A 288358-nucleotide genomic window follows, 5' to 3' on the forward strand; every position below is an offset into this window, starting at 1 on the left:
CTCTAATGGGGTCAAATTATATGGCGGATGGGCAATTAGTGTTTATGGAGCGTGACTTGATTAGATTATTAGTTCGAATGTGCCATTTGCACACAACGAGCATCTTGTGCCATAAATGTATGCTGCACAGAGAAGGTGTACTTCTTTACGCCTAATGTTATTAGTGTATGTTATGAATGTCAAATTAGAAGTGCACCAGAAATCAGTGGAGAGTTATAACATGGTATAACGCTATTTTTATTTGAATAAATGCTGATCCCTTTTTTATATCAATATGCAAAGTGAATAACACGTCATTGGGAATTATATCAATAACTTGAATTGTATTAAACTGCAACCGATAACATGTAATAGATTCTACTGTATTGAGTGGTATGTTATAACCTGATTATAACATTAATTTATTCATTTTCTTTTTGGCTTAGTCCCTTAAATAACCAGGGGTCACCACAGCAGAATGAACCGCCAGCTTATCCAGCATATGTTTCAATATTAAAAATATTTTAATTAAATATACATTAAAATAACTACTATTCACACAAATGTACCCCATAACTTTCCATAGTTGTTAATAATGATATAATAAAATTCAAATAATGCTACTTAATAATATAAAAATAAAAAAGTAATTAAACAGTACATGTAAAATAAACAGGTTTTAAATTATGAATTTACTAGTCACCCTTACTTTCAAATGAAGATATTGTATGCAACATTGCCAAAACGTGAACTTTCACAGATGTAAAATGAAGTAAATAATGATAACAACAATTTATTATTATTATTATTATTATTATTATTATTAGTAGTAGTAGTAGTAGTAGTTTCCCAGTACTGTGTTGTGCCAGGAAGTGTATCCCCTGCATAAAACGTATGCTGGAATAGTTGGCGGTTCATTCCGCTGTGGCCACCCCTGATTGAATGAGGAACTAAGCCGAAGGAAAATAAATAAATGAAAGAATTATTATTATTATTTACTGACATATTTTTCTAAATGTAAGGATTAGATTTTTTGACAATTGGGGTAATTTATTAGGCATTTATTAAAATGATCATAATTCACATTTATTTAAATAATTTCAGGAAAAACAGGCCTATTTAAAATAATAAATTAGTAGTATAAAATATAATATTCCGACATTATTAATACAACTATTTTATTATTTAAAAACGGTTGCATATTGACTTTTTTTTAATAGTTTAAAATTAACAACAATTTGAAAAAGCCAGGGGAGGACAACAATCAAGGAAAAAGAAAAGACAAAAAGAAGAAAAAACAATGAAATAAAAACATGTAAATATTTGCATACATTAATACACTTAACAGCTTTCTTATTTCTCAGATTATAGATAGTTTTTATATAAAGCTTAAACTCTGACTTTATTCATTTATTCATTTTTATTTCAGCTTGGTCCCTTTTTTAATCACAGCGGAATGAACCACCAACTTATCCAGCATATGCTTTACGCAGCGGTTGCCCCTCCAGCCGCAACCCATCACTGGGAAACATCCAAACACACATATACACACACACTCATACATTACGGTCAAGCATACCCAATTTACCTGTACCGCATATCTTTGGACTTGAGGGGGAAACTTGAGCACCCTGAGGTAACCCACGTGAACACTGGGAGAACATGCAAACTCCACACAGAAATGCCAACTGACCCAGCCGAGGCTCGAACCAGCGACTTTCTTGCTGTGAGGCGAACGTGCTACCCACTCTGACTTCAAAATAACAAATAATAGCTTGCAATCACTGTACTTGCTTTTGTGTATACTGAATTTTGTGAACAGAAGTAACAAATTGGTCAAAAAGTACTCTTTGTGTAATGACATGTTGAAGGTAAGAGAACCAATAAAACATTTTAAAACAAAGTTGAAAACTGGGCATAAGGTTGATTCTAATAAAAGAGCAGACATCCAACCAAAAATCAACTACATAAGGGCAACTCCAAAACAAATGATAATATGTTCCTGTATGTAGAGCACAGAACGTACAGCATGTATCAATTTCACATTTAAACCTGCTTGCAAGAAAGTAATTACTGCAATAACATTTATGAATACGTTTGAAAGAAATTTCTTTTACTTTATTTGTTATTAGGTATTTATGAGGTAATTTACAAATTTTGGGCCATAACAAATTATTAACATAGCTATTCCAGAGAGTCATTACATGAGGTCCAGACAACATCCCTTTAAAAAAGAGCTCGAATTTGTCGATTATCATTTTTAATAGAGAAGGAAAAGCAGATTCGACCAACAGTATCAAGAGGATCCAGGAACAGCAAAGGAGAAGGGGAGCACGTGTTTTTACACAGCATTTGTAAACCAGAGGGGACAGCATCCATTATGGTTGTATATAGACGAGTTCCTAAATGACCCTGCTTTGCACTCGATGCCCTTATTTTTTTTCAGCGTGCCGCTTTCTATAGGATTGTGCGCGTGCGCAGTGCTTAGCATCTCTGTTAGGCGTTTAGCACTGCAAGGCTTCCGTAGTTCACATGTAGCATGAGCCACACGTGAATTCTGACTGAAAACATCCACGCCAACAGTTGACAAGTCTCTTTGGTGTGAATATTTAGCGATCTGGTTTGTTTTTGTTCATAGATGATACACTATGGCATAACTGAAGTATCTTCGTGGAAAGATAATCCTCGGTAAGTCGCAAGACGAGATATATTGTAAGGCTAACCTTGCTAGTTACATTGTGAATGTGAAGTTTTTCAGGGTTTAATGTGCATGAAAATAAACATGCTTAGTTTATCTTAAATGTATTGCATTTTCTTCATGTTTATGATTAATGTAAGACTGGAAATATCATGTAAATTCTAAATAATAATTCATTAATATCCTGTGAGGGTTTGTTCCAGGGATGCTCAACCCTGTTACTGGAGATCTAAGTTACATCAAGTTACTCCAACCAGTTACTCCAACCTACATCAAGCACACCTGCCTGTAATTATCACGTGCTGTTCAGGTGTGTTTGATCAGGGTTGGAGCTGAAATCTGCAGGAAGGTAGATCTCCAGGAACAGGGTTGAGCACCCCAGGATTCATTGCATTTACAGTTAAAGTTCGCCTTATGTTCTACTTTTTAGTGTTATTGTTAGTAATAGTATAATTTAATGTTTATTAAAATTATTTCAGATTTTATTTTAATTTTTCAGTTTTCCATTTGGAAGTTTGGTCAGTAGTAATTATTATTTTTGTTTAATATTATTATTTTTAATAATCAATGAGTATTTTTTCTGTATACTTTTGCCATATACTATGAATAAATCTCTTATTGTTATGTTTTTACTTTTACATTTTTATTTTATTTTAGTGTAGTGCTTTTGACATGTTTTTTCTGTTCTAAACAAGTTGCTCTATACAAGTGTAATATTTAATAATGGTCTGTTATAGTTTTAAGATTGTTTGGTAATCTTTCTACATTTAACATTATTATTAGACATTATAAGTCAACTCTTTATATTTTGAGTTTCCCTTTTTAATTTATTTAAAGTTTTATTAAACTTATTTTGTGTGTTGTGTGCATGGACCAGTATAAGATTCTGGCGGTATGATAACCTCGGATAAAAATATCAAGGTTTCATGGTTTTACAGTATTGTGATTACTGCTTTATATTATATTCTTTTTAAATTTCTAGGTAAAAAACAAAAACTTTTTTCCACAAAATATTTCATTTTGAGAAACTTTTCCAATATTTTGGAGCAGTAAACATGTTATATAATGTCAATAAATAGGTCAATGAATCATTGACTTCTGCTGTCTTAATTAGTTTCCAAAACACAGATTTCTTTACAATTTAAAATGGCATCTTGGATATAAATTCAGCTGGAGATACCAATAATACCAAAAATGTAAAAACAAAACTTAAAAAACCTTACATATACCGTAGGAACGGTATTGCAGAAGATTTTGTAGGTTTTAAAACCTTGACGTTTTCAAACTGCAATATACCTTGAAAACAGTTATCGTCCCATGCCTACACCTGAATGATTTTGTCCGCACTCATTAACTGAAATCCATTTTTTCTGTCATCAGGTCACAAGACTTTTTCATGGCAGATGTTAGTATGTACTGTTCTTCAGCTATCCTTAAAGTGTTCTGGTTTGTCATCAGCATTTCCTAAGCACAGATCCGTCCTCCAGATCCTTCCTACAGCACGCACCTGTGTCTTCACAAAATTCAGGACAATGGACAGTAATACAGAATCCCGAGACTCCAGCAGTATCACTACAGATGAACCAATGCAAGACACAAGCCTCCAGCTCCCATCCAGCTCCACAGAAAGCAGTCAGACATCATCTACAGATCCTGGGCTTTTACCAGGAGAGACTGTGGTCAGGGAGGGAAAGGCTGCTATTTTATTCCCAAATGCTAATGAGGTTTTTTACAACCCAGTTCAAGAGTTCAACCGAGATTTAACGTAAGTGTTTTTTTTTTTAATCTCGCTTTTAAACTTCTTTTAAACTACTTTAAATATACTACCTAATTATTTTAATTTAACACTTTAAATATAATATATAAAAGTTAATATATAAAAGTTATAATATATAAAAGTTACTCACACTTCACCTTTTCAGAACCTGTTTGAGTTTCCTTCTTCTGTTGAACACAACAGAAGATATTTTGAAGAATGCTGGTTAATGGCACCCTTTAACCCAAGCAAAACTAAATAAATAACCAGTGTTTTACGGTTTTCTGAGTTTAAAAGTAATAATTATATATATATATACATACATACATACATACACATATATATACACATATATATACAGTTGAAGTCAGAATTATTATATATACACAATAATTATTGAATTATTATATATATACATAAATACATACATATATATATGTATGTATGTATGTATGTATGTGTGTGTAAAGATTTTTTTTCTTGAAAACTTTTCTTGAAAAATGTGCTTTTGAAATTTTTAACAGTTTAATACTTCCTTGGTAACTTTATTTTTGTGCAATTGAAGTACATTTGTTATGTTATTATATAGTTTTATTTTGTTTTACAATCTGGTTTTTGAACTCAGTTGTGCGGTGATCACTGAGTTTGCTCGGGATCAGCTGGCTCAGAGGGGCGTCCGGATCCTGGTCCCGGGTGAGAAAGACAGAGTCGTAGTTCAGCTCTCAGAGGAGAAGAACGGTGCGGGAGATCAGGAGGCACCAGAGCAGCCTGAACAAGAGCATCCAAAGGAAGAAGAAGCTGCTGAGAAAGAGTACATAACTGCAACTGTTGGAGAAAGATGTGAGGTACACTGATCACTGTTCTTTTATTGTTAGAGATATTCTATGCTAGCATTTATTCAGATTTTAAAAGACCTTTGTTTTTTGTTTTTTTGTGTGTTTGCTGCTTTTGTAAGAAACCTCTGTATTTTCTTGGTGCTAAAAGATTGACTTTAATGTTAGAGACAACAAAGCCAAGAAAACTGAGTCTTTTATACAGTTTTTTCCTCACATGCATGTTTAAAGTCAGAATGAAATCAAAATTTCTTCTTCTTCTTCTTCTTCTTCTTCTTCTTCTTCTTCTTCTTCTTCTTCTTCTTCTTCTTCTTCTTCTTCTTCTTCTTCTTCTTCTTCTTCTTCTTCTTCTTCTTCTTCTTCTTCTTCTTATTATTATTATTATTATTATTATTATTATTATTATTATTATTATATGTATATAGTAGTGCTTGTTATAAACAATGTTTCTGTGCACTTCATTATTTAGTAAAATTGTATTTGCTCTCATAATCTTTTATCCAAAACCATAACCTTCCCTGCCCCTCAAAATGACTTTTTCTAATTTCTAATCACATGGAATGCCTTTAGGATGGGGCTATCAGGGCATGTCTCCTTTCAGCTCTGCCTTCATTCATTTGTCAGTCTTGTCAGTCCATCTCCTAACAATTGAATCGTTTCCCAAAGAAAGAATAAAGTCATGCTCCGCCCTTCATTTTTTTCAAATTTCTGTTCCGTTTCAATTTAATTTACCTTATGAGACGGGGGAAAAAAGGACAAACTTAACATCCATTTCATGGCAGCTTTAACAATCATTTGTCCTTCCATACATGTGTCCCTTTTACCTTATTCCTCTTCTTTTGTTACATACATGGGCATGATGGTAAATTAACTTACATTTCATCTCGCACTCTCCTGCAGGCCCTTTATAGATACAAGAGATATATATGATCATAATAGTAGATTATACATGTACATGCAAGGCTATGTTCACATTGATTATAGTTATGTCCTACTTTTTAGGTTTACAGTAGTTTTATTTTGCACTTATGTCTATTTCACGATTTTAAAATTATGATTAATGCAAAATTTTTTTGTTTTCGTTTTTATTTTTCTCTTTAATTTTAGTTAAAGTTTTGGTAATTGTATGGTTTTTTTTCAATGTCTCCCTTTATATTTTGAATTGAGTAAAAAAAAATAATAATTAAATTCATTTAACATCTTAGTAATTAGTATGTTGGAGAATAATTTTTTTAACTTTTAATTAACTGAATGAAATTTTATAAACACAAATAGTTCGAAATTTAATTCATACATGAATATAATATTTTTAATATCATATTTAATAATATTTTTATGTTTTAAAATTTACCTTGTTTTACCACTTTGTTAGCAAGATTTACCACAGTGTTGGCCTTTAGCATATTGTTAACATTTTCTAGGCTAATTAACTTAGGAATTGCTTGTAACATAAATAGGTTAGAAATATCAGTTAAATAAATACTTAAATTGCTATGAAGGACTTTTATATTTTAATTATGGAAAATAATGTGTATTGAATATAATAATAAATAGAATACAATGTGTTTTTTTTTAAATAATTAAAAAATGTGAAGTAAAAATTAATGTAGTCCTTATTTTTAAATAATTCTTCACATTTATTTTCAGAATTTAGAATTCATTTTAGGTGTGAGGTAATTTATAACATTCAGTTCTTTTACTTTTTCTCTGTTTTTCTGTAGGTATTTTGTCATTTTCATTGGTGTCTTTCTAAATTACATTTTCCTCTTTTGAAACTTACTTTGGCTGAAAGTGTCTTCCATATAAATTAATGTGACTGATTTTTGCTGAAAGCGCCTGCCGGATGGATGAATGAATAACTGCAATAAAGTGATTGATCTGTGTCTTCAGCAAGGTCTGCGTGTGCTGGAGGGTCTGGCAGCCTCAGGTCTGCGTTCTGTACGTTTTGCTCTGGAAGTTCCTGGCCTGAAGAGCATCACTGCTAATGATTACTCTGCTAAAGCTGCTGCTCTGATCGCCCGCAATGCACAACACAACAACGTGACCCACATCCTGCAGGCCAGCCAAAGAGATGCCAGGTCTGAGCGCCATCTACTATATTTTGCTTGGGTTATTTTAGTATGGTTTCAGTTGTATGTATAAATAATTTGAATTATCTATGCTGTTTAATTTGAGCTTTATTAATTACGTTATGTGCTTAGGTCATTTTTATTTTTATTTGTCTTTATTAGCTCAATTTTTTGTTTCAATTTTTAGCCTTTCATAATTTGAAATAAATTTTGATCATATTTTATATTTTTAGTTTTTGTCTGATTTTTTTCATTTTATTCTAATCATATTTCATTTTATTTTGGTAATTTAGTTTTAGTAGTTTCTTTTATCATGTGCTTTTTATTTTTGTTTTTTAATATTATGATGTATCTTTTTCAGTTTTTCTTTATTTTATATTTAAATGTAAAGCTTTGGTAAATTTGTTTTGAGCTTTTGTCATTTTTGTAAGTTGTATGTATAGTCAGACCCATAAATATTGGGGCATTGACACAATTCTAACATTTTTGCCTCTATAGACCAACACAATAGCTTACAACAGTTTGCATATGTTCCTTCCACTTGTTAAGGGACCAAAAGTAATTGTACAGAGTAATAATCATAAATCAAACTTTCACTTTTTAATATTTGGTTGCAAAGGTATGTGTAGACATCACCAGACGCTGGGTTTCATTCCTGGTGGTACTCTACCAGGGCTCTACAGCAACTGTCTTAAGTTCCTGCTTGGGGCATTTTCCCTTAAGGTTTGTCTTCAGCAATTGAAATACGTGCTTAATCAGATTCAGATTAGGGGATTGACTTGGCCATTGCATAACATTCCACTTCTTTCCCTTCAAAAACTCTTTGGTTGCTTTTGCAGTGTGCTTTGGGTCATTCTCCATCTGCAGTGTGAAGCACCGTCCAATGAGTTCTGAAGCGTTTGGCTGATTTGAGCAGGTAATATTGCTTAAAGAACACCAGATTTTATCTTGCTGCTTTTGTCAGCAGTCACATCATCAATAAATACAAGAGAACCAGTTCCATTGACAGCTATACATGGCCACGCAATGTCACTACTACTACCATGCTTCACTGCTTAGGATCATGAGCAGTTCCTTTGTATGCAAATACTCTCCTCTTCCCATCACTCTGGAACAAGTTGATCCTGGTCTTATCTGTCCATAGGTTTTTGTTCGAGCACTGTGAAGGCTTTTTTAGAAATCTAATCTGGCCTTCTTGTTTTTGAGGTTCTTGTGGTGAACCCTCTGGTCTTCTGTTGATTGTTGACTCTGACACACATACACCTACCTCCTGGAGAGTGTTCTTAATCTGGCCAACTGTTGTGAAGGGTGTTCTCTTCACCAGGGAAAGAATTCTTTGGTAACACACCTGGCCATGGAACAGCTGAGAAGCCAATTGTCCCATTACTTTTGGTCCCTTAACAAGTGGGAAGCACATGCAAACTGTTGTAATTCCTACACCATTCACCTGATTAGTAATGATATATATATACCCTCAAATTAAAGCTGACAGTCTGCTGTTAAAACACTTCTTGTTCATTTCATTTTAAATAGATTGTGTTGGTGTATAAAAAATGGTTGGAGAAAAAAATGTTAGAATTGTGTCCATGCCCAAATATTTATGGTTCTACCTGTGTATATATAGTTTTTAGAGTTTAAAGCTTTAGTATGTTTGTTAATTTTATGTTTTAAGCTCTTAATTTGCCCTTCTTTTTTCCGATATTTTTTTTTTTCCTTTTTTTCTTTTTCCTTTTTTTTTTTTTAGTTTAAGTAATTTTCTTGTGTTATGTTATTTGAACAGCTTTTATTCCAACATATTTTATTACAGTAGTAGTAATTTGATAATTTCTAATAAAATAAAATCTAATTTTATTCTAATAAAAGTTTAAAATAGTTTAATTTTATAACCTGATATTAAATAATTTATTTGTATTATTGTTTTATTTCAGCTTTATTTTACTTAACAAAAACTACCAATAATACCTATTTAACAGTTAGCAGCTAGCAATAACAATCACAGTTAAATCCTGTAATATCTTCACGTGTCCAGTATGGTGATGTATGAGGCACGAGGGAGGAAGGAGCGATATGATGTCATCGATCTGGACCCTTATGGCAGCCCGTCTCCATTTCTGGATGCCGCCGTCCAGGCCGTCAGTGAAGGAGGTCAGTCTGATTACTTCTGATCACTTCTCTTGCATTTACTTCTAACGTCTCTAACACAAGTATTCGGACTCTCTCTCGTCATCAGGGCTGCTGTGCATCACCTGTACAGACATGGCAGTCATGGCTGGAAACAGCGGAGAGACCTGCTATAGCAAATATGGCTCAGTGTCCATCAAGTCCAAATATTGCCATGAGATGGTAAGTTTGGCCCATTGCCTTGCCACTGTGTTTTTTTTGTACGCAAGTTATATGATATTATATCCATATTTTATTTTGTAAATGGATACTGTGAACTAATCCTAAACTTGACGGTTATATTAAATTGAAGTGAATTAGTCTAAAATTAACTATAACAGCAGTACACCAGCACTCGTCTTCACTCTTCTGACTGCCTGAATTGCTGGAAGGTTTACTCTCTTTTTTTTTTCCCTATGTTAAGCTTTGACGCAATCTATATTGTGATAATCACTGTAGAAATAGAGATGAATAGAAATTTAGTTGATTTTTCTTTTCTAGGCTCTGCGTATAATCCTGCACAGTTTGGATCAGCGAGCAGCCGTGTATCAGAGATATATTGAGCCTCTGCTGAGCGTCAGTGTGGATTTCTACATTCGTGTGTTCGTCAGAGTCAAAACAGGCCAGGTTATCGTCAAAAACTCTGCAAGGTAACACGGTTTTCTATATCTGTTAATGTAGAGAGAATCATACACTGGGTTTGTACAGGTGCTGGAAATTCTTAAAAATGTTTGACTTTTAATCAACGATTTTCAAGGTTTGAAAAGTGCTTAGATTTAAGATAAACTGCTTAAAAATGTAAGTGTGTTGCTTTTAATATATAATTTATTTTAATAAATAAGTAATAATAATTGACAGTTAAAATAAAATAAAATGGGCGTCACAGTGGCGCAGTGGGTAGCACGATCGCCTCACAGCAAGAAGGTTGCTGGGTCATTTGGCATTTCTGTGTGGAGTTTGCATGTTCTCCCTGTGTTCATGTGGATTTCCTCCGGGTGCTCAGATTTCCCCCACAGTCCAAAGACATGTGCTATAGGTGAATTGAATAAGCTAAATTGGCTGTGGTGTCTGTGTGTGAATGCAAGAGTGTATGGGTGTTTCCCAGTGTTGGGTTGCAGCTGGAGGGGCATCCGCTGTATAAAACATTTGCTGGATAAGTTGGCGGTTCATTCTGCTGTGGCTACCCTCTTTGCTGAAAAGAAAATGAATATTGTCAAATATTGTTTCGAGTGTGTGTTTGAAGCATTTTTAACTAAACTGAACTAAACTATGAGTAGTAAGAAAAGTGTGTGTGTGTGTGTGTTTTTTCCAGTAAACAGGCGCTGCTGTATAACTGTGTCGGCTGTGGTGCATTTCATCTGCAGAGGATGGGGAAGAGGATAAACCAAGGCAAACAGTGAGTATTTGAAAACCCAGATAACTGCATTTTTATCCATTTTCATAAGTCATGTTTTGTTTTTTTGCCAATGAACTCTTCAATGCTTAGTAAAAAAAACATGATTTTAGACATAATTTCATCGGTTGTGCAACTGAATATTCATTTTGATCTTTGATCTTCTCTCTCAGCATGTTTGTACTCCCAAAATGATTGTGTGTTTTTATAAGTGTGTATTTATGTGTTTGTTACAGTATGAAGTATTCAGCAGCCACTGGTCCACCTGTAGGACCAAACTGTGAACACTGTGGACAGAGACATCAGGTCTGAATCCTTAATATCTCGCTTAGACTAGCCCTTGGAGCTTTCAGAACTTCACCTTCTCAAAGCCTATACACTGAATCCAGTGGTGGTTCACCTCTTTATATTAGCCGCTTGGAATTGTCTCTCCAGTATGCATTGAAAATAAAGACAAATCAACACAACCCAGCTTTTAAACCAATCTTTCAACTTTAATATCTGGATTTGTGTGAGGCAAGACCCAGCTACATTCAACCATTTGTTGTACGGATCAGAACACGTATAAAAAACTTAAATGTAAATCTTGATTCCATCCACCAGACTCTCATTTGGCCGGTCCCACCATGGAGGTTAAATCTTCTAAAATTGTAAAATTTTTATCAAATGTAAACCATAAAAAAACTGTGTTATATCATTATCTTATATATTATTATTATTATTATGTATGTACTTTACCTTGTGTATTATTTATTATGGTGGCTTGAAAAGCCAGCATACTGTTATCTATCTTAAACTTATTATTATTCTTCTTCTTCTTCTTCTGAGACTAATTTCTAAGTGTATCTCCTCCTAGGCCTTTCAAGCTACATACTTCAAACTTTCGTCAAACCTTCAAACTGGTCTGACTCGGGTTGCTATATCTTTTCTAACTGATCCGACCTTGGGTTTTCCGAAAAACGACCCAGAAAAATCCCAAAAGTCCCATTGACTTAACATTGGGTCAAACTTTGTGAGCTCATAACTCTGCATCAGACTGTCCTACAGACTTCTAACTGGACTCATTTAACTCAGTCTAGCCAGCAGCCAATAACTGATGACTTTTTAACTTACTAGCCACTCCCTAGCAACCACTTACAGCACCCTAGCAACTGTCCCATAGACTTCCATTGTAAAAGACTCCCATTTACTTAACATTGGATCAACCTTTGTGAGCTCATAACTCTGCATCAGACTGTCCTACAGACTAGAGTCTGGCCTCATTCAACTCAGTCTAGCCAGCAGCCAATCACTGATTACCTTTAAACTTACTAGCCACTCCCTAGCAACCAATTTCAGCACCCTAGCAACTGTCCCAGAGACTGTGACTAGCTTTTCTAACACATGCTAACAGTTTAAACTTCCTACTGACATGCTAATCTTGCTAGAAAGGTGCTAGCAACACGATAGTGACATGCTAGTCATGCTAGTAACATGCTAATTCATGCTAACAACATGCTAATTCATGCTAGAAACAAGCTGATTCATGCTAGAATCATGCTAGTAACATACTAATATCATGCTAGTTACATGCTAATTCATGCTAATATCATGCTAGTTACATGCTAATTCATGCTAGAATCATGCTAGTTACATGCTAATTCATGCTAGAATAATGTTAACTACATGCTAACTCATGCTACAATCATGCTAGTAACATGCTAATTCATGCTAGTAACACGCTGGTAACATGCTAATTGATACTAGAATCATGCTAACAACATGCTAATTCATGCTAGAAACATGCTAGTAACATGCTAATTCATGCTAGAAATACGCTAGTAACATGCTAATTCATGCTAGAATCATGCTAACAACATGCTAATTCATGCTAGAAACAAGCTGATTCATGCTAGAATCATGCTAGTTACATGCTAATTAATGCTAGAATCATGCTAGTTACATGCTAATTCATGCTAGAAACATGCTAATTCATGCTAGAATCATGCTAACAACATGCTAATTCATGCTAGAAACATGCTAGTAACATGCTAATTCATGCTAGAAACATGCTAGTAACATGCTAGAATCATGCTAGTAACATGCTAATTCATGCTAGAAACATGCTAGTAACATGCTAATTCATGCTAGAATCATGCTAGTAACATGCTAATCCATGCTAGAATCATGCTAGTAACATGCTAATTCATGCTAGAATCATGCTAGTAACATGCTAACTCATGCTAGAATCTTGCTAGTAACATGCTAATTCATGCTAGAATCATGCTAATAACATGCTAATTCATGCTAGAATCATGCTAGTAACATGCTAATTCATGCTAGAATCTTGCTAGTAACATGCTAATTCATGCTAGAATCATGCTAGTAACATGCTAATTCATGCTAGAATCATGCTAATAACATGCTAATTTATGCTAGAAACATGCTAGTAACATGCTAATTCATGCTAGAATCATGCTAGTTACATGCTAATCCATGCTAGAATCATGCTAGTAACATGCTAATTCATGCTAGAATCATGCTAGTAACATGCTAATTCATGCTAGAATCATGCTAATAACATGCTAATTCATGCTAGAATCATGCTAGTAACATGCTAATTCATGCTAGAAACATGTTAGTAACATGCTAATTCATGCTAGAATCATGCTAGTAACATGCTAATTCATGCTAGAATCATGCTAATAACATGCTAATTCATGCTAGAAACATGCTAATTCATGCTAGAATCATGCTAATAACATGCTAAATCATGCTAGAATCATGCTAGTAACATGCTAATTCATGCTAGAAACATGCTAGTAACATGCTAATTCCTGCTAGAATCATGCTAATTCATGCTAGAAACATGCTAGTAACATGCTAATTCATGCTAGAACCATGCTAGTTACATGCTAATTTATGTTAGAATCATGCTAGTTACTTGATAATTCATGCTAGTAACATGCTAATTCAGACTCGGCTTTTCAAGCCACCATAAAGTTTGTCCTCAAACTTTAATATCTAGTTGCTGTTGGTGACTTTTAGTTAGAATATTTTTGTAACTATAGAAAAGTGGTATTTCTAAAATGTGGTAAATTTGATCTCTTTTTTTTTTGCTATGACATAGCCAAAGAAGCTGAAATGGCAAAAACTCAAAATTCTCTCTCTCTCTCTCCTTAATATATCTGTGTCTGTATACTACAAAAATGAAATATCTTATTTATAGGAAATGTTATTTATTTCTTTATTTTTACTATGTTTTATCTGTTTGTTTGCTCATCTCTCCCATTTTACATTACATGCTAATTGAAATTTGCTACAAATTTGGCGGCATGCTTGTTCTTTTTTCCCCCTATAATTTAGTAATCCTCATAAATTAGTTATGACATTCAAAAGCTTTAGAATTCGAAATCTTTAGGTGCGTCCCAAATCGCATACTAATGCACTATTCTACGCCATTTTGTAGTATAAATAGTCTAAGTAGTGCGTTCACATTGAAAAATCTCAAAATAATAAGTGCACTTTAAGGCCCAAATCCAATTCTACCCCTTAACCCTTACCCCTACCCCTCGTTTTGCGTGTTCCCATGAAGGGGTAGTGGTGTCCCAATTCTCTTTAGCTTGAAGGCATAGGGCTAAGGGCAAGGGGTAGATTCTCCTACAAATGAAGATTTTTCAGGACCACACTCAAAACCAAGGGGTAAGAAAATTTCCCAGAATACACCAGCATAGCTGCACACGGACGTAAGGATCCACAAATTAGTATTTTTGTCATTGTTATGAATTTTTACAGCAAACACGTCTTAATATATTCATAACCACGATCGTGTTTTACCGTCATGCTTTTTAATAAAAACCGCTAAATTTCTCTATCTATAATCCATAATAATAACTCCTGTATAGCAGTCCCACAACATTCTGACACTCGATGACACTCAATTACCCTGTCAGAAAAGTCTAGTGGCTGGGAATGAGCTTTTTACAGTGTCTGGTATAATGTTGATGTTGTTTTTTGTGTGTTTACATAAATGAATATGGCCACTGTTTAAATGCGCAGTATAGTTACGATCTTATTGCCACATTAGATCATTTTGATAACATAATATATGCCTTCAGTGATTTCCTAAAGATAAAAACCAAAAAATAACACAACTGGAATAACTACAGCAGTCGCAATCATCTGATCTCATATGAAGCAAGAGATCGCAATGACTTATGATGACGTGTGCAGGTGCTGTAGTGCTGTCCCAATCCTTAGGGGTACATTTTGAAGCCTTTCCCCTTAACACTCGGTTTTAAGGGGGAAGGGGTAGGGATGCAAAAATAGAATGGGGGATTGGGCCTTATTACCCGGATGATGCACTTACTCAACCAGTGAAATGAAGTGTGGAATGATAAACACTTCACACACTCAGTGGCTGCTGCTTTGCTTGCGTAGTAATGTAATCCTTATGTTGGATTACATTATTTATTTTGGATTGAAAACAAAATTCTCCTACGAGAGGGATTATAGCGCCTCCCGATTGTGAATGCAGTTATTTTCATGGCAGGTATTATTTGGGACTTTGGTCAGTTATTTCACGTATTTGGCAACCGTCAAACGTCATCGGGGAAACAGTTTAACTTTCTGCTTAGTAAAAAAACCTTTAGTGTTCCATTTGGGATGACACTACATACATACTATGCTGTTGAGTGTGTAAGTGCATGAGTACTTAGTGCATAAGTGCAAAGTGTGCCATTTGGGGTGCAGCTTTTATTGTCCAGACATATGGAAATTCGTTTTTGACCTCTTTAACATCACAAATACAAAAGCACAAACAAAAAGCTTCCTACACCACAGATTACCAACACACAACCCTGAACTTAAAACCTGTAAAACCACAGAATAACATACAAACTACTTCATGGTCATTTGTTCAATATAGTAATAGCAGACGGTATAAAAGATTTCTTAAAAATATTTGTTTTTGCTGTGGGCACTCTGTATTGTCTACCAGAAGGTAGCTTTTCAAATATATAATAAAGAGGATGAGTAGAGTCCTATCTGTGAGGGTTTCTGTCTGATCTGGTTTATATACAGTTCCACAAGCTGCTTATGGGGGTCCAATATGATCTTTCTAGCTGTGTTAACAATCTTTGCTAGTTTATACTTGCTTCTCACTTCAAGATTTCCGCACCAGCAAGAAATATTATAGGAGATAATACTTTCGACCAGACTGGAATAAACCTTCCTTAGAATACCCTTACTAACATTAAAACTATTTCATTTTCTTAAAAGAAAGAGTCTCTGTGTTGCATTTTTATAGATGTAGTCTATGTGTTCAGCAAAATTTAAACTACCATCTAAAATAATCCCTAAGTACTTAAAACTGTTTACATACTCAACATGTTGACCCTCAATAATAACTGGACGACATGTAGGCTTAAAACTCATCATGTATAATGCTTTTTGAATCAGACATTATGAAAATACTCCAAGGTTCTATATTAGTATCTGATTTGTGTTTGTGATGTATATAAAAATGTATTAGTAGTATTTATGTTTTAGTTTTTATATACTTAATATGAGTAATATCGATCCCGTATTACCATATATGAATTTGAACTTCTAGTTATTCCTCCATCTGTGTTTTTAGTTGGGTGGTCCTGCCTGGGCGGAGCCTCTTCATGACATCACCTTTGTTCAGAAGGTTCTGGGTGCTGTTTCAGGAAACCCCACTCGCTTCAGAACGTCAAAGCGGATCGAAGGAATGCTCAGCATGGTGACTGAGGTCAGTCGTTGATGAAATATTCAAATCCATTGCCATGATTATAACATCTTAAATGTCTCTTGGCAGTAACAGGTTAACTAGAGAAAGAGTTCTGTCTGTGTGCGTTTCAGGAACTGCAGGATGTTCCTCTGTACTACGCTTTAGATCATTTGAGCAGCACCCTTCATAGCAGTACACCACCCATGATGCAGTTCAGGTAAACTAATAGCAACATGTTTAATCTGCGTCATTTACATTACTGTTACAAAGCTTGTGGTCAGTATTGCCACTTTTACTTCTGTATGGATGGAGGATTTCCACTGTGTACAATTCCTGGAACTTTATACTACCACCTCGACTGAGTGAGCTTTATATTGGTGTTCAATCGCCATTTACAAGATAAATAGCAGCGTCTGTGACTTGTTGCATGATTGGTATTAAGGACGTCTTTACAAGTTTACAAATTTGCTTTGATTTCTTTAGAATATATCATTTAAAGACAGTGTACCTCATAATGTGGCAATACATACAATAATATGGCCTACTACTCGCCCGTTCCTCCAAACAGGTTGCCAGGTAGAATAAAGGAAGTGATCACTCTTGAACCTATGACAGTGAATAGCCAAAAAGCAATAAAAACAAATGAATGCTCCTACGAGCTGTATTGTTATTAAATGGGACATGTAAACATCATGATTTTGCCAAGTACGATGCGATCCTGGATTGAAATCTATGTTGATCCTGGAACATCGTTTTTGTTGGAAAAGTAATCCATACCTATTCCCTACCCCCTAAACCCAACCATAATTGTAAATTATTCCCAAAATCAGAGGGGAATATGACTGTCATGTAGAAGTGCATAAACCTAACCGAAATGCCTAATCTTAACATAAACGGTAAACGAATTCCTTAATTCTGATTGGCTGATTGGAATGTTGTTCCATGATCAACATAGATGTTAATCCAGGAACATGTCCTATTTGCAATGCAGATCACTAATTGTGAATTGTCAATGCATTCGTAATTGGATTTTCTATACAAAATAAACCTAACCTGCTAGATTTATAGTCACGTGAAAAAGTTTGGACACCCTTTTGATTTTCAGGACATATTAAATAAATAAAAACTTTTATGGTCCTTGACAGGTCTTAAAATTGGGAAGAAAACACCTCACATTATTTATTGAACAAAAATAAAGCCAACGTAGAGCCACCCAATAAAGCCATGGGTGACTGTAGATCCACTTTTAGCAGTAAATACTTCAATTAATCATTTTACTGTATGACTTTCATATGCTAAAATTAAGCATGGTAAAACAGTTAGCAGAGTAATTGGTGGTTCATTCTGCTGTGGCAACCCCTGATGAAGCAGGGAGTAAGCCGAAGGAAAGCGAACGAGTGAGTTCTGTTGTAGATTTGCTGGTGTGTGTGGGATCATGTCTTAGTATAGCATGACCCAATTTTGGCTAAGCTTTAGCTGTGGGATGGGCATTGTGTTCACACACACCTGATGGCTCCAAAACTGCTAAATCTTTTGTTGATGATTAGTTCAGGCATTCAATTAGCAATTCCGGGCTTTATGTTTCTTAATACTTGTTCTTCGTTCTTTAGCTGTTTTATTCAGCTTAGGTTTTATTTTTCAAGTTTTAAGACCTGCTAAAATTTTTCTTGTTGATGTCCTGATAATGCATAAACTGGAATAATATCACAGGGTGACCTAACTTTTTCCACACTGAAAATAGGCAGAAACCGTACAATCATTTTCAATGACTGTTGCAAGCATTCCTGTCATTGGTAGATGAATTATGTAACAGCAGAATAATGTGTATGCAGTAAAGGTGGTAAAACTATAACCATGTCTACTGTGCTATCAGAATTTTCAGGAAATCAGTCATGCTATGAATTGTTTCTGGTTTCATTCCAATCAAAGTGGTTTACCAAATTCTTCTCCTGCAGTATAGCCACAAACTTTGGTCAAAAAACTATGTTGCTCCGTCTTTTTTTCTTTCACTTTCGTATCTCTCAATATAACTTAAAACAGTCCAATCAAGGTGGAGCAAACCACTAACAAATTAGTAGGGGTGATATCAGCAAACGTACCCAACTAAACATATCAACATATGTAAACCGTACATGTACTTGAGCACTATTAAAAAATAATATTAAATTAAATGATGGCTCTTACATATATAATCCCACCGATTTTAAAGTTGTACTAAACTGCAGTGAAAAGCTCAGTGAGCCCCCACCAAGCATTTTTTTTTTTTAAAAAAGAAGTCTAATAGACGTCTAAACATAGTCATCCTGGCTAAAACAAGGCTAAATTTGGGCTATCAGTGAAAATCTAATAGACGTCTAAGAATAAGCCAAAACTAGCCTAGTCGACTAGTGTAGTTTTGGGCTATTTTTAGATGTCTTAGATTTTCACTGATAGCCCAAATTTAGCCTTGTTTTAGTCAAGCTGTCTACATTTAGATGTCTATTAGACGTCTTTTTAAACACAAAATTGTTTGCTGGGCCGAGTCTAGTCAAGTTGCAACACACAGGAAATCTTCCAATTTTGTATATTGATAAATATGAATTATTACATTCCAAGTTGGCTGGTATGTTGATATGCATAACCCTTCACACTGTTTCTTGCGTATTTTTATAATTTAAGATATTACATTTCTGTTGTGTAGGTCAGCCCTCCTGCATGCTGGATACAGAGTGTCTTTCTCTCACGCCTGTAAGAACGCAGTGAAGACCGATGCTCCCGCAGGGGTGTTATGGGATATCATGCGCTGCTGGGTGAGCTGCCCTCATTCACTATTAAAGAGCCCATATTATGGGTTTTTGAAAATGCCCTTCCATGTAGTGTGTAACACAGCTCTAAGTGAAGTGAAATATCCAGCTAAGGCTTAAATCTGTAAGTGTACAGTGTTTAAAACTATTGATTCATCTATAAAAGAGTCGACTCATAGTGCTTCAAACGAGTCGCCTTGATAACGAGTCATTAGGTGTTTCGCGATGACGCAGCCACGAAACACAAGCCTCGCCAGTAGTTACGCGCGCAAACCAGGGAGATTTGAAACCTGCGGCCCCGCCCACTAACACAGAAAAAACACTAGACACACACACACAGACGCCGCCGGTCCAATGAAGTCACGCTGTGCTCAGATGGATAATATTGACAGTCTCTACCCAAAGATGAGTTGTTAACCTGGTACAGTACACGCGGTTACTCTTTATATTCTCTTATCACATGTAAGCCACGTTAAAAACGCGACGCGTGCCGCTTTGTTTACGGATTTAACGTTAAAGGCTTTTGTGAGCTCGTGTTCCACTGCCGTTTGTCGTTGCTATGGCGATCGATCGTAAGCTAGGAGACTTGTGTCACTTTCCCTAGTTCTTCTGAGGAGCGTTGTGTGTGTGTGAGAGAGAGAGAGAGAGAGAGAGAGAGAGAGAGACTCGCGTCGCTTTCCCTAGTTCTTCTGAGGAGCGTTGTGTGTGTGTGTGAGAGAGAGAGACTCGCGTCGCTTTCCCTAGTTTTTCTGAGGAGCGTTGTGTGTGTGTGAGAGAGAGAGAGAGAGAGAGAGAGAGAGAGACTCGCGTCGCTTTCCCTAGTTCTTCTGAGGAGCGTTGTGTGTGTGTGTGAGAGAGAGAGAGAGAGACAGAGAGAGAGAGAGAGAGAGAGAGACTCGCGTCGCTTTCCCTAGTTTTTCTGAGGAGCGTTGTGTGTGTGTGTGTGAGAGAGAGACTCGCGTCGCTTTCCCTAGTTTTTCTGAGGAGCGTTGTGTGTGTGTGTGTGAGAGAGAGAGAGAGACAGAGAGAGAGAGAGAGAGAGAGAGAGACTCGCGTCGCTTTCCCTAGTTCTTCTGAGGAGCGTTGTGTGTGTGTGTGTGTGAGAGAGAGAGAGGGAGAGAGAGAGAGAGAGACTCGCGTCGATCTCCCCAGTTCTTCTGAGGAGGGTTGTGTGTGTGTGTGTGAAAAAAGCCTTACACTATGAAGCGCGTGTGCACTGTGACTACGTTTATATAGTTGATTACCAGCTGGGCATTTCACTCTGTCTCGTGCTGAAGCCTGTCACTGTCGACCAATCGCAGCAGGCTGTCATCGGTCCAATCAGCGCAGATTAGCTTCGCGCTGAGGAGGGGGTTGGGAACAAATGAATCGCTGAACGATTCATATGGGAGTCGTTGGGATAATTAGGTAAAAATAAATGCAGATTATAAGACCATCAAAGTGTTTTATGACCTTGCATGCATATTAGACTGTTGTTGGAGACCCTTACAACCTAAATATGACCCTATTTCATGTATAATATGGGCTCTTTAACATCCGATCTAAAAGTCCTTTCACTTTTCTAATGGCGCTTCTCTCTTTAACTCCTCAGGAAAGGTCTAATCCTGTGAAGAGAGAGCGATTATCAGAAACCAGTCCTGCTCACCACATTCTCTCCAAAGAGACAACGTAAGCAGCATGTATTTACTTATTTAATCCTCATGCTTCATTCAGTGGAGATCACAATTGGAGAACAGTTTATGAATACTTGATTTAAAAAATATATTTTAGTCTTTGTTTAAATTTCGAAGGAATTTTAGCTATATGCTTCATCAAGCTAGTAAAATAGTGTCAAATTAATAACTCTGTTCCTTTTCAAATATCTACTTTTTTATTTTCACGTCTCATAAATATGGTTAAAGGGTTAGTTCACATAAAAAAGAAAATGTAATCTTTATTTTATGCATGTATGTACGTATGCATGTATGCATGTATGTATTTATTTATGTATGTATGTATGTATATATGTATGTATGTACAGTTGAGGTCAGAATTTTTAGCCCCCATTTATTTTTTTCCCCTTCTGTTTAATGGAGAGATTTTCTCAACACATTTCTAAATATAATAGTTTTAATAACTCTTTTCTAATAACTGATTTATTTTATCTTTGCCATGATGACAGTAAATAATATTTTACTAGATGTTTTTCAAGACACTTCTATACAGCTTAAAGTGACATTTTAAAGGCTTAACTAGGCAGGTTAGGGTAGTTAGGAAAGTTATTGTATAACGATGGTTTGTTCTGTAGACTATTGAAAAATATAGCTTAAAGGGGCTAATAATTTTGACTTTAAAATGTTTTTTTTTTTTTTATTATTAAAAAAAATATGTGGCTTTTAATAAAAGTAAAACAAAAGACTTTCTCCAGAAGAAAAAAAATATTATCAGACATACTGTGAGACTGTCCTTGCTCTGTTAAACATGATTTAGGAAATATTTGAAAAAAAGAAAAAAAAAAAATCAAAGGGGGGCTAATAATTCTGACTTCAGCTGTAGGTATGTATGCATGCATGCACATACATTTGTATAAACATGACTTATATTCTTACATTATTTAGAACATTACTATTTAAAAGATATTTAAATTGTAGATAGATACTTAAATATATTCAAAAGACTATTTAGAAGTATTAATCTTCTAACTTTAATCTTCTGCTATACTCTACATGCATTTAATTTTTATTTGAATTTATTTATTCTTTCTTGTGTGCTTTTTGACCTTTATGAGTTTACTTTGTTGAATACAAAAAATATATTTTGAAGAATGCTGGTTGCTTGCACCCACTGACTTCCATAGTATTTTTTATATACAGTTGCAGTCAGAATTATTAAATATTTCCCAAATGATGTTTAACAGAGCAAAGACAATTTCACAGTATGTCTGATAATATTTTTTTCTTGAGAAAGTCTTATTTGTTTTATGTCGTCAAGAATAAAAGCAGTTTAAATTTTTTTAATAAACATTTTAAGGTCAAAATTATTAGCCCCTTTAAGCTATATATTTTTTTCTACAGTCTACAGAACAAACCATCCTTATACAATAACTTGCCTAATTACCCTAACCTAGTTAACCTAATTAACCTAGTTAAGCCTTTAAATGTCACTTTAAGCTGTATAGAAGTGTTTTGAAAAATATCTAGTCAAATATTATTTACTGTCATCATGGCAAAGATAAAAGAAATCAGTTATTAGAGATGAGTTATTAAAACTATTATGTTTAGAAATGTGTTGAAAAAAATCTGCTCTCCGTTTAACAGAAATTGGGAAAAAAATTAATAAGGGGCTAATAATTCTGACTTCAACTGTAGTACAGATGTGAAAGCCTTTAAATGCCATCTGAATTTCTTTCTAAAATGAGCATATTTTTTGCCTCTTGTGTGTAGGTTTTATGGCAATTAATAGCTTCTTTTTATTTTGTTTAAGATGGAATTACTGAATATATACTTAGGAGGCTAATGGAAATGCTATTTAAAATTGTATAACGTTTATAAAATATTAAAAATGTATAAAATAAATATAAAAAATAAAAATATATATAATTTTAAGAAGAAAATTTCAGACATCACTTGGCTTTTGCATCTGAACTCTTCCTATGTTCTTAATTTATTTTTCTGCTGTTGAACAAGATGAGTAAATGATGACCATTTTCATTTTTGCATGAACTATCCCTTAAGAATGCTGTTTTTTTATTACCATTAGGATAACTATTAGAAGTCAGGAAATTTAGGCAGGTTTTTCCTCTTATTTTGATCTCCACTGCATGTTTCTATTAGGGCTGCACAATATTGGAAAAATATAACATTGCAATATTTTTTTATTCTGCGATTATATATTGCGATATGAATACAATTAGATCAGTTCAATAACTATTTGAAAAGAATTTATCAATTTAGATTGATTGGGAATATTCTGTAGGGCAGTGCATAAAATATAATAAACAGTCTTCAAGCATAGAGAAATTCAGTAAAGAAAAAGATACATATTTACATTTTTTAATTTATTTAATAAAGCATTTTATTGTTTTCTGATGAGTCGAACAGTATTCAGGTAAACAGTAATTGAATAATCATATGTAAAATAATACTGCTTCTTTTTATAAATAAATCAATGAATTGAATTGTTGTTAATTTGTCAAAGGTGCAAACGGTACAATTTATTATGCCTGAATGCTTTTAAAACCCTCACACAGTCCCAGGCCTCAAAACACTTGCGAAATAACAAATTATAATACAAACTCAACATTGCCTATCCTGTGATGTGACTATTGTGAACGCTCACATTGCGATATCGATGCTGAAATGATATATTGTGCTGCCCTGGTTTCTATAAACCACTTTCTTTACCTTTACCTTCACACTCTCGTTTAGTCTTGAAGCCTGTTTTGAGATCAGAGAGGACGCAAACCCTCAGTCACGGAAACGTCACCTCACCCGGTTCCAGGAGAATCCACAAGCCAACTGGGGACCAAAAGCACGTGCCAAAGCTGGGTGCGTCACTCTATCCACTGCTTTCTTCAAATGAATCACAATCTTTTCAATGATGCTCAATGCCCAAATCCTCTCTCTGTGTTTAGTGGAGGAATCTCCTCAGAGCTCGAGGACAAAAGAAAACAGTTTCAGGGGAAAAGGAAGAAACCGATCACACACTCCTCTCAACTCAAGAGTTTCCCCTGTAAGAAGTTTCGCAAGGTACGGTTACTTGAAATCAGTAAATGATAGGGATTTTGAACATTTTTACTACGCAATTAAAAGGTTAAAAACTTTAAATTCTGTTCTTAATTATTAGCCAACAGTTCCCCTGCAACTTCATTTATCTTCTGAATACAAATGAAAATATTTTAGATGAAATCTGAGAGCTCTCTCATCCTCTATAGCAGTGTTTCCCAACCCTGTTTCTGAAGGCACACCAACAGTCCACATTTTCAACCTCTTTCTAATCAAACACACCTGAATCAACTCATCAGAACATTAGAAGAGGCTCCAAAACCTGAAGTTAATGGGTCAGATAAGAGAAACACCGAAAATATGTAGTTAGTGTGCCTCCAGGAACGGGGTTGGGAAACACTGCTCTATAGACAGCAACAGAGTCATTAAACAGGGTTCCCACTCTTTCATGGACACCAAATTCATTTAAATCTCTGATCATTTTAAATTGAGCACCTCTGTAATTCACACCACTATTAAAGTCCTTCCTGTACTTTTCATTTACACTTAATACTTACATTAAAATGGCAAAATGATGTTATTTTCATAAATGTTGACTTATAAAGTCATGTTCAATAAATTGTAATAGAATTAATTGAATTCAATACTAGTAATATTAAAATGTGCTTTCTGGAGTATTTATAAAATGCTTTATTTGTCAAAAGACTTCATTTTAAGAAATTTAAATTAAGAGTTTCGTAGTTTTTTCGTTCAGTTTTTAAAAGCAACACAGTACAGTTGTTGAAATACCACCATGAACTTTAAATTTAAGCACTTTCAAGGACCTATGTTTGGTTTTAAGCACTTTCCAGGCCTTGAAACCATGTCTGAAATTCATATATATATATATATATATATAATTATAATTTTTTTTTTTTTTAATACATACAACGTATGTCCTACACCCACATATGGGAATGCTCTGAGGAGGCTATCGGAGTGAGGCTAATGGGCTGTACTCGCCAGCTGGCCTCCGGTACACACTATTCTACAATATGCTGTAGCATTCTTTAAAAATAATTGTAGATAATACATTGATACACTTTAGTATGCTCCAAAAGCTTTTTACTATAAATTACTATTGTATTTTAGTTGAATTACTGGTGCGTGGGATGGGTGCAGTGCTTTGAAACAGTAGAAATGTATGTATTTGACGCCTAATCTCTGGCCATACACTTTACTGACCCACAAGGGTGTTTAAACCTTTTTAATGCAAATTCGGAACAGTCATGTGAGTATAGGCAAAAGTGAAGCTTCGGACGTCACTGATCACGTGATGATGGCAAAATAAATCATGCTTCGGTACACTGCTTCACTGTATTTTTTTTTTTGGATACACGCTTCAAAGCCTCTGTGGACAACGTCACATCACGACTGCAATCTTTAGTGTTTTAATATGAAGGAAATAAAGTAAAATATGTTGTTGTTTTTTTTTTTAAGATGAACTGCTTTTTCAGCCAACAAAACAATTCACAGCTTTTTTTTTTTTTTTTTTAACTAATGAAGTTGTTATTATCCTTTCTTTTCAGGGAACATGCACACTAGGAGACAAATGCTGCTATTCACATCAGCAGGAGAAGGAAGCTGAGGAAAAGCTGGATTAATTGGTTTTCTCACTCTTGGATGTTCATCACACAGCTGTGAAATGTGTCCCGCGTTCACTAGTTAATGAGCGATACTTTGAGATGTAAATGAAATCTCTCGTAACCATTTCAAATCTGTTCACAAGATCAGATTTTCGTTAATTGGAGTTGTGCAGAATTTGATTTTTGACAAGCCCAGGATGCCTAAATGGGACACATTTTATTCTGTTTTACATCTTAAATGTTTTATTTTCACCTGGCAAATAAATACAAAAATGAACGCTTTTAGTAATGTACAGGACACATCATTTATTTATTTATTTATTTATTCCACAGCTCAATCTTTAAGTGTCATTTCATTCATACGAAAGGCACAGTAGAAAAATATTGCACAAATCAATCTCAGGAGATCAGTGGTGAAGATCTTATGAACATGGCACAGGGATGTGTGAAATATATCCTTCCAAATTTGAAATAAAAATTGCGTGATGGATTTGTCCACTTAATCTGTTCATTGGATTATGAAAAAAAAATTAACAAATCGATGCATGTAGTTCAGCTATTTGCAAATCAGTGCCATAGGTTTGGATACTGCAATGCTCCATTCTGATTGGTTCTTACAGCTGTTCAACCCGTAACAAGAAGGTGCGGATCTCCATTGGCTTTAGTGTCACTTCCCATGATGAAGGCTCTCTGGCAGTGAGAGGAAGGGATTTTTCTGAAAGACAATTGAATCAAACACATTAATTCTGAATATATTTAAAGTTCTGATTACAGTGATTAGGCCTCTCACGATAAGGAACTTTTGTTGTGTGATATGTTGTCACAAAAAATTGTTGCAATAAGCGATATTATCATTTTATACTACTGATTTTATAATAATGCAAATAGCCATAAACACTATAAAATACTTATGATTCTTAAGGCTATTTAGATTCTAATATTTGATGTTAAAAAGGTAAATGTCCTATTGGGTAAATGTCCAATTATAAACGTTGACAGCAGTGAGGTAGTCCGTAAACATCATAGTAAGACAACTTTAATGTTATTTGTGAATTTGTAAATATATATACTGCAATGGCAAAAATGATTGAGGTCATGTCCAGGTATTACATGATCAGTAAATATAATAATTATTGTGACAGGCCTAACAGTGATGACAAATTGAGAAATGATCTACCAGTGTTCCATTGCAGGCGGATCATGTCCTCTTTCCACTGGTTTGCTCCTAAACTCATCTCAGACGCTCCCAGCACTTCCAGAGTAGAAAACAGCTTCTGCAAACACAGAGAAAGTTTTCATGATCAGTTTTAGCTTTGTACTTTAAGAAATCAGGCATTCAAGATAATTCTGTTGCTAACTTGTATAGTTCTCTGCCTCAAACACTTTAATGCTTTCTATGAAACTACTGACCGTATAAAAAAATCAGGAACGTTTTCTTACGTCCCACAGACAATAAGATTGATGAACAATCTTAAGAAGTTAAGTCAGTTGCACTGTTTGTGTTTTATCCTATTAATTTTTCATATGTGTGTTAATTTATAAACTAATTTCCTGCATCAGCTACTCAAATCACGCCAATCAGACGAATTCTAACTCACTTTAAAAATTCTTCACCTTGAAGTATCCCCCTTTCCCCCTTTCTACTTCTCCGCCTTCTCCTGATAGGGTGGCATGGCAGCCCAGTGGTTAGCACTGTCATCTCACAGCAAGAATGCCACTGCTTTGAGCCCTTACCGGGCCCATCGGCGTTTCTGTGCAGAGTCTGAATATTCTCCCTGTGCTTGCGTGGGTTTTCCCTGGTTTCCTCACACCGTCCAAAGACATACAATAAAAGTAAATTGACTAATCCAAAGTAGCGTCATAGACAACTCTTAGTCCGCTATCCCTCATAGCTGTTCCTAACACATTCACAAGAAGAGGAGTTCATCATTTATTAAATGTAAAAAAAAGTTCAATTATTACATATTTATTACAATTTTAAATGACTGCTTTCTTATTGCATGTAGTTTTGAATGAAATTATTACTCCAGTCATTATTGCTTTTATTAGTCTTACCATTAATAATAATAATAATAATTCATATTAAGAGTGATTTTTTGAAGGATCATGTGACTGAAGACTGGAGTAATGAAGCTGAAAATTCACCTGTAAAATCACTGGAATAAATGATTAAATTAAATGATAAACTACTTTTGAACAGTTATTTTATAGTGCAATAACGTTTCACAATTTGTACTGTATTTTTGATTAAATAAATTCAGCCTTGGTGAGCAGGAGAAGCTTATTTTAAAACTTTTAAAAATCCTACTGACCCCAAACTAGTAGTGTATATATGAAATTTGACGGGGAAAAAAATTTGAACTGTGAGAACTTGCAACCATGTGAAAAAAGTCAGAATAGTGAGATGTAAACGGGCAAATCTTGAGGTAAAAACTGCTGGATATAATGTCATAAACTGAGAAATAAAACTAGAAATAAAAGTCTACAATTAGGAAGAAAAAGAAGCTTGAAGATAAATGTTATAGTCTGAATCTGAAAAGATATACACTCGAGATTGAGACAGTCAAAAAAATGATACCTTTATATCTAGCAATGGGCTATATGCACAGCTAGAGTTTTAAAGCCAACAATAAACTTCCGGTGAAAGCTTAATGAGACTGTTTTCAATTTCACAAGGTTGTTTTTACAGCATGGATGTTGTAATTACAATACATTTAGTTAAACAGACTTAAGCATTCATTTAGTTCAAGCGTAAAAAGTGATGAAAGACCATTGTAACTGCTAGCGCACAAACTCCATTGAAAATACTGGGGTAAAATAAACATATTTTAAAGACATGGCGGGGGGAAATGGAATGGAAATGCAGTGCTTCTTGTCTGATCTGAGACCCACTTCATATTGTATATCTAATAGGCAGTGAAGATCGCTGGTTGTTAAAGAAATCAGATCTTAAACGTGACAATTCTGTAATGGAAAAACCTTAGGCTGCCTGGCTTAAACTTAAAAGTGTGTGCATGTACCCCAGTGAGTTTTTTTATCCTCATTTTAAAACATTTAAAACCTTTTTTTTTAATCATACCAACTCTATCTAAAAAAATGAATCTCCACAGTTAAAAAGAGTAAAGAAATAAATGAAAAACGTGTGTGTTTTATGCGTCACCTGTAGGTTGACAGTAACAGGCTGCGAGTGTGTTTTGCTCTCTTTGGCCTGGTACTGATGCTCCAGCCTGATCAGAACTGAATCTTTATCCCACTGTGACACTGTCAGCAGATGAACAGCAGGGGGCAGAGCAGCCTGAAGCCCAGAGAACTATATGGAAACGAAAAAACAACAGTCATTCATGATCATAAAGAAGCAGTTGAGTTCCTATATCAACTGATTATCCACAAACCTCCAGTTTAGTGCCGGGAGAAGGAGCACCGTCCTGGAAGGAGAGCAGGGGTTGGAACACCATGGACTGTGCGAGGGGTCTGTGGAGGTCAGCGGCTGCTTCTGGAGGACTGAGGGTCAGCAGCAGACGACCACGAGCCACTAAACCATGAGCAAACTCTCCCGGCTCAGACAGAGGCTCTCCAACGCCACGAAAATCATCATACAGAAGTCTCCTGTGCAGCTGAGGGAGAAAACCAAGAGATGTTAGCATTTCAAGACCACTGCGGTGTTTGACTTGTTGTCGGTTTGCACACTTCTTGGCAGAAAGGTTTAATGATCTGGACAAAATAGGGGGAGCAATACTCATACACCAATACACATACATATATACATACATACATACATACATACATACATACATACATACATACATAAATATACATACATACATACATACATACATACATGCATACATGCATACATGCATACATGCATACATACATACATACATACATAAATATACATACATACATACATACATACATAAATATACATACATACATACATACATACATACATACATACATACATACATACATACATACATACATACATACATACATACATACGAATCTAGTTATATGTAATAAGGAGAAAGTTAAGCTGCCATCACCAAAAAAAAAGGCTTTTTATATAAAGTATTAAATATATTTCAGTAGTTCAGTATGTATTGAATCCCTTATATAAAAGGCCTTTTTTTGCCAGCTTAAAGACGCCTCTCATACGGAGGATAAAGTCACAAGAATTGCTCTGGCAATTCAGGCAATAAATAAATATATATAAATATATTTAAATGTAAATATATAAATAATGTATGCACACACAACTTTTAAATATATCTCCTATATTTATAAAGTAAAAAAAAATAATATAATACAATTAAAAAAAGATAACACACAAAAAAAAATGGATGGTAAAAAAGGATAGTATGCAGATTAAAAAATACCTAATGGACACCTATCTAATGTAAGAAAAAATATATACTGTAAGGCAAACAAATAAATAAATAAAAATCAAACATATTTACTTAATTTGTCTTTATACAACATATTACCTTTTGTTATGCACTGAGAGCGCTTTAATATTGCACTGAATTAAGAGAGAGGTTGACAGATTTGGAAAAATGATTTTATTTTACCATGATTTCCAGTGAGCCGTTATATATGCTGCTGGCCCCTTGAGAACGGTCAGTCACCACTGTCAGCTGACGTTTGTCATCCTAAACACACACATACTAAATTATATTAGATATCTTGACATCTTCAGCTTCAGACTATTTATGAAAATCTGAGAAAGCGGAAGGTTGAGGACAGGAAAATAGAAAAGTACATTGAATAAAAGAGAATAAAAAAAAGCTGAAAATAGCTTAAATAGAAAAAAGTTAAATAGAATCTAGAATAAAAAGGAAACTGGCATTACTGAAGAACCTGCCTTAATGTAAGCACGAGAGTTGATTGGATAGTAGTTTCCAGCAATTGGCTCGGTCTGCTTCAAATCCCATGTGGGCCGATAATCTTTCCTTTAAAGACAAAACAACCTCAAAGATGACATTCTTACATTTACAGCTCACATATACAATACTGTTTTGAGTTCAGGGTCAGTAAGCATTATAAGCTCACCCACGGTGGAGTTTTTAAATACAAAATACAGTCATATTTTAAAATTATATTATTATTTAAATTAACTATTTTCTATTTTAATATACTTTTAAATGCAATTCATTTCTGTAATAGCAAAGCTGAATTTTTTTCAGTCTTTAGTATCTCAGTAATCATTCATTATTAGCACGATTTTTAAAATGAAGTGAAACAATTAGAGCTTTAGAAACGTTTTTCCTACAATGTAATGATCTAATAGAAGTGTTAATTTCTTGTAAATCTTTAACTGACTACATACTTGTGAACAGTAGTGTAGATGAATAGAATAAAAAATAAAAAAGGGATTTTTGGAGTTAGAAGATTAATACTACTAAATAATGTATGTTTTAAATAGTGTTAGAAGATCTTTTTTCAGTTTTAAATATTTCCCAAACAATGTATAATAGATCAAGGAAATTTTCACAGTATGTCTGATAATATTTTTTCTTCTAGAGAAAGTCTTATTTGTTTTATTTCGGCTTGAATAAAAGCAGTTTTTAATTTTTTAAACACCATTTTAAGGTCAAAATTATTAGCCCCTTTAAGCTATATATTTTTTCAATAGTCTACAGAACAAACTATCGTTATACAATAACTTGCCTAATTACCCTAACCTGCCTAGTTAACCTTATTATCCTAGTTAAGTCTTTTAATGTCACTTTAAGCTGTATAGAAGTGTTTAGAAAAATATCTAGTAAAATATTATTTACTGTCATCATGACAAAAATAAAATAAATCAGTTATTACAAAGGAGTTATTAAAACTATTATGTGTAGAAATGTGTTGAAAAAATCTTCTCTCCGTTAAAAAAAAATTGGGGAAAAAATAAACAGAGGGGCTAATAATTCAGGGGGGCTAATAATTCTGACTTCAACTGTACATACATACATACATGCATACATACATACATAAAACAGGCAATAGCTAAAAGGTCTTAGTATTGGAAAGTCAAGACCCAGTTGTTTTATAATAATAATAATAATAATAATAATAATAATAATAATAATTATTATTATTATTATTATTATCCTTTAATAAAACAGCACAGAAAGCAGTAAAAATAACCCTTTCACTTTTTTTTTCTCTCATAATATCAGTTCTACTTTGTAAACTCCTCACCGTCGCTCCAGAACTTCTCTGCCATTGGAATCAGTGTAGAAATAGCCAGAAGACTCGATGTCTGTGTCCAAACGTGTGATCACTTCTTTCCCTAAACCATCTCTGGAAAAGATGAAGACATCAGAGGTATGTAGCTTTACTTTCATTGTCATAAACCGGCCCTTGTATGCTTGCGTGTGTGTGTGTGTGTGTGTGTGTGTGTGTGTGTGTGTGTGTGTGTGGACTCACTCAACAGGCACGGGTCCTACAGTCCACTCTAGCTCCAGTTCCCTGCGGTCCTCATACAAACGCACCACCTGAGAGACCCACGGGCTGAACCGCTGCGTCACCTCCTGAACACTGTTGTACAGTGAGACCGCCTGGATTTCTGCAGTCTTGCTGATGATGAAGGGGTCTGAAGAGTTTGGTCTGAAGATGTAAGCGCCGGACGGCTGATGGCTCTCCTTGTTATTGCCAGCACTTGCATTGTACCTGTAATAAAAAAAAGCAAGAAAAAATTCACTATAGTTTAAAATTTTATTTAATCATTTATTCCAGTGATTTTAAAGTTGAATTTTCAGCTTCATTATTCCAGTCTTCAGTCACATGATCCTTCAGAAATCATTCTAATATTAATTATTATTATTATTATTATTATTATTATTATTATTATTATTATTATTATTATTATTATTATAGGTAATAGTAATAAAAGCAGTAATGACTGGAGTAATAATTTGATTTGAAACTACTTACAATAAGAAAGCAGTTATTCGAAATTTTAATAAATATTTATCAATTAAAAAAAAATTTTATTTAATAAATGCCGCCATGATAAACTACAAAAAAACATGAAAAAAAAAAAAAACTGACCCCAAACTTGACCAGTAGTGTACATTATACATGTCTGATTCTGAACCATAAAACCAGCTATTGGTTGCATATGTATGTTTGTGGGATTAGCAAAAATACACTGTATTACAGTATGTAGTAAAAAAAACATATTGATATTTTTTTATACCAAAAATAATTTGATTAAATATATTTATATAAATTTATATAAATATAAATATACATTAACATATATTTTAATACACCCAAGTTATTATACTAACTGATATTAATTTCCTTCCACAGAAAACTTCATTTTTGATTAGTAATATGCAGTGCTAAGTACTTAATTTGTTGTTAAAGTTGATTTTCTCAACAAAAATGTATTATTAGTATTATCTTTTAGATTTTTTTTAACTATCAGATTCCAGATTTGGTTATGACTGGTTTATGACTTATGACTGGTTTTGTGGTCCGACAGGGTCAAATATTACTAATATTTATAGTTATTAACTGTCATCTCATCTGTGTAATTAAATGTGCTGAATTCAACCACAAAAAGCTAAATATTTCTTAAAGCTTTTCACTAAAGTTGCCATTTTGTCCAATACGTATGAAAACATTATGTCTAGCCTTTTTTATGCTCTTATTTTTAATTACAAATATACAAAAATGAATACAAATTTGTGTATTAGATTTTGGTAAGACATTAAAATAATCTTTCTGCTTTTCTAAAAAAGTCATCTATGATTATTGTACATCTAGTATCAAATATAATATGTTAAATGTGATATCCTAATTATACATACTGTTTATTTGTAAAATTCTTACAACAACATCAAGCCATTTTAATAATTTAGTTTTAATTTCGTTTTTTTTTTCTATGAAATATAAGAACTTTAAAAAAAACAGAGAGGTGTAATATCGACAAAATTATACTGGCATATTTTTGTTGATTTTGAAAACACTTCATTTGTTCTTGTTTGCTTTTTAGCATACTAATGATTATGACTAATAAATTGATGCCTAATAGAAGCTAAAAAGCATTTACAATATTTGTGTATACAATAAATACAGCACAGCAGTAATGCTTTGCAGATTCACATGCAAAAATGTACAATACAGAGTCACTACCATACTCGCAAATAATTAGACATAAACAGGTAGGTACTCAAACATATTTCAGAGAATAGTATAGTATTACATTGTAGATATACTAAAGTCATATAAAAAAACAAAAAGGTAATACTATGGTACACACAAACTGAATCAGCCTGAACTGACCAATAGAAGTTTTGTGCGAGTCGAATGGTTTGCTGCGTCTCCAGGTTTGTCAGGCTGCTCAGAAGACCAGTGGTGCTGTCAAACGTCACCTTCAAGAACTATAATATACACACAGAGGAAAGTATTCATCATTTATGGCAACTGAAAAATGAAATTTTAAAAATTTGTAATTTACGTAAGTGTAATTTAACAATAGCAAGTCCTTGTTTTTAATCAATTCGGAAACCATCAAAAATTTCAATTACTTGGCTGTAAAAAAAAATTACAAATAAATAAATTAGTAATTACTTAATAACTAAAATAAAACTAAACTAAATAACTAAATTATAAAATATATTTAAAATAATAAAATACATTTTAAAATAATAATAATAAAAAATAAATAAATAAATCCAAAAAATAAATAAATAAATTCAAAAATAAATAAATGAACTAAAATAAATATAAATATAAATATAAAAATAACACAAATAAATGAATTAAAATAAATATAAATATGAATATAAATATAAAAATAACACAAATAAATGAATTAAAATAAATATAAATATGAATATAAATATAAAAATAACACAAATAAATGAATTAAAATAAATTAAAAATAAATAATTAAATATACACACACACACACACACACACACACATAAATAACACAAAATAATTTAGACATAAGATTACAATAAAGAAAAATCTGAATTGTGAAAAAATTCTATAAAAATAGCAAGTGTCATACCTGAACAACTGTTTTCCACATTAAATTGCTTATTGAACACCAAATCAGCATATTAATGTTTTCTGAAGACTTTAAACTCAGCTTTGCATCATCACAGGAACATATCTTTCTAAAAGGCTGACTAAACTAAACTAAACTGATTTTACATGTATATTCGCGCATTTCCTTCATTTACCTTGTTTTGAATAGAGGACGGGACTGCATTTTTAGATCTGGATACTGGAGGCTGATCCTGAACCATGGAGACGATGTACGTACTGTAACCAAGAGGAGGGGCTTCAACCTGGAACACCAGCTCACTTTTAGCAAAACCTCTGCTCTGCCTCACTTCCTGTGCAGACTTAGACAGTGGAATGACCTGACAGACAGCAACAGAAACAGAGATAAGGAAATGTTATTGATTTTACATCACAAATTAAACATATATACGGTACATACACATTTTACTACAAAAAAAATCCACAACTTTTCCAAGACTTCCAAGTAAATTGTCATGACCTAATGTTTCAAGTAATGTCATGGTAAATAATAGGAAAAACAGTGCAAGTTCAAATTAATTACAGCATATTGTAAAACAGGCGACAACCTATTTACTTGACATTTGTTTCTATGTATAATTTACTTAGATAATGCGTACACAGCACTAATAATGTAGTAGTGGTGTTGTATCAGTAAAGACAACTAACCTATATTCAAGTATTCAGATATTTGTTAAACAAATTTCCATTACTTTTCCAAAAATTTGTAGGTTTTTCCTGTTTTTCCAAAACTTTTCCAGGCCTGGAAAATGCCATGTCAAAATTCCATAACTTTTATTGGTTTTCCATGACCGAATGAAAATATTTTAGTAATTAAACACAAGTTATAATGACTTATTGTTTATAAAGAGTCAATTTATCGAATAGTAAGTTTATTTATTAATAATTAATCAGTCAAACATACTTCTAAAATCAACAAATAAAATTTTGTTTTGCCCAAAAAATTAAGGCAGATTTACATTTTGTAATAATGTTTTAGGGGCGACGCGGGGGTGCAATAGGTAATGCTGTCGCCTCACAGCAAGAGAGTTGCTTGTTTGAGCCTCTGCTGGGTCAGGTGGCATTTCTGTGTGGAGTTTGCATGTTCTCCCCGTGTTCGTGTGGGTTTCCTTCTGGTGCTCATTTCCCCCACAAGTCCAAAAACATGCGGTACAGATGAATTTGTGAAGCTAAATTGTCTGTAGTGAATGAGTGTGTATGGATGTTTCCCAGTGATAGGTTGCAGCTGGAAGGGCATCCGCTGCGTAAAACATATGCCGGATAAGTTGGCGGTTTATTCCACTGTGGCGACCCCCGATTAACAAAGGGACTAAGCCGATAAGAAAATGAATGAATGAATAATGTTGTTAAACTATTTATGTTTGATCAATGGGTCTTAATAAAAGCTCAAATTAAATCTGTTCACCATATAAAGCGACCATGTGAACCTCTGCTGTAAACCTTGATTAGACTGCATGACTCAAATAGAGAAATATTTGATTAAAATATATATTTAATTGTGTTTCAAAAATGAATAAAAGTCTTGTGGGTAAGTAATTAATAGGTAAAATTTATATTTTGGGGTGAACTACTTCTTTTAACTTTAGTAAACACAGTTACAAACCTCACTGTCCACTGCTTTCCCATTGGCATCAGTAACATTGTACACTGAACCATTTACGGGCAAACGAACCGGCCACCTTACAGTCCGGCCCAGAGGATTGTACACATTCATAGAGAACTGAGAGAAAAAAATAAAATAAAAGAATGATCATTATTCAACAGTAAATGTACTTTTTCTTTTCTACAAATTAATGTAATCTGTGTGTTGTACCTTATGGCTGCTTTCTGTGAGGGGACACACACTGATGTTGAGGTGTTCACAAAACATGCGTGGAGCTTCAGAACCACTGAGAACGGCCAGAGAATTACTCACCAGTACCTGCACCAAGAAAGAAAATTGAATTCATTTCTAAAAAGGTGTTTAGCACTATTTTGTGTAAAAATATAAATATTAATAAAATATATATTTTTTAGATACTATAATATATATAATAAAATACTACTTTTAGTGGTACTTTTTACATTATTTTTACGTTTATTTGCATATATATCAGTGATTTATCATCATTTACCATTTATATATTAAATAAGATTCTCAATTTTTTAACCATCAGATACCAGATTTGGTTTTGACAGGTTTATGACCATAAAAATTTATATTAAAAAGATTCAAAGCAGGCATTTACAATATCAACAAAAAATGGCTCATCAATAAAATTAAGGGCTCTATCTAGTCGCAGAATCTAAAGATCATGGTGCAAAAGCATTAAGAGTGTGTCAGAATCCACTTTTGTTATTTTATGGTTGGAAAAATATGCTCTGCGCCCTGGCACATGGTCTAACAGGGTTGTGCTTATTCTTTTAATGAGTTATGGGTGTGTTTTGAGCATAACGTGCATTAAATCAGTCTCATCTCCCATTCCTATTAAGAGCCAGTTGTGTAACGTCGTGGGGCATTTGCTATTTACATGGCGGACTTTGTTAGTGGAAAAACGGAATGCTTCACTATTGAGAAAACAAAAATATAAATATTAATTAAATATATTTTTTAGATACTATATATATATATATATATATATATATATATATATATATATATATATATATATATATATATATATATATATATATATATATATATATATATATATATATATAAATAAATACTACTTTTAGTGATTAGTGGTATATTATTTATACATTTATATGAATATATATCAGCAATTTATCATTATTTACTATTTCTAAATATTTCTTTTAAAAGGGGACCTGTTATGCAAAAATCAGTTTTACAAGGGGTTTAAACACAGTTGTGTGGCAGCAGTGTGTGAATATAGCTAGCCTCTAATGGTAGAAATTAACTAATTATAATTATTTGTGTCATCAGAGGGGGAAAGTCCCACCCATTAGTGATGATCTCTCCCTCATTAGCATAGACAGCCCTGAGTGAGAAGCAGCTGTCTACCAATAGAGTGTTTTGAATCTGCCGCTAAGGTGACATAAACATTTATAGCTCTGCCCTCTTTTGAAAAGAGCACAATCTCATTTGAATTTAAAGCGACAGTCACCAAAACGGCACAGTTTGGATCAAAGCCTATAAGGGGCAGTTTCAAAGGGTCATAAAAAATTATTTGTGAGGTATTTTGAGTTGAAACTTCACATGCACACTCTAGAGACATCAATGACTTATGTCACATCTTGTTAAAAGGGGCATAATAGGAACCCCTTAAATAACAATTTTTTTTGCGTTTTTAATCAACTATACTATATGCCTGACGAAGGTCGGGAGAGCTAAACATTACATTTAATAAATCTTTAAGAAAGTTTTGATAGAGTGCGGGATTGCTTGTTTGTTTGCTTTTCGCACACTTTGATATGGTATTTAACTACACTAAAATGAAATCTGACATTAGGAAAAATTAGGAAGACAGATAAAAAAAAAATCCACATGTATGTTTAAAAACCAAAACAGTAATTCTATGTCATTTCCACGTGTTCTGATTGTTTTATTTTATCCATTTCTTTCTTATTTAAAATGTTAGACAGCAGACCTCACAATGTGCCCAGCCTGTAGCGAGTCTCCTAGCGTAGTCGTTTGCCACATGCTGTTTCTCTGTCCCAGACACGGCATCATGATGTTGGGCAACACCCATCGCCCGCCCTGAGCCAAAGGAGAAGATGTCAAACAGACCAGTGCATTAAAGCCAACCAAAGAGATTTATTTTACAGCAGATGTAGACTTACTCATGGTATCACTGTCCCCTTCACCAAAAGGTCCTGATGTAGATTTGGGCCCCCCAAGCACCTCCAGCTGGTTGCATGTCTAGAATAACAACAAGACAGGTTACAAAAAGTGATGTTTTAGATGTGTTAGATGTATTTTAGTTTTTCCAGAATCTGAAATTAACTGAAAAGGGTCTTAATGTTAGACTTTTCTAACTGTTCTAATGAAGACTAAAATTGTTATATTTGAAAAACAAAACCAAATTTGATATATTAATCAAGTTAATAATAAAATCTAATTTACTGCACATAAGTCACTACTTATTCAACGTTTTAAATAGCAGAATTATGTTTGGATTATCAATAGTTTACCAAAACAATGTCTGAAATTACATGTTCATAACTTATCAACACTTTTTAAAAATAATTAAGACATCAGTATCAAGGTTAAATAAAATTATATTGAAAGTGGAATACTGTTGCGGTCCAGTATTTATTTATTTAATTATTATATTATTATTATTTTTAGTAAGTTATGTTTCCTTGATGTTAATTGGTATTTCTTTTTCTTTGAGACTAACTCCGCCTTGCACCTGGGGATAATTTTGTGTTGTCGCCTTTATAAGCGGAAGCGGCATGTGCGTCTGGGTGGCTCTTTGTGTTTCCAGCGCATGTCTGGCTGATCCTCCTCTTTTGCTTTGTCGCGAGCATGACCGGTACTTGTTGAGAAATCTCTATGTATCCTTGCCCACCTGATGAAGGTTTGAGAGTTCTGTGCACTTCTTGAGCAGTTGATCTGAGTTATGTCATGTTTGTTTGTTTCTTTTACTATTTTGATTGAGTAAAAATTGTCGTTAGGTTAATTATATATTTTTCTGTTGCCATTATATTTTTCTTCTGGAAAAGACATGCATTTTTGTCTCCAAATAAACAGAGAATTGACTTTATTGAATTGTGGGTATTTTTTATGTTGATGACCCCTCCCTAGACGAGCATTATAAAACAGGGTTCTTAACAATACAATCCATATATTTAGCAAAATCTGGTTTCTATAGCTTTTTATATACATTTAAGAAGACTTGGAGAGTCTTTCTGCAAATGAAACAATTAATGAGATTAAGTAACTAAACAATTAATATAATAATTTATAAAGGTGTTTAAACATACCTAATCTGTTTTAAAGAGTGCAAAAACAGCATTTATTCTTCATGGTAAAACTGTCAAAATTATAATTTTGAGATGTTTTATATTAAGAAAAACAAAAAGTTTCTTGCATTAACGCACTACATTTACGTTTATGCATCATAGACTAAAAAGATTGCTCTTCAGATTGATGAATCCATATCACTACTGACTAAAATCAAAAATTCAATAGTGCCAACTGAAAACTAGATGTGCCACATTTTGTGCATAAACTGGCCACTATTAACTATTAAAACGATTAAAATGTGCCTTCGGAGTAAAGCGAACTAAACATCAATAATCTTGGCCTTTCAAAAACTATATTATCAGTTACATAATCAAAAATAATCTACTAAAAATTTAGTTGTGGGCATCACCTGTAGTCGGCTGTTGCTAAGTCTCTCGTATAACTTCAGTGCTGGTCGACTGGTAAAGTAACCAGTCCAGAAATCATGAGCATCATCAGCATATGGGAAAAAATCATCCGTCTTCATAGGCCTAAGACAAACCAAGACAGAGAAATGTCAAAAAAACATTTGAGAGGTATTATACTAGTATCAGATGATTGTTTAATATGACTTATTTAATTAGATTTGCCCACTAACCAGGTGAAGTTGGCCAGGTTGAGTTCCTGCAGGTAGCAGGACGGTGTTGAATAAAGCACGTTCACCTTGCTCCCTTTGGCTTGAAGTGCGTTTACATACTTGATCAGTTTATCCATATTTTTATACCACAGATTGGCATTTTCATACTGGAAGTCTGAGCCCATGGTCATGATGATGTGGTTTGTCTTATAAAAGTCAGCCTGAGAAGAGAAATCAATTGATGACAGCTTTATATACAATATGAATGTGTAAACTATGTAGTGTAGCATTACCGTTTACGTACCTGCTTATGGGAAGCATTCAAAAACTTTTGCACAATCTCATCCACATTGTAGTCCTCCAGGTCTGGGTCGTCTCTAATGGGGGCATCATTACACGACTGGTCCCAGCAGAAGCCCTCAGGAGGGTTATAGCCATTGGGGAGAACCCCTTTAAAGATTACAATCTGTCAATACCTCTGAGTGTTTAAGATAAATTATAATACTGATGCATACATATATTATTTATAATATAAAGCAATGAAAAAAATTAATAGATCACTTGAAAGTTCTTAGTTTCTCTAAATTTATTAATTAGGAGTTTAAACAATTAATCAACACTCTTACTTATAAAGCCTTTTAAAAACACAGAAAGTGAACCAAAGTGCTGTACAGAAGACTAGTCTCAGTAGGACATAAAATAAAATCTCAGATTAACCTAAAGTCAGTTGTAAATTGTTTAAACATACCTAATCTGTTTTAAAGAGTGTAAAAACAGTATTTATTCTTTATGGTAAAATCAAAAGCAAAAAGTTTCTTGCATTTATTAAGGCACTACATTTACGTGGATGCGTCATAGACTAAAAAGATTGCTCTTCAGATTGATGAATCCATATCACTATTGACTAAAATCAAAAATTCAATAGTGCCAACCGAAAACTAGTTGGGGTCCATTTGACCTCAACACATAAAACCTCCATTCATTTATTTTCTTTTCGGCTAAGTCCCTTTATTAATCAGGGGTCGCCACAGCAGAATGAACCGCCAACTTATCAAGCATATGTAGCGCATGTCTTTGAACTGTGGGGGAAACCGGAGCACCCGAAGGAAATCCCCATAAACACGGGGGGAACATGCAAACTCCACACAGAAATGCCAACTGACCCAGCCGAGGCTCGAACTAGCTTGCTATGAGGTGATCATGCTACCCACTACGCGGTGCCACCCAGAAAACTAGATTTTAAAAGGTTTGTGTCAAGTAATTTATGCATTTTGTTGACAACTTAAACATCCATTTGAATAAACCACGTATTTACAGATACTAAACGTTGAATGGAGTCAATCTGACTCCTTGAACAATAAAAAAAATGCTAATATTTTTTTTTTTTCTACAAGGTCTAAAAAAATGTCTTGCAAATTTTAATTAAAAATATTGTCATCCAGATACAATAATTTTATATAGTTAATATACAGGTTATATGTTGTTGCTATAAGTTAATATATAGGGTTTTTCCACCTAATATTGTTTTCATAACTCTTCTGACATTAAGTTGGTATTGTGTCATCTACTATATATATATATATATATATATATATATATATATATATATATATATATATATATATATATATATATATATATGTGTATGTATGTATGTATGTATGTATACACATACATATACACACACACACGTTTGAAGTCAGAATTATTAGCCCCCCCCCCCTGTTTATTTTTTTTCCCCTAATTTCTGTTTAACGGAGAGAAGATTTTTTTTTTTTTTTTTTAAAGCTTAAAGTAACATTAAAGGCTTAACTAGGTTAATTAGGTTAACTAGGCAGGTTAGGGTAATTAGGCAAGTTATTGAATAATGATGGTTTGTTCTGTAGACTATCAAAAAAAAATATATAGCCTAAAGGGGCTAATAATTTTGACCTTAAAAATGTTTTTTTTTTAAATTTAATCTGCATTTATTCTAGCCGGAATAAAACAAATAAGACTTTCTCCAAAAGAAAAGATTGTATTATCAGAAATACTGTGAAAACTTCCTTGCTTTGGTAAACATCATTTGGAAAATATATTTAAAAAAAGCATAATATACAGATATATATAAACATAAACATGTCTGAAAGAATGGCACAATTTTTATTATGTTATGCAAAACCAAGCACTCTAAATGATAACATTTTTATTCTGAATTAGGAAGAAATGTCATGAGTAGTTTGCAGAATAAACCAAAATCTAAAATTTACTCTAAATTTAGACTGTAAAAAGTCATAAGACAAAAACTCATAACAACAAATGTTTTTATTTGTGTTACTTTAACTTATTTAACTAAGTTAATCAGGTTTCATCTAATGCTTTTAAGTTATACAAAGTTTAACTTTATATTTTTAGTCTGTTTAATTCATGCAAGTTCAAATTTAAATTCAATTAAATTCAGTGAGCTGCAAGACTTTTTTACAGAGTAAATCCAGAAAAGCTGAGCATTTAAGAGGTCTGTTAAACTTTCCAGAGCTGTAAAACATATTTCATAAGTGCAGCAACAATATAATACAGTAAAACATTACATAACCCTTCAGAAATCATTATAACATACATGTATGAAATGTAAAACGCTGGTAGTGTTTCTACATCAAAAAACTGAAATACCTGTGAAGAGATCAGCAATAGGTGGAGTCAGGCTTTCACTGGCCCTCCAGAGCATTTCCATCTCTTTGGTCTTCATCCTGTGGTCCTTGTCCTGGTAGTCCAAGCGACCAAAGAAGAAGCCGTCATAGCCCATCTGTAAACAAATTAGAGCAGAGCCATCAGCAGCTTTATATATTAGAACATGGTCTGTAATGCCAGATAACGTGCCATGGCTACCTGAGCAAAGATGGAGGCGTGTTCTCTGGCGTGTCCGAAAGGGTCAATGTGCCAGGCCACCCGGGGACGTCCACACTCTCCAAAAGTGTCATTGAGGAATCGCAGCCCCAGAGTCATCTGATCAATGACAGCGCTGTAGTGTGTGGTCGCCTCATCGCTCATGCACCAGCCACCATTTATGAACTCAAGACGACCTATGAAGAACGAATCTCTTATAAGTAAATAATAATTTCAATGTGTTTAGAGGGATTAAGTATTAAGAATAACAATAATATATTCATACAGTTGCAGTCAGAATTATTAGATTCTATACATTTTTTCCACAATTTCTGTTTAGCTGAAGTTTTATTTTTCAGCACTAGGGTAGTCGCGATACCATTAATTCATGTTACAATACTATACCAGCTGAAGTATCATAAAACCAAGTAGTATTGCGATACTGTAATTCATAACTCAAATCTATGAAATAAAGAAAATTGTCACAAATAATATATTTTGTTATAATAGGTCTATTTGAATTTAATTCACATTCTCCTTTTTTACTGAAAAAAAAAGCATATTTGCACGTCACTTCACCTAAAATGTATTAGTTCTTTTTGTTTATTTTGTAGATAACTGACCAACAAAAAAATACATAAAAATAAAGATACAAATTATGCCAAATAACATTATAAAAAGAGCCTTTTTCCAACAAAATTAGGCTTTATGAGGTGGTCAAAAATTGCTTCAATGTTTCCTGTTGCTATTTTGAGTTTTTCATCTCTTGTTTTTTTTTTGTTTTTTTTCAGTCTTATCAGGTAACAAAGTAATTGAAATTTTCACATTGTGAGTCGCTCTTTTTAAGAGATTGTTGCGGTTGTCGTAGCTATTAAATCATATTGACAGGAACAGAAATGAACTGATTCAGATTCTAACTGAAGCGTCCGAAAACGTGCAATAGGCTACCATAAAAGGCACAAATTCTACACAGTTTTGCAACCTTAAACGGCTTCATAGCCTATTCAAATAAAATGGTTTATTATTGCATGAATGTGTGAGCATTTTAGTGACTTTTCCACATGCAACATGATGTATTGTAGATAGACCATTAATGACGACACTACTGTTTACAAAAACAGTGGCACCGCCAATATTTTGGAGCTATAGTATCTCGATTCTACCATAGTACTGGTAAACCGTGCAACCCTATTCAGCACATTTCTAAAGATAATAGTCTTAATGATTAATTTTTAACTAATTAATAATAAACAATCTTTTATTTTTTCCATGATGACAGAACATAATATTTTACTAGATATTTTTCAGGATACTAGTATTCAGCTTAAAGTGTTACTTAAAGGCTTAACTAGGTTAATTAGGTTACCTAGGCAAGTTAGGGTAATTAAGCAAGTCATTGTATAATAATGGTTTGTTTTGTAGACAGTCGAGAAAAAAAATATTGCTTAAGGGGCTAATAAGAATGACCTTAAAATGTTTTTGGTTTTTTTTTTTTTTTTTTGTCTTTTTTTTTTTTTTATAAACTGCTTTTATTCTAGTCGAAAAAAAATAAGTAAAATTTTCTTTAGAAAAACAAAATATTATAGGAGATACTGGGAAAATGTCCTTGCTCTGTTAAACATCATTTTGGAAATATTTGAACTAGAAAAGAAAAACTGACAGGAGGAGCTAATCATTTTGACTTCAAATGTATATATAGTGCACAGCATCAAGGAGCACACCGCCTTTTGAAATTGTATATTTTTGAAAAATTTTGTTGAAATTTTGTAGGTTGCAATTTTAAAAAAAAAATATTTTGATTGAATTTAATTGTATTAGCTTTCTAAAATACATCTAAATATATCTAAACGTTCTGTGACTATAATATTATTTTAATAAATATATCTATTTAATAAATCTGTTTTGTTTAAATGCGCCAATATTAATTTTCAAAATGGGGTATACCCAATTATGCTGAGCACTGTGTATGTGTGTATGTGTATGCATGTGTGTATATATATATATATATATATATATATATATATATATATATATATATATATATATATATATATATATATATATATATATATATATATATATATATATATATATATATATATATATATATATATATATATATATATATATATAATGCTTAGAAATGTGTTGGAAAAAAAAAATCTTCTTTCCGTTAAGCAGAAATTGGGGAAAAAATAAACAGGGGGGCTAATAATTCTGACTTCAACTGAATGCATGCATATATATATACATATATATATATATATATATATATATATATATATATATAATTTCTGACACCCACCAATGTTGAATATAGTAGTAGAAAAGAATTTTAAGAATTCAGCTTGTGAGGAAAATATTTTTGTTCATTTTAACCCCATATTTTTTAGAAAGTCATTGCTACATTATATTTCTTTCACTTATTAATGATATATTTCATCTATATTATTTGTTATTAACTATAAATAATTTTTTTGTATAAAATATTTTTTGATTTTATAATTTTTCACTCATCCAGGACATCTGATAATGTGGGAAATATTGTATTTTAAAACTTTTATTGCTTTTAACCACACACTACATTACTCAGTTTTTACCCTCAATAAATTTTTCTATATGTTCTGCAAAACAAAACCCCTCCTCACCCTCATTGACCAGCTGGGTTACAATGCGGCGTGTGCTCTGGTTCTGCTGTCTCCACCAGCGATAAAAGAAGGCAGTCTCAACATAGATAAAGCGTCGGGCTGGATCCTTCTGTAGCTGATCTATCACTGAGTCCAGAATATACTGAACACCTGCATGCTGGATGTTATTTCGGTCTGAGGAAAAAAAAATGCAATGACTGTAATCAAACACTGAGGTTTGGGGTTTATTTTCATGCATGCACAAGCCTAACGCAACTTTCAACTTAGTTTTGTATGGTGTGATGTTAAACATTAAGTTTTACTATCACAAAGCATTGCCGATATCATATGACAAGCAGCACGTAATGCTTATGGTCAGTCATGCAAACAATGTGATCTATGGTCATATAAATGCAAGTTACAAACAAACACTTTTAACTCAAAAACGAACAGAACTTCACCTCCATAAAAGTACTGATCCACAGTCTTGAGCCAGCCGACATCATCATGTGTGTGTGGAACCAGATGGACGTTCAGCATGGATGGCTTTGTGGCTGGACATGACTGCAAAAACACAACCAGATCAACATCAGTAGAGAGATACAAAAGTAATTTACCTAACATTTTTACTTCCTCATTCTGCAAACATTTCCTCTTTACTTTAATGAGAAACAAACAGCATATTTAATATGAGAATATGATGAATGAATATGAATATATTTCAGAATTAGCATGCATTCAATAACTTGCTTAATTAGGTTTATTGACAATTCAATCAAGAGCAACAACCAATCAAAAGGAGATTAGTAAATAAAGTACATCGTTCTTTTATATGAAGTATTGTTGTAGTTCATAGTTCACTATACTAAATAACTAATATGGCATTTATAATTTATTTTATATTTCCAACATTCTTTTTAAACGTGTGTATGTATGTTTGTATGTATGTATGTATGTATGTATGTATGTATGTATGTATGTATGTATGTATGTATGTATGTATGTATGTATGTATGTATGTATGTATATATATATATATATATATCCCTCAGCTGTTTTCACATTTAGCCTAGTCTTTATGGGTTACCTCTGAAGACTACAATGACGATTCACCCTGTGAACCAACACTCACCTTATAACCGCAGATGGAGTTTCGACCCGTGGGCAAAGAAAACACAAGTGAAAAACAAAACAAGAGCAGAAAACTAATGTGGAGCCATGGTTCCGAAGCCATGATGAAAATGAAACTGCCCTCACATGACAGCCTAAATTTGTGCTTGTATCACGTGATTTCTGGAGCCACATTTTCACAACAGTCAAAATAAAAGTCCTTAAATAGAAGGCAAATAAAATAAAATGTAATCTAATGAAACATTAGAAAGATTATATAATCAGAAACTGTTACATAAAATATTTATGCTGTATTACACTTGTGGGAGCAACTTCGCAAAACAATATTGAAAATAACAGTAACAAAAACATGTGTAGTTCATTATATTTGTTTTAATCTGTGTACTTTATTATAAAATAAGTCAAATAAACCATTAGCATTATATATATAACATTCGTATTATGTGTGTGTATGCGTGTGTATTTACTTTTTTTCTCAAGAAGAATTTTTTGTCAAGATAACTGTGAGGGCCATTAATCATTTCGAGGAAGGCGATGTTTATTGTTGTTAACGTTTTAACGCGGCCGTATGTGTGAGGTAAGTTATAAGATACTTTATACTTGACATTTGAAGTGGTTTGGTATAATATCCAGTGATTGACGGATTTTTGTCGAATTTTGCCGTTTTTACAATATCTGTGAATAATTTAGACGAGGATTGTTTAGCCGTGTCGCTTTCATAACTTATATGTATTATTAGTTACAAACTTTACTTTTTAAAAGCTTAAATTAATTTTTAAAATATCTCGTTCGTATAGACTACAAATCTACAAATTCCTGCATAAAAATAAAACAATAAAAAAATAAATAGGCAAATAAATATACAAATGAATAAATAGATAAACAAATTTCTGCATAAATAAAACAATAAATAAATACGCAAATAAATAAATAAATGAATCAATAAATAAATATATACACAAATTCCTGCACAAATAAAACCATAAATAAAATTAAATTCGCAAAATAAATAAATCAATAAATGAAAATATAAATCTACAAATCCCTGCATAAATAAATACACAAATAATTAATAGTGCGGTATGAAAAGGGGAAAAATCTACTTTCAGTTTAGTATTTGATTATTCCCCCAACAACCATGTAATTTATTTAATTTTAATCTACTTGCACTATTAATATATTTATTTATGCAGGAATTTGTATATATATATATATATATATATATATATATATATATATATATATATATATATATATATATATATATATATATATATATATATATATATATATATACATACATACACATATACACAGAGTTGAAGTCAGAATTATTAGTATATATGTATATGTGTGTGTGTGTGTATATATATATGTATATGTATATAAAGTATTTATTTGCATTTTTATTTATTGTTGTATTTACGTAGGCATTTGAGGATTTAACAATTACTTGATTTATTTAGTTGCATATTTATTTATTTATTGTTTTTGCAGGTTTCGTCCTCCATAGCAACATGGGACAGTTACAACAATACTTATTCCTCCATTTGGGAATCAGCTAGAGTGCAAAGTTTTTTGTAATGTTCATAAATGTTCTCATACTGTCTAATCTGTTTTTGTGAAACATTATTTATTCATATAATTTAAGTCACTGTTTTATTAGCTTTAAATGGATAGAGCTATCAAATGTTAAAGTTATTGTATCTCCCTAGCATTGACAGTTTAATCAGGGTTGACAGAGTTGGGACAGTTGCAACATGCTGTTGCAATTGTCCCCAATTACAAAATTGTTTTAAAAGCTTGCCATGTTAACAATGTACACGTTTAATTTGATCACAGTTTCAATGTGTTTAATTTTAAAGAATGAATACTTTGATTAATTAACTGATTTCAAAGTTTAAAGAAGTAGTCTAGTAAAGGTCTAGTCTAGATTTTCAGTAATGTTTGTTTAGTTTTTATGGCCTGATAGTTGGCCGTTGCTTGTTTTTTTCATAGTCTGTATTTATATGGCCAATTTAACACATTTTACAATTTAACCAATTTACATTTAGTCTATTTACCTTTTTTTTTTTTTTAATTATTATTGCATTGTAATGAATGTTGCAACTGTCCCTGTAGGTTGTTGCAACCGTCCCCCTGCTCGGGGTCAATTGCAACGTTTGACTTTGTCTGTTCAGGTTTTAATTGGGCATATATTATCATATGTACACACATTCCAGCAATGTGGGTGTGCAATAGATGTGGGTTTATTATATTTAAAACTTTGTCTCTGAGAAACTGAAGGAAATGCAAAAGGTTTTGCAACTGTCCCCTAATATTAATCATTACAACATTATCAAGAGGCGACGCAGTAGGTAGTGCTGTCGCCTCACAGCAAGAAGGTCGCTGGTTCGAGCCTCGGCTGGGTCAGTTGGCATTTCTGTGTGGAGTTTGCATGTTCTCCCTGCGTTCGTGTGGGTTTCCTCCGGGTGCTCCGGTTTCCCCCACAGTCCAAAGACATGCGGTAAAGGTGAATTGGGTAGGCTAAATTGTCCGTAGTGTATGTGTGTGTGAATAAGTGTGTATGTGTTTCCCAGTGATGGGTTGCAGCTGGAAGGGCATTCGCTGCATAAAACAAATGCTGGATAAATTGGCGGTTCATTCCACTGTGGCGACCCCAGATTGATAAAGGGACTAAGCCGAAAAGAAAATTGAATGAACATTACCAAGAAGAACCATGACATTTTTTATTGTAAAATTATTCAAAGAGACATTTTTTACATCATGCAAAGAACAATTTCATAATATTAAGATATTTTTGTGGAAAGAAATGTTGGATTGTGTGCATTTAGGCTCTTGATAAAATTGTTGATGCCAATAAAGAGCCTTTAGTTTTAAGAATGTGATCAATAAACAGTACCTTTCACCACTATTACAAAAAAAGTCCCTAATTTTGTTCAATACAGGATTATGGCCTCTCTACCCAAGAAGACACAATGTCAGTTTTGATATATGTCAAAACAGTCTTTGTTACTTACTCTCATTATAGGGGGGAAGTTTTTACAGCTGTGGTTTACAGCCTCATCTGTCTGCAGCCGAGACCACGATGACCTCACCTTTATCTACTTAACTCTCCCACACTCCTTTTTCCTTCCCCCTCCTCCTCAAGGTTTCAAGAGTCACATACCCCCATCCATCTACCGTCTGACTCCCCTAACACATACTTAACATTCCCGAGATAAAGAACAAGAAAGAAAATCTCATTCAAATGAGAGTGGTCAATGAAGAGCTTTATCACAGAGGTTGAAAAACAAAAACGGGGAAAAAACTACACTGTAATTACTTTAAAGAAATTAGTTAACCCATTGCCTTAAAAAAGCAAGTTGATTTTACTTACAAAATGTAAAGTATTCTGTTGCAAATTAGAACTGTTAAGTTCACTTAACTCAATTTTTTATAACTAGTTCATTTACTTAATCATTTTAAGGGAATGCTTACTAAATTTTTTAAAGTAAAGTCAACTATTGTATTACAGTGTAGTTGGAAATTATCTTTAACAGCCATTTAAAGAATTACATCATAGGTGCCTCTAGTTCATTATCATCATTCATTATCATCTCAAATCTCTTATCTGAAGCTGACTGAATTTAAAGCTATAATTTATAAAAAGGAGAAAATGGCAAAATAATATCTTCACTGTAAACAATTACATGATCAATTAGCCCTGACAGCATATATTTTTAGGCCATTGTAACTTAATAAACTAAGTTAATCATGTTCTAACTTAATTTTATTAAGTTATGCAAGCAGTTTTAAATGTCAGTTCAACATAATATGAGTTCAGTGGACTAATAAGGTTAGTTTGATTCATCTTAAAGATTTAAAGCAACCAGGATTTTTTACAGCGTTGCTGTCTTAATTTTTTACTTCAAAATCAAATGAACTTTAAACGAACTGACTAAAATATTATGTTAAACTTTGTATAATTTAAAAAATTTAGTTGAGACCTGATTAACCTACTAACTTACAATGAAGTCAGATACAAAATGAAAGATAATATACACAGCTAGTGTTTCTTCCCATACAGATAAACTTCCGGTGAGCTGTTAATGTGACTGTTTTCAGTTTTATGCGTTTCCTTTTACAGCATCAATGTTGTAAAGTAAAATATAAATATAAAATATATAAATATTATATATATATATATATATATAAAATATTAAATTATAATCAGTTAAATAGACTTCAACATTTATTTAGTTGTTCAAGTGTAAAATTAGATAAAAAGCCTTTTACACGCACGCGCCGTCAGGATCAGCAGGCTAGTGCAGAAACTTTATTAAAAATACTGGAATAAAATAAATGTTCATATTTTAAAGACATGGGCTGGAAAAATGTAATTTAATGTAGTGCTTCTTGTACATTCTTAGACCCACTTTATATTGTATAATAATCAGGCAGTGAAGATTTTTAAAGAAAACAGACATTGTTGTTGCTTAAACGTATAGATTTTGTAACGACATACAGTTTACCGGAAGTGTTTGACCCAGGTTACTGGAAAATTAAAAGTCCTTCTTCATATTCCTTATTGTAACTATTAATTGTATTTAGTGTGCAGGTGAATGTGTTTAATACAACAAATACATTGAATTCAATAATATATAATGTAATAAAAATATTTTGAATGATAAATATTTTGAATCCAACAAATACTTAAAGGGATAGTTCACCCAAAATGAAATTTACTCACTATTTACTGTCCATTCTAAACCTCTATGAGTTTCCTTTTTCTGTTGAACACAAAAGAAGATATTTCGGAGAAAACTGAAATCCTGTAACCATTGACTTTAATAGTCAAGTCAATGGTTACAAGTCTCCAACATTTTTCAAAGTATCTTCTGTTATGTTTAAGGGAATATGCAGACCCAGGTTACTGCAAAACTAAAAGTTAAAATTAAAATTAAAAGTCCTTCTGCATATAGCCTATTGTAATTATTAATTGTAATGTATGTGGGTGTGAATGATTAATACAACAAATACATTCAATTCAATTATATATATATATATATATATATATATATATATATATATATATATATATATATATATATATATATATATATATATATATATATATATATATATATATATATATATATATATATATTGTGATAAATATATTTCAAATGATGAATACTTTGCATCCAACTCATACCTAAAGGGATAGTTCACCCAAAAAATTAATTTATTCACTATTTACTCACCTTCAAGTGATTCCAAACCTTCATGAGGTTCTTTCCTCTGTTAAAGACAGGAGCATATATTTTTAAGTAAACTGAAATCCTGTAACCATCGACTTCAATAGTAAATAAACATTTTTCAAAATATACAAAAACAGAAGAAAGAAACTCATAAAGGTTTGGAATCACTTGAAGGAGAGTAAATAGTGAATACATTTCTTTTTTGGGTGATCTATCCCTCATAAATGTTTGGAACTGGAAATGTAGGGAGAGTAAATGATAAAAGAATTTTCATTTTCGCCCTAAACATTCCCCAGAAATGAATAACAAGAAATTAAGTCAAATTCAAATGAGAATGATTAGCTCATTGAAGTAGGACATGAACAGCCGTTTTAAGCATTACATCATAAGTGCCTCTAGTTAGACCATGAGAAGTCATCCGTCATCATCTTAAATGTCAGACTAATGTACAATGGATTTACCAACCAAAATATTCAGTTACAGCACAATCCCATACAGAAAATCTCCATGACTCTCTGGCTGCACCTCCATAAGTGTTTGTGAAATTTCTTGACTTTAAACTTTGAGGAAAGCCAGAAAAGTCCAGCATGAGTCCGAGGGGAAAAAAAAGATCTGCAGGGAGCCTCTGTGACTAAAGTCTTTGTTCACACTTTGGTGTCTCTTCATGAAAAGACAAGCTAAAGGATGAGCCACATCGAAAGGAATCCAAGATCATGTTGCTGCACAGATTCTTACTCAGAGGTGCAAATTGTGGCTGTTGTATCTCTGTGAGGAATCTCTGTTCTTTGTACAAAACGTAGGTCTGGTACAATTAATCTTGACATCTAGACAAGTGACAACCTTCACTAGACCATCTTTTTGTTTACATGATGCTAATTTCCTTTTCTTTTTCCTTTTTTTGCACCTGCACTTAAACTAGAAAAAAAAACTATATTTTAGTATACCTAAAAAAAGAAAAAAGTATAATAGCATTTATAAATCATGAGCTTAAAGTCATTGTGTATGTTAAAATAAATAAATACATTTAAAAGATTCAATTCTCTAGCATGTAACTATTAATTGTACATTTATATTATATTATATTATATTATATTATATTATATTATATTATATTATATTATATTATATTATATTATATTATATTATATTATATTATATTATATTATATTATATTATATTATATCATATTATATTATATTATATTATTCATTTTCTTTTCAGCTTAGTCACCTTATCAATCTAGGTACACCACAGCGGAATGTACCGCTAACTCATCCAGCATATGTTCTACGCAGCAGATGCCCTTCCAGCTGCAACCCATCACTGGGAAACACCCATAAACTCTCATTCACACACACATACACCACGGACAATTTAGCCTACCCAATTCACCTGTACCACATGTCTTTGGACTTATTGGGGAAACCGGAGCCCCTGGAGGAAACCTACGTGAACACGGGGAGAACATGCAAACTCCACACAGAAACGCCAACTGACCCAGCCGAGGCTCAAACCAGCGACCTTCTTGCTGTGAGGCAAACGTGCTCATTTCATTGTGGAGTTTGCATGTTCTCTCTGTGTTCGCAAGGGTTTGCTCCAGGTGCTCCAGTTTCACCCATAAATCCAGACATGCGGTACAGGTAAATTGGGTACGCTAAATTTTCCGTAGTGTATATGTGCTGCTTAGTGATGGGTTGCAGCTGGAGTCTGCTGTGTAAAACATATGCTGGATAAGTTGGCGGTTCATTCCGCTGCGGCGACCCCAGAAAGAAAATTATATTATATTATATTATATTATATTATATTATATTATATTATATTATATTATATTATATTATATTATATTATATTATATTATATTATATTATATTAGATTAGATTAGATTAGATTAGATTAGATTATAATGCCCTCTAGTGGCATGCCACCACAATATGTACTTATAATTCAGTAAAACTAAATTTCACACAAAATAAAGTGTAAGGGCTACCAGCATTTAGAGATAAGGCCGATACTAACAAGCAAGTGTTCTACAGTAGCCTGTTCCAACACACTGCACAAAACACCTGGTTTGAATCAGACGAGGGCCACAGCCAGAATGTGCAATGTTTTCCCCCCGTCGCTGCTCTGTAAACATTTAGATAATACTATGAGGCTATAAACCACTTACCAGCTCTTGCATCTTCTCACCTAATGCTTATTTAGCACTCTTCAGATGGACAAAAACGGTGCTTTTTCTGTCATACAAAATGTTTGCATGCTGCATGTAATCTGACAAAAGGGCTGTATGAAAAAAAGGGAACAGCTGGGGGAAAATAAATGACATCATTGTTGAGAAGCAAGGCCTCAGAGAGGGCTCGACTCTGACTCTTATCTGCCCACAACTTCTTATTTTGGGAGGAAGCTTTTACAGCTTGGGTTTACAGCCCTCTCTCTCTCTCTCTTTCTCTCTCTTTCTCTCCCTCCAAATGGGGCCGTGACTGAGTATGATGACATCACCCTGTTTCTGCTCAACTCTCCCTTCCTCGCACTTTCTCCAAGTCTATGCAGCACGTTGTCCAGCGTTCCTGCATCTCTAAAAGTCTCTCTTAGTGCTTTAAAAACACTCCAGACTGCACCAACTTTCTTGACATTACACTTGGATTTACCAAAGGAATGAACATTTAAGATGATGTTTAATTGTTTTGTGGTTTTTTGCTTCCTAATTAGATGATTCAAGCGTCAAGGGCAATGAAGAAGATCCAACCTTTCACTATCGGGACCAAGTTGTCTGTCCCGTCTGAAACTAAATGTCTGGATTATGTGGGCATCATCCTTCCTGGTGCCATTCTGGACTGCTGTGAGTTGAACGATGAATCTAATGGTTGTCCATCTTCACCTGTGGAGGGGCTTTCAGAGGATATTAAAGATGAAGATGAGAGGGATTCTCCATCACCGTCAGCTTCATCTAGGTCTATCAGAAAGATTGCGATGTGTGCAAACACGGATGGTCAGGTCGACTGCCATGTCACTGATTTTAACGGGACAAACTGTGAGAGGAACAAGCCAAACACGTCTACTGAAAAGCTGTTTCTGGTTGAGGAAGGACTGAGTGACAAGTTTGGTGAACAGCTTGAGGTGAGCAATTCTGTATATGATCTAATTTATCCAATATATATATATATATATATATATATATTTTTTTTTTTATTATTATTATTGTATGTTTTTATGTCATTTATTTATTTATATTTCTTTTATGAAAAATGTGTGTTTTTAAATTGTTATTTCATTGTAAATTATATATATATTATAAAAACACTCTTACTAATACATTTAATACAGATGTACAATGAGTATTATAATATTTTAATCTGTTTTTACAGAGATATATACAAGTCTATCTTCTCTAAAATATACATATAAGTTAAACACAAAATTGTATGCAAGAAAATTATGTAAATTAAATATTTATAGACACAAATATATAAATATATACACCCCCCCCCCCCACACACACACATTAAAATGTTATTTCATTACAATTTATATAATATAAAATCACACATTTTATTGTAAATAAAATACATATATATATATATATATATATATATATATATATATATATATATACAGTTGAAGTCAGAATTATTAGCCCCCCTTTGTTTTTACAGAGATATATACAAATATTTTCACACACCAATATATAAAAATATACATCCTCACACGTACACACACACACACACACACACACACACACACACACACACACACACACACACACACACACACACACACACTCACACACACACACACACACACACACACACACACATACAGTTGAATTCAGAATTATTAGCCCCCCTGTTTATTTTTTCTCCAAGTTCTGTTTAATGGAGAAAAGATTTTTCAACACATTCCTAAACGTAATAGTTTTAATAACTCATTTCTAATAACCAAATTATTTTATCTTTGCCATGATGACAGCACATAATATTTTACTAGATATTTTTCAAGACACTTCTATACAGCTTAAAGTGACATTTAAAGGCTTAACTAGGTTAATGCATGCCTTTAGTGTCCCACCAGTGACGATATACAGCCACATCGCACTGCTACGAGTGTGATACTGCATTTATACAACAGTTTGACAGTATAGTCGTGTGTATAACAAAGAAAATCAAACAAGGGGAGTCTAAAAACCCTTTTGTATGAGGAACTACTTTTTCCGCCATTTATCCACATCTGCAGCTGACGTCAGAACAGCAGGAACTGTTACTCATTCACCAACGTCACTTTAGAGCTAGTATTTGATTGATTCTCTAGCGTAATGTCTAAAGTGATGACAAAACAGATGATTTTGCTGACATTTGAAGATTATAAGGCTAAACCACATGAAATGCCATCATTCTACAGAGATTTTCCAGTATTTCTCAGTTGCAATCCGGAGAGCACAATATTACTATGGTATAAATACAGCATTACAACATACAAATGACAGAGATTGACTTAGAAAGTCATTTACCTGATTAATAATGACTTGATCAGATGTAGATTGAAATTACGCTGTTTTTCTCTTAGGGCTTATTATGTTACTCTGTCGCCATCTTGTGGATGAACATCATCAACCATCTTTGCTCAAAGACAGGAAAAATGCGCACTGACACGCTGTCTCAGAAATTATTATTATTTTTTACAATTATTTTTTCGGGGTTTTCATCTTTATTGGATAGGAAAGTAGAGAGAACTGACAGGAAAGCATGGGGAGCAGAGAGAGGGGAAGGATCGACATAGGAATCAAACTCGGGTCACCGTGAGAACCACAGTGCATTTGTCGACGCACTAACCATTACACCACTGGCGCTGACCTCAGAAGTGATTAATATTTAAATTATGCACTGTCCTTATTTATAAATTGCATAGTTGCAATCTAAACAACTACATTCTCGACTAAAAAAGCCTCAAAAGTACATTATGTTGTCCAACAGCAGCAATATTTGTGAAACTGTAGAGTGTCCTCTGCTTGTTGCTGTACTGTATGTGGGTGGAGTAATACACAATGGTGAAGGGTGAAGAGGCTGGATGAGTGCTGTTATTTGCAGAATATTACACAATTATCAGCCAATCAGATTCAAGAACCAGACAGAATTGTTGTATAAATATGTATATGTAATAATAATTATGATTATTATAATAAATAATTATAATAATAATTTTATGTAACACATGCCATTTCAAAATCAATTTGGGTTTATTTTGGAACTTGGATTATTCATTCATTTGTTTTTTCCTTCTAATATAGCTAAATTGAAAAAAAAAACACACATTTTCGATTATTTTAATATATTAGAGTTTTATGATTCACATCTGTTTTGTTTGTTAGTATACGCACACTGACAAACCAAACCAACAAACCAACTAAATAGAACCATTAAAAACAACAACAGCAATGCTATGCCTTCAAAAAAAAGTCACTTAGCTGCCATATCACAACATATTTTTCACAAGCATCACAAACCATGCAGCAGAACTCCAGAGCAGCTCCATATTTGTTATTCTCTCAGTCTCTCGCTGTTTTTTATGAGCTGTTTGTTACATTGTTACAGTTCCCGTCTGCCCATGCAAACTCTCCACAAACACAACGTTTCCCACTGCAAAACTAGAAATGCAGCTTCATGCTCCAGCAAATATAACAAGAACACATTGTCTTATTGTGAGAGGAAGAAAAAGCTGAAAAAAAATGTGGATTATTACAGTTTTGCACACTGTGCTCTTTGAGATGAGGTCATAGCCAGGCCCCTCATTACACAAGCCCACAGCACAGATGAACTGGTAATTTCCACAAAAAAATGGGAAGTGGTTCCAAACTGGATCACAGAGAAAGGATCTGAGACTAAACTGATGGCACAACTACACTTACAATGCCAGATAATGTTTAAACCATTGGCTCTGGTGCACTTTGTGGCTAAATAAGTGCCAAATTATTCCTCAACTTGTGCTTAATTCCTCTTTTTTTGTGTAAGTGGTAAAATGCACTATAAATGTTGAAGGGCGAAGTGTGGTTTGCAAGCTGTTAAAAGAATTTAGAATTAGATATCTAAGACATATGGCAAATTATATATGCTAATTACATTAAAAAAATTAAATAATAAAAATTATATACACAGTTGAAGTCAGAATTATTAGCTCTCTTGAATTATTCGCCGCCCTGTATGCTTTTCCTCAATTTACACATTTCTAAACATAATTGTTTTAATAACTAATTTCTAATAACTGATTTATGCAACCCAGGCTCATTCTGAGAACGTAGTCTCGTGGACGTTTCTGGAGACCGCGAAATACATCCCGGGAGGTACGTATTTTTGCAGTTTTTGTTTTCGCGAATCCGCGAGAGGCCGATGTGCGCGCTATTTCCCGCGCCGTTCTCGTATAAACCCGCTAGAGGCCGCTGTCGAACGGCCTTCCGCCTGTCTGCCTGGATGAAAGAATGATTGACCGTGCGACCGGCCAATCGGCTGACCCACCCTCCTCCGTTCCTAAACCCAACCAACGACGATTCAAAAAAGCCGTCCAGAAAAAGAAAAGCCCTCGTCTGATTTTTACCACGTTTTCAGATTTTGACCACACTCTCACCCTGTGACAAACTTGTTCGCTTCATTTTTTGGATATTGTTTTTGTTTTCTTACCTGATTTCTGGAACCGCTCTCCCAAAGTACACGAAGAGCTAACTGGACAAATTGGTTGCAGCGGGAAAGCCCTCCACACGGAGGCGAGAGGCCGGCCGGCAAGCGCCGAAAGGAACGACGTCACACCGCCCCGCAGCGTTCGCTTAAAAAAATAAAAATTCAGCCGTACGTACCCCCGGCTACGTATTTCACGGTCTCCAGAAACGTCCACGAGACTACGTTTTCAGAATGAGCCTGGGTTGGATTTATTTTCTCTTTTCCATGATGACAGTACATAACATTTTACTTGATATTTTTCAAGATTATTCAGCTTAAAGGGCACCTATGATGAAAATCATCTTTTGTAAGCTGTTTGGACAGAACTATGTGCAGGTATAGTGTGGCCACAATTATATTGGAGTAATATAAAAACAAAAAGTCTCTTTTTTTTTAATTTCCGGACATTAAAATAGGATCCAAATCCCTCCCGTTTTAAGGCCGACCGCAACGTGTCGTAGGAGTGCGGTTTCCCCGCCCACCGAATTGATTGACAGCCGCATATTTACATGTCTTCGTAGTAACGTGTATAATCATATCAACAGGACAGGACGTGCACAAAGCAACTGGGATTAAAGATCTGTTGAGTTCACTGTGGTCATCAATCATCATCAAATATGATCAAGAATGAGTTTTACAAGTTTAACACGTTTTTAAAACAGTGCATGTTTGTAATGATTTACAGCGATTTTGCCGCCTTTATCACCGCAGCCGGTACAATTATAAAAGAAGACGCTTCAATCCTGGTTTGTGGACGTTAAATCATGTTTATTTTGTACATTAATATAACGGATATCCACACAGCAGTGGATATTAACATGTGTCCTTTTCACATTTACCATGCAAAAATAGTGCAATTTAAACACGCGTGCTGTGTGTATCTGTGTGCATGCGCGAACTTTGTATCGGCATTGTGTGTGACTCATCATTGCAGAAAAGCTTGAATTAACTCCACAACAAATACATCAAATAATCATTGGGAACTTACTGTAGCATTTCTCACAAACATTACGTGAGATCTGCATCCTTCATGTCTGTCACTGTGCTGTTAATCTGACGCAGCTGAGGCAGAGATTGAGGCACATTCTGACAGACACGTGGGAACGATGGGTGAGGAGATCTAGCATTAAAGGTACAGCCCACAAAAAGAGCTACAGAAAATTCCAACATTCTGAAAGGTATAATCAATAATATGATGGGTGTTTTGAGCTGAAACTTTACAGACACATTCTGGAGGCACAAAAGACTTATCTTAAATCTTGAAAAAAGGGTAAAATAGGTGCCCTTTAAGAGTGCAAGTTAAAGGCTAGGTTTATTAGGTTAACTAGGCAGGTTAGGGTAATTAGGCAAGTCATTGTATAACAGTGGTTTGTTCTGTAGACTGTTCTGTAGAGGGCTAATACTATTGACCATAAAATGGTTTCAAAAAAATTAAAAACCGCTGCTATTCTAGCCAAAATAATACAAATAAGACTTTCTTCAGAAGAAAAATATTATTGGAAAAACTGTGAAAATTTCCTTGCTCTGTTAAACATAATTTGGGAAATATTTGATAAAGGAAATAAAATTCACAGTAGAGCTTATAATTTTGACTTCAACTGTATAGGAAAATAAAGCATTTGGCATATATAGCATATATGTAAAATGCATTACATATATTAATTTTCAACCTTTAGAATTGCAAATATATACATAAATGTTTAAATATAGACCATTTTAAGGAATGTAAACGATAGCAGTGGTCCTAACATATTTGCTGTTTTACATTTTTAATTTCTCTATAGCTTCTGAGTATCCAAAATGGTTCACATACTGGTAAATAATGTTTTGACTGCTGTTTTATCATTGAGATATGATGCCTCTTGTTACAATACATTAATAACAGTACTTATTTATATTTCTTAATGCTAGTTAATGAAAATATACTTGTTCATTGTTCATGTTAACTCACAGTGCATTCATTAATATTAATAAGCATGAATTTGGATTTAATTAATGCATTAATAAATGTTGAACTATGATTATAGTAAAGTGGGACCAATTTTATTTATATATTCATATATGGCCATATATCAGGTTTCTGTATGGCATTGTTCAAGACAAGTCTGCATCATAAAGCACCACGGCTAATGGATGATATCATTATTTGGAAGCACCACACCTTGCTTCAGGCTCATGTATTGTTGGTGGGCCAACGGACTCAGATCCTGCTATTATTGTGTTTTACGCTCTAAAATACATTGTAAAAATCCCCCGGGTGTCCTAAACACAGGTGCATAAACATGAGCTGTTCGCTGAGGAGATATTTGATATTGCTGAAGAAAATGTTTTGGCGCGTCTTCTTGTAAGCAGTCTTTTCGCATCGATTCGGTCTTTAATCTGAACTTCGTGTACCCAAACAAACAACATGATTTTATTGCCTAACAGCTGAGAAAGTGCAAAAGAACCAGAACTTGGCATGGAAGTCGAATTAGTTGCTGGGATATAAATGATGTAAGACTTTTTGGAAGATTTACAAGATGAGAAATGGTCTGTTGGTCAAAAGTGTGAGGTCACTGGCGCACAATAAAAATAAAAATGGGGAAGATGTGTTTTTTTCTAAAAAGGCTAGTAGATTTTATAATAAGATACATCATAAAGGAAAGTAGCATGCTGAATTAAACATGGAGATTTTATAAAGAAAGTCTAAAATAGTATTCTCCTGTAAAATGTACTACAGTCATATTTGATTATTTGATTCATTTACAAAAATGTTATATAACTGGCATAAATATATATATATATATATATATATATATATATATATATATATATATATATATATATATATATATATATATATATATATATATATATATATATATATATATATATATTTAGGGGAAAATAAGTATTCAACACGTCACCATTTTGCTCAGAAAACATATTTCTAAAGGTGCTGTTGACTTGAAATTTTCACCAGATGTTGATAACAACCAAAGAAAGCCATACGTGAAGAGAAAACAAATCTAATTAGTTTACAAATGAAGTTTTGTGTAATAAATTGAAATGAAAGAGAGAAAAAAGTATTGAACATATGAATAAAGGGAGGTGTAGAAAGGCAGTGAAAGTCCAGACAGCAGCTGAAATCTCTCAGTAGTTCTTCACCAACCCTCTGCGTTTCGTCATTGTGATTTAATATCAGCTGCTTCAATCCAACATCTACATAACCAGGATGATTAAGATGAAACCAGAGTCATTTCAGCAAGACAATGATTCAAAACACAGCCAAAGAAACTCTCAAATGCTTTCAGAGGAAGATAATCAAGCTGTAGAATGGTCCAGCCAATCACCTCCAATAGAAAATACAAAATAAAGATTAGATTTGATTGACGAGACCCACAGAACTCAGAAAAACTCACACCTGAGCAAAGCCTGTGACTATTCTCCATATGAGAGGCGTCTTTAAGCTGCCATCACCATAAAAAAAGCCTTTTATATAAATTTTTAAATACATTTCAGTAGTTCAGTACTTTATCCTTGTGTCATTTCTTTGTTATTACACATAAATAGTTTTTCAGATTTTTTTGTTTTATTTTTATGTTTGTATTGTTTGGATTTTTAACAAAATCTGGTTTATTTCTATGTCAACAGCTCCTTAAGAAATATTATTCCCAGGAAAAAACATGACATGTTCAATACTTCATTCATTCATTCATTCATTTTCTTTTCGACTGAGTCCCTTCATTAATCAGGGGTCGCCACAGTGGAATGAACCGCCAACCTATCCCACATATGTTTTCCGCTGCGGGTGCCCTTCCAGCTGCAACCCCTCACCGGGAAACACCCATACATTATCATTCACACACATACACTACAGACATTTTGGCTTACCCAATTCACCTATAGCGCATGTCTTTGGACTGTTGGTGAAACCGGAGCACCTGGAGGAAACCCATGCGAATGCAGGGAGAACATGCAAACTCCACACAGAAATGCCAACTGACCAAGCCGAGGCTCGAACCAGCAACCTTCTTGCTGTGAGGAGAGCACTACCCACTTCACCACCGCGTCGCCACAATGAAATAGTATTTAATAATTTTTTATTATGTCACTTTAAAAATATTATGTTTAGTACATGTTTTTTTTAATGTTTCAAAAATGTTATTAGCATAATGAAAACTATATTATTTAGTTTATTCTGTGTTCCATTTTAATATTTCATGTTTAAGTTCATTGTGGAACTACAAATGTAATTCATTCATTTATTTTCCTTCCGGCTTAGTCCCTTTATTAATCTGGGGTCGCCACAGTGGAATGAACCACCAACTTATCCAGCACATGTTTTACACAGTGGATGCCCTTCACTGGGAAACACCCATACACACATATACTCATTTACACACATACACTGCGGACAATTTAGTTCAATTCACCTATAGCGCATGAACTACATTCTCAAATAAAAAAGCCTCAAAAGTACATTATGTTGTCCAACAGCAGCAATATTTGTGAAACTGTAGAGTGTCCTCTGCTTGTTGCTGTACTGTATGTGGGGGGAGTAATACACAATGGTGAAGGGTGAAGAGGCTGGACGAGTGCTGTTATTTGCAGAATATTGCACGATTATCAGCCAATCAGATTCAAGAACAAGACAGAACTGTTGTATAAATATGTATATACAGTATATATATTATGTAATATTCATATATTTGTATCAGTTTTTACACAAATGTTCTTAAAAAAAATATTTTATGTTTAAAAAATCTTCATTTGTTAATATAATTTACAAACGTAACAATAATGATGATGAAAAGTAAAAATGTAATAATAATTATGATTATTATAATTAATAATTATAATAATAATTTTATATAACACATGCCATTTCAAAAGTCAATTTGGGTTAATTTTGGAACTTGGATTATTCATTCATTTGTTTTTTCCTTCTAATATAGCTAAATAATTTTTTTAAATAATTTTAATATATTAGAGTTTTTTTTAAAACACATCTGTTTTGTTTGTTAGTATACGCACACTGACAAACAAAAACAAGCCAACTAAATAGAACCATTAAAAATAACAACAGCAAACCTATGCCTTCAAAAAAAAATCAGTTAGCTGCCATATCACAACATATTTTTCACAAGCATCACAAACCATGCAGCAGAACTCCAGAGCAGCTCCATATTTGTTATTCTCTGGGAAACACCCATACACACATATACTCATTCACACACATACACTGCGGACAATTTAGTTCAATTCACCTATAGCGCATGTTTTTGGACTGTGGGGGTCAACCAGAACACCCAGAGGAAACCCACATGAACACGGGGAGAACATGCAAACTCCACACAGAAATGACAACTGACACAGCCAGGATTCGAACCAGTGACTTTCTTGCTGGGAGGTACCAGTGCTAACCACTGAACCACCGTTTCGCCCCATTATTTAGTTTATTCTATGTTTATTCAAAATATTTCCTGTTTAGTTCATTGTATAAAAACAAATATAATGTAAATATAAAAATGACTGTAGTACATTTTACAAGTATATACTGCTTCAGTCTTCTTTAAAATGTCACATTTGCATGTTAATTGGCAATTAATTGTGAAAAAAAAATCGCGAGAAATGTTTTTGCATTTTTCTAAGTGTATTTACCACTTCTTTAATTTTGAAATTAATTTGAAAGGCTGTGAGTGAGAATTATTTCTACACCAAGTCTTTTCTCAGTGCAGTTTTTAATATTTATATACCATTGCAGTCTGATCCATGGGCTAAAGGAAGAAAAATAAGGAACCTGCATTACGATTACCGCATGTCGGCCTTCCCACACGATCAACCCGAGGACACGGCTCACGGCCAAAGAAGAGACCTTAAAGACATTGAGAACTCTCTCATCCAGCTGACGGCGAGTCTGGACATGTTGCAGGTTAATTGCATTGTAAAGATACTTCTGTTTTGTTTATTAATGTGTCTAGAAGAACCATTACCTCATGTTCACTTTCAATGCCAGGAAGAACCAGAAAGACCTCTTCCGAAAAGCACAGATGCTGTGGATTTAGGATTGGAAACATTTTGTAAAAGGCAAACCCAAAGGGACCACACGGACAAATCGTAAGATTTCATATAGCACTATGGAGCGTTGAGCATTATTCCACTTTTTTATGATACAAAATGTTTGGTTTTTCTGCAGGTGGCTGAAGTTGAGGTCACTGCTAAGGGATTATCATCAAGATCTCATGCTGGCTCTAGACGTCTCTTCGTTTTACCAACAAGCTGACAGCATCATTGGTGCCATTAACTGCAAGGTAAAAAAAAAACATTGATCTTAATTAGTATGCATGGTTCAACAAGTTAGGGCTAGACTACATTCAGCAGGTTGTTATCACAAACTAAAGCCTGGCATGCCTGACATGAAGCAAAGAGCAGTTGGATAAGACCAAAGGGCTTTATTTTGCAAAAACTGAATTTTATACCCCTTATTACACGGCTACTTTCCACAAAACATAAAAATTGGTTGCAAAACATAGTGCTGAGCCATAGTAGTTTCTTTAACTAAATGCAAAGCTAACAGAAAGTAAAGCATCTGAGCAAAGCTGATGGAGCACACACTAACTGCACATTATTTGGTCACAAGATGGTGCCAAACAGTCAAAACACAAAAAGCTGACAGAAATAAAATGATTGAATGGAGAATAGAATAACCTATGTATTATTTATTCACAAGACGGGACCAAGCAGTCAAAAACAGCAACGTAACAGACAAGCAGATACATATAAATGTATATGGATGTGAATGTAGGCCTATTCAATGACGGTCAAGTTGATTCAAAGGTTCCAGATGAGCCTGTGGCATTTAGCGGTTGTTATCTGGGAATAACATACCTTGGAATGTCACAACTGATCAATCAGAATCGAGTATTCTAGACAGCCATGTAATAAAGAACTTTAACATTCATGGAACTTTTTACACAAAAAAGGTTATTTATAACAAGAAAAAACATCTCCAGTTTATTATTGTTCTTCACACTAATGACTTATTAACCCCAGCATTCTGGCCAAATTTGCCCACTGGCCTCTGTCCATCATTGCCTCCTAACCATCCCCATATCATAATTAACTTTATCACTTTGTCTCCTCAAGCCCACCAATCAGCTGGTGTATGATGTGTGGTCTGGCGCAATATGGCTGCTGTCGTGTCATGCAGGTGGATGTTACACTCTGGTGGTGGATGTTTAGATTCCTCCTAAAAATCTTTAAAGTGTTTTGAGTGTCAAAGCGCTATATAAATGTTAGGAATTCTTATTATTTTTATAGTACACTACACTACAGTAACGGTTCTGATCAGGCTTGCGTTTCCCCTGCCAATAGTACTCTTTTTTTGAGACACTATAAAAAATGCAGGGGTACATAATTCCTGCACAAATCGATTTAGTTAACTTATAACTGATTTTACAAATTTAATTAGATCGAACATAAAATGATTAAGTTGTCTCAAAAACCCTCAAGAATTTTGTTGATTCACCTCTTTTTAAAGAAGTAGTGTGAGCGTGATGAATGCCAAAATGTTTTGATCTACATCATTCTTCCTTGAAGAAGTGTGCTGTACAAACCATTTCAAATATAGACTAATGCAAGTGCAAACAAATATAGAGAGAAAGGTTTTTTGCATGTGAACGGCTCCATAAACAACAATGGAGGACATACAGCAGGTCCTGTTCATTCTTCTTGGCTTGTGGCCAGAAGAAGAGGTAAGTTTTGTTTGAGCATGGTTAATTACAGTTGTCATTGTATTATTCCCGTAATTTTGGCTGTGTATTTAAAAATGGCTCTTTGTGTTGTCGTTCCCCAGACTTGTTGCACGCACTGGTGAAGATTCTCTATAAACCAATAGAATTCATTAGCAAGTCTAGCTCCACCCTTTTGGTTCCGTACCATTGTGCTAGGTACCTTTACCCAAGGGGCTGGAAACATTTATATGCTATGGTTCGCTTTTGGCAACGCAGTGGAGCAGTAGGTAGTGCTCTTGCCTCACAGCAAGAAGGCTGCTGGTTCAAGCCTCAGCTGGATCAGTTGGCGTTTCTGTGTGGAGTTTGCATGTTCTCCCTGCGTTTGCGTGGGTTTCCTCTGGGTGCTCCAGTTTCCCCCACAGTCCAAAGACATGCGGTTCAGGTGAATTGTGAATTGGGTAGGCTAAATTGTCCGTACTGTGTGAATGAGTGTGTGTGGATGTTTCCCAGAGATGGGTTGCGGCTGGAAGGGCATCTGCTGTGTAAAACATGTGCTGGATAAGTTGGTGGTTCATTCCGCTTTGGCGACCCCACATTAATAAAGGGACTAAGCCCAAAAGAAAATGAATGGTTCACTATTTTGGTACACTGTAAGAAGTTGCTGTAAAATTTACAGTATCATTCGAGATTTTTGCAGTATTAATGTTTTTAATATTGTTAATTTACAGTGCACTTGTAATGTTTACAGTATAACTGGCAAATAAAATAGTCATTAAAACTGTAAATTTTGCAGCAATTTATTGCAGTGTACTTCTGACAATGGAAACGGTTAAATTATTTGGTCATCTTCATCATTTTAAGAGTGGCATTTAGAGAACAGTCTTCATACATCATAATTTTGACCAAAGTCCTTATTGAGGATTAATTTCTTTGCAGAGGAGCTGTGTGTTGGCAGGCGAGATCCAAAAAAGTGACAAAGAGACCAGAGAAATTGCCTGTCAGATCAACGTAAGTCAATCCATTAGAGGAAAGGTCTCCTTGTGTAATTGAGAACATGAAAACATGTGATCCCAACCAAGTCAATTGGTTTTTAATGCATGATTCCTCACTCAACCAAATAGTAGCCTGTTGTATTAGTCGGGCAAAATTAAAAAAAAATTCTCTCAGAACTGTAGCAAATGAACTCCAAATGATGTCATTTCCTTCTTCCCTGACCCCACCCCTCCCTGGACAACTCTCTTTCCAGATGCTGAATGAGTGTGCGTCTCGCCTGTCAACTCTCCACCCAACACTGGCCAGAAGAGTTACATGCAAACAGGCCGAGGTGAAGGAGAACTGGGCACTTCTCCAGGAGTTCCTCTGGTAAACGAGTCTCTTTACTCCCATTGTCCTCATGTGAACACAAAAAACAATAGTAAACAAAATACTTGGGAACTGTGGTCTCGCATATAAAGCTTGGAATAGTAAATGACATCATTCTGAAATGCAATCCATGATTGTCATGCAGGAGTTGACTTGACATGTGGCTTCGTGATGTAATGTTATGGTCTTGTATTTTGATACTCAGTCTTAGACCACAAACAGTACAAGTTGTTTTGATATCGTTGCTACATATTTAATTCCGAACTTAACTGATTCTGAGTTGTGTAATTCTGATATTGGCCTATTAAGAGATTTAAACCATAAATTATAGATGTTGATTGCATGCAATTTCTGTGATTTGGTTTCTAACACATTTAACTGATTATGGTGGCTTAAGAAAGCCAATACACTGTTATACCACATCAATATTATTCTTCTTCCCTCTTCTTCTTTTTAGACTATTAAGAATGCATCTCCTCCTAGACCGTTCATTCAATCACCAAACTTCCAAACTATACTGAATTAAGTTGCCATATCTTTTCAAACTGATCCGACTTATGGTTTTCTTAAAACTGACCCGGAAAATTTTAAAAAAGTTCCATTGACTTAACATTGGACCAAATTTTGTGACCTCATAACTTTGAGCCAGACTATCATACAGACTTAATGTTGGGCTCATTTACCTCAGACTGCCAATCTGTCAATCACTGATGACCTTTCAACCTACTAACCACACCCTAGCAACCAATTACGGCACCCCAGCAACTGTCCCATAGATTTCCATTGTAAAAAACTGGCATTGACTTTGCATTGGACATACTAACAGCATACCAATCCATACTAGAAACATACTAATTCTTCTAGCAACATGCTAATTCATACTAAATTCATGCTAACAACAGGGCTAGCAACATGCTAATTTAACACCTTAGCAACCACTCAGAACACTTTAGCAACCGCCTAACAACACCTTAGTAACCACCTATAACACCCTAGCAACCTCCTGGCAACGCCTTAGCAACCACCATGAACACCGTAGCAACCGCCTAGCAACACCTTATCAACCACCTAGCAACCGCCTAACAACCCCTTACAACACCCTAGCAACCACCTAGCAACACTTTAGCAACGACCAAAAACACCTTAGCAACTACCTAGCAACACCTTAGCAGCCACTTAGCAACCACTCAGAATCCCTTAGCAACCGCCTAACAACACCTTAGCAACTACCTAGAACACCCAAGCAACTGCCTAGCAACATCTTAGTAATCACCCAGAATATCATAGCAACATCTTAGCACCTGCCTAGCAACCACTCAGAACACATTAGAAACCGCCTAGCAACCACCTAGCAATGCCTTAGCAACCACCTAGAACACCCTAGCAACTACCTGGCAACACCTTAGCAAACCACTCAGAACCCCTTAGCAACCGCCTAGCAATGCCTTAGCAACCATTTAGAACACCCTAGCATCTGCCATAGCAACCACTCAGAACAACCTAGAAACCACCAAGCAACACCTTAACAACTACCTGTAATACCCCAGCAACCACCTAGCAACCACCCAGAACACCTTAGCAACTGCCTAGCAACTCCTTAGCAAAGGCTCAGAACACCCTAGCACAACCTTAGCAACCACTCACAACACCCCATGCCTACCCTGTTGTTGTCTATTGGAAGGAATGCGTCAGTAGAGCCGCCATTTTCATACAGGGTAGCGCTCCATTGAAATGAATGCGAGACCAAGGTGCAGGGGAGGACTGTGGCTATCCAGAGCCAGAGAAATGCACAAACTCCCTATGATCGGGAGTTTTCCCGGTGGTCATTATGCAAATATTTTTTTAAATTACAAAAATTTGATTTTACATCACTTTTCTACATTGATGCACAAGTGACCGCACGGACATTATGACAAAGAACAAGTGTTAGTGTGCATGAAAAAGTACAATCCACCCTCCCTGTTAAATTTGATCTAATCTGTGTCCTGAAACACACCCCCTCTCCTGCTCTTACTATTCATTCTGACGGAGGGAGCGATTCGTTTGTGAATGAATCTCTGAGTGACTCGGTTACAGAGCCTACAATAATACAAGTTTCTGGCACCGCAGCGTCTTGATGTCATATTTCATAACATTGTTTGCTGATTTTATTCACCAAAACTACCACTTTGCCTTATGGTGAATGCAGTAAGTGATTGTATTATCATCAATAACGCTACTTTGTTGAGCACAAAAGTTCATATCATACAAAACGTAAGAAACAAAATCTTCCCTATGAAATGTTCTGCCTTTGTGCTTTGTTTCTTTGTTTGCTCGTTAATACACCTGAACACAGCGCTAAAGTCCAGCATCTTCACGTTAGCACACTGTCTTGACTAGTGCGGTTGAATGACATTTGTCCTGGGAGCCCTGTACAAATGTGGCGGCGCTATTGACGCATGCTCGGGGTCCGGATGTGATATCTAGTGTATATATCTATGACAACACCCTAGCAACCACCTAGCAACTTCTTAGCAACCACTCAGGACACCTAGCAAAAAACTTGCTAATCCATACTATTAACATGCTAACATATATGTACTCATCTATGCCAACTGTTCAAACTTATTTCATTCATTCATTCATTCAATTTCTTTTCAGCTTAGTCCCTTTATTAATCAGGGGATCATATTAAATTAATCATATTAAACCACAACGGAATGAACCGCCAACTTATCCAGCATATGTTTTATGCAGCAGATGCCCTTCTAGCCACAACCCAGTACTGGGAAACACCCATACACTCTCATTCACACACACACACATACACTACGGCCAATTTAGCTTATCCAATTCACCTATACCACATGCTTGTTGGACTTGTGGGGGAAACCGGAGCACCCGAATGAAACCCAGGCCAACACTCAGGAAGACAATGCAAACTCCACACAGAAATGCCAACTGACCCAGCCGGGACTCAAACCAGTGAACTTATTACAAACTTTAAAGCTACTTCAAACTTTCCGACTTTCTCAAGCCACCATAAAGTTTGTCTACGAACTTTTAAAGTTTTAAATATGTGCTAGTTTTTGCAGTATGTTTCTTTTTAAAGTGTGATTCTGTTTGAAGTATCCTGCAGGACAAATATCACTCAGAGCTTACGAAAATATTTGTGCACCAGAGTGATTTTGAGTGTATTTTCCTACTTAACCATGCATGTCTGGTTAAAACCCCGCCAGCACCATTAAAGGAAGCTGTAATTAGTGGCTGAGTTTACGTCACCCCTCTCAGTTACTAAACATCACATTGGATCATGGCTGTTATCACAGATCAGTCAACAGCTTTAGAGGCAGAATTCCACAAATACCCAAACCGTCATGGAAACTAAGATTGGAAACCTGGTGACCTTTGCTCAATAGTATGACTTCTGAAAGTGTTAGAGATGCATAGGACAGCTGAGTGACAGCCCAGGAATGATTGAGAAAGAAAAGGTGCCTACTGTTAAGCATTTAAGATTTAGCCACACTTCTTGTGCAGATGGTGAGAAATAGCTCATATGTATGGTATGAAGATATGATAGGAGACAGTACTCTGTGAAAACGCAGCTGGAAGAATGTGCCCCTACTGGGGAAGGAATTGATCAAAAATAACTGCCTGAAAGTTGGTCATAAATAATAAAGAAACATAAAATCAGCAACAAATTCAGACTAAAGCAGGGGTGTCCAAACTACGGCCCGCAGGCCATCTGCGGCCCGCAATCAGTTTTGTGGCGACCCGCGAAGCTTTTTATAAATATTAATAGAATCTGGCCAACTATACAAAAATAAACGAAATTCAATAAATAACCACAGGGTGTCGCTATCACATGCCTTTAATTAGGCAGCAGTTCTTGTTATGATGTAAAACGAACCGACCAAACTGAAGGAAAAATAATTGATAATCACATTTTGGCAAGCCATGGCACAACCAAGAAAAAGGAAAATCAACAGTGAGTGCAGGAAATTTCAGTCACGTTTTCAGTATATATATATATATATATATATATATATATATATATATATATATATATATATATATATATATATATATATATATATATATATATATATGTGTGTGTGTATCTGTGTGATGTATGTAAAATTTGGCCCGGGACAACGTTTTTAAAAAAAATGTTTTTATTGCATCTGGCCCTCGGCCCAAAAAGTTTGGACACCCCTGGACTAAAGGCTTAAATATACTTACATTATAATGTGTACGCTAGGTTATGTTTGTGTCAACAGCCTGATTTTTCTAACCCCAAAGTGCATAAAGTGTGACAGAATTTAAAATGAACACAAGCTCAAACATTCATTCATTTTTTTGGCTTAGTCCCGAATTTATTCATCAGGGGTCGCCACAGCAGAATGAATCGCCAACTTATCCAGCACATGTTTGTACACAGCGGATGCTCGTGCAGCTGCAACCCAGGTAACACTTTATTTTGATGGTCCATTTGAGTATTAGTAGACTGTCTACTTAATAGCTGTTGTTACAGACATTCAACAGACATTTAACTGACTATTAGAAACTTTGCAAGTACATGTCAACTTACACTTACACTAACCCTAACCCCAACCTAACAGTCTACTTATAATCTAATGAGAATTAGTTGGCATGTAGATGTAATGTAACTGAAATTCAACAATTGGACCATCAAAATAAAGTGTGACCGCAACCCATCACTGGAAAACACCCATACACTCGTATTCACACACATACACTACGGACAATTTAGCTTACCCAATTCACCTATAGTGTATGTTTGTGGACTGTGGGGGAAACCGGAGCACCCGGAGGAAACCCACACCAACATGCAAACTCCCCACAGAAATGCCAATAGACCCAGCCGAGGCTCCAACCAGCGACCTTCTTGCTGTGAGGCGGCAACGATACCCACTGCACCACTGAGCCTCCCTAAGCTCAAACACTTTGAATTTATTTGCACTACTCAGTACACAGTGAATCTGTTCAAGTAAGTTGTTCAATTTGTTCAAGTTGTCACCAAGCATCAAGTGTTGATTGAGATTGAAATAAGGTTAAAGAAAATTTAAATTGAGATAATAAATATTGTTAAAGCAAGACTTGTGGCAGCTTTGGGAAATAACGCTCATAGTAGACATCACGGGAGGACTGATCGACTGATCGTGTAGACTGTTACCAATTACAAGTCAAGATTTTATCAAGAAAAAAATCACATAATCTGACATAGTGACTTTCATAACTGACAATAAAAATCATGTGATCTGACCGGGGCTTTACCTCATTATTAATTCATAATAAAGTAATGTTTAGTTTACATATTAATACATCATTATTCATGTACTGTTATTGTAAAGTGTTACCGCAATTGTTTTTAAATGCAGCCAACAAGCCATGTTGTCTGTGTCGACAGAGCCGGTTACATTGCTTTTTGGCTCTCTCAACAAATCCTCTATCACTAGCTCTGCAAACACACCTTTCCTGAAACTATGAGCTAACCAGACAAGAGGGAGATGACATCATTGCTCGCATATCCTGCCAACAGTTATATCTTCACAACTCAAAACAATCGCTGTGAAAATTCATCCAGGATTACATAACCAACAGAGATATGGTGTTGGTGTTCTGTGCACATTTTTATATTTTCAGTCTGCAAGTTGTTAGCGTTAAAGATTTACAGTCGTGACTCTTATGGTCTGAAATGATGATGAAATATCATGATATGCTTGAAGTGTTTGAAGAGTAATGATGCCTCAGTGGTGCCATTAGAGGTAACGCTTTGTTCTGCTTCACAGGAACCAGAAGACAGATGTGTCTTCTAAACGCCCGTCGACTTTACCCGCTGATACTTTAACCACATGCCCTGACTCACAGAACTTTGCTAGAAACGAGGGTCACAGCGTAATGGGAAAAGACGTCAAAGAGGAGCAAAACCGTCTCCGAGGATTTGAGGTTCGTCTCCAGAAATTTCTGTTAGAATGTGATTATAAATGTCCACTCGAGGCCACAAAGAAAAGTCGATAGGTCTGAGATTTCTCTTCAGTGAGACAGTCTTTTACACTGAGGCTTTGAACTTATCTAGCGTAATAAATGACCTTCTTTAGACAGTTATATTGCTTTGGTTTTTAGTTACAAAGTTAGGAAAAATGAAAAGTTAAAAACATGATTGCAAATCAGTGGAAATGTAATTGACCTTGTAGTAGTCCATCTATTAGCCCAATGACGAAACTAACAGCATGGTCGAAGGTTAAATGCATGTAAGTCTTTTCTAGTGCTTCTGAAAAGAATTTTGTTGTTTATTAGAATTTATTTATATTCGTTTTTTAGCTCCAAATTTAATCTGACTCCAATTTTAAGTGATCGTAAACTTTAGACTGTATTTCCAATTGTAAGAACGGATCACATTCATCATTTCTGACTTAATTTAGAGTTTTGATTTATATCTGATTCCTTACTCTTCAATTATACGTTCATTAGGGACCAAACGCCGCTCAGAGGTTTGTGTGTCTTCTCACGGACAGTATGGTGACATTCTGAAGTTAGTCAGAGGGTGCAGGATTAACTAATATTCAAATAGACTGGTTGCAAACTACTCACTCATCCTAAAAAAATAGTCAATTTAGCCAAGCCCATGCAACTTGCTAAAATCAGCGATTGTTGATTAAAGATCTACATGCTGTCATGCCAAAACGGCTCCATACAGTCAAATGTGCCTTAAAAATCGAAAGTCAAATCATGTAGAATCATAAAGTTAGCGCAGACTCCACTTAATCTACTGGATATAAAAAGATTTCAGGAGAATTCAGAATAAGTCAAAACTTAACATTTTTATTTGTCAGGTAAAAACAATCAGAAAGCCAATTCAGAGATGATACTGTAAAAATACAACATCCATTACTCAAAGATAAATCAAAAAGTTAGAGATGCATACCTGACCAGAGAAGTACGATGCAGCATAAATCTCAGAGATGCTGAGATTGTATTGTATTCTTAGAGATGCTATTGTTGTATTGCATATCAATTCTTATGGTCCTGTCTCATGAAATTCTAAAACAGTGCTCAGTGTCTGATATTCTGGAGAGATTTAGCCATTTTACAACCCTCCTCAAATCCAATAAAATACCTTTACTTATAGATAGTCATATTGTGATTTCTACAGAGGACTGTTTTTGCCTCAGAGTAAAATAACTATAAAGGCTATGATGATACTGAGGTGTTTTAAAGGGGACCTATTTTTCCCCTTTTTTGTGTCTGTAAAGTTTTAGCTCAAAATACCCATCAGATTATTTATTATACCTTTTTAAGTGTGGGAGATGTAAGCTGTTTAGACATTGTAGCTGTTTTTGTTGCCTGTGCCTTTAATGCAAATAAGCTAGTTCTCACATAGATAAACAGCACAGTGACAGACAAGAATGAAGCAGATCTCCCTTACTACAGAAAGAACTTTCCCAATGGTTATTTGAAATATTTGTTGTGAAGTTTATTCAAGCCTTTTTGCAACGATGAATCACACACAATGTGGTTATAAAGTTCCCCTGTGTGCACACGCACGCACACACACACACATTTAGCTTTGCACTGTTTTTGCCTGGCAAATGTGACAGGATAAACCTTAATATACTGCTGTATTGACATTCGTTATGTTACTGTACCAAATAAAGTTGGTGAGACTTTTATTTCAGTATGTTGATGTGCTTCCATCTGAAACTGAATATTGATTAGGGGGCAGGGCTTTTTTGCACATAATTCCCTTTTAGTAAACTAAGTAGGACATGGTTAAGAATATTGTGGCTGAAGCCATCAAATTGATGTCAACACAGAAGCATTGTCACTCAAAACGTGGAAGCAAATGATCCGAATTTGACTGAAGATTAGCAAAACAAACATTTTTTTCAGTGAGTAAACTTGCACAGATTAATTGCACCCAAAAAATGCCTGTGATATTGTAAATTATGTATTATTAAATGTAATTATTCCTGAACGTGTATTTCTTCAGTGCTCTCAAGGTCTGTGGGCTCATGGGACGTGGAGTCCAGTCGAGGAATGCTCTGAAGGCAGTCGAGGCTCATTGTCAGAGAGCAGCTGTTCCAAGCTGGACCATATTTCTGAAAAACAAGATAGGAAGAGGTGCAATTAGTGTTTTATTTCACAGTGAAATCTGAGGATGATTAATGAAGTAAATGATCTGTAAATACGTGAAGTCATTTCATACAGTGAATTTAAAGATGCAGTGTTTGATTAACAGCTTTTGTTTTCCCAGCTGTATCAGCCAGATGGCTCAGACAAGCTCTCAAGGATTTCTCGTACCCAGTAAGGAGTTGACAGCATCCACTGCAATGGTAATATACAGATTTCTCATGACAATACACCAAAGCCATATATGCGTGATCTCACTTCTCTCTTTTTATCCTATGTTGAAAATCAAATAAAGAACGAAGAGCATGACTGCTCAAAGCCAACACAAGACCACAAGATAGAGGAGCTCCTAAGCCAGGTGGAGGTCCTCTGGGATGCTCTCCAAAAGAAATATGGAGAAAACAATGAGAACGAACCAGCAAATAAAGAACAAACTGGATTTAAAGCCGCACATATGGTTTCAGAACTCACACTTTCTAACCATCCCCCAGAAAATGAAGAGGAAAGCGGCTCAGGAATGCTTGAGAAGTTTCTCGAACTTCTGGATCCCAGTGGTTATCACCAAATGAGTCAGGTTAACAAAAACTTATACTGCAGTTTTAGGAACATGTATTGATTTTATATGAAAACATGAAAATGAGAAAAGTAACATTCATACTGCCCATAACAACAAATACAAGAGCACTTATATTATTGTGAATCTGCTTTGTGGTTTAGGGTGTTCCTGAACTCTTGCATGGGGAAGAAACGGCTGAGGCTGCAGAAATGGCAGAAGATATATTGAGCCATCAGACTGATCAAGAATGTTTCCAGAAACAGGACCAGACCACTGATGAGCTACAAACATTGGTAAACTATTAATTTTCCTAATGTTACCTAATAATACAGATTTACAAAATTAAATTGTCAACAAAATACATGATGTTTTTTTTTGCCATTTAATTGTTTTAAAATCAAATCAAATGCCATTTAATTTTAAGGGTTATTGTTTTACAAATTATATTTTTATTATTATAGGCCATTACAGTAATCCACTCTGCTGGTGATAAAAGCATGAACGAGTTTCTCTTAAGTCACTGGAAACAAAGTCTTGAAAACACATCTTAATACTAGGAGTGAACAGTTCTTTGTGGCTACTTTTTGTCTTTATATTTTCAATAAAAGATCAATCTTTCCTCAGCTATCTACTCTAACACTGCGGACAAACCAGCACGTTTGTCGCTGTGCAGAGCTCAGTATGGACATCCTGGACACAGAAACAGATATGGCTATGCTTTGCGACTCTGAAATCAGTGGTCTGGAGGGGCTACAGGAGCAACAGGACGACCTAGAGGTCAGACAATGAAAACATGGATTTGCTAATTGAATGTATATAGTATAAATGACTATTTAAAAAATTTCAGTAAATCAACTTTAACTGCAATAGTTAAAGATGGACCCTGCTTCTTAAGAATTTAGGTTGTTAAAATTATACAGTATTAAATTATTCGTAAGGGATTTGTTGGTTAGAATTTGTCCAATCTGCCCTCTGCAATAAATTGAATTAGCCCCCATATCCACCTTTTTCCAAATGCAGCTTCCCAGGGAGCAAAGGATTCTGGCCCAGATTTGGCAAAAAAGCTGGCACAGCAAGCATTCACCTGGCACTGGCATACAGCATGTTGGCCAAACATGGCCCAGATTTCGCATAGGTGGCACCATCTTTAAAGTGTCACACAAGACTTGGGCCAGATATCAAATGTAGTATTTGGCCCAGATGTAAAAAAAAAATATGTGGGCCACGTAAGTTTGGCCTATCTTGACCCACTTTTAAAATACATTTAAATTATTTTTTAGTAAAGAAAAAATTCTACCAATTGGGTCGAGAAAACGGCCACGCTCCGAGAAAAAGCATGGCCATAAAGCGAAATGCTTCATCGGTTTATCAAACTCATTGCAGTCGTGACTCGTGACACACCAACATATCTGGCCCAGTTCAGGCCCAGTTATGGGTTATTAACTTGGTTGAAACTTGGCCCAGATATGGTCCATGTTTGGCCCTTGTATGAAAGCCAGAATTTGTCCAATCATGTACTGTAATTCACTGCGGCATGTGGGCCAAGCAAAGCTGATTGTGTGGGCCAGATCTGGGCCAGGGAAATTTTGTTATATGGGTTCTGTTTCAAGTTATGGGTGAGAAGTATGTTTGGTTTTGTACCCAGTTTTTATTTTACTTTACTGATTGTTTACAGTTTAACACTCCCATAATGTAAAGCATCATGGGCTAGAGGAAAAAAGTGATTAGCTGCTATATATTTGGTCACTAAATGTTTGTCATACTCATTAATAAATTCTTTGTCCCACAAAGGCTCATTATAATATCATTGAGGGAGAGGTAAAAGAGATGGAGAAATTAGCCAGCCAGCTACAAATTCTTCCCCCAGAGCAGAGAGACCCTCTCAGGGAAGAAGTTCAGGTGATACTGCAGGCTTGGGAGGAAGTAGGCCGCAACATGGCTGAGAACAGAGGACGCCTGGAGAAATTCCACCAGATTCAGGATTATTTCGAAAGCTATCTTGGCATGATGTAAGATAAAATCTATCTAATTTGAATATTGAATAGTTCATCTAAATGATCATCTAAATCATGACAAAAATTAAACTGCCATATAATTTGTAATGTTTTTAATTGTTATAATAGAAATTGTATTAGTTTTAATGGAAGGATCATTATCACTAAAAAGTGCCTTGTGATGTCCCACAAGAGTCAGTCCTTTATGAACATAATGTGAAATAATGAAACTCTGATGTTTTAATATAATTGGTTAAACCTTTACACACATGCAGGTAGAATTATGTTTTTGAAATATGTTTCTGTCTATTTTTGTTATATTCTTTCATTGAATGGATGTGATTTTGCCATGTCACACACATTGCTCAGTCAACTTCAATGAGCCTAAAAAGTAGGAAAATTAGATAAAATTAAAAAGATTTTAAAATATTCTTGTTATTTGATAAAATAAGTAATTTTGATGACTTTTATTTTGTTTTCATATTAATATTATTTTGCACGTGTCCTTGAAACTGCTGTCCACCATGTCATGATGTGGTAAATGCACCTTTAAGAAACCCTCTGATGTACTCATTGGCATCCCCATGCCCATTTTGCCTTTCTTCAGAAGAGGTTAAAACATCTGCTGTGCACACATTAAGTATCTACACTTATGTTTCCTATTTTTCCTCATATTGTGTTTGAAACTAAATGTTGTCAAGCTTCAAGCTCCACCCTGTAATATGGAAATATTAATTAGTATTAAAAATATATAGCTTTTAAACTGTGTACAAAGAGCTTGAATAGGGAAACACTTTACCAGCTGCAGGTACAACCTGTGTTAACCTGGCAAAATGTCCTCCCTGTCATTGACTACCCTGTCACAAATCCTTCTTTGACATATGCATTGTTATTGATTATTTATTTATTTATTTATTTATTCATTCATTCATTCATTTTCTTTTCGGCTTAGACCCTTTATTAATCTGGGGTCACCACAGCATAATGAACCGCCAACTTACCCAGCATATGTTTTACGCATTGGATACCCTTCCAGCTGCAACCCATCACTGGGAAACATCCATACACACTCATTCACACACATACCCAATTAACCTATACCACATGTATCTGGACTGTGGGGGAAACCGGAGCACCCGGAGGAAACCCTTGCCAACACTGGGAGAACATGCAAACTCCACACAGAAATGACAACTGACCCAGTAGAGGCTCGAACCAGGGACCTTCTTGCTGAGAGGGGAACGTGCTACCAACTGCGCCACCGTGTTTAATTATTTAATAAATTTTGTGGTTAATTAGTTAATGTTTTTATGTTACAACACTTAAACACACACTACAACAGTAAATGCAGTAGATGAGTGGACAATACAAACTTTTTGGCAAAATCTGTCTCAGTCTATATTAAGGATATATTTTTAAAGTCTATATAATGGAGCTCATTAACTGTTTGAAATAAAAATACCTGCCAATGTCCACCCTGTCATCCTGTTTTCCACCGTAATGTTCAACTTTTATGAAAATAAACAAATTTTATAAAAAAATAAAAATAAAACAAAAATTCTGTGGCCAATGAGGGCCAGTTAATATTGTTTGAAAGTTTGACAAAATATTTTAGATATTGGGTTTTATTTTGAATGGAACATGCAACGATTGCATATTTTATTGGGAAATAAATGTTTTGTCCATTATTTCATTATTATTAATAGACTTTTTTCATAGTCTGTAAAGTTGGGTTGGTAAAGGGACACATTACTCTTCTGTAAATATGCATTTTATAATCACACTGCAATTAAAATACACTGCTTTGTATTTGTCCATGACATGGTTGACACAATTTAAGGTTTGTTTGCTGTTTGTCTGCTTGCAGTTTATTTATAAAAAAGTGCTGGAGCTTGACCAATATTAATTTCTAACAGCCTTAGGTCTAATTAATACAACAACTATGTGGTTAAATCATAAAATTAAAACTTTTATTTGACAATTCTGACGTCTTTAAGGCACTTTATAGTGATAATGACCCAGAAACTCTAAGGGGTCTCTATGGGTATTTTTTATTGGCGGTATCGGTGGTATTGTAAAACCAGTGAATCCAAATGGAATAATTTCCAAAACACCTTAGACTGGTTTTGATGGATAGAATTTGATGGTTTTTAATGGTATTTGTAGTACCTTGTGATGGTTTCTGTTTTTTTTCAGCAGGGATTTGTTACTTTAGCAGGACATGTGTTCCTGTGTGTGGTTTTGTTAAATTGTTCTGTATTAGTTTAGGACTAATGTGATATTCTAATATGGGCTCTTTTTCTGTGTCCTTTAGTGCCTGGACAGAGAACACCAGATCTTGTATTCTTGCTGGCAGTTCTGCTTGGAGAGAGAGTGAAGTTGCAGAGATTGATCGCAGCATTGAAACAAAGCTGGCTGAGTTTAGCAGACTGGCTGCAGCTGGTCAACGGCTTATGCAAGATGAGAATCAGTTTAAAGACATTGTGAGTGTGTGATTGATTTACTCACAGTTGCCGCATAGTCATCTAAAAGCAATATCAGCTGTCTAAATATGCATCGTCCATCTGCAGAATGTTTGTTATGATGTTTTCTTTATTGTAATCTTCCTGTCTCTAGATCAAGGAGAGAACAGATGAGTTGCAAAGCATGCTGGGATGGATCCAGGTGAACTGGCACACTCAAAAAGAGCAGCTTGACCAGGATGAGAGAGGAGAGCAAACTAATGAACCTGTTCAACAGCAGGTTTCTAGATTTTTTGACATCATTTAAAAATTATATAATTTCAAGTAAATATAATAGATAATGTATAGTCATGTGATAACAATGTAAAAAAATCTATTAATTGATAATTGTCTGCAATTGTCTATATTATTCAATGGTGTTCAATTGTCTGTTTATTCTCATTTTCAAACTACATCACAGGACCTTGATTTATGGTCTAACAGCTTTTGATATTGAAAGTTTTTCTCTAAAGCTTAGCAAAGTGAAAAATAAATTGTTTAAGAAATATTTAATGAAAAAAAAAACAGGAAAACTTCTGACAGCTCAGCTACCATTTTTTACATGACCAACCCAGACAATATATTCCATCAAACTACTTATAAAATATCTATAAATGTCCTTTCATTAAACGTTAAAATCATTAAAAGAGAGCAGAGATCAAACCCCCATAATGCCGTTTGAAAGCAAAAATAAATGAAAAACACCTATAATTCACAAACTGTGGGACACTGTTAACTAACAAAAGTCTTGTCGTCGATCCTAGTTGTAAGAGCAACAAATAATAACTTGACTTCTAGTTGATCATTTGGAAAAGTGGCAGATGGTAGATTTTTCAGATGAATCATCTGTTGAGCTACATCCCAATCATCACAAATACTGCAGAAGAAACCTGGAACCCGCATGGACTCAAGATTCTCATAGAAATCAGTCAAGTTTGGTAAAGGAAAAATCATGGTTTGAAGTTACATTCAGTATGGGGGTGTTCGAGAGAGCTGCAGAGTGGATGGCAACATCAACAGCCTGAGGTATCAAGACGTTTGTGCTGCCCATTACATTACAAACCACAGGAGAGGGCAAATTCTTCAGCAGGATAGCGCTCCTACTCATACCTCAGCCTCCACATCAAAGTTCCTGAAAGCAAGGAATATCAAGGTGCTCCAGGATTAGCCAGCCTAGTCACCAGACTTATTGACCATGTCTAGGGTAAGATGAAGGAGGAGACATTGAAGATGAATCCAAAGAATCTTGATGAACTTTTGGAGTCCTGCAAGAATGCTTTCTTTGCTATTCCAGCTGACTTTGCTAATAAGTTATTTGAGTCATTGCAGAGATGTATAGATGCAGTCCTCCAAGCTCATGGGAGTCATACACCATATTAATTCTTCTTCCTCTGCACCATGACTTTATATTCTATACTGTACATTATTTCAGTTAAGTGACAAGACTTTAGTCTAAGCAAAGTCAGACCTTACTGTCCTAATTAAATAATTAAAGATCAAGGCATGATCATATTTTATTTTGGTAATATAAGCGTAATCTAGAGGCCTTTGCATTTCATATAAACCACTTCTGATACCAAATGATCAACTAGAAGTCAAGTTATTATTTGTTGCCCCTAAAACTTGGATAGATGACAAGACTATCAGGTAGTAATAGTCTAGTGTGTGTGTATATATATATATATATATATATATATATATATATATATATATATATATATATATATATATATATATATATATATATATATATATATATATATATATATATATATTACAGCAAAATTCTTTAACTGACCAATCAGAATCATGTATTTTTTTAATTGATGTGTGCAAAAAATCCCAATTATAAATGAAATGTTTTTGTCTTGAATAAATTCAAAATTTAAGAATTACAAATTAAGCTTTATATAGTTATTATTTAAAACAAATTAGAATTTATGTAAAATACTTTTATGTGTTTCTGTGTTTCCTTGTTTAGGCTATTCCTTTCAAAAATCCTGTCTGCTTTTTAAATGGAGAGGTCAAAGGAAGTACTATTGAAACACGGCCATCTCAAAACAACTTGGAGCAGCAGATTGGAAAGCATGATGCGTCCAGTGTGGTTAGTCAAGAGGCCTGTCTTTCAAAGACATCCCTAGGCTCAAGCATCTGTCTCATTTTGAGCTTTGATGAACAGTCTTCAGGCATCAACCAAGTGACAAAGCAATGGTCACCCAACAACAACAACGAAATACAGGAAGAGCAAACAAGCAGTGTCCAGACAGACATACATCAACCACAGGACAAAAACGCAATGCAAATACAACCGTTACAAGAATTGCTTCAGGCCAAATGGCTGAATGAATCAGTCATGACTAAAGAGACAAAACAAATGACATCTTGTGGGAATCCTGAGCAAAACAAAAACCAAGGGAAACCAGTCCGGTCACCAAGCAAACAGAAAACATTAAGACTAAGTAACACTGAATCATCATTTTGTAACCACCTAACAGAGAATTTGCAGTCCGTCATCCGATCTAATCTGCAGTTATCACCAGACACTGATCCCGTATCAGTCATACATCCAACCCAAAACCCTCAATCACCAAGCAACAACCAAGAATCTACTGGAAAATCTGCACACGACAATCTTGAAACAAACCAAAGTGACGAGCACCTGCGGCACGAAGTGGCAGCTGAAGTCACTCACAGAGTAAGTAAGACTTCAGAAAGTGTGTTAACTTCAGACACATTCCAATCTGAGCTCAAAGCTTGCACACAAACCAGACATGCATGTGCTTATTATTCTCCCTGCTCTGTACATCCTGTCCCATGTGGTAAAACAATGACCTCATGATTAATTTTCCATGGCGTGGCTTTGAAATGCCTCCTGGTGGTGTGCATCGAAATAATGCACTGTGAAGCCTACACATGCCATATAGGATTTATTAACTTGGCATGCAATCATATTAGTCATGCTATGGCTATTGCCATCACAGCTGTGTATGTACGCATTCAAGAGCCATACAATTTTTTTCGATTACAACTGCGTGTGGGCTGTTATCAACTGGAGCCTGTACCATGAAGCCGGATTAGCTGGCTAGCAAGTTAAGTTTGAGTTTAATTTTGCACCAACTGTTTAGTTTAGGTACCATGAAGGCATCTTGACTTCAATCACTCTTTGTTGCCATTGTAACATGACTTACCTGCTCAAGGGCAGGTTATGTTTTGGTTTAGCGATCACAATCTGGGACTCCACCAATCAACTGTGAGCAAAGTGACACATCTCTGATGCTACAAAAATGTTCCTTCAGGTCATTAAGGTCAAATTAAGATCACTATATGACTTATAAAAAGACAAAATTGTCTGACTTTAATGAAGATGATTTATTATCACTATTTTAAAAGATTTATGTAATTATTATATCTGTAATCCATAATTATAGTTTAATAAATATTGCTTTAGTTTAATCACATAAGAATTCACAGATTTATATTTATATAAATGTATACTTTAATCAAAAGATAAAGCTTTAAAAAGATTATATATGCACTCAAAAAAGACTTTCGCTGCTTGTTCAAATTACTTTTAGAATTTGAGCTGAAATGAGCTGAAATAACACAATTTTGCAGCTGTTTTGGGGCAACTTTATTGTTTTATGTTCAAACTACTTAAATTCGTTAACTTATGTTAAGACAGCATGAATGAATTGTGAGGAACCCTGCATTTTTTTACATTGTGAGCTTATATTTTTGACTCTCTTTTTACCTACAAATTACAGTATGAACTATTCAAATTAACTTTAAAACTTCACTCGCACTAATAAAGCGAGCTGTTTTCTTTTAGATATTCTGTTTCATGGATTCCTCTTTTCACACACTGCCTTTAGCTTAGTCCCTGATGGTCACCACAGTGGAATGAAATCTTCTTTTCTCCCTGCTGAATTAATGTTTTATACATAGAAGTCAGAATTATTAGAGTTGTTAGGCCCCCTGTTTATTTTTTCCACAATTTTTGTTTAACAGGGAGAAGATCTAAACATAATAGTTTTAATAACTGATTTCTAATAACTGATTTATTTTATCTTTGCCATGATGACAGTAAATAATATTTTACTAGATATTTTTCAAGACACTTTTATACAGTTTAAAGTGACATTTAATGGCTTAACTAGGTTAATTAGGTTAACTAGGCAGGATAGGGTAATTAGGCAAGTTATTGTACAACAATGGTTTGTTCTGTAGACTATCGAAAAAATATAGCTTAAAGGGGCTAATAATTTTGACCTTAAAATGGTTTTAAAAAAATTAAAAACTGCTTTTATTCTAGCCAAAATAAAACAAATAAGACTTTCTCCAGAAGAAAAAATATTATCAGACATACTGTGAAAATGTCCTTGCTCTGTTAAACATCATTTGGGAAATATATAAGAAAGAAAAAACAATTCAAAAGGGGGGCTAATAATTCTGACTTTAACTGTAAATATGAGCAATATCACACTCGTACAGTGTATGAGGAACTATTCATTCACATCTGCAGCTGACATTAGAACAGTAGAAACCGTTGCTACTTCACCAACGTCACTTTAGAGTTAGTATTTGAATGATTCTCTGGCATAATGTCTGAAGTAATGACAAAACAGGTGATTTTGCTGACATTTCAAGATTATAAGACTGAACAGCATGAAATGCCATCAGTCTACCGACATTTCCCAGTATTTCTCTGTTGCAATCAGGAGATCACAATAATTAACTCACAAAAAGCTAAAGTAGCACAATCACCACATGATTACTGTTGTGTTTGTGATAAGGAAAAATGCTAAACACATGTGGGCATTTCTTCTTTCTTTCTGTTTACTGAACTAGTCTGCAGAAATGAAAACTGGAGACTCATTAGAAACAAACAGATGGCCAACCAAAAAGTAACTCAGGGTTATACAAAGAGTGGTATATACACACATTCCTGATATGTGAGTCCCATCTCACACTCAACACACTACAATTACTATGGTATAAATACAGCACTGCAACATACTAAAGAGAGAGATCGACTCAGCAAGTCACTTATCAGTTTTATAATGTTTTGATCAGCTGTAGTTTAAATTTACGCTGAGTTTTTCTCCTCTAAGGGCTTATTATGCGGTCTCTGTCGCCATCTTGTGGATGGACAACATCAACCGTCTTTGCTCTGCTCAATGACAAGCTAATGGCCACTGACGCGCTGTCTCTCAGAAATGATAAATATTTAAAATATGCACTATCCTTATGAAAAAAACTGCATAGTTGCTATCTAAACAACTACATTCTCGACTAAAAAAAGCCTCAAAAGTACATTATGTTGCCCAACAGCAGCAGTATTATTCAGACTGTAGAGTGTCTCTGCTTGTCGCTGAGTGTGAGGACATAGTGATACACAAGGGTGAATGGTTAAGAGGCGTTACTTGTTACTGATGTCCCGACTTCACGTGCATGTACTCATGAACTCAGGAATCAGGATCAAAGACTGAGTTATCAGAGAAGGCTGATAATCAACACCATGTTATTAGTAAAAAGCCTAATTGCAAAATTCAAAGTCAATTCAAAACTAATCTTGTAATCCAGGATTAGTTCAGCCACCATCATGTTACAGACGCCTGGTTGTGGGTTTGTGTTTTATGAAATTGTAAGTTGCATCTTAACTCATCTAAAAAGTTTGCATTCTCCTTTCTTTGGCAGGTGTTCACATATTTGCATGTCTCGGATAGTTACAGACCCCCAGGCCGAGTATCAGAGGTCATATCCCCACCACGTGCAGAAGGTCAGGACTTTACAGCCTCAGATCATTCGTCCTCCTTCCTTTCGCAAAATCTCACACCTGAGGGAGGAACAGTTTCCAGTCACAACAGATTCAAGGCATGTTCTTTGTTCAAGCTGAAAGAGCCGATCAAAAGTAAAGAAAAAGATCTGCGGAGGAACTCTACGCTTGGATTGGAAGGGTCTGGCAAACCTCCAAGCATTTTCAGGCGAAGGTGTAACACTTGGCCTGAAGGAAAACAGAGAGCGCAAGAAAGTCAGTCAACCTCCAAACTTCAGGTTTTTATTAAACGAAACATGTTACCAGTGGATTCTGTCATCGACAACAAATCCAATCCTTTTCCAGAAGACTATTTGCCTAATGCTATCAAGACTTCAAGTGGAGCAGTTAAAAACATCTGCTCTTATTTGTCTCTAGGATCCACTCTTAGTTTCAGTCTTCCCAAGCGGTTCGACAGAAATGTCTTAGACATGGAAAATAAAAGTGAGATTGAACCTGTCCATAATTATGATGACCAAACAACTCAGTCTCTACAGTCAGAACATGAGATTGAACCAGTGACTCATATGAAACAAACTGAACCAACCCTCCATACAGTAAATATCGAAGATTTGGAAAATACAGAAGTAGTACAGACCCAACAGTTGAGCAAAAGTCATGAAAGCACAGTCTCGAAGGTTTTCAAATCAGTTGAAGGTGAAGAACTAGATCTTCCACCTTCTACTCAACATATAGTTTCTCCTCCAGTGATCAATGGCTCCAATTCAGTCACACAATGCAGGACTCTGTGTCCCTCATCGTTTGATCACAACTGTTTTAGCGTTTACACCAAAATAAAAGACCTGAATGGCCATTTATTCCACTCGTCCAAATACATGAAGGTAAATCCCAATGGCCTGAGCTCCAGTAAGAGTGGGCGTATTATAAACTGTGGTGTACAAGACTGTGCAGTGTGTGTTATTGATACGGAGAAAGCGGACATCTGCATGGAGGAGCTTCTTCAGCCTGGACACTGGCTATTCCAGCAAGAGGAAGAGGAACTGGAAGATATCTGGAGAGGAAGAGTAGGAAATCTCCATTCAAACTATGCTGAGAAAACTGTGCACGATGAAAAAACAGGTAGGAGGGGATTCTCAACATAAAGGTTCATTACTGACATTGAATTAGTGATATATTTAAATGTCAAGGCATAAAAGTGTTTCTATTAGACTTCGTCCCGTGCTCTATGGCAGTCTATAGAACTGCTAACAGGAATGTTAAGAAATATAGTCCCTTTTTACTTGATAAAAGGGTAAAAAGGAAACATATTTACTTTTGTCCAGGTATTGTCTGTTATCTTTGAAGGAAGGTTACTTTTTTTTATCTATTATTGTGAAACAATCTTGAGCAATTTACATATAAACGCAAAGAGATGTATTTTACTTCACACACAAACTGACCACACCACATAAACTTGAAAGTTTCCACTCAAAGACATTAAGCAAATGTTTTCATTATTGATAACAATACCTATTTTTCTAGTGCCATATCAGCCTATTAGAATGATTTCTGAAGGATCACGTGACACTGAAGACAGGATTAATGTTGAAATTTCAACATTCCCATCACAGAAATAAATTAAAATATCCAGGTTTTGTCTGGTATCTTTAAAGGAAGGTTATTATGAAGGACGAAAGTTGCAAAACAATAAATAAATAAGTGCGCAAATATATAAGTAAATGAGTAAATAAAACCATAAATTACTGCATAAATAAAACAATAAATAAACAAACATGCAAATAAATAAATAAATAAATAAAATCCACAAATTCCTGCATGAATAAATATATAAATAATTAATAGTGCGGGCAGGTAAATAAATAAATAAATTACACGAATGTTGGGGGAAAAAGAAAATGCTAAACTGAAAGTTTATTAAGTTTACGTTTATTACACTATTATTTATTTATATATTTATTTATGCAGGAATTTGTGGATTTTTATATACATTTACTGTATTTATTAATTTGCATATTTATTTATTTATTGTTTTTTATGCAAGCATTTATGGATTTATTTACTCATTTATTTATATATTTGTTTATTTATTTATTCATTCATTTATTGTTTTTGCAGGTTTTGTCCTCTATAGGTTTTTTTTATCTAGTGTTGTGAAACAATCTTGAGTTATTTACGTATAATCACAAAGAGATGTAGCCTATTTTACTTGACACACAAACTGACCAAACCACATCTACTTGACAACATCGCCACCTATTGGTAAAAAGGAATGAACCAACAAATCTTATTACTACTGTTGCTTTTATGATTTTTTTTTCAGCCATTTTGACTGAAAACATCACAAAATGTCTTTAATTACTGAACACTGCAGTTGGAGTGATTGCCTCTGCTGTACTTTTGCTTCTTTTGTGCTTGGCTTGGTTATGATAGTTTGTTGTATTATTGTTTATGAAAATTACAATTTAGAATTTGAACCTGTATAATGCCAAATGTTAAGGATCAATATTTTTTAACAAATAAATCAATGCTTTTGTTTAACAAATTAAACTGATTAAGTGACAGTAAAGGGGTTTACAGTGGTACAAACTATTTCACATAAATGGTGGTCTTTCTATTCATGAATGAATCCTGATAAAGTGTGTAAGTTTTCACAAAAGATATTGAGCAATTTTTTTCATCACTGATAAATATAACATAATAATATAACAGTATATCATAGTAACACAGGGGTGATTGAAAAACCAGACCTGATTGAGGGTGGTGGGCTTAAGGTAAATATAACAAACTGTATTATATTAAAGTTGCCATGGTGATTTCCTAATTTATTAATATGTAAAAACAAATATAAACAATACTTTAATCATATTAATAATTATCTGTATTTTTTTTATTTTATAATACATTTTACTATTAAACCATAAACAATCCCGTTTATAACATGGAGCCTTTGCCTTAATTTGCTGGCCTTTTGCATTGTCCTCTATTTGTCAAGTGACAATATTTACATTTAAAAAAAATCTAAATCATTCACTATATTTGATTAACAGATTTCATTTCAGTTTTCTTTTTTGTAGCTCAACATTTAAAGGTTATGCTAAATTAGAAATGACGATCTATGTTAAAGGCATTCGTCCTAACCTTCACCATCATTCTCTCTCTTTTCAAATAGGATGGCGGGCCAAATCATAGGTTACCCCCCTCCAACTTTGGCCTGCAGGCCCTGTTTGGGCATCTCTGTATAATACAATAATATAATTTTTCCAGTGGCGTATCAGCCTATTAGAATGATTTCTGAAGGATCATGTGACACTGAAGACAGATTTAATGATGTTGAAAATTCATCTTTGCCATCACAGAAATAAATTACTTTTTAAAATAAACTAAAATATAAAGCAGTTATTTTCAATTGTAATGATATTTCAGTTTTTACAGATTTTTATTATGTAAATGCATCCTTTGGTGAACATAAATAGTGAATAAATTATGAAACAATGGAGTTGTGCTGTTCTTTGGCAACATTGACCGTCATATGGTTAACTGGTGCCATATTCATATTAGTGGCCAGACTATGTGACCTGCCAAAGTATGATGAGATTAGCAAATAGCTCCATCTGTTGGGCATGTGCAAATGAGGGGGAAACTGTTTGGATGATTCTTCAGTGCTCCACTGAGCAATGTTTTCATTTTTGAAAATTTACAACCTATGAGATATATAATGTATCTAATATAACATAATACGTGAATACTCCAACAGAAGCGCCAGGGTATGCAAATAGAAGCTCTGCTGGAATTGTATGCATTTTATTAAGGAGACACCTGATGAAAAGAATGAAAAAGACTGCAAGTCTGTAATTGCACTGGATATTTTTTATGCTCCAGTTTTTAATCATGAAATGACACGGCCTTTATTACACCGACAAATACTCAAGGCTGTAATAAAGACAGTACCTCATGGGAATCACTGGGAAATTGATCGCCATGTTTGACAGCTGTGTTGGGCCCCAAACACAGCTTTCAGAATTAGGCCAGTATTTCCCTTTAGACTTAGAAAATGTGCTTAAAAATGAGTATTTGACGGAGTATAAGATATGACACATGCAGATTTATAATGAAAAACAATTACGTCTCGTTTTTTAATGCAGGTTAATTGCTTTTTTTAATTGCAGAGCTATCAATCAAAGCCAGCACGGCGGGACAGGTCTCCCACCCTCTCCATGGATGATGAGATGGCTGTTTTGAACATGTAACCATGTCACATTTTCTTTTTTGGCAAGATTATTTCATGAATGGGTTGGTTTTGGACACCTCACCATTTTGTCTGCTGTACATTTAATAAGCTGTACGTGTATTATTGAAGTTTGGTTATATTCTTCTATGTATCAACTAACATTTAAAGGTTGAAACATGTAATGCAAAACGCAAGGAAATAAATTAGAAATTGTTAATGGTCACCTCCAGATGGCGCGCTTGTCCCACATTAACAAACACAGAGGAAGGGTCAACGTGTACAATAAAAAGGCACATCTGTGCACACCCATTTACAGCCAAACAACACAATCAGCTGCCCCATAGATCTCATCCTGCTGAAGCACAGTGCAAATAATAACAAGAAAAGGCCTGCATAAGAATTACACTCACATTTATTACCAAACTATCACAGTACATCTGAGAAAACACTTTGTACATCACTATCATGGAACATTTATGCCATTAAAAGGATTATTCATGCATTTGTGTGATAATGTGCTGTTATTCTCACATCTTTTAGTATATGTATTGTACAATACTAAAGTGTGTCAGTGTCTGTGTGATTTATATGCTGACAGACTGCTTTAATGTAAAGATAATGTAAATTTAGGTCAGTAAAAAAGCACTTTACACTCTTGGAAACATGACTCTTGCCAGGCTATATGATGACACACGTGTCACGGGGTAGATCCCATAAGGGCTAAAAATAGCTTGACATTTTACTAGAGCTTGATTGTCCATACCAATAATATGAGGCTTATGTGTGATCATAAGTCAACTTATTGACAATTTTTTAAGATATATATAAAGAAGACTGTGAACAAATGGAAAATAAATCTTTCAAAGGCTTTTGTGTAAATATTTGTTGTGAAATGAAATTTGAAATTGTAATTATAGTAAACATAAGATATAAAAATGTAATCATAGTAAACAGTTATGCTACATTACACACTGCTGTTAAGATTTTACTGTAGTATTACTTCCTATTTTCATTGACATACGTACTTGTTAAGTAAACACTAAAGTACGGAATTGAATAAATACACAAACTCATATCCATTATAATCAGTGGTGGAAAGAGTACTGAAAAATCATACTCAAGTAAAAGTAGCATTACTTGGCCAAAAATGTAGTGAAAGTAGAGTAAATGTATCTGTTGTAAATATTACCCAAAATATGAGTAAAAAGTAGACCTTTTGAAAGTACTCTAGAGCAGTGAGTAGTGAATATTACACTGTGAAAGGTTGATGTGTTTACATGCAGTTTGAGCAGTGATGTGTAAACGTAACATTCTGTAGTGCATTTAGTGATCTTCCTATATTAGTTCGCTTATCCAAACCTCCTTCGATTGTTTGTATGTTCTGTCCTTCCTTTATTTATTCGTTTGTTCGTTCCTTCCTTCATTCATTTGTTCCTTCCTCTGTTTCTCCCTTCATTCGTTCACTCATTTGTTTATATTTTTGTTCCTTCATTAGGTCCTTCGTTCATTCAATCCTTCCTTCCTTAGTTTGTTCATTCCTTCCTTTATTAATTCGTTTGTTCCTTCCTTAATTTCATTGTTCCTTCCTTTGTTCCTCCCTTCATTCGTTCACTCATTCGTTCGTTCATATTTTTGTTTCTTTCTTCATTAGGTCCTTTGTTCATTCATTGATTGATTGATTAATTCATTCCTTCCTTCCTTAGTTTGTTCTGTCCTTCCTTTATTCATTCTTCTTTGTTCCTTCCTTCATTCCTCCCTTCATTCGTTTGCTCATTCATTCGTTTGTTTATTCGTTCATATTTTTGTTCCTTCCTTCATTAGGTCCTTTGTTCATTGATTGATTGATTGATTCATTCATTCATTCCTTCCTTCGTTAGTTTCTTCAGTCCTTCCCTTATTCATTTGTTTGTTCATTCCTTCTTTCATTCATTTGTTTCTTCCTTCATTCCTTCCTTCATTCGTTCACTCATTCAATCGTTCGTTCATTCGTTCATACTTTGTTCTTTCCTTCATTAGGTCCTTTGTTCATTCATTCATTTGTTTGTTCCTTCCTTCCCTACTTAGTTTGTTCAGTCCTTCCTTGAATCCTTCCTACATTCATCTGGTCTGTCCATCGTCCCTCCTCTCATTCGTTCGCTCATTTATTCGTTCTTTTGTTCGTTCGTTCGTTCTTTCATATGTTTGTTTCTTCATTAGGTCCTTTGTTCATTCATTCGTTCGTTCCTTCTTTCCTTCCTTACTTCCTTAGGTTTTTCAGTTCTTCCTTAAATCCTTCCTTCATTCATTTGGTCCGTCCTTTGGTCCTCCCTTCATTCCTTCACTCATTCATATTTTTGTTCTTTCCTTCATTAGGTCCTTTGTTCATTCATTCATTTGTTTGTTCCTTCCTTTCTTCCTTAGTTTGTTCAGTCCTTCCTTGAATCCTTCCCTTATTCATTTGGTTTGTTTGTTCATATTTTGTTCCTTCCTTCATTAGGTCTTTTGTTCATTCATTCATTCATTCATTCATTCAATTGTTCTTTCGTTCATTCCTACCCTCGTTTGTTCAGTCCTTCTTTGAATCCTTCCTTCATTCATTTGGTCCTTCTTTCCTTCATTAGTTTGATCCTTCCTTCATTCGCTCCTTCTATTCCCTGTTCAGGCTATTTAGTGACTGTCTAAGGCTGTTTGAGGATTCAGTCATCATACAGTTGCCATCCTTAGTTTTCTCATCAGTGACATGCAGTCTAAAAAGTCTCTGGGTCATTGTGTGTAAAAATTTTGGACATCTTCCTGGACAATTTAATGCTTCTAAAAGATTTGCTGCTTTTAGAAAGCGCCCATGTCTTGAGCTTGTTCAGTATGATGCGATTTACTTTCTATGTGCAATTTGATTGGACAATCACAGGACTGATTTTTCTACTTTAGCCAATCACCGTAGTGACTGCAGATTGAAGGAAAATAATAGAGTAAAAGTACCGAATGGCACTAAAAATGTACTCAAGGGAAGTAAAAGTACACATTTTTAAAACTACTTAGCAAATTACAGTAACTGGAGTATTTGTAATGTTACTTTACACCACTGATTATAATCACATCCATTCCACTGTTGCATAATGTTGCTTCTAGGCAACAAATACATTTAAAAAAATCTCATTAAAATTATTTATAGCACTAAATGTGTTTACTCACTAGAAAATGCGAATTATGTGTTTTTTCATGGGTGAAAGCACGATAAAAACTGCTTTGAGGGCAAATATGCCTCATCCATAGCAGATTTTAAAAGCTTTTTAAATGACCACCAGGATGTAGTGTGACCAAACCAAAGAATGTCACTTGTTTATTCACCCTTTCACGTTTAATTTTCATCTAATGGTCATAATGTGTTTATGCTCTTGTAAATTACCCTGAGGCAATTTCTTAGATTAAATTAACGAGTATTACAAACACACACACATTAAAGTGGACATTTACAACAGAATTCTGCATTCAATATATATATTTTTAAGTAATCTTCTACACGATATGTGCATGAGACATGAGACATAAATGAGTCGCACAAATGTCCCGAGCAGCCCCTTTAAAGAGTATGATTGACAGGTTAGATGGCCAACTATACGCCCTTATTTTAGAAGGGGGGGCTCTGTCTACACTACAGCCAATCAACGCGCTGAAAAGGCGGGGTTTGCGGCGCTGAGGCTGTCAGTCAGCCGCTCGCTGTGTCCTGAGATCTGTTGAGTTGTTGCGCTTCTATTGTGGAAGGCGCGTCTCTTTGGGAAATAACGCGTGTGTTGACAGAAGGAATCGTTGCGTTGTATTATTTTCGCATACAATGGGATTGTCGTCTCGTTCTTGGCGAGGTAAGATGACTTACAATTGAATCGGTTTCTTATAATTGAACTTGTTCCGAAAGAAACTTTTCTTAAAGATGAACTCCGGCAGAGCTCAGTGTGGGGTTTTGTTCATACAGATCCATCCGACTTCACAGCTCGTGTGTTTTTGCTTAACAATAGATGGTTTTGTGGACCGGGTTAAAACATTGCATTCATTTGTTTTATATGAACACGATTTGGTGTTGATGTAGCTGGTGTTCCGTCGCGTAAAGCACACAACCGCGTGCGATTTTAGTAGTTTAATGTTATCCAGTGTTTTGGGATGAGGGAAAATAAAAACAAAACATCTCTGACAGCGTATTTGTGTGCACTCGAGTTTTGTGTTATGCTTGTAAATGTTATGTTTTTTTTTTTGCTTTGTCCCTTTCTTGTTGCTTATTAAAACTTATTAGTCCATGCTATCTCTAATTTAACTCTTGATTTAGCCCACCCCCATTTTGTTTTAAACCTTTATGGGTTTCTTTCTTCAGTGAAAAGTAATACGCACAAATTCAAAGTCTTCTCGTTTCGTGCTTAGCGTTGTGTAAGGAAAGGCCTTTCATCTGCTACCGACTCGTGAATTGGACTCGTCATTGACTTGAACGAACGAATCATTAGCCTTGACCGAATATGTTTACTTTCTTCCTTAGTAAGCTAAAAGTCATATGATTAGGATGACAAAACACTAATTTCCATGAAACAGTAATTGAACAATACATGACCTACCACGTACACTGTGAACAACCGGCATTAGTTGCTTCACATGAAATATGAGTAATGAATCAGAGCAGGCTGTCAAGATTACATTCATGCTATACATGTTCATATTGGCACAGCATTCAAATCAGGTACCTACACTTGCAAGTATCACTTTGCTGTTTCATTAAGAAAAAAAAAAAAAAAAACAGAGAATTGCAACACGGGTGATTTTAATATGTACAATAATTGTATTTCTATACACAAGTTGTTAACTCAGAGATTCTGACGGTATGATAACCTTGGATAAAAATATCACGGTTATGGTATTTTTTTATGGGACTTTTATGGTATTGTGATTACGGCTCTAAAATATATTCTTTGTAAATATCTGGGTAAAAAAACAACAACTTTTTTTCCCCTTTGAACATAAAATATTTTATTTTGAGAAACATTTATAATACTTTGGAACAGTAAACATTTCAGGCTAAATAATTTAAATTAGTTGTTGACTTCTGCCGTCTTCACTTGTTTCAAAAACACAAATTTCTTTACAAATTAAAATGGCGTCTTTGTAAATCATTTCTGCTGTAGATGCTATTGTCTTTAAAAAAAAAAAAGGTAAATAAAAATCCTACACATATTGTAGGAATGGTATAGCAGAAAATGTTAACACTTTTAAAACCTTGACTTTTCCAAACCGCGGTATACCTTGAAAACGGTTATTGTCCTATGCCTACTCAGAGTAGTGTGTTCCTATATTTTGTATGGAATAATTCAGATTTATGTGCAGTTCAAAGTAATAAACACACAAGTCATTGAGTAAAGTATGGCTGCTTATCCCACAAACTCACCAGGAAGTGCTGGGGTGATGTCACAGTCTTCATGAATGATGATTAGATATTTTCCCCTCACACAAAGGTATCATAGTTTATCACAATGCTTGAAAAAAGGAACAAAAGTCATGTGGACTATTTTTATGTTAATATGATGGTGATTTTGACCCTTTTTGTTGCTTTTCCATCAATTGTTGTTACTTGGGGGGGTGGGGGGTGGGGGGGGAGCCATTCTTCAAAATATCTCCTTTTGTGTCGCACAGAAGAAAGGAGGTCATATAGCTTACTACTCTTCAAATATGTTTTATAATTTTTCCAAACGGTCTACAATTTATCCTTTACATTCTCAATTTAAAACTGTAGAGTGTTATGTTTGTCAAATAAAAGACCATTTTATATCCTTTGCAAATGATTATCTTCAATCTAATAGCATTAATGCTCATTCTGTCACTGGTCTTCATCCTAAGAGAGATCATCCGAAAGTACTCATTACTCAATGGTGTTGAAAGCCCTGCAACGGTCCGAAATGGATTAGTCTCGCTTAATTTGTAACGCTTTAAAGAGAAATAGTTTTTTTTTGTTGTTCCTTCAGCAGTAACCTTGGCAGCCAGCTGTTGCTTCGCACATCTTGGCAGTCCACCCAGTAAATCTGCGGTTTTATTCTCTCTCCTGGGTTTGGAGTTTTTGATGCCCAAATTGGAGGGGATTGTGTGCTTTGCAGGCTTGAAACCCTTTGTAGCTCCGCCGTCTTTGTTTTAGGTGCATCCATTATTCAAATTCAGGCAAATACTTTGTTCTCATCTGTTAGAAACTGAGTGGCATGTAAATGAAATGTCGAAGACTAAAGATATCCGACCCAAATGTCTTGTTGCATGTCAAATGAGGTGCAGATGGCTTTGAATGCTCACCTGATGAGTTGCTGTATATTTTGCAGATAATTTAGTGATCAAAAATCCAATGTAATTATGTTCAGCCTAGCTAAATTTAGTCAGAAACACTTCTCTTGAGAGTAGGGTTTGGGGCCAACTAAGAAACACACACACCTGTGTCCTGTTGGTTTCAGCTACAAGAATGTTTTTGTGAAATGTTCATATTCTCCCTTAAATGGAGATATACTGCTTTAAATGGCTGAGTGAATAGTCATGCTGCTTTGTGTGGTCATTTGAAACCCCCTCAGGGTGGATTAGGAGTCAAACACCCCGAATGTCTGACAGCAGGGTACCCGTCAAAAACACTTTCCGTGTGTTCAGAGGGTTCAAATCAATGGCCTTTGTGTCGCTACCCCTGACAGAAAACAGGCCCGAGGGCGATTTGTTTGTGTTAGCGGATTAATTTCCTCTCTCTCTGTGTCATGGCGGGCACCTGTCAGCACTGAGGGACTCTTCATGTGAACCCTGTGGGACTTTTCGGCTGTCCCAACATAGTGCAGTCAGGGCTAATTAAGTCTCAGATCTTTTCACTTGGGCTCTCTGGTCTCATCCCTCGGGCCTTAGACCAACCTCGAGATCTCAGGGAAAGATCAGCAGATGTTGCTCAAGTGGTTTAGTGCGATGTAATTTAGGGAAATTATATTAGATCCAGCTGAGTTTGAGCTAGTCCTTGAATGAACGCTGATCAAGTTATCTAATTCTGGCTAGACCCCATTGACCCTTGTGAGCATATCAGAAGACTACTCCCCTTTTTATTGTTCACAGGCAACTCTGTGAGTCCGGTGTGTGTGGTGTCGTATGTTTGTGTGTGTGTGTGTGTGTGTCTGGCTCAATGGAGGATTTCTCAATATGAGTTGTTTTCTCAGTGCATCTCTGTTTCCCTAGGGATGGTAAACAATAAGGGCATATTTGAGCGCCCAGATCCGGCATGGTAGGGCATATTATGTGCATAGTTTGCATAATTCTCAGATAATGGAAAGGAAATAAGTTGGGATATGTTTCAAGTTTACCAAATCAAGGTCAGGAGTTGAGAACACCTCAGGGAAACAAGATTCAAATGGCTTAATTTGAAGACTAAACAGCCCCTGCCCTAAGTGTGACCTCTTTCTGAAAGAGTTTGTCTATTGCTTCTTGTGGAAAGGAAGTATTTCATTATCTCGAGACTCAGATCGGATGCTCTAGTTCCTAATCTGTTTGCCTGTCTATAAACTCCTAAAAATAGTCGCTCATTTTTATGCGAGACGCTGTTTGTTCATTGATTTATTGTAAGATTATGTTCTTAGAAGAAGAAAATATATTGAGTAGTCAGCTGGAAACCATGAAAAGCTTTTGAAATGAATACTGGAAGCGAAATCTGTTGTTTTGAAGTGGCGTCTTAGAAGATGATGACAGAGAATACATTGTTCATTTGCTGGTAGTAATGCACAGAGTGGATCTTTTTTAACCAATGGGTAGCATTGAGAGAATGCATGGACACAGACAGGGATTAGCTATGGCCATCTGTTGCCTGAGGAATCAATAGCCAGACCTTTCTCAGCTTCCCTGCATGGGCACAGGAAAGGATCACTGCACCACTCCAATAATGATACTTCACTTTGGCAGGGAGTGACATTGGATACTCAATTTTTAATGTGTGTTCACTTTTACACCTTTCGTGAGAAAGAGAGGGACTTCTTTAATGCGACCACTGAGTCCTACCTTCGGTCCACCATCCCTAGCGCTCTTTCAGTACCCTGCCTGACCCAAAATCCTCTTGTTAAGATGAACGATATAATTAGTTTAAAGCTGTCTACTGGATATTCAGCACTATAGCTATAATGTTAGTTTTAAAAATATCTAAATGTACTATCTAACAAGGCTACTATATTGTGAGGATAGTTTTTAATTTTTTCTGGCATTAGTAGTTTTCATTTTCTTGCTCCAATCTAAGTTTTGTCTTGCAAGAAAAGATTTTTGTAGTTGGCCACTGAGATGCCAGATATTTTCTTCCTTCTCTGGTTTTCTTTCCTAGCTCTTTTTTTTATTTATTTATTTTTATTTATTTATTTATTTATTTATTTTTTTGAAGGTGTCAGCACAGCAGAGTGTCTTCCTATGACACTTGCACAGCCCAAAGGTTTGGGGATTCGGTTTTCAGGTCAATATACAGTAAACCATTTCATACTTTATTGCACTAGACAACCCTAAAGAGCTGACGCCAACTCGGACTTCCCTTCTCACTTCTGCTTAAGTGACTTTTCTGACATTGCTGGCAGAATCACCTGGCCTTATCACCTAGGATTTCTGAATCCAAGACTTTGTGCAGCTAGCAGACTAGAAAAACAAGCTTATGAGCAGTTGTTTGTGTTGATTCTGTGTGCTGTTGTTTCATTTAAGGGTTTGCCATGAAGCATGGCTGTGTTATCTCAGAATTTAAAGGTCAGGCTGTAGGTGTTGTATTGCAGTCTTGTGACTTTAGCAGAATTGTTTAAAACCATTGAAACGAAGACTGAGGGAATTGCCTGCTGTATTAAGGCTGGCAATTTGAAGCAAGGCCAAGGCTTGTACTGGAAACCTTAATAGACCTTAATGCTTCTGTAATTATATTACCACATTACTTCTGTTTTGTTTTACATCCACATATTTCTCTTTATTGTGCCTAACTCAATGCACTCTCCTTTTTCAAGGGGATAATTCATCCAAAAATGCCCAACCTCATGCTTAAATTGTGAAACACAAAATAGCACATGTTGTTTTGGATACCATTGATTTTTGTTGCAGATCAGTTGAATTGTTCTTCAGAATATCATTTTTGGTGTGGTACCAGCCGTAAAGCTTTGGTGTCACATAAAGGTACACAATTACAGAAGTTTCCTTTTAATAGTCAGTCTGACTCTGTGGTATATTCAAGCAAGACAAGTTTGGCTTCATATTTTATGCCTTGCTTTGCATATATTTAACATCTTTATATCATATTTAATAACTTGCAGCTCCCAGCTTCATAATAACTCAGCCATGTTGGGCCATTCCCTCTTTTATGCCTAATGCAAAGGCCCATGGGAAAGAGAACGAAGCTGCTGGCAAACCATATCAGATGCATGGAGCCATCTGCCTCTACACCTGACACTGTAACACTCCCTTCCATCCATCCAGTTGGGTCTCAACCCCACCAAATGCCTTTTCCTGATTAACAATAGTTTCATTTCGAGCCCTTCCACTCAGGCTCGTACGTTCCCAGGATCCTTTGGGATCTTCGCTCTTCCTTTCCACCTGCTCAGTGAGCGTAACCTCGGATGACAAGCTGCTCAATATTTAAAATGGCAAATGCTACAGAAAACTAGAGCACTGGAGCACAGAGTCTGCGTTGGGTTTTGTGCTGTTTACTTCTGTGCAAGCTTTTGTTTCGAGTTAGGGGTGAGGATTGAAATATCAGCAGATAGATTTCCACAGTTCCACTTTGGCTGAACCGAATCTCATTCAAGCATCTATGGTCATTGTGAGAGGGGGGGTTTAGGAGGCTGGCTGACGCACACAGGGCCTTCTCCTCCTGGCTTTTTTCTCTCTCTCTCTCTGTCTTTGAACCAGATCTCTGTTCTCAGCGGGACTAATATGACTCTCTCGCGCTTGCTAAGTGGACTCTTTGGAGGTTTCCACCACAAAGTGGGACTATAAATGGGGACAGATAGATCTACGTGAAGTGTTCAAAGACATCCGCTTCCCCATCTCTTTGTTCGGTGGGTGGGTGGAAAGATCAAACCTTGAGCCTTTCATTAACACCAGCAGACTGAGCACTTTCACAATTAGATATTTCTTTTAATTTCATTGCAGAAAAAGCCTTCGGGGTGAAAATTTGAGGAATGTCACCTCTTAACAAGTCTGTAATTGGTTCTCAGCTTTCTTCGCTTCCACCTGGAGAAACATGGTATGACTAATCGGATGATTGACGGGGAGCTGAAAAAAATGAATTATGTGCACAATAAGGCCTTGCATAAGGTTAACAGCTCCTGCCAAGTGTTGAGAGAACAGTGGCTGTGTTGTACCTGTGTCGGTTGTCATGGAGGTGTGTCCCAAAGCGAAGACCGCGATAAAGACAGCTCAGTATCTGTGAAGGCTTTGTTTTGCAATGTTTACCCTTCAGCAGCCGTGAATCGCCACGTCACAAGCTTGTCTTGACTGCTCAGATACGTTCAGTTGGATTCTGCTCAATGTTATCATTCTCTTTGACTGACAGTAAAAATGCCCAGTGTAGCGTTTACAAGGCGAAGGATGGTGCAACTGTCTGCTTTACTTTGCATCATTGTATTTGCCTCATTAGCTTCTTCCAGCGTATTTGCGCAATGATTAAGTGCGTTGTATGCTAGACAGCGCCACCTCCACATTGCAAGTGGAGTGGAAAGCTTATTATTTTTGCCCTACATTTCCTCCTTTCTAGGCCTGGATGTGTAATTCCCATGACAGTAGGGATGTTTGTTAGTCATGCGTGTACAAGGACGATTAAATGCATGTAATCTTCGGGACTCCCCATGTTAGAATCTATTTTGCTCTAATTGCACTTAAATAAACATATTTTAGGTCATTGTCTTTGGCTGCATTGATGCATATAATCTCCAATCTTTAGCTCACTATTTCTCTTTCGGGCAGTCCTACACTGTGTCCGTAGCCTGCTCCTGCTATAGCTCTCATCTGACTACTAAATATATACCGTAGAGATTTAGTATGACACCGCTAGTTGTAATTTACATATGTTGGTCATAATCAGCAAGGCTATTTGTAGCAGAAACAGCTGTTGTTTGTTGCGGCGGAGATGGTGCTGCTGCAATTCTGCAGGCACAGCAAACCCTCGCGGTCCTTTTAATAAATCATAACCATTTCATCTAAGAAGGTAATAACTCAATCTGCTCCATTCTATTCACTTTCATCCATGTTTTTTTGGACTTGAAGACAAACTCTACTTTTTCGAGACTTTTTTTTTCTGTCCTTTTTGTGACCACACAATCTTTTGCAATTGTGTTTAGTAGCAGAAATGACACGTTTCACTGTATAGAATGTAATGTAATGTGTATTTATATAGCACATTTATCATGCATGGCCATTAGGGATGTCCCGATCAGGTTTTTTTTGCCCTCGAGCTTGAGTCCGAGTCATTTGATTTTGAGTACCTACAGATACCAAAACGTGATCCGATACTTCTATAATAAACTAAAAAAAGAAATAACGAAGAGTAAAGAAACAGATCCAGGATGTTCCTTATTTTTTATTTATTTCACCTTATTTTAAAATTCAACTACTCTGTTAATAAACAGAGCACTTCTTTAAGGTAGCTTAAACCTAATAATAAATAATAAATAACATAAATTCTTCATAAAATACCTGGCAGACAATCCCAAGTTCACATATCTCACAGTTTGCTATGGCAATGTTATTGCCATTAACGTAATAATACCTCCAGATGGCAGACATGCTTGTGATTTCCGCTTAAAGCTGCTTCCATGGTCTACTTCGCTGGCATTTAACAAATAGCATCTCTGAAACAAAGTGATGTTATGCCGCACTCGTTGCTGTTTCTGTGTGAAATCAAGAAAGAGGTCTAACTCTATGCCATCGCATATCTATAGTTACAAAATAATGAGAATACATATATATTCGAGTCCAAATTGGGAGGTAACATCTGATTCTGATCGAGGGCCCGATTTCCAATCACGTGGTCGGATCTGGACATCCCTACTGGCCATACACGCAAAGTGCTTCATCATGAGGGTGGGGGGTCTCTCCACACCACCATCTGTGTGCAGCATTCACCTTAGATGATATGACTGCAGCCACAGGACAATGGCGCCAGTGCGCTTACCACACACCAGCTATAGGTGGAGTGGAGAGACAGTAATAGAGCCAATTCGGTAGATGGGGATGATTGGGAGGCCATGATGGGTAAGGGCTGATGAGGGAATCTTTACGAGAAGTGCCATGGATTTTTAATGACCACAGAGAGTCAGGACCTCGGTTTAGCATCTCATCAGAAAGACTCACTGACAGAATAGTGTCCCCTTCACTTTACTGAGGCATAAGGACTCACACAGACCACAGTTTGAGCGCCCCCTGCTGGCCTCTCTGACACCACTTCCAACACCAACCTAGTTTTTCCCATGCGGTCTTCCATCCAGATACTGACCAGGCCTAGCCCTGCTTACCTTCAGTGAGTAACCGGTCTTGGGCTGGAGGGTGATATGGTTGTAGCAAGACAACAATGGTATAGAAAAGGTGAGATTGGTCCAATATGTCCTTTGACCTCCTACCAGCCGCTTCAGCAGGGACAGATGGACAGGTTTATTCTTGAGGTCAAGGTGCCCCTGCCTCAGGGTTTCCTATTGTTCAGTCATATTGATCTCATCCCATCAACAGACATGTCCACATTGGTTTGGAATGTGGACTGTTGCATATGTTTCAATGAACCAGCTGGAAGTCAGCAAGGTCATCTCTAAGCCCTCCCTGTTTGTTTGGGTGGCACAGAGGTTTAACCTTTGAAGGTCTTGAATTAAACCTCATTATATTATATTTAAAGCAACTTGTCAGTATGTCATAAAACAGATTTGAACAAGAGATTGAACAGATCAAGCATCAATAAATTGCAATTGGATTTGTTTTGATGTTGTTATTAATATTTAGAAATTATACAATCAGAATGTAGTATGGTTGTCAGGATCAGTCCATATGTTAGTAAAAATGAAAAGAATTGTGCAATACAAAACATGAAAGCTTTTGACAGTGTTGGGCAGTAGCTTCGCAACAAGTAGTGACGCTACTAGCTTAACTACATTTCTCAGTAGCGTGTCGGTAGCATTGCTACTTTCTAAATCAAATAGCTTTTCAGTAGCGGAGCTATTATTTTAGTCAAGTAGTGCAGTAGCGTCCACACAAGCTACATTTATCGATCACAGTTCAATATGTGATGGTACTGACATTCACGGAGCTGTGAGGCTGGTGTCTAGCCAATGAAAGTAAATCCAAATAATGGCGAGAATGACAATTTCTTCCTGTTTTTTTGATGGTCGACAACAAACTTTTTCGTGCTATACTGCCACCTCTCGCTCTGGTCGGTGACGTCGCCAACCAATTAGGCTAACACGAGAAATTTCCTTAATGGAAAAATGACTGAGCGAGAGGAGTTTTTTTTTCTGAAGCAGGATTCCTCTTGATCTTACCTTGAGAAGTACATGTTAAGATGCAATAATTTTAATTCTGAGGCTGTGCTCAAAAAATGCTGTAGTAATTTATAGTAAGTACTACAATGTTTTTGAACTACACAATAGTGAAGTACTTAAATTAATTTGCTGTGGTCCTTGGCTAAAGTATACTACTGTAATTTACTATTAGTTCATGATAGTTACTAATGATACTAGATTATGTAGAGTAATTTATTAATGAAGAGTTGTTAATATAAATACAATATAATGCTCATTCCTAAAAAAAATCCATTTACTATAAATTACTATAGTATTTTAAATGTGTAACACTTGGATTTTTTGGTTTTTGTTGTTATATACTTCTGTTTAGTACAATATTATTTGCAGTAAATAGAACTGAATTGATTTGAACTGAACAATTGTGCCTCATATGTTTCATTGACAGTTTTATTGATCACTAAGATATGACCTACTTGATTTTTTTTCTTAAAAATGAAAATTGCAAAAATAGTTTAGATATAGCAGAGCTACTTTTGCCAAGTAGCTTTTAGCTTAGCTTGCTATGCTTCCCAGAGGGTAGCTTTTAGTGTAGTTAAGCTACATTTTAAGTAGAGTAGCTAATAGCTTGGCTCACTACATTTTTTTTCAAGTAGTTTGCCCAACACTGGTTTTTGAGATATGTTTTTGTTATTATGATTTAGTCATTTTTACTAATAATATTGTTAATAATGGCAGAAGTATTTAATATTTATTAGAAATCATGTAATCTGGTTTTAAATATAAGGTGCCTGTTAATATGAAATCTTAAAACATTGGATTTCTTTATGGGAGTGGTGTTGCCACCATTTTTTGCAAGCAGTAAGCCATTTGAGCCTGTGATTTACAGTGGATTACCAAGGTTAAGAGTGTTTCAGGCACATCACGTTTTGCATAACGCTTATGGATTAATGCGTTATCGTACATGCACCATTACGCTCACCATTGACCCAGGTAGCATAAGGCAATGGCAGATTTTTTTTGTCCGGTTGTGTGAAATAGTCCATACCACCATTTAGAGACGGACATAAAGAAACAAAAGGATTAACTGAAAAAGGCTTGATGGTGCACAATCTGATGACCTGTGTTTGCTATTGGGTAAGACCTCTAAAGCCATAGGCCAGAGCCCAGACAATATGTTGTTTCTAGGGGTGACATGGTTGACCTGTTGTCCTCCAGAGCCGAAGGCCAGATAAGAGGAGCGGATTAGTGTCTCTCCCAGCATTCCTTCTTCCCACTGTAGCGAAAGTGATGTCTCAATAGGAAGCCAAGGGGAATTTCGACTGGTGACAATGTGGACTTTTTTTCTTTTCCGCTCGTTTTCTCTCTCCCTGTTTTTAATCTCACCCATGCTTCTACAGCCTTTACCACTGAAATAAGATGTTAGGCTTTATCATTTTCTGGAAGAGCCCCTATGACCTGGAAAATTAGAGACATTTGTGCAGGAAATTATGGGTGTGATTATGGTGGCAGGAAATGACTGTCGGCAATTAAAAAAAGATGAGGAGAAAACACATGTTGCCTTGAGTCACAGGTGCAGCCTCCAGACTCTTCCATCAGCTCTACTTGCGTTAAAATAAACATAACAGCCCTGTGTTTTTCGGAAAGAGTTGAGAGGGATCAAAGACCTAGCCGGATGCATTTTGGACACCTAAATGGTGTCATAAAGCACTAGTTGGGTTGGACTACAAAAAAGATGAAAATAGATTGTTCATGTCAGTATCGATAATTATCACGATAAATGTGAAATCTCTATTATTTTTTGTTAGATCGTTGGCTCTGAACGTTGTAGAAATCAAACAGTTAATTTGTTAAACTACTCTTTTATTTTCAGTAGATGACAAACATCAATTTTTATGTCATGTACAGTATTTATAATGATAAATATTACAAGATTAGCCTCGTCCTTTAAATTATCTCACCAGTTTCTTTATATTCTAATGGCCCATTTAAACTAAGTGGTTGGTACGTTCCACTATAATAGTCGTTTCCACTGTCAAAAGGTACCTAAAAGCAAACTTCCGCACCACTTTTTGGGTACCCTTTGCAAAGGGTACCTATCATGACAAAAGGGTACCAAAAAGTGGAGCTATATTAATTTCTATATTGAAATTACAAACTTCTTAAGCTGATGATAATAACGTGCACGTGATTATTGAAGTGCTTCTGATATCCGATCCTTTCAGAAACGGACAAACGCGAGAGTGATGTGGGAAAAAACAAAGAAAAAGCCGCAAAAACAAAGGAGCAAATGATTCTTTCTGCAGAATAAAACATGAACAAACTGCCACGATTTAACTATTATCATCACTTTTTGGACTATTATGAACTCTGAATGACCGAAATACCGTCTAACAGAGGCTACATGTGCTGGTGATGATTAGAGTTACAGATGAGCGGTTTGTTCTGACTGTAGGCTATATTTCATTTTGTTTTTGAACCCAAATAAGGACTTAATGTATGTTGTGTGTAGTTTTACTGTAATTGGTAACATATCAGAGACTGTAAGGGGCTGTATGTGTTCATATATGCTGCATTTATTAATTTATTTTCTATAATTGCTGTCTCATTTGCGCTTTTAAAAACATGAATGATTCGAATGTACATCAACGAATGATGCGCATCCCGTGCTCCAAAAGTTACATTGCAGTACATGCTTTTAGTAATGTTTATGTGAAACTGAGCTTTGCAGAGCAACAAATGTGTACAACTGGAAAGGGGGCGGTATATGATGGAATAATCGTTTTATCTCATTTCATGTTTTTTCATAATCGTTAGAAGCCAAAATCGAAACTGAATTTTCGATTAATTGCACAGCCCTAGTAGGTCACATGATCATGACAAAATGGCGGATGTAGTATGTCCGAATTCCATTCATACTGCTCCCATTAACACTCTACAGAGCAGGGGTGGGCAAACTCTGTCCTAGAGGGCCGGTGTCCTGCATAGTTTAGCTGCAACGCTAATCAAATACACCTGAACATGCTAATCGGTGTCTTCAAGATCACTCGAGATCTATAAGCAGGTGTGTGTGATTAGGGTTGGAGCTAAACTGTGCAGGAGACCGGCCCTCCAGGACAGAGTTTGCCCACCCCTGGTATAGAAAGTACTTTTCTAATGACAGAGTAGTACGATTTTAATTCAAATGCAGTACCTACTGTGTAGTAGGTGTTTTCGGATGCAGCTTTATTTTACATCTTGTAAAAATGGGCACAATAGGTCCCTCTAAGCTTTAAAAGTCAATCTGAACAGTTGAAATATGTAAGCTTTGACAGATATTTCATAAGGTGTCGATCTTTCTGCGATTTTTAAAATATGCTACTTTTATTATCTGTAAAAGAAAATCTATATACGGTTGAGAGATTTGCTGGTTTTATTTTCTCATTTTAGAAAGCAATAACCGCAGATCTGGACATGTCGTCCTGAAATTGAGGGATTAAATTCTTGGATGTTTCTCTGTAACTGAGAAAATATGCCGGGAATCCTGGCTGGTATTTTTAGAATTCTCTCAATAGACTGTATGATTTTAATGCTGGTTTCTGACCAGCTTCTAATCCAGATGTTGTTGTTTTTTTTGTCATATCGCAGCACTAGTCTCTCATCAGCATGAAAGGGCAGCTGTTGTCTTCGACCTTTCGCATGTTCGACATTCTTCACGGTCTTATTGACTCCCATCAGTTCAATTGACCGTGTTTCAATAACGTGATTATTGCTATAAAAACTTTCGTCACGGCCGTGATGGGATTTTTATGAGCTAGGAGTGTCACATGTGTACATGCGAGTGTGTGTGTGTGTGTGTGTGTGTGTGTGTGTGTGTGTGTGTGTGTGTGTGTGTGTGTGTGTTTGCCTGTGTGTGTCCCATCGTTGGGATTGATTAGCTGGTAAGTGACCTGCTCGGTTCAAGGTTAATTGGTTTATTGTCGCAGATCATGTTGCGAGATGGAGATTGAGCGGAGAAGAGTTCGACACAGCTATAATGTGCATGAATGTGCAGCTTTCAGGCTCTAATGAGCTGCTGAGCCTCGCAGCCAATCAGGCGTTGCGGTTCAGCCAGTTCGGCCTGTTTTATGTAGTTAATGAGCTTTTTTAGGGATATCTGAGAGAAGCTTGCATTGTTTCTTGAACTCGAAAGGAGGATGAGGTTATTGTTAGATTAATAACACGGTTAGAAGTTTCGCTTCAGGCTGCTGCAGTGTTGTGTGTTTTGGTGTGAGTGTGTGTTTAACTTGAGTCTAATGCCTTTTACTGACTCAGCTAGCAGAGTGCTGCTTCAGCTCACTATAGCCTATAGACACACACACACACACACACACACACACACACACACACACACACACACACACACACAAACACACACACTCTCAGACAGTTTTAGAATTTTCCCCAGTCTGATTCATGCATCCCATTTAACTAACAGACATTTCTTTATCAGTGATTTCCAGATGGGGTCCTTTAATTTTAATAATTTAATTTTGACATTGTAATAAATAAATAAATAAATAAATAAATGCGTAAATAAATTAATATGTAAATAAATAAATAAGTAAACAAACAAATAAATAAATAAATACGTAAATAAGTAAAATAATAAATATGTAAAAAAAAAATTAATTAATTATTTAATACGTAAATAAATAAATATGTAAATAAATAAATAAAATAATAAATATGTAAACAAATAAATAAATAAATAAACAAATTAATTAATTAATAAATATGGAAATAAATAAATTAATTAAATAAATAAATAAATAATATTATTTATGTATTTGTTTTTAATTATCATAATTTTTTTATTTTATCATGGCAATATATTTAATATAAATAATTTATTTTATATTAATTTTTAAAATAATTTTTTTAATATATAATTTTATTTTGCCACTGCAGTTCCTTCAGTAATAAAATTACATCTCACTTTTGAAGCATTTGGCTTTCCACATGGCTCATAACTTAATAAAAGGGTCTGTGTGATTTACCGCAGTAGGCAATTTGACATCCAAATGTGAGAGGCTTTCCTAAAATAAATATTAAAATATTCATCACTCATGTTTCCTGCATGATTTAATCATCGAAAACTGCACTCTCTGACCGGCAAAGTGATGATTTCAGTCTAGACCCCCGTCTTCAGTTTTGTAAAATCTTGAATTAAAATGATAATAAAATAAGAGGTTTTATATTTAGGCTAGGTGATGAGGCGTCTAATGTCAATCATATTTAAAACTGTGTTCAAAATGCATGTACAGCTACCTTTTAAAGATGTGTTGCATTTTTAAGATGATGTGGCAAGTTAAAAATTGTTCAGCTTTTAAAATCATGTTTTAAGACCCCAGTGGTCGGTCCTGTTACATTTCATCAGTTGCGCTTCATCTAACTGTTTTTAAACGCAAGAATGCATACTGTTTCTTCCTCAAACTGATATATAGAGAGAAAACAGAGACCATGCCCAGTGCCAGAATACTGTTATTCTTCCAACTCAGAACATAAAATATTGGGTAAATGCTACTAAAACTAAATGTATTGAGCTTAAAATTAAAGCTTAAGAAGTTATTTAATTTCATTATCACAAATACTTTTACATCTGATTGTATATGTAATTTTGTATATAAGTTGTAGACTTGGATTGGATGTATTCCTCAATTCAAAGGTTTGGGGTGTTAAGTTGTTTACAAATATTTATTAAAGGGGACCTATTATGCGAAAATCACTTTATAAGAGGTTTAAACATCTGTGTGGCAACATTGTGTGAATATAGCCAGCCATTAATGGTAAAAGCAAATTAATTATATTAATTATAATGACACTTTATAAAAACAGTCTGCTGAAACACTTTGACTGACATAGGGCTGCATGATATTGGAAAAATTAGACATTGTGATATTTTATTTTGCTGCGATTAGGGTTGAGTTGATAGACAATGCCATCAAAGATAGCCGATAGACATCACAATGCTGAGTTTCAGAAGCAGCCGCTCGTGAAAAATACACATGGCCCCATTTACACTAATACCTCTTAGTTTTAAAATGGCATTTTAGAAAGAAAATGACCCATGTTTCCACAACTAGCATTTCTTAAAAGCCCTCCTTCCACACTATATCGCTGAAAATGCTGTCACAGCGTCAGTACACTGCTTAAATCTTTCACTTTCACGCTTGTACTAAGTAATTTTAGCAAAACCCTCAGATACTGTTGGTTGGTTCCTGTTGGTTGTGCACCTTTTTTACCAACCAAATTTGTCAGTGCCATTATAATCACACCAATCACTCTGCCTATTCCTGCTAGAGTCCCACAGAAAAAGTGATTGATAGGTGGTAATTTGTATCTAACTTATCTTTATTTATTTATGATTTGGTTATAGGTAAAACAAAGACCATGTGGGTCAGGTAGTTGAAACGGTTGGGTAAAAATAATTATTTGGTTATGAATGAATTAATTATTAATAAATAATTTGTTTACCGCCACCCACGATGACGATGCCATCGTCCATTGAAATGTTTCACGTTAGACATCGTACAATGCTGACTTGGTTGACATCACCCAACCCTAGCTGCAATATACAGTGCGATATGAATCTAATTTCAAACTCCGCATTGCACTTCCTGCGATGTGACTATTGCGGATGCGCACATTGAGTTATCGATGCTGTAACATTACGTTGTGCAGCCCTAATAGACATTCTCCTTTTGTACGTGCCATCAGAGGGGGAAAACCCCACCAATTAGTAACGATCTATCCATCATTAGCATTAACAGCCCTGAGTGAGAAGCAGCCGTCCACCATTAAAATTTTCACAGAGATAATATTAATCCTGTTTTGAATCTACTGCTATGCTGACACGTAGGCAATAGTAGCTCCTCCCTCTTTTAAAAATCTCATTTGGATTTAAAGCGACAGTCACCAAAACGGCACATTTTGGATTGAAGACTAAAAGGGGCAGTTTAAAGTTTTTTGTGGAGTATTTTGAGCTGAAACTTCACATACACATACTAGAAACACATACTAAAAATGGACATGATAGGTCCCCTTTAAATAAGCCTTTTTCGTACAGTAATAGTAGTGATATTTTGAATTATCATTAAAATGTAAAGATTTTCACTAGGCACTTTTCGGAAATCAATATAATATGCTGATCTGGTGCTCAAGAAATATGTATTTCTATTATTATAAATGTGGAAAGTATTCAATCGACTCAATATTTTGTAAAAATTTACGAGACTTTTTAGAAAGAGCAGCGTTTATATGACTTTTTACATTTGCTTGTTTCATGAATTCAATGCAGCCTTGAATAAATATTCATTTCTATAAAAGAAAACACACACTAATAGGAACTGTGCCCATGTATGTTCTGAAGCAAATCAGATGTTGAAGCACATTCGAAATGATCCAAAATTGGATGCAGAAAAAAATCCAAGCCTATGTTTGTTTTGGTTGTTTACATGCAGCAACATCCAATCTGATATTAGCAAGCAAATTGGCTGGCAAAACAAATGCAGGCGCTCAATAAGATTCAATTCCTGCCTTTCTCCCATCCCCGGTCAGCCTTTCATCTGTTCCGGGGCTCATGAGATTGTTAGCGGATCTCGGTCTCGGTGGATTTCAGCAGTCAGAGGTCAGCTGTCTTCAGAGACGTCACTCACTGGGCCTGGAGGTTTTGTTCCCATGTGCAAGGAAAGACCTTTTTCATGCTGTCTTTATTCTCTGAATGCCATGTATAGCACCAGGAGTGAGGAACACATAGAGGGGACAGGCAAGCACAGTTGGCCAGCCAAGACAGAACAGTTTACTTTCAGAGAGTGCATGTGCTTTGTATTCTGAAGAACAAAGTCAGGGAAATACTTCCCAACACCCAACGGAGGCCCCCTCTGTCTGTCTCTCTTTTTTAGTCTTTCTTAATCTGTTCTGTTTTCATCTTTCTCTCATCTTTGCCCCCTTTTTTAATGGTTTTACACATATCCCACACCCAGCTCAGAAAAAAAAACAATTGTCATTTATGGGCCTGTCACAGTAATCAATATATTGACTTATCGTGCGATACCTGTAGATGACCTCAATAATTTTGCGGTTGCAATATACATTTACAAATTCACAAATAATTTAAAGCCATTTTTCAATGATATGGCCATTTTACAATGACAATAGGACATTTAAAGAGCCCCTATTATGCAATAAAAAAGGTAATATTTTGGTTTTGTGGGTCTCCAACAACAGGCTGATATGCATGCAAGGTCAAAAAACACTTTCATTGTCTTATAATATGCATTTATTTTTACCTGAATATCTCAACAACTCCCATATGAATCATTCTGCGATTAATTTGTTCCCAAACCCCTGATTAGCATGATGCTAATCTGCGCTGACTGATCCGATGACCCAGTCTGTTGCGATTGCTCGACTGCATTCAGTGTGAGACAAAGAAAATCACCCACTACGCGTTATCAACAATTTTGAAGTAGTCCGAGTGCAGAGTATTTGTGTGAACCCAATGCAAGAGTTCATTAAAGCAATGCAGTTTAACGCCAGCATATTGCTCTATTCTTAACCATGACACACATTCAGTATTAATCCACACAGTGGCAAAAGCTGAACTATTTTGAAACTTGACCGCCGCACGTGTGTATAAACAGCTGACGGTGGCTATAGCAACGACAAACGGCAGAGGATCGAGAACTCTCAAACGCATTTAAAACCGTAAAGACAGTGGCACGCGTCACGTTTTCAGCGTGGTTTTAGACACAATATGAGAATATAAAGAGTTAGCCAGATGCAGTACAAGCTGCATGGAGCATTTACAAGTAACACAACACAATTAAATACATATTTTGCAAACTAGAGAAAACAAGGAGGCAACCTTTAAATGTTCCCAAGTCTGTGCGTGCAACAAACGGGCAGGTTTGAGTTCCGTATCGACGTCTCGCTGACACAGCTAAAGATTCGCTACCACGATGATTCATTTAAACCTCTACGAGTCGACTCTTTTATAGATGAATCAATAGTTTGAAACACGGTGCACTTTCAGATTTAAGCCTTAGGTTTATGTTTCCTTTCACATAGAGCTGTGTTACACACTGCATGGAAGGTCATTTCAAAAACCCATAATAGGGCTCTTTAATAGTATATACAATTGGATATTTACCTTTTTAACATCAGATTATACAATCTAAATAAGAGTGATTGAAAGTGTTTTAAAGTGTTTATGGCTATTCGCATTATTATGCTGTTATAAAATTGTTATATAATCCGTGGGATAAAATGATTTCAAAATGACAATGATATCATTCTGAGACGTGTACAACTCTCTTTTTTCTGTGGAATATGAAGAGAAAATCTTGCGCTTTATTTTGTCTATGCAATTACAAACACAAAGCAGGTTGGCATCCTAGCTTATCTCAAAACAATTAGTGTGATCTTGGTCTGACAAGCTCCAAAACTAAATCAAATATATAAAAGTGTCCCATTTGGTTTGTGCCCTGTATTTCAAATCTTCTGAAGCAAAACAAAAGTGGAATATAATATAATGATGCATTTAATATTGGCTGTCATATCAGTATTGGCAAATTCAAGCTTTTACAAGCAAATTTAAGACTTGATCTCAGTGCTACTTATTTTGAAGGTTATCATTGTAGGCTTGATAAGAAATTTATTTCCACTGTATTAGCTTGCCTTGAGTTCTTCTAATAATCCTTAAAAAAAGTTGGTGTTTGCCAAGTTTTCCATATCAATTTAGGTTAATATTTATCAATCCTTGCGAGAAATGCCTTAATATAGACTATATTCATGACACTCTGTTTTTTTGAGCTTATAAATATAAGAAATATATTTCTCGTAAATAAATATCAGTTATTGTTTTAATATTAGTGCAACCCTAATATTGACACGTGACACATTTTGCCATGCTTGACAGCCTCAGTCCTCATTAACCATTGATTTTATTTATTTTTTATTCATTTTTCTTGAAAGTGTTTAGAACAGATTAACTACAAACTACAGAAGAATCACAGACAGCGATTTAGAATCAGACACAGATTTAATTGCATGTCTCTGAAACGGAAGATGATAATAATTCTGTGACTTGACAGCATTTTGTGTATCTTCTAATTGAACCATGGTTCTGTGTTCCTGTACATCTGAAACCATGTGATTTCTTAATTGCGTGATTATTGGTCACTTTGAATCTCTGCAGCATATTTGCAGTTTTCGCACAACAGCGCCCTCTGGCCTTAGGAGGAGATTTACAACTGAACACAGAGCCGTGCTTCCCTGACAAGATGTGCATGACGATTGCGGCTTTTGCTAAATCACCATCACAGTTTAATTTCTGTTTGTTCTTCAGCCCTATCATGAGAATTAACAGAGCTTTAATTTTAAGAAACCTGTAAGTTTTTCTAATACACAGAATCTCCCAAAAATCCAGTGATTTCTGCACTTGAGTTGCTTACCTAAGTGAAAGTAGCAGCACTGTGTTCGTTTTTTTCCTCATTCACGTCATTTAGCCATCGGTACAGAGGAATATAGAGCCCATGTATTTGAGACTGAGTGACGTGCAGTTGCAAATGAGAAACAGCTGTTTCCATCCCCCTCTGTGTCTCTCGCAGCGCTCGTCCCACAGCAGGACTGAGCCAAGTGGAAAACAGCACCCAACAGCTGCACTCAGACTCAGCAAGGAGCCAAAACAGACAGGTTTTTATGTCTTCGTTTAGGAGGAACAACAGGAAGGGAAAACAAGTATCAGTGGCCAAGCTGGGCAGAGTAAACAGGCTCAAGTCATGGATAAGCCATAAACGATGGACGGGCCTACAATACTTGTCAAAGTTTGGGATAGTTTCAACTTTTTTAGCCTATTCTGCGCACCAGATACAGTAAAAACTGTAAAATAACATGTTTCTTATTGAGTGTAGTTTAGATTTTTTTGTGTTTACCTGACAAAAGTCTTGTTACTGAACCAAATTTTAGGAAAAACAAATAACTTGACTTCTAGTTAATAATTTCAGACATGATTATAATATGATAAACTGCTGCTCAAGAAATATATAATTATTATTATTATTATGTGTTGAAAACTGTTCATCTGCTTTGTTTTTATGAAAACTAATACAGTGCCAGTCATGAATTTGGACCTATATTTATTCTTCAAGGACGCATTAAATTGATCAAAAGAGAAAATAAAGACATTTAAAATTTACGAACAGAAGAATTACTGTTATTTTTTACCGTCTTTTCATCAAAGAATCTTGAAAAGTGAAATGCAACAGTTTCCACGAAACTATGAAGCTTAAAAAATATGTTTTTATTATCAACGATCATTAATTGTCATTAATTGAGTATCAATAATAATTCATCATAACAGGACATCAAATCTGCATATTATTATATTATATATTATAGTTTTTGAAGAATTATAAAACGCTGAAAACTCTAAAAATGCTGCTGAAAATGTATCTTTGAAACACAGAAATAGATTAAACTTTAAACGTCGGCGCCAGTGTTGTAGCGGTTAGTGTGTCGACACATGCACTCCAGTGCTCACGGTGACCCGAGTTCGATTCCCAACTCGTGGTCCTATGCCGATCCTTCCACTCTCTCTGCTCCCCATGGTTTCCTGTCAATAATCTATGCTTTCCTATCCATTAAAGGTGAATACCCCGGAAAAAAAAATTTACAAAAAACTTTAAACAACATTAAATAAAAAAACAGATATTTAAATGCTAATAATGTTTAAAAGTTCTCCCAGTTTTTCCTCTGTAATTTTAATCGAATAAATGCAGCCTTGGTGAGCACAATAAACTTTTTTCTAAACGTATAAAAAAAAACCTACTGATGTCAAACTTCTGAGGGGTAGTGTAAGTCAGAAGTGTTTCAGATCTGTTGACGTGACCCAGAGTGTGGGGCAAAGGGTCGTTCTGTCGTCAAGAATTCGCACCTCACTCTCAGGAGCAGCTGTTGCCCATCTTTCTCATGCTCTTTGAGGGGGAAGGGAGGAATGCTTGAGGAATATTTCGGGTTTATTGCGACCTGACGTCTGGTTGCCGCATTCATGGACTGCCGATGATTACCTCAGACAATAAGTGCGTGCTTACTGTAAACGCATGCCTTGTGTGTTTATAAACACAGGGGGACGTGTTGATATTATTGCCTGAGGTTGTTGACAGCATGCTATGGTGATAGATAAACCTTGGAATATTCCTGTAAAGGTGAACCGTGTCCTTTTTTTGATAAAATACTTGTTTAGTGCCAGTTTCATGCACACATAAGTATGTACTCTGTTAGTTGGCTTTCTATAATGTTCTCATAATCATTAGTTGCATTCCAAATCACTTTACTATGCGATATATACTCTATGAACAGGTTTGTGAATTTTTGAAGAGTAGTATGATCTCTAATTTAACATGTTGCCAACTGTATGGAGTTAGTTAGCATTAGCTGCTTAGCCAAGTGTTGTTTTTATTTTTTTCAATATTTCAACATGAATAATTTTAGTCATATTTTTTTTATTTCTTTTTATTTTTTTGTTATCGTTTGGATTTAATGTTATATTATTTTATCTTTAACGTTTTTATTGTAAATAATTAAGGCAATCTATTCTTTAAAAAGTAAACAAAGATGAACTAAGTGTGTATGTGTGTTTGTAGCATCATTTACTTACCCTCAAGCCATCTCTGGTGTACAATATAATTCTTCTGACGAACACAGTTAGAGTAGTTTTAAATTTTATCCTGGCTTTTATTTTGAAGCTTTTAAAAGAGCACAAATCCATCATCTAATTAACCCATACGCCACCATAGGGTTAATGCAAGTCTTATAAATCAGATCAATGCCGTTTAGTTAGGGATGCACAAATATCGATACCAGTATCGGGTCGATACTTGGTTAAAATGCTTGTACTCGTATCGTACATGAAATGCCGATACCACGGACCGATACCGCCCAACAGTAATTCACTATGTGGATGGGATTTGTTGTCCTTTGTGTTCATCCTTGCTACAGGAAAAAAATAAAACCTCCTTTCAAATTAATTGTTCTTTTATTGAAATCAAATCTAAGAAGTATGGGAATCAGTACTCTGTATCAGCGAGTACACAAACTAAAATACTCATACTTGTATCAGTTTGTAAAAAGTGGTATCGGTTGATCACTACTTTTTAGTAACTAAAATCTGAAAAAAAATGTTAAATGATAAACTCCAATCACTGACTTCTGGTGGCGGCCGAATGAACGTTATGCATGACTGATGTATACGATGTATGGTGCTTGACTTAGGCCTTGGTCACACTGAGCGTGTTTTTTTCATTGAGATTTAAATTTTTTTGAATGGCTCTCTAATGGTTGTGAGTGTTTTGCGAAAAGTGCGTTTGCAGTTGAAAAAAAGCTAACTCTGAGCGGAAAAAGCACACTACATCAGTCGCATCTTTTTCATTGTCCAATCAAACGAAAGCAGATGTGGGGTTTCCATTGAAGTGGCAGCAGTATTTGTGTGGTCAAGACTACTATGGAGACTTTTAAAGATGGAGGAGAGACTAGTGGTAGCTGTTTTTGAGTCATCCAGAGCTTCACAAATCGTAAATATCGCAATATTACAGTTATAACAAAATCAACAGCAGTGCTCGCGTACAACATGCAGTTGATTCAGTGGTTGCCTAGCAACATAAAAATCACAGCACACTTTCTTTTTTCTTGTCAGCAAAAAAGACGCTGCGATGCGCCTCACATTTTCAGACTGGAAAAGCTTATTCGGTTTGATCGGCTGCCTTAAGACACATTCGTAGTGGAAGCTACCGGAATAGAATGCATCTTGTGAGAACCATTTACCACACAGTTACCACAGAAGACAATGATTAATAAGAAAGCTGAGTTGGCATTACTGTAAAAGGTTATACAGTGAATTAATCTTATAATTCCTTGTATGTTGTACATTGTATACGTCAATCACGCATAACATCCATTCATCTAGTGTCACAACTGGAGTTTATAATATAAAAATGAGAGATATTTGTATTACAAACAGATTTCGAAAGCTATAAAATAAAAGTCTCTATCCAACACCATTATACAACATGGAGGAATCAGGATAAAATATTAGAAAAAAAAGTAATGCGCACAGATGATGGCTTGAGTGTAAGTAAATTAGGGGATTATTTTCATTTTTTTAAAAATACTATTACTTTAACTTAGTTTAGAGGATTAAAGGATTTAGATATATAGTTTAAAGGATATTCAAAGGATATTCATTCATTTTCCTTTGGCTTAGTCCATGATTTGTTGGGGGTCGCCACAGTGGAATGAATCAGCAACTATTCCTGCATATGTTTTACTCAGCGGATTCCCTTCCAGCCACAACTACGTACTGGAAAACACCCATACACACTCTCATTCTCACACACACACACACACACACACACACACACAGACACACACACACACGCGCGCACACACACTTCGACCAATTTAGTTCATCCAATTCACCTATAGCACATGTCTTGGGACTGTTGGGGAAACTGGAGCACCTGGAGGAAACTCACACAAACACGGGGAGAACATGCAAACTCCTCACAGAAATGCCAACTGACCCAGCTGGGACTCAAACCAGTGACCCTCTGGCTGTGAGGCGACAGTGCTAACCACTGAGCCACCAGTTTAAAGGTTAGCAAAATTCCTAACAAGTCTGCTTTGTTTATTCCCAGTCTGCCTTGAGGAATGGAGATTTCTTACCCTACTAAGACCTAAACGTGTTACCTGATACAGAATGGTACGATTCCAAACTAAATTTAAACACTGCTTCCTAATAAACCTGACAGCGAAGATAAAGACACAAAGGCCCATTAAAGCGAGAGAGAGAGAGAGAAGGAATGAGAATAATTCACAGCCTCTCCCTCCTGCGCTCCATCACCAGGGCTTTATGAGGCCACAGGCAGCTATAAACTTCTCCTTTTTAATAAAAGCAGCTATTCGCACATTTCTCATTTCTCATTATCTGTATACAAGAGATTCTCTTTCCCACACGCTTTTCCCAGTCCCGTTTTAAACGCGTATGTGCGGATGTATACAGTTCCGATTGTATAAACAGACATAAACATGCAAGCACCTCAGCTGTGTTTCTCCTCAGGCTGAATGAGCTTTATCCTGTCTGCTGCCGATCCAGAAGGCCTTTGGGCTCCTATCAACAAAGTTAATGCCTCAGAATAAATGAAAACATGCATAAACACACCTCAGAGAGAGATATGGGGAGTCTCAGTGTTTGCGTAGATGGTGTTGTGAAGAGCAGTGAAAGGTGCATCCGTTGACTGTCGTTAAGGATCAGAAGTGTGCGTGAGGTCAGGAAGGCTGGATGTTTAAAGTCAACATTAAATTATTCACCCTGTTTGCTTTCTCCATTCATGTTCCTGCTATTATTGTGGACAAATGATGCATAAATAAAGCTGTTCAGAGGTTTGATTGTAGACGTTAATTCCAGCTCAATATTTTGCTATGGAACACCCAATGTTGTTATAGTCAGTATTGATTTTATGGTAACACTTTGCAGTCAGGTCCTGTATACATCAGGTTTTAGGATGTTTTGGTTGAGCCAATAGCAACCGGAATCAAAAAGTTACGTTTAACAATTAAAAGTTACAGGTTGGTGCGGGTTTTTTATTTATTTATTTTTATTTATTTTTTTTATAAATGATTTTGAAGAAAATCCATATGCTTAACAAAAGAGCATTAATAAAATATCTTCATTTTAAAGTTGGTTGGTTCATTGGTTTATTGGTTTGTTCGTTGGTTCTTTGGTTGGTTGGTTTATTTAATTCAATTCACCTTTATTTGTATAGCGCTGTTACAATGTAGATTGTGCCAAATTGTGTATACGTTGGTTGGTTGGTTCGTTGGTTTGTTCAATTGTTGATTTGATTTTGATTGATTGATTCATTCGTTCATTCATGTTAAGTCTTTGCCATGTAAACACACACACAAAGTGGTTTTAGTGGTTGGTTGGTTGATATGTTCTATGTTTGGTTCAATCGTTAGTTCATTTGTTGGTTGGTTTGTTTGCTCGTTCTATCGTTGGTTGATTTGTTAAGTGGTTGGTTCGTTGATTTATTGATTTGATTCATTTATTCATTCATGTTAAGTCTTTGCCATATAAACACACTCACACACAAAGTGATTTTAGTGGTCCTGGGGGGAAAAAAGCAACATTTCATTTTGTTGGTCATCAAAAATAACTCCATTTTAATGAATGGGGAACTTATCTTGTGAAAATGTGTCTAAACTAAATGTTTGGAACTGTTTTTTTTTAGATGTCAATTTTAAATCTATAATGCATCTTGTTTAGATATATTGCTTTTAAAACTGAAATTAATTTTTTTTAGTCATTGGATGAAAACCTCAAAAACATCATTTATTCTAAAAGGTTTTTTTTTTTTTACATTACACATGTTTTTCTCACACTTTCGTTCAGTTTAATGACTGCTTGCATGGTGATAAATATAAATTAATACTGTAATTCATATTCACTAATGTATATAGACATGATTGTACAGTATTGTCATTATTTCTTCCTGTTTTGCTCTGAAAATGTCACATATAATGAAACCAAAATGGATATTGATTGCCTCTTTTGTGTCGTATAACTTTCACACATACACTAACATACTGTGACCATATGTTTTGTGGTTGCACCACATTTTGGTATGCTCCATTGGAAAGTGATAGCCCAGAAAAACACATCCAGAGCAAGTGATAGTAGGAAGCAGTCCATCAATACGAGGTGCTGTCTTTACACGCTCTCTAGCCATCTCTGTTTTTAATCTTTTCCCTTTGGTTTTGGCATATGGCAACCTTCTTCCTCCACCATAGTAACCCAGCTGAGGGGAGAATTGCTGTCAATCAAAGTGTCATGGGATCAGAGGTTGCTAGGTAACGGGGTAAAACAGACCCCAAACCCCTAACTAACAACAACAAATAGTGCAAGTGCACATTTCAGAAAACAGCTAATAACATGTTCGCGAAGCTGTTGTTTTTGGCATCTCACTGGCGCACGGCCACAGTATCCACAGCAGCTGGGAGAGGAGGTTTCACAGTAAATACACTGGCACTTCCAAGCCTTGACTCGTATCGACTGACCTTTACCCTTATGGGGGGCGTGGGTGAGGGGTATTATTATCTCTTCAGCTCCCTCCATTTTTTTTTCTTTGCCACATAACAGACTATAACACAGGTTAGTGATTATCAGCAATTTAAAGGTTAAGTTAGCTATTTTTTTCCCGGGTGAGCAGCTTATCATGTCTGTATGTCTGTCTGTCTATTTATCTATCTTTGTGTCTGTCTGTCATTCTCTTTGTCGTTTTAAAAATTAAAAGTTTTGATTTATTTATCCATAATATTCACATGTTTTTTCTTTAAACAAGTGAACGTACCTGATGCTACAGCGAAGCCAAAACAATCTTAATATAATTGATTGACCATCTAAACTTCAACCAATTTACATATTTAAATATTTTTATAGCACTGGCTGATAGTTAGCATATTTAAAAATAAAAAAACTTGTTTTTTTTAAGTTAATTTATGTTCAATACAACCATGCTAACAATACATTATTTGACTATCCAGTTGTTTATATAATAGACACATTTTAGACTGTGAAGAACATTGTGCAATTCTAAAGGCTGATTACCACTTCTGCGTCGAGTGATTGCCATGACAGTGAATATGACGGTCAAATAAATATGCAGCTACATGACTCCTCAACATTTTTGGTGTCTGTTAAGTTGCTAATATCAAAATGAAAATAGCAGTTATATCATGTTTTCATTTTATTGTTAAGATAGTGAAACAGCGTAGCCAGGGTGATGTGAATAAGGTTATAAAGTGCACTGTTCCTATGAAGATTTACCAAATGTGTCCTCTGGAGATTGTTTTCCATATCAAACTTGCGAAGTCTAAACTTACAAGGAGAGGATGCAAGACTGAAGTTTGTGTAGGCTACTTAATATTGAGGAAAAAACCCCAATCAGATAGGTGAGCGTGGGCAGCCACGCCTCTGTTTTCAGATATCTCCGTTTCCCCCGTCCACACTAGCATGGAGCAGCAGCGTTTTAAAATGAAAATGGCCTCTTCAGCGTTTTCGGCGCTCGAGTAGTGTGGACGGATGGCGTAACCATAGCAGAACCTATGCATTTTAAAATTAAAACTTATTAGTGTAAACGGGGCCTCAGAGTCAGGAACCGACGGATGTGCAACAACTTTAATGATAAAGTAAACACTAAACAATAGTTTCCATCTGGAGCTCTTTCACGGGACTTGACACTTGTAAACAATTGCTCTATAGGGTCCTTATTGATCTATAAGCTTGCGCTGCGCATCGTTGCGACGTGTAGTTAAATTTTTTGAGAGGTGCACGTCAACCACAGCGAGGATTATGAGACCGCTGTGCTAGACCATACGCATGCGCTTGATGCAGAAGTATAAATCAGCCTTATGTGGGCTCAACAAACCAGGACACACTCTCTTATCTTCATATGCACCAGACACTTTCTTATCACACACCATGTTTCTAGAAAACATGAGTTGTGTGAGTGGGCTTGACAAACCACCTGTAGGAGACACTCTTTTCCTCTCCAAATTCACCTTATTATTAACACTCAATTAGGGCTGGGCCGATAAACGATATTATATCGAATCGTGATTAAAATTTATACCAATGACAATGAAAATCTCTGGACTTTTTTTACTCTATTGATCTAAGAGCCAATCACACAGTAAATGTGCAACAATGTTCATCTAAAAGCATGTTAATATTAGAGATGTACCAAATTTTTGGCCGCCGAAAATGTATTGACTAAAAACTGTATGCCATATAATGGACCCTCTAATTTTTGTGGCTTCAGTCATTGTTGGGGTACTCTTTTAAATCTGGAAACATTAACAACTTATATCGAAATATATATCAGTATCAATCAATATGGAAAAGAATTGGTGAGATTGCAAATAGGTTTGCCATATTGCCCAGCCCTACACTCAATGCTTATTTGAAAACATAATAATAATAATAATAATAATAATATATTTTATTTATATAGCACCTTTCCAGAGCTCAAGGACACTTTACAAAGAATGTAAGAAAAGAGATAGTACAAGCAGACATAAGTAGAGACAACATTAGGTACACAAACATGCAGAAAGTCAAATATAACAAACTGGAAATACAAAACAAGACCTAAGAGACAAATAAGCAGAGTGCAGGTGGATCAAATGAAGCGGTCAGTTTGTCAGATCAGAAGTAAAGCATTCAGAAAATAAGTGAGTTTTAAGTAAAGATTTGAATTCTGAGATATTATTAACAGAACAGGGTGAACGTGGTAGAGAGTTCCAGAGTTTGGGTGCAATAACACTAAATGATCTGCCCCTCATAGAAGAGAGGAGGTACCGAGGGACAGCAAGAAGTCCAGAGTCAGAGGAACGTAATGAGCGAGTAGGGGTATAGGGGACAAGCATGTTGAAAAGGTAAGAGGGAGCTAGGCCATTTAAGGATCTAAATGCAAGGAGGATAATTTTGAATTGTGGAATTATCAGTTCAGTTGACTTTTTTTAAGTACCTGTAGGTAGATTTTTTTTATTTTTATTTTTTGGCATTTGATACAAACAGTTACAACAATCAGATCACATCAGGTTCCCACAGAGACTTTGAGTGTGAGAAACGTATGAGAGAACTCAATGAGAAAACTTATAGTAGGACTCACTCTCTTCTAGCTGTGTGCAAAAACAGTCTAAACTAACGTAGACTGCTCATGGCATTCATACACTTCTGCTCTTTGATGATTTAAAGTGCTTCTTTTATCCTCACTTGTAAGTCGCTTTAGATAAAAGCATCTGCTAAATGAATAAATGTAATATAGATGCATCCCTGCCAAACAAACACAGAGAAATAGACTGATTTGGTCAATGAAAGTTTACAGTGCTCCCCGAGTCTTGAAACGCCTCTTGTCCAATCACATTAGGCTACCATAACGAAGTCTGTTTTGAAGTGCACTCGCATATCCAGTAGCTCCAGTTCACTTAGTCGAACTTGCTCTGGGCTTGACTGTTGGAAACTTTGCAATGGAGCATGCACACAGGCGGCTGCAGTGATCCATGAGCACATTAGCCAGGCTGCAGGGAGAACGAAGATGGCTGAGTTAGAGAGCCTTGACAGAACCGTGCAGTCTGGAAAAGAGAGAGCAAGACATGGATCCTAACAAGCAGTCAGGCCCTAGAGACCCGGAGACCTACAGACCACCACTGTGCACAGAAGCAGCTTCAAATGTGCCATTGATTAAGTTGACATGCTATAGAGACAGAGAAAGTGAGGGAGAAGGAAGTTGGGACTGTGTGTGTGTCCTTTCCTTACATTTGGACTTGTATAAACAGATTGGGTTAGCCTGACAGAGCGATGTGTAAATATTCCCCTGGAGACTTGGCACAGCTGTAGGCAGAGCGAGGCAAGGCATCGTGGGTATTTGTTGCAGTGGTTCGATCACACTGCATTATCGTCCAGCGCTGTGTGCTCAGGGTTTCAGTCCAGCTGCCCTAGAGATTTTTTTTGTCTGTTTATATGCAATTTTAATGACACACAGCCCATTCTGACAGGAAGTTTGAGCTGTTCAGTGTTGCGCTGTGTGTTTGTGTGTGTAAAGCTGACACTGCAATTTGTGTTTATGGGTCTATCGATCAAACTTTGTATTGCACATTTCCTGTAAACACAGGAAAACAGATGCAGCATAGTAAATATTATTACTAGAAATTCTTGCACATGGATGAGAGATCTAAAGTTTAGACGGTTATATGAAATGAAATATTGCCTTTTAATCATTATGTATGTTTATATACATTTTATATAGTTTTACAAAAAACAAAACAAAAATTAACTGTTTCTTTGGTGCACCGAGATGGAGACACGGACAATTCGGTATCGGTTCAGTAATAATCATAACCGGTTATTGTTTACTGACATCATTTATCTCATATGTGCTATGTTGCCGTAGCTTACTATGGTGAGGGAGGTAAGCGTGAGTGTTTACAACGCTCCAACTACTTAAAAACACAGAAACTGTGCACAATTTCATTGTGTGTGTGTGTGTGTTTGCTGAACAGTCTTTCCCTGACAGTGAACAGCAGAAGCCCCTATTTCACTGTGATTGAGAGAATGAAAGTAAACTACATTTCTCTCTCTCTCTCACTGTGGCCCATTTGACCGGCTGCGTGACTTTTCCTCTCCTCTCGGCTGTTACAGTGATACTTCAGGATACAGACACGAGTGCGCGAGTTTTCTCCACCGCGACTATCATGGATCAGCTGTGATCGCTGCTGCAGTGTTGCCAGATGTAGCTGACTGATTCCAGCCCAAAAACTATTCAAAACCCGCCGAAATGCCTATCCAAAACCGCCCAATCTGGCAACACTGCGCTGCTGCCGTTTATCAGTATCACTCATTGGTGAACAGCACCTGTGAATTAAAATATAAAATTGGGTATGAAAAGCATTGTCAATGCTCCGTGATGCACAGAGATATCGAATTGAACCGAATCGATGGCATGATAATCGTAAATGAACCGTGAGACTAGTGTAGGTTCACACCTCTAATTTAATATCTTTTAAATGTTTTTGTCTTTCTATCTGCCTGCCTATCCTTCTATCTATCATTTATATCAAGTAACAGTTTTAATATTTTTGTTATTGAGAAAGTTATCATGTATTTATATAATATTTACACATTATTAAAACCTTTTTGTGGGTCAGGGTCAGTGTTGTGCTAGTTACTGAAAAATAGTAACTAGTTACAGTTACTAATTACTTCATTCAAAAAGTAACTCCGTTACTTTATCGATTACTTGCACCAAAAAGTAATGCATTACTGTTAAAGTAGATGGAAAAAAAGAACACTTAATGCTCCCATTAATGCCATTATAACGTAATGTCAGTGCTGCATAGAGAATACACTGTTGATCAACTTCACAGTTTTAATTAATTTGCACTCTAACAGCTAAAACAAGACGGACACTTAAGGTAATTTTTAAGCAATCATTTATTTAAATCAGACCAGGAGCACAAAAAATACCACGAGGTGATAAACCAGCTGAATAATATATTAAATATGAATAATATATATATTTGCAATTTTAATTTTGTAGTGAAGCTTCAGCTCAATAATCTATAAGTCATGGCACGAATTCTGCGACAGCTCTTAAAAATGATGTTTTTGTTCGGTGTCTGTGATTTTGAAACCAAAATATTCCCATATTACCAATGCTTTTTTTCCTTGATATTTCTTTGTCTATTAATGCTTCTGAAGCAGCATACGCGCCCTTATCCCACTTGTCCGCACTTTCCTGTTTGTTTTTTTTTTTTATCACACAGTTCAGCTGTGCAATTCTAATTGGGCAGTACGAAAGTGTGCTTACTTAATTGGCTAGTAAAGACTGTCACACAAAGACAACTGTCACACACAAACGGCAGTCACGCATTTGCTCTGCGTAGGGGAAATAATATAGTATTTCTTGTTGCAGCCTCTTGCAATATTTAACTAATATTAACATTTCAAATTGCAATTCGATTTTGAGTAATCTCACAGCCCTAATAAACAACCATAAATTATAGACATTTTAAACAAAAGAAAAACATAACAGCTGCTCAATGAATCAATGAAAATGAAAATGAAATCTATGAGCAATTTTCAAACTAACCACAAATTAAATGTGGTATGTCAGCAATGTATAGAAAGTAAGCTGTGTATATTCAAAGCACAAAATCTGCCGAATAACAGCAATAAAAATATCTAAAGCAATAAAAAAATAATAAATCGCAATACAGCACTATACATTATATAACGTTTTTTTAAATATATCAGAAATATGTCACTGTGTCAACTAAACTAATCAATTTTGTTAACAGATAACAAATGTGTGCTTAATTATTTGAAACAACAACCATAGTCGTAATAGTAACGTTAATAGTGTCTCGCGCACACACTTGGTCTACCTTGTGCGCTTTCGGTTTCTCTGCTTTCGCTTGACTTTTGTCGAGTCTGGCGCCTCGTACATGACGCATCTTCTTTACGATGGTTGATTGGCTTTCACCAATCCCACAATGCCTCATCGCTGTAAACAGGAAGATGTGGGCTATTATTAAACATATTATCAATGTTTATAATATTTACAATATTTATAATTAACAATTATATTTAATTATAATGTACATAATACTTAACATATTTAAAAAGTAACACGTTACAGTATTAGTTACTATCAAAAGTAATTCGGTTACAGTAACACGTTATTGCCCAATACTGGTCAGAGTAGTCAACAATTACAATACAGTGTTATGTGTACAAGAGAAATTGGTTTAGCTGACTTTCTGTAACATACAAAGCCTGAATGCTATACGATACAGAGAATATTAAAATCAATGAGGGAACAGAGACATCAATATAATATTATTAATCCTTTCTGCTGACGTAAATGACAATCATTAAAAAAATTAAATTAAATCAAAGAGTTAATGTTATATCTATATTAGATTTTTTTTATTAAATATTATTTTTAATAATTTTACATTGCAAAACATTTTTAGTTCATTTTATAGGTAGTCTCATGAATGACAAAGGGTTCAATCTTTTAGCATCAAAAAGAAAATCAAATCGAAAGAGCATTGTTCAAAGAGACGCTTCTCTCATCTGCTATTGGTAAGTGAAGCACAAATCCCCGCCCCCAACTTTCACCCATTGGCTGTTGGTGTTGCTGTGCGGAGCGGTATGCTCAAACAAACAATAATGTATACATATCACCCTCAGAGGCCCAGTCTTTATGAATTCAACCTACTTGGCTTGATTTTTACTCACATCACATCACATTTAAATAGGAATATGTGAGTTTTTCTGTCACTTTCTGTTAGTATCAGACTTGTTGTCCTCCACTTGCCCTCGCCGCCACAGGACATCTGAGTTTACAGCGCCACAGCATATGGCTCGTACATGGGATTATTCCACCTCTGTCACTCGCAAAACTTCTCTCTCTGTCACCCTTCTATAACCCTCAAAACTGATTCAGGAGGATAAAAAAACCACGTAGAAGCCTCTCAGATGTGGTCTCTATGCCTCTTTGAGGGTCTTTGCATCAATGCAGGTGGACTGAATAGGGTTGGGGGGCTGGTTGAGTTCATAAGAAGCAGGGGGGAAAAGGCTTTATGTGTCGGTCCGATAACTAGAGTTTCATGGTACCGCCTCTTTTTATAGAAATGCTAATCTGAGCCAGTGGCACCAGTCGTTAGAGGCTTTTGTTCGTGGGGCAAAAGGGTCTGCAGAGATGTTGGGGGTTGAGGAAATGAGGTTTGGCTTTCTTTTAATTGTTCTCTAGCTCTATATGCTAGCACTTTTATCTTTTTTCGCTTTTCTCATTATCTCAACTGTGTTTTCACCGCACACATTTGTCTTAATCAGTAACCAGTATCCAATCCTTCATATCAGCCAGACTTGCGGCCTACATAGGGAATGTATTGATTGGTTGAGCTAAATGTTGTTTGCGAGAAATGACACAACACCAGGTACATATTGGGGTGTGGTTTCCAGGTGTTGGCAGGGTGTTGAATGTAGGTTTGTTAAGCCAAGGCCTTGGGGACATTTCTGCAGACATGGATGGATTTACAGCTGTTTTTCTGTGGTGAGGATGTGGCGGTGGGCAACCGTTCCAAACCCGGGGATTGAGCTGATCGGTCCTGACACGACTGCCAATGTGCACTTGATTTCATATCTGTGAGGGCTGGGAGGAAGAATGCGGGTTTGTTTGGTAAGTTGCTCTTGTTTGTGTTTGACATTTGTAACCGGCTGGATCGCTCTCAGCAGGCTTTTTTTCTGAGGTTAGATGAAGAGCTCTGAAATGCTGGGAATGGCTGCAGTATAATTACATTTAACTGTCAGTGGGATAGATGTCCTTCAGCAGTGAAAGAGTTGTTTTCACTCTCTTTTTTCTATCTTTCTAAATCTTTTTATTGAGAGATTAGTTTTACTGAAAGCATTGATGGTGCAGAGATGCAGGCGCTTTAGATTTTATTGACTTGTGTGAAATGGCTCATAATAGTCCATTATCGTCTAGTGTATGTAATTTTATTTTATTCAATTCAGTTCATGAGGGAAACAGTATTCGCAAACACATATCTGGAGATCATAATTCATGGAAAAATACTTGTAGTTGTTATATGGCTTAAAAGCAAACTTTTTCACTGCTTTTTCACAATATTTATGAATATATTCATGTTAAATTAATATGTGTATCTTTTAATATTTATCAGCACTGTTGTGTCTTGATTAGATGACAGATAATCCTTTCTTTTGTATAAACTGTATAAAGGCTGATTTATATGTCTGTGTCAAGCGCACGTGTATGCTCTGGCACAGCCTTCGTGCGGTCGCATAGCCCTCACTGTGGTCATCGCTGACGCGCACCTCTAAAAAAAATATAACTACATGTCACAACGACGTGTAGGGCAAGCTCTGTGATTGGTCGGCTTGGAAGTGCTGACGAATGTGGGCAGGACAGAGACCCACGCAAACCCGTTGGAGCGAGTGTTTACAAGTGTCGAGTCCCATGAAGGAGCTCCAGATGGAAAGTTTTTTATTTGTCTTCACCTTATGATTAAAGTTGTTGCCCGTCCCCTGGTTCCCGATTTAAAATGAGCAAGTTTGAGCTACTTCTACAATAAGGTAGTGTTCAGAAAAAAAACAAAACCCCAGCGAAGAAACTCGACACAGAAGAACATAACCTCAAGCAGGCTAGCGTTTCGGAAGTGTTATTGTAGAGCAACACAAACAGCACGCAGAAGTATAAACGCACAACAACGCGCAAGGCGTGTGTCATGGGTCACGCCGATCATTTGTCATAGAAGCTTTTAAACCAGACTTTACTTATAACTAGGCACAGAAGCCCATTGTAGCCCATCATTGAATCTATTTTCATACATTTACTTGTGTAAACTCGTGTATTTATATTTATTTAGTTTTTATATCAATTTCAGTAATATTAAGGACTAATATGAAAATGTTCATATGATTTATTTACAATACAGCTTGTAAAGTAATATTTTCTGTCTTTTAGTCGATGAGTCTTTTAGTAATATGAGAGATTTGCTTTGTTTACCAGATCTCATTGGATTTGCATTGTAAACATTAAACAAAAGTTAAAAAGGTATCATTTATAATTATTATATTAAGTTGTTTGTAGTTTAGTAGTAAGTTTTTAGTAGTTTCTCTTATATTAAGTTTTTAGACACTGCCAAAATCATCCCACGTAAATCTGCAGTTTTTTAAATAAAATTCTGTGCAATAATTAATTAATTAATTAATTAATTAATAGCAAAACTTCTGCAGATTCTGTCTGGCCCTACTGATAACTGATCATTTGTTGTTCATTTTTTTGGGTATAAGAAAATATTAAAATACATGAATATCACTACATTGTTTAAACATGTTTGGCCTATGTATATATATATATTGTTTTTTTTTTTGAGAAACGAAATTTACAAGTGATTGTAAAGCATTTATAGACAAGATTTAAATCTATAATAGCATTGAATCTTCTCATCTGTTGCACAAATATTGGTGTGTAATAAATTTCATGTAGTCATAAAAGGGATATAGCCGTTAGACAGTTTGTATGTTAAAATTCAGAAAAGTGTCTGTAAATCCCATTGTTTGTGTGGTCTAGGATTAGGTCAAACATTCTGGGGGGGTCATGACCTAGAAATGGGGTGCTGTGCTTTTGTGTGTGAGTGTGTTTGTGTGGGGAAAATGGTGGTAAACAAACCAGTAAAAAACGCTGCTAATTGTATAATCATGCATAAAATGAAATATGGGAAAAGATACAGGAAGTCATTTTTGTCAACAGTGATCAGATCGTATAGCCAAAGTCATACTAAATGAATTATGCTGAATTGTAATAGCATTAGATATGGACTAGTGTCTGCTTGTTGTATGAAACAAAGGTATGCAGTATGAATGTAAATTTATTCATATTATTATCTTTTTATATATGTAATTTATTTTATTTATCTTTAATAGGGAGAGCTCTGCTGTGACATTTGAATTTCCCTTTGGTATTAATAAAGTTAAAACAAACAAACAAATACAAACACTTTAAACAGAACAATATTATATTCTACATGCCACATCTTGGTTTCAGACAAGACTAAAACATTACAAAAAAAAAATAGCTGACTCTTAAAAATGGCATGCAATGTTTTGATCTGACTGGCACAAATTAATTTGATCAAATAATTTAACTGAGAGCTTAAATTTAATAGAAATTATGTATATATATTTTTCCATAATATTTTTTTTTGTTTGTTTTCAGTTTGTAAACAATAATACAACATTTTACAAACATTTTTTTACAACAATAACCTTGTTGCATTTACAAATTATACTATATACATGTATATATATATATATACATGTATGTATGTATGTATATATATATATATATATATATATATATATATATATATATATATATATATATATATATATATATATATATATATATATATATATATATATACACAAAAATAAATAAATGAAAGTAAAACTGCTCCTCCTTTTGTCATTATAAGTAATCTATTCAAGCATGACAATTATTATCATACTGAGTACTAGGTACAGCAAGTAAATATTGAAGAATATATCAATACAGAACTATAAGACTGGAACTGCATTGTCCACCAAAAATTATTCATCAACTTCTTCCTCCGTTAATTCCACTTCTTTGATATAACTAATGAAAAGACTCCACATGTTTTCAAATACACGCTGTTTAGCTTTTATTATACAAGTTATTTTTTCTAATGGCTGGCTTGACGACATTTGTCTTATCCATTGAGTAGTGTTTGGTCTTTGCATCTTTGTCCAAAGCAAGGCTACATCTTTTGGCATAAAGCAAGCTGAGGTCTGTAAATGCTTGTTTGTTTAATTGTATTATTTTTACTTCTTTTTTTGTGTTGTTTTTGTTGTCCAGTGTGAAATGTGCATCTGTAAAACCACTTGAGAAGTGCACTTCTGCGGGATGCTGGTTAAAGGTCATATTTTTACGAAGTCTGAGGAGTCCAGGTCTTTTATTCAGCCTTGTGTGTGTGTGTGTGTGTTGGTTGAGGTATTCGGCTGGGATGGTGCAGCAGGGTGTGTGTTATGTGTGTGTGTGCTCGGCTGCTGTGAGGAGCTGAGAATGCCAGATGGTGCTTGTTAAACTCAAAAAGCTCTCCCACTCTCGACTGGAGCTCCGCGGTGTGGACCACATGCTGTCTGGAATGACCAGCCTCAATTCAGACAGGCCGAATTCTCCAACACCCAAAGCTACCTGCTGCTTCGGTTTTCTCACAGGCCCTTTCAGTCTCCCTTTCAAGTGCAGCATGTCGTCAGAAGCTGACGGTGAATGAAGGTTACCGCTCGAGCGGGAGAAGAAATTAGTTCAGCTCTGGGGGACAATGCGGTTCTGCTTTTACAAAGATGCCCGCTGCTGTCCAAACCCATAGAGGAACGAGCTGAATGAGAGGAACAAGGAGGCAGTGTGTTGCAGGCAGGTTTGTGAAAGACCCTCGGCCTGTTTGCTCCCACTGACCTTAAAGAAGCCGAGACAGATTTGGAGTTGTGCCATCGATTTCTGTCGAAACTCGCCGTTGAGATCAGTGCGTGCGCGAAACAACCAGTCACCACATGTTTATTTGTGTCTGGTCTTGCCCTGTGAATGTGTGTTTTTCTACCTTTCAGTTGTTGTCAGCAGGTGAACCGCAGAAATCGAAACTGCTGTCAAACTTTCATCATGTTTGTCATTCGCCCTGCAGCTGTATGCCGTCGTGAACATGCTTTTGCTTTATTCAGATTTTAATTAAACGAGGCGCTAGGCCGAATCGCCCTTTATGCCGTTCCTAAACCCTCATTGATGTGCGTGAAAAGGAGGATTTGTGTTCATACAAAAGGCTTACATAAACTCTCAACTTTTTTTTTTCTTTTCTTTTTTCGCTTCTGGCTGATGAGCATTGTTCAAATAAGCCCTTTGGTCCCAGGCCAAGACTTCTGGTGTTTTAAAGGACTGAAGGGTTGGAGGTTAATTTACCTCATGGCCTTGTTTAAGATTCCCCCATACCAGGTTCCATTACTCTTAAGATTGGTGTCGTTTGTGGTTGATGTGTCATATGGGAGATATTAAATGGGTTAAAATTAGGATAACTTACCCTTAACACAGCTCATTAGCCAAAATAGTTGGGTTCCTTGTAAAACGGTGAATGTGTGCGCCAGAAGCATATTTACTACTCAAGTGTGCAAATGCAGGGACACTGCACTGGAAGTGGGCGATCTTGTTGGACGGGAAGTGATAGTCTGATATCTACAAGTTGCTGATATTTAATTACTTAAGTTTATTTATTTTTCACAACGATGGACAGTGTACATTAATCAAAGATCCTTACGTAAATGTACCCAAATTATCCCAAAGACTAGTTTTCATTGGTGGTAGCTTAGTGAGATGTCAAAGGCCATACCAATAAAAAAAACAAATTCAAACCAAAAACAATACTCGTATAACAACACCAAAAACAACAACATCAAAAGGCCTAGTGGCCTATAGTTCGCAATGTTTATTAGCAAGGGTGCTATCACACTAACACTTTTAGTCCACACCTGGGTTTGTTTGATGTCGTTTAGCTAGTGTAAACATGTCTTCTGAACTCGGGTGCACACTCGCAGGGCTGCACAATTAATCGAACAAAGATTGCAATCTTGATTCGATCCTACACCCAATTCAGCCAATTATATTTTCAAGGTCAGGATAAAGGCGGACGCACAAGTCTTTTCATTGTTTTACATACGCTGCTCAGCAACATGGACACCTCCAAATGGTGTTAAAAGTGTCTCATACTGTGATTATGATTCACCCAAAAATGTCATTTCTTTCTTAATGCAATGATGTATTCGTGGACGTGAAATCACATGTGAGCTGACGTAGCTACTGTTTGTTTACCTCTACTTTAGTGAACAGAACCTGCATAGGCTGTGAATAACAGCTGATAAAATATGTTCAGTTTGTTGCACAGAGTGATCATTTGAGAGCCGTGTGGGAAGTATGATTTGCATGTGTGTGTTTTTTTATCTCAGAGTGACTGCAGACAAGACATGAACACACGTGGCAGTGAAAGTAAAACTGGCGCACACATCATTGAAATGATCACATTTTAGAGTTATGATTACGACCAGCACATGATATGTTTTTTCTTTCATAGCGAACACAAAGTGTTGTGCATGAAAACAAATGTTTACTGTGTCAGTATAATTACTCTAACCTATATAATGTTGAAGATAATGCAGAAGGGAATCTGATGATGACAAATTTTCTCATTTTACCAGTAAAAAAATTGTATAATAATGCTGTCAATGACAGATTGCAAGCAAATGTCTCGAACACAATAATTCAACTTCAGAATTATGAATAGTTGTATTCTGAGTTCATCACTTTACTGTGAATTAACTAACAGGACATATTTAAAGTCTGTTTAAATCCACCATTCAAAGTCTATACAAAATGTATCATTTTACCAACAGTAGACCGACACATTATTGTGATTTTACCATATGTTTGGGAATAATTATAATAATAATAAAAATAATAGTAGCCTACTGATATTAACCTTTATTTCACATCTATAGAATCGTGAGAAAACCGTGATCTTGATTTTAAGCAAAAAAAGAAATAAATCATGACTCTCATTTTAGCCAGAATCGTGCTACTGAGAGTCCAAACACTGAAGAGCAAATCCAACGATGCGCGGCTCTACAGATCCTGAACCATGCAAGCCAGTGGCGACAGCGGAGAGGGAAAAAAAACTTCACTAAAGGCGGAAGTGAAGAAAAAAAACCTTGAGAGAAACCAGGCTCAGTTGGGCACGACCATTTTAATTTCTCCGCTGGCCAAACGTCTTGTGCAGAGCTGCAGTCTCAGTGGCGGAGGCTGGAAGCTGGCCTCAGCGAAGACTCGTCTGTCTCTGGAGCGTCATAGGAAACAGTCTCATGTTCTCCACTCTTCCATGACCATCGCAGTAGTTGTTCAGGATTCGGCCAGGTCCAGGATATGGAAACCTTGGGATCATCTCGTCGTTGGTCTTGGATCGAATCAGTGACTCTGCATAGTCTGAGGGCCTCGGGAAGAGTATCCCCAGGTGGAAATGGAGAATAAAGAAAATAATTAGCGTAGCTGATGTTCACAGTGTATATCAGCAAGATGCATAACCTGTGTGGAAGCCCCCTAAGTGGTGCACTAAGTGTATGCTTTACTGAACAGATAGGTCTTTAATCTAGTTTTGAATTGGGAGAGTGTGTCTGAGCCTCGGACGTTATCAGGAAGGCTATTCCAGAGTTTAGGAGCTATAAATGAGAAGGCTCGACCTCCTTTACTCGACTTTGCTATTCGAGGTACTACCAGAAGTCCTGAGTTTTGAGATCTTAAAGAGCGAGTTGGATTGTAGCGAGACAGAAGATTGGTTAGATAAGCAGGAGCTAGATTATTTAGAGCTTTATATGTAAGAAGCAATATTTTAAATTCAATACGAAACTTAACAGGCAGCCAGTGTAAGGAGGATAAAATTGGGGTGATGTGATCAAATTTTCTAGACCTGGTTAGAACTCTGGCAGCTGCATTTTGTACTAATTGAAGTTTGTTAATAGAGGATGCTGGGCAGCCAGCAAACAGAGCATTACAGTAGCCCTACGCACTCGTAAACCGTACCAGAGTCCCCCTGATGAAAGAGGTGGTCTGGGCTATGGTTTGTGCGAACTCTGGTCCTAAAGTCTTTCTGTGCCTTTGTGACCGCCGTCAGATTTGAATTTTAGCAGTTGATAACGTGCGCTCTGAACGTTCTAATCACACCGGTGTGATCGTACAACCTGAAACCTATACAGGGATGTTTTTTGTTTTGATTTAACAACTCAAATTAAAGTAAGATTCAAATTGCTTTATGGGTTTCATCAGAATGTCATTGGGTATGTTTTTGTTTTTTTTTGCAAAATGAGTGACTTACTCTGTGTCATTTGGCACATTTACAGTGTTATTATAGATTATTACTATCACACTGGATCATTTAAGAATCGGTACAATCTCATGTGAGCGAGGAGATTTTGTAGAGAGGGTAAGTTAAGTCAAGGGAAAGTTGATATATTTGATTTAAAGTTGATACCATGAATGAAAGAAAAAAAAAACGTGCACAGGTAAATTGTTTATAGCATACACAGAAATATACTGTTTAATAAAAACATTAGATTTCTTAATTTAGATTTTTCCGTAACTATAGTAGCATTAACTAACTCAAGGGTGTGTGATGCAGTAATTTAGCTAGCTTAAATATTTTGACAGTTTAATTAACTTTATATTTATCTTGCTCAGCAACTGCTGCTGTAAGAAAACAGATTACACTAAAGCACCCTTGCGGCATAGCTGGGAAACTGTACTTGATTGCGATATGAGTTGCTGACACATTTAGCTAGAAGTGCTTGTGTTTACTTGGTTGCATAGATAGAGTATGTTTTTGGCCCAGAGTGAGTGAGAAAAATAGGATCTGGTGGAGGAGGTGGGCGTCCCTCATGTTTAAATCCAACTGGCTTCAAGGCAATAAAAAACCTCAATGGTAATGCATGCATGTCTCCTCCACTTTGGTCCCTGCCGAGGATGAGGAAATGTTGATCTAAACAATGGTGACTCCAGATGTTATTGATAAGATCGACAGCAAGCCCATGAAATACTGTGTGTTGCAGCTTGTATCATTAACAGGGCTTTATCTCTCATCGGGCTGAATGCCATAAAATCCATCACAGACATTCATGTCTAGTGTAGCAGATGCTGAGTGAGTTTGCGTCTGTCTGACTCGTTTTAACAGCTGATACATGTTATCCAGGTCAGTCAAAGCCAAAATCTGAAGTCATGGAAGCGAGTGTGGAACAAAAAAAGCACCGACTTTCTTGGACCGACTTATCTAGGGCCTTTTCCCATATTAGGAGGGGGGATCAGTCAAGCTATGAGCTTTTAGCATGAAACGATGGGTCTTCCTTCTTGTTAAAGTTCTAGCAGTGAAAATGACAAGATCTTGACATGTTCTGGCAGACAAGCGTGCATTCCTGCGTAAAACCTGCCAACTAGGGGTCATTTCGCTTTGCAAAATACTTAGGAAGCAGTCATATCTGGGCTGTATCACACTGTAAATGAAGGAAATGTGGGTTATTGTGTCTAAGCCAGAACTCTGACCCAATTCTAAACCACTGCCCTTTCTCACGGCCGTTCTCAGTTTGTTTGCTCGCCATTGGAGGCCTGTGTTTGTTTGGTAAACACCTGGAAATTATATTAACCCAAATGGTAAAGGTCAGTTGCTGTATTGCCTTCAGAAAGCCCCCTCCGTGAACCCCCGGGGTCCAACCTTTCAACTCGTGCCCACTCGTGCTGCCTGCAAGGGTGTGAGACCTGCTTTTGTTTGTTTATTGTTCTCCGCCAGTCTCTCACTGGGTCTGTTCCTTTTCCTCTCTTTCCCAGCATTCACATCCTCCTGTATAGTGTACAGTAGAGCTAGCCTTCTGTTTTTTTAACTGTTTTTTTAACATGACATTTTGTTTTTTCGTTGGTTATGAAGGACCAATATCTTAAAATACAGTAAAGTAGCAGATAAATAAACAGAGTGGTGTAGTATTTGTATATTTTCTGTTAGACAAAATACTAGGGGTGGAAGGAACAAAAATGATTTGTCGCATAACGATTGATTCTCTAGCAATTCTAAAAAAGAATTAATATTGTGTGGATGACTCCCATGAGCTTAGACGACTGCATCCATACATCTCTGCAGTGGCTCAAATAACTTATTAATGAAGTCATCTGGAATGGCAAAGAAAGCATTCTTGCAGGATTCTCTGAGTTCATCAAGATTCATTGGATTCATCCTCAATGTCTGCCCCCAATAGGTCTTCTGCAGTATTTGTGATGATTGGGATGACTGTATCTGTGTTTGCACTTGGTGAACATCGGTACAGTTGCCTTGAATTGTTCCGAAGAACTCTTGTCCCCCTTTCTCTCTCCCCCGATGGCCTGCACTCACATTGCTTTTTTTACTTTTCGAGCTGGAGTACGCTTACGTCATCGATGATGTGAATGCTCAGTTTAACAGGGAGAGAAGCGCTCTCGCTCAGCACAATGGACATTGCTTTAGTTATATTTTTAATATATATTTTTAGTCGTTTGGGATGCAGAGACACAAAGTCAAATATTTTACAGAACAGATCCACCCCTTTTGACACTCATAAATGTTTATAAAATTCCTTGTGCTGCACGTATTAGCAGGTTTGCTGAAGGTGGCAGGGGGGGGTTTGCATCTTTAATAAACTATAACGGTTCGTGTTCATTGAAAAGTAAGAATGATTAATAAATCCATATGAAACAGCCCCTTAAAAATGACGTTGTGTATTCAGTTTCGGGCTCAGGCGCGCTTTGCTTTGGCATTACAAGTGTACTGCGCCAAAGCCCAACCGAACTGCGCTTTGGCACACCTTATCCAACCGGCCCTAGGCCAGCCAACTAAACCGTGCCTGGGTATGACTTGAAGCACTCACACTTGTCAAATGAACTGGAAAACGTGCCCGCGCATGGTTCGGATAGCCTGGTGTGAGTGCACCCTTAGTTGATTATTTTTTTATTGTTTGTTTATTGGTTTGTAGTCCTGGTGCATTGTATCATTGGTTTGTAGTTTCAATCTATTGTTTAATGGATCCTTTGTTTGTTAATTGTTTTGTAACTTCGGTTTGTGGTATCATTCATTCATTGGTCTATAGGTCTAATGGGGTATATGCACAGAGACTTTTAGTTTTCAGTCAACCAGCCCAAGTGCTTCCAGTAAACAGTCATCACAAACATAATCACCCCGTTTAAGATCTAATTTCTTTAAAAATCAGTGATCTTCACTGCCTGATTGATATACGGTATAAAGTGGGTATCAGACCCAGACAGAAACACTGCATTAAATAAAAAAAAATTTTCTTGCCATGTCTTTACAATATAGAAATTTATTTTACCCCAGTATTTTCAATGGAGTTTCTGCGCTAGCCTGCTGCTACTGACGCTATCATGAGAAATCGAGTCCCCCCATGACAATTGGGTTCGCCTAGGACCCTTGGTGATCCTATTGGTTCACTGGAGTTGTAACAGTTATAGTTTGTAGCACCTGATTTAAAAAAAAAAAAAATAATAATTATATATATATATATATATATATATATATATATATATATATATATATATATATATATATATATATATATATATATATATATATATATATATATATATATATATATATATATATATATATATATATATATATATATATAAGCATACTGATCTACAACTAAAGGCATGTGTTGTGGCATGGTGAGTTTCTCTTTAGTGCTTTTATTTTAGATAGCCTACGACGTGCTACCACTTTATATGTAAATATGTAATGTTACATAACATCAGAAAGACATCATTAAATATTTACAAACGTTTCAATTATTTTAACTATGCGTCAACTTGTAGTTACCGATAATAATGTTACTAATATGATAAGTCTTGTTAAAATCTCAAGACTGAGAATAGACTATAAAAAGCCCTTTTGATCACGCATTCAACGCAGACGATCCATTGGGGTCCTAAGTGGACTCGATTCCAGGGGGGACTCACCACAGCGGCACTAGTGTCTATACGGTCTTTCATCTCATTTTATGCTTTAAAACTAAATGAATGCTTAAGTCTATTTAACTGACTGTATTTTAATTACATCACAACATCGATGCTTTAAAAGGAACCTCAAAATAGTCACAAAGTTTTCACTGGAAGTTTTTCATTGGCTGAAAAACACTAGCTGTACATATAACCCATTGGTTCTCTGTATCAGCCAGTCTGTCTGTATCATATTTAAAAAAGCAAATTTGCTGAACGTTTTGTAATTTGTAATGTAACTCAAACAGTTTTATCTGTGATTGTCTTATGGACTGTAGACTGTGCTAATGTACTCTGTGCTGTAATGTCCGTGTAAAACAGTCTTTAAGGTTTTCCTGCATGCCGTCGCTTGGAATAAATCCAGAAGCGTCCACGGCATGTGAGGCATTAGGGCACAACGGCTCCTGGCTCTTGTTATAGTGCTTCTAGCAGTGGAATGCATAAGCGCCAAAGAGACTCCATCCTCAGTCCTAACAAGGAAAGGGAAATGAGAACACAAGACCTCCTAGCAGCGTCTCAGGATTTAGAGATGTAGGTGAGATCGGGGCTGAAGCGGAAAGAGCCTGGATAATTTTGACAGCATCTGACAGGGTGTTGCCCATGTAGGGTGTTCACTGGGGCTAATGTCAAAACTTTCTGGTCCTGCTAGGTGTCTTCTCACCCCAGTTACCCTCCCGACACAGCAGGACTCTGTTTACTTAGTCCTTCTGTCAAAGTCATCCATTTGTTGTTCAGGAAAAACAGGAGTGAACAGGTCAAGAAGCAAATAATCAATTTGGTGTAACCTTGTAGAATTGATTTGGCCATAGGAAAGTCAGTTTATTGCAGAAATGGAGACTAAATGTGTTTTTAGGTATATCTTTTTTAAATTAGTTGAATTCAGATATGTATGTTAACTAAAATTATATTCATTCAACATTTTGTATTAGTGATAGCAGTGCTTCAGTTGCATAAACATTTTAAAATTTTAGCAACTTTCATAAAGTCTTCATTTTAATTTATATATGTATTTGTACATGGTTTACTGAAGACATTCAGTCTAAAAATAATTGATATGCCAACAAATCTTTTCAAGTCACTTTTTTTAAAGGTGCCATATACTGCATTGGTTTAATAAGTTAAATTGTTCTCTGATATCTACATAGTAGGTTTATGGCTTCAGTAAGTAAAAAAAAAAAAAAACAGAAACTGTTTCCTATGTGCATTTATTACTCCATAAAATACCCCTAGAATCAGAAGGTGCATAATTGCCCATATATGGATTGTGTCGTGAATATTAATGAGCTCTGCTCTGATGTGCCGCTCTTACACACACACAGCATGATGTACGCTGAACATGGACAAATATAAACCCAATCAGATTAACGTTAACCTATTTTGCTCATCAGATCTGTTGTGAATGAAGGCTAAATTATAATTAAACTTGACAAAACATTATGATAGAAATATATCGCCTTGCATTTTGAAGCTACATTTGAAGAAAAAACAGCCAGGAATTATTATCAACCTCTGCACGAGCTTTCACAATAAATTTTCACAATAAATACTGCAAAATAATCAATTTGGGGCTCGCGTTTTCAAAATAAAAGTCCCAAATATATAGTGAGTAAAATACATGCTTAAAATAACTAAGGGAGGACAATTATCACTGTTACATCATTAGAAAACGTTTGGGTTTTCCATATAATGCAGTCTGAGGTGTGCATATTAATAGTTTCGGAGCTTTTTTTATGATCTCAAAGCTACATGTGAGCCGTGTACTCTTAATGAGTAGCTGCTCGTCAGATCCGGATTAATGACCTAAAGTAGACATATATGCAAATGCAAAGGGCATGGCCTGTGAGTTTCGTCACAGTTTGTTTTGTCTTTTGATTGGCCCATTGTCCACTGGAGTTTTACATTCGTGGAATTTACATAAAAACTAAGAAACAGTGGTGACTGAGGCTTACAGTATGCATGTTTCTGTATACTGATGTTTTATTATTCTACTCTGCCTAGGTATACCTAGATTTTTTTCTTATAAATGCAGGGTTCCACAGAATTTGCTCATGCTGTCCCAACACAAATCACAAATCTAAAGTTAACTTAACTGTGTTTGCTAATTTAAGTGCATTAACACATAAAGTTGTCCCAAAAAAGTCAAAAACTTGTTGTTTTAGCCATTTTTTTAGTAAGTAGTTTGAAAAAGCAGCATAAATATTATTGAGTATACATAAAATTTTGGGACAGACAAAATCAATACTAATATAAATACAAACAATACAAATACAGACAAAATGGATGTCTATAGACCATTCCTCTTGTTAAGTTTGACGTGATGTGAAGCGGCTTCCGGATCAAAGCGGTCAATCAAACTGTATGAGGAGGCTCAACAAATGGTAATAATAAACGTTTATAAAGTGCTGTAATACTTTCGAAAATCTTCATCGCAATATATGTAACCATGCCTAATATCAGATGACTAGAAAGTGAGTAATTTTTTTATAAATTAAAATATTGATATCTGTGATGCAGCAAGACCAGAGACTGTTGTGTACGCCATGATTTAATTTAAAAAAAAATAACTTTAATGTGTGATATAACTAAAAAAGGGTCAAGGGGGAATATTTTCTCAATTCACCTGAGTAGCGGCCTGGACCTGGAAACAGTATTTCATACGTCACAACTAAACAGGTGGATTGAAAAACTTGTCAAAAATGTCAAAAACATAATACAAGTTTTCAATTAAAGAACCCCTATTATGGGTTTTTGAAAATGAGCTTCAATGCTGTGTGTAACAGCAGTAAGAGAATGAAAACATCCAGCTGAGGGTTAAATCTGAAAGTGCACCGTGTTTAAAACTCAGAGTCGAATGAATGAATCGAGTTGGGTTCGGATCTTTTGCTTAAACGTGTCGACGTCGATACGGTACATCACCAAATATGTAGTACCGCATCCGGTAAAATGTCAACGTGCTTTCCCTTCAGACATTAGCGCGTGTGCTGGGAATCACAGGATTGATTATGATGCGAAGATGACGATCACTGACAGATGGAGATTGGCTGAGGGGACAGTATAGCCAACCTGGTGCTGTGTTTGTTCCTGTCATTTTTCAGATTTTTGATACAGTAACCTACGCTGCAGTGCGGGACTCGTCGGCTATTAAAGAAAGGAGCAGCAGAGAGTATCATGTATGGGACTTTGTCAGACTTTGACAGGGACTTTGTCAGTAACTGTTGTAATGGAAGTGTAAATAAAATTGTTGCCTTGTTTTGTGTAGTTTGCGAAATGTGTTTAATTGCGTGTTATAAGTTGTAATCACCCCGCGCGGCTTGTAATCACTTATCTGTTATAGATCAGAGCTTGTAATGTATCTCTCAGATTAAATCTGTATGGGGCTATTCACATATTGTGTCTAAAACCACATTTAAAACGTGCCGTGTGCTTCCTCCTTTACCGATATAAATTTATTTTTGATCTCTCAATCCTCTGCCTTTTCTTGTTGTTATGGCCACCATCAGCTGTTCATACACACGTGCGGCGCAGTCAATTTTCAAAATAGTTCAACCTTTGCCACTGTGTGGATTAACACTGAATGTGTGTCGTTGTTATTTCTTTGGGTTAGAGTTAAGAGTAGAGTATGCTAGCGTTTAACTGCATTCCTGCATTGGGCTCTCACATACTCTGTGTGCTACTTCATAGCCGTGGTGGGCATTTCTCTCCATCTCGCGCTTAACGCAGTCGACCAATCACAACAGACTGTCATCGGACCAATCAGTGCAGATTAGATTCGCGCTAAGGAGGGGTTTGGGAACAAATAAATTGCTGAAAAAAAATCATACAAGAGTCATTGTGTTAATTAGGTAAAACTAAATGCATTTTCTAAGACAATGGAAGTGTTTTTGACCTTGCATGCATATCAGCTTGTTGTTGGAGACCCCCAAAACCAAAATATGACCTTTTATAATGCAAAATAGAGGCTCTTTAAATTGGAAAGTATAAAAAAGATCTTTAAATGAACACTACCCTCTGCTAAAAATACTGTCAGAGATTTTCATGTATGATTAGTGACTTAGAAGTAGTGCAAAATTGTCATCTCTTGATAAGTTTATTCAAATATCTTCTGAAACATTTAGAGATTAAGATGAGATTTTGAGTGTGGACTTTTAGACCTTTATGTATATGGGTTGTGCAGACAGAGACTGTCTGTGAGTGCGTTGACCTCTTTTTCAGCATTGTTTTGATCTGTTTTCGCACTATATATCAAAGCCCCTCTCTCTCTCTCAGCCTCCTTTAAAAAAAAAAAAAAACTGCTGTTCCCGTCAATCATCCAGGAAAGAGTGACGCAGTTTAAGTAACATCCGACTAACTAAATCTGTTTCCTGAGAAACAATCAAATTGCTGTGGATTTATTACCAAAATGCCAAACAATGCTTTACACATAATCTGCTTAGTCTTCTCTTGTGAAAAGAAAAAACCCTTTTTTATTATTCTTTCAGGAAGTGGATGTTTCTAACAGGAGATTTTGTTCTAATATTCCCTCATATCTTCAACCCCAGGCAGACAGGGACTCCTTTTAACAACTGTGGCTGCTGGAAATGATAGACAGGCCGATGTGGTCACAGTCGCCGCTATAGATCCAGCTGTCTAAATAGATTGGGTCAGTGTGTCTTTGCGGTGGGCGATGATAGCCATGATGAGCTGTGTTGTTTGGGAGGCACGGTGCATGTGAGCAAGCGTTTGAAAGCAGGGGGACCGGCTCATAATGGTAATCAATGACCTGTACTGGAACTGCAGCTGGACGGAGGGCGTCAGATTGGGACGGGACTGGCCATTTGCCTGGCTCTGAAGCTCAGCGGGAGATTGTGGGAGGGAGACTTACTTTCAGATGTGCAATTTGTTGTTCTCCAAAGGTTTGCTTTATGCACCATTTCTCTGACTATTCTTGTTTTGGATAAGGATGATATATTGGGATCAGATGTGCTAATGCCTCTAAAGACTGTGTACACATTATTAGGACACATTTATTCCAAAGTAATCTGGTCCCAAAACAGATATTTGTTGCAAATCTGGGAATCAAAGTGATGCTTTGTGCCTTGGACGACATGAATTTTTTAAACCACTGAGGAATTACAGTAAGATGTGAATAATTCATGTTACATTTGATGTTCTTTTAAGTCATTAAGACGTGAGTTTATATTTATGTGCTGCGGGATTAGGTGTGGAAATTAGATGATGCACTGTTGAACTTTTGAACTTTTAATGTGTAATTTATTGTAACAATGGTTTAAATGGCAAAAAAAAATCTGGTCTGGTGTGTTCAAAACAAGAGACTCTATGTAAGGATTGCTGTGCTAATTAATTGTAATTTTATTTCTTCATACTTTGCTTATATCCTTCAAAACACAAGTTTTACCCTTATCTCAGAAAGTATGTATTTTACTGAGGTTTAAAAGGACATTATTTTATTAATAACCAAGCATTTATTTTCCTGAATTTCTCAATCCTATTATGTGCAATAGATTATCATTGCTATGATGTGTATGACATTCTTATCACATAGAGATAGGGCTGTGCAATTTGGGGAAAATATCTAATTGCATTTTTTTTTTTTTTTTTTTTTTTTTTTGGACAGATATTTCGATTTGATTTCAGCTTTAATTTTGTAGTCAATATTTCTTAAAAAATAGTTTAAATACTTCATCTGAAAACATTTTAACTTAAACATTTATTCAAATTTTTTTTAATAATTAGAAATTAAACACTAATTTTTCTCTAGAGCAAACAGTAAACACAAAATGACCTTACCTTTTCTGTAAACGCGTTGAGCTCAGATTAGGGAGATGGTGTAGCTTATTTAAAAAACAAATAATAAGAATAATAATTATAAAATACATACTCAGCCAAGTAGAATGGCTGAAGCAGCTCAGAAATTGTACTTTGCTGTTGCTTGCTACTAGATTGTCACTGGCAATACTTTCAGTTGACTTTTTAGCGAGACACTCCTTATAAAGCCGCCTGTGGGGCTTTTTTAGGTGCTGGTTGTTGTATTTCCTCATGCTGTGGCAACAATTCTGCGACAGCTCTTACGAATGACCTGTTTTTGTTCGCTGTCTGTGACTTTGAAACCAAAATATTCCTGTTGTCCTTTGATATTAATTCATCTATTAATGCTTCTGAAGCAGCAAATGTCATCACTTGTCCACGCTTTCCTGTTTGTATGTTTTGTTTTTTTGTTTTTTTTCTGTGGGCATTCAGCGTAGTTCGGTTGCACGAGGCTAATTGAGCAAAACGAAAGTGTGCTCACTTAATTGGCTAGTAAGACTATCCCATACAGACATACATTCACGCATTTGCTAAATAATACATATATATATATTTTATATTGCAGCCTTCTCTGATTGGCTAAACGTAATGCTTCAAATCTTGATTGCGATTCAATTTCGATTAATCGCACAGCCCTACATAGTGGTGTAATAAATTACATTTATTTTTTGTGCTGAGCATTTTTGTGCTGCATACATAGATTGTTTATCCAAATTTGACCAATGAGATGGGGTTTTACATTCTTTATATCCACCTCCCCAGTCGGTGCTATTCTGCTATTGGTTAGTTCATACGGTGGCCGAGAGAGCTTAACACGCTGCAATTTTAAAAAAGTACGTGCAATTACAAAAAACATCAGCAAATAAAGAAACGATCTTCATCAATTTGACAGCACACGTGTTCCAATTTCTCACAACACAAACAACTGAAGAAATGCGCTGCAATTAGTCACGACACTTGCAAATATCGACGTAACACAACGGTGAACCGTTCAACTGTCAAAACCGGTCAACTGTCAAATTGATGAAGATCGTTTCTTTATTTCGTTACTTTATTGCAATTGCATGTGCTTTCTTAAATTGCAGCGCGTTAAGCTCTCTCAGCCACTGTAAGATCAGCCCGAAAGTGAACCTGGAGAAGAAAATGATGGGAATCGAGACATGAGAGGAAAATTAATGACAACAGCCATGTTGACAGAATGTTGACAGCTTATTTTGTTGTTTGCTGAATTAGATTAAATTGGATCTGATTTTATTTATATATATATATATATATATATATGTATATATATATATATATATATATATATATATATATATATATATATATATATATATATATATATATATATATATATAGCTAATAAAAATAGTATTTCTTTTGGTAAGTGTTATACTGGATTTTACAAAAAATATCTATATTGCAGCAAGACTCAATTATAATTTCATGTCACATAGTTTCCCAGTATCCCACAGTCCTAGTCTTTGAGCATTTCAAATTCTTTATTTACTTTAGTTTGGGTGAAATATGAAACTAAACCGTTCACCCTATCATTTGCCAGTATCTCAAGGCTTTGTGTTGTTTGTGAAAGAGAGCCTCCATGCATGTTGTTTTTTCCTCCTTTTATTATTTAACAGCATTTGTTAATAATGAAATAACTTGTATTTGTACACATTGTTTTTTTTTGTTTTTTTTATCCGAGGCCCAATGCTAAGTTTAGCCTGTCAGACTCTCCCTGTTCTTCCCATGTTCAGCTTAACCCAATGTTAAGTGCTGCCAGGATTTTTACATTTTTTTTTTTTGCTTTGTTCATGGAACTTCTGCGCTTTAAATTTTTGATTACACTTATGTTTTAAAAGCAACAATACCTCTGTTTCTCCTCTGGGGATGAACATGTGTCGCTTTGTTCAAATGTCAGCGCCATGTCTTTTGATGAATATTTAACAGGGATCTCCCCCTTTGCTCTATCTAGACGTCTGCTGAAAAAGAAAGTCAGTTTAGTGGAGAAATGGTTGTTATGCTTTGATTACAAAAAAAAAAACTATTGTTTTAATTAAAAAAACATGGACCCATGGATTTCACATATGTATGCAAGTAATGTCACTTTTGTTTTAATGTTCATATTATATAACTGCTTTAAATCCAGTGCATTTCCGGACTCTGAATGGATATTGCAGTTTATGAAACGACATTACTTAAACATGGTATATGCACAGCTGGTGTTGACACTGACACAAAGATGTGTTTATTTCAGAGTGAGGGTTAAAGATATTGGGGTCAGTATGTAACAGACAGAGAGGACTGCGCGTCCAAAGCACAATATTAATAAATGCCAGTTTAATCAGCTTGCTTTTTGAAGGATTATTTTTAGGTTGGTAAATTTCACAGCATGTACCCATAGCGGCGTCTGTCAGTATTGTCATTTTATACTCTTTTACCCTCTTAATATTGCTTTATTTTTGGATGAAATTATATTTAAAAGCTCTTTCTGTGAAAGGAAGTCTCAGTGGGTTTGTTGCACAAAGCCAGTAATTCCTAATAGTTTTTTTTTTGTTTTTTTTTGTATCTGCAAAACCCAGATGTTAAATTGGATATCAGGTGGTGACCCAAAATAATACCTATTCTGAGGTACAATTTTAAGGTTTTTTAAAAAAAAGAATTTTAAAAAAAGTATTCATTTTATTTCTGTATGAAACTGACACATTGTACCAGCTTGATGTTAACATTAAACAACATTGGAGAGTTTTTTCCTACCTTTTTAAACGCTTATATCCCTCATATCATATCATTATATGATCTTTGTGGTTAATTATACTTTTAATAATTACATTTAACATTTGAGAATCACTGAATTCAATGGGAAAACCTTAATATAAAACTGTGATGATCTTCAAGAGGGTGGTTTATTTTAGTAATTTGTCATTTTCGTTTTCATTTTTAGACCATTCATTGTGATTTAAATAAACACCAGCCTGCATCTTGTTTGCGATTTGTGAAAGAAGGGCATAAAAAGATGGCCATCTGTCAAGTACTTTCAAATGCAAATTATGCAAGTGGAACAAAAATTGCATTATTTAATTTTTTTCAAAGTTTTGTTAACACCTCTTGAAAAAAACACTTTGAACATCATTACAACTGAAGGGAAAGTAGTCTGGATCTGTTCTGCCATTTATCAGAGTGCATAGACTGCTAATGCTTTTTCATTTAGATGCTTATCGCTAATTAGTCTGTACTAGAAGGTCAAAAAAGTGGTACATTTGTTTTATAGTCGATCCAGAAATGGCATGCGTTCAGGTGAAATAGAAATATGCTTTCTGAATAGACATTCAAACCCTTATTAAATTAATTGGCCTTTTTGCTGATGCTTCGTTCAGATGAGAATTTTGAGTGCTTTGCATTCTTTCAAGGTCACATTGGTATCTCTCCCTCCCAAATGGATTCTCTAATGATCTCTCTCTCTCTCTCTCTTTCTTGTTCTCTTCCAGAGCATCAGAGAGATCCCACCTGGCTTTGTTAAGCCTACATGCCTGTGAAATGACCGTATCTCCTGCTTGCCCTCCCGTGGAGTGAGCAGTTGTCCTTGACAGTGAAACGGAGATAAAGAGACTCATTCTCCTCCTATGGATTACAGACCCTTAGGTCTGAACGCCCTGACGTGGGTCAGTCATAATTTTCACAGACTTCTAGCGACACTTTTAAGCACCTTCGCTATTCCATAAAATGCTGGAGTTGTAATTTGTCTTCTAGGCAACATCTTTAATATCAGGTATGAATGTCACTCATTTTAGGACCAGAGATACAGAAGACGAGGCCATAGAAGCTTGAGAAGCGCCTCACCGCAGAAATGCAGACCGATGATCTATTTGCCAAAAAGCTTCAAGCTTTGAATGGGAATATGGGACCTCCTGCTGCAAATGCACAAGGAACACCAGCTGTGCCCAAGATGGGTGTACGTGCAAGAGTGTCGGATTGGCCACAGAAGAAGGATGGCATTTGCCCACCACCCAGATACGAAAGCCTAATGACTTCCTTCCAGAATGGACAACCCATTCAGTCTCCAGAAGATGCGGTCAAACCAAGCCCAGGCTCACCTCCAAATCCCAGCTTTCTGGAGGCCAAATATGGGCTTGGGGAACTTCTGAACCATTCGCCTGGTAAAGTTCACCATGCCCTTCAGAAAAGGAGCAACAGTGATGTCACCATCAGTGATATCGGGGCAGAGGACATGGATCAGACTGCAATCAACCCTAATACAGGTGCAACTTTGCATAGGGAATATGGAAGCACATCCTCCATCAATCGCCAGGGTTTGCCTGATGAAGCTTTTTTTGGGAATCTGAAGGGTTTCCAGTCGGAACACTCAGAGCAACCAAGCGCACCGCCTCCGCATGGGTTTCCGGAGTTTCGTCGATACGAGACCACAGTTTCTCCAAGTCTCCAGACTGCTGCGCAGATTGCACGGGGGGACATTCTCTGCATTCCCAACTACTCGGACTATGTGGACAGTTCGCTTTTCTACAGCCGAGAAAGGGAGAAGTCCTTCCTACAGCGGCAGAAATCCGAAAAGGGGGAAACATCAATTTTCCGCAGGCTGAAGACTATGAAAAGTGAGCAACGCCAACTTAGCGAACTGGACGATTGTAGTAGACATGGTCGTCCATTGAGTTTCCAGAGATGTTTCTCTCATTATGATGTCCAGAGTGTGCTTTTCAACATTAGTGAGGCTGTTACTAATCGTGCCAACTTGGCACGTCGGAAGAACATTACCACAGGGGCTTCTGCAGCTTCCCAACACCAAATTAGTGGAGCATTGGATGGTCCTGACCCCTTGCCTCTTTGCGAATCCCCTTTGGACAACTGTGAGGAACTTGGGCAAAAAGTTTGCACTGATCCCGATGAAGGAGATGGGAAGAGTAGTGGTTTGGTGTTGAGTTGCCCATACTTCCGTAACGAGATTGGGGGTGAAGGTGAAAGGAAACTGAATGCCACCAAACCAAACAGCGCACCACCCAACAGCAATGTAGGTGACAATAACTCTATTGAGTCTACTTTAAGCTCACACTGCACCAATGCGGGGGTTTCCGTTTTGGAGATGTCCCGTGAGAATTATGCTTCTCGTGAAAACTACGCTATACCGCGGGATTGCCTCAAACGCTACATCATTGAGCACATTGACATGGGCGCTTACTACTATCAAAAATTCTTTTTCAATAAAGGTACGTTTTATTAAAGAGACACATTTATTTGATCAAAATAGGGTATCACTGTGTAATCTTATGTATTCTTGTCTGTAAAGAGCACCAGAACTACTTTGGTGTTGATGAGAACTTGGGGCCGGTCGCTGTCAGCATTCGGAGAGAGAAACTGGAGGAGGGGAAGGAGGGACCACAGTATAATTACAGGGTCATCTTCAGAACCAGCGAGGTAGGACAATGTCTATAAAACACACACCATTTAACAGACATCTGTAGATCCAGAGCCAGTTAAGGTCAGGGATATAAATGAATGGAAGGGAATTCACTCAATCTGCTTTGCATGAGTGCAGTAAAATAAATAAGTGGTTTAACGAGTGGACTTCTCATTAATTTATAATTGATTTCCACATTTCCATTGAGTGCATTTCCCAATGCTTTTACATTATCTCCTCTGAACACAAATCAGAGCTGCCTCAGTAATAGCATTGATTGTTTTGAAAATCAGCTCGAGATGGATGATGTCTGCGGCGTGCTATTGATTTTTCCATATATGTGGTATAAATTACCTTACTGTACTACATGATTCTCACCACCGATGCTATAACAGTCCCGACCAGTGTGGCTTTCAAAATGGCAAGAGATCTTTCATATATGGCCTGCCAGGGGTTTTCCTAAGGGTGACTGGATAGTTTGCTGAATTGGCGGTTGAGCATACAATGGCCCTCTTGCTAAAAGCCAAAGCGTTACTTCAGCATTCGCCACAGTTAGTTGAACTCAATTATTCATCGAAAAGGTTAGCAGGGCATGTCGCGGGATTCAGCGCTAAAGCGGGGACCATCTTACAGAGTGCTTTGCCATTTGAAAGATGACTAGAATGGTTTATCCATCTGTTCACTGATAGGATTCAAGCATGCCGTGTATTTCATTTAATGGAAATCATTTGCTCAGTTCAGCTAACACTGAACTCTTACTTTGTTTTTCATGAATCTAAACTTGTCTTCACTCTATCCATCTTTAGCTCACTACTTTGAGAGGCTCAATACTGGAGGATGCAGTCCCTTCCACTGCGAAGCACGGGACGTCCCGTGGGCTCCCTCTTAAAGAGGTGCTGGAGTATGTAGTTCCTGAGGTCAACATTCAGTGTCTCAGAATGGCCATAAGCTCACCTAAAGTCCCAGAACAACTGCTGAAGCTGGATCAGCAGGGGGTGAGTGCTCTACCTATAGTTTTTTAAACATTATTACTCACCAGTTGGCCACTTTTAAATCATTATCATTTTTAAACTAATTATTACAGTGGCTGAAGTATAAAATTTGCATTACGTTAATGGGGATTTTTTTTTTAATTCCCATTGTTTGGAAAGATGTTTTTCCATCTGTATCAGCAAAAGAGAAACTTTTCAAATTGGATGTTTCTCTATAATAAAAATTGAATATCAGGTTTTAACCATTTAAGCAAATCTAATTTTACTGTTATAATGTTAATGATGATGATTATTATTGTTATTAATAAATACAAATATTATTAAATCTCCAGGCAAATATTTTCATATGGTTTTCTAATAAAATACAGTATCTCTGTTGAACCATTTAAGTAAATGTAATGTACTGTTATAATATTAATAAGAAGAATATTTATTATTATTATTATTATTATTATTATTATTGTTATTATTATTGTTATTGTTAGTATTATATACTATAATAATAATAATAATAATTATTATTATTATTATTATTATTATACGATAATTAATATTATTATTAAATGCTATTATTATTATTATTATTATTATAATAATCAAATATTTTTATTATTATTTTTATTAAGAAATACAAATATTATTAAATTGCTGGTCATTAGCAAGCAAATATTTTTATGTGGTTTTCTAATAAAATATCTCTGTCAAACCATTAAAGTGAATTTAATTTACTATTAATAAGAATATTGATTATTATTATTATTTTTTTTATTATTATTATATATTATTATTATTATTATTATTATTATTATTAATATTATTTTTGTTATTATTATCATATACTATTATTATTATTATTATTCATACATTTTCTTTTCAGCTTAGTCCCTTGATTATTATCATTTATTATTTAATTTTTTTATTAATAAATACAAATAATATTAAATCGCTGATCATTAGCAGGAAAATATTTCCGTGTGTTTTTTGTGTGGTTAAACCATTTAAGTAAATTTAATATACTGTTATAATGTTAATAATAAGAATAAGAATATTTTATATTATTTATTTTATTATTATCTACTATAATAATAATAATTATTATTATTATTATTATTATAAACTATAATGACAACAGCAATAATAATGATAATAATAATAATAATTATTATTATATTATTATTATTATTATTATTATTATTATTATTATTATATTATTAATATTAATATTATTATTATATACTGTTATTGTTTGTTATTATTATTATTATTATTATTATTATATTATTATTATTATTATATACTGTTATAATATTAATAATAATAATATTATTATATTATTATTATTATTATTATTATTATTATTATTATTATTATTATTATTATTATTAAATCACATGTGACATGCTGAAACTATTCTAACACTATTTTAGCCATTAATTTATTATTTTATTATTATATAACTTGCAGCTTTATGTCATCAACACAATAGATGCAGCTTGAAATATTTTTTTATTTTTTATTGTTTATTATAAGTGTACATAATAGAATTATAATGTTTGCATACTTATATAATAAAACTAATTCTTTAACTTCCCAAATATATGCTCTGTTTCTAAGTGCAACAAATAAGCATTTCCCACAATCCAGCCAGGCTGTGAAATGATCACACCGCCGTTTGGACACTAAGAGACGGTCTGACTAACAGAAAGTGACAGGAGGGAAGAAACCTTCATTCTCCGCGATGATTCATACCATACAGTGTACAGTGTTACGAACCACACATGTCCATGAGGCTTGTAATTACTAAGACATAATCAAGTGGGGGCTTAAGAAACCATCAATTATATCCTTCATACGTCCTATTCGCTTAGTTTTAATGCATAGCGATAAAACCAGAAACAGATGTTTTGAAACCTCTGCTGATGATGTGACGGTCTTAAAAGCTGTTGTTCATTTGATAAGCGAAGCGAGATTGGGCTTGTGAAGTGTGCAAGATGCCTATCAGGTGCCACCGATGGCCTTTCAGCATTTCCGTTTGAGGGTTCAGATTGCAGGTGTGTCAGGATATGAGCTGTGTTTTACTAAAGAGACTGTTTATAAAAACAAAGATCCAATTACTTATTGACGGTGGACTTGCACTGGCTCATTTCTGGGTGAGAGTGGGACTGAGAGATGAGCCGTTTTGTCTGTAGATCGACTGACTGGAATCTGAGAAGCAGTGAAAGTCTTGATCGATATTGCAGCCACACAGCGGCCAGAAGGGAAAATCTGAAGCATCCCTATTGAACAATGCAGTCTAGACTCAAAAAACACTGTTCATTTTCTTCAACCTCTGTTTATACTGTTTTTCCCACCTTTTGGTCTCATGATTTCAATTACGGTTCATATTTTTAAAGGTTGTTTTCTTAAAATGATTCTTTCCTCTTATAAATCGCCACTTTAAAAGCACTTCTATCAAACAAACCCCACCATTGTATTCTTATTTGTATTCTGAAGGTTATTACAGAGGGATTTATTCTTGCATAATTTGCCTGATTATAAACACAACATTTTATTCTAAAATAATCACAGGTGTTTGCTGACTTATGGAGTAATAAATAGAGATATCTAAATTCCCCTCTGTAAAAATATTTGACTCCTGATATGTCGATGAAAATAAAACTGGAATTTTGAACCTGAATTAACCTAGTGTTCGGATTTTTTTGTGCAAGAATTGTTATGCAAATTACTGCTTATTTTCCGCAGTTATTACTATAAATATTCAATAATAGAAATGTATTCTCTCAAAGGATTAATCATATCCAGTATGTTTAATACCTGTATGTTTGTACTGTATATATTTAAATACAAACGTGCATAAATTGATATTTGTATGTCATTTGTCTCAGATTTAATAATTTTATCTATATAAAACAAAATTAAAATAAATTATTTATTATTTAATATAGTTTTTTTGTTTAATTACAAATAATTAACAATATTACTGTTTTTACTGTGAGCAGAAAATAAATGATAAAAAAGATAAACACTGAATAATGAAACTAACTGAAATAACTGATATTTTATATAAATTGTATTACATTTAAATATTTAATAAATCTAAAAGTGTTTTTGTAATAAAATAATTAGCAATATTACTGTATTTACTAAGAGCAGAAAATAAATTTAAATTATAATGAATACTGAAGCTAACTGAAATGTTAAATAATAAATTAATTAGTAACTGAAATAAGAAAAGAACATGAATTTATATTTTTATATAATTTGTATAAGATTTAAATATTTTAGTATTCTAAAACTGTTTTTATAATAACATAATTAACAATATTACCATATTTACTGTGAGAAGAAATTTAATGAAAAATAAATACTGAACACTGAAACCAACTGAAATAAATTTAAGTAATCAATAAAGGAATAATTGAAATAAGAAAAGTACAAAAAATTGTATTTTAATATAATTTGTATAAGATTTATTTATTTTATAAATCTAAAATAATTAACAATATTACTGTATTTACTGTGAGCACAAAATAAAGGAAAAAATAAATACTGAATAATGAAACTAACTGAAAAAATCTAAATTATTACATAAAGAAATAATTCAAACTAAATTGCTGTCAAACGATCAATCATGTCCTGTATATGTGTATACAGGTTTGTGTACTGTGTATATTTTTATGTATATTTAAATACAAATGTATATTAATTTATATTTTTATATCAATTGTATTACATTTAAATATTTTAGAAATCTCAAAAATTGTTTTTTTAAAAAAAATTAACAATTTTACTGTTTTAACTGTGAGCTGAATAGAAATTAAAAAATAAATACTGAATACTGAAACTAACTAAAATAAATTAAATTAATAAATTAGTTAATAAATGAAAGAAGCAAAGTACATAGATTAATATTTTTATAGAATTTGTTAATTTGTGATTTAAATAATTTATAAAGCTAAAATTGTTTTTAGAATAACAAATAATTAACAATATTACTGTATTTGTGGTGAGCAGAAAAGAAATAAAATACTGAAACTATCTGAAATATATTGAATTAATAAATAAATGAATAAATTAAATAAGAAAAGCACAAATTTATATTTTTTATGTAATTTGTATAAGATATAAATATTTTATAAATCTGAAAACTGTTTTTGTAATAAAAAACAATATTACTGTATTTACTGTTGGCAGAAAAGAAATGAAAAAATAAATACTGAATACTGAAATAAATTAAATGAATAAATTAATTAATAAATGAAAAAAGTAAATATCAAAACTAAAATTAAAGTAATATTAAATTAAAGCTACTACTATAGTGATTTAAAAAGATAGACGTTTGATAGAATAATAAAAATATCGAAATGGCAACATTACTACTTAAACTATATAGTAAATACATAATACCCACACGAGCACGCAATAGTTGAAGTCAGAATTATTAGCCCCCATAATGTTTAGAAATGTGTTGAAAAAATCATCTTTCCTTTAAGTATTAGTTTTATTATGTTCCGTTAGTTTTTTATTATATTCACCTGCCGTAGGAGGTTAGTTGTAAAATGAATGTTGGTAATTACTTGAAATGGTAGTTTGTGAACTAATAATCAGTCTAGCTCAGTGAATAAACTGATGATTCAGCCATTGTCTGCACTTCCAGCATTCACACAAAAGAGAACTAGTTTTCAAGGCAAATTATTCAACAAAACCGCAGAAAAGCCTCACCATGGCAACCACCTAGCTACATATAACGGCCACTTGACCCGTCTGAGACGCTACCAACTGTGACCAGCAACACTTAGGGTGAAAATGAAAGAAAATCATTGCTCGTCTTATGCTTTCTTGAGTCCCCGTCTTTGTTCATTTTTTTTATCGCGCCTCTATACTCTCTAAAATTCGACCCCCTCTCTGATAATAGCTTCTCTTTTTTTTTTGTACCTCGAGACTGTTGGTGGCATTTTATGACACAAAAGCCAAAGCGATTGTAAGAATAGTGCTAAAATTGCTTTTTAAAAACTGGTATGGGTGGGAATTGCCTGCAATTTCGTACAATTACTATAGACCTCTTAAAAATTCCTGTGTCATTGGAAACCAGATTGTTATCCGTGCAGCGTTTGCTTTTATTATGGATGTTAAGTAATATATTAGTAACATACTTAAAATGATCTTTTTATTATTTGGCCTAAATAATGCTTGGTTTTATTATTTTTGCTTGTCTAATGCCCATCGTCTGGTTCTATAGCTTCGTTCTTTAGTTTCTTGCTGGCTTTTGTGTCTCATGCATAATGCACAAGTGGCAACTGAGGCCGTTGTGAATGTCATTATGTCAGGCTTTTGCACAGATTGATAGCACTTAACATGGCTAGATCACCACTTGATGTATATCGCTGTATAATGTGCTTTAAGTGGGCTTTTGATGGTTTCGTGTACATCATGTGTTGAAGATTGGATAAATATATCACGTTTTTAAATGTTTTCTTTTGGATCAGTATCATTTTATTTATTTTTTGCTGTTTTAACATTTATTTTGTTATATTGAAATCCTCCCATGAAAGCAAACGTGGTTATATTTACTGAAATTGAAACTGAATCGAAAATACTAATATTAAGCAGTAATAAAATAGCTGTAAACGCTAATTTATTTTAGAACTGTAATGCTGCATTCACAACAGACGCGGTTGTTAAGTCAATACAAAAAGGGGAATAGACATCCTGTGGCACGAATGAAGCAGTGTGAGTTGAGCGTTTTGTGAGTTGGATGTGTGAATCGCCTTGAGTTGGAAAATCTGAACTTCAGTGGTCATTTGTGACACATTAACCAATCAGGAGCTTGCTTATGTAGGGGCGTGATAATGACATAGTGCCTGTTGTTGGTGTCCCATAGGCAATTCCTTTTGCCGACACTGGACAACAGTTCATCAAACTGGGCTGGGCTCAGTCTGAAGCACTGCTGAAAGCTTCCATCATCCACGTACAGTTTCCGAAGGAGTTGATGAACTCACAGAGCTGGGTGCACCTCTGACAGGATCTAGTGGACTCAGACATGGCGCCGAACGAATATAAGCTGTTTTTCAGCCTTCCTAAAGCACATAAAGCATAGCTATTCTCTCGATGAAACCCATAACAGCCATTTAGCAACAAAGCTAGAGTCACCGGGCAGACAGAAGCCCTGCCCATGACGCGAATCCACTTCTATTGTGAAGTGAATTTGACTCGCGAGTGAAGCGAGTAAACTTAAAAAGTTCACGAGTCTATTTACGCCTAAATAGCGTGATTTTATTTGCTCGTACAGCGTCTGGTGTGAACATAGAATAATATATATTTTTTGTGGTTAACAAAGCTGCATTTATTTAGTTTAAAATACAACATTATACAAACAAACAAACAAAACAAACACACAGAAATAAAAATAAATAAATATTTATTTGTGTTGGTATTTTTTCAGTAAATTGCATTTTACATTATATTTAAATATAGAACAGTTTTATTGTAGCAAAAATATTCACAATATTACTGTTTTTTACGTCAGCAGAAGATAAATGAAAAAATTATAACAAAATGAAGTTAACTGAAATGAAAGAAGTAATAATGAATTAAAGCTACTGTAAATACACTGTAAAAAATATATAACCAATTAATCATGACAACATACGTTTTTAGGTCATTGTAACTTATTAAACAAAGTTAATAATGTTCTAACTTAATTTTATAAGTTACGCAAGCTGTTTTAAGTCAGTTTAACATAATATAAGTTCAATGGGCTCATAAGGTCAATTTGATTCAACTTAAAAATTGAAGGCAACCAGGATTTTTTTACAGTGTAGTGCTACAAGAAAGACACAAGTTGAATAAAATAATAATATTACAAAAATGGCATTTTTACAATCTAAACTAAAATTGAAATAAACTAAAATAAAATTTAAGCCCAAATAAAATATGAATAATAGAAAAATTGTATATAAATCACATTAAAAATATAAGGCATAGACTATAGTAGGTCTGGGCCGATAAACGATATTATATTGAATTGCGATAATTTATGTCTATAACAATAATAAGCTTTAAATTTTTTATTGCTCTAAGAGCCAATCACGCAGCAAAATGTGCAACAATGAGAATCTAAAAGTGTTTTGATATTGCCCTACATTAAGGACAGTCTAGGAGGGGCTTTTTTACCTCCATTTTTATCCCCAGTGTATCTTATTTTCTATTTTTCAATGGTGCCTCTCGACTGACCTGTCTTCCCCTGAAATGTATGATGTTTGTGTATGGTCAGAGGGGTCCAATTTCGCTTCATGTAACATTGTTGTGATTAATACAGGCTCATATTAAAGATGGATCGAATGTTCGGCCACCGCAGACAATATGTTATGCCATTTAATGGACCCTCTAATGTTTGTGGCTTCAATCATTGTTGGGGTACTCTTTTAAATCTGGAAGCATTACCAACTTGTATTGAAACATGAAACGTTATTATTCAATATGGAAAATAATTATCGAGAGTGCATTTTTGGCCTAGACTATAGTATGAAAAAATAAATAGAGGACAACACATACACCTTATACACAAATACATTTCATTACACATGTACACATAGACATCACGTTTGTGCTATAAAACTGCAGGTTAACTACACTATAAAGCCCAACAGTCTTTATTAAATGAAATGAGTGTAGTTACCTCAAAATGTACTGGAAGTTAATTCTACTTGTAAGTTAATTCATTTGAAAAGAGTTTTGAACTCCGTGTTAAAGATAATGAGTTAACTAAATACTTAGTTAGGTTAGTTTTTTAACTCAACTGGTTTGTAGCAATCGGTTTCCTCAAATGATTTAAGTTGCCTTAACTTATTGGGTTTTACAGTACTCAGTTTGAGTTCTCTTCATTTATTGGGTTTTAATGTGCTCAGATTGCTCCATTTACTCAAATGGATTAAGTTTACAGTACTCATTCGGATTAGTTTTTGAGTTAACTTGAACCATTTGAGGAAACTGATTGCAATAAACCATTTGAGTTACCTTAACGTTTTGGATTTTACAGTGTATGTTTATATGTAATAACTTATATTTGATTGTGACTTTAATATAGTTTGATTATAATGCAATAATGTACACCTTTTGTAAAGCTGCTTTAAAACACTAATGATTGTAAAAAGCGCTGTACAAATAAACTTGAATTGAATAATATGTTTATATTATATAAGTATAAGACTACACATTAAGTAGGTAATACACACAGATTGAAGATGAATGATCTAATAACACTTTCATATTAATGTTCTTTGAATAATAGAGTGCACAGACTGACCACAATGAAAACTATTATGGTCATAAAACAGAACTGAGCACAGAATGCAGCGATTGGCCAGTATTTTAGCGAGCTGTGTAATTCATATAATTGCGGCTCTGCGGTACACTATGAATGATGTCAAAAATGATTACAATGATTGTGTTTTTACTCTTTATCATTTGCAGCTGAGTTACCAGCACAAAGTGGGCATCCTGTACTGCCAGGCGGGGCAGAGCACAGAAGAGGAGATGTACAATAATGAGAGCGGCAGTCCTGCACTGGACGAGTTTCTGGATCTGCTGGGTCAGAGAGTTCGACTGAAGGGCTTCAGCAAGTACAGAGCACAGCTCGACAACAAAAGTAAGTGCTTTGCTTCCCTGAACACATGCACAGAACCAAGAGACATACGTTTTTTTGTGAGTGTGTGTGCCAATCTCCATTTTGGACTTGTATACAAACTGCATTGCAATGATTTTTGTATAGGATTTATGAATGAACATCTATATTCTGGATTAAAGGGGTAGTTCACACAAAAAAAACGCTAATTTTATTACTTAAAATATTTTAATACTACTATTCTTCAAGTGATTATAAACTTTTAAGAGTTTCTTTCTTCCCTTGAACACAAAGACATTTTGAAGGAAGCTGAAAAACTGTAACCATTGACAGGGGCAGATTTAGTGATTTGGGGGCCCTAAGCATTTCTAGCCTAGGGGTCCAAAAGTTCTAAAATGCGTTTTTTTTACTTTATTTTTAATTGATTTTATTTGCTGTTTTTTTGTTATATCACTCAATCTCATTTTTTACTTTTTGTCTTAGTGCAAAATAATAATAACAACATATAAAGCATCTTGTAAAACTTTTTAAATTATTTGTTTTCTTAAACTAAATTAACACCTAAAAATGATATACACTCTCTGAAATAAAAATACGCAAGTTGTCACTGGGGTGGTACCTTTTAAAAAGGTACACATTTGTACCTAAAAGGTCCATATTAATACCTCACGGGTACATATTAGCACCTAAAAAGGACAAAAGTGTTCCACTTAAAATTTTTAGGTTTTAATATATACTTTTGAGGTACCAATATGGACTCTTCAAGTACAAATGTTTACCCCAGTGACAACTTGCGTACCTTTATTTCTGAGAGTGTATTAGCTAAATTGTTTTTAAAACTAAATCTTTACCTGATGATTGATGGTGGAGGACACATTAGCGCATTTGCAATGTAATAAACATTAAACGGACATTTTTTTAGACCCTTATCATACAAAATATGATAGAAGTTGATGTATAATTTATACTTCTAGCTGTTTATTTGGTGGCCCTCAGATTTCATCGGACCCTAATCGGCTGCTTACCTTGCTTATTGGTTAAATCCGCCCCTGATAATTGACCTTCAAAGGAAAAATAAATGCTATGCAAGTCAATGGTTACAGGTTTTCAGCATTCTTCTTTTGTGTTCAACAAACTTAAATAGGTCAGGAACAAGTCAATGGAAAGTAAATAATGATAAAATGAACATTTTTGTTATCCATTTCTTTAACTTTAGCAAATATTGTTTTTTCATGCTTTTATATACAATTAATGTATACAATATTTCATATACAATTATTTATACACAATTATTTTTATTTGGGCTTAAATAGTTTTTCAGGTTATTTAAATTTTAGTTTAGGGTTGTTGAAATGTTATGCTTAAATATTATTTATTATTATATTTTATTATATTATGTTATATTATGTTACATTACGGTACTTTACCTTACGTTATTACGTTATATTATTATTGTTTTATTACACTTTTTATACCACTATGTACAGTAGCTTTAATTCATTAATACTTTTATTTCAGTTAGCTTCAGTTTTTAATTACCTTTTTAAATGTATTTTCTATGATGTATTCATTCAAGCTTGTAGTTTGTCACTTCCGCCTGAATGGATCAGCGTCACCTCACACTACAATTTCTTATCACGTCATAGCCAATCAAATGCTCTCTATTATCTGACATGCCCCGCCCCTTCAAGATGATTCTCATTTGAGCTCAACCACTCTCACTGGCAGAGCTGTGATAAACCTGTTTCGGTTGAGATTACGTCAAGCATCAAATAAAAATGGATATTTCAAAGCACTTCACGGGACCTTTGAAAAATCTTTAAAACTGAATTGTGGTTGGGAGATTTTACCCTTTATCTTCTCTAAGAAAAAAAGATCAATATCTTTGATTAAACTGTGTTCCTGACACCACTCTAAGCAAGAGATTTTTTTAATAAAAACCTATGGACTAAAGGTCATCCAAACAGTTATGTAGCCAGAACTGTAAAAAGCGAAAACTTAAACAAATGACTTTGAGTTGTTACAATTAAATGAATAAAGTTTGACAAACTTAATTTATCATAGTTTTCAGTAAGGGCGTCACAGTGGCGCAGTGGGTAGCACAGTAGCACAATACTAAAACTTGCTACACCTAAAATAAATAGCTTAATTTATTAATGAAAACTGTCATAAATTAAGTTAGTCAAACTTAATTCATTTAATTCCAAAAAGTCAAAGTACTTTATTTAAGTTTTCACTTTTTACTGTGAGTTAAAGGGAGAATGTGCAGGTTTATCTTTAGAAAAGTTTTGATTGTATTTTACAGACTTACCAAAGAAACCTTGTTATTCTTGTTGTTCTATAAACAGACCAGTTCTATAAACTGTTGTTCTATAAACAGAGAATGAATCTGCATTTTTATTCAGCCTGTACATGCATGTTTTTATGCAGCATAATTTTACAAAATTTCTGTCTGTTTTTGATTGATATTTATTTATTCATTTATTTTTCTTTCGTTAATATTTTTCCTTTTATTTTCATTTTTTCATCATAAAATTTTAACTTTAAAATAAATTTTGTTTTTAAATTATTTTTCATTTAATTTAATTAATTAAATTTATTTAATTAATTTTTTTTTTAAATTAATTAAAATTTTAACTTTAATTTAATAATTTTTTATTTTAATTATTACTTAATTTAATTTAGTGTTATTTTAATTATTTTTTTAATTTAATTTTATTAATTAATTTATTTAATTGTATTTTTTATTTAATTTATTTTAATTTTATATACGATTAATTTAAATTATTTTTAATAATTACATTTGAACTTTTAATTTAATTTTTAAAATATTTTTTTATTTAATTTTATTATTTCATTTATTTAGTTTTTTTTTAATTAATTTTAGTTTAGTTTTAATTTTACTTTTAACTTTAATTTTAATTTATATAATTTTACTTTTAATTATAACCTTAACTTAAATTTTTATTAAAATTTTAAAAATGTAGAACAGTCAATTTCCTTATAAAAACCCCCCCAAAATTTTTATTGGCATTGGAAAAAAATCCAGATCAGTGTCTCACTCTTCACTATGATATCCCCAAAATATTTGAACATTTGATCACCTTTCACTGCGGTGAATCTTTGACAGGCCAGAAATCTGCTTGGCAGCTTTAGGTTAATTTCTGAAATGGGTTTTGTTAATACCGCGTTTGTTCTCTGTCAGTGCATACAGGACATGGAACAGTTTCTCATAATCCTGCGAGCCATTTGCAGATTAATATTGAACTACAAGACACTAGTTTAGTATTTTTGTCATTAGTATATGTGTGTGTGTTTTTAATTTGCTGTTTTTGTCCACAGCGGACTCCACCGGCACTCACTCTCTCTACACCACCTATAAAGACTTTGAGCTGATGTTTCACGTCTCTACAATGCTGCCATACACGCCCAACAACAGGCAACAAGTGAGTCACGTGTGTTGTAGTTATTTCCTTCTTGTCATTTACTTTTCACCATGCACTTTTCAACCCTTAATTACTTTGGTTTTAACTGAACAACAAAAAAGGGATTTTGATAAAAATGTGTGTTCTGTTAGTTGTCACATGACACAAATTTAAAATGCTTAAATATGTTGAGAGCTACTAATTACTGTATGCTTTCATTATGAGAAAGAAAGAGCAGCATGAACCATTGTAAATACAGGAACAACAGGAAAGTAATCGTATCATTTTTAGTGCCCCAAGTCTGAAGGATTGTTTTAAAAGCTGAAATAATGGCTGCTGAAGATCTTTGCCAGCTTTGAAATAGTATAGGCATGGCATATTTTTCCGAAAATAAACAAATTCACAACATATTATTATTATTATTATTATTAATTTAAAATTAGTCCTGCTTAGTAATCATTAGCAGAAACGGTGATTGTGATTGTGAAGCAGAAATGATTGTGATTTTATTACTATTTAATTGATTATGGTTTTATTAATATTTTTAATGCAAGGTTCTGTATTTATTTTTAATTGTTTTATGTTTATATTCAGTTTAATACTGATTTTATACAATTTTCTATGAGCCATTGGAATGACATTTCATTTATATGTGTGTGTTAATGACAGTAAAAACCAACTAATAATAATCAAATATTGTTTGCTAATTGTTGTTGTTGTTGTTGTTTATTATTATTGTTATTATTATTATTACCATTATTATTATTATTACCATTATTATTGCTATTATTAATAAATCAAAAAGATATTTAAAAAATGTATTTAATTTATATAATTTATTTATTATAAAATATATATATATATATATATATATATATATATATATATATATATATATATATATATATATATATATATATATATACATATATATATATATATATATATATATATATATATATATATATATATATAGGGCAGCGCAGTAGGTGGTGCTGTCGCCTTACAGCAAGCAGGTCGCTGGTTTGAGCCTCGGCTGGGTCAGTTAGCGTCTCTGTGTGGAGTTTGCATGTTCTCCCTGCGTTCGCGTGGGTTTCCTTCGGGTGCTCCGGTTTCCCCCACAGTCCAAAGACATGCGGTACAGGTGAATTGGGAAGGCTAAATTGTCCATAGTGTATGAGTGTGGGTGAGTGTGTATGGATGTTTCCCAGAGATGGGTTGTGGCTGGAAGGGCATCTGCTGGGTAAAACATGTGCTAGATAAGTTGGTGGTTCATTCCGCTGTGGTGACCCCGGATTAATAAAGGGACTAAGCCTAAAAGAAAATGAATGAATGAATATATATATATATATAGCAGTGCGATGTGTCTGTATATCGGCACTGGAGGGAGGCGTGCGTTGCCTTAGTGTCCCACCAGTGACGATATACAGCCACATCGCACTACTACGAGTGTGATATTGCATTTATACAACAATTTGACTGCATAATCGTGTATATAAAAAAATCAAACACGGAGAGTCTGAAAACCCGTTTGTAAGAGGAACTACTGTCTTCTGCCATTCATTCACATCTGCAGCTGACGTCAGAACAGCATTAACCATTGCTCATTCACACACATCACTTTAGAGCTAGTATTTGAATGATTCTCTGGCATAATGTCTAAAGTGATGACAAAACAGGTGATTTTGCTGACATTTTAAGATTGTAAGGCTGAACGGCATGAAATGCCATCAGTCTACAAAGATGTCCCAGTATTTCTCGGTTGCAATCGGGAGATCACAGATCGCCAACACTATCAGATTACTGTTTTGTTTGTGATAAGGATAAATACTAAACACATGCGAGCATTTCTTCTTTCTTTCTGTTTACTGAACTAGTCTGCAGTAACACAAATAGGAGATGGCCAACCAAAAAGTAACTCAAGGTTATGCAAAGAGTGGCCTACACAAAATGCACACATTCCTAATGTGAGTCCCATCTCACACTCAACACACTACAATTACTATGATATAAACACAGCAGAACAACATACAAAAGAGAGAGACCGACTTAAAGTCACTTAACCAGTTTTATAATGATTTCATCGGCTGCAGTTTAAAATTACGCTGGGTTTTTCCTCCTCTAAGGGCTTATTATGCAGTCTCTGTCACCATCTTGTGGATGGCGCTGTATCTCCGAAATTACAGATATTTAAAATAGGCACTATCCTTATAAATAAACTGCATAGTTACATCATGTTGTCCAACAGCAGCAATATTTGTCAAACTGTAGTGAGTTTATTGATCTGCTTACACTCTATGCAGGTGGAGTAATACAGAAGGGTGAGGAGGCTGTAGGAGTTCTGATATTGCAGAATATCGCATTGCTATCAGCCAATCAGATTCGAGAACCAGACAGAACTGTTGTGTATATATATATATATATATATATATATATATATATATATATATATATATATATATATATATATATATATATATATATATATATATATATATATATATATATATATCTATATATCTATATATCTATTTCATGTCAATTTATTCATGTATAAAAATAAAATGCATTACAAATTTCAATTACACTTAAAATAGTAATTATTATAAAAATGTATTTGATTTATGTAAGTTATTTATTATAAAAATATTATTATAATTATTCATATAGTTGCAATAATACCATAATTGTAATAACATTTTTAAATTTATTTTATTATTTTATATTAATAAATTGTTTAGAACTATATAGTATGTTATAGTATATTAATATAAATAAATAAATAAATAATTTATAATTTTTTACTATTCTGCTACAATAAATTATTAAAAGTACAATATTAAATGTTAACTTTTCCCGAAAACATTTTAAAAAGTACATTTTGAGTAATGTTATAAATAAATGACTACATTATTATGTTAAGGTAAACATTTGACAATCAGGTCCTGTTATAAATCCATTATTACAAACAAAGAAAGCAGATGCTCCATGATTGTTCTAGTCTTCCTGCTGATTAATGCACACTTGAACAAGCACCTGCACAAATAAGCTTCAGGTCTGATCAGTTACTCCGGCCTGCTACAGAAAACTCTTTCAGCTCTCTGTTCAAGTGCCTGGTCTTGATCTGTGCATCTTTACAGACCTTTGCAGAGCAGGAGCAATTGTCCCACATCCTGCTAATTGTAAACACTTCAGCAAGGCAGGCCACGCTGTCATGACAACCGCTTGAATGCCCATCTTAAATTAAAAAAAATAAAAAATAGCTCTCTTCTTTCAGTTGCCCTGACAAGGCACAGATTTTAATGAAAAACAGGACGTATCAGCGATATTGAATTAGAAATGGGGCGTTTTCTGGTGTTTTTAAGATGAGACACTGCAGGCAAAAACAATGCTTTCTTGTGCATCTGTCAATTTAGAGATTTTAGGCTTTTTAGCTTTCTTATGTAAACCAAAAAAAAAAATCCAAGAATCTAAATCTTAGTGTTGGTTTTGTCACTTTTGTCACACAAATAGGTTTATGTGTGTCGATTTGATGCACAAAATTTCACAGTTTAATATCTAATATTCTAAAAGTTTTAAAGAAGGATTTTTTTTCATACGCAATTTGCTTGATTACAAAAACAGTTTATTCTTCAATAGTTTTATTTCTCCTTTTTTTAATAATAATAAAAAATAAATAGTCATTTAAAAAAAATAATAATAATTGGTGATTCATTCCACTGTGGCAACCTCTGAAATAGAGACAAACCGAAGGAGAATGAATGAATGAATGAATAATAATAATAATAATAATAATAATTTATTATCATTATTATTATTATTGTTGCTGTTGTTGTTGTTGTTGTTATAATAATAATAATAATTATTATTATTATTATTATTATATTTAGTAGATTTTATTGTCATTCAGATGCACATATGAAAGCATATTATTTACTGTCTCACATAAAGCTATACAATTTGTAAAAAAAAAAAAAAAACTAAAGAATTATAGTTATTATAAGTATTATAAATAATAATATTATAAATAAATTAAAGTAATAAAAACTATTTTATATCTGTATTAAAGAGGTTATTAAAGAAGGGTTTGCTCGTACACAGTTTGCCTGATTACATAAAACGGGTTGTTCGTCAATAATTTCTCCTTTTTTATTAATAATAAAAAATAAATAAACAAATAATAAAAAAATAATTAGAATAATAATAAGTGACGGTTTATTCTGCTGTGACAACCTCTGAAATAGAAAGTAAGTCGAAGGAAAATGAATGAATGAGTGAATAATGATAGTAAATAATAATAATAATAATAATAATAATAATAATAATAATAATAATAATTGTTGTTGTTGTTGTAGTTATTATTATTATTATTATTATTATTATTATTATTATTATTATTATTATTATTATTATTATATTTTGTAGATTTTATTTCAGTTGACATGCTCATATGAAAGAAATTTATTTCCACTGTCTCATATAAAACTTTAGTAAAAAAAAATATTTGCAATTATTAAATGAATTATAAATAATAATATTATAAATTATAATGTTAAAGTAATCAACACAATTTAATATCTGTATTATAGAGGTTATTAAAGAAGGATTTGGTCATACGTAATTTGCCTGATTACATACAACATTATTATTATTATAATTTTTGTTGTTGTAGTAGTGTTACTAAGTGGCTTTTATTGTCAATAACATGCACACATGAATGAAATTTTATTCCATTAGCTCATATAAAAAATTATTATAATTAATAATAGTAAAATAATATTTCATACATAAGTTGCCTGATTACATGGATTTAATTTTTTTAAAAATGTTATATATTTTTTTAATTTATTTATTTTTTTTTAATTTAATTTTATTTTTTTTTTCAGTATTTTCTGAATTATTGAGACAAAAAAAATATACAATGTAGGCAAATTCAACACAATTATGCCTCATTTTCATATTTAAAGATACCACATTAGAAAACCTGGAATACAAATAGGTTTCCAATACCTAATGTTAGCACTGTCGCCTCAAGAAGGTCGCTGGTTTGAGTCCCAGCTCAGTTGGCATTTCTGTGTGGAGTTTGCATGTTCTGTCCGTGTTCGTGTGCCTTTCCTCTGGGTGCTCCAGTTGCTCCCACAGTCCAACGACATGCGGTACAAGTGAATTGAATTAACTAAATTGAACATAGTGTATGTGTGTGAATGAGTGTATATGGGTGTTTCCCAGTACTGGGTTGCAGCTGGATGGGTATCCGCTGCATAAAACATAGGCTGGAATAGTTGACAGTTCATTCCGCTGTGGCAACCCCTGATACATAAGGGACTAAGCCGAAGGAAAATGAATGAATGAATGAACTCCTAATGTAATGAATTAAATTAAATGTGGTGATAAATATTAGTTAATTTTTTCATCTTGCGATTTCTTCTCTTAGATGAAAAACAGGACATATCTGTGATTATTTAATTAGATATGTGTCATTTTGTGGTGCATTTACAAAAAGACTAGCTGTTCTTATTTATTTGGTGTAACCGATTTTTTAAAAGCTTTATTTCCTTCATCCGCTGTACTTTTCAATGGGCGGAACAAACCTTAATAGAGTTTGCCACCGATTAATTTACCACCGTGACAGCTTTCCATCAATGACTTCTGCAAATCCCTGTGGCTGGTCTGAGCTCAGTGGGATAATGAAAATTGAGATTTTGTGCCTGTAAAAGAAAGCTGTTTTTATAGAATGACTAGAAAGAGAAGTAGAGGAGCCTTTGTGCAGGTCTTTATTTGGCTGATTTGTGGGATTTGTTGTTTTCTGTCCATGGGATCATGCTCCAATAGGGATAATCTTGAAATATAAGCTGTTGAAGATCTCCTCAGCTTTGAGCTTTCAGTTCAGTACACCTCTGATCCTCTTTTTTTCCCCTCCGCTGACAGAGAGAGATGAGCCCAAGGGATATGCTGTACATCTGCTGCTAAATTTATACATTACTTAAGCTTTCTTAAACTCGGTCACTTGTTTATTATGCAGTAGCTACAATTATGGATGTTCGCGGCTATTTTAATGGCCTACAAGTTAGATCCCTTTAATATGTTTGATGTATTTTCTTTTATATTTAATTTAGTTATGTTTTTTATTATATTATATTTTTTTGTTTTGTTATTGTTTTTTGTTGTGTGTTTGTTTTGTTTTATTTTATTTTTATTTATTAATTTTTTTAAATTGTTTTATGTTTTGTTTTTTGTTTGTTTTATTTTATTTATTTTTATTTTGTTTTGTTATTGTTTTTTGTTTGATTATTTTTATTCTTTTACTTTTTATTTAGTTTAGTTTTATTTAGTTTTGTTTTAGTTTATTTTGTTTGTTTTGTTTTATTTTTATTTTATTTATTTTGTTTTTCTTTTTGTTTAGTTTTTTATTTTGTTTTATTTTTTGTTTTGGTTTATTTTTATTGTATTTTTTTGTTTTATTTTGTTTTGTTATTGTTTTTTGTTTTTGTTTATTTTTATTGTGTTTTGTTATTTTATTTTATTTTATGTGACGCTCATACGGTAAGTTTAAATTTTTGGAAAGAATTGATTACATCAATGCTAAATAAATAAGCTGTATGGTTTGTTATAGGACAATATTTGATTATCTGGAATCTGGACATTCAAAAAGTTTAAATATTCAGAAATCGCCTTGGAAAATTTGTCTAATTGGAGGACTTCATGATGCACATTACTATTTTTTTTATTTTTTTATTTTGATATTTATAGTAGTAAATTTACAAAATATTTTAATGGAAAATAATCTTTACTTCTCATGATTTATGGTGTAAGATAATTATTTTTGGCCCACACAATGTATTTTTGTCTATTGCCAAAATGCAACATAAAACTGGTTTTGTGGTCCAGGGTCACATATTAGGTGTTTTATTATTATTATTATTATTATTATTATTATTATTATTATTAATTCGTTATTTTAAATGTTCTTGTATTTAAAATTTTTTTATTGTGCAACTTTTTTTTTTACGTTACTTTTTATTTCTTATTTTATTATATTTTATTTGTAATGAACATATTCCATTGTTAATATGTGTAGTCGGTATTAAAGCTTTTCTTTTTTTTTTACTTTGTGTTTCTGATTAGATGGCTGCACCTGTAACTATGTTAAAATGTAAAGACTTTTTTTCCCTATTATCTTTCCTTTATCCAGTTGCTGAGGAAGAGGCACATTGGAAATGACATTGTTACCATCATTTTCCAGGAGCCAGGATCTTTACCGTTCACACCCCAAAACATACGCTCCCATTTTCAGCATGTCTTCATCATCGTCAAAGTCCACAACCCTTGCACAGAGCATGTGTGTTACAGGTAAGATCTACTGTATATTGTCAGTTATTCAGCTAAATATTTATTAAAGCGGACCTATTATACAAAAATCACTTTTATAAGGGCTCTAAACACATTTGTGTGGCAGTAGTGTGTGAATATAGCCAACATTTAATGGTAAAAATTGACTAATTCTACTTTTTATTATTGCACTTGATAAAAACAGCCTGCAGAAACACTTTGATTGACATTCTCCCTTTGTATATGTCATCAGAGATAAAAAGCTCTTGCCCATTAGTAATGATTTCTCTCTCATTAACATAAACAGCCCTGAGTAAGAAGCAGCCATCCCCCATTAGAGTTTTTAGACTGCACCTGCAGAAGATAATGTCAGCGATTTGGAGTTTTAGATGTACACAAACACTTTAGACTCACAGAAATAACATCCTGTTTACAATCTGCTGCTACGCTTACACAGGCATTTGTAGCTCCTTCCTCTTTTAAAAAGAGGGTTGGAAGCACAATCTCATTTGAATTTAAAGCAACAGTCACTGAAATAGCACACAATTTGTATCAAGACCTAAAAGGAGGCAGTTTTAAAGCATTATACATAAATATTTGTTTTGTATTTTGAGCTAAAACTTCACATATACGCTCTAGGGACATCAGGAATCATTTTAAATCGTGTAAAAGGGGGCATAATAGCCCCCCTGGTTTGACTGCTGGTTTGACTTATACATGTGTTTTTGCTCTAGTAATCAAAGTCATGACAACCGTCCTGAATGATCATTCAGTTTTGTAAATGAAAGATTTGTGGGACGGCAGGAGAAGATGCTTTTCCAAACGGCTTGCTGACAGTCAGATTTGACCTCTCAGAATGATAGGGAGAGGATTAAAGGATAAGATCGAAGGGAATTCAATTTCCAGTCTTATTTACTCAGTGTGTACCCCTTAAGCTTGTTCAGCGTAACATTGCAGAGAGCTGAGGGAGGCTGAAGCCGACGCAAAAGAGAAATTGCCTGTCTCATCGGGGAGAGACTTCTGCCCAAAGACTTCAGAAATGCTGTCAAATATGAAGTCAAACAGAATATATATCTAAATTTCAGCCTGCACAACCTTTTGTAGATATTATAAATATTTAGAGTTAAATGTGAAAGGACTTTCTACTGTTGTAGTATTATACTATATATATTATATTAGCATTATACATTACTATTGTGTTCCATTTTTGTGTTAATATAGCAATAATATTCAGTTAAAGTCAGAATCATTAGCCCTCCCGAGTATTTATATATATATATATACTCGCATGGACCCAAGATTCTCACAGATATCAGTCAAGTGTGGTAAAGTAAAAATCATGGTGTGGGGTTACGTTCAGTATGGGGGCGTGCAAGAGATCTGCAGAGTGAATGTCAACATCAACAGCCTGAGGTATCAAGACATTTGTGCTGCCCGTTACATTACAAACCACAGAAGAGGGTTCAAATTCTTCAGCACGATAGCGCTCCTTTTTACTTTAGCCTCCACCTCAAAGCTCCTGAAAGCAAAGAAGGTCAAGGTGCTCCAGGATTGGCCAGCCCAGTCACCAGACATGAACATTATTGAGTACATCTGGGGTAAGATGGAGGAGACATTGAATGTGAATCCAAAGAATCTTGATGAACTCTGGGAGTCCTGCAAGAACGCTTTCTTTGCTATTCCAGATGACTTTATTAATAAGTTATTTGAGTCATTGCAGAGATGTATTGATGCAGTCCTCCAAGCTCATGGGAGTCATACACCATATTAAGTCTTCTTCCGCTGCACCATGACTTTATATTCTATACTGTACATCATTTCTGTTAAGTGAAAAGACTTTTGTCTAAGCAAACTCAGACCTTACTGTCCTAATTAAATAATTACAATTAAGGCATAGTCATGTTTTATTTTGGTAAAATAAATGTAATCTAGAGGCCTTTGCCTTTCGTATAAGTAGGACCAGACGGAATCTGCGGAAGTTTTTTTTGATATTTCGGCTGAGAATTTTGTTAAAAATCTGCAAATCTGGAATTATTTTGGGAGTATCATAACTAAAACCTTAGTATGTGAAATAAAAAATAATATCTTTTTAACTTTTAATGTTTAAAATGCAAATCCAATTAGATTTACTTTATTTGGTAAACAAAGCAAGTCTCTCATATAATATCTCTACTAAAAGACAGAAAATATTACTGTACAAACTGCATTGTACATAAATTAGATGAACATTTTTATATTAGTCAATAATTTTACTGTAATTAATAAAAAACTGAATAAATATAGATTTACACACATTTACTCAAGTAAATAACCAGAATTAATGATGGGCTAAAAATCTGCGCAAATCTGCAGAATTCTTCTGAATTCTGCACGTGCAGATTCCGTGTGGGCCTGCATACAAGTCATTTTTGATACCAAATGATCAACTAGAAGTCAAGTTATTATTTGTTGTTCCTAAAACTTGTATATGCGACAAGACTTTAGTCAGGTATTGTATCATTTATACATTTTTTGGAAGGAGAATCTTGACATTTTTGTTGCAGGGTTTTGGTTAACAGAAACCTGAAAATAAAACGTTTAATTTGATGCGACTAAAAATCATTTCATATTTGTTTTTCTCCCAATAGCATTGCAGTCACCAGATCTAAAGATGTGCCTGCATTTGGTCCTCTCATCCCCAAAGGAGTGATGTTCCCAAAATCAGCAGTTTTCCGGGACTTCCTGCTGGCCAAGGTGATCAACGCTGAAAACTCAGCCCACAAATCTGAAAAGTTCCGCGCCATGGCCACTCGAACCCGCCAGGAATACCTAAAGGACCTGGTGGAAAACTTCACCAGCGCGACACCTGTGGATGCCTCAGGTCCCAAATTCAGCTTCATCACCCTGGGGGCCAAAAGAAAGGAGCGCAGCCGGCCCAGAAACAATGCTCATCTGAACAGCACCGGAGCTGTCACATGGTCAGTGGTTGCCCGGGACAATTGCCAGTCCAGTGATATCGGATGTTTACTGGCCATTTCCAGAGAGTTTGTGGTGCTCATTGAGGAAGCGTCCCGGGATGTGGTTTTCAACTGTTACTGCAAGGACGTGATTGGTTGGAGCTCGTCCTCAACTGTGGGCAGGGTGAAGCTGTTTTACGAGCGCGGCGACTGCACTGTGTTTTCTGTGCAGGATGGATGTCCGGAGGAAGTTCGTGAGGTCGTCCAGCGATTAGAGGTATGAGTAGCCAATCCGAGAGGAAAGATCAAGTTTAATCTAAGCTGAAGCTCTGACCAGGCTTGCCTTTTACCGTGAATAAGCAGGTGGTGTTGCTATACAGGATCATGTTTCTTTTGCAATCCAAGGCTAAGGGTCTGCAGATTAGCATTAGAAAGGTAGAAAGAGCTGATTTTTGTACCTTCGTTTACTTTTGGCTTAGCGGAACAATGAGTTTGATTCATTCCTGAATAAATGCATAAGTCATAGCACACCTTAATGAAGCAATATTAGTTCCACTTCTGTGCTTTACTGCCGTTCATGCTCAGTTGGGCCAGACCTGCAGACTGGCACTTTTTTTTTCTTTTTTACAGTGCAGTGGGAGGTTAAATGGGTGTACATGCTGTTTATGGTAATGGACCCAGTCAGCTTGTGTGGTCCGCTTTCTTTCTTTTTTGACAGCTTGTGAAACGGTGTCCTTTAATATGCTCTTAAATGTGTTTATTGTGTTGGGTGGTTTGCTGTCATCATCATAGCTTTTGTGCAGCAGACCATCAGCGTGGTTGGCTTACATGAATAAGCAAAAAAAAAGAATAATTTAATTGGTTCATCACTTTCTCTATTTATGTGGAACACAAAAGATTATTTTTTTTTAAATAGGTTATATCTTCACATTGAAAATCATTTTCTTAATCTAAAATTTTGTCTTTTACATTTATTTATTTTCTAAATTTATTTTTTAATTTAGTTTTATTTTATTTTTGTTATTGTTATTTAAAAATATTATTTAATTTTAATTTTATTTAATTTTATTTTAAGTTGAAACATTTTTCTAAATATCTATCTATCTGTCTGTCTCTGTCTGTCTATCTTGTCTATCTGTATATCTACAGTGTCTATCTATCTGTCTATCTATCTATCTATCTATCTATCTATCTATCTATCTATCTATCTGTCTGTCTGTCTGTCTGTCTGTCTGTCTGTCTGTCTGTCTGTCTGTCTGTCTGTCTATCTATCTATCTATCTATCTATCTATCTATCTGTCTATCTGTCTATCTGTCTATCTATATATCTAGCTATGTATTTAGCTATCTAACCGTCTGTCTATCCGTCTGTCTGTCTGTCTGTCCATCTATCCGTCCGTCTATCCGTTCGTCTATCTATCTGTCTGTCTGTCCGTTTGTCTGTCCATCCATCTGTCCATCTATCTATCTGTCCGTCCGTCCGTCTGTCCGTCTATCCGTCTGTCTGTCCGTCTATCTGTCCATCCATCCATCTATCTATCTGTCTGTTTATCTGTCTGTCTGTCCATCCATCTATCTATCTATCCGTCCATCCATCCATCTGTCCATCCGTTTATCCATCCATCCGTCTGTCTGTTTGTCCATCCCTCCGTCCATCCATCCATTCAATTATCCATCCGTTCGTCCATCTATCTATCTGTCTATCTGTCTATCTGTCTATCTATCTATCTATCTATCTATCTATCTATCTGTCTGTCTGTCTGTCTGTCTGTCTGTCTGTCTGTCTGTCTGTCCATCCATCCATCCAATTATCCATCCGTCCGTCCGTCGGTCTATCTCTCTCCGTCCATCTATCTGTCCGTCCGTCGGTCCATCTATCTATCTATCTATCTATCTATCTATCTATCTATCTATCTATCTATCTATCTATCTATCTATCTATCTATCTATCTATCTATCTATCTATCTATCTATCTATCTATCTATCTATCTATCTATCTGTCTATCCATCTATCCATCTATCCATCTATCCGTCCGTCTGTCTATCCATCCATCTATCCAACCATTTATCTATCCATCTATCCATCCATTTATCCATCTATCCTTTACTTTACTTCACTTTACTTTATTAAAATTCAAAACATTTTTTTAAATATCTTTTGGGTTATGCAGAAGAAAGAAAGTAATAGAGTGTATTAATGCCAAACTTTTTTTTTCTGCTAAGCTGGTTCCAGAAGTGGTTTTCCCATAAATATTTCACGGAAGAGTGACTCAACTTGACAGAAGAACATAAAACTAAATTTGTGGTTCATCATGTTTATTGGTTATTATTAAAAATCTAATTTCCATGTGGCATTTTAATTTTTGTTTAACTGTCCCTTTCAATAACAATTTATGTGTTTCTTACAAAGACTTATACTTTGCTTTTTAAGCATTTTAATAAACATTTTGCTGCTTTGTTGAATAAAAATCCATATATTTACCATATTTAGGCCTGTTAAAATCCAAGTTGTGTTTGATTTAAGCAGCTGATCAATAAGAAAGCTTCTGTTTAGTTTTAGCCACTTCAGTCCCTCAAGTGCTTTTGTTGTTTTTATTCCTGCTTTTGGACTCTTGAGTAGCAGCGCAGAGTCCTGATAAGATCAACTTACCTGAGATTTGCCTAGAACTGTTTATTTTGGGATAAAGTAGTTGAATGCTCAAGCTTTAAGCTGCTTTATCCAACATTCGTTTGCTTCTGGTGTCAGGTTCCCCCTTCGGGTTGAGTTTTTGAGTCAGCCAGCCTGTTGTGTCTCCAGTGTTGTTTTGACATTGGATAATTTCACCCTTCAGAGAGCTGACTTCAGCCATCATCTGCATGCTTACCTGCGCAAAACCTTCTGCTCATCATCACACTAGAGATTTTATCATTAAAACTCACTGAGGTGACTAAATACCATGTTTCAGATGGTTAAAGTCCTTGTGTTTTCTCCATTTTGCAGATAGTCACCAGGGGAATTGAGACTCTAGAAATGACCCTGCGCAGGAATGCCCTGGGACAGCTGGGCTTTCATGTCAACTTTGAGGGAGTGGTGGCCGACGTGGAGCCGTTTGGGTTTGCCTGGCAAGCTGGACTTCGCCCTGGCTGTCGTTTGGTGGAGATCTGCAAGGTCGCAGTGGGGAATCTCACTCATGAGCAGATGATTGACTATCTGCGGACCTCCACACCTGTTACGGTGGTGGTCATACAGCCACATGAGGACGGCACCCCTAGAAGGTATGCGGTTTGTTTTTGCATTCTCCAGAATAACAGATAAATTGTTTTAGTTTTGATTTGTTTTGTTATTCTTTTTGTTTTATAATTTTATTTATTTAGGGGTTTTGTTTTATAATTTATTTTATTTTGTGTTTTTGTTTTTGTTTTATTTTGTATTTTCTTTTGTTTTTCTTTAGTTTATGTTTTATTATTTATTATATTTAGAATTTTTGTTTTTTGTTTGTTTTTTATTTTTTATTTTTTGTTTTTTGTTTGTTTTTATTTTAGTTTTTTTATTCTATTTTGTTTTTTGTTTTGTTTTTGTTTTGGGTTTTGTTTTTATTTTAGTGTTGTTTTTGTTATTGTTTTGTTTTGTTTTTGTTTTATAATTTATTTTATTTTGTGTTTTATTTAGTTTTTGTCTTTGTTTTTCTTTTAGTGTTTGTTATTATTTATTCTATTTTGTGTTTTTGTTTTGTTTTTCTTTTTGGTTTTCTTATATTATTTTATTTGTTGTTTTGTTTTGTTGTTGGTTTAGTTTTGTTTTTTGGTTTATTTTTTTGTTTTTCTTTTAGTTTTTTTTTTATTATTATTTATTTATTTTTTTTTGTTTTTGTTTTATTGTTTTGTTTTTGTTTCATAATTTATTTTATTTTGTGTTTTTGTTTTGTTTTATAATTTATTTTATTTTGTGTTTTTGTTGTTATTGTTTAGTTTTGTTTTATTATTTATTCATTTATTGTATTTATTTAAATTTTATTTTATTTCTGAATTTTTTTTAATTCATGGATTGTTTTATTGTATTTTATTATTATTTTAAGTTATTTTAATAAAATTTTTATTACATTTTATATGTATTTAACTTAACTATTTAATTTATTTACTTATTGATTGCCATGTGCACAGTAAAAAAGTAAATACTTGTGTATCTTGTTTGCTAATGAGGATTTACATGCTACGCATAATATGTTATTTGTTATTTTTGTGTATTGTTGTTATATATAATTTTTAAAAATAAGAGTTCAATAAATGTGTTATTTATTTTGGTTGCATTTGTAAGCTAATAAAAATGTAACTGAAAATCCAGACAAGTTAGCTGATGTACACCCTTAATTTAAATAGTGATCAGACAAAAAAAAACTTAATCTTAAGTCTTAATACCACATTATTTTATCCTTTTCCCTGTTCATCCTTGCAAAGCGGCTTAGACACAGTCTCTGTTGTATAAAGTGCTATAGAAATAAAGTTCTCCTGACCTGATGTTATTAACAAATAAACAAATTTTAATACCTCATGTAAACGGTACCTTAATCTATCATGTTGCAGACAAGTACGGCCACATCTACAGAAGCATTCTTCAAAACTGAACCATTGTGTTTAATGTAACTCATGGACAGATGTGCTGCATGAGTTTCTGATGGGTAAACAGAGGTCAACCCCTAAGAGAAGATTAATCCTCTTGAGATAATCTGCGAATGATATGATCATAGTCTGGCCCTGTTTTTCTTTTTTCCCGCCTCTGTTGAGCCTTTACATGAAAGAAACCACTTACAGCGAACTGTCCTGGAATAGAAAGTGACCCAGAACCTTGTTGAACTTTGTTGAACACGTGCCTCGTGTTCTGTTTGCTCATTTTAAAAGAGCAGAGGGCTTACCAAGAGCATCTGAAGGCAGAGATTAAAGTGACCCTCTAGACTGTCAATAACTGGATTGACTTTTTTCGGCCCCCTGCAAGCCATGAAAGCCAGAGATATCAAGAGCTCTTGGCTTTTTTGTAAACACTTTTTTGCTGCCTGCACTTCTGGTTGACCTTAACTGCTCTACGTACTGTATCTGTATGTTGGGCAAGTCCTTTTCTAGAGAACTAGTTAACTGAACATGCCTGGACATGTCAGGACTGTAGCAGAGGGTTTAGCAATATTATTCAATTTGAATGGTTGTTTTTAACTGTCAAAACCCTACTGAATGCAAAGTAATGAACTAAAATTAGTCGAAAATAATATTAAATTAATTACACAATGTAGTTATATTAATGAATCATAAATAAGATTGAATTATGAGTCTCAATTTACACCCAGAGTCATTTTTTGTCATGTTAAATAGGAAAAGCTTCAAGTAGACTTTTTTGGATTTTTGACTTATTACACATAACCCTAAACACAACAGCCATGTATTTTTTTTTCTTTGAATATTTGTAGCCTGAAGAATCTGTTGATTTAATATATTTTAAATTTTCTTGTGATAAAGTTTTTGTCATTGATGATCAGGATCTAGGCGAATTTGGCTTTCTTCCATTTTGACATTCTTGCTCATTATTTAATATTATTATGTATGTGGAACTGAGTTTGTTTCTGTGTGTGTGTGTGTGTGTGTGTGTGTGTGTGTGTGTGTGTGTGTGTGTGTGTGTGTGTGTGTGCGTGTGTGCGTGTGTGCGTGTGTGCGTGTGTGCGTGTGTGCGTGTGTGTGTGTGTGTGTGTGTGTTGTCGGGCTGCACAATATATATTGTTTCAGCATCGATATCGCATATCGATATGTGTGAATCTGCAATAGTGATGTTGAGTTTATAATTACAATTGAGGATTATAATTAACCCTAAGTTTAACCCTAATAGTGAAATAATTTTTAATAGTTGTGACTACCTAAGTTATCGAGCGAAATTAATTTTAGAAATTTTTAATTTTGTAGAATTAACAAAGATTAAATGTATTTAATTATTTCTACGACGGAGACTAGAAGTCAACATTTGAAGTGTTTAAAGTTTTTAAAAATTGTCTTAAGATAAGAGCAGATGTTGTTGAACAGTTTTTTTTTTTTTTTTTTTGACGACTTTGATGCAAGCTTTTAATGTTCAAGTCTTATGTTCGATTTGATTATTTAATTTATGCACAACAATTCTGTTGTATCTTTGTTCTATTTTATTAAATTATGCTTGTAATTTGTTTATTATATTTTATGCACATTCACTCCCCTACAATCAATGTAAAGAATCGATGTAAAATTATGATTATTTTTCCAGTTTTAAGTCATCTGGTGAAATTATATTCATATGGCAATATATATTGCAGAAAAACTAAGTATCGCAATGTCAGTTTTTTTCCAATATTGTGCAGCTCTAGTGTGTTGTATTGACTTTATTAATATAAATTAGTATAATTAGTAAATTAGTATAATTTTAGTAGTTTTGTTCTCATTACTATGGTGCTAATAGAGGATATGACCATATTTACACAAACCACCTATACATACAGCCAAACTTTTAACATACACTGACTGCTAACATTCAACATTTATTAATAGTTTATTTAATCAAACTGTCTATCCATCCGTCTGTCCGTCCGTCCATCCATCCATCTATCTCTCTGTCTGTCTATCCATCCGTCTATCCGTCCGTTTATCTGTCCGTCTGTCTGTCCGTCCATCCGTCTATCTGTCCGTCCATCCATCCACTCATCCATCCATCCTTTAACTGAATGAAATAAAGAACAGCATACATGTTTCTAGCCAACCATAATTTAAAGCTTAGCATTTTATTCCCTCTGAAGCTGTCAGACTGAAATCTGATTTTTTTGTGGCACCAATTAATTGAACTGTAGTTTAGAAATACACTTAGGCCTCCCCAGATGCCTTAGTGACAGCAAAGAAGCGTATTTAAACTAGCAACCTGGCAGCGGCATAACGAAATGTAAAAATCTAGGTTGCTTGCTGTCTTGAGATCATGTCAACAGAGATGTGTTGAATATCAGAGTAAATGAATCAGTGTGTTCATTCGCAAGCCTTTTGTTCGCGAGGCGTTTCTCAATTTTGGGAATTTGTGCGTGAGAGTCTTGAGAGTGCTGTGGTCTTCATAGAAGTAGGTTTTTTTTGAAGTACTGTATCTCATTGTAGAGGCTGTGCGAATCTGTCTTGAGAGCTCTTGTCTTTTCCAGCTCTTCAAGAAAACACCAGAGATTTTTGTTGAGGAAGTAGTTTAGTGTGTGTGTGTGTGTGTGTGTGTGTGTGTGTGTGTGTGTGTGTGTGTGTGTGTGTGTGTGTGTGTGTGTGTGTGTGTGTTTGTGTGTTTGTGTGTATGGCTGGATTAGATCAGAAACAAATTATTAACCATCAGTGAATCCTGCTGCCGTGGGCCAGGCTGGTGTTCATTTTTTATTTGTTCTTTTAGTTTTTTCCCCCCATCTAATGACACACGCCACAGATAATCACTGGAAAAAAATACAGTACATCATTTATCTGATACCATTTGTCATCTCATTTGCCGATGTGTCTTTTCTCTTGCCAAACAGCCCTGCAGTGATTATTATTTAATACGTTCTGCCAATTTCACTTACAAGTCTTCCCTTGATGCTGAATTTAGTATTACACTAGCGGTGACTGATTAGAAGAAGAGCGAAGAGCCCTTATTAATAAATTGGAATATATTTTTAGAAATAGCCAAGCTCTAAATGCATTTTTCCAGTTTAATAACACATTTTATTGCACATTATTGTGTTAGAATAGTATTTGAGGGAACGTTGGAATTGGAAAATAAACCAGCTTTAATTACAATTTGTGTTTGGACAACATGAAGGAATTGTGTGGAACCCAGAATGTTTTACAGTGTACTATGGATGTCATTGGCTGCCAGTTTCCAACATTGTTTAATAGTAATGCATTAATCAATACAGAGCTATTACTATAATATATGTGCAAAAAGCATGGTTTCATGTCTGAAAACCCCATATTAATAAATTGGAATATTTTCTTATATTTCTTATATCTTATTTAAAATGAGCCGAATCAAAACAAAAACATGAAAACACAATGAGTGCGTGTGTGTGTGTGCATGTAAAGGTAACTAGGTGGATAGTCTGAGTACATATGGGGGAAAATATATATATATATATATATATATATATATATATATATATATATATATATATATATATATATATATATATATATATATATATATATATATATATATATATGCTATTTGTTTCATTTAATGACGGTTATATATATATATATATATATATATATATATATATATATATATATATATATATATATATATATATATATATATATATATATATATATATATATATATATAATAGATATATAATAGATATAGAAAAAAATTCAATCAGTGGGAAGAATCAAAACAATTCTTGAGGTTTTTGTGGGGACAACTTAATTATTTTATGTTCAATCCACTTACATTTTTATAAACTATTAAGTTCACTTAATCTATTTGTGTTTGGACAACATGAAGGAATTGTGTTGAACCCAGCATTTTTTTACAGTGTACTATGGATGTCATTGGCTTCCAACATTCGTCAGTAGTAGTGTGTTAATAAAAACAGAGCTATTACTATATAGTCCAAAAAACCTTGTTCCATGTCTGAAAAGCCCTGGTGATTTTTTTTCTCTGTGTTTTTTTTAGAGGTGCCTCAGAGCTGTATCGTGTCCCCATCATGGAGTACAAGACTCTTGGTACTGGGCCTGGTTGGCACAGGATGACTCACGTTCCCCAGGGCCTGCCGTTGTCTCGGGTTTCTCCCACTCAAGGGCCCGATCGACCCTCCCCGAGCCAACAGATGTTCCAGTACGCGCAAGCTGCCATCTCACGCAGCACTTCCTTTGATAAGAAATACCAGGATGGATCCAGGTAAGAGATACTGGATTAAATCATTTTAAACGCACATTCTGCACATTTAAATTCATTTAAATCTATGATTTTAATAGTCTATATTATTGGGATTCAAGCCCCATGGTTAACTACAGATATTAACACACCTTGTTTGTTTTTGACTTCTGTGTTTAAATTTTGGCACTTCCAGTTTGAAGAACTTACATTTAAAATACTTAAAAGAAGAGTTTAACATTCATAAACATAAGACATAGGAACAGTTGGAGATTCTCATCATGGATTGGATTGGTTTGGTTGGTGTAATTGATCCTGTCATCTCCATTACAGCATGTGGGTCAGCTGTTTATTTGTGTGTGCGCACGTGAATTTTCATGCCTGTTTGATGCATTGATTTCCTCAAAGAAATATGTGTCATTGTTGTCCCTGGGCCTTTTTTGCTTTAGACTGTTGTCTCCCATCATGGTGGATATTCAGAATAGATGATATCGTTTTTCTGCAATGCCGATTGATCTGGAAGTGAGTTTTACATGGACTGCTATCGCAAAAACGTGCCTGCAGTCAGACACAAGGGCAAACATTGTTGATGGCTCACATTACATGATGGGAATTGATTAAAGGATGTTATATTATCTTCCTAAATAGTAGACCTTCTCTCGGAAATGTCTAGGTCACGTTTCACTTTAAAATTTATTGGATTTAGATGATACCAAATATAATACTAAGCTTTAAATTAAAGTCGGCTTGAAACACATATGCCGTTCTTTAGACAGACAGACAGACGGACAGATGGATGGATGGATAGGTGGGGAGAGATATATAGGTGGATGGATGGATGGATGGATAAATGTATGAATAGATGGGGAATGATAGGTTGGAAGAGAGAGAGATGGATGGATAGATGAGGGGATGGATGGGGGGATGGATGGATGGATGGATGGATGGATGGATGGATGGATAGATAGATAGATAGATAGATAGATAGATAGATAGATAGATAGATAGATAGATAGATAGATAGATAGATAGATAGATAGATAGATAGATAGATAGATAGATAGATAGATAGATAGATAGATAGGTGGAGAGATGGATGGATTGGTGGGGAGATAGATAGACAGATAGACAGACAGACAGACAATCATTTACTCTAGTAAGTACATGGAACATGTGTAACCTTAGTGTTACCTAAGGTTTAAACATAAAAAATACTGCAAGTGCAATTTTTAGTCTAGAGAATATGAAAAACCCATATTTTGAGTACAATCTCATATTTGTACACCTCTGCAAATGTGTCAGGACAGATAATATAAAACAACACCTGTTTTTGTCAGACTCACCAACAGCAAACTCTAAGAATCAATGATTCATAACAGTGATATCTGATCATCCAGACACATCTCTGCTGACAAATCCATTGGGAAAGCCCAAAAGGAAGCACATAGAAGCCATTAAGGATGATACATGCCACATTGTGGATTACACACAGGAAAAAAAAGTCTGGAATGATTATATCCAGGTCTTATGTGGCATTGATTCGCTTTCGCATTTCTCAGGAGACGCCTTTAAGGGTGAGCTAATTGGGAACTTGATGTTTCCAGTGCTGTAGATTTGGAATCTTTTCCTAATTTGTGTCTGGGTGCGCATTTGGGACTGTGTGTTTTATGCTAGTGTCTTCGCCCTGTCTAAAATGCACACACCTTTGCGGCCTCTTCACCCCAGCCTGTCATCTCGTCCTCTTCTGGAATCAGCGTTGCACATGGCGTGTCATTCCTTCTTGGAGGATGTTACTCTTATTTCCCCTCTGGAATGCACAGACCTTCCCAGCCCTGGAGACATGGGGCTTCTGCTAAAAATAGATTTTGCTCCAACACTTTTTTTTTTTGACAGTGTTTTCTCCCAACGGTCTGGAATATGAATGAGTTTTGTTGTAGCACTCTCATTGCTTTTGCCACCAGAGCTTTGATTAATAATCTTCTAACCTTGTGTTTGCTCATTGCAGGGTGTTGCAGGACTTCGAGATGGTTCAGAGTCCGTCTGGAAATCCCGGCCAGCATTACTGCAGTTCTCCCAGTAACCAATCAACCTCCAGTGACCCAGGTCCCTGTGGCACTTGGGCTCAGAAAGCCAGTTATGACGGGTAATGAGATCCTGGTTGTAACTCAAAGCCCATTCGGATTTAGAGGTTATCAAATGAGTAATCATACAGGATTTGGTGCAAATATTTGGTGCAAACAGAATTAAAGTAAAATATGAAGGAAAGCGATATTGGACTGTCTTTTCGGTCATGAGCTAATATTTCACGACCAGCTTGGTAAACATTATAGATATTTACATCAGATGTCACCTACGCTGTTGTTGTCTTTTGGAAGGAATGCGTCAATAGAGCAGCCATTTTAGTACAGGGTAGTACTCCTTTGAAATGTGGGACCAAGGTGCAGTGGAGGACTGGCCCTCCAGAGCAGAGATATATACACACATATACATATATCGACGGATTATCCTCCCTACCGGATAAATTTGATCCTGAAACACACCCCCTCTCCTGCTTTAACTTCTCATTCTAACACATGGAGTGATTCGTTTGTGAATGAATCCCCGTTATGAACGACTCGTTCACTTAGCCGACAATAATATCAGTTTCAAGCACCGCAGCATCTTGTTGTCATGCTTCATTTACATTGTCTGCTTATTTTATTCATCAAAACTAGCATAAGCTTAGTATTGAGTGCGAGTTGGTGCTACTTTGCCTTATGGTCAGTGCAGTAAGTGTATTATCATCAATAACGTTACTTGTTTATCACAAAATTTTCTAACGTACAAAATCGTAAAAAACGAAATCTTGCCTATGAAATGTTCTGCCATTGTGCTTTGTTTTCTTTGTTTGCTCGTTACTACACCCGTACACAGCATTAAAGTCCAGCATCTTCAGATTGGCTTTAGTCTTGACATGCGGTTGAATGACATTTGTGCTGGGAGCACTGTACAAATGTGGTGGCGCTATTAACGCATCCTCAGGGTCTGTAAGCGATATCTAGTGTATATATCTATGGGAAAACATCAGCTGTTCATTCATAGCCACACAAAAAAATAAATTCCCTCAACCAATGCTATTCAATTTAATTCTATAAACCTTATTGTTTGTCCCCACAGAGTTTAGAAAATGTTTTTAGACAGAGGCAAAAACATAAATACACAGTTATTTTAAGATGCTACGGTTTTTAAAAAACCAATTGGAGTGGGAATAAATGTCTTCTTGTACTTGACTATGAAGGGTAACAATGACCTCTCCATCACCTTACTAAACCACTCAACCACTCACTTCCAAAAAAAGTTTATATCATACATTTTTGATTTGATTATTTTCCCTTAAGGTCTGTCTAAAGTGTTAGTCGAGCTTTTTTCCCATGAATGTTAGTCATAACTTTGCTTCACATGATGAGTAGTGCTGCAAAAAAATGTGAACTATGCAAAATCAAATCACTTTCTGAATGCTAAAGAAGAATTCTTGTTTTGTTCTCATTGAGACTTCTCTGGTATTTAGGTATTTATCTTCCTCATTCACTGAAACACCAAGTTGCAGAACACTAAGGCTGCATTTACACTGCAGATATTGATGGTCAATTCCGATTTTGTGACTGTCCGATTTATGTTGACCAGCTTACATCATCTTTTAAAAGTGACTGGTATCCGATTGTCTGTATTTACACTGCACACAGCAAAGATGCAATGATCAGGAAAAAAGGAGTGGGCGCTGACTGACAGCTGATAATAAAAGAGCGCTCTTTTTCTCCATTCCTGTATTTATTCTGTTCACAGGGTTTCATTTTATTTATTTATTTTTGTTCTTTTTGACAAGCTGTTTTACTATAGTTTATGACAAAAGTTCTCATTTGGCCATCCTCTTTTAATCTAGGCCTTTTCAAAGCAGTAGGCATTTTAATGCAGTGGCAGTGCTAGCTTGAATGGCACCCTGGGCAAACCACCCTATATAAGCCCCACTTCTCCCTCAAGCTTAGAAATAGTTTGTTTAAAAGTGTAGTTCTAGTATGGTTCGAGGTTACATCTAGTTAAAATAGAAAAGGACCATTAAACATGTACATTCTAAAAAATGTTTGTTATTTTAACCTAACTTTGGGTAAAATGTGGACAAAACCAGAATTGGAATTATTAAACATATATATATTTATTATAAATATAATAACAATAATAATAATTATAATCATTATTATTATAAATAAATAACAGAAATCAATCCTAAATGTAACTGGAAAATAATTAATTTTGACAATTCTATAAAATACAAAAAATATCCATGTTTTATAGAATAATCTGTTCATACTTGACTCAAGGCCGAGAATTAATGTTATGAATTATGATTAATGTTATTACCGGGGCACTGTCTCCCCGTGCTGCCCAGGCTGATCGCCCATATTGCCCAAGACTAAATCTGCCACTGTTTTAATGTAATGTCCATGGCGTGACTTATGCACGTGATGTATGCAATAGTTTTATATTAGCTTATATTGGTTACGTGGCGGAAATTGGGCTCTCTCACTCTCATTAACATGCTCAAATACTTGTGCTACATGACAATATAAAAGCTTTTTTAGTCCTAGAATTTGAAATATAAGGTTATGGACTCCTGGATTCTGTTCTGAAGTGAAAGCTTCAGACTTGACGTCATTTGCTATGGTTTTTAATGATGCGCAACTCACATTGACAGGTGAAAATGCGATCTACCCTGCTTACACTTCAGACACAAGGGCACAGATCCGATTCATATGGGATAAATTTCCATATATGAACAAGGCCTCTGATTTGAGTACTCGGAATCCATATGATTTTTATTTTTTTCTTTCCCTGCTTACATGTACATGGACCATATCCGATCTGTGCCACATGACAGGAAAAAAATTGGAATTGAGTCACTTGATCCATGCAGTGTAAATGCAGCCTAAGTTGACGCTGTTGACATGTTAATTTGCTGACTTTGCTTTTTTGCTAATATTTTTGTAAAAGAAGTTTTGAGTTGTGAAATTCACAGTGTTTTAATTTCCTTTAACACAAATAAAAATGAACATTTAGTTTTTATATCATCACCACTTTTCACTCGGGTTAACTTCCTTATTTTTGTTTCTGCGATGAGTCGTTTACTAGACAAACACAGTATGCAACCTAAGAATGAAGGATCTAGCATTGCATATTTTTTTATATTATAACATTTTCTGGCAATCAGCAATATATCCGCTGAATAGGGCTGCACAATATATCGTTTCGGCATCGATATCGCAATTTATGCATCCGCAGTAGTCCCATCGTGTAGATATGCAAGGTTGACTTAAGATTATATTTGAGCAAAAATCACAATTCAGAACACAATATTTGTGGAGTCACTGCAGAGTTTAACCACAACAGAGGGAAATTTTATAGTTTGCATGTTTTTAAGGCCTGAGAGAGATTGAAGTATTCAGGCACAAGACCCCAATTGGAAGTTTAATAAAGAATAATTTGATTGCATTATTTTTACAATAAAGACTTTGCAGTGTAATTTTTACATTTATATATACAAAACCACAAAGCATTCACTGCTTATTTCGCTTTCATCTTTGCTTTATTGTATTTATCTATGCTTGTAATTTGTTTATTACTTTTTTTTGCATCATTGACTTTCCTACAGAATCACCCCAATCAATCAAAATTAAAACATTTGGTAACAAAATATTGGCTGCTTATTAGTACTTATAAACTAAAATTCTGCATGATCTTATTCTACATCCCTAACCACATATCTAATGACCTTGATATCTATTAATAAGGAGCAAATTAGGAGTTTATTGAAGCAAAAGTCATATTTAATGGTTTGCTAATAGCGAGAAGTGAATGTTAAAATAAAGCTAACAGGAAATAACTCTCACTGCCCGAAGCATGCAAATATGATTGACTGTAGAGTGCTAAACATTTCACTGTAATCTAAAATCTTGCATTGGTATAGGCTACATGTTTGACATCACATTGTGTAGTTAAAACAACAGAGGTGTCACAAACACTGCATTTGAGCAATACCAACCTCTGCTAAATTAAAGTGTGAAACTTTCCTTTTTCCAGGGTTAAAAGTGAGGCTAAAAGCATGACCTTAAGTGTAGTGTGAAAAGCCTTCTGTTAGACATTGTCCCTCCATATGAAATGCATTATTCAGGCTTATGCAACATGCTTTGGCAGTAAAACTAAAATAACATTAATGTTCAAGAATAATCACAGCAAACATATACACTCTAACACTGTCTGTTTGCCTCATAGATCGCAATCACCTGCCCTTCATGACCAGCCAGAGGAAAAGGAGGGAGAAAGAGAGCACAAACTGGAGAGGACGCGCTCTGCTGGTACACAAGCATTGTTTTTCTCAAGCTGCATTGCAGATTAAGCTTCAATACTTTAAGATGAATTCTAGAATTGATTTCCCATTTTAGTTGGCTTATTTACTTGTTTTATAAATGTAACGATTATTAAATTACACACAAGACATTCATTTTCAATAAATCATTGGGTGTAGATTAGTCAATGAGTTCAATTATGAATTGTGCACCAATCAATGTCATTTAACATCAAATCCATGATTTTCAGGATCGCCATGTGTTCCTGAAGCCAAGTGGCACATCCCATCCACCAAGATCCTCAACAGGGGTCTACAGAGACAGGGGGCCAAAGACTCACCTGGGAAATTCCCTCGGGTTAGTCTCCTTTTGGCATATGGAACAAAATAAAGATAGATCATAAGAGGTTTTTGTAGTAATCTGTTTTTGTACTTAATATAACTTTTTAGGATGTTTACGATGTATCTAAGTGATTTTATTTATGGGAATACCATTTGGGGACTCTAAATGACTTCTAGTTGAGAGTAAGGTCCCAGCATAATAGGAACTAACAGGTATTAATAGGAACTGACTTGAGTGTGCGTTTATTGGGTGAATACATGCCAATGTTATAAAGTATGAACACATGCAGTAAGCTAATTTTAGCTGTATTTACCTGTTGTCCAAATTGTGGTTGGTTGGTTTAATCCTATTTGCTCTTTCAGTTTATATGTCCACATTCCATTTCCATTATCGTGAAACCAATGTCACAACCAATACACAGCTCAGATCACTGTATCCTCTATCATCCAGTTGTTTATTTTGTGCAATACATTGCATGATGTCAAACAAATCAGTTCTCAGTGGACCAACCTGATGGCTAGTTCCTATAAATGAGCTCCTAGAACTATGTGGCGTGTAAACCCCTATTTCCACATAGCTATTGTCACATTCTTAATATTAACTCCAGTATACAGGCATACTACTCTACATCCGCCATGTCGTTTTCACATGAATAACCTGCGTCAGTTGTGTCAATTCAGTTCATACATCCACTCTGATGGACTCATGGGATAGTAAAGTGTCTAACATAAATACACTCAAAAACTTTATGCAGAAGTAGAAGGTCACTTGGGTGCTTTTCATCAACCATTTTATGAAGATAAAGGGCCCTATCATACACCCGGTGCAATAAGGCGCAAGACATGTTTGGTGCGATTTGTTGCTATTATCAGACCAGCGCAACAGTAAGTTTCTTGTGTTGCGCCAAGTTGCTTAAATAGCAAATCCAAATGCACCACTTTGTAGACTCATGGGTGTGCTGGTCTAAAATAGAGGTGTGTTAAGGCGCATTGTTGGCACGTTGCTATTTTGAAGAACATGTTAGTGATGCGCCAATGAGGTTCAAAAGCTTAATACACACAGCATGTACAGCAATACACAAATATCTTTATAATAATCTAATATAAAAACCACTACCTCCATGCATTTTCCATGCCTTTTTTCAGTTCATTCACGACGATTTGCATTTGTATAATGTTATTATTGTTAGCAGTAGTATTTATTATATGCATATTTATTTTAATAAAAACAAGTTTAGATTTGTCCACCTGTTGGGTTTTGGAGACGTATGCATCACCATATGGAGCAAAAGAACAGGATGTGTGTTTGGATATAACACAGTTTTTGACCACACTACAGTATTATTATTCATTTATTAATTTGCTGGAAATTAGAACTAAATTTAGAAATAGTTTTGAAACAAATTTTTGTGCTTAACAAACAAAATTAAATATGTAGGCTAATGGATGTCTTCAGTGGAGTGCGTACAATACCGTTTCCTTATCTGTGAAAGTAAAGGAGTAAAGAGTAAAAGTAAAGAGAAAGTAAAGAGGCCAATTAGTGGAGGCTCATTCTTTATCCTTGCACTGCAGATGGTCTGTTTAACTGTTTTCTCACTAGAGAAGTGTTCAGTTTTTTCACTTACAAAGTCCACCATTTAAATAGCAAATGCACCATGGCTGACACAAATGACTCTTTAAGGGAATGGGAGATGGATTAGTTTAATCCATGTTATGCTCAAAACACACCCATAACTCATTAGTAGAATACGCACAACCCTGTTAGACCAGGCACAGAGCGTATTTTTCCATCCTTAAATCAGCAAAAGAGATTCGGACACGCCCTTAATGCTTTTGCGCCATGAGCTTTAGACTTTGCGCCTAGTTCGTTAAAATAGAGCTCAATGACCACACAGATCAATATTGCCACACAATATGGAAGTGGGCCCATTCAAATGCAAAGATAGTGTTATAGGTGCCCTGGCCCAACCATATTATTGCTGGCCCTTACATTTAAGGTCATACGAGAACAAAAACCTACAGTATCCAAAAACAAAAATATTTGTGAAGATCATATCAGATCAGATAAATAGTGTACATCACATACTAATGTTACAGAATGTATAGATATTAAAGGACAGGAGGTAAAAAAAAAAAAAAAAAAAAGCAAATACAAATGAAAAATCTAAATAATAAGCATTGTTTTGAAGCGGTTTTCCAATAAAAATGATGAAGGATTGAAAGCTCCTGCAAAGACATCAAGAAAGCTCTTTTATGGATTCCCTAAGGGGAGACCAAGAATCACAAGTTTGATATGTATCATAGGTTTGCTTTTCTAGTGGGAGCCAAGTAGCAATTTGTGGTGAACATTTCTTTTAAATTTGGTCTGTTTCATCCCTAAATAACATTGGAACTCCAGACATGTGCAGCCTTTCCAACATATTGACTTGCGTGACATGCATTTCAACAATGTGAGTCTCTTTAAGATACAACACATGACTTGTACTGTACAGCAACAGGAGCATATGCTGAGCGAATGCATGTGAGTCTATGCAAAGGTTTGTGTGTTTATATGTGGCTGATGAGTGCAGTGACCTCATTAGTCAGGAACATGTAGTTGGCAGCCCAGCAAATGCGGCACATTTCTCCGTATGGGTGGGTGGGTAGTTGTGGAGGGCAGGTCATTGGTTTGCAGGAAAGGGGGGCGACGTCTATGGCAGATGGCTTATAGTGTCACATCCAGTCATGCAATCCCTGTGGGAATTGACGTAAGAAACTGGACGCCAGCTCAGTTACTGGACACCACACTGTACATTCTTTCTTTCATCGTGCGATAGATAGCACTAAAGTCTGGAGCCTGTTTCGCCAGGTTAAGTGTGAATCCACCTGATTTATCAAGCCAGAAAAGGTCATTCTACCCTTGCCGCTTGCAGCCGGTGTTGATGCTGCAGGATGTACCATCATGTTTATCTTCTGTTACTTATGCAATGGCCTACATTCCTCCAGTGCTTGATTCACAGAACTGACAGCTTTTTGCGATAGTGTATTGACCACATTGGCTTTAGCCAGAGGGGGCCTTTGGAAATGGCGCAGCATAGTAGGTCTTCCAGAGCAAACCATGCATTAAAGTTTAAAAATCATCCACTTTCCATTCATTCGAAAGGGCTTAAATTTAGAGGATGCAATTTAACAGTGTAATCAATTATTTATTTTCCATGAGATTGGTTACAGTAGGTGGTAATGGCGCAGGGCTGCTGCTTCTGACTTGTGCTGTTATTGCTTTGCTAAATTCACTTTAGTGGTCCGGTTCTTACATCATCCATTTTTGTTGGACTAAAGTTTGACCGGAAAGTAAACAAATGGTACATTCTGTCTTGTAGGAGGTGAACATGACCTTCTGGGTTTATTTTTATTTAATTATTTTTAAAAAAAGATAGAAAAAAATACTCTCTATATATTTTAAATACATGATAGTTGTGTTAATGTGTGAATATGCATTATGTATTGTAAAGAGTTTTTTCATGACCACCAATTACGCAAATTAAATCAAAATACAAATAAAAAATACAGTCATAAATTCATAACAAATTTGACCTTCTTCCTCGCTTTTTTAAAAAGTGAATCCCAGCAGTGTTTTTATTATCATTATATATTATTTATATTATTTCTACTGCATTATAATAAGACATTAATGCACTGTAAAAAAATCCTGGTTGCCTTAAATTTTTAGACTGAATCCAATTATCCATTGAATTTATATTATGTTAAACTGACTTAAATCAGCTTGCTTAACTTGTAAAATTAGGTTAGAACATAATTAACTAAGTTTATTAAGTAACAATGACCTAAAAACATGCTGTCAAGACTAATTGATCATATATTTTTTACAGTGTGGCAACACTTTAAAATAATAGTTCATTGGTTACTCCTAAACTCTGCGTACCCGGTACTAGGTCTGTGACATCATTTACTTCCGCATTCTTTACATTTTAAAAGTCCGTACTGGCCCAATACCCCCGTAAGTGGTTCCGTTCTCTCATCAGTTGAAATAGAATAACCTTTGCATTGATTATGATCGAGACATTTTTCTTTTTTCCTATGATTACTGACATGTGCAGGAACCAACAAAATTAACACAGAACCTAAAAGGTACACTCAAATTTGGGTTTACAAAAAAAAAATGCCTTTTTTTTTTTTTTTTTTTTTTTTTGAATTTATTATAACAAAGACAACATACACAATTATTTTAATCATTTTCAACAGTGTTTTATAAAAATTCAAAGGGTTTTCTTTAAAAGATACCAAACATTTGCATTTACACCTTCACATGTGGATTTGAGAAGCTTTTGAATTTGGGTAGGCAAAATTCAGGAGGAAAGCCTAAAATAGCACTTGACATTAAGAGGTTAATGTATTTACTAACATTAGCAAACAATTAGTAATGCATTTATGGTACTTATTCATCTTCGTTAATGTTAGTTCATGTTAACTCAGTGCATTAACTAATGTTAACAAGCACAGCGTTTGGATGTTAATAATGCATTAGTTGATAATAATGCATGTTGATCTATTATTAATAGATGCTTTACAAGATTATTCCTACTTAGTTGATGTTAGTAAAAACATTAATTGATGGACCATTATTCTATACCACATTTTTTATTATGCACCAATTTAGCATTCTACAATTAAGAAATTGAAAAACAATAATTTAAAAATAATACATTTGAAATAATAAAGATATTTTGTATTAAATAATTGAGATACTACAGTAATCTTTCATTTTAATTTGATCTGCAGTTGAACTCACAATTATTAGCCATTAATATTAGCATTATTTATTTATTTATTTATTCATTTATTTATTTTTATTTATTATACATTTTTTTCTTTTCGAATATCTCCCACAGAGGAAGGAATTTTTCACAGTAATTGCTATAATATTTTTTATTCTGAAGAAAGTCTTATTTGTTTTATTTCAGCTACAATAAAAGCAGTTTTTAATTTTTTTAATAAACATTTTAAGGTCATTATTATTAGCACCTTAAACTATGTTTTTTTCGACACCACTGTTATACAATGACTTGCCTGATTAACCTAGCCTTTAAATGTCACTTTAAACTGAATACTACTATCTTAAAACTAGCTAGTAAAATATTATAGACTGTCATCATGGCAAAGATAAAATAAATCCGTTATTAGAAATTAGTTATTAAAACTATTATATTTAGAAATGTGTTGAAGAAATCTTCTTTTCCGTTAAACAGAAATTGGGGAACAAAATCATGCAGTCCCTGCTAAGACAGTTCTCTTAAAAACATTAATCAATCTTACTCAGCCAAAATACTCACACTACAATAATCTTCCAGAGCCGTGAGAAGAGCTGCCACAGCCATTGCTCCAGCCACTCCAGTAACAACACCCTCTCCAGCAATGCTTCCAGTGGCAGCGATGAGAAGCATTTCGGATCTGGAGACCCGATGGATCCCGAGTCCTTGGGTCTCACCTACATCAAAGGTGCGTCGACTGACAGCGGCATCGATACTGCTCCTTGTATGCCCCCTCCACCCCCCGCCCTCCCCCTGCCTGGAGTTGGACCTTCACGGATGGCCATGCGGGACGGGAGGGTTGATACGGGACTACCCTGGCCTCTGGAGTACCAGGAGGATGGCGAGACGGATGAAGAAAGGGCAAAGATGTTCCTGTCTCAGGGATATGCACCCGTTACACCCACCGGTCACACCACGGATGGAAGCACAGGAGATCTGAGCGAGATTTCCTCACTTTCAAGGTGAGATGGAAAGAGAGTGTAAAATTTATGTAGATTTTTGTGAATGCTTGACTACACTTTCAACAACTGCCTAGTTAATTCTCTGAGAGATATCATTCCCTCAGTTTAAAGTCTGTTAAAATTGACGCATCAAAATATCTGTTAAGAGATCAGAAATAAATACTATCCGAATGTTCTGAAGAGAAATGGCCATTTGATGATGAACGTATTACATTTTGGCAAAGTTATTTGCAACCAATGTTTAAACCATTGAGAGATTAGTATTGAAAAATAGGCTAAATTAAAGCTGTTCGTTATATAGTTTGATCTCTTTGCTTGGTGTTGAAGCTTTTTTTTGGTAAATAGACTTTCAATAGAGGGACAGAAATTAAGAACCAAATATTACCTAGAAAATTATTCATTTTTCTTATTTTGTTCTTGTTGCTTTAACCCTAGTGTGCTGTTGGGGATGTTTTTATCCACTCTGAGAAGATTTTGAGGCTTAAATTGGCCACTACCTTATCTGTGTTTCAGAAAATGGTTTGATATTTGGTGACAAATCTAATTTTGATGCATATTTTGGGAAAATGTGTTGGATTTTTTTTTTAAACTCAACAATACACACTGGGCAAATTTACTACCCTTTTGTTATGTTGGGGGCTGTTTTTGCCTCATTGACTCCCATTATAATGACTTTTTTTATTGCAAAGCCATGAAAGCATATAATCATGCATTCTTGATTGTTGGTGGTTTTCCCTGTTGGGAAAAGGTAATATTTGTTATTTTTACAGTTACAAGGGCTAAGTAATAACCTAAGCTTTTTGACATTCAGTGTTTTGGCCTGTGCTGCTTATAAAAAAAGAATATGCAGTGTGTCCCATCCTGATGGGTTGACTTGAAAAGGTTAGGTCAGTTATACAATGAAAAGGTATTGCTTTGATGTGAGTCTAAAAACAGTAGGATGCAGTCCATGTTTTCTCAAGACTGTAACTATAACATGACAGTCTCATCTTGTTGGGTTGTTACTGTTGACTAAAAACATAACAAATGGCTTCCAGTAATATAAATTACAACACAAAGTATTTTGAAATAATGTAAATAAAAACATGTATTTTGTCATATTAAAAAAACAAAAAAAATTGTATATACATTTGGTTATGGTATTTTTGCTTTTATTAGCAAAAAAAAACATAGTGCTACTTGTCAGCACGCTGGCCACGAGAGGCTATTGACACTGACTAAATATTAATGAAGGCAAAATGGAATAAAAAAAGACAATGCAAAAAATCTAAATAATTGCAACAACTTTATATTAAAGTACTAAAATACCACTGACTGTGCAGAAAGCATTGCATTTATTGGTGTTCCCGCTGTACTTTTTACTCATTCTTGCCTTGACAAGAATGCTTTTAAAACCTGATAATTAATAGTTCTTGCTTAGACAGGCATTGCCATTAGATGATCAATCAGCTGTTCAGTCTGCTGTTTCATTTTCATCTTTTCATTGTGATCCTCCAGTGGCTCACGTCATTCTGGAAGCCCCTCTGAGCGCTGTTCGAAGAACTCGAGCTCCATTGACCCCTCGAAAATCTACATCATCTCTCCTACGGACACAAATCCGATGGGAGGACGAGAAAAGCTTTCTCTTAGCTGCCAATCACAAGGTGAAAAGTATTCAACTGGCTGGAAGAAAGGAGAAAATGAGCACTTGCTGGAAGATCAAGGGCAAGCTAGAGACTTCAGGTAAGTAGCTCTGAATGTCTAGTGCATCTTATGTTACATCTTATGTAACATTGAAGCTGGAGAAAAGTTGATATTTAAATGGCTTCAGTACTGTTGAACAAATGCATTGCGTCAATAGCTATGTTTCCATCCAATGATGCAAATTTGATGCTCAACTGGAATATTGGAAAAAAGAATTGAAAATAAAGCACAGTTTTCATCCAGTGAGTCAAAGAGAACATTTTAGTCACTTGCTAATAAACTAGCGCCAAATATAAAAAATTAAATAAAATTTGCTTCAATAGAACAGTGATCCTCAACCACCGGTACCGGTCCATGGATCAATTGGTATCAGGCCGCACAAGAAATGATTAATTATTTCTGTTTTATTTATTATCTGAGTTTGAATGATCTTTTATTTTGAAAAATGGCCGTACTCTCTCAGTTCATTTCGGTCACTTAAGCAGCTAAATGGCCTTTCATCGCATCTTTTCTAGAGTCAACAAGTTCGTTATTTCCAAAGAAGGTGCGAGGCTTCTGGCGGCATGACGCACTTAGGCCTTCCAGATGCACACAGTTGAATGAATGCCGCGAGGAGCGCACCGCTAGTCACGTGTACACATTTCAGTAGATTAATTATCTGAGACAAACACAAAACACCCAAACACTGTAGTGCTTTGTAATTTTCTCCATAAATAAAACTTTTATCAGAGTGACAGCTTGTCATCCTCTATGAAAACCGTCCTCTGAGAACCCCCCCCTAAAATTGTCAAGCATTGACCGGTCCACGGTAATAAAAATGTTGAGGACCACTGCAGTAGAAGAAGCTGCTGTGTGCCTTTTTCTTATATAATAAAATACTTAAACAAGTAGATTATTGGATTAAATGCAATGAATACAAGGTGGCTTTTGTAGTTTCAAGACCATTTTTGGGGCGGTGCATTCATTATAATATGTAATAATACAGTAATAATCCCGAACCCCTTTGATGACAGACTTTGGCTGAGGGATTTAAGAATGACCAAAACAAAAATTTCAGATGTTTATGCTGGGGTCAGTCTGCTAGTTTGTTCATTAATGCCATCCCATCGCCCTCATTTCAGGTATTACATGATCTGTTAAATCAAAGTCACAGGAATTATTTGATGCAAATCCTGCAATTCATTCAGTAAATGTTTTTCCAATCTTAATTTATGCACATTTTTTATAACTAGATAAAATGTTGTATGTTTTGTTTGCACGTTTTCAAAATGTGTTGGTGTTTCCAATAGGGATTTTCCGGATATCCTTTTTGCCTTCCCAATATTGATTCTGATACCTGAGCTCAGGGTATCGGCTGATACCAAGTACTAAACCGAAGTGTTTATTTGTAGAAACTGTATACAGTATAAATCATTGCAAAGAATTAAGAAATATATAAAATGAAAATGAAAAATATAGAAAAATGACCTCTAACAATGGTTGTTGTGGCAACAAAGCACAGCTTCCTGTATTTGCATACTGAGCAGTAGGGCTGGGCGATTAATCGAAATCGACATTTAAAACTTATAATCGATCAAATTTTTCCAAGTCAATTTTCTAATTACTTTCCCTACCGCATGTGGAGTCACGTGACCCTGCTTTGTCAAAGCTAATTTACACTTATTATATTATTCTGACATTATTATGCCAAGCGCATATGCTTGTGCCAAGCGCATGTGTATGGTCCGGCACAGCCTTCACATACTCGCACACCTTTAAAAACAAAATGCAAATACAATTTACAACGACACGTAGCACAAGCTTTGTCATTGGTCGGTTTGGTAGCGACGACAAGGGTGGGCAGCGTGGAGAGCTGCGTTTTAAGCAATGTGTGTTTTAATTTCAGTAGTTCAGCATTGATGTTCAATAAATAATCGTAGATAGTAGTGTGTTTCCTTCAATCATATTAAAATCAAGTAATGCACCCTACATTCAAATATCTCTCACTTGTAATATGTGAGTACATTTACTGTGCAAAAATTGTCAGTGAACTATGAGGGCAAAAACATCAAATAAATCAATTAAAATAATCGTTCATTAATCATAATCAGGTTAAAATGTTCAAATAATCGAGATTTTGATTTTAGGTCAAATCACCTAGCCTTACTGATCAGCAAAGAAGAACTGGTTCTGGGTTTGTAGCATTAAGTAAAGCTGGCATGCATATGTCTCATTTAAAAAGATGGTATTGGAGGTATTGGATAGGTTTATGGTTTCAAAGACTCGCCAATACTGCAAAAATTCTGTGATCGGTATCGGCGAGTCTTTGAAACCATAAACCGATCCAATACCATGTTTTTAAGTATTTTAGTATTTCCGATACTAGTATCGGTATCTGAACAACGCTAGTTTTCATTAAACATTTTTTTTTTGTGATGTTTCAAAATGCACCTAAAATAGGGTGGATGAAAAATAGCTATTGTCTGACCAGAACCTCTGCATATCAGTGACATTCGGGAAACCTTTTAGGTCAGTAACACATCACTTGCTGGCAGAAGCTCCAAGATGATCGATGTCAACAGACGTATTATATAAACTCCGTCATACAGAATCCAGACAGAATCTACTTGACACCTGCCACTTCGCATTATCAGAGCGAAGGCCAAGCAAATGTTTCTCCCACGATTTAAGCAGAGACCTGATATGATTGACAAGCTCACGGGGAGATGCTGACGTTCTCCTGATGCAGGCAATATTTGATGCAAATTCATATTTGTCTCTTGTCAGGTATTCAGAAACAAAAGGGGACACTGAATCGATTTAAAGCTGTGTGTGTAATCTGTTTCTTTTATTCCTCTTTATTGCCGCCTCAGTCGCTCAGAGGTGTTGTCTTTGCTTCTAAAGACGCTGTTGAGGAAATCGAGGTAGTTGGATCATTACCTGGCCCTGAATTATTCACCGTCTTGTTCCTTTCCCCTGTTGTCTTGTAGAAATGACACTTTTACTACTCCTTTAATGGGACAGTTCACACACAAATAAAAATGTATCATCATTTACTCACTCTCATTTCATTTCTCCTGTAATACAGCAAAATTATTAAAACATTATTTTTCCAATATTTCCAACATGTCGTTTAATGGAATTTTTTCAACGCACTTTTAAACTTAATAGTTTTAATAAGTAATTTCTAATAGCAATTTATTTAGTCTTTAGCCATGTTAACAGTATATGCTATTTTAATAGTTACTAGTGTAACGGAGGCCAGCTAGTCATGGTCTTAAGCCTCCTTGTTAGAGCAACCATTCAAAGAATCGCCGGAGCAGTAGGTTACACATGGAGCTCGTCCGGGGTGGGAGTGAGATTTAAGAGGGTGTGTGTAACGAAGGCCAGCTAGCGAAGTGCAATGCAGGTAAACCTCACTCCTCTGACCTCTAAAGCCACTCTAGCGACAGATACTAGAGGCCATAGTCTTTAGCCTCCTTGTTGGAGCAATTGACTCCCATACAAAAAAAAAAAATCGCCGGTTTGATCCCAGCTCAGACTGAATTGGTTGCAGTAGGACCGGTAGGTTACACATGGGAACTCGTCCGGGATGGGAGTGAGATTTAAGAGGGTGTGTGTAACGAAGGCCAGCTAGCAAAGTGCAATGCAGGTAAACCTCACTCCTCTGACCTCTAAAGCCACTCTAGCGACAGATACTAGAGGCCATAGTCTTTAGCCTCCTTGTTGGAGCAATTGACTCCCATACAAAAAAAAAAATCGCCGGTTTGATCCCAGCTCAGACTGAATTGGTTGCAGTAGGACCGGTAGGTTACACATGGGAACTCGTCCGGGATGGGAGTGAGGTTTGGGGTGGTGAATGTAACGGAGGCAAGCTAGCGAAGTGCTGTGCAGATAAACCTCACTCCTCTGACCTCTAAAGGTGCTCTTGTGACAAATGCTGGTGGCCATGGTCTTTAGCCTCCTTGTTAGAGCAACTGACTCCTATACTAAAATTCACTGGTTCGATCCCAGCTCAGAGCGGGTTGGGTGCAGTAGGACCGGTGGGTTACACTAGTATTTAGTTTAAAGTGCGTTTTAATGGCTTAACTAGGGTAATTATGTTACCAAGGCAAGTTAAGTTAATTAGGCAAGTAATTGGGAAACTTTTTTTTTTTAAGCCATTAAAAAAATAATTTCTTAAGCAGGCTAGAACATTTATCTTCTTATGTTTTTTTTTATTTATTTTAATCCAGTCAAACTAAAAAAAAAACTTTAATTAGAAGAAAAATATAGTAAGAAATACTTTAAGGAAAAAATTCCTTGCTCTGTTAAACATGGAAAATAATTCAATAAACTGTTGCTATTATTTATGCTATTGTTTATAAAAATTGGTCTGTACAAGTGTTATGCGATGAACAGAGCATTTAAGTTGTTTTTCCACCAATTACTTTCACTTTAATGAGCTGTGACTGGATTATTTTGTCAAAAATTTTCATTTAGACCAGTATGATTTATTGATGAATCAGACGTTGCTCTCTCTCTACCAACATGGTCAAAATATTCAGTAAATATTGACTTTAAGGGTTAGTTCACTCCAAATTGAAACTTGTGTCATCAAATTACTCAACTTCATGTCATTCCAAACCCAAAAGATTTTCATGTATTTTCAGAATGCAAATAAAGACATTTTTAATAATATTTTATCATTTGGAAAGAGATTTTAGTCCTTCTACACTGTAAAAATGCTGGGTTCCACACAATTCCTTCATCAAATCAGTGAAGTTAACTTTTGTATTTATTTTAATTTTTTTTTTGCAAATTTAAGTGGATTGAACATAAAACAATGGAGTTGTCCCCAAAATACCTCAAGAATTGGGTTTATTTAGCTCATTTTAAATAAGTAGTTTGAACAACCAAGTGTATTTATTATGAGTGTATTTAAAGTGTCTATTTAAACCAATGAAGTACATTTTTGTGTGTCACAGCACATTTTAGCTTTCTCAAAAACCAGTTCATTTGTTTCTCACTCTCATTGTCTACATCCAAATAAATGGCTAAGTGATATCTGTTAATCCTATAATGTAATCATTTCTCCACAGAAGAATTCGACTGAACCACTTTATTTTCATTTATCTGTTTATGAACATCACGAAGCATCAGACTTTCAATGAAGGGACAAGAATCTTTGAGATTTTATTAAAAAATGTCTCTGTTTGTTTTCCGAAGGCTTATGAGATTTGGAATGACACAAGGGTTCAGAACTTTCATTTCTGGGTGAACTAATCCTTTACATTTTGGTCTGTTCTTCGCACAAAGCTATTTTTGGCTTTGGAAATCTTGGTAAATAGTGCATGTGAACCAGTTTTATGATTCACGGTACTTGACATTTCAGAGCTGCAACACAGCCCTCATCTTCATTCACTTTTTGTTATATTACAAAAAGCCTGGGTATTGTTTAAAAAAAATCATCATATAGGTTTGAAACAACATGAGTGCGAGTAAACGATGACATATTCTCTATTTCGCGTGAACTGGTCCTTTCAGAGCACAGGAGGCGATGGTCTGTTTTGATTTGTTCCCTGGTGAGTCAGATCATGACTGTGTGAAGGCTGTTCCTTAGTCAATGACCCATAATCCTGTGTTTTGTCACTGCCTTGTAGTCCCTGGATTGTGTTGTCTGTAGAAACCCACATCTGCAGCATTATAAAACACAGACACTTCAAGTTTACTTTTGCTTTGTTTACGCCTGATATTAAGATGCATTTTCTGTCAATCACCTATTGCACAATGCTTAAAAAACACTGGTGTATATAGAAACTAAACCAGGGGTGTCCAAACTCGGTCCTGGAGGGCTGGTGTCCTGCATATTTTAGTTCCAACCCCAATTAAACACACCCGAACCAGCTAACCAAGCTGTTTAGGTATACTAGGAACATCCAGTAGGTGTGTTGAAGGTAGTTTTAGCTAAACTATGCAGTACACCGGCCCTCCTGGACACCCCTGATCTAAATGTTTTGAGTTTGTCCACTTTTAACCACTTGTTTGAGAGGTAGTTGGAAGCACATTTGATCGGATTGCTCTTGAAATGCTCTTGATAAGGAATTGATGCCTTTTTTTGTTAAAAAATAAGTTTGTCAGTGTATTATTTAATGTATAATTATGAGTTTTATTCTGTTTTATTTTCTGCAAAGATATAACCAATATTTCAAACACCAAAATGTGTGTCGCATGAATGTTCTTTTCATGTAGCTAATGATAATGTCTCATCCCCTGCATAAAACAAAAGCTTTTATACATAAAGACGCTAAATCTAATTACGTTTGATGTTCTAAATGTTTTTCAATCTAATTTAAATGTAGAAGTTGGCGGCAAAATTAATAGCCCTGCTTTGACATTTTTGTTAACACATATTTAAACATAATAGTTTTAAGAACTGATTTCTTGCGCCGTTGCCATGATGCCAGTTTGTATTATATTACTGGTTTATTTGCAAGATACTAGTATTCAGCTTAAAGTGCAATTTAAAGGCTTTACTAGGTTAATTAGGTTAATTAAGCAAGTTGTTTGTTCTGTAGCCAATCAAAAAAAAATCAAAGGGTGCTTATAATATTGACCTTAAAAATTGTTTAAAAAAATGTAATAACTTAAATAGTTTTCTTAGAGCCAAAATAAAAGAAATACAAGTTTCTCCAAAAGAAAAAAATATTATGGGAAATATTGTGAAAATTAAATAAAAATACAAATAACAAAATTTACAGAAAACAGAATAATTTAGTCTTCAACTCTATATAAATGTTAAAACTTTATGGGCTAAATGCAGATTTAGGAATTACTCATCGGAAATAAATGTAAAGAACTTAAATTAAGAAATCATTTATTTATTTATATATTTATTTATTTATTTATTTTGACATGGACATCATAATTAATGTACGCTACAACCAAATGCATTTGTTTAAGTGTTTTAGCAGACTTGCTAATTCTCAACGCCTATCCACGGGTGGCTTGACCTAAAATGAAAATGAAATAGATACATATACACTATTATAAACATTAAAACACATTATAAACACATAAATATTATAATTCTTTACATAAAATTGCTATAAGGCAAAAGCAAAGGCGGCATGATCCGCAAACTCATAGTAAACTATCTGTATAAACCTGCTGTTTTGTTTTAAGCAATTATTAAGTACACTCCTTAAAAAAATTATATTACTTTTTAATTTTAGGTAAAGAGATCTTACACTTTGGAACAAGACAGTCAAGACATTCTGTTTATTAGAAATTTCTGTTTAACGGAGGAAAGATTTTTTTCAACACATTTCTAAATATAATAGTTTTGATAACTCATTTCTAATAATTGATTTATTTTATCTTTGTCATGATGACAGTAAATGATATTTGACTAGATATTTTTCAAGACACTTCTATACAGCTTAAAGTGACATTTAAAGGCTTAACTAGGTTAATCAGGTTAACTAGGCAGGTTAGGGTAATTAGACAAGTTATTGTATAACGATGGTTTGTTCTGTAGACGATCAGAAAATATATAGCTTAAAGGGGCTGATAATATTAAGCTTAATTTAAAAAATAAAATAAAAACTGCATTTATTCTTGCCGAAACAAAACAAATAAAACTTTTTTCACAAGAAAAAATATTATTAGACATATTTCAGGCTAATAATTCTGACTTTAACTGTTTATATACATGCATTACTTATAATGCATATTTAACTTAAACTTTAAAACTATCTTTTTAACTTTAAAACTGCACACCACAACAAGACTGATTCATTGGATTTACTAACTTGTTTTTAAGGTAAGTTGTTGCAAATAATATATATGGGCTGAATTTAAACAAACAAATTAACTTGAACATTACTGTATTTAATTAGTTTAAACTCAGCCCATATAAACTGTTAACAACCAGTTACCTTAAAAAAAACGAGTAAATCTAGTGAATCATTATTTTTTCAGTGTATATAAACTACAGATGCTTATTTCACAGCATCACAATGAAAAATCATTAAAAAAGACTATATACACAACCACTTTAAAACACTGCATCATCAGAAAAGTGGTCAAAAGTGGTCATATTTAAACACCAGGTGTCAACAACTGTGCCTTTTCCTCTTCTACCTGTAACACAATCCACCAAAACGCGTCTTAACAGCAGGAGTAAACAAGCCCTTGGTTTGAAACCTCCAGCTAATGTCTCACTTTCTCTCCCTCTTTGTCTCCATGTCTCTCTCTCTCTCTCAGGGGCCTCTATTTAAGGGACTCGTCCCAGGTGGTTAATAGTGCTGGTGAGAAGCTCCAGACGCTCTCTAAGGAGGCCTTCCTCAGGATGCTTCTCCCCGACAGTCCCCCGGGGCAGGCAGGCCGGGGCAAGGTGAGCCCTGGAGGATGAGTAATGCAGAGCTGCAGTCGTTACCACACGTTAAAGCAACACCGAAAAACAAAGAAATAGTTTTAAACGTGTTTTTTGCCCTTAACATTATTCACCGCTGTGATTCCGCTGACAAGGAAATCAACCAGTCAGCAGTCTGTGTAACAACTGTGTTTACTTGACAAATGGCGGAATCTGGGGGAAATGAGGTCACAATAATCAGTCATTCTCCTCACCTGATGTGCTCACAACCGTGTAAAGATACTGCATATGTGTGCATGTTAGCTTTCGTTTTATACATTTGCAATGCACGTTTTGTCGAAAGAGCTACATAAAGAAAATAATAATATGTACAAATAATAAATATGTACAAATAACTAGTGTAAAATTGTATAATAACTTCTGTCTAAATCTAATTCAGCTACATAGTGTATAAAAATCATGGGTAACAGATGAAGATGCTAATGCATTTGATATTATGTAAATATATTATGTAATAATTTCTTACATCATGTATTCTGTTAATTCATAACGCATTGCTTATAAATTATACATTTTAATTAATGATTTATAAATTGTCCTTTAACTAGGCTTAATAAATGTTGTACAGCCATTGTTGATTGTCAACCGTGATACCCAACTCATTAACAATTCAGGAACTGGCTGTTGTAATTGTACTGTAAAGCAATACCAAATGATAATGGTTAACTACTACTATTATGATTAACAATGAAATTAATAAAACGACTCTTAGTAATAAAGCTTTTAGTATTTGTAGTAATAATTTTTTTCTAGATAAATTAAATTAGTATGCTGCTAATAATAATTATTATTATTATTATTGTTGTTATTATTATTATTATTAGTAGTAGTAGTAGTAGTTGTTGTTGTTGTCGTCGTATTATTATTAGTAGTAGTAGTAGTTGTCGTCGTCTTATTATTATTATTACTAGTAGTAGTAGTAGTCATCGTTGTCGTCTTATTATTATAAGTAGTAGTAATAGTCATTGTATTAATATTAGTAGTAGTAGTGGTAGTCATTGTCTTATCATTATTATTATTATTAGCAGTAGTAGTCATCGTCGTTGTCTTATTATTGTTATCAGTAGTAGTTGTTGTCATCGTCTTACAATTATTATTTTATTAGTAGTAGTAGTTGTCTTCATCGTCTTCATATTATTATCAATATCATTAATAACAGTAATATCAATGATTATAAAATCAACAACTCCTTTCCAGTTAACTTAATTGATTATTTCTCAATAATAATAATAACAATTATTATTATTATTATTATTATTATTATTATTATTATTATAAACGTTGTTGTCATTTAAGCTAACTGGGAAAAAAGTGGTGTTGTTAGTGATAAAATAACAGTAATAACATTTCATTTAGGGCAACAAAATGTATTTATACAACCACAACCATTATAATAAATTATAATAACTACTATAAAATGTTGCTATATAACAACTATAAAACAATAATATATAGTAGTAATAATAATAATAATAATAATACAAAAATGAAATAATATATATGACTATTATAATATATTATTAAAATCATCATAATTATCATTACCACTTGAAACAAAATAAATCCATACTTCTTTGTTGCAACGCGTGCCACTGTGCACAAACACTAATGTGCCATTTTTCATATTTGCTGTGCTTATTTTCTTCTAATTTTGCCGGTCTATTATAAGCACTCCATCTCTTCGGTCTGCTGGTCCTTCGTCACGTTCATGTCTCTCTAATTGTCAGTTTGCGCCCCTCCTCCTGCTGTCGACCCCCCCCCCCCCTCCCCCATGAGGCCCGTGTCCATCGCTCCTGCATTATTGATGAGAGCACCATGACTCTAATAGATCTGACTCACAGACCCACAGCCACTCTCACTGACTGCTGATTGGTCCCCAGCTGAGTCTCATGTTCCCTTCGCCAAACCTCCTCCTCTCCCACAATTCAATTAAGTGATATGTGCTTTATTGCCACGGCTGTTTTATTAACAATATTGCCGAGCCTTTCACATAATCATATTCTGATGAATAATATCTTTGCTTCCTTCTCCCAGTCTCTTTCTCTTTAGGCGTGTGTTTCTAATACCATTAAAATTACGCAAATTGAAATTGTGAAATTTAATATGCGTAATAGTAAAGTGTACATTTTGCATAAACATCTATATGTCACAAAAAAAATTTTACGATAGAATAATGTTTTTCAGACAATTATAAAAAGGAGTATTTCGCAAAACTGCAATGGAATTTTTTTTTTTTGTTGTTGCATTTAAAGGTCACATGGCATATGTAAATGTAAAACAGATATGTCTAGACGTTTATTGGTATAACCTGAGTCCCTTGGTTATGATACAGGAGTGCCTATTCCATTGTCTGATTAAACAAAAGTCTGTTCATCCAGAAATGTTAAAACTTTTGCAGGGTTACCCAATATATCATTAATATCGGAATGTGTGCAACTGAAATAGTCACGTCGGATATACAATGCTGCAAACAATATTATCATTTGCATGTGTTTTAAGTATAGACTGTAAAAGATATGGACGTAGTATCCGTGACGTCACTCATAGGTTTCTGAAGAGCGCAAATGAAGCTACAAGTAGGCGTGGCCAACAGTCGTCATTTTGTTCGTGCGTCATCGCACTGACGGAGGGATACCAAACAAGGGCCAAGAGGCGGAGCTACAGACACCTGCTAGCATTTTACTTAGGCTGGCTTTTCTTTGGGATAAAGTGTTTAGACTTTTAAAAACACTGTTGTAATACATCGAGCCACTAAGCATTGACGTTTTTCTACAGGTGGAAAACGCAAATTACTTACAAATACTTCAGATATAGTCTATGTTAGTAAATGCTAGGCTATTTATAAAATCCAGGCATAACACTGTATGACAACGTTTTAGATGAGTGTTTTATAACCTACAGCTAATCAATCTGTCAGATTCTGAAGTGCATTACAGGTCTAAAGAAAATTAGAAATGATAATTTATCCTAAATAAAAGAAATACATTTATAGAGATGGTATATAAGTATATAATTTCACTCACCTGGGAAATGAAAGCCACTTGAATGGTTTGTGAGCACAATTAAGTGCACACAATATGTCATATTATCTGATTATTGTTGAAAACAATCCCAAAAGGAAATTGACTGTGTAAAGCCGCATAAAACAAAACAAAAATACAATGTACTGTGTGATGAGTTCAGCAGCTAATTACCCGGAATCAGCTGAGGTGAAGTGACAGCGACCAGCGAAGCCTAGCTGTCACTCAAGTGGCCCAGCTCTTTATTATGCAGACTTAATATAACTTAATAAAAGCAAAACGGATGAGTTATAAAATCACTCCCTTACAGTTGTCATGCAGGGTAATATTAGCTATATGCACCATAACCATCTTTTGTACCAGGCTGTAAACATGTTTATATTAGCTGTAAAAATGGCCAATTTAGCATAGCAGTCAGTGAACATCTGAAATTCCTGGAGCCAGCCCCCAAAGGCGAGTCGATGAATTGCAGTTTCAGTTACTTCCATATTGGCTTCACGAGGGAGAGCGAGAGGTTTCCGCTTGGTTTTAAGGCCTGTGGCTGTGTGAGCATTTAAAGAGAGTCTAAAGCATTCAGGAACAAGAAATTACACCATTTGTAACTTTAATAAAGATACATTTTATCTAATTATTCATACGATGAAGACCATGCAGCGTTATTTTTCAATATTCAATTTGTGTTACCTGAATACTGTTACGACTCAAATAAAACAAACAGTGCTTTATGGTTTTATGCATTGTCGATGCTCTGATGTATTTATCTATAAATTGTCATTTGTTTATTATATTTCTATAAGTTATTCACTCCCCTTTAGAATCATCCCAGTCAATCTAAATTCATAAATTTATATGAATTTAATAAATTTAAATATTGCAATGTCAGATTTTACCAATATTGTACAGTTCTAATAGTGTGTACAATATAGTATAGGGTGCTTACCTTGGTATTAATGTTTCTTTACCAAGCATACAACAATTAAAATACTGTCTGTAATACCATGAAAGTAAACATATTTATGTGCGTCGCCACCTTTTGCGAGAGGACACGTTTTAGCCCCACAACATCGTCTGCAATTTTTTTAAATTAACATTTTAAATTTACTACTTTAGTTGATTGCAGATGTGTAGTTCTCATTGGCAGCTGTCATCTCTTTAAGACTTTATTTTTGTGTGTGTGTGTTATTTCAGATACCGCTTGTGGTGCAGTCTCCGCGCCGCTCGCTGTACCGGACTCTGTCAGATGAGAGCTTGTGTAGCAGCCACCGGAGGGCGCTGTCCTTGGCTAGCTCTCGTAGCTCCATGCTGGATCAGGCCGTGCCCAATGACATCTTATTCAGCAGCGCCCTGCCCTACCACATTACTCTGCCACCTCGCATGGGTCTTAACCACAATGCAAGTCAGCTCAAGAGTGAGTGTCATGTCGCATTTGTTGACATTAGTACCCTTTTATTCATTCATTCATTCATTTTCTTTTCGGCTTAGTCTTTTCGCCTTTATTACTCCGGGGTCGCCAAAGCGAAATGAACTGTCAACTTATCCAGCACATTTTTTACGCAGCAGATGCCCTTCCAGCCGCAACCCATCTCTGGGAAACATCCACACACACTCACTCACACTCATACACTACGGACAATTTAGCCTTCCCAATTCACCTGTACTGCATGTCTTTGGACTGTGGGGGAAACCAGAGCACCCGTAGGGAGAACATGCAAACTCCACACAGAAACGCCAACTGACCAATATAGCGATGTTATACAAGTAAAAAATTTACAGGTGCCTGTGAATATGTTTACATCTTGCAAAAATGAGCAATTCCTCCATAATTTTTCTGTACTGAGTGATGTTATGTTCTTCAATTAGTCTCACACATTCACATAATGCAGGTTCACAGGTCATAGTTCACGCAACTTTACCTTAGCTTCAAATATCCCACAAAATGTCAAATTTCTTAGCATGGACTTGCATTTCCGGTCTAAAGCTTTTGCATGCGTATGAATGGAAGTCAATGATGAAAAGTCAAGTTTGACTGCTAGGCTTGTCACAATAATCAATATATCGACTAATTATATAATCTAAATAGCCTTAAGAACGATAAGTATTTTATAGTGTTTATAGCTATTTTCATTATTATTCTGTTATATAATCATTATATAATCAGTAGTATAAAATTCTGTCAAAATGGCAATAATATCGCCAGTGTTGGTGAAGTGATGCTACTAGCTTAGCTACATTTCTCAGTAGCGTGGCGGTAACGTCGCTACTTTCTAAATCAAACAGCTTTTCAGTAGCGAAGCTATTATTTTAAGCAAGTAGCGCAGTAGTGTCAACAAAGCTACATTTACTGATCGCGGATCATTAAGTTACACCACCACTATTCACAGAGTTTTGAAGCCGGTGTCTAGCCGATTAAAGTAAATCCATATGATAGCAAGAATGGCGAATTCTTCTTTGTTTCTGTTCGGAACAGCATATTGCGTTAAATGACTGAACTTAACAATAAACCTGCATATGTTTCATTGGCAGTTTTTCTGATCACTTAGACAGAACTGACATGGATGGACTTTTGCCAAGTAGCTTATAGCTTAGCTTGCTAAGTTTTCCAGGGGGTAGCTTTTAGTGTAGTTAAGCTACATTTTAAGTGGAGTAACTAATAGCTTAGCTTGCTACTTTTTCCAAGTAGTTTGCCCAACACTAAATATCGCTTATCGCAACAATATCTGTGACAATATATCGCAAAACAAACATTCCCTATCATGACAGGCCTACTCACTGCAGCTTTAGATATTTCACATGACAGACATTTATAAATAGTACACTAGAGAAACTAATAGTTGAATTTGTCCTGCAAATTCTTTGGTTTTTCAGGATTTTTGTGTATTTGAACCCTTTCCAAAAATGACTGTATTACTTTGAGATCCAGCTTTTCACATTAAGAACAAGTGACAGATTCATATGCAACTGCAGAAGGTTCAAGCACTAATTGAATTGGAGTAATTAATTATTTTGTACTCAGGGAAACTTGATGTTAAGATATAATATGATATTTAGGACAAATGAGAAAAAACTACACACTTTTATTTTGTTCAAAAGTTTGCACCCCTTCTGGAGCATCAATCAACTAAATACATAATTTTCTTTAAAGAAAACTAGTACAGGTCAAACTCACTACAAGTGTAGATTTAGTTTTCTTAAACACATTGGTTAAAAATGCTGCTTTATTTTACAATAAATTATGCAATAGTGCTGTAATATTCATTTGCATGCATTGAAATGAGTCACATGGTTATGTTTACATACATACTGACCTCAATATGCTATCCAGATCATCGCAGAATGCATCGCAGCTTCAGCTGTACATATAATGTAAACGCTTGGATTGCCAGCACTAAGACATAGTTGATGATAATGGAATAAATGAGCTTTTTTTGGCTCCTGGAAGATTTTTCCATCTCCTCTGTAAGCTCACCACATTCCTTCCTGTTACAGTAATTTTATCCTCTGCAGACTTTAATGTTGTACTTAGTAATGAAGCAAGTAATGATACTATAAATCTGCTGCTAATGCTCGAGAGACTTGGTGCTAATCATACTATTATACGTCTACTGAAAAATTCTTGCAGGATAATAAGTGTACTGTAATAGGAAAATCATTATAATAGCACAAATTTGGTGCAGCCACGCTGGACTGGCCATTGGAAGCACGACGCGTTCATGCCTTAAACAGCTGGAGTGTAATGCAGCTGAACAGAAGGCACGTTCAACTTAACAATTGCTAACATAAGCTTTATTTCCATTTAAGTAAAACCAAGGAAGACGGGTAAAAATGTGTATATTTATATCGAGAAAAAGAGAGAATATATATATATATATATATATATATATATATATATATATATATATATATATATACATACACACACATTTGAAGTCAGAACTTTTAGCCCTCCTCTATATTTTTTCCCCAATTTCTAATTTTCTAACTGAAATATTTTTTTAACACATTTCCAAACATAATAGTTTTAATTACTTATTTTTAAAAACTAGTTTCTTTTTAACTTTACCATGATGACAGTATGTAAGATTTTACTAAATATTTTTCAATATACTAGTATTAAGTTTGAAGTGCCATTTAAAGGCTTAATCATGTTAATTAGGCAAGTTAGAGTAATTAGGCAAATCATTGTATAATGCTGGTTTGTTCTGTAGACTCTTGTCGAAAAAAGAAATAAATTTTAACCTTAATTTTTTTTTTTTTTCTTTAAACAAAAAACTACGTTAATTTTAGCTGAAATACAGCTTACTACTAGAAACCTGCGACCAGAAGGAAGGAGCTGAAACTCTGAGTGTAGGGGATGAGCAGTGCCACTTAAAATTTAATTTGTGATTCTCTTTAGCTGCCTGGTGTACACAGCCTCTAGATTAGCTAGTGACACCCAACTTCAGCAGACATTCAGACTTAATCTGGAGTCTGCTGTATGCCTCTATAATGGTTAAATGTAAAATAAATTTAGCTTTGGCTATCTAATAGCAATATTTGGCCAAAATCATCTGTCATTTGTTCTTGAATAGACAAATTTGACTGCAAACGAGCAATAAGCATGTCTTTAAATATGTGGACATGATATTTAAATATAAGGACATGTCTTTAAAAATGTGCCTGATGCTGAGAAATAAACAAGACAAACACAACATCCAATGGCACACATATAATGCATGTTTATCTACAAGTAACAAGTGCCAGCCGATATATACTGCAGGAGCCCTTCTTGTGTGAACAGCCCTATAAAGCCTCTTGGTGTGTTTGGTATTCAGACACTCGAGCTGTTCTCCAGCTGTCTGAGACGTACAGTTCCTCTCTCATTATAGCAGAAGTCAAAGCCGGCCAACTTCATTCATTATTCAAATCACTCTCACCTCTCAGGCCTACTGTCTGTCTGCCTGCATGAGAAGCACACTGGGTGAATTAACCAGCGTTTGCTCTCTAGGTCACCTACAGCTCATTTCACCTTTGATTCTTTCCCCATACGTACACTGAATTGTTGGTAAATGTGCCCTTTGACCCTTGACCGTTGGGCAACTGCGACTTCTTCCCTGTCAGCTTGAAATCTCTGCCGCTGGATGAATGTTTAATGCAGTTTATAGAGTGGTCAGTTGTGTCTCGGTTTTCCTCTTGATCGATCTGATCATTATACCTCTGATGAATGGTTCAAGTGTAATTGTAGCCTCTCATGAGTTAAATTATTTAGTAAAGACACTTTTAGGTCAGAGCATGTTGTGTTCCAGTTGAGCTTTGGATACTTTTTTTCTCTGTCCTAATGCATTTTCCTGCTCTTATTATGTGGTGCACATTATTTCAAATTAAAAGGTCTTCAAAATATTTAATCAAAATGTAACGATGTGCACTTACTAAAAATCACTTTTCCATCGATGCCACGTAGGCCTTCTGGGCTGATAGACTGGTAGATGTTAGCCAGCTCACAAGTTATTTTTGTGTGTGTGTGTACGTGCGTGCGTGCGCGTAAACAATGTAATTATTAAATATTTAATATTCTGTTGCATCTAGTCTTTGTTATTATCATTATTATTATTATTAGTGGTAGTAGTATTAGTATTATTACTATAAAAGTTAACCTTATTCTAATACAAATTCAGTCCATATTCCATAGTTGTAACTGGTCTTCAATATTGCACAATATTTAAAATTTTCAGAAAGGTCTTCATTAGGGGTGTTTGGTTCTGGGTCGACTCCAAATTCTCGACTCTTCATTTTGGAGTCGGTGGAATCGACTTTGGAATCGACTCCATTTACATTCATTTAAAATAACGCAAGGATGAATCATATCACGATTTATACAATGCTACTGCGTCAATTGCAGCTTTACATTGTGCTGTTCTCCTCTGGTCTGACAAAACCAGCAGTTTAAATCATCTGCAGTCAAAATAAAATGGTTATTAGCCCACACATTTCACAGCATATTTTAATTGTCTAGTTTAGATAATTTAGAAAATTACATTGCAATCTTGGAGACAGAAAGGTAAAACATAACATCAAGACACCAAATCTGCGGTTGTTCATTTCTGTATTATTATTATTTTTTTGCATCAACAGACGCTCCAGCCGATCAATAAACATAATTTCTATATTTTTAAAAGATTTTTAAATTGATTTAATGACCAATTAAATATTAAACCCCTACACAAAATGTTTAACTTGCATAATTCATACATTAACAAACAAAAGCAATGTGACAGACTGTGCCTCAAAGCATATCACATTGCTCTCTCTCTCATAAATGTGATTTTTTTTTTAAATAGCCTATTACTTTACTTTTAAAATATCACTGTCTTGTGTAATTTGTTCATTGTAATTCAAAAAAGGTGTGTTAATGGGACGACATACGGCAGAAGAAAAGAAGTGACTCAGACCTGTTTTTGAACACTTTGCCTTATTTAAAAATCCTCTTTTTGAAAGGAAATTTGTTTGGTATAGTTTGTATCTTAATTTTTATGTGTTTTTTGTTGCCATTTACAAAATAAACAAGAATAATAAATATTAGAGGTGAAATTAAGCGTGTTCAGAGCCAAAACAAAACCACCATATTATATTGTCTGATTGTCTGATAACGTCGTAATTTTACCTGCAGTGCTAATGTAAGACGTCGATCTGCTCCAAATTCACACACATTCTATATTTCATTTATAAGACAACAAACTTGACATCGCAAGCAGATCATCTTTAAACCAAATTGCAAAAATGTGTGCTTTTATAGGAATTTGAAAGTGAAAGCAAACTTCATCCCGCAGCACTATTTATAATAGCCTAGAGTACTCATGGTCAAGAAATTCAAATGCAAAAGCGTAAAACGTGTGTTCAAAGCAGCTGCCTTCGGTGTCCATTGTGCTCGTGAATGAGCATTATAACTGCAGCATGTAACTGCTTCAGTCAGGAGGGTTTGAAAAAAAACAGACTCGACTGTTCTATTATTGTCCTGGAGTCGATTCCGGTACTAGGTCCATTGAGGGTCAAGGAATTAACTCTTGGTGTTAACTCTCCATCCCTAGCCTTCATAATAAAAGTGTAATAGTCCTCAGAAATCACTTTTCCACTAGGGCTGTTGGATGTAAACCAATATTCAATTGAAACTAACTTTTTATGTGATGTTTGTTTATGTAACTTTTTAAGATCTCATCAACTGATGCAGTTTTCAACCCAGTGTTGCTATACAGTATGTTTCAAATTATGGGGATCTTCCATTCAAAAGAGTTGAAAATAATCCTTGTAAATTATAATTACCTTTTTACATTTGATGGATGAATTGTAAAAGGAGTATTGACACCTCGTACCTGTTTTAAAAAAAATGCTTCACTTACTGTTAGTTTAATAGAAGCTACTCCCTTAATTATGTATGGACTGCAAAATGGCATTTAGGCAGTGATAATGGGGAAGGGTTTATAAACATGCTCTCCAAGCGTAATGAACTACATGTCCTCTCTCCACAGATGAGCTCTGGTTCTCTGACAGCTCGCTGGCAGAAAAGGCCAAGCTGGCGGACACTGGTATGATGCCCTTGCCGGACCCGTCCTCCGGTCTCGACTGGTCACATCTTGTGGATGCCGCACGTGCTTTTGAAGGTACAAGCTTCAGTCACACACACTAAATATGCTGCTTTGTCACCGTATTCACAGCCGTGTAAGGTCTTGACCCATTTACCATGCTTTATGATCATAAACCCTCTGCTCACTCTGATGGAACGAACTGCAAGAGAACTAGATTTTTTCCCCTAGTAGAACTGCACTGACCCTTTGGGTCCATGGATATTTTTATAGCAGAAAAAAGGTAGTCAGATGTTTTCGTGTCTGAGGATTCATTTAACATCACATGGTGTTTCAGAATAAAAACAGTCTTTTAACTAATGCAGGCTTGAATAACCTGTGCTGTGCAGTAAATATTTAAATGAAGCCATTGGCATTCTTTGGAGCTCAAACATGGCTTTTTTTTATGCAAATGAGGCTCATTATGAGATGTACCTTATTTGCAAAGGTCAGGATTGTTAGCTTGATGCAGTTAATGCTGTTGTACACTAAAAAAAACATACACCACAATGTGAAAATTTGAGATCTGTAAGGTTAGTTGCCATTTAAAAAATCTATATAAAACAGTGAGATAAGTTTAGAATTTAGGTAACAGTTTCTATTAATATTTTGCCAAGATAGCTCTACTTTAAACAGTCTTACATTAAAAATGTATTAATATAAAGCAATGTTCTGTATAAAATATCACACTGCATTAGTGCATTTCTTTGGTTCAAGGTTACCTGACAGTGTTAATGATGGATGGCTGGATGGATGGATGGATGGAAGGATGGCTAGATAGATAGATGAATGGAAGGATGGAGGGATGGCTGGATAGATAGATAAATGGAAGGATGGATGGATGGATAGATGGATGGATGGATGGATACATGATGGATGGATGGGTAGATGGATACATGATGGATGGATGGGTAGATGGATAGATATGATGGATGGATGATAGATGACAGATGGATGGATGGCTAGATAGAGAGATAGATAGATGGATGGATCAATGGCTAGATAGATAAATGGATGGATGGATGGATCAATGGCTAGATAGATAAATGGATGGATGGATGGATGGATCAATGGCTAGATAGATAGATGGATGGATCAATGGCTAGATAGATGGATAGATAAATGGATAGATAAATGGATGGCTGGATAGATAGATAAATGAATGGATTAGATAGATAGATAGATAGATAGATAGATAGATAGATAGATAGATAGATAGATAGATAGATAGATAGATAGATAGATAGATAGATAGATAGATAGATAGATAGATAGATAGATAGATGGATGGATGGATGGATGGATGGATGGATGGATGGATGGATGGATGGATGGATACATGATGGATGGATGGATGGATGGATGGATACATGATGGATGGATGGGTAGATGATGGATGGATGGGTAGATGGATGGATGGATGGATACATTATGGATGGATGGGTAGATGGATAGATATGATGGATGGATGATAGATGATAGATGGATGGATGGCTAGATAGAGAGATAGATAGATGGATGGATCAATGGCTAGATAGATAAATGGATGGGTGGATGGATGGATCAATGGCTAGATAGATAGATGGATGGATCAATGGCTAGATAGATGGATAGATAAATGGATGGCTGGATAGATAGATAAATGAATGGGATAGATAGATGGATGGATGGATGGATGGATGGATGGATGGATGGATGGATGGATGGATGGATGGATGGATGGATGGATGGATAGATGGCTGGATGGATGGATGGGTAGATGGATAGATATGATGGATGGATAGATGATAGATGGATGGATGGATGGCTAGATAGATAGATGGATGGATGGCTAGATAGATAAATGGATGGATGGATGGATCAATGGCTAGATAGATGGATAGATAAATGGATGGCTGGATAGATAAATGAATGAATGGATGAGATAGATAGATAGATAGATAGATTGATAGATAGATAGATAGATAGATAGATAGATAGATAGATAGATAGATAGATAGATAGATAGATAGATAGATAGATAGATAGATAGATAGATAGATAGATAGATAGATAGATTGATTGATTGATTGATTGATTGATTGTGCAACCACAAAATCTCACAGTCATCACACTTCTGAATTGTATGATTTGTATTTCTCCTCCAGTTATATATGTACAAATGTGTTTTTTATTCCTCCGTTTAATTGTAGCTCATTGTGTTCTCTCTAGTCTGCGCAATTGCCCAAAAGAACAAAAGAAGCTCAAAACGCGTTTTCTTTTGTACTGTTATTGCGATTGTGTCTTGACCAACCACAAAGCTTTCTCGACCCTCTCTTACACCATTAACAAACTTAACTGAAGGTTTTGCACAAAACAGCACCCGTCTCGATCGCTGCTCTTGACCATGTCCAAATCAGCATGTCTCTATTTTCCTCCCATTCATTTCCTGTGACTGCCTGAAGGTGCATTGTTCCGCAAGGTGCTAATTAGGAGCGGGGAACGTATTTTGAGCATGGAGAAATTAAGCCATTATCACTATGTGAGCCCAGCAAGACACCACTTAGGGAAATGACTCAAGCCATCGCTCGCTGTAATTACACATTTTGGGTTTTGGACGCTTTCGCTCGTATGCAATTACAGCTGTTCCCTCACCTTCAACCGGTCGCTGTAGAGAGCGAGGCCAAAGATGGCGAGGGCATGGCATTGCGCTTCTTCAACTGAGATTTTACTTATGATCTGGATGCTAAAAAAATGGGAAAAATGGCTGCTAGATGGTGGTAATTGGCTGAATGGGGCATCTGATGAGCAGGTTTTTCCCATTTTAGGGTTGTTTTTTTTCTTGGAGATGTGCTCTTGTGACCTGACGAATATAGAAAATGCTGTGTGGCAAGCAGTTTGGGCTTTTATTCAGTCGCAGGGTATGAATTTTATGTTTACAGTTAGTTCAAACTACTTATTTAAAATCAAACAACACAATTCTTGAGTTCTTTGGGGCACAATCTAATTGTTTTATGTTCAATCCATTTAAATTTGTAAAAACTAATAACCCATCTTAATTCCTTCATGTTGCCTCAACAAAAATCAATTGTGTGGATCCCAACGTTTTTTACAATAGATATTATTATTGAAATTTTCTCTCGTTAAAAAGCCAATTCTTTAAATCATCAATTCGATTTTTGTACTTTTTTTACTTATAATAATATTGCTGTTAAATCATTTTTCTACCCCTACGCCTTCCTCTTGCCCCTTGAAACAGAATGTGAATGGGAAGGGCTTCAAATTTTACCCCTAAGAAATGGGATGGCACTACAACACCGGTACACGTCATTTTATGTCATTGCATAATTTATTATAAGGGTTTATTGATAGTGAAATTTTGTGGGGGGTTTTATCGTTTTTTTTAAAGCATGACGGTAAAACACGTTTGTTGTAAAACTTCGTAATAATGAATTTTGCCATTGTAGATGTATTCTAAGAAATTTTCTTACCCGTTGGTTTTGAGTGTGGTCTTGAAAAATCTCCATTTCAAGGACTATCTAGCCCAGGGGTGGCGAACCCGCGGCTCGCGAGCCGCTTGCAGCTCTTTTACTGCTCTTGTGCGGCTCAACCTCTCGCGCGATTTAACATACATTAACCAATTGACTAATGCCCCATTCACACGGGGCTTCAGCGTTGCTCGCTGCAGAAGCTGGGAGTAGCTCAACTTTTTAAGCGCCAACGGACACGTCAGCCAATCAGATTGCTGTATGCCAATACACCTGCTAGACAGTGGCCTATTGCTGACTGCATTTCATTTTCTGACGCTTCTATGATGATCGTTTCAGCTCTAACTTCAGACACGCCTTCAGTCAAGAGTTGACACTGAAGCCCCGTGTGATTGGGGCGCAACACGAGTGACGTGCAGTTCGTTAATATCAATCGTCATGGCAGAGTCAGGAAAGCGTACAGCTAAGCGTAAATACGAAGATGAGCGCAGAACATTTTTATCTGAATGGGAGGATTTATATTTTTTTGTTGAAAGAAATGGAAAGCCATTCTGCTTGATATGCCAGACTTCGTTGTCACATTTTAAGGCTTCAAATCTCGAGCGCCATTTCACCTCTCTCTATTCTGCCGTAGCCCGGGAATTTCCCAAAGGCAGTGAACTTCGCATCTGTTGTGTGGCTCTTTGCAGTGATAAAGTTTTTTTTTTGGCTCATCATGCCAAACAGGTTCGCCACCCCTGATCTAGCCCTTCCCCTTAGCTCTACGCCTTCAAGCTAAAGAGAATTGGGACACCCCTTCACGTGAATGTGCAGAACGAGGGCTAAGGGGAAGGGCCAAGGGGTAGAATTGGGATTGGGCCTGAATGACCCCATTCATATTCGTTGGTATTCAGTATTGACTTTTTACTTGTTGAAGTTCCATTTTCACATATTAGCTATGTATTTCTTTCTAGTAGAGGTGGAACTTTTGATACCAATAAATATATTGTAAATTCATTAAATTGAGAATTGTTGATTTCAAGAACAGACTATGAGCTATATGCACAGCTAGTGTTTTTCAGCCAATGATGAACTTCCGGTGAGAGCTTTATTTGACTATTTTCAATTTCATAAGCTTCCTTTACAGCATCGATGTTGTAATTTAATTCAAATATAATCAGTTAAATAGATTTAAGCATTCATTTGCTTGTCAAAGCGTAAAAAGAGTCGAAATAGTGTTTAAACGCAGGTGCCGCCATTAGCAGCAGGCGAGTGCAGAAACTTTGAAAATACTAGAGTAGTAAAAAACTTTTTACATTTTATTTTTCATACTATATTCTATTTTATTTTTCATATTTTAAAGACATGGCAGGGGAAAATGGAATTTAATGCAGTGCTTTTTCTCTGGTCTGAGTCCCACTTATCTCAGACAGGCAGTGATGATCGCTGTGATTTAAAGAGATCTGATCTTAAACGCAGCGATTTTGTATGGGATGACGATTCATCAGAAGCCCTGGGGCTGGCTGACTGAAAATAAAATTCTGTGTGCATATACCCCATTGTGTGAGTAAACACGCAATTTCTCATATCAAAATAAACGTTTTTACTAGCAAGAATTGTATTGTTGATTCAAACAGTTTAGATTTAGTTAATCTAATAAGAAAACAACAGCTGAGTTTGAACAAATCTTTGATCATTTTTGATATTAATAATTTTTTCACTTCATGAATTTTATTTCTGCAAGTGGTGTCGCCATTAGTGATATCAAGAATTAACATATTTACTAGCGGAAATGTAGCATCAAAAACTGCTATTGTTAGAAATGTAATTCATGATATGACAAGTTGGCATTGTTTTACAGAAAATTTAATTGAATTGGAAATCAGTAAATTGGTTGATATCAATTAATTGGAAAGTGATAAAATCATTACTGAAATCAAGAATCAACATATTTACTCATGAAAATGTAATTCCTGATATCAAAAATCACCAGTGTTGTTAGTACAAACAAATTTGTAACATTAGGAATTAGCATTTTTACTAGCAAAAACATAATTGTTGATATCAAGAATTTGAATTATTTGCATGAAAACATTGCTGTTAATATCAAAATTGATCTTTATTTTGTAGAAATGCAGTTACTGATATGGAGCATCCAAAAATGCCATTGGTAGAAATTTAATTCATGATATGACGAATTGGCATTCTTGAATTGTTGGTATTAATAATTTTATTTCAATAAGTGGTAAAATCATTAATGAATTTAAGAATCAACATTTTTACTAATGAAAATGTAATTCCTGATATCAAAAACTGTCAGTGTTGTTAGTACAAATCTAATTTGTGACATGAAAAATTTGCATTTTAATTGGCGAAAATGTAATTGTTAATATCAAGAATTTGGATTATTTGCATGATAACATCAATGCTGATATCAAAATTGATTTTATTTTGGTAAAAATGCAGTTACTGATATCAAAAACTATCATAGCTTCTAGTAAGAAGCTCATTCGGGATATGAAGAGTTAGCATTTTAGCTAATGAAAATATCTCAACAATTGAAATTACTAGCGGAAACGGAGCATCCAAAACTGCTATTAGCAGAAATTTAATTCATGATATGATGAATTTGATTTCAATAAGTGATCAAATCTTTACTGAAATCAAGAAGCCACATCTTTACTCATGTAAATGTAATTCCTGATATCAAAAATGGCCAGTGTTGTTAGTACAAATCTAATTTGTGACATAAAGAATTGGCATTTTAACTAGCGAAAATGTAATTGTTGATATCAAGAATTTGAATTCTTTGCCTGATAACATCACTGCTGATATCAGAAATTATTTTTATTTTGTAAAAATGCAGATACAGGTATCGAAAATTCTAGTAGAAATCTCATTCATGATATGAAGAGTTAGCATTTAATGGAGATATCTCAAATTTATAGAACACAGAGACTGAATAAAAGTCAAAACGGCTTGCCAAATGAGTGTGCCGCTTTATCCTGAAATAGTGACAACTTTCAGGTTTCACAGTGCTAGAAGTGATGAAGTTAGCTTTTTGCCTCAGGGTTTGGAGTGCTAACTAGATAGGACTGAGCTCACATTGTTGATTTCCATACGCTTCTTTGTGCGTGTTTTTGTTCGGAGCTCTGATAATTATCCGTCCATTGAGCTCCAGCTCGACGACACCCCTCACTGAGAGCCTGTTAATGAAATGAAATGAGAGCAGGGGTGGTGGAGGAAGAACTGAAAGGTGTTGGAAGCATTTAAAGGAGCCTCACAGACGCCTCATAGCTCGCCGTTTGACAACACAATGCCAGGTCAACATCGTGTGTGGTTTCTCATCATGGTATATTGAATGTATGAAGGGTCGTGGCATACATTCCTGTTAACAAAAGAGCTGGTTGGTTTTTTTATAAGAAGACAAAAGAAATTCTCCACCTCCCAAGACCATACCTAGCTTCTCTGCAAAATACATATTACATATTTGTGTCAGCGATGTGCTATGAATTCTAATTAAGAGGCAGTCAAAACATATACAGTTGAAGTCAGAATTATTAGCCCCTTTGAATTTTTTTTTTTTATATTTCCCAAACTATGAGCAAGGAAATTTTCACAGTATGTCTGATAATATTTTTTCTTCTGGAGAAAGTCTTATTTGTTTTATTTCGGCTAGATTCGACTGTCTACAGAACAAACCATAGTTATACAATAACTTACTTAATTACCCTAATCTGCCTAGTTAACCTAATTAATCTAGTTAAGCCTTTAAATGTCACTTTAAGCTGTATAAGTGTCTTGAAAAATATCTAGTAAAATATTTTTTACTGTCATCATGTCAAAGATAAAATAAACCAGTTATTAGAAATGAGTTATTAAAACTATTATGATTAGAAATGTGTTAATTTCCATTATATTTCCATTAAATTAACAGGGGGGCTAATAATTCTGGGGGGGGGGGGGTAATAATTCTGACTTCAACTGTATGTGATATACACATTTTAAAAATGCATCTAATTGTTTAATACAAAATTATTGTAATTTCTATGTGGTACATTTAATCACAGTTAAAACTATAAAAGTATATATAATTGTGCGGTCATGTCAGTGATATGTGTTATAAATGTTCATTTAAAATTTTAAATAGCAAAAATTATAAATAAATTTAGCAAATAGTAAAAATAAATACTTAATTAATTAATACTCATTTTTATATCACATTTGAGATCATATTTCACAAATTTTATTTCTGCAAGTGGTGTTGTCTTTAATAATATCAAGAATTAACATATTTACTAGCGGAAATGTAGCGGAAACGAAAACTAGCATAACAAATTATACACTAATTATGCAAATAGTACCAATAAATAATAAATAAATACTCATTTTTGATATCAAAAATTATTCTACTTCACAAATTTTATTTCTGCAAGTGGTGTCGCCTTTAGTGATAACACGAATTAACATATATACTAGTGGAAATGCAGCATCAAAAACTAAACTAGCATTAAAAATTATAAAAGAATTATGTAAATAGTAAATAATAAATAGTTAACATTTTAATAGTATGCAGGTGAAGCAAATGAATGTCACTGACGGCGAGGTAATTTAATTTTTATATATTTGGTCCATATTTTTTTAGCAGTATTTTAAATGCGTATTCAAATTTGTATATAGATTTTAGTTATAGTTTATGCAAAGTCAAAGAAATGAAGTGGCACACGTGTAACCCGTTCAGACCTGAATTTAATTCAAAGTTTCAGAAAAATGTAAAAGTATGTTTTCACAGTTCTTGAGGCTCCTATAAATAAGACCAAATTCTAATAATAAAAATTCAACACCCTTTTATGTATACGTATACCTGTATTTGTATATCTTTTGTCTATTTTAATGGACATCAGGTCAGAACAGTTGTACTTCTCAAACATTATACCAACATAAAATACAAAAAAAAAACATACATGATTGCTGATTTAATCTTGAAATGTATTTGCAAAATCACAAACATTGAAATTGTAACATTTTTATTTTACTTTTGAGGTTTTTGTTGAATAGATAGCATCTTGTTTATAACAAACTTTATCTTCATTTTCTTCATCAGTCCACATAATGTCCACATCTGAGATATTTCCATCTGCTATATGCTCAAGAACTTCTGTATATTCTGCATATGAAATTGTTTCAGCAATGAATCAATGCATCGATAAAGATTTTTTAATATAAAAAGTTCAGTCAGCATTACTGGAGGTTTACTTTCAGTAACAGATCTTGAACCCATTGTACATCCTAATGGACAGATATTTTTTTTTTAAATCTAAAGCTTGCAATGTTACAAAGCATTTTAAACTTTAATTAGTTAGCGCAATCCCTTTTCTTAACTTAGTCTATGAAACATTGGCAAACATATCAATAAATCTGAATAAAACGTTGTAAATGGGGCTTTTGTCTGTGTCCGGTGTGAAGTGATGACATTCTGCTTTTCAGTGTTGTGGATTTTTTACAACATGCCGAGGCTTACCGCCATTTGATTGGACTACAGTCATCAACTCTCATGTACAGCAGACTTTAAATTAGATGAAATACTCAGGAACCACAAAAAGCATGGGCTGACATGTGATGTCCATTGTAATGGACAAGGGTCCAAAGGGGTTTTGGTTCATCTTTTGCAGCTATTAAGTAGAATTTAAGTTTTTTTAAATGATTTGCATAATTTTGGATTACATCAGTGATCGTCGTAAATTAAAATCTCAACATAGAGCTTAACTAACATATTTATTAACTGTTGGCCCATCTTTTGCTATTAGTATAAACGTTAATTTAGAAATTGTAGTGTAATGGTGTAATACATCTATGTTAGTTATAAGTAATAAGAATTTACTCTTGCACGAAACAAAACCATCAAAATCTATTTAAAAAATATCAGTTTCTTCTCATAGCACAAGCCGGACCAAAGGTTAATGCATGTTATTATTTAGCATTCTCATTTAAATTTAGCTTGAATTCATCAACATAAACGCGTTTTCTCCACATGCTTAAAGCAAATCTGTCAGCGACAAGGGGCAAATTCAAATGTAAAAACGAAAAACAGCATGTTTGACATTTCCACCCCCCCCTCTGCCCTCTCACCGGAGGTAAATCCACTATATGTGTGTGTGTTCTCTCAGTCTTGAATGCATAATGATGTGCCCGACTGACAGTGTAATGCTAAACTCACCTGAAAGCGTGTGAACCCTCCCCCCCGCGGTCTCGCCATTAACCCTTCTGCCGCGTTAGCTCCGTTCCTCACTTAATTAACACCTTGCTCTGCTGAAGCTGGTTAACAGTTCGCTGTAACACCTCGGAACGAGCTGAAAAGGAAGATCACATTTAATAAGCTTTTCTCTCGGTGCTACTTGAAGCCCAGAGTACCTGAAACATCAGCCGGTATCACCTCAGCTTCGCCTGTTTCCGGTGTGCCTTTGGGGATTTTCTGCTTTTCTCTTCTTATTTTTTTTTCCGTGCAATGCTGATAAGAAATAAACATTTACTTTATGGTTGATTTCCACCATGCATCTGCTTGAATGAAGTAAACACATTGTAAACAGCACACACTGCTTTGCTGTTGAGTATGAGTTTGGTAATTTAGGTTTCAGACTGAACTAAATAAATGTTTTCCTGACTTTTAGATCAAACTGCTACTTCTCTGAGCTCTCTGACTGAGGATGAGCAGAACAAGCAGGTTCTGGAGCTTTCCGAAGAGCTGAACAGAAGAGTAGGATGTGTGGACGCATCAACACTACCAGCAGGGTGAGCATGAATGTGATCTGTCTCTCCATTCTCTGTCTGTCTGTTTGTTTGTCTGCCTTACCAGCCCGATCTCATAAGGAAATGTAACTATTGTACATTTTGTCAGTTTAGTGGCTAATTCGTAGAAATTCAAGTTCAGTTCTACGATTTTTAAAAGGAGGCGTGGCACCAAACCCCACCCCTAAACCCAACCATCATCAAAGGCTATAGAAAACACAAGATGTGTCACTCGTATAGTTTTGAATAGGGAAAAGTGTAACGTCAATATGGCGAATGAAGCCCCGCCTACTAGTACAGGAGCCAATCATCGATCGCTAAAGAGAAACTCGGACTAGACGTGTGCTTTTATGACAGTTTGGTGGTCAACAAACACACTGGAATCTGTATGAAACGAACACAAGGTACAATTCTGTCCAATCAAATGCACATCCCATGACAGCGACTACTCAAACGCCCACAAACTTGTAAACAAAGAGTCACTGTCACTTCTGGAGAAGACTTGCCATCAAGACCAAGTTGTGAACTTCAGAAGACCAGCAAGATCTGATGAAGCATTACTCAGAGGATAATAATGTGTTACACAGCCATAAAATAGGTTGGTGTTGTGATCTTGTCCCTTCCGAGTGTCATGCGCATTAGCTCGGGCAACCTGAAAATATGCGGATTTTGTTTGATTCGAACATTTAGAAATTAAACTTATGAGACGATTTTTGTTTAATTATATTGGTGGTTCCGAATATGTAATGTAATCGTAAGCTTGGCAAACAGTTATGGAAAATTTGATGTTTCCCCATTCAGACAGAATGCCTGAGCATACTGCCCAGGAGGCGTTTCAAATATGGCCGACGAGTGAAATGACTTGCCTTAAAGGCACTTTGCCATCATTGAGGGATGAACAAATCATACTAAATTGTACGAATGAGACCATATATATTTGCCACTACATAAAAAAGTTACAAATTGCTGTGAGACAGTGTTGATCTTTCTGTCTGTAGTTTTAACATCTGTCTGTCATTCTAAAACTCATCTTCTTTCTTCATTTTAACATCTGATTATTTTAGGGCGTCTATCTAAATGTCTGTTGTTGTAACATTGCTGTCTGTCTGTGATTTTAAAATATGCCTGTCGTTCTGTTTAGTGTCTGTTTATTTGTCCCTCTAACATCTCACTGTGCTATCTAATGTCTGTCTGTCTTTCTAACATCTGACTCTCTGTATGTCTGTCTTTCTAATGTCTGTCTGTCTGTCAGTCGTTCCAATGTTTGACATTCTGTTTTTCATTCCAAAATTTTGAATGTCATTTTAACATCTATCTGTCTGTCGTTCTAACATCTGATTGTCTGTTGTTCTAACATCTAATTGTCTGTCGTTCTAACATCTGTCTGTCATTCTAACATCTGACTGTCGTTCTAACATCTGTCTGTCTGTCGTTCTAACATCTGTCTGTCTGTCATTCTAACATCTGACTGTCATTCTAACTTCTGTCTGTCTGTCGTTCTAACATCTGACTGTCTGTCATTCTAACATCTGTCTGTCGTTCTAACATCTGACTGTCTGTCATTCTAACATATGTCTGTCATTGTAACATCTCTGTCTGTCATTCTAGCATCTGTCTGTCAGTCATTCTAGCATCGGTCTGTCTGTCATTCTAACATCTGTCTGTCTGTCGTTCTAACATCTGTCTGTTGTTCTAACGTCTGTCTGTCATTGTAACATCTGTCTGTCTGTCTGTCTGTCTGTCGTTCTACCATCGGTCTGTCTGTCATTCTAACATCTGACTGTCTGTCTGTTGTTCCCATGTCTGAATGTCTGTCGTTCTAACATTTCTCTGTCTGTCGTTCTAACATCTGATTGTCTGTCATTCTAACATCTGACTGTCGTTCTAACATCTGTCTGTCTGTCGTTCTAACATCTGACTGTCTGTCGCTCTAACATCTGTCTGTCATTGTAACATCTCTGTCTGTCATTTTAACATCTGTCTGTCTGCCTGTCTGTCGTTCTAGCATCGGTCTGTCTGTCATTCTAAAATCTGTCTGTCTGTCATTCTAACATCTGTCTGTTGTTCTAAAGTCTGTCTGTCATTCTAACACCTGTCTGTCTGTCTGTCATTCTAACATCTGTCTGTCTGTCGTTTCCATGTCTGAATGTCTGTCGTCTAACATCTGACTGTCTGTGTTGTTCTAACATCTGACTGTCTGTCTGTCGTGCTAACATCTGACTGTCTGTCGTTCTAACATCTGTCTGTCTGTCGTTCTAACATCTGTCTGTCTGTCGTTCTAACATCTGACTGTCTATCTGTCGTTCCAACCTCTGACTGTCTGTCGTTCTAACATCTGACTGTCTGTCATTCTAACATCTGTCTGTCATTCTAACATCTGTCTGTCTTTCTAACATCTGTCTGTCATTCTAACATCTGTCTGTCTGTCGTTCTAACATCTGACTGTTTAATGTTCTACCACCTTTCTGTCTGTCTGTCGTTCTAACATCTGACTGTCTGTCTGTTGTACTAACATTTGTCTGTCTGTCTGTCGTTCTAACATCTGTCTGTCTGTTGTTCTAACATCTGTCTGTCTGTCGTTCTAACATCTGTCTGTTTGTTGTACTAACATCTGTCTGTCTGTCATTCTAACATCTGTCTGTTGTACTAACATCTGTCTGTCTGTTGTTCTAACATCTGTCTGTCTGTTGTACCAACGTCTGTCTGTCTGTCGTTCTAACATCTGTCTGTCTGTCATTCTAACATCTGTCTGTTTGTTGTACTAACATCTGTCTGTTGTACTAACATCTGTCTGTCTGTTGTTCTAACATCTGTCTGTCTGTTGTTCTAACATCTGTCTGTCTGTTGTTCTAACATCTGTCTGTCTGTTGTACTAACATCTGTCTGTCTGTTGTACTAACATCTGTCTGTCTGTTGTTCTAACATCTGTCTGTCTGTAGTCCTAGCATCTGTCTGTCTGTCATTCTAACGTCTGTCTGTCTGTCTGTCTAACATTCTAAAGTCTGACTCTCTGTCTACTGTGTGACAGTCTGTTGTTCTAACCTGTGTGATGTTATATTGACACATATACATGCGTCTGACATGCACCTGCCCATTTATCAATCTGTTGTTCTAATATCTGACACCTTTCGTGTTATTTAGTCTGTCATGCTTACATCTTTCTGTCTGTTTTTTAATTTGTTTAAGGTCTACCTTTGTTTTTCTAACATCTAACTCTCTGTCTGCTTTTGTATCAACCATGCGCCTGTCTGTCTAACCGGTCCTGTATGTTTTCCATGTCAACAGGGAAGGATCTCCTACTCTGCTCACTGGAAAGGTGAACCAGCTGGAGCTCATTCTCCGACAGCTGCAGTACGACCTGAGGAAGGTAAGAACATATAATAACAGGCCTTTAATAACAGACAAACAAATGCTTAAACAAATCATTAACATAGCTGAACACCCACTGTTCGCAGCATTCACCAAAGCCAGTTATTTGTAATCACATACTTTGTTATTTTCCACCAAAGGAACAAGAAGACAAGGCTATGCTCCAAGAGCAAGTTCAACACCTCCGACAGGACAACCTTCGTCTGCATGAAGAGAGCCAGACGGCAGCCGCACAGCTGAGGAGATTCACTGAATTGTTCCTCAACACAATGGACAAGAAACCTTGAGCAGAAGTAGCCCGTAACCCCCCCTTCTTGTGCTTTTTCATACTCCATAACCCAAGGAGAATTAGTCCAGTGTACTGTAAAAATATAAAAAAGATGTTAGAGGAGAAATTTCAGCATTTGAATGTGAACGTGTGCAAAGCTAATATGCTAACACACTAAAAACTGAGTCAAAGTTGGTGGAAAGACGTGAGAATGTGAATGAAATACTGAGAGTAGGGAATTAAATATGTGACGAGGGCTGGAAAGGAGAAATTAAATGGGTTGTGACCAATCGAAGGGTACAAACGTGTCGTGAAAGTGAATGTAAATGCAATAAGCCGTGATTTCTTTCTAAAAATCTTTGGTTCCTTGGACTCGACGTCTTCAAGCGTGAGTTTTTATCGCTAGCATCGCAACTCAAGTTCAATCCTGGCAATCCCTAACATATGTGGAAATGTAGACCAGCCAATTGCAACGTTCCTTAGTGTCCAAAGCTCCCGAAGACTAGGTGTGCTGTATACCAGTTTTGAAACATCTTTTTGTAAGTAACCCATTGAAAACAAATGTTGTAGCAATAATTTTGCTGATGCTGTAATCACAGAATTGTTCGATAAGATTAGCACTGAGTGTGATTTGGTTGTATTCAAAAACTTTTATGTAGAAAAAAACACAAACATACAAAAAAAAAGTCTTTTGTGTGCCTGATGTTATTGGTGGTCTTTCAGTTGTTTTCGTTAATCCATCTTACTGTCTGAGTGCTTACAAAATCCATGCCCACTGCTTTTATCCGTTAGGCTTTGTTTTACCCAAACAACAGACGCTAAACGGCTGACCTCATGTGGGAGGCCAGTAAACGCAGACTAGCACCTGTAAACCACTTAATATAAAAAGCCAAATTCTGCTTGTTGGTGTAAAGTACCTCAGAAAAAAAGTGTCTTGTACCTTCGCCCTCTTATTTAAGCTTATTTAACCTAAGATTGTTATTTTAATGAGAGTATTTTCCTTTTCTGCACTAAAAAAAAAAAAGAGTAATGACTCCACGTGGCAGTACACTTTGTATACTTGTGAACCATGTCAGCAGTACTGTGTATAGCTTGGCTGAGAGATGATAACTGTAAACATAAAAATGGTTTATTTCTGGGACGTTCAGATGTTTGGATGCTGCTAGAGGACAGGATGTTGTTTTTTATGGCCTTTTAAAAGATGTTTTTATTTCTTTGTAAATCTGTTTCGTTGAGGTTGGGATGAAAAGCTTACCTTTGTAAAATAAAGTTTAGGATGTCAATAAAGTAAGACTTGTGTCCTTTTAATATGGAGTTTGTGTTGGATTTATTTAGTATGTTGTGGGTGTACGCCTTTTTTTTTTTTTTATTCGATTTTTGGGTCTTCTGGAGCCCATTGAGGATTAATCTATGAGGATTTCCATCATCGACTTTAAGAACACATAAAAATTGATGCAATATTTTTGCTTTAGCGTGTTGGGATGAATTAAATCATTATACAGTGTTTTGGCATATCGCCACCTAATGGTCATTAGATTTTTTTAATGTAAATGTTATTTTTTGCTGGTTTGCCCCAACATCAACTAGCACACTCAATCAAATAATAAAATTTTTTCCCTCAATTTTGTGCCATTTAGAATTTTAGCATTTAGAATTTTTATGAATGCATTAGTGCAGGGGTGCCCAAACTCTGTCCTGGAGGGCCGGCGTCCCACAGATTTTAGCTCCAACTTGCCTCAACACACCTGCACGGATGTTTCTAGAAAGCCTAGTAAAGCTGTGGTCACACAGGACTTTTCTTTCTATAGACTTCCATTCATATGCACACGAATAAGCTTGATTCCAGAGCTAGCCCACGTGTGTCTGATTGGGGTGGGAACTAAAGTTTGAAGGACATTTATTTAGCATGTTGTGGTGTACGCCTTATTTTTCTTAGATTTTTAGGTTTTCTGGAGCCCATAGAGCATTAATCTATGATGATTTCCATCATTTACTTTAAAAACACAAATTATTCAATATTGTATGCTTTAGCCTGTTGGGATAAATTTAATCTATACATTGTTTGGCACATTGCCACCTAATGGTCATTAGATAGATTTTTTTTATGTAAAAGTTAGTTTTTGCTGGTTTGCCCCAACATCAATTAGCATACTTAATCAAATAATAAACTTTTTTTTCAATTATGTGAGATTTAGAATTTTAGCAAAAACAAAATTACATTTTATGAATGCATTAGTGCAGGAGTGCCCAAACGCGGTCCTGGAGATTTTAGCTCCAACCTGCATAGGTGTTTCTAGCAAGCCTAGATGTTTCTTATCTAGCCTAGGTGTGTCTAATTGGGGTTGGAACTAAACTTTGCAGGACACCGGCCCTCCAGGACTAAGTTTGGGCACCCCTGTATTGTAGTGCATGAATATAAAGCATTATATATATTATAGAATATAAAGTGTCATTGACACCATGCCTTACAGCAGTGTTTCTCAACCACGCTCCTGGAGGACCACCAACACTGCATGTTTTGGATGTCTCCTGTGGCTGTCACACCCATTACAGGTCTCTCAGTCTCTGCTAATGAGCTGATGATCTGAATCAGGTGTGTTTGGTTAAGGAGCCATGGATAACGCCAGCCATGGATAATAGCCAGCAGCTAGCTCTCTGCAACTCACAACTCACTAAAGCTAAGCAGAGCTGCACCTGGTCACCTTGGCTGGGTCAGTTGGTGTTTCTGTGTGGAGTTTGCATGTTCTTCCTGCGTTCGCATGGGTTTCCTCTGGGTGCTCCGGTTTCCCCCACTGTCCAAAGATGTGGAGCAGGTGAATTGGGTAGGCTAAATTGTCCGTTATGTATGAGTGTAAATGAGTGTGTGTGGATGTATCCTAGAGATGGGTTGCGGCTGGAAGGGCATCCACTGCATAAAACAAATTCTGGATAAGTTGGCGGTTCATTCTGCTGTGGCGATCCCAGATTAATAAAGGGACTAAGGCGAAAAGAAAATGAATGAATGATCTGGTGGTCCCCCAGAAACATGTTTGAGAAACACTGTCTTACACTGGACTCATGAAAAAAGAACATTAAATCCTGGATGGCACTGAATTTTCTCCATTTTAATGATTCTAAGACTGAAGTGATGGTGTTTGGCCCCAGCTCCAACGTCGCTCATTCTGTACGCCTGAATAATCTTGAAACTTTCTGTAAACCAGAGATTGTGAACCTGGGTTTTAAAATGGATCCGGAACTAAAGCTTGAAAGACTGTTGTTCGCTCTAGCTTCTTTCACTTAAGACAACTGGCCGAAATTAGGCACGTTTTATCACACAAGCACTTTGAAACAGTAGTCCATGCCTTTATAACCTCTCGCTTGGACTACTGTAATGCCCTTTATTTTGGGGTGAGTCAATCCTCTATTTCTAGACTGCAACTTGTTCAAAATGCAGCTGCACGTCTTTTAACTGGCACACGCAAATACGAGCACATCACCCCATGTTTTATCTTCTCTTCTTTGGCTGCCCAAGCATTTCAGGATACATTATAAGTTACTCTTATTTGTTTTTAAGTGTCTGAATTGTGCTGCACCTCTTTACCTCTCTGAGCTTCTCTGTCTCTACACACCTTATCGTTCGCTCAGGTCACCTGACCAGCTCATCCTGGGTGTGCCCAGGTCAAGTCAAAAGCTCAGAGGGGATTGGGCTTTTGCTGTGGTTTTACCACTTTTGGTTTTAAGCACAGCGTGGGATGTTGACATTATATGTTTATTTATTTCTCTTTTAAAGTATGTGCTACGCTTTGTTTAACTCTCTATTGTCAGCACTTTGGTCAACTGTGTTGTTTTAAAGTGCTTTATAAATAGAATTGAATTGAATTACAGCACAGGTGTCAAACTCAGTTCCTAGAAGGCTGCAGCTCTGCAGTTTAGTTCCAACTCTAATTAAACACACCTGATCAAACTTACCGAGTCCTTCAGGCTTGTTTAAAACCTACAGATAGGTGTGTTGAAGCAGAACTGGAACTGAACTCTGCAGGGCTGCAACCTTCCATGAAATAAGTTTGACACCCCTGTCTTACAGGTATGCAAAACGTTTTAAAATAAAAAAAAAAAAGTTTTATTATTATTATTGAACTCCTAGATCATTACTCTGATTTTCAACAAAACTGTTTCTACAAACAAATTCAGTGAAGCATTCGCAAAATCAGACATTACGCTATTTTTATTTAAATTATTACTTTAAAATGTTTAAAGTCTGCATGAACCAGAAGTATCATGAGGAACACATTAAAATGGTGGCACAGTAGCTCAGTGTTTAGCACTGTCACCTCACAGCAAGAAGGGTCCAGGCTGGGCCAGTTGGAATTTCTGTGTGGAGTTTACCTGTTCTCCCCACAGTTTAAAGACATGCGCTATAGGTGAATTGGATTAACTAAAATTGGCCGTAGTGTATGTGTGTGAATGTGAGAGTGTATGGGTGTTTCACAGTACTGGGTTGCAGCTGGAATGGAATCCGCTGCATAAAATCCTATCCTGGGAATGGTTGGCAGCTCTTTCCGCTGTAGTGACCTCTGATATATAAGACACTAAGCCAATGAAAATGAATGAATGAACGAACCAGAAGTTCCTGACACTCATTTCAGTATGTTGATGTACTTCCAACTGAAACTCAACATTGAAAGTGGGCGGGGCTTTCTTTTTGTGCATGGCTAGAGCCGTGGAGAGCTCTGCTCGCAGCAAACTAAATATTAAAGCTGGAATTTTTTTTTTTTTACTGGATTTTATTGGGATTTTTACTGGATTAATTTACACAGATTAATTGTTCACCTAAAGCAGGGGTGTCCACACTCTGTCCTGGAGGGCCAGTATCCTGCATAGTTTAGCTCTAACTTCCCTCAACACACTTGCTTGGAAGTTTTAGTATACCTAGAAAGAACTTGATTAGCTGGTTCAGGTGTGTTTATTGGAGTTGGAACTAAAATATGCAGGACACTGACTCTCCAGGCCCAAGTTTGGGCACCCCTGAACTAAAGAATATAATAATATGTTCTAGCAAATAAAACATTGTACATTTTGGAGCAACACAGTTGTGAGAAGTTAATGATCTAATGAAGTCTCAAGTATATGTTTGTATGGTAATTTACTACAGCTTTGAATGGAGCTCAGCCAATCAGAACCATGAACATTTTACTAGTCATTATCAACCACTTGAAAAGCAAAGGAATGGTTTCTGAAGAACTTGTGAACTCTGTATGCCTTAAAATCTGTTTTTAAAAGCCAGTGGTTGATCAATACAGCCTTGTATTATTGATCTGTTTCTTTCAAAGCTGAGCACCACCTTTGAAAGACAGTGTTGCCACCTCTAGAGACTTAAGACAATATGAAAAATAACAAAAAAAACAGCCTATACAAGCAGATGTTTGTGACATGTTTTTTATCTATGGCTGTAGTGTTGTTTTGATGGATTAAGAGAGCAAAAAAGCTGAGAAGATGGAGGAAACACACACGCAGGGGGCTGAAATGTGCAACAGTGAATGACCCATTTCGGGAGTGTGTTATGAGAAAAATCAATACAATTCTCCTTTTGCTGGTTGTGATTGAGGAGAAGTGAAATGGCAGCACTGCCCTACATCCGTGAGGAACCAGCGGAAAAATGTCAACCTTCCTTGGTGACCTGTGATGGATGGCACGGACCATGGTGCCTTTAGTCCTGTGGGATCTGACAAGGTGAAACAGCGTGGTGAACAATTGATGGTCATTCCAAGACTGGTAACTATCTTTGCATGAACACAGAGTAAAACTAAGGGTTAAACTGACAGTGTAGCATTACGTTGCATAGTACCTACAGGATTTTATGAGTCAAGTCGTTCTTGAGGTCAAAAAAATAAATATTTTACAAGATTTTTGTGTATATTTTCAATGCAAAACACAGGAAATGAAGCATTTAATGACATTATATCCTAAAGAAATTGTAATTGTTTGCCACAAATATATATAAAAATCCTTGCGAAATCCTGAAGGTATTAGGTGTTTTATTTTATATGAAAATTCATTCATTCATATTCTTTTCAGCTTAGTTTCTTTATTAATTCGGGGTCGCCACAGCGGAATGAGACGCCAACTTATCCAGCACATGTTTTACGCAGCAGATGCCCTTCCAGCCACAACCCATCTCTGGGAAACATCCATATACACTTATTCACACACATACACTATGGATTCACCTTCCCAATTCACCTGTACCGCATGTCTTTGGACTGTAGGGAAACCGGAGCACCCGAAGGAAACCCATGCGAACGCAGGGAGAACATGCAAACTCCACACAGAAACGCCAACTGAGCCAGCCGAGGCTCGAACCAGTGACCTTCTTGCTGTGAGGCGACAGCACCACCTACTGCGCCACTGCGTCGCCTATATGAAAATTATGTTAAAGAAATTGACATCAGCTTTTCGTGACAGAAATGGGCTTGTCTTTACCATTATTTTAATTAAAGTAGAAAATATCAGTGTAATATGATGTAAAAAATTAAAGGGCACCTTTTTTTTTTTTCAAGATTTAAGATAAGTCTTTTGTGTCTCCAGAATGTATCTGCAAAGTTTCAGCTCAAAACACCCATCAGATTATTTATTATACCTTTCAGAATATTGGTATTTTCTGCTCTGAACACTATAGCTGTTTTTGTGGCCTGTGCCTTTAATGTTAGTTCTCCCCGCCCACCGTTCCCACGTGCCTGTCAGAGTGCATCAATCTCCAGTTGCATCAGATAAACAGCACAGTGACAGAGATGAAGGATGCAGATCTCACATAACATTTGTAAGAAATACTACAGAACCTTCCCAATGATTATTTGATGGATTTTGTTGTGGAGTTAGTTCAAGTCTTTCTGCAATGATGAGTCACACACAATTTTTACCATCAGGACTACTATGACTGTAGACACACTAAACCTTCACACAGTTCTGTCCAAACAGCTTACAAAAGATGATTGTCATCATGGGTGCTTTTTAAGTTGAAATTCTGCCATAAGAACTAATGAGAACATACGGTAATAATGACCAAATTTAAATTTATGTCAGTTTTTACAAAAATATGATTAGTGCAAATGTATTTTGTAATAAATATTGACATATGTTTGTCAAATCATATTTACATGATTTGATGGTTTATGCCATAATTTTGTCTCATTTATATGACATTCAATACCTTGGAGAAAGTCAGTAAATGCCAACATTAAGGTAGTTTGACTCACCAGTTGCTGTTCTGAAACTTCGATGGAAAATGGCGTCTGGAAAATTCTCCAGTGATTGGGGCTGCATCCCAGATATTGGATATAACACCACCAAGTGTTGGATACGTAACTCCTTGATTTCGCACTGGATCAAATTAATTCTAACTCTGATTATATTCATTTATCAAAATCTAACTCTATAATGTCAACACTTTACTCTGAAACACTTCAACACCGAGACTTTACTCTGAAATGCTTTAACACAGAGAATTTACCTCTGATGAATTTGCTGTGTAGATATATAACTCTTTAAACTGCCATAAGTTTGACTTTTTTCTCATAAGGATGTCATTGTTTCAATCCTGATTTTTCCAATATGTGGTAGGAATGTGACTTTCATATCACAGTCATCAAGCAGCGTTTATTATAAAAAAAAAATTTCTTCTATGAAATATAGCAGCTCCTAAAAGAATGGTTCTTTTGGCGTTTGATTTGAGATAGAAGTCAGAATCTGTTTTATTGCCTTTTTCTTGTATGATGTTTCGCATATTTGAACACATAGCAGTGCTAATCGTGTGTGCTTGTGCACGCATGCATGCATGTTAACATCATTAAAAAGCAACGGTTCATGTCTTGCTGCAGGGTTCAAGTGAAGGTCAGCGAATGTCAGCTGACGCATTTTTTCATATGTGATCTTTTCTACTTATTAGCAATGTCAGAAATACTGTAAAGTCCTGGTTGTGAAGATCTGGGAAACATTTGGGTTGTGATAATTTAAGCAGGTTTGCAAATCATAGATTACTCTGCAAATTGAAAAGATAAAAGGACAATATTATGGCAATATTCTCAGACCACAAACATGTTGTTTAACTCACAGCCAGTTTGAATGTTTTGCACTATGGAGCTTTATACACTCACCGGCCACTTTATTAGGTAGACTGTTTGTTTAACACACATTTCTGATCAGCCAATCAGATGGCACCAACTCAATGCATTTAGGCATGTAGACATGGTCAAGACAATCTGCTGCAGTTCAAACCAAGCATCAGAATGAGGAAGAAAGATGATTTAAATGACTCTGGACGTGGCATGGTTGTTGGTGCCAGACAGGCTGGTCTGAGTATTTCATAAATTGCTGATCTTCTGGGATTTTCACAAACAACCATTTCTAGGGTTTACAGAGAATGGTCTGAAAAAGAGAAAATATCCAGTCAGTGGCAGTTTTGTCTCAGAGGAGAATGGCCAGACTTGTTGGAGCTGATCGAAGGGCAACAGTAACTCACACGCCCACTTGTTAAAATTCGAGGTGTGCAAAAGAGCATCTCTGAACACACAACACGTCCAACCTTCTGGCAGATGGGCTACAGCAGCAGAAAACCACACTGGGTGCCACTCCTGTCAGCTAAGAACAGGAACCTGAGGCAACAATTCACACAGGCTCACCAAAATTGAACAATAGAAGAATGGAAAAACTTTGCCTGGTCTGATGAGTCTTGATTTCGCTGCGACATTCGGATGGTAGGGTCAGAATTTGGCATCCACAACATGAAAGCATGGATCCATCATGCCTTGTGTCAATGGTTCAGGCTGGTGGTGGTGGTGGTGCTGGTGTAATCGTGTGGGGGCTGTTTTCTTGGCACACTTTAGGCCCATTAGTAGCAATTCAGCACAGTGTCAATGCCACTGCCTATCTGAGTATTGCTGCTGACCATGTCCACAGTGTACCCATCTTCTGATGGCTACTTCCAACAGGATAATGCACCATGTCATGAAGCAAGAATCATCTCAGACTGGTTTCTTGAACATGACAATGAGCTCACTGTACTCAAATGGCCTCCACAGTCACTAGATCTCAATCCAATAGAGCACCTTTAGAATGTGGTGGAATGGGAGATTCGCATCATGAATGTGCAACCGACAAATCTGCAGGAACTGCATGATGCTATTATGTCAATATGAACCCAAACCTCTGAGGAATATTTCCAGCACCTTGCTGAATCTATGCCATGAAGGATTAAGGCAGTTCTGAAAGCAAAAGGGGGTCCAACCCAGTACTAGTAAGGTGTACCTAATAAAGTGACCGGTGAGTGCAGTCCAGTACTCATGTGGTCTTCCTCTCATATCCAAGAAGACTCAGCAAAAATGTTCAGGTCCAACCACAACTTTGAGGGGGAAAAACTGCTGAGTGAGTGGATTTCGCTGCCTCTGGGAAAGAAATCAAACGCTCCTGTGATTAGAAAGCTTGGCATCAAGATAAATGAAGGATACGAATTCACAGATTGCAGTTATCCACACGTAGCATAAAGAATCCTAAGCTATAAATTTAATTCTAGTGCAAAAACCAAAGCCATACCTTGCGTTACATGTCATAAAACGACCACAACTCTAATTAGAGACTGAAAAACCACATTAAGCTGACAAGCCCAATCGTATGCTGATTTATTTTTATTTTCTTTATGTTTCGTTGCGAAGCCTTAAATGAAGTGCCGTAAATAGATAGATGTGCCTTTGTTGTCAGCCCTCTTGATGCTTGCTATTTGTCCTTTACATCAAGTATGACTGTGAACTGTAACTAGTATATGAAGATTAGCCACAGTTATGCTTTACCTGAATCCGGAGTGCCTCTGGGCTCTGTTTTAGGTCCGCTCTATAAGTGGCAATAATGAACTCTTGAAGATCAAATGCTACTTGTGAGCCTTAATGCATTCTTTTGATCCCCCTCTATTTGCTGTTCAATAATGAATACAACCTTTTAAAGGTTTTTGTAGATGGTTTTCGGGGAGAGCTAGAGGGGCTGGAATTGTAAAATAGGAAGTGAATTGTTGCAAACTACATGCTCAAAAGTGTGAAAAGCCTTTTCTACTATCTATTCATTTTGCTAACAGGTGCATACAGTGAAACTATGCTTCCTTAGACAAAGTTTATCAAAAGCAGAAGAGTTTCTTACCGAAATGTCTGTCTGTATTATAGGAGTATCCACAGTCATGTTCCAGCATCAAGCAGAAGTCTTTCTCGGAGGAGTGAAAAATGTTTTAGTCATAAAGGTATGGCTACATTCATATTGAAGAGATCATTCACACAGAAATGTATAATTTAGTCATCATTCACTCACATCATGGTGTTTCAAACATGTTCGACTTTCAGTGTTGAAAAGTAGAAGAAGATTTACGAAATATTATGGTACTCATATAGTTTTGTTGGCCATTGGCTTACATTATGGACTTTGACATCATAATAAAAATGTTATTATTTATAATTATTATGATACTATTATAATATTCTATGTTGCATAGAAGTAGGTCATGTTGAGGTTTGGTTGAGTAAAAGATGACAGAATCATATTTTTTTGTTTGACTTGAACTATCACTCTGATGTTTAAAAAGCACAAACAGATGTGTATTCAGATGTCATTGTGCAGTGTAGTGTGTAGTATCTGGATTAGAGCTATGAGAATGACAGGGCATTACACTTTAGAACTGTAGCTTCTATATCGCCATCTGTGGTTAAAACATAAAACTGCAAGTGAAATGCAAAAGTTTTATTTTCAGCAGTTGTGAACAAAAATATAAAAGGAGAAAAAAAAAACGAAAATGTAATACTTTCTTTGTATGTCTGAGAAAAAAGGTTGTAGTTGTCATTTGACCAAAAAACAATTGTGTATATATACAGTTGAAGTCAGAATTATTAGTCCCCCTTTGAATTGTTTTTTCTTTTTTAAATATTTCCCAAATGATGTTTACCAGAGAAAGGACATTTTCACAGTATATCTGATAATATTTTTTCTTCTGGAGAAAGTCTTATTTGTTTTATTTCGGCCAGAATAAAAGCAGTTTTTAATTTTTTTAAAACCCATTTTAATATCAAAATTATTAGCCCCTTTAAGCTATTTTTTTTTTAAGAAAGTCTACAGAACAAACCATCTTTCTACAATAACTTGCCTAATTGCCCTAACCTGCGTAGTTAACCTAATTAACCTAGTTAAGCCTTTAAATGTCACTTTAAGCTGTATAGAAGTGTCTTGAAAAATATCTAGTCAAATATTAAGTACTGTCATCATGGTAAATATAAAATAAATCGGTGCATAGAAATGAGTTATTAAAACTATTATGTTTAGTAATGTGTTGCAAAAATCTTCTCTCCGTTAAACGGAAATTGGGGACAAAAATAAACGGGGGGCTAATAATTCAGGGGGGCTAATAATTCTGACTTCAACTGTATAAGGAATTAAAAAGAGTATCTGTGGTATTTATATTGAATCTTATTATTTTCTTGGGCAAAATTCATATTCACAATAGTAGAAGGAATAATTCTAATCCTTGTTTAAAGTTTTTTTTTTTGGTGGATTTTCATTTATATAAGGATCATCTTCAATGTATTTAGAGATTTTTTAAGTAATAGATTAATAGAATTTTATTAATATAATTTTTACTTAAAAATTAAAGATAAAAAAGATTAAAGATCGCTAATAAAAAAAATTTCATTGATAAGTGAACTTGACGTCTATGTAGTACACATAATATATAATCTGACCCAACTAAAACCATAAATAAAATAAGTTTAAACACAGTTTATAGCTTAAGATTGTTTTATTTTTTGCCACAGAATAAAAAAGAAAAAAATGAAATTGCCACATTTATCTTATTCACAACTGAATAAAAAAATTCACAAATAAAAACAAATGCAAAATCCTAAATTGTATGTTTATAATATTATATCTGATAACACAAGGTGCTCAGACTTGCAGTAAAAAAAGTCAGAATTGTTATAGAACAAATTGCAATTTTGCTACAGAAACATGATTTCCTACTTCTCTATCGACTTATTCAGTAATAGAATTAGAACAATTTTGTTGCATTTTACCCAGATCATATGCACTTTTAAATGAGACTGCATTTCCATATAGCCTATCAGAAACTAACTTCAGACATCTGGCTCTCACACTAATGGCAAATCACTTTCTGAATTGCCTCCTGAAGGGCCACATGAGCACACAGGGAGAATTCAAATCTTGCCCAAGGCAGCTGAAGGTAACTTTGTTTGTCGTCTCCCGAGGGTGACCTGGTTGCCTTGCCAACAAAGCATGTAATTGGAATTGAAGCGGCCGCACTGCCTAGCCATCTTTGCTGATCAACCATTGTGTGACATCTCACACACACACACACACACACACACGCACACACATGCACACACACACACACACGCACACACACACACACACACACAAACTCTCTATAGACATAATATATGTTATACTGTAAGAAATGCTTATTATATGGCCTTACCCTAAGCCTACCCCTAACCCTCACAGGAAACGTGGCAAACATTGTATGTGAAAATACCCTGTTATGTATGATTTTTAAACAGTTTCCTATTATGAGGACACAAGTAATATCCGTGTAAACCCCATCAACATTGTAATAGGTCATACCCATATCATTATGCAAATTTGTGTCCTTGTAAACCACCAAATTCAGTATACACATACACAAACATTGGCTTTGGTGGTTTATAGGGACTCTCCATAGACATAATATATTTTATACTGTAAGAAATGCTTATTATATGGCCTTATCCTAAGCCTACCCCTAACCCTCACAGGAAACATGGCAAATGTTATATGTGAAATGACCCTGATATTTATTCTTTTAAACAGTTTTGTATTATGAGAACACAAGGAATGTCCTCGTAAACCCTCCTCAACATTGTAATAGGTCATATTCATTTCATATTTGTGTCTTTATAAACCACCAAATCCAGTACACAACACACATACACACATTGGTTTTGGTGGTTTATGAGGACTCTCCATAGGAATAATGTATTTTATACTGTAAAAAATGTATATTATTTGACCTTACCCTAAGCCTATTCCTAAACCCAGTCCTCACAAGAAACGTGTCAAATTTTGTAAGTGAAAAGACTTTGTTATGATCTTAAACAGGAATGTCTTCGCGCACACCCTCAACATTGTAATGGGTCATATTTCTCTCATTATGTAAATGTCTGTTCTCATAAACCACCAAATCTATAACACAAACACAACACACATGTTGGTTTTGGTAGTTTATGAGGACTCTCTATGGGCATAATGTATTTTACACCATAGAAAATTGTTTATTATATGGCCTTACCCTAAGCCTATCCCTATCCTCACAAGAAACTTATCAAATTTCGCAAATGAAAAGATCATGTTATGTATGATTTTAAACAGTTTGGTGTTATGAGTACACAAGTAATGTCCTCGTAAACCCCATCAACATTGTAATTGGTCATATTCATGTCATTAGGCAAATTTGTGTCCTTATAAACCACCAGATCCAGAACACATAAACACAACACACATACACATGTTTTCTTTGATGGTTTATAAGGACCCTCCAAAGGCATAATGTTTTTTATATTGTAAAAAATGCTTATTACATGGCCTTACCCTAGCCTGTCCCTATCCTCACAAGAAATGTATCAAATTTTGTAAATGAAAAGACCATGTTATGTTTGATTTTAAACAGTTTGATACTATGAGGACACAATGAATGTTCTTAAAAACCCTTCAACATTGTAACACCAAATCCAGTACACACAGAAACACACACTTCTTTCAAAGCACGGTGACGTCTGAGCAAAAACTGGCTGTTTGGAACATGCTTACTTCTTCCATCTTGCCGTCATAAATGTTTAAACTCTTCCCAAAAGCACTTTATTTTATATGTGGCGTAAGTGCACACCTATCTGTTAAAGTGGAGGATAAAACATGTCGGACAGGAAGTACACAGATTTTCAGCACACAAAAGTGTCTTATGTGTTACTCTGTGAAAGACGCTGATTCGGTCACTTTTTTCCCCAACGGGCAGTGCTTGACTCTGCAAACTTTGTACTTCTACAACTCAGAAATGGCACTAAATAGCCAGACCCATCAGTTCCAAGAACTGAGGTCGTTATAAATCATGAAAATCCATTCACTACAAGAAAATCCTTTCTGCGCTTTTTGTTCTGCTTGGATAATGCTTCTGAAAAGCTCTGAATAATATACCAGGGTTTACTGCTGCATCATGATACCTGCCTTATCCTTCAAGAGTTTGTTCTGCAGTATTGTTGACTCTGAACTTTATATGTCAGTTCAGATATATCTGCAAATCAGAGCACGCAGACGTAAAGGTCATGGATGAGGATGAATCTTCCTCTAAGCTGTCTTGCCTTCTGGCATCAGTCTATGCCATGTTTCCTGCATACTGAAAATAAAGCTTTTTCATAAAAACTTCAGTCTTATTGAAGTAAAAGTCCTCAATATATGCCAAAAGTCCAAAGTGGAAGGAAAAAGGAGAGGTGTTTTTCATCTAAGGCATTGCTTTCTATTTGTCCCTAAGGTTCTGAATGAGTGAGTCATTGTTACGGGCAAGGTGATCTTCAGTATAGTGGAAAAGATTTGAATCAAAGATACATGAGCACTATTTTAACCAAGGTTGCTCAAGGAAAACAGCATGTCCTACCCTGGGGATATTGGATTCAATCTGGGTGTGTGTGAGTGCGTGGGGGGCTTCAGGGAATTAAACTGCAGCTATTATTACTTGATTTTGCATAAGAGTTTAGTTTTTAAATTTGATCTATTTAAAAAAATCTAATTTGTGAATGAACAGAATTAGACGATATATAAAAATCTATACAAAATAGAGAAAAGATTAGCTCAGTCCAATGAAAAGGCTTATTTTAAAGTCTTAAATGGATGCAAATAACTGTGATTATTAAGAACTATTAATTGGCAGTACAGTTAAATTTAAGGCTTTATAAATTTAAATGTTAGTCATGTCCCTGTCAGTTTTGGTATTTGAGGCTTTTTATTAAGTGTTTTTTCCCCCAGTCATATAGATAGAAAGCAACCAAACACACTTTTAAGTATTTCTTAGAAGCACTTTAACAGTATTTATCAGCAGAATTTAATTACAGCATATTTTAAAAGGACATTTTCTCAAAATTAGATTTTTTTTTTTGTCCTGCTGCACACTGAACCAGAAATATCCACTTAACATTTCTTAACATTTTCATATCTACAGTACATTCTGCAAGTTTTTACAGATATGTTCATACATTATTATTATGTACATAATTTTATTCTACAAAAAAATGTAAATACATAGGCCTATTTTTTATTTAAAAATCCCCTTCAAATGTTAATGTTTTTTTCCGTGTAGCATATTTAATAAGCTATGGGTTATCATTTGTATAGCCATATCATTTGTTTAACCCATTGTATTCCTTTGTTGAAAGGTAATTTGCATTAAATTGACTTTTTTTTAAAAATGATGTTTGATTTCATAATTCGTGGTGAAAACTACATTACCCATGAAGCTGTACATAAAATTTCACCAATCAGAGTGTTGCAGCAAGCAAAAAAGATCTCGAAAGAGATTTTATGCTCAGCTTCACGCTCACTCCATTTCATATGCTTTATATAATAAACTTGAAATAAATTGCTTTTATGCATACAACCAACTTTGACTGTCACTCGCAATGCATCGTGTTATTGTAGTTCTTTGCTTTTTGAAAGTATTGTCTTGTACTAGACGTATGCCGATATTCAATAATTAAATATCATGATAATGAACTTGCATAATATTGATATTATAGAGATGTCAAAATACCATGAATAATTAATATTTTTTAATCTTTTTTTAGTTGATAGACAATTTATTTTCAGAAATTAACATTTTCATGTTCATCTGACCTACGACATTGAAAATTCTGTAAGTTTTTATAGGTCTTTTTGTTTATTAATCTGTAGAGTAAGGTTCCATTTGTTAACATAAGTTAACCAAAGTGAATGTAAAGACTACTGTAAAAGTATTTATTAATTTTAGGTGATAATAGTGGATTAAAATCAAGTCATAATCATTTTATTTTATGGAATTAATGACTAATAAAATTCAGTTGCAATTAAGATAATTACTGTTTCTTATTTGTTGAATTTAATGCATTAACTGATGTTTACTAATGAGACTTTAGTGTAACCAATTATACTTTTAATTAGTTTAAAGCATTTGTTTACTCTCAACATGTGTACAAAAAGCAATATACTATTATACCTGTTGAGGTATTCTTTCATTAGGCTTAGCTCAATATCATGATAATACCATGCTAAATGCTAAACAAGAAAATATAATGGCAGAAGCCTATCTGTACCTTTCATTTTGTCTAATTTTCATATACTCATAGGGCAGGGCCAATAAATGACATTATATCGAATCGCGATATAATTTATATCAATAACAATGATAAGCCCTGGACTTTTTTTACTCTATATTGATCTAAAAGCCCATCACACAGCAGAAATGTGCGACAATGGGAATCTAAAAGTCTGTTAATATTAGAGATGTACGAAATTTTCAGCCACTGAAAATTTATTGGCCAAAATTGTTATGCCATTTAATGGACCTTCTAATTTTTTTGGCTTCAGTAATTGTTCTTACTTGTTTAAATCTTGAAGAATTAACAACTTATATCGAAATATATATCGTCATCATTCAATATAGAAAATAATTATCGGCCAGCCATATCCTTAAAATCAAAGAAGGCTACTGTACTTTTGTAACTCTGTCCACAGCTTGTTTTTGTTCATGGCATATAAAACAATGACTCTTTGTCATATCGATAATTTCATTTAAGAACAATAGACAAATATACAAAAACTGGACGTTTTTAATGATATGGATTTGATTTTAATGATCAAATATAACCCAGAGTACAGATCGAATATTTACAGATCTCAAGACTCTCGGTATGCCATCCATCTAGTGGGAGAAACATTGCATGGCGGCTGTTTGAGGTTGCCATGACATTTACATTTAGTGGTATCTTCCCTCTTCATTCCCTGTCTTTTTATTGTAAAGGGCGACTTTCCATCCGCCCAGCAGGGCACAGGATTTAATTGCTTCCTTCTTGGATGCTCCCGTCCTGTATTGGGTTTTGTGTGCTTGTCACAAGCCGGTTTCGCCAGTGGTGAGAACATTTATCAAGAGCATTTATTTATATTGTTTACACAGAGCGGCCCACTGTGCACATTCTGAGCCACATTTGGACTCTCCAGCTGAGACCCATGAAAAAAATTTGCATTTGCGCTTTGTTAATGTTTCGCAAGGAGTTTTGTGAAAAGCTTTAGGCAGTTCCTCCCCCTTCAGTAGCGAGCTCTCCCTTGGCCAGCTTTGTGATAAGGACATTTGCATAAAGGGGAATTTACATAGGCAAACTCACTGTACGGTCTGACTTGGAGAACCTTAACCGACGGTGGCACAATATTAATCTGCATTTGACAGAAGCTCACTGTAGTCAACAAGATGAGAAACAAAGAGAACGAGCCACAAAGGGAAAACCGTTAGCAGCACGAGGGGAGTCGCGGTAGCGGTTGGGTATCCAAGCATGACTATAGCAGATAAGAGGCAAATGTAGCCACGTCGAGGTTGGACAAAGACATATGGAACCAGTCTGCAGATGTTACCGATGTCATGTTGGTACGCAGCGGCAGTCGCTGGTTCCCACTGATTTACAGGTTCAGGCACAAACACAAGCCACAGCTTTACATGAGAGAGATGAGACTGACAGGCACTAACACAGACACAGCGTGGTGTCGCCGGAGGGTGAAATAACAGTCGCTCATTGGGTCTCAGTATGGGAACAAAATGCAGCACAGATAGAGATGTTGACAGGCTGGAAAACACATCTTATCAAAGCTGGCCTGAGAGGAACCCTAATCTATTTCCCTTAGGGTATGGAGAAACGCTATAGCATTCATTCAGCAATCCAATACAGGAGGAATTTTTAAAAGGTCCCATTTTGCTTTTCACACTTTCAGCTTCCTTTCTGTTGCCGTTTGAGCATGTAAAAGATCTGTAAAGTTACAAAGCACAAAGTCACTTCAAAGGACGCTCGTCTCTGTATCAGTGAGCAGCGTTTCTTCACTCCCTAAAGCGCCTTGATTGTAGTCATGAGTTTTCTTCCCGGGGATGTACATGTCATAAAATCCTGAATTTAAATCATTTCTACCAAAGCTGCAAGGTGTAGCAGAGCTGCATCAGTAGTAGTGTGTTGATGTAATAGTTTCACAGGTCTTATACCTGTATACTGAGACTCTTCTCTAACTGCTTGCATTCATAGACATAATTAATGTCGTCTTTATTGTGTTTGACAGTTGATGCAAAAAAAAGTAGATTTAAAGAGCACCTATTTTACTTTTTAAACAATTACCCAATCACCGCTCTCCCTCACCATCCACCACACACACGTGAACCCTCACCTGATTACTAATCACCCGCACCTGCACCTACACCTACACCTGCAATCACCATGCACTGTACTGTATATACTCACCGCACTCACTCAGGCCGTTTCTCAATATGCATTCTTCAGCGGTCTTGCATCCTCGTGTTCTCGTGTAACGTCATCATCAGCTGCCAAAGTTCAGTTCCAATACTCAAGACCTCAAGAACAGAGGACGCGTGAAACTTCCCAGATGTGATCTTGATATCGAGGACGCACCGATGAAGACTTGAGCACCGATCTCGCTCTAGAAGTCCCAGAAGTCATTGCGACTGGAGATTTTATTTAGATTTATTATTAAAGTTCAGCGATATCATTTATTTATCTTAGGAGTTTCCCTAAATGAAACGGTAAAAGTAAACATTACCATGAACATCTTAATAAAGGAATGAACACATTAAGGGTGTTTATTTGCTGAAATTCATATTAAACTCTGTTTTATTTATATTGTGCAACGTATATTTATAATGTTTTTATGCATAGTATATATTTTGAAAACGGAAAAAACAATAAATCGTTGTATGAATGCTGTAATGTTTAAATAATTTACCATTTAAAACGCATGAAGGTCATGTGACCATCAGGAAAAATGCAGCATCTCATTTCTCAGAGGACACGTTCTCTGCCCTCGCGGTCTCCCGAGTTCGTTCTTCCCAGGACACCTGGCAAGACCGATCTCCACAAGAACGCAAGTCCGATCTCTGCGTTCTTGGAATTGAGAAACAGCCTCAGTCTTCGGCTGGAATCAAAGACGCATGCTCCTCCTCCTCCTCGTCTTCTCTCCTGAATTCTCCTATGCTCCTCCGTGTATGTTCTCCTCCTGCAAATGCAGATACACCTGTTTAAGGGAAGTGACTATTCTTATGTTGGCGTTTAACCAAAGTAATGAGCTTACACACTGAACTGTTTGTGTGTGAGATCACTCACCCTCTACAATGCAATTCACCTGCTACACCTGAATAAACACCCTTTATCCTTTGTCTGTCTTGTGTGGCCATGACAAGAGAATCATATATCTTATTATATATAGATCAATGGGCAGAATTCATGCAAAATCAACTTTTGTGAGATTTTTGTCATTGAAAATTGATGTGAATTGTTTGCTCTACAGGGGCAGCACAGTGACTCAGGGGTTAGCACTGTTGCCTCACAGCAAGAAGGTCGCTGGTTCGAGTCCCGGCTGGGCCAGTTGACAATTCTCTGTGGATTTTGCACGTTCTCCCTGTGTTCATGTGGGTTTCCTACGGTCGCTCCGGTTTCCCCCACAGTCCAAAGACATGTGGTGAATTGAATAAGCGAAATTGGTTGTAGTGTGTGAATGTGAGAGTGTATGGGTGGTTCCCAATACTGGGTTGTGGCTGGAGGGGCATCTGCTGCATAAAACACATGCTTTAATAGTTTTAGACCCCTGATAAATATGGGACTAAGCTGAGTGTTTGCTCTACATTTTCTATAAGCAGAGTTTCGAACCCTGCTGTATTTGCTTGTACTTTATCAAAATTGAGTACAATGCCATCTTGTGATGACGAAAGTGATTTGAACGCACCTGATGTCATTATAACGACTAAGTAGGAATGTCCCAGAAGGACATGAAAGCAGCATTGTTCATATTTTACCCAAATCTGAGTTAAAACAACGCAGCAATTTTTAGAGTGCATTTTTAGAATCATCATGCCCTGATAAATTGCATACTGTAAACTCACTTAAATGAGTCACTAAAGTCTTGTTGGCTTTGAAAAATGTCGAAGAACAAATCATTGTTCAAGGTGTGAACATGCATTACCTGACAATAATTCAATATGGCTTTTAAATATCCAAATTTAATGATCCTTCTTGTATAAAAACTAAGAATAAACCATTTCAGAAATCTGTATTTTCTAATAATGCAAACTCATTGAGTCATCAGTTGGTGTACAGTTGGTATACAGCATCCACATTTTTTTAATTATTATTTTGAAGGGAAAAACTTGATGAAGGAACATGCATAACAAGCTTATATAGACCTTTGTCGATGATGTTGAATTCTTCTTGAATTGTGCTGAGCTTTCTGAGTCCATGGTGTCGCAGCACATAAAAATCAGGTCATGAAGTAGATCTCTAGATGGCACAACGCTTTTCCTCTCCTAAAATTCAGGGACCGGCGTATATAGGAACGTTGAGTTTGATGCAATGCAACGCTCCCCTAATGAAGTGAGTCAGGAGAGGCAGGTGGTGAATCTCCATACTGACATTAATGTTTCATGAACTGGGCCCGGGGAAAGGGCAAAGATATATTACCATAAGCTTTCCAGAACTATCATCTCAGCGTGTTGTTCCTCTGAGACTGTTTTCTTTTTTTAGAAGTTGCTATTACTCATCTGCTGAGACCAACTCCTTTGAAATTCAGCTCATTTCATTTAAGTTTCATTCAGTTCCATGAGCGTAAAAACAAAATCCATCTGCGCTACAGCCAGCACGCCATCCCATTACAGAAGAGGGACAGATTTTTTTTTTTTGGTGGAGATAGATACAGACCAACATTTGATTTCAAAGCATTCAAAATGCAAATTGCCATCTAACAGCTGGCTTCCTTGGTGTTCAGCAAACCATACAGTACATCAGAAGTTTACAAGACCTTAAAACATGCATGTTTTGTGTGTTGCTACTGAAGTATCTGAGGCACAAACTTTCCAGAAAAGGGCGGGGAGCAACAGATCATTTGCATTTAAAGAGATAATAATCTGCAATAATCTATCTATGGGGTACTTTGAGCTAAAACTCCACAAACACATTTTGAATGTAAGGTGTATCATGTTGTCCTGTCTTTTATTTTGTAATCTTGCTGTATTGTTTCATGCCCTGTTTCCCACCATGTGCTCCTTTGTATGTGTCATGTTTTCATTTGGTTGTCTTTGTCGTGTTTAATTTCTCATTGTTTTTTTTCATGTCATGTGACCCTTAGTGTTTGGTATATATACATCTTCATAATTCCTTGTTCTTGGTCTAGCTTTGTTTGTTGTAACCCGCTGTTGTTGAGTCGTTTGTTTCATTGTTTTTGCCATGCCACGCGATGTTTTTCTTTCAATTCATGTTTTGTTTTGGGTTTAGTGTTTGTTTTGCACTTTCGATAAATAAAATGCACTTGGGTTTCGTACACTGGTCTCCAGTGGGCCAATTATTACACTAAATAATTTATTTGTTTTTTTAGAACTACTTTATAAAACTATAAAGGGCAACATGGTGGCACAGTAGGTAGTGCTGTCGCCTCACAGCAAGGTCACTGGTTCAAGCCCTGGCTGAATCAGTTGGCATTTCCGTGTGGTGTTTACATGTTCTCCCCGTGTTCGCGTGGGTTTTCTCTGGGTTCCCCCACAAGTCCAATGACATGCGGTACAGGTGAATTGGAAAAGTTAAAATTGTCCATAGTGTATATATGTGTATGGGTGTTTCCCAGTGATGGGTTGCAGCTGGAAGGGCATCCGCTGCGTAAGACATATGCTGGATAAATTGGTGGTTCATTCCGCTGTGGCTACCCCTGATGAATAAAGGGAGTAAGTCGAAAAGAAAATGAATGAATGAATGAATGAAACTATAACTTTTATATTTTATAACTTTTTAGAGGCTCTCATTTCTTTCTCTTTGTTCTTAAATAAAACCCTGATTTAAAAAAGGAGTGTGTGTGTGTGTGTGTGTGTGTGTGTGTGTGTGTGTGTGTGTGTAATCATGTTTTAAATGTTAACTAATTTAGTTTTTCTTATATTTTTTATATTCCAGTCTTCTGCAAAATTCCTTTATTGACATTATCCAGGAAGTGACATCATTATTGATAAGGAGACAGCAAAAACCTCAGTAAGTCTGTAATCTATCTATCTATTGGTCTATCAATCAATCCATCCATCCATCCATCCATCCATCCATCCATCCATCCATCCATCCATCCATCCATCCATCCATCCATCCATCCATCCATCCATCCATCCATCCATCCATCCATCCATCCATCCATCCATCCATCTACTTGTCTGTTTGTTTATCCATCCATCTATCCGTCTATCAATCTACTTGTCTGTTTGTTTGTCAAACCATTCATCTATATGTCAATCTATCTTTTGGTTCATCCATCCATTCATCCATCCACCCACCTATCTCTCTGTCTGTCTGTCTATCAATCTATCTATCTATTGGTTTAGCCATGCATCCATCTACTTGTCTGTTTGTTCATCAATCCATCCATCCATCCATCCATCTATCGGTTCATCCATCCATGCATTCATCCATCTAATTGTCTGTTTATCCATCCATCCATCCATCCATCCTGGTTTGGCTGATTTGTCTTTACTCATTACATTATTACTCTAGTTTTCCTCTATTGGTTTGGCTCATTTCTTGAAACAGGAACTACATTCTCAAAACAACATAGACAAACCTCCAAACCACTTGGCGATTGTTCTCAACAGACTTGATTTTCTCATTCATTTCATCAAATTGCAAACGTCTAAGTACATCTTTGCAAATGATTAAGTAAAGGTAGCCGACATTTAGCACAATTTCCAAGTGAATAGATCTTGTTGATCTAAACTGATTGTTGATTCTCAGTTCAATGGTTGTTCGCTCCAAAATGTGTCAGCGTCATTTCATTGTATAAGTCATCACATGCACAATAGTTTGTTCAAATGTCAAAATTACTCAGAAACATAATGCCATGAATACCATATATGAATCCGTGGAACATTTGATACATTTATTACAGCGACTGACAGTCAGGTGAAACTAGAACTTGATTAATAAAGGAGGAATTTCACACATCTCAGATGACCAATCACTGTAGGCCGCATATAATTTTCAATGATTTTTGTTTGTGTGTTTATATTACAGTATATTTAGTTTTATTCTGATGTATGGAAATTACTTTATGTGTGCGATTGATAATGGTTACAGTTTCCTTGGCAGTATGAGTGCAATGTGTGATGTCAAACCTTGGAGGCTACTCTTACCCTAAAACCTTCAGTTTTATACACCATTGTAATCTGTTAGCTAGACAAAAACAGTACAGTAACCATTGTCAATGAAGGACTGGGCTAAGACTGAAAGGTGGACATGAGGGATATTTTAGTGGTCCTCTGCAATTGTGACAAAACATCTAAACAATTTGACTTGCAGTGCTTACACAATGCCAAAGGGATGAAGCGTTTTAGGGGCACTGACTGCTTAAATGAGAAGGACACATGAGTGAACTGTTTTGGGAATGGTATGAGCTGTTGCAGGTGAACCATGGTGTTGTGCTGAACCATCCACATTATTTTGGCAAAAGCACCAAGAGTGTTGAGAATGTCCGGTCTGTTTCAAGAAATGAGCCAAAGCAATTGAGCGCCGTTTTTGTGGCACCGACTTTTTATATGGGAAGGGAATTTAGTTTTGATATATGAGTGAGCTGTTTTTGGAGAGATGTGAGCTATAGTGTTGTGCTAAGCTGTAACATTGTTTTGCCAAATGATCTTAGAATGTAATTTCTGTTTCAAGAAATGAGCCAAACCAATGGAGAAAAACTGTAATATGTCATAATAAAGTTACATAAATAAGTATATAGAAACACTAGTGATTAAAAACATCAAGAATAACTTAATACTAAAAGGTTTTTCACACCATTTACTCTAGTTATACTGAGCAATAAAAATATACAGTTATCATATAAAGATAGTATTCTTGTAAATATAAATAATTTTTGAAAAAAATATTGATATTTTAAGACAACCTCCTTTAAAATGTAATATTGCTAAGACAACCTTCTTTGAAATTCAGTACTGCTGAGACAACGTTCTTTGAAATTCAATTAATTTAATTTAGGTTTCATTCAGTTCCATGATCTGCCATATCACCAGCATGTTATCCCCTCACAGAAGAGTGAAAGCTTTATTTGGGGAGATACATAGGTTCAAATTTGGTTTCAGAAGCATTAAATAGCAGAATCGTGATTAAGAGAGATGGAGTAGCAATTGGGCTAGTAAAGACGTCTTGGAACATTATTGATAGTGTCAGAGTGACCCCTTCTGGCATGGAGGCCGTTAGCTGAAGTCATGAAGTCCCTGGAGGAAAGTTTTCCACCTGGAGAGCTTGGCTCAGCACGAGGCTGGACACACACAAACATGCATCATATGTGCTTTTACTGCTCTAATCCATTTCACTGTATGTTGCGGCAGGACGGGAAGCAAAGGTTGCTGATCATTAGCAGATGGTGCTAATTCAGCTCTCTCGGGCTCGTGGGTTGTAGATGGAGGCGGATGGGTGTTCTTGCAGTGCAGGCTGTTTTCCGGAAAGTATATTCATTATCTGGGACAGATTTTTTTGTTCAATTTTTAAACAAGATAGATGGGGCGACAAATACGGATATAAAAAAATGATATGAAGGTTTTTATATAGTGTTATGAATCAAATAATCTTTAGAGATATTATATTTTTATATAAGCCTAATTAATATATGTACATAAAATAAGGTTCATGAAAATACATTTATATTACATTTATGTTCTATAAATTCATGTGCATTTATTCATCTACAGTATGTAAACAAACCAAAAACAACATTAACATTATAGCAGACACTGTAAAAAGGTCATTTACAGCCACTTGACATTACTGACAGGGTATTTGAGTGTCATCGAGTGTCAGAATATTGTTGGACTGCTATTCAGGAGTTATTATTATGGATTATAGATCGCGAAATGTATCGGTTTTTATTTCTTACTTCCGGGTGCAGCTGTGGCTGGTGTATTCTGGGAAATTTTCTTACCCCTTGGTTTTGATTGTGGTCCTGAAAAATCTTCATTTGAAGGAGTGTATACCCCTTGCCCTTAGCCCTACGCCTTCAAGCTAAAGAGAATTGGAACACCACCAGAATTGTCGCCTCACAGCAAGAAGGTCGCTGGTTCAAGCCTCGGCTGGGTCAGTTGCCGTTTCTGTGTGGAGTTTTTATGTTCTCCCTGCGTTCGTGTTGGTGTCCTCAGGGTGCTCGGGTTTCCCCCACAGTCCAAAGACATGTGGTACAGGTGAATTGGGAAGGCTAAATTGTCCGTAGTGTATGAGTGTGAGTGATTGTGTATGGATGTTTCCCAGAGATGGGTTGCGGCTGGAAGGGCGTCCGCTGTGTAAAACATGTGCTGGATAAGTTGGTGGTTCATTCCGCTGTGGTGACCCCAGATTAATAAAGGTACTAAGCCGAAAAGAAAATGAATGAATGAATGAATAATATAATAAAATATAATGTAATATAATATAATATAGGTCGACACGGTGGCGCAGTTAGTAGTGCTGTCACCTCACAGCAAGAAGGTCGCTGGTTCGAGCCTCGGCTTGGTAAGTTGGCATTTCTGTGTGGAGTTTGCATGTTCTCCCCGTGTTGGTGTGGGTCTAAAGACATGCGGTACAAGTGAATTGGGTAAGCTGAAATTGTCCGTAGTGTATGTGTGTGAATGACTGTATGGGTGTTTCCCAGTGATGGGTTGCAGCTGGAAGGGCATCCACTGCGTGAAACATGCTCGATAAGTTGGCGGTTTATTTCGCTGTGGCGATCCCAGATTAATAAAGGGACTAAGTCGAAAAAAAATCAATGAATAATATATAACATAATGTAATGTAATATAATATAACACACAACAATTTAATCTTCCTCTTTCTTTCCTCTTTAATAATTATATTATTAATTAATAATATATATTTGTTAATAATATTTGTTAATAATATATTATTTATTATATGAATATTCACTATTTGGGCTGCACGATATTGGAAAAATTGGATATTCAGGTTCACACGATAGTTGAATTGCTCAATTTGATGGTTTTCTGGGGAGTCACGCATAATTCAGGTACAGAAATCAAATAATGCTCTTCAATTCTAGTCCAAGAATCTAAAAAAAAATTCTTAGATCCTGTAAAAATATTGTTTTGTTTAACAGTTTTTATATTATATTATATTATATTATATTATGTTATATTATATTATATTATATTATATTATATTTACCTTAAATGCATATTTTTTCAGATAAATAAATAGATAAATCTTCTTTATAATCATCCTCTTTGTCAAATGATCGCAGTGCTGTTGACCACAGAGTCTCCTGTAGTGAAAGAGCCGCCTCTCTATATATGCAGCATCTCCTCCATCTTTCCCTGTAAGTAGGTCAGGAGCGTTTCTACAGTTCTCAGACAGCCTCTGACACACTTTTCTTGGGCATTTAGTTCATATCTTTTCTTAAGTGCTTTTGTGTGGTGATGGTCTCTGGAGATTAGCTTTCCCTGTTTCCAGCCCAGCCACAGACTGCTATGGGTCGCCCTCAGTCTACTTGTTTAAGGTCCATTAAAGCTTGTTTCATTACTACAGTGACACTATATCTATTGACTTTTGCTTACAATAGCTATATAGATATTTCAGATATAGATGATCTTATGTTGCATGTAAAATGATCTTGTCAAAATGAATGTTTAGCTATAAAACTATTTTTATTCATTCCTTTGGCTTAGTCTCTATTTTAGAAGTCGCCACAGCAGATTGAACCGCCAACTATTCCAGCATATGTTTTACGCAGCAGATGCCCTTTCAGCCGCAGCCCATTATTGGGAAACACCCATACACACTCATTCACACACACACATAGACTACGGACAATTTAGTTTATTCAATTCACCTATAGCGCATGTCTTTGGACTGTAGGGGGAAACTGGAGCACCTGGAGGAAACCCACTTAAACATGGGGAGAGTGTGCAAACTCCACACAAAAATGTCAACTGGCCCAACTGGGACTCGAATCAGCAACCTTCGTGCTGTGAGGCGAAAGTACTAACCACTGAGCCACCGTGCCGCCCCAAAAATTCAATTGAAGAATTAAAAAAAAAAACAAATGATCATTTGGGATGTCAACACTGGTATAATTTGCCAAACAATTTCGCTTTAAAAGATTTTGTTGATTTTGAGACTACTCACCAAATCTTACATGATATATTTATTTATATCTAGTAGTTTAAAGTGGTGTTAGTGAGGCCAGTAGGATGCACTCAACCTGTGGTCTGTGTGAGTCCTAATGCCCCAGTAAAGAGAAGGGAACACTATACTGTCAGTGAGCACCGTCTTTCAGATGAGATGTTAAACAGAGGTGCTGGCTCTCTGTGGTCATTAAAAATCCCATGGCACTTCTCGTAAATACCATTATTTGGGTTTGAAGAGGTAATTTTGGGTTTAAAGAGAAGATTGATAAAAAAGTCAAAGTCCCATAAAATAAAATGATCCAAGTTGTAAATAATATTCATGTTACTGTATGTGTTCAGGCTGAAATTAGCAGCATTTTTTTTGGGGGGGGGGGGGGGGTGAATTGTCCCTTTGAAACTATTGCAAAAAGACAGCTATGATTAGTAAATATCAGGCCACGTTTATGACTAATCAGATTCAAATATTTCTTAAAACAATATATAGATATATCTGCGCTTAAAAAACATTTTCAGGATCACAAATGAATTTTGCATTCATTTTACAAAAAAAAAATTTTTTTTATTCTTAAAGTGCATTTTATGATCACAAAGCATCTCATTTGCTTTGTATTTTGATTGAGAAAAAAATCACATTTTAAATTAGCAGCATTTTTCTTTACTGTACCTTTGAAACTAGTGCAAAACGACAGCTATGTAATATTAGTAAAATATTAGGCCACGTTAATGACTAATTAGGTTCAAATATTTTTTTAAAGCAATATATAGATATGTTTGTGCTTAAAACACTTTTTCACCACCACAAATTAAATTAGCATTAATTTTTATAGCAATATAAACACATTCCACGCAGCCTTTTAATTAATATGCTAGTAATGTACATTTGTATTTCTCATAAAAGGATTATTAAAGCAACTTGCAAAATACTTTTGCATGCATATTCCTATGTAGGACATCTCATCTTCCCAAGAGCATTTTATGTCCCATAAACACCATATGGCAGCAAAAAATACCATGGGATTCAGAATGCAGTTATATTGTGTTACCTTGAAAGTCCTTTGGGGATTGAATTACAGCGGACTATAAATCTATGAATCTGAAATACAATACACAGAAATCAATACGCAGTTTTGCTCTGTATTTCATAATTTATAAAGAACAAACAGAATAACCTCATCAATTATGCTGGTTTAATATACTGCATTGTAAAAATGGTCTGTTACTTAACAGTTTCCGTATTTTGCGATTCTCAAGTGTTTTCTGTTTATTTACGGTTGTGAATTGCATTATGGGATGTTAATCTCTGCTCTGTCAACTTTTAATGCTGAAAATTCAACTGCAGGGTTTAACAAAGTGACTTTTATTGACATTTTAGTAGTTCGAAATAATATAATGTATAAGAAACAATTTATAGAGATGTAAAATAACAGAAAATGTATACTGGCAGTTTATTACAAGGTTTTACCGTAATTTACAACACCAACCCAGACAACATATCACATTAAACTATAAGAAATGTTAATAAAAGTACATTTTTCGAACTTTCTCAAGGTTACAAGTTGGAGGAAAGATCAAGGTCCCATAATGCAATTCAAAAGCATAAATAAACAGGGAAAAAATAAAAACAGCTAATTTACAGATATTTTTACTGTGTGTGTGTGATTGCATGGTTGCACTTTATTTTGCAGTATGTATACCAGGCTGTATTATAGTAAATGCATGGGTTCAGGGGTTGGTTTAAAGTCTACATGAACTGGAAGTTGTTGAGACTTTTATTTCAGTATGTTGATAAAACAGAACATTGAGTAGGGGCGGGGCTTTCATTTTGCACATCATTCCCTCATAGCAAAGTAATGATAAGAGCGTGGATTTAAGAAAATTGTGGCTGAATCCGTCAAACTGACATCGACAGAGTAGGACTACAACTCCAAACACAGAAGCATATGCTCAAGCTTTGATTAAAGATTACTAAAACATTTTTTGTGCTTCAACTCCCATGATATTTTTGTTCACCTAAAGAATAACAATGTGCGCCAGCAAAATAAACATTGTACATATGGAGATTTCAGATAGTACCTACAGTATTTATTACCCAGTTTCAAGTGTTCAGACTTAGCTGATGATAGATAATAAGGCATGTTTGTCATGTTGTCCTAGGAGAGAGCCCTGAGCTCATAAGATTCTCGTGCCCTGGGCTCCCTCCCATTAGCAGGGCGAGAGGGGAGTTTGAGCTCAGGTAGATCTCGATGAACTCCCCCGACTTGTTAATGGCTAATGACAAATTATAATGATAGCTATACTCCTTACTAAGAGCTTGCCTATAGTGCCAATTTTGTATGGACAAATTACTTATACCGCATGTTTTTGGACTGTGGGAGGAAACCAGGAAACCCATGCGAGCATGGGGAGAACATGCAAACTCCATACAGAATTGTCGACTGGTCTAGTAAGGACTTTCAACCAGTGACATTCTTGCTGTGAGGCAATAAAGGGCCACCGTGTCGCAGAATCTAGAAAAAGGAGGGAGGAGTTGGGGTGGGAGGGGGTATTCTTCAAGATAAAGATACTGAGGTAAGAAACTCAGTACGGTTATTTATAGTGAGTTAGGAATCGTCTGATTGGTGAATCATGTGTTAGCTAATGTGGGACCAGCTGTGGACAATCATACTCACGTGCTCCTCTCGAAATGAGTTTAGAAATAAACTTCACTTATTTAAAGACTGTGATAAAAACTGGACTGCTTAGTGCTATCAAAATGTATCCAATCAACTGCCTTGGATATTAGCAAATCATCTGGTCAAACAGAAGCTTCCACTGTGATTTATGGCCATAATGACTGTACACGATCACAAGCCACTGTTGCCCTTGTTGATATTCACAAAGTCTGCCATGCATGTGACTCACTTCTATTTTTGAAAAGTGTTTTCTGAAGTGTCGGAAAACTACTCATCTTAAATTCCTCATCCCAGCGGGCTTCGCAACCATCTGTGATTTCAGCCTCTTTCTTCTCCTCGCTCTCTCCCACTCATTTACTCTGTCCATATTTCTGTCCCTTTGAGAGTGCCAGACATCTGGAGTTGTGCTCCTGTCTTGTTGTGCTCTAATAGAACAGGCTGTTTAGGACTCTGTTCTCCTTCCCGAATTTCATTCTCATGAATGCGATTAATAGATCTCGCTGAAGAGCCGTGTCTCCAGGTAACCTCTCTAGATGTGACTATGATTACCCAAACAGCTATTTACATGGGTTTTTCATGTGTCCTTCTGTTTCCACATTTCATACAAGCATCTGTGCTTTTTAAACCATGTTTGCAAATATTTCATGTGCAAGGGCAAGGGTGATTTTAACTGTAAATGCGCCGTATTCAAATTTTGAACATTTAAGAGTAGGTTTATGCGCTAAATATGTACTTAAAGGGATAGTTCACACAAAACTTGTCACAATCCTGTTTGTGCTTCTTTTCTGTTGAACAAAAAATATATATTTTGAAAAATGTTGGTAACTAGGAACCATCGCCAACCTGATTTCACCAAGTAGGACATGTTCCTGGATTAACATCTGTGTTGATCCTGGAACAACATTCCAATCAGCCAATCAGAATTAAGGGATACGTTTACTGTTTATGTTTAGGCATTTCGATTAGGTTTATGCACTTCTTCATGGTTGTTATTCAACTATTATTCCCCTCTGATTTTGGAAATAATTTACAGTTATGGTTGGGTTTAGGGGTAGGGCATAGCAGGTATGAATTACATTTTCGAACAAAAATGATGCTCCTGGATCAACATAGATGTTAATCTAGAATCGCATTGTACTTGGCAAAATCCATAACTATTGTCTTCCATTGTAATTTTCCTACTATGAATGTGAATGATTACTGTTTTCGAACATTCTTTAACCCTCCTAATTGTCAAAAATGACACGAGTATCATTTTAATAGCAGTAAAAAATACAAATAAACAATGTTTTTCATCTTCAAATTTGGTAAATTTGGTGACAATTTTTTTCAAATTGACCCCAACATAAGAAAATATGAGTTATTTTTATACAAAAACTGGCACACACTGCACATACATGCACACTGCAACACACACACACACACACGCACACACACACACACACACACACACACACACATCTTGCTAAAAACTTTTTACGTTTACATGGACACCAATATTCTGATTGTAATATGATTAAGACAATATTCTGATTAAGAGTCTACTATGTAAACAGCAATTTTTGATGACATTAATCAAACTAAAGTCATAATCGAACGAAACATCTTCTATGTTAAGCTGCTTTGACACCATCTACATTGTAAAAGCACTATAGGAATAAAAATGAATTGAATTTAATTAAATTGAATTATACAGTAATCGAATTAAGACATGTGGAGTGCACCTTTTTAGTCGCATTATTGAAGTGTAGTACAGACATGTAAACACCTCAATCAAACTATTACCATCATTCAGATTAAGGCAAATAATTTGATAACTGATGTCCATGTAAACGTAGTCATTGATGAAAAACTTCACACTGACTAGGTTAAAACATAAACATTCACATAGTTTTTGATGAAGATGAGGTTGTTTCTTCCTGCAAAATAGATTTGAGAATTGAAATAAAGTAATCTGCTTTATTTTAGAGGTTTACTGGTCATTTTTGACCCAAAGGGTCAACAGTTCATATAGAATTAGGACAAGACAAGGGTTAAAATATCTTCTTTTGTTTTCAACAGAAAAAAGAAACTCACAAAAGGTTTGAAACCACTTGAGAGTGAGAAGATTATGTGTAAAAATTAATTTCAAATTAAAAGTGTATCCCTTTAAAAACTAAAAGGTTTTGGGAAAGTTTAAATACTGGATGCATACAGTCGTCAAAAAGATTCCCATTCTCCACACAAGCTTTTGAAAATGACAACAAAAGCAATGCTGTATTATGCATACCTGGCGAGTAGGTAGTGGTTTCACTTATGTATGTGCATGATTAGTTAGATAGTTACTTACTTTTATTTGTCCCTGTAAGGAGATTTTATTTGCAGTGTACACCCACAAAGACATCTTCTTTGGGCGTACACTAACAAAGACAATTTCACATTCAGCATTTAAATAAATAAATATTTTAAAAACCTAAAGTACCATGGTACCCCTACTCTAAATAAATATCCAGTATACTGGCCATCAACTTCTACTACGAGAGGAGGAATTAAAAAGCTTAATTGCTTTAGGTCAAAATTATCATTTATCCCTATTTCATTCGCATCTGGAAACACAATATCAATGATTTGATGGTAACAATTTGAAGGTGTATGATAAAGGATGTCTCTCATCATTGACAATCATGATAGCCTTGTTTAATGCTCTTTTTTTGTATATACTATTAATACTCTTTATTCCCAACAACTCGCTGTTGTTACCATCATCCCCACTGACCTCTTCCCCAGCAGAATGTCACTTATTTTGACAACAATCATACTTTTTAGAGTCCCCCAAAACACTGTTGTAAATGAATAGCCAAAACTGCTGTGCAAATGTATCCTTATGAATCCGAATAAAAGCAAAAACGTGATTTCATGTGCACACATGACGTGTTTGGTTTACAATTATGTAAGTATATGTTCGTATTTGAGCAATAGAGGACTAGGACTGTATGGGAAATGAGCCCTGCATCATTTTATCTGATGTAATTAACTTTAACCAGTAATGAATCCTTAAATTTAATTTAATCCATACACGTGCATTTGGAAAAGCCAATTGTAATGAATAACTATAAATGGCTTTTTGCTCGGTCTGTATGAATTCATTTTCAATGCATTATCAGTAAAAGCATCCTCCATCTCAATTGGATCAATTGCTGCTCTTTATCACAATACATGAATGCGTTTCTATTTCAGATGAATGCCCTTCACTATTTTACAGTGATGGACGTTTAGATATGGATCGTCTTAAATCCCCAAATCCCAGACTCTCAGCCACGTGCATAAACTGTCATGTAAAGCCGTTTTGGATTATATTTAATCTTTGTGTATGTCTATGTTAGCAGACATTAACATGAGACTTTTATTCTCCATCCAACATTAAATTATTTGAAGTGTCCTCAAGCATCATCTGTTAGTTTGAGCCGGGGGTAAAGGCCATCTGGTAATTTCCCTCTGGGTTCAAGGGTCATAAGCATTCGTTTCCTCTGGATATTTTCACTATCTCTGCTGTTTTCTTAGAGTTGAGGAAACTTGTTTTGCAGAGAGCCAGTGAAATACACTATGGTAATGATGCCTATTTGAAAATCACATCTGCATGTGTGTGTGTGTGTGTGTGTGTGTGTGTACTTGAGCTTGTGTGTACGAGTGCACACTTGAGCCGAGGCTGTTCCAGAAATTCATTTATCCCCATCACCATGTGAGTGCGGATAAGGTGATGGTGGCTAGTTTGAAGAAGACTCCCTTGAAAATCGTTAAGCCCCTTTTCAAAGGATTACCCACGGTGGCATCGAACACTCAACAATGCACATGGAGGTACTGAGAGACTAGCCGTAAGTTTAATTAGAAACATGGAGGGAGGTCGCTGGGCTATCTGCTGGAAAAATGAACACATTTTAGTCCCGGCCCTCGCATAGGCACTCTGCTGTCAGGATGCAGGGACTTCAAAGGGAAGAGGCGTGCGGGTATGGTTTCAGCTCTGTTTGGTTTGCTTGGAGAGCCGTTTACAGACAGAACATGCTGGAAGCTCGGGCCGACCTTTCTGCGCATCCTGTTTCAAACTGTGCATTGAATATAAATCAACGTCAGATGGAAATATAATTGCCCGCATGCACACTGCAAAGTTTTGGATGCAATAATCGCAGTGAATCCCCTAAATCAATGCTTACGATCACGGCCTCAAAGGCAATGTGTAACTATTGTACATTTGAATTAATTAATTAGTTTTGTACAATCTCTTTCACTTTTTTGTGCACATGCCCCAGTTATTTTTAGGGGTAGGGTCAGCGCCAATAACCCAGTGGTTAGTGCGTTGATACACAGCACTATGGTGTCTTCACTGGAAGCCAAGTTTGATTTCTGGCTCCAGGTCCTTTGCTAACCCTTTCTCTTCCTCTGCTTTCCACACTTTACAGTCTATAATCTCCTCGGTCCTATAACATTAAAGATGAATACAATTGTGGGTATAGTTAGGGGCAGGACTTCATGCTCCATTTCTAAAAATTGTACAATTTCTATCATTCTAATTCATTCATTCAATAATTTTCCTTCACTTTATTTTATTTATTATTTATTTATTAGGGATCGCCACAGTGGAATGATCCGCCAACTATTCCAGCATGTTTTATACCCTTCCAGCCACAACCCAGTACTGGAAAACACCTGTAAACTCATAGACTATGGCCAATTTAGTTTATTCAATTCACCTACATCTCATGTCTTTGGACTGTGGGAGAGAACCGGAGCACCCAGAGGAAACCAACGCAAACACGGGGAGAACATGCAAACTCCACACAGAAATGCCAGGGCTTGAACCAGCGACCTTCTTGCTGTGAGACAACAGTGCTAACCACTGAACCACAGTGCAAAAAATAATAATAATCAAAATAAACAGGATTTCATCTCTATAATTTGCAGATGATATTGTTCTGTTGGCTTCATCGAACATGGACCTTCAACATGCACTGGGGCAGTTTGCTCCTGAGTGTGACATGGCTGGAATGAGAATCAGCACCTCCAAGACCGAGGCCATGGTGCTCCACCGGAAAAAGGTGGTTTGCCATCTCCAGGTTGGAGGAAAGTCCTTACCCCAGGTGGAGGAGTTCAAGTATCTTGGGGTTTTGTTAACGAGTGAGGGAAGGATGGAACGTGAGATTGACATGCGGATTGGTGAAGTGGCAGCAGTAATGCGGTCGATGTATCGGTCCATTGTGGTAAAGCAGGAGCTGACCTGAAAGGCAAAGCTTTCAGTCAATCTACGTTTCTACTCTCACCTATGGTCATGAGCTTTCGGTCATGACCGAAAGGACAAGATCTCGGATACAAGAGGCCGAAATGATTTTTCTTCACAGGGTGGCTGGGAGCACCCTTATGGACAGGGTGAGGAGCTCGTTCAGGCATCTGTTTTGGATGCCTCCTGGACGCCTACCTCGGGAGGTGTTCCAGGCATGTCCTACCGGAAGGAGGCCTCGGGTAAGACCCAGGACACACTGGAGGGACTATGTCTCTCGTCTGGCCTGGGAATGCCTCAGGATTCCCCCGGAGGAGCTGGAGGAAGTGTCTAGGGAGAGGAAAGTCTGGGGTTCTCTCCTAAGACTGCTGCCCCCGTGACCCGGCCCCGGAAAAGCGGATGAAAATGAGTTGAGATCAGAAAATAAAATATGTAAACTTTGGGAATCCCTGCCCTTGTTAATTGTTCTGTGTATGAATATGCAAATATGCATACTGAACAAGAAGCAACCCTTTCTTGGCATCTTGTGGGGGTGATCAAAAAACATGAAAGGTCCTGTGAAATTAAAATAAAGTTTTTTAGATGTTAGTTTTAGTCTGTTCGTTAAAGGGATATCTATCAGTGTGCTCCAAAACAGACAAAATTCACATTTAGAAAATATAAAACTAATTTAAACATCCAGAGCTTGCAGTTTGTCACTTCCGCCTAAATGGATAAAAAAAAATTCACATCACCTCATACTTCGGTTTCTCATCAAATCTTGATCAATCAAATGCTTTCTAGTATCTGACATGACACCTTCAAGAAGCTTTTCATTTGCTTCTCAATTAATGTGCTTGATCTAAACCACTCTCACTGGAAGAGCTCTGATAAAATGAATGGCTATTGGGTGTTTTTAAAGGGGAGGGGCTACTCTATGTCCCACCCTCTCTTCATTTTTCAGTGGGGATTGACATCGTAACATTGAATAAAATCCACATTTCAAAGCACTGTATGGGACCTTGAAGGCCAAAGACTAAGCTCATTCACAGATTTGTGTGACAAGATTAAACATGAATGAAATTTAGACTTGAGACTGTTAGGTCTGACTGACTGTTTTGAAGAGCAAATGTTAATTTGGCCACATGCTTATTTTGACCAGTGTGATAATAGTGACCTTAAAAGTACTTGTCAGGCAACTAAATCACCACAACCGAAAGATGTTTTATTTTGTTTTGTGTATTTGGTCAAGTTAAGTAATATTGTGTAAAGATGCTTTGTTGATGCCAAGACCTGAATTGGAAGTTTGCTTGAGGTTTGTATACCGTATACAAAGGGCCAGCTAGACGAATAAACATCACTACCCTGTCTCCGTATACTTAGCATCCTTGTTAGTGCATCAACTACCGCTCACAGTAAGGGCAAGTAGGACCAAATATTATACTCTTTATATATACCAAAAGTTATCCTGGTGCCATGACCTATAAATGAGTGAGGTTTATGGGTGAGCTAGTAAGAGCTCTGTCAAAACTTCACTTTAGCAGGAGGCACAGTATTGACTAGCACTAGAAGTTATTGCATCTTTGATAGTGTATTTGCCTCCCATGCTGGTGGGCAGGTAGAACCTTAGGGGATTACATTGGTGCCGTGAGCCAGTGGCAGTGAGGTTGGGGTGACTGAGTGTAACAGAAGCTAGCTGGCAAGAGCTCTGTGAATAAAACACACTCTCCTGGCCTCAGGAGGGGCAATATAGTGACTGGTACTACACTGTAAAAAATTATTCTGAGTGTTAGTCAGGTGAAAAAGTCTAATTATGTCTTATCAACTTGCAGTGCCTCAGTACTCAACAGTATGAGTTGTAACAACTTTAACTTGAAGGGAAATGGAAAACTTAAAATATCGTGTTCGTAAAACAAAGAAACATAGGTTCTATCAGAATGTGTCATTTTGTAGCATGTGGTGCTGATCATTCCAGAAGCCAGGAAAAGTCTACAGATGGGCTTTGTTGCAAATAATGAGTAAGTACCCTGATTTGTTCTATTTAATCTTACATTTTGCAAACTTAGATAACTTTAATATGCAGGACCCACACACTGCCAGCCAAATTTGACTTCTAGACATCAAGTTTTGAATATTGCAAGTTAATGTTGGTAATAACAGTGTACACTTAGTAAAAAAATATTCTGCCTTTTAGTTTTATCCACATGAAGTTTTCATTGTCTCAACTAGTCTGTAATAGTGTGTGTTGAATTAGAAACATGCTGAACCAGCATCCTTTAAGTTGTGCCTTATACCTCCAATCCAGCAGGTGGTGGAATATGCACCATCAAGTCAGTTTTCCAACTGCCAGTTAAACACCAGAAGAAGTAAGACTCATGGGAAATTGTTTACCAGATATTTTAATTGTTCAATCATCACATTTGGTAAGTAACGATTCTTCAAATTTGTGTTATACCTTGTAAAATGGCATAAGAGATTGCCAATGTATTGTTAACAGAATAAATGTTTCTAGAGTATATTAGACCCTTGCTAATACAGACAGAGTTTGGCCACATGTTTAAAGCTCAGGAAGTTTGTTTTAGGTTTGAATTTGCAATATCTCAATATGTGTATAAAAATTTTACTTTTTCTCTTCTAGTTTCCTGGCTAATCTACTACAGGTATTTTTTACATAGATTTGAATGGATCTCCCATTTATATGCAGTATAAAATGTTTTGGAAAAATATTAACAGTAATTCATTTAAATGTATTTTTCTCATTTTAAAAGTTGTTCCCAGAGAGCAGACTGACTTATTAAAGGTGAGATTTTACCAGTATTTCCATTCATAAATGTACAGTAGTCAAGTATTTAGGAATAAATGTTTACCAAATGTGATTTTCTCATTCTAAAAGTTGCAGGCCAGATTGACTTACAACAGGTGAGATTTTATTAAACATCTATTTTTTGTATGTTTACAATAGACTAATATTTAAGAAAAATATTTACAAAAAGTCACATATGCCAAATGTTCTCATTCTAAAGGTTGCAGCACATCTCCAGAGAAAGACTGACTTACTACAGGTGAGATTTACCAAATATATGTGTTAGTTGTGTATTTTAGAGTTTTACTGTTGTTATTTTTTTCCAATCTTGAGATTAAGAAAAATACTTTGTAAAGACTATTATTTTGTAAGAACATTGTGTGTAATTGCTAAATTGGAAGTAAAAAAAATAAAATAAACTGTTTGAAATTGAAATTTAGAACTGTCAGCGCAAGCCAACACATATCAGTGATTCAGCATGTATATTTAATAATGTTAAAGAGGTTTAAAATGTATTAATTAGATTGTAAATCATACCATTTTGTTAGAGTGCAGTATTCTGTGCTTCTGAATGGCTGTATTTAAATTTATGTCGTGTTGGGTCTGGTGAAAACAACCAAATTGCTTATCACTGCAAATCCCATCACATAGCGTGTTGTTAGGACACAGGGTTACAATGTAACCTGCTCATCTAATGTTTACGATTATAATATTTATATTATTTGCTAATTAATAACCTCATGTGAACTCTGAATCTGCATCTCAACTCAGCTACTGTCCACCGGAGGTCGCATTTCAGTCACGGACGCATACTTTGAGAGTCTTCCTGACTGATTTAATGAAATACTCTGTTTTCCACCAAGGCAACATGGAGATTCGCTGAATCATAATTGGCTAAACTGACAACAGGCAGGTTAAAAGACCAAAACAAAGATGTTCCAGGACGTAACTTGTTTTTCAGATAAACAAGAATGTTCACTTGGCATGTTTCTTAAATATCTGCAAACATATTATGGTATTTTTATGTTTTAGAAGAGTCAAAAACTTTAAGTATTTAGGGCACCAATTTTTGGGTTATCATGTCCAATTATTATTAGCATCTCGGGGTTTGTTTTTTATAGTTTTGTTGAGTGGGTGGTGGGGGGATTTGTTTGGCCGAAGTTTTTCTAATGCAAGTTTTATTTTTAAATGCAAAGAGCACTCACTTTCAGGATTCCCATGTCCATTTATTATTAGCGTCTTGGGGTTTGCTTTTTTAGTTTGTGTTGGGTGGATGGATGGTTTGGGGGATTTGTTAGGCCTAATTTTTTTTGCAAGTTTAATTTTAGGTTTGTTTGCTCAACCAACTTACAGTTTTTTACAACAAGATCTGGAAACACTGTCCATAATATAAAGGCCACAGGGCTGGTGCGCACAATTAAAAGGTGAAGTGACAAACAAATTTAGCTGTAGGTCAGTGCTTTTTGGCATTAGTCTGATTAATCTAATTACTAAATAATAACAGTAAGATACGAGGAACAGTTTGGTGATTTCAACCAGTTTTTGCCTGTGACAAACACGCAAAATTTAAGTCCTGTGATATTTGTAATCAAATAACTGTATATCAAGTTGAACAAATTACTCCTTGAGGGGTTTATTAAAATTTTCTAGTCACTGTAATCTTGCTTTTTTTATAACACAAGAAGCTGGCTTTGGAAATGGCATCATTTGCAATTTGTTGATCTCCTGAGGTGCCAAGCAGAATGTTTAATAATTACCTATGAAATCTTGTCCATGGCGCTCAAGGAGAAAAACACTGATTGTTTTTTAGAGAACAAAAAAAAAACCCCGGGCATCAACATCAACCGCAAACAGAAATTGGTTATTATGTTCTAAGCTCTCATAATTTGTATATCAGACAGTCTAGTACATAAACAAATACACATACACACACACACACTACAGTACATCAACAACAACTTTTTATAAACTTGTCACTACTGATTGTTCTCCAATGAAACCATTATGTCAGAGAGAAAATAGACCTTGCACACCCACATCTATTCATCTCAGTGATTACCAATGTGAATGCTGCTTTATATTTGGATTGGTTGGAAATTGACATTTATTATCCTTGATGACAAAATGCACAGGCAGCGGACTCCATCATTGTCATCTTCTTTTCCCGCTGAGAGTAACGGGCAATTCAGACTCGGAGGAATCTCGGCTTCACTCATAAGGGTTTGTTATTGAACGCTTTTCTGTGAATTGCCGTCCACCGTCTCGCAGGATGGATGTGCTGAGGTAAAGCACTGGAGTAATTTGTGGATGTGCTGAATTCAAGGTCATGGTTTTGATATGCTGAACAATCGCAGATTTTGCACCCCTAGTGAAATAAGAACCTGGTGCATCCGCAGCTAAACTATAAGAAAAATAATTTCCCGTATAAATAATGGTGAAAATAAGTAAAGATTTCCTTGATTCATCTAGCTTATTTTGGTTTACTATTGTGAAGCTGTAACACATTTGAGACATGCACTCAAAACCTGCAATCTCCAGAATCTTTTTTTGTTGGTATTAAAGGAATAGTTCACCCAAAAATGAAAATTTCCTCAGCATTTACTCATGCTAAACTGGTTCTGAACTTTTTTTCTTCTGTTAACCACAAAACAAGATATTGTGAAGAATGTTGGCAAAATAAGCCATTGCTTTCCATAGTAGGAGCAAAATACTATGGAAGTCAATGGCTATTTATATGAGCAATATCACACCCGTAGCACTGCAATAATGCTGTATATCAGAACTTCCTTATTTGCCATTTACATCTGCAGCTGACCATCAGAACAGCGGAAACTATTGCTAATTCACAAACATCACTTAAGAATTAACTTAATATTTGAATGATTCTCTTGCATAGTGTCTAAAGTGGTGACAAAACAGGTCATTTTGCTCACATTTTAAGATTATAAGGCAGAACGGTATGAAATACCATCAATCTATAGAGATTTTTCCCAGTAATTCTGTTGCAATTGGAATTTCACAAAAATTTCACAAAAACAGCTGCTAACACGCTGAATCTCAGAAATTATGCAAACATATTTTATAATAGGCACTGAAAATAGGCTGAAAATTACAAACTGGCATTATATACACTCACCGGCCCCTTTATTGGTTACACCTGTCCAACTGCTCGTTAATACAAATTTCTAATCAGCCAATTACATGGCAGCAACTCAATGCATTTAGGCATGTAGACATGGTCAAGACAATCTGCTGCAGTTTAAACCGAGCATCAGAATGGGGAAGAAAGGTGATTTAAATGACTTTGAACGTGGCATGGTTGTTGATGCCAGACGGGCTGGTCTGAGTATTTCATAAACTGCTGGTGTACTGGGATTTTTACGCACAACCATCTCTAGGGTTTACAGTAAATAGTCAGAAAAAGAGAAAATATCCAGTGAGCGGCAGTTCGGTGGGCGCAAATGCCTTGTTGATGCAAGAGGTCAGAGGAGAATGGCCAGACTGGTTCAAGCTGATAGAAAGGAAACAGTAACTCAATTAACCACTCGTTACAACTGAGGTATGCAGAAGAGCATCTATGAACGCACAACATCTACAACTTTGAGGCGGATGGGCTACAGCAGCTGAAGACCACACCGGGTACCACTCCTGTCATCACTCCTGTCAGCTAAGAACAGGAAACTGAGTCTATAATTCACACAGGGTCATCAAAATTGGACAATAGAAGATTGGAAAAACGTTGCCTGGTCTGATGAGGTTTGATTTCTGCTGCAACATTCACATGGTCAGAATTTGGCATCAACAACATGAAAGCATGGATCCATCCTGCCTTGTATCAACGGTACAGGCTGTTGGTTGTGGTGTAATGGTGTGGGGGATATTTTCTTGGATTAAGGCAGTTCTGAAGGCAAAACGGGGTCCAACCCTGTACCTAATAAAGTGGCCGGTGAGTGTATATTTCTAAATAATTTAAATTAACATGCAATCAATATGGACAATTTGTTACTTTTTAAAGAAATATTTCACTGTTTAGTATAAATGCTTTATGCAATGAGATAGGACAAAAATCTATTAATCATGGGCTTCTATTCAGATATACGCCACAATATATAGGACAAAAATAGGGGGATAGCAGTTTCTTTTGCATTCCAACTTTAAGCACTAGCTCATCCCTTTTAAAACTTTGAAACCCCAGCCTGCTAGAAATACCCCTTTATCAGAAATGCTGAAGTGTACTTTGTAAATGGCTCTCCATTAGACGTCATGACTGATTCAGGCAGTGGATTTATAGGCTGTAATCTGTAGCTCTTAGTTCATGGGAAATACTGCCCACAGAAATCTAAAACATGGTCATTTTAAGTTCTGGCTTGTGGGAGGGTGGGAAATAATTTTTTTTATTAGCTTGTTTGTTTGACCAAGACTATAAAATTAAAATAAGAAACCTGCCAAGAATACTTATGGCATATATAGCATTCCTGAGATCTGCATGTGTATTTTAACATTACAGATAAAGTACACTAAAGCAACCAGTAAATTTTTATCAAGTAAGCACATCAAGTTCAGAAAAAGTAAAAATCCGATTTTTGATATTGTAATTCAAAAATTTTTATTGTGCCTTGAAATGTGCATTTTTGTTCAATGTGTAATTCAATGTAATTAAAACTGAAACATTGAGACAAGGTGGGACAATAAGTAGCCCCTCCAATTTAAATAACAGTCAATAGTCTTTTGTTTTTATCACAGTTCTGTTATTGAGTGGTTAAGCTCGAGTGCATCAAATGAGAAGCGTCTTGAATGGGGCAGAACTTGTCAGTAACCAGAGAGCATTTGATTGGTCAGAAGATTTGATTGAGAAACTGAAGTATGAGGTGACATCAAAACAAGATGATCCATTAAGGTACAAGTGACAAATGGCAAGCTTTGGATATATCCTTTAAAGGCTAATTTTGTCACTGCTTTGGAGCAAACTAGCTTATAGATAACCTGAATAATAGTGCTAAAATAAAAAAACGGTGATAACTTTAATTAACCCTTTAAATACAAAAAAACCCAACTTTTTCCAACACAGATTCTGATTACGTACCCCATATACATTTCTGGAGAGAGGAAAATTTGTCCCAGGAGCTATGGTTTTTTTTTGCAGTTTTTGTTTTCACGAATCCACTAGAGGCTGCTGTGTATGCATTTTCAGATCTCAAATTTCTCTCGCGATTGCCATTCCCGCCTGCTGTTCTCATGTAAGTCCACCAGAGACCGCTGATGACTTACTGACTGACCGACCAACTGACCGATCTCCCCACCCCCTCCTTTCCATAAACCCAACCAATATTTTTTTTAAAAGCACAGATTGACCCATCCACCTCCTTTCCTAAACCCAACCGACAGTGTTTTAAAGAGCCCATATTATAGATGAAATAGGGTCATATTTAGGTTGTAAGGGTCTCCAACAACAGTCTAATATGCATGCAAGGTCAAACAACACTTTGATGGTCTTATAATCTGCATTTATTTTTACCTAATTATCCCAGCGACTCCCATATGAATCGTTCAGCGATTCATTTGTTCCCAAACCCATCCTCAGCGCGAAGCTAATCTGCGCTGATTGGACCAATGGCAGCCTGCTGCGATTGGTCGACAGTGACAGGCTTCAGCGCGAGACAGAGTGAAATGCCCAGCTGCTAATCTACAATATAAAAGTAGTCACAGTGCATACACGCTTCATAGTGGATTTTGGCTGCCAGTGGGTGAATGTAAACACAGACGATGGACTAGAAAATACTGACGACGAACTATTTTATTGAGCAAAAAGTCCAAGAACTGGCGAGGAGATCTCCTTGCCTCCTAGTCACAGTCTTCTTACTCTTTTCACACACACACACACAAAGGGCCTGCGCGTCCATAAATGAGCGGCTGAATAGAGAGGGCGCGGCGCTCAGTTATATCCGCGAATACCCGTGCGTTACACACACACACACAGGGCCGGCACGTCCATAAAGGAGCGGCTGAATTAAGGCGGCGCTCAGTTATATCCGCGAATACCCGTGCGTTGCACACACGAGGAGACACACACACAGGGCCGGCGCGTCCATAAATGAGCGGCTGAATTGAGGCGGCGCGGCGCTCGGTTATATCCGCGAATACCCGTGCGTTACACACACACACTTACAGGGCCGGCGCGTCCATAAAGGAGCGGCTGAATTGAGGTGGCGCGGCGCTCAGTTATATCCGCGACTACCCGTGCGTTACACACATGAGGAGACACACACACAGGGCCGGCGCGTCCATAAATGAGAGGCTGAATTGAGGCGGCGCTCAGTTATATCCGCGAATACCTGTGCGTTACACACACGGGGAGACACACACACACCCACACACACATTACTTGACCGTTGCATGTGTGTAAACAGCTGACGATCCGTAATCAAAGCGGCACGCGTCGCGTTTTCAACGTGGCTTTACACGCGATATGAGAATATAAAGAGTTAACCTGATACAGTACACACGGTTACAAGTAACAAAACACAACTAAATACATCATTTGCAAGATAGAGTAAACGAGGCAATAATTTTAATCGCACGTACTTACACTGGTGAAATGGGGGTAGAAACTGATCCATGATGCTCTGATCCATGTTCAGACAGTCTTCAGTGATCCTTCCTTTAACAAACTGATGAAGTCTTCTTTGAAAGCATATAGTTTTCAGAAGCACTCAGAACTGCTCAAGGCTGGGCTATAATGCTGAGGTTTCCTCTTTAATTAGACTCAATAATATCCATCTGCACAGCGTGACTTCATTCGACCGGTGTCTGTCTGTGTGTGTCTCTGCGTGTGTGTGAGACTTTTTTTTCTGTTAGTGGGCGGGGCCGCAGGTTTCAAATCTCCCGGGTTTGCGCGCCCAACTTTTATAGATGAATCAATAGTTTTAAACACTGTACACTTACAGATTTAAGCCTTAGCTGGATATTTCACTTCACTTAGAGCTGTGTTACACACTACATGGAAGGGCATTTTCAAAAACCCATAATATGGGCTCTTTAAAAAGCAATCCAGAAAAAGAAAACCCCCATGGTTTTTACCACATTTTCAGATTTTACCACATTCTCACCCCGTTGTTTACTTATTTATTTATTTTTTTAGCTTTTTAGCTACCGGACAAAGAAAAGCCATCCATACGGAGGTAAAGTGGTCAGCTTGTAGGCAAGAAAAGTAGCATAGCATTCGATTTAAGTATGAAATGTAGCTATACGTACCACTGGCTACATAATTCGCGATCTCCATAAATGTATATAAGGCTACATTATCAAAATGAGCCTATGATGACTTTTTCTCACAAGATCAAGCTGAATTAATTGTATGAATCCATGCTGTTGCAGGCCCTTTTAGATTTCAAAACAGATTTAAGCAAGCGCATGTCAACATTTCAGCCTAAAACTTCATGTCACAAATTGTGACCCGTAGGCTCGGCGATGTTTAAACAGACACTGTAATGTCAAGCGTGCCTCCTTGGAATATTCATTTGACATGTAACATCTTTCAAAAGAAAACACTCATGCCATAGACCTCCCCACTGACCCCGCTCTAGTCACACAACATAGACATCCGGCACTGTTAAACTAAGTAAACAAATTCATGAGCAAATATGATTCATGCGGTCCAACTGTCAGACAGGGAAGGACACAATTCCCACTGGGAGCTAAACTAACCTTTGCTGTTTTCCAGGTCAGTCCTGCAGGGCGCGGGAGGCCAAAGTAGAGTCAGCCCAAAATGCTGTTCCCATGCAGCTCAGGCTAGATGTGACAGAATTAGACCTTTCGTCTCCGACACTTCAGAATGAGACTGGCCTGCGTTGGAAAATTAGCCAGATAAAGAGAACATGAGCTGAAAGGATGTGCGCTTAACTTTAGGAGATGTCAGGTTTAGGAGTGCAGTAATGGCTATGGGCAAATATGTTTGGATGTCTGTTAGACATTGCTGATGATTCAGAAGTTCATCTGCTGAAAATATTCAGACCTCCCCTGCAGTGTCATTGTCCTGGCAGCAAACCAAGAGAAGCAATTCACGAGAGCGTGAACTGACCACACATGGGTTGATGCATTGAATCTGCTGGCCTGTTTGAGAATTATTTTTAAAAGAAGGACATTAGCAATTTTAACATATTAAACAGAATGTTTACAGTGTAACAGGAAGGGAGGCACTGTTAATGAAAGATTATTAGGTTTATTTTGATGGTCAACTTGAGTATTAGTAGACTGTCTGCTTAATATCTGTTGATACTGCTCCTTCAACAGTCATTTAGCTGACTATAAGAAACTTACAACTAACCCTAACGACAACCCTAAACCCAACCTTACAGTCTACTTATAATCTAATGAGAATTAGTTGGCATGTAGATGCAATGTAACTTGCATTCAACAAACAGACCATCGAAATAAAGTATGACTGACTACTATTACAGCATCTTAAAGAAGCAGTACATAAGTTCTTGTGCTCCAAATGATTCCCAGCATTGTAATACTGACTAACAGATCTGATTGAACAAGAGTACAGGATTCTATAATCCACACTCTTAAAAATAAAGGCTTTTAAAAGGGTGTTTTTGCCCAAATAATTACCATTTTGAATTGACAAAATCCGTCTGGAAGTAGTTTTTAAATTAAGGGCATTCATAATCAGGGGTGAACGGATGTTTAATAAGTAGGGGGGCAAAATGGTACAAGTAATTTTTATTTTCTTGGTAACAATACATTACAGTTTTTAAAGAATTTGGTTCCTATATAATCTGAAAGCCTAACAAATAAACCTTCCATTGATGTATGGTTTGTTAGGATAGGACAATATTTTGCTGAGATATGACTATTCCCAGCTGGCAAAATTCATGTGGCTCAAATCCGGCCCACACCAGACACTTACATACGGCCCACATATCACATAGAATGATGGCACTTGGGCGGTCCGCTCCTGTTTGCCAGATCTGGGCCACACCTTACACTTGCGGTGTGTGGCAAAGTACAAAAATCCCAGCATGCATTGCAGTATGAATACATTATATAGCTTATTGATGCTACAGTTTTCATTATTTGCTTTTGATTCTGCTGTTTATGTTGACGTTGATTTTGACACTTTTAGTATCTTGTTTGTGTTGTTTGTGAGTTTAGTTCATTTTGTTTATTGTCACCGTTGTAGAGGTTCATACACTGATTATTGATGTCTCTGTGAGCAGAAGTTGAACCATAAAGTATTTTAGCTTATAAACCTTCATAATTCTGTGGCATGTTTAAGCATGTTATTACGTTTCTTCTAATAATGGACTAAACATTGGTTAACATCAGTGAATTATATTATTTCATCACAGGTTGTGCTTCACTTAATTTTATTGTTTTGTTTTTTTTCTTGGCTTGTTTGCTGTAATGAATAAACTTTTCAAGCAAAGTTCTTAAAAGTTACCCAAAAGAAAATATATTAAGAGGTTCAGGGCTATGAGCCCAACTAAAGCAAACACTTTTCTCCATGATGGTGACTTTAGTCTATGTGGTCCACGTATGTTTAAGAAAACTGGGCCAAATTTGCCATATCATCTTTGGGCCGCTTTAGGCTAACAGCTACATTAGCCAGAGCTAACTGTGCCTAATATTTGCCAAAAGTGGCCCACATTTTTTTTTTAATAACTGGGCCACATTTGCCATATTTTCTCTGGGCCACATTAGGCTTACATCCGCAATAGCCAGAGCTTACTGTGCCAAATATTTGCCAAAAGTGGCCCACATATGTCTTAAGATAAGTGGGCCACATTTGCACTTACACGTGTGAGCCACTTTAGGTAGGTTTAGACCCAGATTACCCTTAAATGACTATGCCACAACGGTGGCCCACATTTGTCCTCAGTCATTTGGGCCAAATTTATCATTTTCCACATGGGTCACATTAGGCTCACATTCAGATTACATTTTGCCATAAGTGGCTTACATTTTGTCTTAAATGATCCATATATGAATTTAAATCTCTGGCCTCCCTTTGCCATTGTACAGGTGGCACAATCATTTTGTCTGGCTGAAGGAATACCACACATGCCGCATAACTGCCTAAAGTGGCCCACATTCGTATACTATCTGGGTTGAAAATCTGGAATCTGAGGGTTCAAAGAAAATCTAAATACTGATTAAATCACCTTTAAAGTTGAGCAAGTTAAGTTATTAGCAATGCATACTAACCAAAATTTAGTTTTTATATATTACGATACGGAAAAATTAAAAAAAATGTCTTCATAGAAGATACACTTTACTAAATATTCTAATGATTTTAATCGATATTCACTTACAATTATGACAATTACTTATACAATGTATTTTGGGCTATTCCCATAAATACACCTGTGCAACACAGGACTGGTTTTGTGGTCCAGGATCAATTAATAGTTATTAAAATAGGTTCTAGACCAGGGGTGCCCAAACTTTTTCTTCTGAAGGGCCAAGATCCAAACTTGATTGAGGGTGGTGGGCTGAAGCTAAATATACAAAACTGTATTACATTAAAGTTGCCATGGTAACTTCCTAACTCAATAATTTAGCAAAATATATAGAAAAAAATACTTTAATCGTATCAGTAATTATATCTGAATATATCTTATATTACATTTTATAATGTACTTCTTACAATAAGACCATAAACAATCTCATTTATAACACAATGTATGTATATATATGTATATACATGTGTATAGAGCTAACATTTCTTCATTCATCTTTCTATTAGTACAACAGCATCCCCTGAATAAATTTCTCATGGGGCAGACACTAGGACCCAGCAGGATTCTGTTCGAGTTATCAACATATTCATTAAATCATATCAACAATAATAAAAGTCTGATTATTAATTGACAGGCTAATTAAAACCCCACAACTTTAATTTCCAGCCATTAACAATGACGACAAGTTGTTTTGTAAGATGATGGGATAGCAAATATTTCAAGTTTGAGACTGGGTTATATTATTAAGCTTATAAAAATCTAGCCAGGGTGGCACGGTGGCTTTGTGGTTAGCACTGTAACCTCACAGCAAGAAGGTTGCTTGTTCAAGTCCCGGCTGGGCCAGTTGTAGTATCTGTGTGGAATTTGCATGTTCTCCCAGTGTTCGCATGGGTTTTCTCCGGGTACTCCTGTTTCCACCACAATCCAAACAGGTAAATTGTGAGAGTGTGTATGGGTGTTTCCCAGTACTGGGATGCAGCTGGAAGTGCATCCGCTGAGTAAAACATATACTGGAATAGCTGTCGGTTCATTCCACTGTGGTGACCCCTGATAAATAGGGGACTAAGCTGAATGAAAATGAATGAATCTTGCCATGTTGAAGCACCAGCTATATTCCTGCAAAGTGTGTGTGTATATTTTTAAAAATGTGATGCATAATACACCATATATCATGTTTAAGAGTGGCGAAACCCTTATTAAACATGTAGTGGTTTCTAGTGGGCCGAATCTAATGGAATTGCACTTAAGTGTCTTCGACTGGCCAAATTAAAAATTAATCGTCAAGATGCTAATCCACAAATTGACTCCAGTGCCATCGCGGAGATTGGATAAAAGCGACTTTAGCAGTAAATGTGAAGTAAGGTTTTCATTCCCGGCGTAATAATAGCGTTCGAAGATTACAGGCTGGAAAAATCTGTATTAAACAGTCAGAGAAAGAGAGAGAGAGAGAGAGCACTAAAAAGACACAGAATGAAGGTGTGGTGGTTAACATCCTTTAATTTAATGCAAAACGCTCCCTTTTTTATGCGCAGACTGTTAATGAAGTGAAAAATGTACGCAGCGCTTCCAATATCACACCCATGAAGTCATATTTCACCTCGGACAGACTTCAAAGTAAGTTATTTCATGTCTGGATGAATATGTACTCAAGGATATATTCATCTATCCATCTAATACCATATGAAATGTAATCCTACTCCCAGGAGTAGATGAAAAGATAATTAGTACTTTTCTTTCTCTCTAATGCTGTCTTTCCATCCGTAGACGATGCTCCGTGTGTTTCTCTCTCACTACGCTTATTGAGAAGGGAAATCTTATATCAGATTCGGTTTCCATGGCAGCTCCTGGTGGGGTGTCAATAATACAGAAAGAGAGTGATGTGAGCGAACATCATGTTTACTTGTGAACGGAGAATGTGTGTGTGTGTATGACAGAGAGTGAGAGAGACAGACAGACCCAGTGTGCTTTTGGGGATAGACGGGTAGGTGTGAGCATGATCAAATTAACACACTGCCACTTCCTTCAGTCCTCTGGAGAAACAGGAGAACAGGTGGAGCTCAAAATCCAGCTTCGTACTTTGCTGCTTACTTTTCTTACACTACATTTTTTTTCTCTTTTTGAGCTTCTACTGCCTAAAAGATATGTGAAGCTGCGATATACTGCGAATAGATCTTATAAAAAGTGTCGAAAAATGGATAGGTGGTATTTCACTGCATAATCCTTCTAAGAAAAAACAGGTGACAGGCCTATTTTAGAGTCATTGAGACATCATTTTGATTCACGTTTCATTGAATGTTAAGCACTGACACTTTTAGGTTGGACCGTTTTAGTAATCCTAATAAAACAACTGTGAAGCACCATGCCTGTCTAATATTTACAGTTATTTTATACATCACTCAATTAATATTATCTTATAATACATAAAGAATAATTCATTCATTCATTTTCCTTCAGCTTAATCTTTTATTTATCAGGGGTCGCCACAGCAGAACGAACCGCCAACTATTCCGGCATATGTTTTATGCAGCGGATGCCCTTTCAGCTGCAACCCAGTACTGGGAAACACCCATACACTCTCACATTCACACACTTATACACTACGGCCAATTTAGTTAATCCATTTCACCTTTAGCACATGTCTTTTGACATAGAACATGGAAACTCCACACAGAAATGCCAATTAGCCAAGACTCAAACCAGCATTCTTCTTGCTGTGAGGCGACAGTGCTGACCACTGAGCCACAGTGACACCTATTAAGAATAATATTAGATAATATTCCTAAAGTGAAAAGAAGCAACCAATTGAACAGAAACAAAGAGGACGATACAGGAAATGATACTGAAAAGCTAAACAAGGATCAGGTGATCAAAATCATAAGAGGTAACTCTTAACAAAGGGCATAATCAGAAATCAAGAAAACTAAGCAAACCGAAACTAACAGCAGAGTTAAAGAATACAAAAAAATACACATTGAATGTCCTCAAACAAGCTGTGATAAAGTTTTAAAAGTAAAATAAATCTTTAATAATAACTAGGGTAGTACTTTTTATTAAAGTAAGGGCAGTTTGGTGGTAAATATTTTCATGAAAATAACAGAGAATTCTTAATACTACACTGTAAAAAGAGCTGGGTACCACACGGTTGCTACAAACCGATAAATTAACTATATTATTTTTGCAAATTTAAGTGTATTGAACATAAAACAAGGTGGCACGCTGGCTCAGTGGTTAGCACTGTAGCTTCACAGCAAAAAGGCAGCTGGTTCGAGTCCCAGCTAGGCTAGTTGGCATAACTGTGTGGAGTTTGCATGTTCTCCCTGTGTTCACGTGAGTTTACTCTGGGTGCTCTGGTTTCCGCCACAGTCCAAAGACATGCTGTATAGATGAATTGGGTAAACTAAATTGGCTGTAGTATATGTGTGTGTGTGAATGTGTGTGTATGGTTGTTTCCCGGTACTGAGTTGCAACTGGATGGGCATCCGCTGTGTAAAACATATGCCGGAATAGTTGGCGGCTTATTCCGCTTTTGCGACCCCTGATAAATAAGGGACTAAATCCAAGGAGAATGAATGAATAAACATTAAACAATTAAGTTGTCCACCCAAAAATCTCAAGAACTGTAATGTTTCACCTCGTTTTAAATGTTAGTAACATTAATCGTTTTCTGAGTGTAGCAAGTAATAATAGCACATTTTTAAAGAAACGTTTGGATAATGCTTTGAATACATGTCTTCTAGGTAGCATAACTTTGCATTGAAATAGAAGATAAAAAAAATTGAAGATTGAGTTTACCTTGAGAGGGAAAAGTGGCTAAACGCATGCCCTTTCATTTGTCTGGCAATTTTATGGGCACTTTGTGATCAGGTAAATGCTAAATCTAGACAAATTTCCAAACTTGACTAGCATTTTAATCCTGTAGGATTCATAAGAGCCTTATTTAATACTAGTTGGAAAGGATTGGTTTCATGTGCTATTCTGCTGACTGTCTGCCACTCCTCTTCTAGTCAGACTGCAATGCAATTATTGAAATGAAAGTAGAAACTGCACCAGTCATCCAAGAAGAAAGTAAAGGAATAGACATGACATGAGAAGACTGTATATGTGTGGGTAAACGTGTCAGAGGATGGATGGAAAATTGGGTCAAAAGACCAACTCAATGAGTTGCACTGAATTCAAAAGACTTAAGCATGAAATGCGCATTACGCTTGACTCGGAGGCTGGCAAAAGTATAATGTTTCTATACACATTCAGCTTGTTCAACAACCATCTCCATTAGATTCTGTCCACAAAGGTCTTAAATGATGCATCACCATATGGGACTCAAAATGCAGGTATTACATAAAACATTTGCTGTGAGTCCAAGAATACTACAGTATACTAAGTTGCACCATGAAGTGCATAAAAGGCAGAGACTGGACTTCACTGTATGTTACACTCAACATCCAGTTCTCTGTTTAGGCATTTGGGTGATACAGTGAGATGACTGCGCGGCTATAAACCATGTCAACGTTTCAGCCTCTGTTAAGAAGATATCATATGACATTCATGAACACACTAAAACTTTTCTCACGCCACCCTGGAGGCAATCCATGACCTATACTGACCAGCCAGCCATCAGTCTTTCAAGTGGAATGCTACATAATAATGACATTTCTCCAGGTTTTTTCATAACTGTACCTGTAGTTTTATCTCCACACCACTAGATGTCATCATCATGAATCATTAAATAGTTTTAGTTTTAGCTGCTTGGTTGCGTACTTACTTATTTTCATTTGTAATGTAAACTCTAAAAATAAATGAACCAAAAACATATGTGTAAGAGAAAATGTGTTTATAGCCATAATTTATGGAGGAAGCTAAAGGTTGCAGGCTTGACTTCCAGTGGCTTTGGTGTGCATTTGATGGACAGTGATGTGACAAGTATGATGGTAGATTATGTGACAGTAACAAGATGATGAACGTTGTAGCAGAGATTTTCTTATTAGGGGAGAGATGAAATTGTCTGTATACCTACCACTGGAAAACCCATAACACTAACTTAGCATGACTTAGCTAATCAAATGGTGCCTTTTTAGTCTCCTTCAATGCGTACTGCCATAGAGGCAGTGATAGCATTAGCCATTATGCTTTTTAGGCTAATGATTTCAGACTTCCCTTTAATAGGCTTTGGTTGTACGTCCAAGTTTCATTCAAACTTCACACATTCAAACAGTTTTACAGTTTCTTTTTTTTTTCTTCTCAAACGTGTTTTCATTGGACATGTTAGATAGGAAACATGCAATACAGATAGATTTTAACTGTTTCTTTTTTGACAACAAACAAAACTTGTCGCACACGTATCGATTTAGGTTATATAAAAATATATACGTAATAAGTTCATTTATTCATTTATTCATTCATTCATTTTCCTTTGGCTTAGTCTAGATTTTTTCAGAGGTTGCCACAGCGGAATGAACCGCCAACTGTTCCAGCATATATTTTACACAGCAGATGTCCTTCCAGCCACAACCCAGTACTGGAAAATAATATTAAAATAAAATGAATTATAATATTATACAAAGAAATAAGGGAAATTTCTGCTGTTTCATTCATTCATTTTCCTTCAACTTAGTCCCTTTATTCATCAGGAGTCGCCACAGCGGAATGAACCCCCAACTTATCCAGCATATGTTTTACACATCAGATGCCCTTCCAGCCGCAACCCTGTACTGGGAAAAACCCAACACTCTCACATTTACAGACACGCATACACAATGACCAATTTACCTATCGTGCATGTCTTTGGGTCATCAAGCTGTGGGCTGTGGGCGAGGACTAGCAACCTTGCTGTGAGGTTACAGTGCTTACCACTGAGCCACTGTACCACCCAAAGTTCTACTCTTCTAAAGTAACTGAAGGGTCCATTTCTTTATGTCATCTAAAACAGGTTAAGGTTACTAAAGTTATATGTAGTAGCTATTGAGAGTATTCAATTTTGGATGCATCATAGAGTATATATGCAATTCCATGCAGAAAACCAAGCTTAATATCTCCTAATTTATATAAATGTCACTAACTATATTATTTACTGTATATGCATATGCTTAGTTTGTTTGTCTAAACTCATGTACCAACAATTACTTCATTAAATCTGTAGGCAACTGCAGTGTATCATAGTCATAGATATAAAACACCAGGGATCCATGATTTAATTTAAAACCCATTATCACAGTAGAATGTGAGTCTGAATGTGTCTTTGTTCTCTCGACATCAGATAATGGAGAGTTTCTGTGTTTTAGTGAATGCAGGTGTTCTTCATTTAACTGAGTTTTTGATATAATATACACTGCAGACATAATCAGTAAGCTTGTCTGATTTACTTTTTTTACAATAGAGACTGAATTAATGAAGGATTTGGGCCTGTGTGTGTGTGTGTGTGTTGTTCATATGATTTCATCAGCCAATCAGAGCTGCAATGAAGTCACAGAAGAGCAAATATTGAAGCAAACCTCCTCCGACCAGCCAAATAAGTGTTACTAAGATGAATGGGAATACCAAAGGAATACTTCATCCAAAAACGTACACCATCTACTCACACTGGAGTGCACGTATTTTGAAGAATGATGGAAACTGATAGCCATTGGCATTTATAGTAATGATTTATAATAGCAAATACCAAGTCAATGGCTACTTGTTTCCAACATCAATTTAAAGGGGTGGTCCAGAGTCTATTTTTAAGGCTTGGTTGTGTTTTATAAGATGCAAAGCAATGTGTGCTCATGCTTCATTTGTAAAAATTTTTTACATATTTTACTTTGATTATATACAGCTACTCAGCTAACATGAAAACGACTGTAATATTTCCTAGTTCCTCTGAAAGGCCCGCCCAAAAGAGGTTCTGATTGGTCAGCTAACATAATGTGCTGTGATTCGCAGATTGGCTCAACGTCACCAGGATTAGCGTCAGACTCCTACAAGCACACGCTTTTGCGCTGTGTAAATACTGTCAGTCGGAGTAGCTGTTATCAGGTTGAGCCTGAATCAGACAGAAAATGAAGAGGACAAAGCTGAACCTCCTGCTCTCTAAAATAAAATCTGACAAGTGTCTTTCACATATATTTGGAATAAGCTTGTGTAAGTAATATGAAACATTCACATATCTTTTACGAGTTCATTATTTGAGATGTAGAAAGCAGGAAAAGCGTCTGCATAGAGAGACACTGTAGCACTGGTGAAGATTGTGGGTATTTACAGCAATTTGATGGACGAATATGAATTTGTATCTAAATTGTTAACGGTGCCAAACAGCATTTCCCGTTGTTTACATCCTTGTTTACGTCCTCGCTACAACACACCATTAATGCTAGAAACTGTGCTTGTAATTGATCAATTTTAACAAATAAAAATACTTACAGGTTGTGACTCACATTCTCACAATACACAGCATCGTCTATCATGGTTGGACATACTCCTTCTTTAGTTTTTAGCCAAATCCAGCACTGAACTGAGAGAGATTCTGGAAGCTGTCCTTTGTCAAATGCTAGCTATATATATATTTTTATAATTCTCTGGAACATAATTGAAATTAAATTGTAAGCACTTCTCTCTTTGTGTCGTGTCCTTTGGAAGCCCAAATACAGAAATAGAAGAAGCTCTGTGAAAATAGCAGCGTTTGCAAGGTTTTTTTAGCTTTCGCAGCCACAAAATTACAGCGCCTCTGGCAACACCCCTTTGCTGCGCATGGTGAATACACGTAACCTGAAGGGTTTATGATCTCACTAACTCGAATGTATTTTTTGTAGCCCCCAAATTCGTTCGCTGTAGGCTTTGCTAAGCTAACTCTGTAAAAGCCAATGTCTCCCTTTGCATTGGACTTTGAGCGTATTACATTCAGAGATGTTGTTTATGTTCACACATCTACATTACACATCAACTAATGTTTAAAATATGAAATCGTAGTGGACCACCCCTTTAAAATATGTTCTTATGTGTACAACAGAAGATAAAAACTCATAACTCTTTGGATACACTCGAGAGTGAGTAAATGATGACAGAATTAAACATTTTTGGGGTGAACGATAGCATTCTCCTAGTTATTATAGACCGTCTTGTTTTGTCATGTGTCTACAGTTCTCACATCGCCACTGCCATATAATGTACCACTGTATTTTATTCATTGTGAACTTCAAAGATGTCTTCCTCTCGATCTCACACCATCTCTGCTACTTTCTAATTCAGAAAAACAAACCGCAGCTCAAGAAAGGAGAGCTAATGACTAGCCTGAACAGAGGAGCACATGGTGGGGGTAGCTGTCAGTCAAAATCTGTCACCGGCCGTATGTGGCAACAATTAACGCCTAGAAGATAAGGTAAACACGTCTTCAACTTCTCCTTCTGGCTCATTTAATAGACAACGTCTGTGTTTATTCCGTCTGGATGCACAAAGTGATGTGAAACACAAAGAAATGTAGAAAAAGTGTGGGTCTGGGGAATGAAAGTTTCCTGCATCTTCTGAATTAAAGAGTTTGAATGAGACTAAATATGGCGTAGCCTGATTACTGTGTCCAAAATTAGCCTAAAGGTCCTATTAAATTAAAATAAAGTTTTTAGATGTTAGTATCAGTATTGTTAGTTTTTAGGAAATCTATAAGCAAAACAGTGACAAAATTCGCGTTTGACTATATAAAACCATGTAACCTGAAGAAACTACAAGAAGGGCTTGTAGTTTGTCACTTCCGCCTAAATGGATCAACTATTTTACTCACTTCACCTCATGCTTCAGTTTCATCAATTTGTGACCAATCAAATGCTCTCTAGTATCTGACATGCCCCGCCCCCTTCAAGACTCTTCATATTTGTTGCACTTGAGCTGGAAGACCAATGATAAAACGCTATTGGCGGTTTTTTTTTTTAAGGCAAGAAGCTACACTATACCCCACCCTCTCTTCATAAGCTATTGTTTATCAAGTAAAGTATATATTCGTATATTTTGCTTGTCAATTAAGTTTATTTATTTAAGTTACATTTTATTTAATCAATAATGGACTTATTTTTACTTTGACGTTGCTAAGAATATAAATATTATGCTGTATGTAAAAAGTTCGAGGATGAGTAAAATTCTA

The 288358-nt window shown here is 35.5% G+C and overlaps 4 protein-coding genes across 6 annotated transcripts; 3 read left to right on the top strand and 1 right to left on the bottom strand.

The window, feature by feature from the left end:
• The first annotated feature begins 2488 nt into the window (after positions 1-2488).
• Positions 2489-26015, top strand: trmt1 (tRNA methyltransferase 1). 2 transcript variants are annotated; one of them, XM_056467896.1, is made up of 16 exons: positions 2489-2667; positions 4058-4442; positions 5059-5278; positions 7157-7344; positions 9365-9480; positions 9566-9678; positions 9997-10145; positions 10808-10891; positions 11125-11194; positions 16506-16640; positions 16751-16836; positions 19300-19408; positions 20994-21070; positions 23809-23928; positions 24015-24129; positions 25674-26015. In XM_056467896.1, the coding sequence occupies exons 2-16, from the start codon at positions 4081-4083 to the stop codon at positions 25746-25748; spliced, it is 2019 nt and encodes a 672-aa protein (XP_056323871.1). In that variant the 5' UTR covers positions 2489-2667; positions 4058-4080; the 3' UTR covers positions 25749-26015. The 2 variants fall into 2 exon arrangements, with proteins under 2 accessions (XP_056323871.1, XP_056323872.1); XM_056467897.1 differs by having other exon boundaries at positions 2490-2667; positions 4136-4442.
• Positions 26016-26048: 33 nt separating this feature from the next.
• On the bottom strand, positions 26049-47062 carry man2b1 (mannosidase, alpha, class 2B, member 1). The gene is made up of 22 exons (XM_056467895.1): positions 46937-47062; positions 46266-46368; positions 45826-45999; positions 43181-43374; positions 42965-43097; positions 40620-40765; positions 40337-40536; positions 40109-40229; positions 38571-38649; positions 38378-38487; positions 36598-36705; positions 36388-36504; positions 34922-35104; positions 34014-34111; positions 32148-32390; positions 31920-32021; positions 30595-30682; positions 30302-30382; positions 29123-29344; positions 28891-29040; positions 26908-27004; positions 26049-26445 (listed from the first exon to the last, which is right to left on the bottom strand). The coding sequence occupies exons 1-22, from the start codon at positions 47036-47038 to the stop codon at positions 26345-26347; spliced, it is 2952 nt and encodes a 983-aa protein (XP_056323870.1). The 5' UTR covers positions 47039-47062; the 3' UTR covers positions 26049-26344.
• A 7608-nt stretch (positions 47063-54670) lies between these two features.
• On the top strand, positions 54671-91644 carry si:dkey-238i5.2 (uncharacterized). The gene is made up of 18 exons (XM_056468160.1): positions 54671-55293; positions 64624-64791; positions 64876-64976; positions 65056-65170; positions 67529-67600; positions 67839-67954; positions 73747-73903; positions 75948-76078; positions 76212-76290; positions 76383-76661; positions 76805-76936; positions 77268-77420; positions 78435-78652; positions 80952-81120; positions 81254-81379; positions 83120-83833; positions 86836-88033; positions 91081-91644. The coding sequence occupies exons 1-18, from the start codon at positions 54886-54888 to the stop codon at positions 91134-91136; spliced, it is 4392 nt and encodes a 1463-aa protein (XP_056324135.1). The 5' UTR covers positions 54671-54885; the 3' UTR covers positions 91137-91644.
• A 3198-nt stretch (positions 91645-94842) lies between these two features.
• sipa1l2 (signal-induced proliferation-associated 1 like 2) lies at positions 94843-232145 on the top strand. Of its 2 annotated transcripts, XM_056468790.1 has the most exons (22): positions 94843-94981; positions 149706-149879; positions 150009-151436; positions 151517-151644; positions 152434-152622; positions 161092-161266; positions 164585-164688; positions 171860-172017; positions 174624-175209; positions 177914-178188; positions 183590-183814; positions 185796-185933; positions 190094-190176; positions 190418-190524; positions 195857-196278; positions 197776-198000; positions 206188-206317; positions 210565-210784; positions 216876-217007; positions 227083-227203; positions 230486-230567; positions 230710-232145. In XM_056468790.1, the coding sequence occupies exons 3-22, from the start codon at positions 150065-150067 to the stop codon at positions 230854-230856; spliced, it is 5019 nt and encodes a 1672-aa protein (XP_056324765.1). In that variant the 5' UTR covers positions 94843-94981; positions 149706-149879; positions 150009-150064; the 3' UTR covers positions 230857-232145. The 2 variants fall into 2 exon arrangements, with proteins under 2 accessions (XP_056324765.1, XP_056324766.1); XM_056468791.1 differs by lacking the exon at positions 94843-94981 and adding an exon at positions 129287-129438 and having other exon boundaries at positions 149706-151436.
• The last annotated feature ends 56213 nt before the right edge of the window (positions 232146-288358 follow it).

The sequence above is a fragment of the Danio aesculapii genome, chromosome 11 (assembly GCF_903798145.1).
Source record: "Danio aesculapii chromosome 11, fDanAes4.1, whole genome shotgun sequence".
Taxonomy (NCBI): Eukaryota; Metazoa; Chordata; class Actinopteri; order Cypriniformes; family Danionidae; genus Danio; species Danio aesculapii.

Excerpts from the sequence above, each read along its gene's own strand:
- trmt1 (XM_056467896.1), top strand. The coding sequence starts at position 4,081 with ATGTTAGTATGTACTGTTCTTCAGCTATCCTTAAAGTGTTCTGGTTTG. Across the intron at positions 5,279-7,156 it reads CTGTTGGAGAAAGATGTGAG|CAAGGTCTGCGTGTGCTGGA; the intron begins GTACACTGATCA and ends CTGTGTCTTCAG. Across the intron at positions 19,409-20,993 it reads GGGATATCATGCGCTGCTGG|GAAAGGTCTAATCCTGTGAA; the intron begins GTGAGCTGCCCT and ends TTAACTCCTCAG.
- man2b1 (XM_056467895.1), bottom strand. The coding sequence starts at position 47,038 with ATGGCTTCGGAACCATGGCTCCACATTAGTTTTCTGCTCTTGTTTTGT. Across the intron at positions 43,375-45,825 it reads AACCCAGCTGGTCAATGAGG|GTCGTCTTGAGTTCATAAAT; the intron begins GTGAGGAGGGGT and ends CGTTCTTCATAG. Across the intron at positions 38,488-38,570 it reads AGGGGACAGTGATACCATGA|GGCGGGCGATGGGTGTTGCC; the intron begins GTAAGTCTACAT and ends CCTTTGGCTCAG.
- si:dkey-238i5.2 (XM_056468160.1), top strand. The coding sequence starts at position 54,886 with ATGATTCAAGCGTCAAGGGCAATGAAGAAGATCCAACCTTTCACTATC. Across the intron at positions 77,421-78,434 it reads AGCAACAGGACGACCTAGAG|GCTCATTATAATATCATTGA; the intron begins GTCAGACAATGA and ends TGTCCCACAAAG. Across the intron at positions 88,034-91,080 it reads TGTGCACGATGAAAAAACAG|AGCTATCAATCAAAGCCAGC; the intron begins GTAGGAGGGGAT and ends TTTTAATTGCAG.
- sipa1l2 (XM_056468790.1), top strand. The coding sequence starts at position 150,065 with ATGCAGACCGATGATCTATTTGCCAAAAAGCTTCAAGCTTTGAATGGG. Across the intron at positions 206,318-210,564 it reads GGCAGGCAGGCCGGGGCAAG|ATACCGCTTGTGGTGCAGTC; the intron begins GTGAGCCCTGGA and ends GTGTTATTTCAG. Across the intron at positions 230,568-230,709 it reads TGCAGTACGACCTGAGGAAG|GAACAAGAAGACAAGGCTAT; the intron begins GTAAGAACATAT and ends TTTCCACCAAAG.